Source organism: Phocoena sinus, chromosome 12 (assembly GCF_008692025.1).
Source record: "Phocoena sinus isolate mPhoSin1 chromosome 12, mPhoSin1.pri, whole genome shotgun sequence".
In the NCBI taxonomy this organism is placed as follows: domain Eukaryota; kingdom Metazoa; phylum Chordata; class Mammalia; order Artiodactyla; family Phocoenidae; genus Phocoena; species Phocoena sinus.
In genome coordinates this window covers 30,126,320-30,396,856 of record NC_045774.1, presented here as the reverse complement: position 1 = coordinate 30,396,856, position 270,537 = coordinate 30,126,320, and the positions used below count along the sequence as shown (strand labels likewise).

The 270,537-nt window shown below is 39.4% G+C and overlaps 6 protein-coding genes, 3 non-coding genes and 2 pseudogenes across 14 annotated transcripts; 7 read left to right on the top strand and 4 right to left on the bottom strand.

Moving 5' to 3' along the window:
- Positions 1–25,884: 25,884 nt before the first annotated feature.
- Positions 25,885–43,779, bottom strand: VNN1 (vanin 1). The gene is given in 10 exon segments (XM_032651805.1): positions 25,885–26,632; positions 27,615–27,785; positions 34,083–34,444; positions 34,884–35,175; positions 35,868–35,896; positions 35,899–35,974; positions 35,976–36,049; positions 36,052–36,059; positions 41,686–41,816; positions 43,311–43,779. Coding segments are annotated over 10 exon segments (1,482 nt in total). The 5' UTR covers positions 43,524–43,779; the 3' UTR covers positions 25,885–26,506.
- Positions 43,780–49,052: 5,273 nt separating this feature from the next.
- Positions 49,053–53,362, bottom strand: VNN3 (vanin 3). Its single transcript, XM_032651679.1, is given in 5 exon segments — positions 49,053–49,729; positions 50,412–50,584; positions 51,483–51,495; positions 51,497–51,790; positions 51,792–53,362. Coding segments are annotated over 5 exon segments (681 nt in total). The 5' UTR covers positions 51,863–53,362; the 3' UTR covers positions 49,053–49,599.
- A 13,858-nt stretch (positions 53,363–67,220) lies between these two features.
- On the bottom strand, positions 67,221–85,368 carry VNN2 (vanin 2). Its single transcript, XM_032650821.1, has 8 exons — positions 85,203–85,368; positions 84,275–84,506; positions 84,026–84,156; positions 77,238–77,430; positions 75,003–75,291; positions 73,321–73,691; positions 71,776–71,946; positions 67,221–67,793 (listed from the first exon to the last, which is right to left on the bottom strand). Exons 2-8 carry the CDS (start codon positions 84,485–84,487, stop codon positions 67,602–67,604), a joined length of 1,560 nt encoding a protein of 519 aa, XP_032506712.1. The 5' UTR covers positions 84,488–84,506; positions 85,203–85,368; the 3' UTR covers positions 67,221–67,601.
- Positions 85,369–94,881: 9,513 nt separating this feature from the next.
- On the bottom strand, positions 94,882–122,473 carry SLC18B1 (solute carrier family 18 member B1). 6 transcript variants are annotated; one of them, XM_032651615.1, is made up of 14 exons: positions 122,226–122,470; positions 120,930–121,069; positions 113,623–113,718; positions 113,233–113,306; positions 112,362–112,509; positions 110,289–110,445; positions 106,201–106,337; positions 102,744–102,845; positions 101,341–101,432; positions 98,836–98,931; positions 97,065–97,139; positions 96,295–96,388; positions 96,146–96,198; positions 94,882–95,922 (listed from the first exon to the last, which is right to left on the bottom strand). In XM_032651615.1, exons 1-14 carry the CDS (start codon positions 122,389–122,391, stop codon positions 95,856–95,858), a joined length of 1,497 nt encoding a protein of 498 aa, XP_032507506.1. In that variant the 5' UTR covers positions 122,392–122,470; the 3' UTR covers positions 94,882–95,855. The 6 variants fall into 6 exon arrangements, with proteins under 6 accessions (XP_032507506.1, XP_032507509.1, XP_032507511.1 ...); XM_032651618.1 differs by having other exon boundaries at positions 121,351–122,449; XM_032651620.1 differs by adding an exon at positions 116,817–116,997 and having other exon boundaries at positions 120,930–122,442.
- An 18,068-nt stretch (positions 122,474–140,541) lies between these two features.
- LOC116763370 (40S ribosomal protein S12) lies at positions 140,542–143,209 on the top strand. The gene is made up of 6 exons (XM_032650963.1): positions 140,542–140,632; positions 140,762–140,812; positions 140,995–141,111; positions 142,052–142,154; positions 142,607–142,708; positions 143,116–143,209. Exons 2-6 carry the CDS (start codon positions 140,799–140,801, stop codon positions 143,176–143,178), a joined length of 399 nt encoding a protein of 132 aa, XP_032506854.1. The 5' UTR covers positions 140,542–140,632; positions 140,762–140,798; the 3' UTR covers positions 143,179–143,209.
- LOC116763842 lies at positions 141,336–141,409 on the top strand. Its single transcript, XR_004352654.1, has one exon. It is a non-coding gene; the product is annotated as a small nucleolar RNA SNORD101 (small nucleolar RNA).
- LOC116763851 lies at positions 142,448–142,524 on the top strand. Its single transcript, XR_004352662.1, has one exon. It is a non-coding gene; the product is annotated as a small nucleolar RNA SNORD100 (small nucleolar RNA).
- Positions 142,865–142,994, top strand: LOC116763850. The gene has a single exon (XR_004352661.1). It is a non-coding gene; the product is annotated as a small nucleolar RNA SNORA33 (small nucleolar RNA).
- Positions 143,210–143,314: 105 nt separating the features above from the next.
- Positions 143,315–249,351, top strand: LOC116763368 (annotated as a pseudogene).
- Positions 169,903–172,008, top strand: LOC116763369 (annotated as a pseudogene).
- Positions 180,251–180,675, top strand: LOC116763371 (40S ribosomal protein S12-like). The gene has a single exon (XM_032650964.1). It carries the CDS (start codon positions 180,310–180,312, stop codon positions 180,664–180,666), a length of 357 nt encoding a protein of 118 aa, XP_032506855.1. The 5' UTR covers positions 180,251–180,309; the 3' UTR covers positions 180,667–180,675.
- Positions 249,352–270,537: the final 21,186 nt, after the last annotated feature.

Sequence of the window (270,537 nt, the reverse complement as noted above, 5' to 3'; positions counted from 1 at the left end):
CTGTGGTACCCAGGAAAGGCTTCACATAGAAGCTGAATCTAGAAAGAGGGTCTCAGAAAATTTCTCAAAAAGACTAAATTTAAAATGGCAAATACGCACAAAATCTTTTTATTTAGTCTTAATAAACTAATTTCATAGTGGAAAATTAAAGTCCTTTAATCAGTAAGGATCATGTTTTACATTTTTATTATCTTATTCCAGCATTCTTTTTTTTTTTTTTTTTTTTTTTTTTTAAACATCTTTATTGGGGTATAATTGCTTTACAATGGTGTGTTAGTTTCTGCTTTATAACAAAGTGAATCAGCTATACATATACATATGTTCCCATATGTCTTCCCTCTTGCGTCTCCCTCCCTCCCACTCTCCCCATCCCACCCTTCCAGGCTGTCACAAAGCACCGAGCTAATATCCCTGTGCCTTGCGGCTGCTTCCCCCCCAGCTATCTACCTTACTACGTTTGTTAGTGTGTATATGTCCATGACTCTCTCTCGCCCTATCAAAACTCACCCCTCCCCCTCCCCATACTCTCAAGTCCGTTCTCCAGTAGGTCTGCGTCTTTATTCCTATCTTACCCCTAGGTTCTTCATGACATTTTTTTCCCTTAAATTCCATATATATGTGTTAGCATACGGTATTTGTCTTTTTCTTTCTGACTTACTTCACTCTGTATGACAGACTCTAGGTCTATCCATCTCATTACAAATAGCTCAATTTCATTTCTTTTTAAGGCTGAGTAATATTCCATTGTGTATATGTGCCACATCTTCTTTATCCACTCATCCGATGATGGGCGCTTAGGTTGTTTCCATGTCCTGGCTATTGTAAATAGAGCTGCAATGAACATTTTGGTACATGACTCTTTTTGAATTTTGGTTTTCTCAGGGTATATGCCAAGTAGTGGGATTTCTGGGTCATATGGTAATTCTATCTGTAGTTTTTTAAGGAACCTCCATACTGTTCTCCACAGTGGCTGAACCAATTCACATTCCCACCAGCAGTGCAAGAGTGTCCCCTTTTCTCCACACCCTCTCCAGCATTTATTGTTTCTAGATTTTTTGATGATGGCCATTCTGACTGGTGTGAGATGATATCTCATTGTAGTTTTGATTTGCATTTCTCTAATGATTAATGATGTTGAGCATTCTTTCATGTGTTTGTTGGCATTCTGTATATCTTCTTTGGAGAAATGTCTATTTAGGTCTTCTGCCCATTTTGGATGGGGTTGTTTGTTTTTTTGTTATTGAGCTGCATGAGCTGCTTGTAAATTTTGGAGATTAATCCTTTGTCAGTTGCTTCATTTGCAAATGTTTTCTCCCATTCTGAGGGTTTGTCTTTTGGTCTTGATTATGGTTTCCTTTGCTGTGCAAAAGCTTTGAAGTTTCATTAGGTCCCATTTGTTTATTTTTGTTTTTATTTCCATTACTCTAGGAGGTGGGTCAGAAAGGATCTTGCTGTGATTTATGTCATAGAGTGTTCTTCCTATGTTTTCTTCTAAGAGTTTGATAGTTTCTGGCCTTACATTTAGGTCTTTAATCCATTTTGAGCTTATTTTTGTGTATGGTGTTAGGGAGTGATCTAATCTCATACTTTTACATGTACCTGTCCAGTTTTCCCAGCACCATTTATTGAAGAGGCTGTCCTTTCTCCACTGTACATCCTGCCTCCTTTATCAAAGATAAGGTGTCCATATGTGCGTGGGTTTATCTCTGGGCTTTCTATCCTGTTCCACTGATCTATCTTTCTGTTTTTGTGCCAGTACCATACTGTCTTGATTACTGTTGCTTTGTAATATAGTCTGAAGTCAGGGAGCCTGATTCCTCCAGCTCCTTTTTTCGTTCTCAAGATTGCTTTGGCTATTCGGGGTCTTTTGTGTTTCCATACAAATTGCGAAATTTTTTGTTTCTAGTTCTGTGAAAAATGCCAGTGGTAGTTTGATAGGGATTGCATTGAATCTGTAGATTGCTTTGGGTAGTAGAGTCATTTTCACAATGTTGATTCTTCCCATCCAAGAACATGGTATATCTCTCCATCTATTTGTATCATCTTTAATTTCTTTCATCAGTGTCTTATAATTTTCTGCATACAGGTCTTTCGTATCCTTAGGTAGGTTTATTCCTAGATATTTTATTCTTTTTGTTGCAATGGTAAATGGGAGTGTTTTCTTGATTTCACTTTCAGATTTTTCATCATTAGTATATAGGAATGCCAGAGATTTCTGTGCATTAATTTTGTATCCTGCTACTTTACCAAATTCATTGATTAGCTCTAGTAGTTTTCTGGTAGCATCTTTAGGATTCTCTATGTATAGTATCATGTCATCTGCAAACAGTGACAGCTTTACTTCTTCTTTCCGATTTGGATTCCTTTTATTTCCTTTTCTTCTCTGATTGCTGTGGCTAAAACTTCCAAAACTATGTTGAATAAGAGTGGTGAGAGTGGGCAACCTTGTCTTGTTCCTGATCTTAGTGGAAATGCTTTCAGTTTTTCACCATTGAGGATGATGTTTGCTGTGGGCTTGTCATATATGGCTTTTATTATGTTTAGGAAAGTTCCCTCTATGCCTACTTTCTGGAGCGTTTTTATCATAAATGGGTGTTGAATTTTGTTGAAAGCTTTCTCTGCATCTATTGAGATGATCATATGGTTTTTTCTTCTTCAATTTGTTAATATGGTTTATCACATTGATAGATTTGCGTATATTGAAGAATCCTTGCATTCCTGGAATAAACCCCACTTGATCATGGTGTATGATCCTTTAATGTGCTGTTGGATTCTGTTTGCTAGTATTTTGTTGAGGATTTTTGCATCTATGTTCATCAGTGATATTGGCCTGTAGTTTTCTTTCTTTGTGACATCCTTGTCTGGTTTTGGTATCAAGGTGATGGTGGCTTCGTAGAAGGAATTTGGGAGTGTTCCTCCCTCTGCTATATTTTGGAAGAGTTTGAGAAGGATAGGTGTTAGCTCTTCTCTAAACGTTTGATAGAATTCACCTGTGAAGCCATCTGGTCCTGGGCTTTTGTTTGTTGGAAGGTTTTTAATCACAGTTTCAATTTCAGTGCTTGTGATTGATCTGTTCATATTTTCTATTTCTTCCTGATTCAGTCTTGGCAGGTTGTGCATTTCTAAGAATTTGTCCATTTCTTCCAGATTGTCCATTTTATTGGCATAGAGTTGCTTGTAGTAATCTCTCATGATTTTTTTTATTTCTGCAGTGTCAGTTGTTACTTCTCCTTTTTCATTTCTAATTCTATTGATTTGAGTCTTCTCCCTTTTTTTCTTGATGAGTCTGGCTAGTGGTTTATCTATTTTGTTTATCTTCTCAAAGAACCAGCTTTTAGTTTTATTGATCTTTGCTATTGTTTCCTTCATTTTCTTTTTCATTTATTTCTGATCTGATTTTTATGATTTCTTTCCTTCTGCTAGCTTTGGGGTTTTTTTTGTTCTTCTTTCTCTAATTGCTTGAGGTGCAAGGTTAGGTTGTTTATTCGAGATGTTTCCTGCTTCTTAAGGTGGGTTTGTATTGTTATAAACTTCCCCCTTAGAACTGCTTTTGCTGCATCCCATAGGTTTTGGGTCGTTGTGTCTCCATTGTCATTTGTTTCTAGGTATTTTTTTATTTCCTCTTTGATTTCTTCAGTGATCACTTCATTATTAAGTAGTGTATTGTTTAGCCTCCATGTGTTTGTATTTTTTACAGATCTTTTCCTGTAATTGATATCTAGTCTCATGGCGTTGTGGTCGGAAAAGATACTTGATACAATTTCAGTTTTCTTAAATTTACCAAGGCTTGATTTGTGACCCAAGATATGATCTATCCTGGAGAATGTTCCATGAGCACTTGAGAAAAATGTGTATTCTGTTGTTTTTGGATGGAGTGTCCTATAAATATCAATTAAGTCCATCTTGTTTAATGTATCATTTAAAGCTTGTGTTTCCTTATTTATTTTCATTTTGGATGATCTGTCCATGGGTGAAAGTGGGGTGTTAAAGTCCCCTACTATGAATGTGTTACTGTTGATCTCCCCTTTTATGGTTGTTAGTATTTGCCTTATGTATTGAGGTGCTCCTATGTTGGGTGCATAAATATTTACAATTGTTATATCTTCTTCTTGGATCGATCCCTTGATCATTATGTAGTGTCCTTCTTTGTCCCTTTTAATAGTCCTTATTTTAAAGTCTATTTTGTCTGATATGAGAATTGCTACTCCAGCTTTCTTTTGGTTTCCATTTGCATGGAATATCTTTTTCCATCCCCTTACTTTCAGTCTGTATGTGTCTCTAGTTCTGAAGTGGGTCTCTTGTAGACAGCATATATAAGGGTCTTGTTTTTTGTATCCATTCAGCCAATCTGTGTCTTTTGGTGGGAGCATTTAGTCCATTTACATTTAAGGTAATTATCGATATGTATGTTCCTATTTCCATTTTATATATTGTTTTGGGTTCGCTACTATAGGTCTTTTCCTTCTCTTGTGTTTCGTGTCTAGAGAAGTTCCTTTAGCATTTGTTGTAAAGCTGGTTTGGTGGTGCTGAACTCTCTCAGCTTTTGCTTGTCTGTAAAGGTTTTAATTTCTCCATCAAATGTGAATGAGATCCTTGCTGGGTAGAGTAGTCTTGGTTGCAGGCTATTCTCCTTCAGCACTTTCAGTATGTCCTGCCACTCCCTTCTGGCTTGTAGGGTTTCTGCTGAGAGATCAGCTGTTAACCTTATGGGGATTCCCTTGTGTGTTATTTGTTGTTTTTCCCTTGCTGCTTTTAATATGCTTTCTTTGTATTTAATTTTTGACAGTTTGATTAATATGTGTCTTGGCGTGTTTCTCCTTGTATTTATCCTGTATGGGACCCTCTGTGCTTCCTGGACTTGATTAACTATTTCCTTTCCCATATTAGGGAAGTTTTCAACTATAATCTCTTCAAATATTTTCTCAGTCCCTTTCTTTCTTTCTTCTTCTTCTGGAACCCCTATAATTCGAATGTTGGTGCGTTTCATGTTGTCCCAGAGGTCTCTGAGACTGTCCTCAGTTCTTTTCATTCTTTTTTCTTTATTCTGCTCTGCAGTAGTTATTTCCACTACTTTATCTTCCAGGTCACTTATCCGTTCTTCTGCCTCAGTTATTCTGCTATTGATCCTATCTAGAGTGATTTTAATTTCATTTATTGCATTGTTCATCGTTGCTTGTTTCATCTTTAGTTCTTGTAGGTCCTTGTTAACTGTTTTCTTGCATTTTGTCCATTCTACTTCCAAGATTTCGGATCATCCTTACTATCATTATTCTGAATTCTTTTTCAGGTAGATTGCCTATTTCCTCTTCATTTGTTAGGTCTGGTGGGTTTTTATCTTGCTCCTTCATCTGCTGTGTGTTTTTTCTGTCTTCTCATTTTGCTTATCTTACTGTGTTTGGGGTCTCCTTTTTGCAGGCTGCACTTTCGTAGTTTCCCGTTGTTTTGATGTCTGTCTCCAGTGGCTAAGGTTGTTTCAGTGGGTTGTGTAGGCTTCCTGGTGGAGGGGACTAGTGCCTGTGTTGTGCTGGATGAGGCTGGATCTTGTCTCTCTAGTGGGCAGGTTCACGTCTGGTGGTGTGTTTTGGGGTGTCTGTGGCCTTATTATGATTTTAGGCAGCCTCTCTGCTAATGGGTGGGGTTGTGTTCCTGTTTTGCTAGTTGTTTGGCATAGGTTGTCCAGCACTGTGGCTTGCTGGTCGTTGAGTGAAGCTGGGTGCTGGTGTTAAGATGGAGGTCTCTGGGAGATTTCCACCGTTTAATATTATGTGGAGCTGGGAGGTCTCTTGTTGACCAGTGCCCTGAAGTTGGCTCTCCTACCTCAGAGGCAGAGGCCTGACTCCTGGCTGGAGCACCAAGAGCCTTTCATCCACACAGCTCAGAATAAAAGGGAGAAAAAGTAGGGAGAATTAGTAGAAGTATGAGTAAAGAAAGAAGGAAAGGAGGAAAGGAAGGAAGGAAGAAAGAAGCAAAGAAGGAAAGAAAGGAGGGAGGGAGGGAGGGAGGGAGGAAGGAAGGAAGGAGGGAAAGAAGGAAAAAGACAGAAAGAAAGATGATACAGTAAAAATAAAATAAAGTATAATATAGTTATTGAATTAAAAAATATTTAGAAAAAAAAAAAGGGACGGATAGAACCTTAGGACAAATGTTGGAAGCAAAGCTATACAGAGAAAATCTACACAGAAGCATACACATACACCTTCACAAAAAGAGGTAAAGGGGGATAAATCATAAATCCTGCTCCTTGAGACCACCTCCTCAATTTGGGTGATTCGTTGTCTAAAGGAGGGAAGGAAGGAAGGAAAGAAAGAAAGAACGAAGGTAAAGTATAATAAAGTTATTACAATTAACTTAATTATTAAGAAAAAAGAATTTTTAAAAAAAAGTCATGACGGATAGAGCCCTAGGACAAATGGTGGAAGCAAGAGTATACAGACAGGATCTCACACAGAAGCATACACGTACACATTCACAAAAGAGGAAAAGGAAAAAAATCATAGATCTCGCTCCTAAATTCCACCTCTTCAATTTGGGATCATTCCTTGTCTATTCAGGTATTCCACAGATGCAGGGTATATCAAGTTGATTGTGGAGCTTTACTCCGCTGCTTCTGTGGCTGCTGGGAGAGATTTCCCTTTCTCTTCTTTGTTCTCACAGCTCACAGGAGCTCAGCTTTGGATTTGGCCCTGCCATCTGCGTGTAGGTCGCTGGAGGGCGTCTGTTTTTTCGCTCAGACAGGACGGGGTTAAAGGAGCCGCTGATTCGGGGCCTCCGGCTCACTCAGGCCGGGGGTTGGGGGATGGGGGAAGGAGGGGCACTGCGTGCGGGGCGGGCCTGCGGCTGCAGAGGCAGCGTGACGTTGCGGCAGAGGCCGGCGTGATGTTGCACCAGCCTGAGACCCGCCGTGCGTACTCCCGGGGAAGTTGTCCCTGGATCCCGGGAACCTGGCAGTGGCGGGCTGCACAGGCTCCGCGGAAGAGGGGTGTGGAGAGTGACCTGTGCTCGCACACAGGCCCCTTGGTGGCGGCAGCAGCAGCCTTAGCGTCTCCCGCCCGTCTCTGGGGTCCGCGGTTTTAGCCGCGGCTCGCGCCCGTCTCGGGGGCTCGCGCCCTCAGCCGCGGCTCGCGCCCGTCTCTGGGGTTTCGCGCTTTTAGCCGCGGCTCGCGCCCCGTCTCTGGAGTTCCTTTAAGCAGCGCTCTTAAACCCCTCTCCTCGCGCACCAGGAAACAAAGAGGGAAGAAAAAGTCTCTTGCCTCTTCGGCCGGTGCAGGCTTTTCCCGAACTCCCTCCCGGCTAGTCGTGGTGCACTAACCCCTTCAGGCTATGTTCAAGCCGCCAACCCCAGTCCTCTCCCTCAGCTCCGTCCAAAACCAAAACCCGAGCCTCAGCTCGCAGCCCCGCCCGCCCCGGCGGGTGAGCAGACAAGCCACTCGGGCTGGTGAGTGCCGGTCAGCACCGATCGTCTGTGCAGGAATCTCCTCCGCTTTGCCCTCCGCACCCGTCGCTGTGCACTACTCCGCGGTCCCCGAAACTCCCCCCTCTGCCTCCCGCAGTCTCCGCCCGCGGAGGGGCTTCCTAGTGTGTGGAAACTTTTCCTCCTTCACAAGCTCCCTCCCACTGGTGCAGGTGCCGTCCTTATTCTTTTGTCTCTGTTTTTCTTTTGCCCTACCCAGTTACGTGGGGAGTTTCTTGCCTTTTGGGAGGTCTGAGGTCTTCTGCCAGCCTTCAGTAGGAGTTCTGTAGGAGTTGTTCCACGTGTGGATGTATTTCTGGTGTATCCGTGGGGAGGAAGGCGATCTCCGCGTCTTACTCTTCCGCCATCTTCAAGGTCCCCCCCAGCATTCTTTTTATCAACAGAATTGTATTGAGTGTGTACTTCAAGTGTTCAAAGTAAAGTTTCTCCATTTTGTCAAACACACACACACTTAAAAAATATTTAAGCTAGCAAATGACTTTTTTGCCATTCTGTAATGCATTTATTTTGAATTTTTTATTGAAATATATCTGATATATAACATTGTGTAAATTTAAGGTGTAGAACATGTTGATTTGATACTCATATACTGTAATATGATTTCCATTATAGCAATAATTGTCTTAATTCCCACAGTCCAAACAGAAAGCTAATTTTTCCTTTATCCCTTTTGTTGCCTTGGCAAGGAACAAAACTGAGCATCTCAATTTGTATTTTGAATAGCTTAATATCATTTTTATGACTGGCATGTTTCTATGGGTATGTTGAGATTTTCAAAATATGTCTCTAAAATTATTTCTATTATATGTGAATAGTACTACTTGAGCACTTATTATGAATGGAGTTATGCTAAATGCTTAAGTAATATTTTTACTTAATCCTCACAATAACCAAATGAAGTAGGTGTCATTATTCCCACTTTACAGGTTATGATGAATCTGAGAGAGATCCAGTGGCTTTTCCAACATCAATATACCAAGAATGGCAAAACCAGAAATCTAACCAAAGCCATGCTCTTCAAGAGGATTCTACGCTGCCTCCAGAGACAAGCTTTATGATATCAGTAGCAGTTCGTTATTGAAGATATCACAATCTCACATACCACGTAAAGAAGAGAAGAAAAATGTAATGAAACGAACTGAGTAAAGGGAAAAAAAGAGTAAGTAGAGAGAATTATTCTCAGTAACATGACTGCTTTCTCTCTATCCACATATATCTTAGATATGAAAAAAAAGATCTTTAAGAGAGATGCGAGTGTCTCCACTGAGATAGGCTTGAGCAGTGGGTCTTGATGATGGTGGAGGGGAAGATCTGCCCCCAGGGGACATTAGGCAATATCTGGAGACATTATTTATTACAGCTGGGGGAGGGGGGTGGGAAGAGTGCCATGAGCATCTTGTGGGTAGAGGTCAGGGATGCTACTAAACATCCAACTGTGCACACAGGACAGTCCCCACAACAGTTATCTAACAAAAAATGGCAATGGTGCCAAGGTTAAGAAATCCTGGGTTAAAATGATACCCTCAGTTTTTATGAGTTTTAAGACTGTCTTAACTAATATTTGCAGAAAAAATAACTTCAGATTGCCTTCTTCCAGAAAAAGTGATACTTCAAGGAAAAGAGAGACTGCCTGAAATAATGGGCATGGGATAGGACTAGAAATAAAAGATAATAGAAGGCCTGAGATTGGTTCAAGATGTCAGAGTAGGACATGCTCTCACACCCTCTGGTGAGAGTACCGGAATCACAACTAACTGCTGAACAGTCATTGACAGGAAGATACTGGAACTCACCAAAAAAGACACCCCGCATCCAAAGACAAAGGAGAAGCCACAGTGAGATGATAGGAGGGGTGCAATCACAATAAAATCAAATCCCATAACCGCTGGGTGGGTGACTCAAAAACTGAGAACACTTATACCACAGAAGTCCACCCACTGGAGTGAAGGTTCTGAGCCCCACATCAGGCTTCCCAACCTGGGGGTCTGGCAATGGGAGGAGGAATTCCTAGAGAATCAGACTTTGAAGGCTAGCAGGATTTCATTGCGGGACTTCGACAAGACTGGGGGAAACAGAGACTCCACTCTTGGAGGGCACACACAAAGTTGTGTGAACATCGGGACCCAGGGGAACGAGCAGTGACCCCATAGGAGACTGAACCAGAACTACCTGCTAGTGTTGGAGGGACTCCTGCAGAGGTAGGGGGTGGCTGTGTCTCACCGTGAAGACAAGGACACTGGCAGCAGAAATTCTGGGAAGTACTACTTGGCGTGAGACTCCCAGAGTCTGCCACTAGCCCCCAAAAAGAGCCTGGGTAGGCTCCAGTGTTCGGTCGCCTCAGGCACCTCAGACAAACTAACAGGGAGGGAACCCAGCCCCAGCCATCAATAGTCAAGCAGAATAAAGTTTACTGAGCTCTGCCCACCAGAGCAACAGTCAGCTCTACCCACCACCAGTCCCCCCCATCAGGAAACTTGCACGAGCCTCTTAGACAGCCTCATCCACCAGAGGGCAGACAGCAGAAGCAAGAACAACAATCCTGCAGCCTGTGGAACAAAACCCACATACACAGAAAGATAGACAAGATGAAAAGGCAGAGGGCTATGTACCAGATGAAGGAACAAGATAAAACCCCAGAAAAACAACTAAATGAAGTGGAGATAGGCAACCTTCCAGAAAAAGAATTCAGAATAAGGATAGTGAAGATGATCCAGGACCTCGGAAAAAGAATGCAAGTAAAGATCAAGAAGATGCAAGAAATGTTTAACAAAGACCTAGAAGAATTAAAGAACAAACAAAGATGAACAATACAATAACTGAAATGAAAACTACACTAGAAGGAATCAATAGCAGAACAACTGAGGCAGAAGAACGGATAAGTAACCTGGAAGACAGAATGGTGGAATTCACTGCTGTGGAACAGAATAAAGAAAAAAGAATGAAAAGAAATGAAACAGCCTAAGAGACATCTGGGACAACATTAAACGAAACAACATTCGCATTATAGGGGTCCCAGAAGGAGAAGAGAGAGAGAAAGGACCCAATAAAATATTTGAAGAGATTATAGTCGAAAACTTCCCTAACATGGGAAAGGAAATAGCCACCCAAGTCCAGGAAGTGCACAGAGTCCCATACAGGATAAACCCAAGGGGAAACACGCCGAGACACATAGTAATCAAATTGGCAAAAATTAAAGACAAAGAAAAATTATTCAAAGCAGCAAGGGAAAAACGACAAATAACATACAAGGGAACTCCCATAAAGTTAACTGCTGATTTCTCAGCAGAAAATCTACAAGCCAGAAGGAAGCGGCATGATATACTTAAAGTGATGAAAGGGAAGAACCTACAACCAAGATTACTCTACCCAGCAAGGATCTCATTCAGATTCGATGGAGAAATCAAAAGCTTTACAGACAAGCAAAAGCTAAGAGAATTCAGTACCACCAAACCAGCTCTACAATAAATGCTAAAGGAACTTCTCTAAGTGGGGAAACAAGAGCAGAAAAAGACCTACAAAAATGAACCCAAAACAATTAAGAAAATGGTCTTAGGAACATACATATCGTTGATTACCTTAGACGAGAATGGATTAAATGCTCCAACTAAAAGACACAGGCTTGCTGAATGGATACAAAAACAAGACCCATATATATGCTGTCTACAAGAGACCCACTTCAGACCTACAGACACATACAGGCTAAGAGTGAGGGGGTGGAAAGAGATATTCCATGCAAATGGAAATCAAAAGAAAGCTGTAGTAGCAATACTCATATCAGATAAAATAGACTTTAAAATAAAGAATGTTATGAGACAAGGAAGGAAACTACATAATGATCAAGGGATCAATCCAAGAAGAAGTTATAACAAGTATAAATATATATGCAGGGCTTCCCTGGTGGCACAGTGGTTGAGAATCTGCCTGCCAATGCAGGGGACACGGGTTCGAGTCCTAGTCTGGGAAGATCCCACATGCCACGGAGCAAATAGGCCCATGAGCCACAACTACTGAGCCTGTGCATTTGAAGCTTGTGCTCTGCAAAAAGAGAGGCCGCAACAGTGAGAGGTCTGCGCACCACGATGAAGAGTGGCCTCTGCTCGCCGCAATTAAAGAAAGCCCTTGCACAGAAATGAAGACCCAACACAGCCAAATAAATAAAGAAATAAATAGCGTTTCCTTTAAAAATAAATAAAGAAAGAAATATTTGTTGAATTCATGAATTAATCTCTTTTAAAATATATATATATAAACAAAAAACATAGGAGCACCTCAATACATAAGGCAACAGCTAACAGCTAAAAAAGAGGAAATTGACAGTAATACAATAATAGTGGGGACTTTAACACCTCACTCACACCAATGGGCAGATCATCCAAACAGAAAATTAATAAGGAAACATAAGCTTTAAATGACACAATAGACCAGATAGATTTAATTGATATTTATAGGACGTTCCATTCAGAAACAGCAGATTACACTTTCTTCTCAACTGTGCATGGAACGTTCTCCAGGATAGATCACATCTTAGGTCACAAATCAAGCCTCAGTAAATTTAGGAAAACTGAAATCATATCAAGCATCTTTTCTGACCACAACGCTATGAGATTAGAAATCAATTCCAGCGAAAAAAACGTAAAAAACACAAACACATGGAGTCTAAACAATACGTTACTAAATAACCAAGAGATCACTGAAGAAATCAAACAGGGAATCCAAAAATACATTGAGACAAATGACAATGAAAACACGACGATCCAGGGGGCTTCCCTGGTGGCGCAGTGGTTGAGAGTCCGCCTGCCGATGCAGGGGACGCGGGTTCGTGCCCCGGTCTGGGAGGATCCCACGTGCCGCGGAGCGGCTGGGCCCGTGAGCCATGGCCGCTGAGCCTGCGCGTCCGGAGCCTGTCCTCCGCAACGGGAGAGGCCACAACAGTGAGAGGCCCGCGTAACGCATAAAAAAAAAAAAAAAAAACACGACGATCCAAAACCTATGGGATGAAGCAAAAGCAGTTCTAAGAGGGAAGTTTATAGCAATACAATCCTACCTCAAGAAACAACAAACATCTCAAGTAAACAATCTACCCTTACACCTAAAGGAACTAGAGAAACAAGAACAAACAAAACCCAAAGTTAATAGAAGGAAAGAAATCATAAAAATCAGATCAGAAATAAATGAAATAGAAACAAAGAAAACAATAGCAAAGATCAATAAAACTAAAAGCTGGTTCTTTGAGAAGGTAAACAAAATTGATAAACCATTAGCGAGACTCATCAAGAAAAAGAGGGAGTGGACTCAAATCAATAAAATTGGAAATGAAAAAGGAGAAGTTACCACACCACAGAAATACAAAGCATCCTAAGAGATTACTACAAGCAACTCTATGCCAACAAAATGGACAACCTGGAAGAAATGGACAAATTCTTAGAAAGGTATAACCTTCCAAGACTGAACCAGGAAGAAATATAAAATATGAACAGACCAATCACAAGTAATGAAATTGAAACTGGGATTAAAAATCTTACAACAAACAAAAGTCCAGGACCAGATGGCTTCAGAGGTGAATTCTATTAAACATTTAGAGAAGAGCTAACACCCATCCTTCTCAAACTCTTCCAAGAATTGCAGAGCAAGGAACACTCCCAAACTCACTCTGTGAGGCCACCATCACCCTGATACCAAAACCAGACAAAGATACTACAAACAAACAAACAAAAAAATTACAGACCAATATCACTGATGAATATAGATGCAAAAATCCTCAATGAAATACTAGCAAACAGAATCCAACAACACATTAAAAGGATCATACACCATGATCAAGTGGGATTTATCCCAGGGATGCAAGGATTCTTCAATATATGCAAATCAATCAACATGATACACCATATTAACAAATTGAAGAATAAAAACCATATGGTCATCTCAATAGATGCAGAAAAACCTTTTGACAAAATTCAACAACGATTTATGATAAAAACTCTCCAGAAAGTAGGCATAGAGGGAACCTACCTCAACATAATAAAGGCCATATATGACAAACCCACAGCAAACATCATTCTCAATGGTGAAAAATTGAAAGCATTTCCTCTAAGATCAGGAAGAAGACAAAGATGTCCACTCTCACCACTATTATTATTATTTTTTTTTTTTCGGTACGCAGGCCTCTCACTGTTGTGGCCTCTCCTGTTGCGGAGCACAGGCTCCGGATACGCAGGCTCAGCGGCCATGGCTTATGGGGCCAGCTGCTCCACGGTATGTGGGATCTTTCCAGACCGGGGCACGAACCCATGTCCCCTGCATCGGCAGGCGGACTCTCAACCACTGTGCCACCAGGGAAGCCCTCACCACTATTATTCAACATAGTTTTGGAAGTCCTAGCCATGGCACTCAGAGAAGAAAAAGAAATAAAAGGAATCCAAATTCGAAAAGAAGAAGTAAAACTGTCACTGTTTGCAGATGACATGATACTATACATTGAGAATCCTAAAGATGCCGTCAGAAAACTACTAGAGCTAATCAATGAATCTGGTAATGTTGCAGGACACAAAATTAATGCACAGAGATCTCTTGCATTCCTATACACTAATGATGAGAAATTTGAAAGAGAAATTTAGGAAACACTCCCATTTACCACTGCAACAAAAAGAATAAAATACCTAGGAATAAACCTACCTAGGGAGACAAAACACCCATATGCAGAAAACTATAAGACACTGATGAAAGAAATTAAAGATGATACCAACAGATGGAGAGATACACCATGTTCTTGGATTGGAAGAATCAACACTGTGAAAATGACTATACTATGCAAAGCAATCTACAGGTTCAATGCAATCCCTATCAAATTACCAATGGCATTTTTTACAGAACTAGAACAAAAAATCTTAAAATTTGTATGGAGACACAAAAGACCCCAAATAGCCAAAGTGGTCTTGAGGGAAAAAAACGGAGCTGGAGGAATCAGGCTTCTGGACTTCAGACTATACTACAAAGCTACAGTAAGCAAGACAATATGGTACTGGCACAAAAACAGAAATATAGATCAATGGAACAGGATAGAAAGCCCAGAGGTAAACCCATGCACCTATGGTCAACTAATCTGTGACAAAGGAGGCAAGGAGATAGAATGGAGAAAAGACAGTCTCTTCAATAAGTGGTGCTGGGAAAACTGGACAGCTACCTGTAAAAGAATGAAATTAGAACACTCCCTAACACCATACACAAAAATAAACTCAAAATGGATTAGAGACCTAAATGTAAGACTGGACACTGTAAAACTCTTAGAGGAAAACATAGGAAGAACACTCTTTGACATAAATCACAGCAAGATCTTTTTTGATCCACCTCCTAGAGTAATGGAAATAAAAACCAAAATAAACAAAAATGGACCTAATGAAATTTAAAATATTTTGCACAGCAAAGGAAACCATAAACAAGACGAAAGGACAACCCTCAGAATGGGAGACAATATTTGCAAACGAATCAACGGACAAAGGATTAATCTCCAAAATATATAAACAGCTCATGCAGCTCAATATTAAAAAAACAAACAACCCAATCAAAAAATGGGCAGAAGACCTAAACAGACCTTTCTCTAAAGAAGACATACAGATGGCCAAGAGGCACATGAAAAGCTGCTCAACATCACTAATTATTAGAGAAATGCAAATCAAAACTACAATGAGGTATCACCTCACACCAGTTAGAATGGGCATCATCAGAAAATCTACAAACAACAAATGCTGGCGAGGGTGTGGAGAAAAGGGGACCCTCTTGCACTGTTGGTGGGAATGTAAATTGATACAGCCACCCTGAAGAACAGTATGGAGGTTCCTTAAAAAACTAAAAATAGAATTACCATATGATCCAGCAATCCCACTACTGGGTATATACCCTGAGAAAACCATAATTCAAAAAGACACATGCACCCCAATGTTCTTTGCAGCACTATTTACAATAGCCAGGACATGGAAGCAACCTAAATGTCCATCGACAGATGAATGGATATAGAAGATGTGGTACATATCTACAATGGAATATTAGCCATAAAAAGGAATGAAATTTGGTCATTTGTAGAGATGTGGATGGATCCAGAGACTGTCATACAGAGTGAAGTAAGTCAGAAAGAGAAAAACAAATATCTTATATGAATGCATATCTGTGGAACCTAGAAAAATGGTACAGATGAACCAGTTTGCAGGGCAGAAATTGAGACACAGATGCAGAAAACAAACAGATGCAGGAAACAAACCAAGGCGGGACAGTGGCAGGGGGGCGGTGGTGGTGTGATGAACTGGGAAATTGGGATCGACATATATACACTAATATGTATAAAATGGGTAACTAATAAGAACCTACTGTATAAAAAAATAAATAAAATTAAACTTAAAAAAAGATAATAAAAATAAAAGGATAAATACTCACTTCCCAGTTCTATTGATAACTTTATACATGGGCACATGACCAAACTTCTGTGAACATCAGCTTCCTAATTATAAAATGAAAGATTGATTATTTTCAGTTCCACCATCCAATGGCTGTTAGTGAAGACACGATCCACGTCTCTGGATGTGCAGGCTCTCTGCTGATCTCTTTGGTTGGGGCACTTCTGTAGAATTCGTGAGCTCCTGGAAGACAGGGAGCTCTATTCACTGCTATATCCTTAGGACCTCGAACATAGTAGGTGCTCAAAAACTACCGATCAGTTGACTGTCTGAGATTTCTAGCAGATTAGATGAATATTCACTCCTATAGCACAAGAGCAGTCGGAGCTTGTGGTATAGATTCGGAAGGCATCAACTTGGTGGTAATAGTTGAAGCTGTCTGTGGTGGAGGATAAAAAGAGAGAGAGAGAGAAGGAAAGAGTGAGGAAATGGACTGAAAATAAGGTCATAAGTTAAAGAAGCCATCATTAGTGATTTTGAAGCAATGTCAATGGATTATTGTAGACTAGGGGGAGGAGGTCAGAGGAAAGCTAGATTCACGACACTAGAAAGATAGTGCATAGTGAAAAAATAGAAGTATCTGCGTTCAATCAATTTTTTGAGACATGTGACAGTGAAAGGAAGCTGAAAATGGAATATTAGTGAAGAGATGAAAAGTTCAGGGAATTATAAGGGCAAATACAAATTCAAAATAAAAGGCTTAATTCTCCTTTTTGAAAATAAGGGAAGAGACTCCTTCTCTCCCTTAGAGCATTTATTTAAAAGAAAAAAAGTGTAAGTTCTTTCTCTGTCTCTTTGAAATATAGGTAAATCTTTTGTAAAAGCTCAGTAAGCTGGCTCTTGCTAGCTTTACGACCCAGGAGGGCCTTGCTCAAGGACCTGGGAACTATCTCTGAAATATAATTATTAAGGAAGATGATGCCCCTAGCTCCCAGTTTCTGTGGGTTGGTAGGAGCTTAAGCTCAGCAGACACTTCACTCCTAGGATGCAAAACTATCTTTTGTCATAAAGAGGAGTTTATATTTCCTTTGGATAAAGCCAATTAGCACAGATGGTCAGCCCAACTACCAAGTGAATTTAGGATAAACTACGTGTGACAAATGGTGTGCTGTCGGTCCTTTTTCTTGAGGACTAGTTATTGTTTACCTTGAGAACATGTATGTATTAGTCAGGGTTCTCCAGAAAAACAGAGCCTAGTTGTATATGTATATATGGAGATTATTATGGAATTGGCTTGCGTGATTATGGGCACCGACAAGTCTCAGGATCTGCAGGTGAGATGGCAATTTGGAGATGGAGGAGAACCAATGGTGTAGTTTCAGTCCAAAGGCCGACCGGCTCGGGACCTAAGAGTCGTCAATGCTGCAGTTTGAATCCAAAGGCAGAAAAAAGCCAATGTCCTCGTTCAAAAACAATCAGGCAGAAGGAATTCTCTTTTACTTGGCAAAGGTCAGCTTTTTGGTTCTGTTCAGTCCCTCGACAGATTTGTGTTTACCAGAGTGGGGCGAGGGGGAATTGGATGAAGGTAGTCAAAAGGTATAAACTTACAGTTATAAGATAAATAAGTACTTGGGATATAATGTACAACAGGATAAATATAATTAACATTGCTGTATGTTATATATGAAAATTAAGAGAGAAAATCCTGAGTTCTTATCACAAGAAAAAATTTTTCTGTTTCTTTAATTTTGTATCTATATGAGGTGATGGATGTTCACTAAACTTGTGAAAATCACTTCATAATGTATGTAAGTCAAATCATTATGTTGTACACCTTAAATTTATACAGTGCTGTATGTCAATTATATCTCAATAAAACTGGAGTTAAAAAATAAAGTCAGTTCATCACACACACACCACACACACACACACACACACACAAATAGTGTGGAGGCTGAAAAGCAAAGTGGTACTTCAAAAATTGTAATCAGTTCAGAGCCCTGAGGATAGACCAAATGTTAGCAGGTCTCATAAATCTCTTAAAACTCCATTCAGACAATAGACTGGCTCATAAATAAAATCATCCTGATGCCACTAACTCTAAATATTTTCATGAACGTTATAGGGAGGATCTTTGGAGGATTGTTTGTATATCTATTCTTTGGCTACGACAAATAGAAGAATGGAAATGTAATGAGGCATTCGGCTTACACACTTTAGGAAGGATATTTTCTCTTTCTTAACTGACCGTAAGACACTACAACTTGAGTCTTAATTTCTTATTGAACTTGAATCTCTGACCCAGATATTATATTCATATGGACCTATAGAGGACAGCCTTCTGCAAACTTTTGTAGGATGTAGGTTTTTTTTTTTTTTTTTTTACGCGGGCCTCTCACTGTTGTGGCCTCTCCCGTTGTGGAGCACAGGCTCCGGACGCGCAGGCTCAGCGGCCATGGCTCACGGGCCCAGCCGCTCCGCGGCATGGGGGATCTTCCCGGACCGGGGCACGAACCCGTGTCCCCTGCATCGGCAGGCGGACTCTCAACCATTGCGCCACCAGGGAAGCCCAGGATGTAGGTTTTTATACTGGATCCTTCCTCCTATCTCCTAAGGACCCTAGAATGGAGTGACCCAGTATGAAGTAAATCCATCCTTCTCACTTTCCCCCCAACCCAGGGGAGAGGGGAGGAGGAATAAACTAGGACAATGATTTATGATAGTGAATTTCCCACCGTGTCCAGCTCTGGATCTTCCCTTGCATCTTAGGAATTCTTGAAGACAAGCCCGAAACATAATGCTCATGTGGACACAGCCTAAGCTTGGTTACTCTCAATAATAATTTTTAAAAAAGGGAAATAAGAAGGAAGAAGAGGAGGGGCAAGAGGAGAGGTGAAGAAGAAAGAGGAGGAAGAGGAGGAAACCTGGGAGGAAGCGGGGGGAAAAGGAGGAGTAAGAGGGAGAGAAGGAAGAAAAGGGACGAGAAACAACCTTTACTGAACCTGTATCAGTCACTGGACTAAGGGCATTATGTGAAATCTCTAGTTTATTTCCATAACAACTCTAAAGTAATAGATACTATCATTATCATTGTTTTACAAAGGAAGGGACTGAGAATTAGATATTTTAAGTTAAGTTAATACTGAGGGGCAGCAGTGAAGTTTGATTCCAGATTTGTCTGACTCCGGAGTTCCAACTACTAACCACTACCAAAAATTTGAAAGAAAAAAAGTTTGAGTGAAGGGTTTTCTTCTCTAGAGGTGATTTTTCCCGCAGACCCTCCAAACAGCTAGAGAGCGAAAACTGAGATAACTACACTGTTGTGAACTTTGCTTAACATCCATGGATGGATAGGTGGGCAGGGGAATCTTATTAATTACAAGCTAGGCAAGTGAGATAATAACATACTAACAGTAATTTCAAAACATTTTCAAAATAGTATTTGTTTTTGTCTCTAAAATTATTACAGTATATTTTTATCAGCAGTCTCTAAAAATAACTTTCACATATTTATTTCAGTTAAAATTGAATTATAAATATTTTCAGGCTAACAGATTTTATTTTCTTGCTATAATGTTTTTATAATCAATCTTTACAACAACTAGTTTTTTTGTACTAAGTACACACAATGTCAATTAATTTTCACTCATATTGCTATAGCAAGTAAACCCTCAGTTAGTTGTCTTTGATAAAGCAAGATGAAATTTTACCATAGACAGGAAGAAATCAGCAAGTTCACAATTTCAGTTAAGTCAACATCATAATCTGTTAAAACAGTATTTTGTGATACTAATATTTTCATAACTCAATTCAAAATTTATCCATTCATCCTGTCTACAAAGCATATTGCCCAAATATTAACTATTTATCAGATAATCTACTACTGTGCTGACAGGTGGCCTTTACTTCCTTTGGCAGCAGTTCAAAGTTTCTAGAATGTATTGATGGCTAAATAGCTATTAACACTGATAAGAGCTCTTGCTGTGTTTCTGTGACTGGACCACCATATGGAGCCGATTTCAAAACAGAAAGATTAAAAGAGCTCACTCTTAACACATGTAAGGGAACACGAAGAGCACATTGTCATTGATCCTTCTAAACTTACCTCCCAAGTCTGAAAACTTTCTACTCTTTCTGTTGACAGTCTTCTCTCAGTGTCTAAGGAAAATTTATATTCTCCATGCCACGTATACAGATATGATTAATTAAGTTCAATCTTTTTTCAGGGTGTATATATATATTTAATATTAATTTTGTTCTCTCACCTAAGCCTTCACCCTGCATTCTATCAAAGTCTGTGACTATTAAAGCTACAAGATTGACTATGAGGAATGTGGTGTATTTAAGGTAAGGATGCAATTAAAACATAACTTTAATAATCACTAAGCAAAATTTCAGTGTCCAGCCCTTCAATCAAACAGGATTAACACTGAGTCCCTCAGGAAGCCACAGTCTAGCATGGCCATGTAAGAAAACACGAGTAACCTAGACTGCTAAAGAACACATTGGACACGAAGTTCAAAGATTCTGGTTTGAGGATCTGATACACCTAAATTAAGAGAGATGAGCACAACACTTTGCTCTCTAAGATAAAATAGAGAAAAATATACCTACTTTGTGAAATAAAAGAAAATACATGTTAAAATATTTTGTAAATTATAAAATGCTATATATAAAACATCAGTGATACCTTTACATACTCCTGGCAAGAAGATACAGATAAAATTGCCCTCAGATCAATGAAAAGGGCAGGGAAAGTTTGAGCAAATGTTGGTATTGGCTTGCAATTAGCAGGTACATGGTACTGACAACAAAGTAATGGGGCAAAAGGCAAAGAGTATAACATAACTATTGGTTTAGAATAAAAGAAGGATAAGTGGCAACCTTGGTGACTCATGGCAGACATTAATCATTTATTGAGTGATTTCTATATGCTAAAGTTAAAGAAGAATGTAGGACCTCAAAGCTTTTGAGGACCTTACATTCAGTGATAGACATTACTGTGTTAGCCAATATTTGTGAATTGTTTCCCTTTCCTGGACATGCAGAATTACACTTCCTACTTATTTAAATTTGGCATGGCCATGTGACTTTCTTTGGCCAATAGAATGAGTGGAAATGGCAGGTATCACTCTGGGTGAAAGCATTTAAAAGGCAGTGTGCAATTTCTCCATATTCTTTTCTCATGCTCTAGAAATTATGGGAGCAGTGTTGATAAGGAGATGACACAAGATGAAAAAGCCTGGAGTCTGAGCCTTGACATATAGGCTAGCTGCCCTAGAATAGATTCTGAATGAATAAGAAATAAACTTTTATTTTAATAAACCATGATATTTTTTATATCATTTATTACTGCACCGTTACCTAGCCTATCCTGACTAAAACACATTCTACAGAGAAAGTATAGCATGGTGAAAGAGTGCATTCATCCTTCAGTAGCCAAAGGGGATTGATTTTAGGACCTCCTGTGGATATCAAAATTCTCGGATATTCAAGTCCCTTATACAAAATGGTATAGTATTTGTATATAACCTATGTACATCCTCCGGTACACTTTAAACTATCTCTAGATTACTTATAATACCTAATAAAATGTAAATGCTATGTAAATAGTTGCCAACACACAGAAAATTCAAATTTTGCTTTTTGGAACTTTCTGGAATTTTTTTTCAAATACTTTCAATCTACAGTTGGTTGAATCTGTGGACGCACTAACCACAGATATGGAGGCCCGATCGTACATACATCTGAGGCAAAAGGAGCTGAGTGTTTTACCTCATCCTAACTATTTATTATTGGTTGACTTTGAATATATTACTTAGTCCCTCCGAGCCTCAATGTTATCCTTGTAAAATAACAATGCTTGCTTAAAGAATTGTTTCATGTGAGAAAGTGTCTATTTTTAGTAGTAAATTAGTTAAACAAGGAAGCCATTAGACTAGGAGGTTCTAATAGCTTAGCAACCTATGTAAGCAAACCAAAACCTAAGCCTGTAAATGCCTGGAAGTTAAGAAACCAAAACCTAAGGACAACTAATCACAAACAGCCAACTAGGCTTTCCCAAATAGTTCAATAATTTTATTGAACTATCGCCAATAAAATTATTTCTTGCTTTGCTTTTTCATCTTCTCTATAAAAGCCTTGCCCCTAACTCTTGTCAGTGGAGCTCTCCTAACCACTTCTGGTTTGGTGCTGCCCCATTCAAATTGATTTTTGCTCCAATAAACTCTTAGAACATTTAATATGCCTCATTTTATCTTTTAATAGTTAATCCTTGAAATGCTCATTATTATTATACCTCAGCAATAATGAAATACAGTTGAAATATCTTAAAAATAAACACAACTCTTGTTGGTGCCACTACACATGGATGTCCCAATGCAATGGGTGCTAAAGAGCTATCAAGGGCTGGAAAATAGGAACCGTCCTTTGAGGGTGTGAGGGGTGGGATATTCCCTTGTTCCAGGAAATAAGGGTGAGGGGGCCATGCGTTCCTGCTGGGACATTTTTTGCATTTTGCAGTTGTTTAATTTTTTCTTTCTTTTTTGTAATTTTGAATTTTTTGTGAGACCCGGGTCTCAAGACAAGTGGAAACATCCTTACCACAGTGAGCAGACCACAGGTACTTTGAAACCTTTCCAAGGATTGACGATTCTTGGAATCTGGAAGTTCTGTTTTGTTTATGTTTTTATTTCTTTTAATTTTTATACAGATATATTCAGAGATCTAAGCAACTTTTTCCATTCCCTGTCTCCTCCACCAGCTTGAAAGTGAATACTTTTAGCAAAGGAAGGAGGAAAATATTACAGCAACATTTTGAGAGGTTTGGGATTTTTTATGAAAAAAAAAAAGTAATGAACTGAGATGGAGAAAGTGTTCCCATCTTAAGCCCACATGAATCCCTCTCTCCCACCTCTACTGTCTTCCTAAGTTTCTATTAAAGAAGCCATTGAAGCAGCTCTACTATCATCACAAAGATGCATTGAGTGAGGAAAAAAGAAAAAGACAGAGCTGGATAAAGAGTCACAGTCCATCGGTTCCCCAGTCGGTGTTCTACAGTACTCAGAATGTGAGAACTTGCATCATGCCCATAACCTCCACATTCTGGAGTTGTGGCCGGCTGCTCAGTTGGCCCTTCTATCCTGGTCCTGGCATCTGGGCTCTCTTCACCCATCATCCTGCCTCAAAAGTGCATGAAGAACCCCATCAGTCCAGGTCAGCTGTTGTCAAAAAACCACCAGACGTGGAGTCCCCTTGATCCTGACACAAATCATGTCCCTGTGGGGTATGAACAAGATCGTTGAGATCTTGGCTTCTCCAGCATCCATACCCGGGAAGTGTTTGACTGTAGGAAACCCAGGTTCTCTAAGGTTGTACTGAAACCACAGTCCATGACTAGGGAAGCTCACAAAGTCTTTATCCTTGGCCGTTGAAATTTACCAAGTCCTGAGCTATGAGTAGAAAGAACAGCACGGCAGCCAAGTGCTCCTGCCATGCCTGTAGGCTGAAAGAAAATGAGATTGTGGCACAGGAGACCTCAGCCCTCCGAGTGCAAGCCAAGCACATTTCCCTGTAGGGTGCATTTTTGATTGTTCTCTTTTGAAGAGACTCGTTTGTCTCCTGTCTGAGAGCACCATACCTGAACAAACCTTTCTGTCATAAACACTTTTCTAGTAGTACAAACACACTGACTCACATTTTAATCTACACCTGTGTCCAGCTATGTGCTCCCACACATGCTATGGCCTGTGTGTGTGGTCACCAAGGTGTGTCTGTGTGTGTGTGTGCACGCCCACATATGTATGAGTGAACATGCGTTCTTTTGCATTACTCTCCATTTTAAAAACCTTCATCTTTAGTTCAAAAAAAAAGTACCATATTTTTATTAGATTATGGAGAACTCGGACGGTTTTCCTCCCCTGCTATTCTCTTTCCTCCCTCCCATTCAGTGTTGTTTCACGTTAGACCTTATTTACTTTTCCATGCTGCTGTCTTTGGAGTCACTAAGAACAACTTTGGTGAAATAGCAGATCTCAGTTTTCAAAAGTACAAGCTCTTATTTGTTTAATCTTTAAATTACCATGATAAAATGCTATACAAAATAATAGCACGACACTGCAGCACTGTTAACATATAGGTTGCTTTCCTCACATTTTAAGTTTTGGTGATAATTGTCTTCATATTTAAAGTGCTATTTAGATTTATGAAGTCCCATATTTACTTATTATTTTATCTACTACGTTTCACTTTAATAATGCCAACCACGACCAGGTAAGAATAGAATTATTAGAACACAGATTTGGTTTTGCACCATCTGTACCTAAATCACTAATCCCATTGTACACAAAAGCATGTTGTCTAAGTATTACTAGTGGATGTGAGGTATTTTCCCCATTTAAAAATTTTATGTTCTTCTCAGAAACAAAAATTAAACTGATGCATTTGGAACATGCCTAGAACATCCACAAGACAGAGGATCAAAGGAAATGTGAGGAATGAACAGTTATTTTCCGTGTAGGAGTTAAATGCTGTATTTCAGAACAGCATTTTTTTTTTTCTGCTGTACGTGGGCCTTTCACTGTTGTGGCCTCTCCTGTTGCGGAGCACAGGCTCCGGACGCACAGGCTCAGAGGCCATGGCTCACGGGCCCAGCCGCTCTGCGGCATGTGGGATCTTCCCGGACCGGGGCACGAACCCGTGTGCCCTGCATCGGCAGGTGGACTCTCAACCACTGGGCCACCAGGGAAGCCCCAGAACAGCTTTTGATATTGATATGATTTCCTATTTGACCTTTTCTATGTTCCTCTTGATATCCAAAACACTTCAACTATTTAAGTGGATTTTTCCATTTTTAATACATAGTTTTATAAATTATTAGGAGAAAAAGACCTTGATGATTAAAAAAACATTGGCTCATTAAGTAAACAGGTAGCTTTTTAAAGACCCTTTTCCCTAGTAGTGTCAAGTCCTGAAGTAATCCTCACTCTAAGAAATTGTATAAGATAGTGTTTATTGTTTTAAGGTGTTAGGTTTGGTGTAACTTGTTATGTCACAATGGATAACATGTCACAATGGATAACAAATACATTTGTTAAGATTGAAGAGAAAAAGAAACATTTAGGGTTTTTTGAAGGCTTCAGTATTTTAAACCTATTACTGATATGCATCAGCATGTTTTCTGTTTTAAACTAAAATTGTAGGACGGTATTGAGGCTTATCACGCTGATTCCTATTCCTAAATACATAAGGATCTTCCTTATTTTCAAATAGGTTTCTTTTTTTTAACTCAGTTAATGTTGTCCAAAAGCACAAGATGAATTTTACTTATATATTTATTGGATTATATAGTATTTTTTAGGAAAAGCATCTGCCACAAGAATGTCTATTTCAAAAGGGTGCACTGCTGGCATGGATCACTGCTGCCAGTGTCCTGCTTTCCCTTGTAGAAGGTCATGTTTTGTACATTGTGAGGTTTGTATCTGGGCTATGTGGATATTCTATCAGGTGAGAGATGATTTGACTTCAAAGATGTTCTTTGTTTCACTAAGTTGTATAATGTCAAGAGATTCTGCTGTTACTAAAAGAGAACGTGTTTGATGCCAGATTGACTGCATAATTTCATCAGTATGACTTTCTGGTTTCCTAACTCCAGAAGATCTCCAATAAGATGGTGACTTCACTATCATTTCATCAGCAATGCTTCTCTAAGAATATCTAGTGGAGTCTTGGGGAGCCAGGCTAGCTGGATATTCTTACTAGGTAAACATTTTGTTCAAGGTTCAATTAATGGTGAAAAATCAAGGTGGAGGGAGGGTGTTGGAATATGTATAAGTTTGCTAGGGCTGCCATAATAAAGTACCACAGACAGGCTTAAACAACAGAAATTTATTTTCTCATTCTGGAGGCTAGACGTGTCAGCATGATTGATTTCTTCTGAGGGCCTCTCTCCTTGGCTTGTAGATAGCCATCTTCCTCTGTGTCTTCACATGGTCTCCCCCCTGTACATGTCTGTGTCCTAATCTGCTTTTCTTATAAGAACACCAGTCACATTGGATTAGGGCCCACCCTAATGGCCTCATTTTACTTCTTTAAAACCCTATCTCCAAATACAGTCACATTCTCAGGTATGGAGTTAGGACTTCAATGTATGAATTTCAGGGACACATAATTCAGCTCATAAGAGAACTGAAATGTATTGTTTAGGAAAATGACTAACATATTACATAAATAAAATTGTTGGGAGTCTTAAGCAGAACAGAGTAAAAGATACGTGTTATAATAAAAGTGGTAATGAGTTCAGACTTATTGTAGGTGATAAGGCTCAGAAACTGTATAAGAAATAAGAGCAGAAGAGTTAATCATGGAGAATCTCTCCATGGAGACTGGAGGTGAGGACCATTGGGGGCATCTTGGAATGGGCTGCCACAGTGAGAGAGAGAGTGTGTGTGTGTGTGTGTGTGTATTTGTCTAAACAAAAGAAAAAGTGTATTAGTAATTCACTGATATGATAGACCATGACCACTATTATCAAAATCCCAGACCCATTCTTCTTCTCACATCCACTTAATGATCTGAAGTAAAAGAGAGAAAATGTAAATATTCTACCAACCTAATGAGTACACAAGAGGTATGACAACTATGAGCATTACTCTCAGTGCCTGAGGTCTGAGAAAGCATTTGGTGCACTATCCTTCTCATATAACCTTCCAAACAGAGTTACTGTCAAGATAGGTCCAGATAGTGGCTTCTGGCTGCACAAGCGTCCGTCACTTGACACCTATTCAAAACACAGGGAAGTTGACTGAGAGTAACTTTCAGTTACACAACCTCACAACATACTCTTAAAATTCAGTACAACTGGATGAAGAAACAGTAAAAATAATGGCCAGATTCTATTCCATCTGAAATATGTGAAATTGTACAGAGTACAAGAAAAATTGGAGCTATGGAATTGGCACTGATCCATTTATTATTGAAATGCCCATAATATATATCTTATAATTTACTCTGAGAGAGCATCTGATGAGTTAATAAACATAAAACAATGGATCTGAGAATAAATAAGAGAGAAATCTTGTTCTCTCCTACAAGAAAAAGACTCCTCCGAAGGGTCAGGCGGGCTTGACTAAGGGGGTTATCCTCTATCATCCCTGACACTCACTCACCACAGCCTCCCTACCTGCCTATTGTCCCCAACTCCCCACAGCAACTGTTTGGAAGAGGAGAGGGGAGTGAGAGCAGGACCTGCAGGAAAAGTCAGTAGGGGAATGTGGCTGGACAGAGCAGTAATAAATTATTTCTTGCATATTAACAGAAAAAAAAGCTTTTGCTTTCTTGCCAATTCAGCGACTGTCCAATTCTCTCTAAGCTTTTCCTTCTTTCCTTTTCTCTGATGGTCACACGGTGCCTTAGGCCATCCCTCCCCAGTGACACAAAGAGGGTTCCTCTGGTGGGACTGGTCCTGAAACTCTTCTTGAGTCTTCTTTCTATTTGACCGACCTCAAACACCCCAGCCCACTCCCTGAAGTCCCCACAATAAGATATATTTCTTCATTCTCAAGGACATGCTCATTTTTCTCTAAGGGAATTTTAGACAAGAGATCCCATGTCCTCAGTGTCCTTGGTGAGACCTAAGGACAATTTTATCCTTTCCAAATGAAGGTTTTCATGATATCTGTAAGCACTTGGGCAGGTTTTCTACTCAAAAGATGCTTCCTCTTACATAAAATGAGTTGGCAATATTAAGCAAAAAATCGTACCTGAAATTCTCCAGGTGCAAGCTGAATTCCACTCAGCAACACCTCGGGGAAGACATACTGGGTTTCAAAAGTGCCACTGAGGGAGAACATTTCAAACCTGGTGGAAGCAGTTTCAACTGAATCACCACAAGTGTGTAAGTCCATTGTTTTACACTTCAACAGAGTACAAATCTAGGAACGTAAAAACAAAACAATAAGTCTTAGGAAAGCCAGTTGAAACATTCTCTTGACATAGAAAAAAGTGCCTACGCCCCTTTGTTTATAATGTTTGTTATAGTATTACTTCCTCATTAGATTAATCTGGTTCGTTGCTGAATGCTATTGCAACTAGTAATAAAAATAAAGGACTTCAGACCCTAGTGCTTTCTGTAGTTCACTGTAAACAGATTAAACCACATAAAGAAATAATCAGATCCTTGGTCTACAGTCATGAACAATTATACCCTAATTGTTTTCAAGTTAGCCATGTTTTTAATAATCAAAAGTGTTTGATTATTTTTAAAAAGTTTAGACACTAGTTTAATTTCTACCTTAGTGCCTATTTCTAACAATGAAGGAACTTTAAATCTGTACTGAGTCCTAGAGTTGATCTAGAGACAACTCTTGTGATCTGGAAAAGTCACATAACTTATACCTGAGCAGGATAATGATAACAGCTCTTGTTATCCTACATAGTTATACTATACTACACTACAATACATAGCTATTTGCATGTAAATTTAAGTGTATGAATCACCTCACCATGCAGATGCAAAGTCCCCAAAAGGAAGATCCATCTTCATTTAGCTCCATCTGTACTGCATCTTCAAAGCTTTACTCCAAGCCACCTTTATTTCTTGCGTGACTAAAGCAATAGCCCTTAACTGGTCTCCCTGCATCCACTTTTGAAGTTGGAGAGCAAACGTTTTAGGGCAAGTGTGTCAAGATGGGATACAAATAACTTTCAGATAAAGGTAGAATGAACACATGCTTCAATTTTGTTCCCTTGCAATCCTACTAAAACCAACTTTATTATTATTATTATTTTTGGAAGATCTAAACCCACAAGGTTAGGAGAACAGGAGGATAGATTATGGCACAAGTTTAGAAGTTGGGGTGTTGATGCAAAAATGGTAACTGAGGAAGCAGCCCAAGTGCCCATCAACAGAGTATTGGATTAAGAAGATGAGGTACAGGGCTTCCCTGGTGGTGCAGTGGTTGAGAATCTGCCTGCCAATGCAGAGGACATGGGTTCGAGCCCTAGTCTGGGAAGATCCCACATGCTGCGGAGCAACTAGGCCCATGAGCCACAATTACTGAGCCTGCGCGTCTGGAGCCTGTGCTCCACAAAAGGAGAGGCCATGATAGTGAGAGTCCTGCGTACCACGATGAAGAGTGGCCCCCGCTTGCCGCAACTAGAGAAAGCCCTCGCACAGAAATGAAGACCCAACACAGCCAAAAATAAATAAATAAATAAATTTAAAAAGAAAAAAAAAAGATGAGGTACATATATACAAAGGAATATTACTAAGCCATAAAAAAGAATGAAATATTACCATTTGCAGCAACATGGATGGACCTAGAGAATATTATACTTAGTGAAATAAGTCAGACAGAGAATGTGGAATCTAAAAAATGATACAGGGCTTCCCTGGTGGCACAGTGGTTGAGAGTCCGCCTGCCAATGCAGGGGACACGGGAGGATCCCACATGCCGCAGCGTGGCTAGGCCCGTGAGCCATGGCCACTGAGCCTGCACGTCTGGAACCTATGCTCTGTAATGGGAGAGGCCACAACAGTGAGAGGCCCGCGTACCGCAAAAAAAAAAAAAAAAAAAAAGGATACAAATGAATGTGTAAAAAAAAAAACTGAAACAGACTCATAGATACAGAAAACAAACTTGTGGTTACCAAAGGGAAGAAGGAAGGTGTGAGGGACAAATTAGGTTATGGGATTAACAGATACACGTTACTATACATAAAATAGATAAGCAACAAAGGTATACTGTATAGCACAGGGAATTACACCTATTATCTTTAACAACCTATAATGGAATTTAATCTGCAAAAATACTGAATCACTACGTCGTACACCTGAAACTAACACTATATTATAAATCAACTAAAGTTCAATTTAAAAAATGGTAACTGATTTAACAGACCTAAGAAAGCCAAGTTCTGAACTAGCTGTGGGGAAAGCTAAGAATCAACCAATCTAAACTTTTGAGAATACTCAAAAGTTTCCATCTCTGGAAGCACTAGGTACCTCAGGAGCTGGGAGTAAATTGGGGTGCTTGAAGAAAGGAAAATTTGTGGGAAGTTGTTAAGAATGTCTCAGTACTGAGTCCCCACCAATGGATGGGCAGCTACCCTCTCCCTGTTCCAGTAAAAGATGGAATACTTATTTCCAGAGAGGGTAAAGCAGACGATGTTTAGATGGAGGTTTTGAAAGACATGTTTGAAGGGGATTCCTTGAATGAATCAAACTGAATGGTAAAACCATCTCCCTCCACCCTGCAAGGTCATTTCCCTCACTTGACTCTCTAAATGCTGTCAAAAAAGGCATTTATCCTTCAGGAATAGGGTTGCCAGATAAATTACAGGACAGGAGTCCCAGTTAAATCTGAAGTTCAGATAAACTAAAAAAATTAAACCCAGTTTTTAGTATAAATATGTCCCAACTATTGCATGGACATACTTATTTTTTTTTAAGTTGCTGTTTATCTGAACTCTGAATTTACCTGGGCATCCTGTGTTTTTATTTGTTAAATTATTCAGGAAGGGAAATAGAAGATTTTTTTTTTTTTTTTTTGCGGTACGCGGGCCTCTCACTGCTGTGGCCCTTCCCACCGCGGAGCACAGGCTCTGGACGCGTAGGCCCAGCAGCCATGGCTCACGGGCCCAGCCGCTCCACGGTACGTGGGATCCTACTGGTCCGGGACACGAACCCGTGTTCCCTGTATCGGCAGGTGTACTCTCAACCACTGCGCCACCAGGGAAGCCGGGAAATAGAAGAATTTTGAAACCTGGAAAACGTAATCATCCCAAAGGGAAGTCTTTAAAGGCACTTACCTCAGGGATTCCCCTAATCAAAAGCCCAGCTAGACCGTCCCTCTGTGAAGCTTAAAATTGGCAAGTGTCACCCACAGGCTCAGAGCTTTTAGTCAGTTCTGGTAACCCTAAAAAGTCACCATATCCATGAAGAAAGCTTCTAAATTTAGAATTTTAAATTCGAAAACCTGTCTGGTACCAGTGGCTTAGCTAGGGGATCACTGTCCAGCAATAATAACAGAGGACTTCGTTTCATTTGACAGCACTAACCAACCTCCCAACACCAAGAAGAGACCTACCACCAATCCCCTCAAGTGGAACCAAGACTCTGGGGCAGGCAGAGAAGCAGACAAGACTGAGAGAGAAGGATGGAAAAGAGGGAGGAAGAGCTGAGAGACTGCTGTCTTGTGTTTTAACCAGCTTTTGAAACCTAAAACTAAATCACAAAATAATAATAAAAAAAAATAAGCACAATTTTTTAATTTTAAAAATATGGCAGTATAATACTATATATACCACTATATAATGCAATATATGTCAATATGCTGAATAATATATGATAATATTTATATGGCAATAAATATTCTTCTACAACATAATTTTTTAAACTAATTTCCAATCATTGGACATTTTCTACCTGTGTTTTTTATACCATTTTTTCCCCCTTTCTTCTAGCACCTCAGAGCACTGATAAGAAATATTGATTCCGCCGATATTTTCATCCTTTCCTTTCTTGTTGCTCTTTCCCTTAGGCCTATAAAGATAATCGTGTTTCTCTCATCTGTTGGGAGAACACAAAACAAAAAAAGCATGGGCCTCTCTGTCTAGCTTCTACCTTGTTTCCTTTCTTCCTGTATCAGACAAGATTTTTGCAGAATAAATATTGACTCGCTCTTTTCAATATGTCACTCCCTTTGACTTTTCAACCCACTGTAATCTGTCTTTCACTCTATCATTATGAGCCCAGGAGATTCCACCAAAATTATACTCATTCATTCAATAATGGTAAACATATTGCACAAATACACTTCACAATTTCCTCCCTCTGAGAGTCTCTGTTTCCTTTCCTTCCATGAGAGTACTCTCTAAGTTCTCCTTTATTTCTCAAACATATTTGCATGTTCCTATTCTTCTGTTTATTTCCTGCCCAAACACAAGAGTTTCAAAAGCTTCCACCTTTAGCTCACTGTTCACTGTTTTAGTCAGCTTTTGCAATTCACTCTTGTGGGTTTACCACCACCTTTTTCCTGCTGGTTTTCAAAACAATATTTCTAAATCTCGTATCTTCCTAGAGTATCAGACCCATATATTCAACAGCCTATTGGATGGCTCCAACTGAATGTCCCCAGAGTAATTAAAAACCAGCACATCCAAAGCTGGATTGAACATCTTCCCCACTCCCATCCAATTTGCTCCTCCTCTTGAATCCTGATCTGTCAAAGCATCACATTTCATCCAGCCACTCTTGCCAGAAACCTGGTACATTCTAGATCCTTCTTTCTGCTTTCCTGTTCCATGTCAAATTAGTTACTAAGTTTAGTTTTCTAAATATTTCTTGACTCCATACCCTGCTTTTATTCCTATAAACATAATCTTGGTTCAGGTCCTAATAGGACTATTTTCATAATCTAACTAGTCATTTTGTCCTATGTTCCATGATCCGTAGGGCAACCAGAACAATCTACTCAAAAACAGATGTGATCACATCATTCCCCTGCTGAACACCTTCCAGCAGAAACCCATCACTGATGGAATGAAGTCCACATCTTAGAAATGAGAGGTAAGATCCTGCAGGATGTGATCCTGCCTCTATGCTCATCTTCCACCCATCCTTGCTTCTTATGCTACATTTCAGTGACAGTCAGCTGCTTGCTTGTCCCAGCATACCCTGCTTTTTGACATATCCACCCCCTTGCTCAGGCTCTTAACCCCACCTAGAATTCCCTCCCACTTTTTTTCACCTGGATAAAATAGCATAAGTTCAAGCAGCATGCCTTCAGAAACTTCCCTGGATCCCCAAATTAGGCTAAGTGAAGTTCCTTAGTATTTCTATAGCAAAATATGCCTTTGTTCTATCACATGCCAACCTGTACTGAAATTATGTTCATCTGTCTTTTTCCCCTACTAAATTCCTCAAGAGAAGGGTCCATACTTATTCATCTTCATCACATTAGCACCAAATATACACCTGATGTGTATTTGGCACTCGATAAATGTTTGCCAAAATGAACAAGCTTTGGTAGAGGTGCTTATCATACAGCAAACAAAACGCTACACAGTGTGCATGGTTCCAGCACTCAAAAGGCTTTCAGTCTCAAACAAGTATGTACATAATTTGACATGATATGTCTTTGAAAAAGTTAACCATAGGATATTTGGGAGTATATAAAGGAGTTACCTAACCCAGCTTGGGGAGTGGGAGTGTCAGAGAAGCCACCTTGGTGAAGATAACACCTGTAAAGCACTATGAGTGCTGAGTAGCTGGGGGCCATCAAAACAACAACAACAAAAAAAACTGTTCAAACATCCGGAGGTTCTACAGATGCTGACACACTGTAGATGGGAAATGTCTCAATATGATAGAAGCCCAGGGTACATAGGGGAAGAAGTGACAGATGAGGACAGAGAGTAGGAAAAAGCACGTTAAGACTTCCTGAGTCTTTTATGTTAAGGAATTTGATTTGCCAATTAGAAAACAGTGAGGAATTTTAAGCAAGTGAGGGAAATAATCAGAAATGGTGTTCCATGATTTTTGTAATTATAGTGTAAAGAATGAACTGGATGGAACTGAAACTATCAATGGGAAGCCCTCTTAGGAGGACACTGCAATAATCTGGGTGAGACAGGATGGGGGCCAGATCAAGGAAAAGAAGAGCAGAATGAGAGAAACATGGAAGCAGCTTGTTCTTAAGGGTTCCACCTCAACTGGCTATAATAGCTCCCCCTTTATGCTGAGGGCTGTGAGATGTCTGAATCTTTGCAGCTATTCTACTGCACATCACAGAGGTCAGCTCTATATGTCTCCGGGACATACTCAGCCTGAAGCTTCTTATAAAACAAGATAGGCATTAGTGACCGTAAATGGGAAATGCCTTGATAAGTTCAGGCAGGAAATATTAGACGTTAAATATTCATTAAAATTATCTGTAATTTGATTAATAGATCATTTTAAACACTGGGACTGTAAGTGAATGTTCTGCCTTTTCCCAACCAGTTTAAAATTGGACTGACATCTAAGATTGCAAGTTTTAGCAAGTAAAAATTCAGGATACCCAATAAATTGGAATTTCAAATAAACAACCAATTTTCGGTATACACATGTCCCCCAAAGTGGGACATACTTATAATAATAAAAGTAATTCATTGTTTATCTGAAATTCAAATTTAACTGAGTGTCCTGTTTTATCCAGTAATTCCCCTGCCACCAAAAGAATCATTACCTGTAAGTAATAGCTCCCTTCCACAGTATGTAGTCCATCAAATGCCCCTAGTACATAAACTTCATCTGACCTCTTCTCAGACATCTTGTAACTTAGATGACAGCAGAGATCTTTCTGACAAACTGTGTAATTTCCTGTGACTCCTTTGAGCTCCAAGAAGGTGAACTCGTCAAAAAAGATGATGCCCTTAAATTCCTGGTTTCCCATTGAGGGGGCTTCTATACCACTCGCATAAGAAGTCCAATTCACTACTGCTGTGGGGTGTGGGTGGGAGGCCAGTTGTGAGAGAAGGAGTTTTCCCTTCTCTGTCTTCATATCATAATGAAATGCTCTTGGAGAATCAGGTGCGTAGATGCCACTTCCTGGAAATTGGAAATGACATTTAAAACAGTAAAGCAAAAAGGGGTTGCATAGTTGTTATTGTTATTCTAAACTCACGTTAACATTTTACTTTCTCTAAGCTATATATTTCATTAATTTCATTAAAATATGTTGATAAGGACAGATAGGTGAGATGAAATCCAATAGAGTATGTCACCAAGAAGCCAAGAAGAGAGAGTTTCATGCAAGAAGTCGTAAATTTTGAAAAAAAACAAAAAGAGAGTACATTCAAGTTGAATAAAACTAAATCAATTTATGAAACAATTTAGGTTGAGATTGATCCTACAGCGTGTCACCAGCTAGATGTGCAACCATTAAGGGTTGGAAAACATTGTATTGAGGAGTACATGTTAGCTAGAAAGAACATGATTTGTTTTTTCCTTTTTTGATTATATCAAAATCTTAAAGATGACACGTTACCTGTCATTTTCTTTGAGGGGTAATGTAAATTGGATGCAAGGAAGTTGACTCCCATGCCCATAGCCCAAGCTGAGTGGAATTCAATAGCTGACAAATGTGGCAAAACATTCATCCAAGCTGTCGGGAAGAGTATGGTGTCCACGTGGAAATCTTTCACCAGGGTCACAGCAGGATCATGGAAGAGAATATCAAAGCACGTGAAAATGCCAAACTTTCCAAACGTGGTGTTGAAAGTCACGACCTCAGCTTCCTTGGGTGCATTGAACTGATCTTCACCCAAGAAAAGATTTTGCTGCAATAAACAGAAGATGATGGGAGGGGGAATCTCTTTTAAGAAGTTGGCCTGAATATCACTGCATCTAAAAGAGTGCAAGCTCGCATCTACTAAACAGTGCCAATCTCATCTATCACCACTGTCTCTGCAGGGAAAGAGCGTTAGAAAATCAAAGATCGCTATGCTGATAGGATTACTATGGCCTTTGGTTTAATTTCCACATTTGATAGATCTGTAGAAGAGAATCCTTATCTATTAAGACCTTCTCGAATATTAGAGACATAGGAGTGAAACAGATAACTTCTATTTGCCAAGAACACATAACAATTTTCTGCAGACAAAGAACTTTCTTTCCTCTTTTCTCCTTAAAACCAAGTCTATCTGGTAAGGGGTTTTTCATTTTAGCCTTGACCCTTTGCCAGGGCATGCATTAAAAGGGACAAAGTCCAAAAGGCAACATTTATTTCAAAACAGGGAGCTTGCTACTGATTATCACATACTCGTAATGACACTTTCCTGTGTTCTTAAATGTACAGGACACCTCCCTTTTCTAGAACCTTATCACAAATAATCATTACTTTCTGTGCTTTGTCTCTCCTCTGCTTTTAAAATAAGCTTGTTATTATCAACAATGGTGATTTTTTCCCTTCTTGTCCACTTTATTTTGGTAAAGCAATTCAGCAGTTGAATTATCTGCAAATGAATTCTACCTTATGGTAGCGGGCCACCAATTTCCCTTAGAGTCAAACACCACATCAGTGTTGTATTGGTAACGACCATCAGGGGGACAGTGAGGGTCACTGGCATTGCATGGCTTCCTTGTCTCCAATGTTTGCCACGACGTAGCTGGAGTTTTCCTTGGCCAGACAGCTGAGCCTGTCTTGCACTGGGTGCGGCCAAATCTGATATGTGTTCATTGGAAGAGGAAAAAAAAATCAAACTTAGCGTTTAAGTAAATTCAGAATGATAGTTGCCTGACTTATGTGATATACGACAGAAATAACTTCTAAAAACAGCATAGATAGAAGGGAAGGATTAAACAAGAAGAGACTTCAGAGAAGTCCATGCTTGTGGGAATTTGGTTCTAGGAATTATTCTAGGGTAAGACTCCAGGCCTTATATTCTATGACATTTATCATCATCTATAATCCTATATTCCATTTATGTGGCTCATCTTGTATGTCACATCTTATAGATCTTTGGAGGCAAAGACACACATCTCCTGTTCACGGCGAACCCATGTTCTGAAAGAAAAAGAGGTATTAAAAAATATTTTGAATGAAAGAACACATTTTGGAAGTAGGATGATTGCGGAAAGATGGCAGAGTAGGAAGCGCCAGGATCCATCTCTCTACCTAGATAAACTTGCCCTACAGGAATCTAGCTGACATAAATTATTTTGGAAATCTGGAGTCTATTAAAAGACATGAAAACTTCCAGGGAAACGCTTGGAAGATAAATTGCAGTCAGGTTGAGTCAATTTAAGCTCTTAGCTCAGCAGGGGCTATCCATAGCCCCAGCCCCCTGCAACCCACCCCATTGCAGGCAGCCATGCAGGTGTTCTTGGAGCAACTGCCGGCAGTTTGTAGGAGCAAGGGTGGGCCATAAGGACCACTGTCTTCCAGATATCAAGGGTCTGGTTCTGATCACTGCTAACTGCTCTGTTCATGGAGGTACACACACACAGAGACAGGCCATTATTACATATACTGTTGCAAGCACTTCCCCCACTGGCTGAAACGACTTCTAGGGGATTTAAAGCACCAGTACCTTCTTTTTACCCCTTTTGGAGCAGACATTAAAGGGACTAGGACATGGAAAAGCAACAACTATACAGAATTCAGAAAATCACTGCATATGCCCAGGGAAAGTCATAGACTAAGAAAAGACCTGAGAAGACTTTAAGCTTACTCCCAGCACGGAGACAGCCTACAACAATCAAAACAAACAAACAAAAGACATAAAACCCTGAAAAAGGCGGAGAATTTGATTTCCAGAGTTATCACATTATAAGATTCAGATGCCCACTTATCAAGAAAAAATCGTAAGGCATGCAAACAGGAAAATATGACCCATTCAAAGGGAAAAATAAACCAATAAAAACTATCCTGGAGAAAGACCATATGGCATACCTGCTGGACAAGACTTTTAAGACAACTGTCTTAACGATGTTCAAAGAACTAAAGAAAGACATGAAGAAAGTCAAGATAATGATGTATGAACAAAATGGAAATATCAATAAAGAGATAGAAACCCCGCCCCCTCCCCAAATTCTGGGGCTGAAAATGACAGTAACTGAAACAGAAAATTTACGAAAGAGATTCAAAGACAGACTCAAACAGGCAATGATCTCTAAAAAGGATGAACTCAAAGAGACCCATATTAAGACACATTATAATCAAACTTTCAAAAGACAAAGACAAAATCATAATTTTGAAAGCAGCAAGAGAGAAGTGATTTATAATGTACAATTTATAATGTACAATGTATAATGTATACATTGTACATTATATAATGTATAATGTACAATGTATAATGTACTAAGATTATCAGCAGTTTTGAATCAGACAATTTGGAGGCCAGGAAACAATGGGCTGATATATTTAAAGTGTTGAAAGAATAATACAGTTACTAAAAACCCTGTCTCTGGCAAAACCATCCTTCAAAAGTGAGGGAGAAATTAAGATATTCTATGTTAATATGAAACCAGATAGACTTTAAATCAAAAAAGGTTATGAGAAACAAAGGACATTATATATTAATATCCAGAGTACAAAGGGAACTCTTAAAAATCAGCAACACAAACCTGATTCAAAAATAGGCAAAAAACACAAAATAAAATTAATTAATTAATTAATTAATTTTTTAAAAAAAAGGGACTTCTCTGGTAGTCCAGTGGTAAAGAATCTGCCTTTCAATGCAGGGAATACAGGATCGATCCCTGGTTACCGCAACTGGGACCCAACGCAGCCAAAAAGATTAAATAAATAGGCAAAAGATTTGAACAAAATTTTCTCCAAAGATACACAAATGGCCAATAAGCACATGAAAATATGCTCAACTTCATTAATTATAGGGAAATGCTAATCAAAATCATGACAAGATACCTCAAACCCATTAAGATAGCAACTATTAAAAAAAAATAGAAGAACAGCTGCTGGTGAGGATTTGAAGAAACTGGAACACTTGAGCACTGTTGATGAGAATGTAAATGGTGCAGCCACTGTGGAAACCAGTCTAGCAGTTCCTCAAAAAATTAAAAATAGAACTACCATATGATCCAGCATGTTTGTGTATATATCCAAAAAGTTGAAAGCAGGGTCTCAAAGACATGTTTGTACACTCATGTTTATAGCAGCATTATTCACAATAGTTAAAAGGTAGAAGAAACCCAAATATCCATCGATGGATAAATGGACAAGCAAAATGTTGTACTATATACATAAAATAGAGTATTATTCATACACATATTCATACTTTCCTTAAAAGGAAAGGAAGTTCTGAACATGCTACATTGTAGATGAACCTTAAGAGCATTATGCTAAGTGAAACAAGCCAATCACAAAAAGATAAATAAGGTACAATTCCACTTATATGAAGTAGCTAGAGTGGTTAATTATAGAGAAAGAAAGTTGAATGATGGCTGCCAAGGGCTGAAGGGAGGGGGAAGTCAGGAGTTATTGTGTTTTTTCCCCAGTTGCATTGAGATAGAAGTGGTATATAACACTGTATAAGGTTAAGATGGAAAATGTGATGATTTGATACATGTATATATTGATAAGTGCTTACCACAATGTGATTATCCTTCACCTCACAGAATTACAATTTTATTGTTGTTATGGTAAGAACATTTAAAATCTACTCCCAAAGCAACTTTCAAATATACAATACAGTATTGTTAACTATAGTCACCATGCTGTACATTAGATCTGAGAACTTACTATAAGAAAATTTGGTGTCATCTGCTGGCAATATAAGAAAAACCACAGCAATCATACACAAAACATATCACTGAAAAAGACCAACAAGGATAGGAAACTGCATCTTAAAAAATTATTATCTCAGTGCATTTATATAAAAAATAACCATTTGATAGTTTTCCCCCCTTGTGTGCTTCAAGTCATATCTGAAATGCAGATATAAATACAATACGTTGGACCACTTGAAGTATATTTATCCCATGTCTTTTCAAATCACCTGAAGTGGTAGAATAGATACATGAAATAGAAGCTTACTGTTCTGAATTTCTAAAACAGTCCCGATTACATATTTTCCTCCTGTCTATATTAATCTTGAAAGTGCACCATGTATTTTAATACATTTCGATTTAAACTACATTTTTCTGACTGTTTGCTATACCCAGAAAAGCTCCAAAATTCTTTGTTAGATTTGGAGTTTAAAAAATGCATTTTGCTTATGTGAGCCTGAAATCTGCTTCTCACTTAATCCTTAATATCTGCTGAGCCCTTAAGGTATGCAGAGCTCTGTCCTAGGGCTACTGGGAACAGAAAAAGGAGGTGAAACAGAAGAATTAAAATATATTTGCTAAGACTGCTTTCAAAGTGTTCAATCTCAAAATATAATACAAGTCATCAATTATTGAAGAAGACATTTATTAACCTTAAAAATGTTATGAAATATTCAAAAAAATTTGTTGGGTCCTAGCACTACACAGAGCACCATGTTAGATATGTAGGCATCTGGGGAAAGGACATTCTGGGCAGAGCTGTCCAAGTGCACAGTGTGGGAGATACAGTGTAAAATAAGGCTGGTGCACTTCAAAATCCTCTAATCTTACTGGAGAAAATGTGTATGCACACAAAACCCTGAAACAACAGTACAAAATAATATGCAATCAAGTATCAAAATGCTTTTTCATTCAAGCTAGCTAATTAGGCAAGTTTTTTTTTTAACTTATTGAACTAATGACTGACTCTTTAATCTGTAGGCCACATCACCTTTATCAGAGGTGCAGACATTCGCTGTATTAAAGGATGTCCCTTGTTCAAGAATTCCTACTCATTCCCACAGTGGAGTACCCAGTACATAGGAAATAGTCAAGGAAAAAAAAGCTGAATAAGTAAATTCATCTTTGAGTTAGGCTCCTAGACACAGTTTGTCTCTCAAGAAATCTACAAGGTTTCTTCTGTGAGGCAATGAAAGCTTGTAAGTCATATTCTTCCTCTCAGCCTCCCAGAACTGTATTGTATGTTCATTTGTAATTGTCAGCCCACTACCATGCTGCCTTGTAACAACTACTTCCTCTACTTTATTCAGGTAGCTTCTCCTTTGTTTTTACATGTAAACTGTTGTGTTTTTTAATTATATAAGATTCTGTAAGAAGCCTCAGATCTTTCTGGAAGCATGTGAAGTATAAATGCTAAATAAATAAATAAAATTAAAAAGAGAAATAACGAGGGTCTGTTCCCATAACACCCAGGCTAAGTGGTGATGCAGACCGCCCCCCTCCAAAAGGTTGGTGACTTTGAGAAAAGAAAGTAATCAACTCTGGATATGTCAAACATACTCAACAAGGCATGATATCTGGTTGTATGCGAGGGGTAAAGGAGCTGGACTCCTCTCTTCCTTTCTCATCTTACATTCAATCTTTGAGCAAAACCTGTCAGAGCTACCTTCAGACTTTATTCGGAATCTGGTCATTTCTTAATATCCAAACTTCTACCATCTTCATCCAAACACCATAATCCCTCTGCCTAGATTATCGCCATAGCTTTTTTTTTTTTTTTGCGGTACGTGGGCCTCTCACTGTCATGGCCTCTCCCGTTGTGGTACACAGCCTCCGGACGCGCAGTCTCAGCGGCCATGGCTCACGGACCCAACCGCTCCGCGGCACGTGGGATCTTCCCGGACCGGGGCACGAACCCGCGTCCCCTGCATCGACAGGCGGACTCTCAACCACTGTGCCACCAGGGAAGCCCCAATAGTGCTACTTTTATCAGACTTCATATTTCTTATTCTAGACTTGATGTAAAACACTTACACAGTTCTGCTATATCACCTCCTAGGTTATCACATTAAGCTTTAAGAATTTCATATATATTAAACTCATCCAGCTATCTTATTAATGTGAAAGGAAAAATTTTAATCTTAAACTGACATGTGACTCTGTTTCACTATTTTCTCACTTAGTTTTAAAAGTACAGACCTACATAGGGAAACAATTTTCTGTTCACTGGCAAGGAGTCAGAAGAGGTGAGTTTGGATATGGTTCTTCCTCTAGCCAACCACCCTGTGGCCCTAAGTTATGCTATCATCTCCAGATCATTCCCCCAGTGGAAATTCACATTGAATTTGATCATTTCTATGTTATGTTACAGCACTGACTTTTGTGATATCATAATGCATATTCATTTTCCTAATACACATGTCTGTAGGAGATGAAAAATTATAAAACTATCTTGAAACTTAGAGTCAATAGTAAATCTTATACAGTGATCTTCTACAAAGTTTTCCCAGGTAAAGTAATTTCATGTTCATGATTAAATTTTCCACAATATGTTTCTTTACCTGTCGGGATTATTACAAGGGATCCAGTTCACTTGAGGGTCTGGGATATCCTCCAAGTATGGGTAGATAGATTCCCTGTTGAAGTTAAAGCCGTAAATACCATCTTCTGGAGTCACAATAATATGTGCACCCTGTTAAAAACGGAGCTGAATCAAAATATTTCTCAAATAAGCAAACAGTCAAAAATGGGGCCTGCAAGAGGACCTGAGTGGCTGAAGAACAAACATTCAGGGTTTTTTTTTACCACCTTATTCTTTTGCTTTCTACATTTTTATAATTTATTTTCTTTGTCCAACCAATTTCATTTTCTAATCCCACAGTAATCATTTCTATGTAACTTTTTCATCCTTTCATGGCTGTTAATATTTTTCCAGGCTATTCTCAGGCTCTACCATTCACTGTGGTTGTTAACTATAAACCTAACTCTTCCCTGGATAAACCCTCTCCCTGACCTTTGGCCAATTATTTTGCCTGAGTGTGTCAGGATTGATTTATCACTCTCTCCTCCACCCAGCCTTTCCTGCCTCATACCCTGCAAATGTGATTCCTGCTTCTCAGAAGGGAGCTCTGACACAGTTACCTGAAGGGTGCCAGGCCTAGAGGTACAACGTGAGCTCACCTGGGCGCCTTCAGTAGGAGGGCCATCCTGGAAGCTGCTGTGTGGCCTTTAAGGAAATAGTTGGACTAAGGTGAAAAAGAACCTCAGAATTCTTAATAACTTTCTAATTAATTAATTTATTTGTTTGGTTGCACTGGGTCTTAGTTGCGGCATGCAGGCTCCTTAGTTGTAGCTCACCGGCTCCTTAGTTGTGGCATTCGAGCTCTTAGTTGCAGCATGCATGTGGGATCTAGTTCCCTGACCAGGGATCGAACCCAGGCCCCCTGCATTGGGAGCTCGGAGTCTTAACCACTGCACTACCAGGGAAGTCCCCTTAATAACCTTTTTAAATCTTTGCATGTAGAAGAATGTATGTTGATAGATATATGTCACACGTATATATCCATGATTTTCGTCAGACTTTATATATCCCTTGTTTACCTGATCTACAAATAGCTTATTTCAACTATATTCGTCCAAACCATACACTTAAACTTAACCCTTCATTGAACTCAAGGACTTACTATACATTAAAATATGTACTTTTGTCTTGTAATTAGTATGAAGTATATAATACACACTGTATATAATAAACAATGCAATTTACGTTTAATTGTCTTGGTATTATGAACTAACCTAAAAACCTACAAACTCTTAAGAGCACAAAAGTACACCAAGGCCACAAACACTCTAAGAATAGCAACTGATCCCTCACCCATCTGTCCTTCACCCTCCATCTGTAGCAGAAAAGAGCAACAAAATTGTTGAATTTACAGCAAGTTCCTCAAAAGTTTGTTGCCACTTAATAACCAGCCGTTCTTTTCAAAATGTTGCTCTCACTACAAGGGAAGCATGTAATAGTGTCTTTGCTCTAATAACTAGGAGCAGGGAGGACTCTGTAAAAGAAGGACTTGGCTACCCTGACACATATGTCATTCAAAAGTGTAATTGACCCTGACAGTGATTCCGTCTCCTAAGACCCCACCCTTTTCTCTACGTAGAAGCCAGCACACTTGAGAAATGGTACCTGCTTTGATGCTGATGCGATTGCTTTCTCCAAAAGATCCAGATTTTGGTTCATTAATAGCAAGGCCTCTTCATGGGACACCGGTATCAGGGTGGCATTAGGCAATATCACTGCATGCTCATATACAGCTGCAGTAAACGTATCCAGAGAGCTGGCTGTTAAGACACAGAGAAAGAAAATTGCCGCATAATCCAGCAACTGAGACATAGTCATGCCGAAGTCCAACGATTGCTGAAAAGCAGAGCAAGCCCTGATATTTACAGGGAGAAATCACGTGGTTCCCAGAACTTAGTACTTTAAAAATAAATTACAAAAGCTAAGTTTAAGAAAGCCTTCTGGTTTTACAGCATAGATGTAGATGTAATCAGATTTTATGTAACAAATGACCTACTTTTTGCAAGAGATTTTGAGGATCAAATAAGAAAATGCATATGTGTTTTCCTTCGCTAGGGTTGTCATAACAAAGTACCACACACTGGGTGGCTTAAACAACAGAAATGTATTCTCTGTCATTTCTGGAGGCTAGAAGTTTCAGAGGAAGTGGGTCAGCAGAATTGGTTCCTCCTGAGGGCTGTGAGGGAAAGATCTGTTCACGCCTCTTTCCCGGTGTTTTGCTGTCTTCTCCCTGTGTGTCTTCACCCGGTATTCTCCCTGTGTGCATACCTGAGTCCCAATTTTCTCTCTTTACAAGGACACGTGTTAATGGATTTAGTGCCCACCCTACTCCAGTAAGACGTCATCTTAACGAATTACATCTGATATGATATTATTTCCAAATAAGGTCACTTTCTGGGGTACAGGGTGTTAAGACTTAAACACATGGATTTTTGGAATTCATACACTGAGAACTTCAGCACCTAGTAGTCTATGTAAATAATTTGAAAAATAACTTTTCAATTTTGAAATTGTTATTAATATCATCACGTGAATATTTGAGCTTCATACTTTGTTCACTTTAGTTTGCACAAAATGGCAAAGAGTCAGAACAAAGGGGAATATAAAAGGGCTATTCATTGTCTGTGGAGAGCCACCTGAAAAGTGCTGCTGTGCCTCAGCAAGGCTGAGACCCTGAAAAGTGCTGCTGTGCCTCAGCAAGGCTGAGAACAATAGTGCTTGCATGGCAGGCACGGGTATGTACGTCATGGGAAAGCAAAGCTTCCCACAGCGTGGATTCTCTCAATTTCCCATGTATATAATAAAAGCTCTGAGTATTTGCTTGTATTAGTACTAATATTCCCATTACTCATGGGGGATTTTAAGAAAGGCTTCAATATAAAGTGGGAAAAACCTAAAAATCCCCCTCCAACTACACCAGCTGTTCCTACTTATTGACCTGCATATTGGATTAAAAGTAATGCTATAGGAATGTTTATATTGCAACAGCCTACGTTAATGGAAAAGTTAGATGATATATGACCAAAATGGGGAGTGCAAGATATATTTGGAGTACATTGGTATTGGCACGAGGGAAGTTTAATAAGAAATAAAGTTATGATGAAACACTTTTTAATGGAACATACAGCTGCAACGTTAAAGTTAAATTGTAAACCTGGGTTTTATATTAATAAGTATAAGGGACAATAGATCTATTGTAAATATTTTTAGGAAGATCTAAAGTCTAGATTAAAGATTCAATGTTTACCACCATGGCCCCCAAACCCACCGCTTTGGCTTCCCCGTACGTGTAGTGAGTGGCCACATAAATTGTGTCCACCTGTTAGTATATATTTTCGTGTTTTATGAAAATGTATATAAATAAAATTAAGAAGTTTTAAGAATGCTTTGATGAAATGCTTTTGATTTAATGATGATTAAACATTAAAAAGCTTTAAGAGTCTTTAGGTTAAGCCAAGAGTGAGACGTGACAAGGCTTCTTACCTGCACCACTGAGGCGAAACGTACAAAGAAAAGGGCGCTGACGCAGAGTATGTGGGAGTAAAGCACTGAAGCAAAGCGAACCAAGGAAAAGGACATGACGACTTTTGAGAATTTTGAGGAAACCACAAAGGACGTTTTTTAGCCACAAGGGACAATTGCTTTCAATCACAAGGGACAATTATAGACATAATAAGAAAATTACGTAAACTGCGTGTGTGAAATGCTTATGTAAAAGGTTCTTTTTGGTTTGAGAAAATGATGGTGATGATTGATAAAGTAATAAACTAAAATCAGTTTATTGTTTTGAAAGTATAAAAAAGTATAGTGTGTGCAATAAAGTTTGTCAGAATTCCTGCATCCTAAGAGGTGTTGTGTCTTCTGTCCTCGCCGACTCCGTCTCCCCTCAGGCAATCCTGTTCTGCTGAGGCTGGACCTCGGTAATTGTCCACTCCTATGTAACAGATCACCCTCCAAAAGTAGTGGCTTCTAACAGCAAGCATGTATGATCTCACATTTTCGGTGGGTCAGGAATCCTGGGGCAGCTTGGCTGGGTTCCTCAGGCCCAGGGTCTCTTTCACAAGTCTGCAAAGACTGCAGTTACCTCAAAACATGACTGGGGAAAGATTCACTTCTCAGCTCCAGGCTCACACAGCTGATGGCAGCTCTTGGGTCCTCACTGGTTATGGCCCAATAAGTTCTTGGCCACAAAGGCCTCAGGCCACACTAAAAGAACACTCACATTATGGCATGTAGGTTCCTTCAAAACCAGAGAGCAAGAGAGCCCACCACCCAAGACAGAAGTCACAGTCTTTAGTATTGTCATCTGGGAAGTGACAGCCCATCATTTTTGTTGTATTGTATTCATTAAAAGCAAGTCAGTACACTTGTTGGGAGGGGACTACACAAGGGCATGAATGAGGCAGGGATCATTGGGGACCATCTTAGAGGCTGCATACCATACGAGTCATAGAGAGGGGAGTATAAAGAATGAGAGGGGGGGCTTCCCTGGTGGCGCAGTGGTTGAGAGTCCGCCTGCCGATGCAGGGGACGCGGGTTCGTGCCCCGGTCCGGGAGGATCCCACATGCCGCGGAGCGGCTGGGCCCGTGAGCCATGGCCGCTGGGCCTGCGCGTCCGGAGCCTGTGCTCCGCGGCGGGAGAGGCCACAGCACTGAGAGGCCCGCGTAACGCAAAAAAAAAAAAAAAAAAAAAGAATGAGAGGGATAATAAGAGGGAGATAGAGGGAGAGAGAAGAGAGGAAAATAATAGAAAATAGAAAAAGAGCTTATAGATTTTGGTATGGAAAAAGTAGGCAAATTTTTTTTTTTTTTTTTTTTTTTTTTGCAATCTACGCGGGCCTCTCACTGTTGTGGCCTCTCCCGTTGCGGAGCACAGCTCCGGACGCACAGTCTAGCGGCCATGGCTCACGGGCCCAGCCGCTCCGCGGCATGTGGGATCTTCCCTGGACCGGGGCACGAACCCGTGTCCCTGCATTGGCAGGCAGACTCTCAACCACTGCGCCACCAGGGAAGCCCGCAAATTTTATTTGACTTGTGAATTAAGTATAACATATTTTATATTTACAGAATTAGTGTTTGTTTGTTTTGTTTTTAGATTTCACTTTGGATGGTGTTTTTATAGTTCAATTTGCAGATGGGTATGTATGATTTTTTTTTTTTTTTTTTACTTCAGTACTACAGTAAATTTATTCTTTGACTGCCAAAGTAGCCAGGAGGCTGTTTGCCCAGTCTTCCTAAGTCTATAGCAAATACCAGCTCCCTCTGCTTGCTGACCTCCTTTGGGCTTTCCCTTCCCAGGTGGGGGGGATACACATACTTCACAAGGGTGTTGACCCAAAACAAACTACCATATATTTCTCCAGCAAAGATGGCTTTATCCGGGATCTGCAGAGAACTACAACTCAGGATCTGCCACCATGGTGAGCCCCCGCACGGCAAGGGAAGGAGAATGCTTACCCAGAGCGAAAAAGGAAGTTGAGAGGGCTAGAATAATCAAAAAGGCCATGGCTTTTCCTTGGCTGAGTCCCTGCCAGGAAGAAGAGAAGTGGTCTTCTTCCTGTTTGGCTCTGCTATTGTCACAGGGCACAAGAACTCCCCCTCTGGTCTTCCAGCTCTACTTAATTGAGGTTTCTGTTTATTAATTTTTTACAAGGAGATGCAGTCATTCCATAAGAATTTATAAAGGAAGCTCTGAAATAAAAGTTAAAACTGGAATGAGTCACCAAGAGATTAAAAAAATTACTTCTTTGATCTTATTAGAATAAAAATAAGAAGCTCCCGTTGTGTTTCTAGTCTGATATAGAAAGAGCTTGCAAGTCATCTCTACCATTTTCTCAATAAGAAAAAAGCTGAACAACTGAAAAGCAGCAACTTTTTTAGGTACATCAGAGAACTGGACTCATAGGACAAATCACTGCCCCCAGAGTTAGAGAGACAGGCTTGCCCGTAGCAGAAGTCCACTGCTGGAGCCAGTCCTGGTGTTGTCACTCCAGCTGTCTTTGACGCATGGCCAGAGGTTCAGCATGGACAGGCTCGAGAGATACAAATGGGGGGCTGAAGGTGGAGGAGGTTTCATTGTTGGGGGGCCCTCACGCTTTTGTGACTTTCACTCCAGAAGCCCAACCAGGTTCTCTGGGCAAATAAAGAGGAAATAAAACACATTGTGCTTCTTCTAGGAGGAGGAAAAATACACCTACTTTGAAGTAAGTCCGGAGCGTTCTGTTCTCTTAACCAAAGCCTGCCTTCCATGGAAACAATTTACTAGAGCCTAACCTCCCTGGGGGACAGGGAAACCCCATCTCTAAACCCCTTCTAGCTTGCCTGTCCCAACTAAGGGGAAAGGAAACAGCTAAGAAACACTTGTGAAGGTCACAGCCCAGGAACACAAGCCCACTACAAGAGAGAGATTTAATCACTAGGCTATAGAACCCTTCCCCTCCCCCGACATTTACTACCACATCAAGCTGGCATTTCTGGCCTACCCTGGCACATACCAACTGGGAGAAGCCTTTAGGTGGACAATTGTGGTTCTTGCAGTAGAATGCCATCCATCAGCTTAAATTAGAACCGGTGGGACACCAAATAGCCTCCACTATGATGGCTGAGCAGAATCTCCTGACCCCTAATGTTACCCCCACACTGGGTTTGCCTCTTGCTGGGTGTTGAGACAAAAGATGCAATCAAGCCAAAGAGCAGAAGGAAGGATCTTTTTACTTCCAACAAGTAAGAAGAACACCGGGGGTATTTCCCAATGCAGTGTCTCCCGAACAGCAAAACTGGGGAAGTTTTAAGCTGAGGGTACATTCATATTCATGAAGGGAAAGAAGGTCACATCCTTCACAAGCGGAGGAGTCTAGGGCATAGGTAGCATCCTATCATCGAGTGTTATAGCCCCTGGAGAGAGATTCCAGGTAAAATGGAAACAGAGAGACAAAGGGCATTTTCTGCTGCCCAGAATGTCTCTAGCTTCCTGGAACTGGATCGATTTAAACCGAGTAGAAATGAACATCTGAGAAAAGATTAGGAAAGCAGTTGTCATATCTTTTAAGGGAAGGGAAAGGTGTCCCTAAACTCAGAGTCATCCTCAACCTCTCCCACACATCCTAGAGAGCACTGCTATTCTCGTGTGTGTCTCTTCCCAGAGTTAATAAGTGACAAACCAGGGAAAGGACTCAGGGTGCCAGGGTCAAGGGAACAAAGGTAACTGGGAGAAAGCTAACAGGGTAGCCTTTTCTGAGGAAGTTCCTGTCTGGCACAGGCTGCAACAAATCCATGAGTATGAGGGGCTCTAACCAGGATTGGGTAAATTTTAGGAAAGAATAATTTCAGAAGGAAACAGCGTGTGGTCTGAAGGAGATCATTTATTCATTTATCTCTTTCTAAATTTCCCTTCACAAGTATCTAATTTCCATACAAATATTCCATAAAGGTAGAATAAAGAGATAATGGAACAATTTTAATTTGTTATAAAAGTCACTCATAATTACTTTAAAAGATACCCTTGTTTTTTAACTTCCTGTATCCTAAAGACTAGCACCAAATACCCTCTGCGTTTTCAACGCTTACCCTGTGCATTTACAAATGAGAGACACAATATTTGCATACGTTAGAGAAGTTACCACAAAAGGACTCTTCTAGGCTCCCCTCCCATAAATACATGTTGCACTATACATGGACATACTGACACATACTTAAGTGCACCCACACAGAAGATGCATGCAGCTCCCAGAAATGAATATGTAAAAATGTGCACACAGGTCCAATTGCTTTTTAAGTCTTCTTAAGTTTGTTGTTTCAGCAAAGTGATGACATCTCTTCTAAACAGACACTAAAGACTCTCTCTTTTCCCTCTCTCTTTGCCAGGCTAATCCTGAAAGGATGGCGGTGAAGGAGATCATGGCAGTTGCCCAGTTCCCTGCCCTAAGTGCGGAGGGTCCCTCTCAAACACTCTTCCATACAGGGTCAGAACCAAGAAAGGCAAAGGGGCTCCGCCTCAGCTCTGCAGACGTCCATCTCCTGAAACCCAATCAAAGAAAGCAAAGGATTAACTTCAGTGCAGAGTTGGTTCCAGCCCAGAAGCCTTCTCTGACAACATCACTCTAAAAGCAACATGAAATAGTCAAAAGCACACAAAATTTGGAGTCAGAAGACCCCTGTTTCAGCTCTACATATCTAATAGTATCAGAGGGACTTTGGATGAACATGTAGCAAATAAATCTATTGCCCTGAGGATTAAGTAAGATAATGTATAAAAACGAGGATTTTTTTTAATTCATGAAACTATACAAAGTATCAATTATTACTATCATTATTATAACTATGCAGAATAATGACCCCATGAAATAAGTTATAGATGCATTATTTAATGTATTCAACTTGAACCTTCTCCACTATGCAAAAAAGGAAAACATTAGTTGCCGGCTTTCATTGGCAATCAATATTTTTATTTTAATTCTTCCATAATCTCCTTGTTCCCTTGGATCTCAAAATCACATTTATGTAGAAAAATAAACCCCAAATTCTCCACCACAGCCTAAGGACAGTCTAGAACCACAACTTGTCTTCCATATCATAGCTTCTTTGTATAAGTTGCTTGAATAAGGTGAACGACAATGTTGCCATGTTGTCTCATTATTTCAACGGGTTTCATTATGCCAGTCTACTGCATCTGTTCAAAGGCATTTATCCTCCTCAAAATCTCCTACCTCATAATGTCTTTCAGGGGCAAGCTGACTCTCACTAAGAATGATCTGTGGGAAAACATAACTCATTCCAAATGTGCCACTGAGGGAGAATTCTTCAAACTTGGTAAAAGCTGACCCCGCAGGCTCTCCACAAGTTCTCAGGTCAGTGGTTTGACACTTCAGTAATGTGCATACCTGTGTAGGAAAAGAAAAGTGGTTGGAAATCTTGGAAATATTTTCTCAGCTAAAAATCCAATTTCAAAGAATAGAAGAATATTTGTTAAGTTGCCTCTTAAGTAGTTTTTTTTTCAATTGCAGCTCATAATCTATTAGTAAATCCTAAAATTAATTTAGTGAGTCAAGATTAGCCCTTTTTTCAATGAAGCAAAATGGAGTAGACTAGAATTTTCAAAATTAGAGTATGTTGGTTATAATTTCTAATTCTGATTTGAATTATTATTATTATTTTTTTTTTTTCGGGTCACAGGCCTCTCACTGTTGTGGCCTCTCCCGTTGCGGAGCACAGGCTCCAGACGTGCAGGCCCAGCGGCCATGGCTCACGGGCCCAGCCACTCTGTGGCATGTGGGATCTTCCCTGACCGGGGCACGAACCCGTGTCCCCTGCATCGGCAGCAGAATCTCAACCACTGCGCCACCAGGGAAGCCCCGATTTGAATTATTTTATAAAATGTTTGTTTCAATTAAATATCTCTTTTAACTCAGTCATACATCTTGACTGTGCTTGTTTATGATGTGAAATGGACTTCTTGCTCTGGACTCTAGATGAAGACAGTTTGCAAAACACAGCTCTAAAGTAACCTGACAGAAAAAGAGAGTATATGGGGGTTGTAGCTTTTTAAACTTGAACCCAGTCTGCTGAGAACTAATCAATCTGCTTCATGTTTTTACCTTGCAGCTCTAATTCTGTTCTCACTAAGACTGAACAAATAATGTGTTCTAGGGAGAAAAGTTCAGTGACAAATGTAACACCATTCCAATTAACTGAATCCAGCACAATTCTTCAAGAAATGCAATGATGACCTAGAAGACAAATCAGTAGAAGAGCCATTCTAACATATTTGAGTGTTTCTACCTGTAAGTAATACTTCTACCATGCGCAGTCTGTCAAAGGCACCTAGTGCATACACCTCATTGGTTCGTTTCTCAGACATCTTGTAAGTTAAGTGACAACACAGGTCTTTCTGACAAACTGTGTAATTTCCTGTGTCTCTCTTAAGCTTAGTGAAGGTGAACGCATCAAAATAAATCATCCCTGGAAAATTCAACCGTTCACATAAGAATGGCTTGACACCTCTGGCATAAGCACTCCAGTGAACAGCTGCAGAGTAACTGGGTTCTCTTCGAGGCCAGGACTTCAATTCTGAGAGCATCCGCTGGCCACTCTGTTTCCACGTCATAGTAATACACTTTGACAGCCTCTGGGGAGCAGATTCTACTTTCTACGGGTGACATAAAGAAACACAAATATTGGTTTCAAATTTTGCATGGTGACAAACTAATAGAATGACTTCCATAAGAACTGAAATATAAAGTTATGAAAGCATAAGCATTTTCAAGATAAGGAGGGAGAGAGCTTTACATTGACCTAAATTCCAATTTGACTCTGAGTCCTCCGTATGGGACAGCTTACACTGAAACTATATGACTTAGATAGCTTTTTTTTTTTTTTTAACTTAAACTCCCCTTTCTTTAGCCAATTTAACAGTAAACCAGAAAATCTCTCAAACATGAAGAACAATTTTAGCTCTCCACTAACCTATCTAATTTATGTGTTTGAGATTCTTCACCTGGGTCAATGAAGAACAAAGCTGCTTTACCTTGAAAGTGGAGGGGAGGCTGCTTTACCTTGAAAGTGGATACTCTAAAGGATAAACTCTAAAAACCTGATTAAGTCTAAACTGATTTTATCACCTCAACAGCAAGATTTATTTCAATATTACTCGTGGATGTTAGCTGCAGCGTTCTTTAGCTCTGGCTTTGCTTTTTTTATGTAACTTGAGTTCTCTCTAACTCCAATTTCCCCTCGCGTGAAACTGAGAATATAATGTTTGCCTCCTTCTTTACTCCCAGGAATAATGTTCCTTAAATAATGTTGGTATAGAAGCCCATGCTCTTATTAATTTTGTGACGTTGGAGTTAATAGAAGAATCTTTAAAGAAAAGCGTGGCTTGAAAATGAATGAAGGCTTCCCAAGACTGTGGCTGCCTGTTGGGGCAGAACCAGGGTGAGGTACGTGTCATGTGTGTGCTCGTGTTGTGGGTATTGGTAGCAAGCAGGTTGACTCCCAGGGCTCGGGCTCATGCCGGGTGGAAGGGGACCGCCGAGAGGAGGGGCAGCGTGTTGTACCAGGCCGTGGGGTAGAGAATGCTGTCGACCTGAAACTCTTCCACCACCATCACAGCTGGGTCATGAGAAAAAATGTCAAAACAAGTGAAAATGCCAAACTTCCCAAAGGGAGCGTCAAAAGTCACAAGTTCTGAGTCCTTGGGGAAATCAAATTGAATTTCAGGTGCAAAAAGATTGTACTGTTAAGCGAAATGCACAGAAGGGGAAGATTAGTAAGAAAACTCTCAAATAGAAGTGATCAGTATCTTCAAAATCTTTTCTTGCACGCATGTTGGTGTGCATACTTAAAACTGTTACACATAAATTAGTGTAAATTATACCCAGTATACCACTGTGAGTTTTCTCACTGTGACATTCATCAGAACACTTGATTTTCCCACAGCCTATGAATCAACCAATGAGTTCATAGCTACAAATGATATTTTATTTATAATTAATTAATTAATTTATGGCTTCGTTGGGTCTTTGTTGCTGTGCATGGGCTTTCTCTAGTTGTGGCGAGCTGGGGCTACTCTCCGTTGCTGTGCATTGGCTTCTCATCGAGGTGGCTTCTCTTGGTGCGGAGCACGGGCTCTAGGCGTGCGGGCTTCAGTAGTTGTGGCACGTGGGCTCAGTAGTTGTGGCTTGCGGGCTCAGTAGTTGTGGCTCGCGAGCTCTAGAGCGTAGGCTCAGTAGTTGTGGTGCATGGGCTTAGCTGCTCCGCGGCATGTGGGATCTTCCCGGACCAGGGAACACGTGTCCCCTACATTGGCAGGTGGATGCTTAACCACTGTGGCACCAGGGAAGCCCCTACAAGTGACATTTAAAAGGTGAATATTTGTCTTAAAATCACTTGAAATTTTGAACCTCACAAATTTCTGATGGTTTTCCACTCTATTCTTTAAATACCAACAGCACTGTCCATGTGAAGTCTAACATGGTAATAAAATAAACTTTGTCATGTCTCCCCACGGTACTGCTAGGTCTATGTAAGTGAGGTGACGTAGACTGGAACTTAATTTAGACAATGTAATAGCTAAACCTTGTTAATTAGTAAACCATTAGAATTTTTTTTCCAGCTTGATTATTGCTCCCAAACTCCAACTACCTTGGGCTCAGAACAGCCTTATGTTCTGCTCACGTTTCTATTTGGCCTGATGTGTGCATATGTGCTCAGGCAACACCCCACCCCCACCCGACCAGTGAGCATCCCAAGCTCCTCGGCCCTCGGCTCAGAGGGTAGCCCATCCTTCATCCCCAGGTGATCGACTTGAAGGCGGCATGTGGCTGATTTGGAGTCAAGGAAGGCTAAGGTTTTTGCAGGGTTTCTAGGAAAGAGAAATGCAGTCTTCCTCTGGATTTTGTTGCTATTAGGATATGTGCTTTGTGATGAGCAGCCATGTGGCTTCTGAAAGGACAGTCTTCCTGGGAAAAAGTTGTAACAAAGGAATAAGAGAGCTAGAGGGATGGATGACATCTTCTGGGCCTCTGAGGGACAGACTACATTGGAAACTAGACCTACCCTTTCTATGATTTATATTTTCTCAGGTACCTAAGCAAGGAAATTCTGTGCTGTTGTTTTTTTAAGCCAATTTCAGTTGGGGGGTGGTTTTCTATCATTGCAATCAAAAAAGTCCTAATGAAATGAATGACTACAGCTTAATACCAAATGTTACAAAATTGGGTCAAAAAACTAACTCTAGTACTAAATCTTGTGATGAAACTGAGCATTTCTCCTTTCTCAGTGAATATTAAAATCCTTGTGCAGCTATTAGCACATCTGCTTTAATAGTCTGATAGATTTGGGCTTCCCTGGTGGCGCAGTGGGTGAGAATCTGCCTGCTAATGCAGGGGACACGGGTTCGAGCCCTGGTCTGGGAAGATCCCACATGCCGCGGAGCTACTAGGCCCGTGCACCACAGCTACTGAGCCTGCGCGTCTGGAGCCCGTGCTCCGCAACAAGAGAGGCCGCGATAGTGAAGAGGCACGCGCACTGCGATGAAGAATGACCCCGCTCTCCACAACTAGAGAAAGCCCTCGCACAGAAACGAAGACCCAACACAGCCAAAAATAAAATATATAAAAATAAATAAATAAATAGTCTGGTAGATTCTATTTTATGACTAATTCAAATTCAGAACGCTTATATGAAATCAAAGTAAGTTAAATCCCTTTTTCAACTAAAGGTAATAATTCAGAAACGCATTCACAACAGTTCCCTCACCAGCATTCACAGACAAATATACCTAGATATCACAAACAATAGAAGTAAATCGAGGGGTTTCTCTGGTGGCGCAGTGGTTGAGTCCTCCTGCCGATGCAGGGGACACGGGTTCGTGTCCCGGTCCAGGAAAATCCCACGTGCCGCGGAGCGGCTGGGCCCGTGAGCCATGGCCACTGAGCCTGCACATCCGGAACCTGTGCTCCACAACGGGAGAGGCCACAACAGTGAGAGGCCCGCGTACCGCAAAAAAAAAAAAAAAAAAAAGAGAGAGAGAGAGAGAAGTAAATCAAGCTTAGCTAAGGCACAAGTAATTCTCACTTTGTGGAAGGGTCCACCAGCCTACCCTCAGAATCAAACACCACATCAGTGTTGTATTGGTAACGACCATCAGGGGGACACTGAGGGTCACTGGCATTGCATGGCTTCTCATTCCAAATATTTGCCACAATGTAGATAGAGTTGTCCTTGGCCAGACAGCTGAGCCTTTCTTGCACTGGGCTGCGGCCAAACCTAATTCAATAGATACTGCCTTAAACTCACTGTGTGTTAGTGATTTTGGAACTTCCAAAGTGATACTTCATTTGCCCGTTACCTGTAACACACAACAGCTCTAGGTTAAGAATCAACCATAAAGATTTAAAAACTCACATGTAATACAATCTTCTTCTTTATGAAAACTAACGTATTTTTTAACTGACAGATTCAGGATGGCAGGGCAAGACTGAAGCACAGAGAAAACTGAGGGGGAAGACGAGAAAGAAGAGAAGCAACACATTTTCTTATGATGTTCTCCTAGGAGCACAAATGAAGGGCTTGAAATTTAACACTTTTCTAATGGGGAGGACCTTTTCCATAATCCAAGCCACAGTCCTACCAGGAGGCAGTATAGAGTTGGGCCCAGGCAGATCATCTTCTACAGAGAACAAATGCAGCATTAGGTACTAGAAATATTTTTAAAAAGGAAAGAAAAGAAAAGGAAAAAAGAATTTCACTATGCAGTCTCAGTGTCCCCATTTGTCAATGCAACATAATAGCTTCCCTTCTATCTTAGAGGGCCCTTGAGTGAAACCCTGGGATAAATACAGACTATGAAATTGCTTTTCGGAGTAATGCCCAAACCACCCACCTTGGGGATGTTTACCCTAGAAATAAGAAGGGAGTGAGGTGAGGAAATAGCTGGGATTAGAGCTGGCTTCAAATAATTGAAAGATTCTAATTTGAAGAAGATGAGTCACGTATCTTAATATATGATAGGCGCAGTATGAACACCAAAGGAAGTTATAGATAGATGATTTCCGTGGAAAATAAGATTAAAATTTCTAGCAACCAGAACACGCTAGAAGTAGATTCACTAGTCACTGGAAATTTCAAGTATAAGATGGTGCTTCCAGGCACTCAGAAGCCCATTCTGTTAGTGTGGCTCAGTGGAAATGGCTGTGTTTGAATTCCAGCCAGGCTAATTACCAATTGTGAAACCTTAAGCTCCCTTCTATTCTTTTTTTTTTTTTTTGCGGTACGCGGGCCTCTCACTGTAGTGGCCTCTCCCGTTGCAGAGCACAGGCTCCAGATGTGCAGGCTCAGTGGCCATGACTCAGGGGCCCAGCCGCTCCGCAGCATGTAGGATCTTCCCGGACCAGGGCACGAACCCGTGTCCGCTGCATCGGCAGACGGACTCTCAACCACTGCGCCACCAGGGAAGCCCTCCCTTCTTTTCTTCATATTTAAAATGGGAATAGGGACTTCCCTGGTGGCGCAATGGTTAAGAATCCACCTACCAATCCAGGGTACACGGGTTCGAGTCCTGGTCCGGGAACATCCCACATGCTGCAGAACAACTAAGCCCGTGTGCCACAACTACTGAGCCAGCACCGGAGTGCTGGCTCAGGAGTTTCTGTTCTGTTTGGTAACATAACAGCATGCTCATACACTGCAGTGATAAAAGTGTCCTGTGCCAACACTCAGGACAAAGATGGCTAAAATGGCACCACATTTTGGAAAATATGATATAATCATAGCTAAAACTTAATGCGCTTTGATAAACTCAGATTCTTGTACTTTGTATCACTGGAAAAACTTTTATGTTAAAGACCTTCCTGTCTGCTACCACCTATCTGTACTTCCTCATATCTGTACTTCCTCATGAATAGATTACACAGCACGGGGTTGAGAAAGAATATTGTGAAAGAAGTACATCATCAGATGGACTCAAGTGTGCGATGTTGTTTTTGGCATCGTTCAGAGGTCAACCCAACTCTAAAAGTGAAGTTAATGAGCCAGACAGATTAGTCCACCCCATTCCAAAACACACTGGCTGTTAAACTCTTTTCTTTTAATAAAATATATTTTCCTAGTAGTTCAATGCTTCCATTAATAGGGCCAATATGGGATCACTGTAGTAAGAGCTATCGTAGCAACAATTTGTGAAAATTTACATATTTAGCTGTAAGAGACAGAACAGAGTGTTAGGCAAGCCCTGGTTTTAACAGAGCTCACAAAATGGCTCACAAAATATACATGCAAGTGACTGAACGCAATGTTCATGACCAGTGACCATAAATGCTTGCGTTTATAAGAAGCTATCAGCAGAAAACACAGGCAGGACTGCCTAATAATCTGAGATATTAGAACTTTACCTGAACACTGTGCAAAGCATAGATAGATGATAATGTGGTCAATGATGGCAAGTGCCCAACAGGTTAAAACTCCGGACCTCTTGGGAACCCAGCTAATGCTGTGGAGTTCATGTGCAGAAAACATAAACTCCAGGGAGCTAGGCTCTGGGATCATACAATTTCTTCATCTTTATAGAATATGCTCATTTTCCAAGTGAACCCCTTTTCCGTAAATACTTATACTAGCACATCGCTCAAAATCTAATTTTCAAGAGGTTGTTTCCTTATGCCTCATCTGATGTAGGGAAACTGGTAGGTTTGGGATATTTGTGCCTTTTGTTTCTTTGGTTGCTTCGGGCCTCTCTCACTGTTGTGGCCTCTCCCGTTGCAGAGCACAGGCTCCGGACCCGCAGGCTCAGCGACCTCGGCTCACGGGCCCAGCCGCTCCGCGGCACGTGGGATCCTCCCGGACCGGGGCACAAACCCGCGTCCCCTGCCTCGGCAGGCGGACCCTCAACCACTGCGCCACCAGGGAAGCCCTTAAGCCCTTTAATTCTAATAACTTTTTTCATTATCTGAATATGCCTTTATTCTCCCAGACCGCCTGGTGAGTTTCCATGTGTCCTTATGAAATAATATCCATCAGACACAAATTCATTTCAGAAAAAATTATTCGAGGGCAAGATGAGACCTGTGTAAGACAGATAAATTGCTTTAGAATGAGAAGGAACTTATTTTCATATGTCAAGTTGAAATTCTATCTGTTGCTTCAGTTGACCTGACTTTCTGAATAGAAGCAAAAAGAAACAAAGGAATTTCCCTTCACTCTCCCTAATATCAGGAAGTATACCAACTTTTTATTATGTTGAAATCAATAGAAACTTGCATTAAATATTTCGATAGCAAGTGTCGTTAGTAATGCCTTTGCCTCATTTGTACATAAGGAGTAGGGATTGTGGATGCAAATTATTTAAACGAGGTTTGAACATAAACATTCAAGTACATAATTTGAATGACAATTCAAAATTATTGTGGGATTAGGAAGTTTAGAGTCTAAAGTTTTGTATTAAAATAAATATAATTCTGCCTTTTAATATGTAAGGTACAAATTTTAAATGAGAGAAGGGCCCGTAGAATAAAATCTCTAAGTTTGTTGGCTCTCCCCAGGTCCTTAGTTCCAATATCCATTATAAAACCTGCTTTCTATTTTTATCATCAGAGCCCTGACTCTGTGGCCAAGAGTTACTCTTACAAGGCCCTCCATCAGCCCTTGTGATCTCACTTCTCCCAACCGAATCTTCAATCAATACTGTAAACTATTGAGTTCCCTTAACCCTTGCTCTCATTAAGTGAAATGCTTCCCATGTGTATATCAAATTAAGGCAGATAATCAGAGCCTTCTCCCACTCAGTCCCATTTTATCTTTCCTGTTCTTAGCTAAGACCACCCTTCTTATTATATTTTAATACGCTTACTACCGCTCTGATCCTGGGTTGATTCCTCGCTAAATCCTGACCTTCCAACTCAAGTTTCTCACCTCTCACCTCTGTTGCTGTTCGCTTCTCTGAACTCTGAATGCACTTATGGTCAGTAGCCACGTTATTCATTACTTTTCGTTCTGTATTCTACCGTCTTGCCCCCATAGCAGATCCTTTTCTATCTCATACCCTTAACTACCCTCTATGAACTGAAAACTACTGTCTCTATCTTTAGCTCAAACTTCTCTCCTGAACTCCAGGATTGTTTATCCAACTAAATAGACTTCCACAAGCTCCTACAAAGCATCAGTCCACTTGGCAGCATCCATGCCTATGAAGTCCACCTCCCCTCCTCTCACTGTCAATGACTACTCATGCCTCTCTATATGTCCTTTCCCTATCCTTGTCCACCAGATCCCAAAGACATTTGCTTCAGAAATTCTCTCTCTTCCTCCTTATCATCAATTTTTCTTTCTCTATTGGGTTAATTCCATCAGCATACAAATATCCTGTTGTATTTCTTACCTTAAATAAAAACAAAACAAAACCCTCTCTTGATCTGACAACCCCTTCCAGTTCCTGTCTCATTTCTCTGTTCTGTTGTACGACAGAGCTCTTCTACATGGTTGTATATACTCTCTGTCTTAATTCCTTCCTTCCCATCAGGACTTTGTCCCCATGACTTCACCGCCTTGTCAAGGTCACCACTGATCTCTGCGTTACTGAGTTAGTTGACATGCTGGCAGCATTTGACACAGCTGTGTCATTTTTGAGATACTTTCTTCGTCCACAGTTTCCTGGTTTTCCTCATTCTTTCTTATTGGTTTTTGTACTTACTTACTTCAGAGTCTTTTGTGGGCTTTTTTCTTCCTGCTTCCTTCTCATCATCCCTAACCTCTCAACGATGTTTGCCTTGGAGTCCAATTCTTAGAAGTCTTCTGTTCCTATCTACACTCATCCATTTTGTGGCTCTAAATACCATTTATATTGTTAGTGATTCAAAGATCTCTATCTCTATTTCAGACCTCTCCTTGAACTCCAGACTTCTGTGTCCTAAAAATTTTGTCTGCCCAGAATCTCCAGTTGGATATATAAAGGCGTGTCAAATCAACATAAACAAAGCTGAGCTTTTGACCTTCCATTTCCGACATTCCTGAAGTTAGTCTTTCAGATCTCAGTTAACGGCTTCTTTAAACTACCAGTTGTTGAGGCCAAAGCCCTTGGAGTTATCCTTCCTTCTATCTTTGTCTCTCAGTCTACACATGTTCAATCAGGAGGTTCTTTCACTACTGCAGCTCTGGTCCAAGCCCATCATCATCTCCGTCCTGGATTATTCCAATACCCTGCTACCTGTCTGTGACGCCACTTCTTATATTTTGCACAACAGCAGTTAGAGTGATCCTATTAAAATGTAAAACTAATTGTGTCCATCTGCTCAAAAACTTCCAAAGGCCTCCTACCTCACTTTTCAGAGTAAAAAGCCAAGTTCTTGCAATGGCTGCAAGATCCAGCCTTCTCTTACTTCTAGCATCAATTCCTAGTGATTTCCTCCATGTTCATTTGGCTCCAGTTGTATTGGCCTTGGCCTCCTTGATGTTCCTCAATGTGTTATTCTGCCACCACTACCCGGAAGGAACTATTAGAATCGTCTCCTATATGGCTACCCTACATTTAGAATTTTCCCTTCTTATCTATCCTCCAACCTACTAGCCAAGTAATTTTTTCTGGAAATTTAGTTGATTTACAAAGTTGTGTTAATTTCTGCTGTACAGCAAAGTGATTCAGTTATACACATATATACATTCTTTTTTTGTATTCTATTCCACTATGGTTTATCATAGGATATTGAACATAGTTCTCTGTGCTATACAGTAGGACCTTGTTGTTTATCCATTCTGTATATAAAAGTGCAAAGTAATTTTTAAAACTATTTAGTTCATCATGATACTTGACTCTAAAATCCCTCAATGAGTCTTTTAGCTTCAGGATAAAGTCCAGACTTCATTTGTGCTTCAACGATCTGGCCCCCGCCTATCTTTCTGGCCTCATATTCTTCCATTGTCTCTCCTTACCCTTCCTCCTTTTACCCTCCCCCAGCCTCAATATATTGGTCTCTACTTGCAGCATGCCATTCTTCCATGTCTTTGTATGCATGACTCTCTCTACCTAGGATGTTCTGATTGACTTACCCAACTGGTCTCTGACAACTCTCTTGTCTTCCAAGGCAAAATTGACCCATTATAATATTCTGTGATGTTCATTACATGTATTAAATGAGATAGTTGAAAATGCATAAGACAGTGTAAGGCATATTCTACTTGCTCAATTTTTTTTTTTTGCGGTACGCGGGCCTCTCACTGCTGTGGCCTCTCCCGTTGTGGAGCACAGGCTCCGGACGCGCTGGCTCAGCGGCCATGGCTCACGGGCCCATCCGCTCCGCGGGCATGTGGGATCCTCCCGGACCGCGGCACGAACCCGTGTCACCTGCATCGGCAGGTGGACTCTCAACCACTGCGCCACCAGGGAAGCCCTCAATATTTGATTATTATGATAAAGAGTGACAATAATGATGGTGGTGTTCTGTCTCCTAGACTGAGATTCTTAGAAAAGAAACTTTTGTTTTATTCATCATCACCATCCAGCACAAGACCTTCCTGGCCAGTTGTAGGAATCAAAAATAAGTTGTTGGACTTCTTAAGATGCACAGGGAGATATGTACAAGAATGCTCAGAGAAGCTTTTTTTATAATAGGAAATAATATTAATAATAAGCATAATAGGTAAAAATCCCAAAAGTAAAAGACCTAAGCATCCATTGAGCTGGACTAAACCACAGAAACAAATACAGGGACAAAGACTGTTGAAACGGGTGATTCAGAGTCAGCTGATGTTACCTTTTGATTCAGTTTGTCACTGAGAATTCACATAAGTTCCACAAAGTATATATTTGAGATCAACAATATACGTGTCCACAAAGCCTCTTCTCCCAGAGGTGCACCCAAAGTTTATGGTTTCAGCAGCCCTCCTGTACTGAAGAGCATAGCAGCTCAGAGGAAGCCAGAGAATGGGCCTGCTGCTTTTTCACTGATGTCTGTGTGAGAGGCCATGACAACATGCCTGGGACCACCACTGTATCACAGTTGATTGCTTCCACTTTTTGTCCTTTACTATATTATCAAGCTTACCCAAGATTTCAGTGCAGTGGGTTTGGCCGTGCCCACCATATTCATCAGTAGGAGAGAAGACAAATGAATACTGTCTTATCCATTGTATCAGACGATATGCAACCAGGAAAACAGAATCCACACCAGTTATTTTAAGAGAATTTAACATAGGGATTTGGTTAAACAGGTATTTGATGAATGAAGGACAAAAAAGGAACACTGAGGTAACACAGACAGGATGACTGAGGAAAGCAGCTACCACTCCTGATATACGTGAACAAAGGGAAGAGGACGGTGCAGGAGCTAGAAGCTTTCCAGGGGGCCCTGTGGAGCTGTCAGAGCCCTAGGGAGAGGGTGCTCTTCAGCTGCTGCTGATAAGCCAGCACCTCAGAGGAGGGCCTCCACAGAGCTGGGACTCATCCCTTAAGGAGACACTGGTTGGTGCTGGTATTTTTTTTTTTTTTTTTGCCGTACGCGTGCCTCTCACTGTTGTGGCCTCTCCAGTTGCGGAGCACAGGCTCCAGACGCGCAGGCTCAGCTGCCATGGCTCAGGCACCCAGCCGCTCCGCAGCAAGTGGGATCTTCCTGGACCGGGGCACGAACCCGTGTCCCCTGCATCGGCAGGTGGACTCTCAACCACTGCACCACCAGGGAAGCCCCGGTGCCGGTATTTTTGAGGGAGGGTAATGACGCTGGTTCTGAAAGTATGGAAAAAACTGAAAACTAGAACCAAGTGCTACTGGAACAAACTACTGCTGTCAGGTACAGTACTGATGATGGGACGACACTGATAGGTGAGCAAACAGAAGTCTCTCCACTCCTCGTCCAATCTTCTGTTTCCCTCTAGCGTCCTCTATTGGCAGAACCTAACAGGGAGCCAGGTGACAAAGAAGAAATATGTTTGCCTAGTCCCAGCCTCATCATCACAAAGAAGAATACAGAAAGGTGGTTTAGAGCTGAGAGACAATAGCTGAATAACGGGCACACTAAGGCAACTGTACAACGTACACTGTGAAAATGCACGAGGTAGGTTGATGCTTGTTTGCATAGATAAAGCTCAAAGTTTCTCTTGTAAAAATAAGAAATATGTAGAATGATATGTATAATTTGATGCCACGTATACAAAATCTTAAAAAATGCAAAATAGTACTAAGGTATTTATGTACATATGTAATAAACTACCGAGAAGTCATGGGAATGATCTAAAATAACCTTAGGATAATGACTTCCTCTAATAAAAGCAAACAGGAAAAGGAGAAGAATGCAATTGGAAGGAAATACAAAAGGAGCCCATTCTGTTCATAACACCTTATTCCATAAACGGAGCAGAGGGTACATATTCTTTCACTTAATTTCTTGTACTATCACTTTATCATCTTTTCTAGTATATTTGGATCCCTTTCAAATTAGTTAGATGTTTAATTGATGAATAGGTTCCTAGCCACGAGGCATGAGTTAGGACTTAATAGTAAGGCACATATCTGCCCTCCAACTACACACTTCCTACTTCTATTTTCATGTAGTCAAGAGCATATTTATATTAGATGTCTCCCAGGAGGAATAAATTATAAGCAATTGCTTTTCCATCATGTCCAAATGACAATGCTGTCACAATTCACTGATATGTTCTATGAATTGCTAAGACACTTAAATCGAAATTCATATATGGTCATATCGGAAGCGTGATCTGGTCAGTGAAAGATTTATATCTTGTACAGTAGGATCTACAGAACTATCATGTCCTAAATACAAACAGACACCCATTCTGGGCACCTGTTCTCTCTGTTCTTAGTAATTTTTTTTAGTTCATTCAGCAGCTTTGTTTCAGGCACTGTGCCATACATTAGAAATACATCATGGTGAGTAAGCATGGTTTCTGTCCCTGAGAAGTTCATTTCAGTGGTAAATATATCAAATGTGATGCTTTTTATAACATGAAGTGTTACTAGTACTTACCAGTGCCATGAGGGTTGTAAGAATTTAAAATGGACGTAAAGTCTTGTAGGAATAATTTATTTTAGGCCTCACATTCTTTGCTTTAAAATCTACCATTTCTTATATTTTTAATTAAGTCTTAGATTTCTCTTGCTCTGGCTTTTCAATTCTAGCACATGGAACCTTACCTGTAATCTTGAAGTTGCTATGGTGGACCTCCTAATTACAGATAAGAGAAGGGTAGGCTAAATGCAGGTGGGTGGGGAATGAAAGTCAAACAAAAAAGCCACCTGAAGTGTATTCTATGTAAGGTCTGATGCCCAAAACATTAAATTCCTGTCCTATCACTGGTAACCACGTGAGTGTCCTTGTAAAGTTGTCTATGAAAACCCCCATTTTAGCCTTCTGGAATTCAAATATTTTATATGTCTGCTATACCCACTCTTCATTTATAAAGCCCTTCTGGCTCTTTAGTCATCCTGGGTAACTGCATTTAAGTTTGCACTTCTGATTCTAGAAGATATATAAACGGCCATTTTTCTTTATCATAAAAAATGAGTATTGGCCTTTTTTGCCTCTTTTCTCTTTGTTCATAAAAATCAGACTCTCTTAGGAAACTCATCTTCAAACAGTATAATGAAAAACTCAGTATTAGCAATCTCCTAAAACATTTTCATTCTTTATTATTTATTTTATTAAAAAGATTGAATTTATAGTGTAAAATGACCTTAGCATAAGAATTCCTGAGTCTCCAGCTAATGGACTGAATTTCGAGAGTTCAACAGGAATAAGTGAAGGGTAGCGTATCTTTCTAAAAATTAACATCTGGGATAAGAAGAAAAATGAAAAGTACATAAGAGGAGCAGGGAAACAAGGGCTCACAACTCTTATAACTGATCAAAGCTATCATCAGGGTTGTTCGATCCATATTTATATGAGGTGTCACAAGATATTTGAGGACAGGTAAATTAATATCATGCAGTTCATCCGTATTATTTTTCTCCTTTGACTTATCATCAAGTGACCTGGAAATTCTCTAGGAGATTGTTAAAATATCTTCTTTCCTCCTCCAAGTACTACTTCATGTCTCCAGGTCCAGTAACTCAAGAAATCCTCTTCCCAGTTGTTACTGTTTTTATTCAATACATCCAAATATCTTTTCAAGAATGCCTTTGTTAGAGGTATCTGTGTGTGGTTAAGTGCTTGAGTGTGTGTGTGTGTGTGTGTGTGTGTGTGTTATGACCATATTTACTTAAGCAGGCATCAACCCTAAGATATTTTTAGAACATTATCATCTATGAGATACCTAAGAGAGATGGTCAGAATGGAGTTAAAGAATGTGAATGGAATTTAAGAGAGGTCAAAACTGAGAAAAAAATGCCACTGGAAATCATTTATGTAGATGAATATGCTAACACCATGAGGATGGGTCAAAATGCAAAGAAGGAATAAAAAAGTAGAAAGTAGAGGTAGTGATCCTTGCAGAGTAGGCTGCGAATATATCACAGAAATTACTGGACTAGATATGACAGGTGCAGTGTCACAGAATGAATGGTAAAAAGATCAAAGAGAATGCATAGACCATGTCCCAGTACCTAGTGCCTGGAACATAGTATGAAATCAACAAATGCTATGTGAATGAAAGAACAAAAGACAGAGAGTGAGCCCTGAGGGAAGGAAGCTGAAGGAACAGCTTTGCAGTACAGGTGCCCGCAACTGGGAAGCTGTGACAGCGCATTTTAGGAAGAATCCTGGTGAAATTCAGGATAGGTGGAAACTAGCACCTTGTTTATTCCCTCCAGAACCACAGGAGACTCGAGAACTAACATGAAATTTTAAGGTGAGACAGAAAGACGCTTATCACAGAAACTGGACTCTAACATCAGATTCGTTAGAAACTAAAGAGCTACTCCCTCAGGTGTATTTCCCTAAATCAATGCCAAATGAAACTACTTGAGTTGTTTGATAAAACACAGTGGGTGTGTGAAAACCACTGATGAGATATGGGTTAAAACATTGTGATACAATTTTGCAATTAAGTACTCTTTATTTTCCTTGGGACTTGTGCTATTTGTTTTTTATTTTTGTTTTTATTTTTAATGAGTTGAAATACAGCTGACAACTCTAAGTGTGAATGAAGGGAAGAACTGTCCCTTAGAATCTGTGAGGATATCCTTGCCTGTATCTTTCTCAAACCTGTGGGTTTAGTTTCAGCAGTCGACTGGAAGTGAAGTATCGTTGCCCAAGAGTCGCAGGACACATTGCAAAACCAGTGCATAACGTCTAACTTCCTCAAGCGAAACCTGGCAAATCTGAAATGTTCTATATTTTATGAAGAGATAAAAGAACACACACTTTTGATGATTATGTGATTTTGGGCTACTTACATACATATACGTTCACCACCACTAAAAAAGCAGAGACTCAATGTTGAAAATAGTGTTACCATTAACAGTCATGGTGGGGCTTCCCTGGTGGCACAGTGGTTAAGAATCCACCTGCCAATGCAGGGGACATGGGTTCGAGCCCATATCCATGAAGATCCCACATGCTGCGGAGCAACTAAACCCGTATGCCACAACTACTGAGCCTGTGCTCTAGAGCCCGCGAACCACAACTACTGACCCTGCAAGCCACAACTACTGAAGTCCACGTGCCTAGAGACCGTGCTCCGCAACAAGAGAAGCCACTGCAATGAGGAGCCCACGCACCACAGCAAAGAGTAACCGTCACTCACCACAGCTAGAGAAAGGCCGTGCGCAGCAACAAAGACTCAACACAGCCAAAAATAAATAAATAAATTAAATTAAAAACAAAAAACAGTCATGGTCTTTGTGTTATGGGATTTGTACCTGTTAGATTACACCACAGCCTTTAGGCAGGACTGTTTGGAGCTATGAATACCCATTAACCTGGACTAGCTATTATTTCTTCTAGAACACCTCAAAACAACTTTCATTGTTAAGATAAACGTCAATGTTGGAGTTTATGTTTCCAGTGAAACGCCAATGAGTTTATGTTTCCATCTGATTAGAAAGCAAATCCTCCCCAATCATTAGCAAAGAAAACTAGATGAGTTCAAACTGTCTTTAATGTCAAATGGAATTCAGTCATAAACGTCTCAATTCCCATCATTACTGTTCTCTCCCAAGGCTACCACTATATTTACAATGTCCCTGAAGCTCTTCACTCTGCTATGCTCACACACACAGCTAATAAGGCTGGAGCCAGGATTAATCCTCATTTACATGACCCAAACCTCGATTATACCATTATACTATACTGTATTATTTCAGCATAGCCAAAAAAGAGGCAAAATTATCATAACACTTAAATATAATCCTTGATGAGAAAAAATATATATTTGGAAATCATTGGTCTATACTGGGGAGCGAGCCATTCGAAGTTTCTTAGTAAACTTGGGATGCAACAATGAATATGATAAAGCGATGTCCTACACCATCACAATATTTTGCAAAGCTATGATCATTAATAATGTGGATATTATCAGGTAAGTTGTTGCTGAGTTGCTGGTCCCGCCTGAGATGGAACGTACGTCTTTAGTGTACCATCTGCCAAACAGTGACACTGTTAGGATAGGCTCAGATGATCCATTCTTGTTTACCAAACGCCCATCTTTTAGTACCTAAAGAAAAAGTGGGAAAAGTATAGTCAACTTGATTAGAATATACATTACAAGCAGACTCATGATTTTGAAACCATCCTAGATATCATGGTAGGTAAGGGGGCTAGGGCTGGGGTTGGGGGTTGGGGAACAGATGGGAAAGATAGGAAACAGCTATTTTATATGTAAGGAAGACTAGAGCCATTCTAGAGGGTTCAATAATTGAGTTTAAACAATCAGATGTAACCCTTAATGAAAAGTCAGAAATCATCAGTAGCAAAAATTTATTGAGTCTAATTATAGGCAAGATAACCGGGAACCAGAGGAACACAAATAACACCCTTCCCTCAAGAAGCTTAAAAGTTAATGGTGAAACTGAGAAGATCCCACATATAAAGAGAGAAATCAGTATATTAGTATATTGCAGAGAGAAACAGGTATGTGCTTAGGAGGTCTGAGAAGGAATAGCTGAACTGCTCTGCTTCCCAAGGTGGGATACAGTCTGCTACAAGGAGCAGTTAGGAATTTCTCCCTGGGGCTGTATGATGGAAGACTTTGTGCCAAGTGGAAATCAAGCAGCAAAGGCTCATTCTGAGACAGGAATGTATGTGACAGATCTAGGCAATGTGCTTTCTCACTCCAATTTGGTTAGAACAAGTTGTGTGCTGGAGCCAGTTGTGTGTAAGCTTACAACAACAGACTTAAATCTCCAGGAACTTTGACAGCTGGTTGTTAAACGTGGCTGTTCTTGAAACTGATGGTGGTGAGAATATTTACATCATGATAACTGGCAAATGCCACAAATCTGAACTTTTCTTTTTCTTCCTCAGAGAGTGGCTTGTTACAATTTACAGCACATCACTAGCTGGAGTTGAAGATTATTGAAGAGGAGACTAAGCCATATGGTCAAAGAGAACTGTAGGGATAGGATTTGTGAAAGCCATGAATGATCAGATCTATATCCTGAAGGCAAGAGGCTTCTCTGTAAGGGAGTAATGTATGCAAAGTAATGGAACAAGAATAGAAGAAAACACAAATAGACAACAGATAGAACAAGAATTAAAGAAAATGAGTTCATCATCAGTTGTGAGAAGGACAGTTTGGATGGGGAAGAGCTTAGAAGGTGAGAAATTAGATACTTTATAACTAGAAGTAGAAAATAACTAAATATCCTCAAAGTTGATTATTGTGGTGACACATACACACAAATACATAGCTCACTGACAAGTCGTGAAACACACAACCTGTTGGTAATTAAATGAACAAATATAAAATGTTCATTGTTTTCATTGTTTCTAAATAGTCCCTTGTTTATTAAATTGTTCCTTAAAGAACAAAAATGAAATAACAGAGGTATATTTCAAATTACATTTGGGTGAAAGTTTGAAACAAGTTAAACACAAATATTTAGTTTTCTTGTGACTTTTCATCAATATAGTAAAATTGTGTCTATTTTGACCTTCTTGGAATTAAATGTTCCACATCGGTGATTGTCCCTTGGGTTCTAGTTAGAACTTAGCTTTTTACTGTTTTCTTGTTACAAATTTTCCTAAAATATACTATATAATAGTATACTATATAACTGGCCTTCTAAGATAATTTGACCTTTTTGACTATTCCCTTAAACTGGTAGTTTTTACCCACCAAAATCACCTGTAGGGCTATGAAAAATATAGGTCTCATCCTCAGAGATTCTGATTTACTGTATCTACAGTGGAACCTGGCCTCCTACTCCCCCACTCTGTCTGCACATTGATGTATACTTACATGATGTTCAGTACATGTGGCCTAATTCTGGCAAGCTTTTCCTCCAGTTGTTGATGAACTTGGTTAACTAGGTAAACCTTTTGAGGTAAGTACATAAAAATACATCCTGATGCTTGTATAATGCTTCACTGTTCACAAAGTGCTTTCACATGCATTACCAAATCAGTGAGGAAGATATTCTCCCCATTTTACAGGCAGGAAATTCAGAGGTTAACTGACTTGCACAAACTTACATAACTAGTTAGCTGCAGAGGCCATACTTCTGATAATATGCCAGAGTTAAACTACAATGTTAAAGCAAGATGTTTCCCACAGTTGTGGTGATGGTCAGTAACACTTCACGCTCTTAGCGTAGAACTAAGGATGGGGAAAAGATAGGCAATGAATATGTTGGAATCTCTGCAGAAGTGATCCTCAAAGATAATGTGTAAATATGTGTTGATGGAGAGTCCATTAGTCAAGGAAACTGGGGAAATACTCAGGAAGACATGCAGTGTGACTCATGTAAAAATCTTGTCATCTATGGCAGGGGTCCCCAACCCCCGGGCCACGGACTGGTACCGGTACCAGTCCGTGGCCTGTTAGGAACCAGGCGACATAGCAGGAGGTGAGTGGAGGGCAAGTGATCGAAGCTTCATCTGTATTTACAGCCGCTCCCCATCACTCGTGTTACCGTCTGAGCTCCGCCTCCTCTGAGGATCTAATGTCGCCGCTAATCTATTTTTTAAAATCATACTCAGAAAATTAGATTGTGTGCTAAATTTAAATGGCAGGGCTTACAAGATATAGTGCACCCATACCTAAGCTTACCTGGGTGAACCGTACTTTCCCATCTCTGACTTCCTTGAATTGGCCCCTGAAACTTTCAGTTCATTTACACATATTTGTGCCACTCTAGCCAACTTTCAACTACTGGCTTTGAGTTCCAGACCCCTTACTTCAGATCTGATCAAGATTTTCTGTAGTTGGCCTTTAAGCTTTTATTCCAGCCTCAATTTGCTCATGAGATTCTGCCCAACTGGGTTCTACGGCAGCAAAGGACTCCCATTCTCTGGGTTTCCCAGCCTTAAGGCTGCACTGTATGTTGAACTGTTGGTATCACAGAATTAAATATTTTTATAATATGACCAATTCCAATCTGATAAAACAGGCAGACACAGATATATGACCATAAGCAATCTGCAATTTTAAAGATTTCCTTGCTTGATGTTTTGGATTAATTAACTTACATCCTATTTTTTCTTTTATAAAAAAAAAATGCAGTGATTTCACTTTAGGTTCTGAAACTCTGCCACTGTTTCTCACAGTTCAGTGAAGACATTAAGGGCCAAACTTGTAGAGTATGTATATGTACATGTGTATATGTGCCATGTACTGACTAGAAGATACAAACCTACAGAATCTTAATTTTAATTTGAGACTAGCTTAATTTGTGGATTAATTGGCTATGGTCACTATGGTTTATGAAATAAATATTTGATTTTCTGTTTGTCTCCACATGTGACAAAAAGAAACTAAAAATCTGTAAGTAAATATTCTGCAATGAATGTTGCCTCAGGCTCATAGGGTCTAGGTATCTTATGGTGTTATTCCGACAAAGTGTCATCACTTTAGAATTAGTTGCTGTATGTTGCAAAAATGGTCACAAAAATTTCCCCTCCTTTATCCATACCCTTTGCAGTATGATTTTACAGCTCTTCCCATTGAGAGTTCTGCAGCATTTATTTCTCCACCCTTTGAATCTACCTTGGTCATGTGACTTGCTTTGGTAGATGAGATATTTGCAAACATGTTGCAAGTAGAGACTTGAAAAGAACTGGTCTATTGTGTCTTTCCCTATTTATGCTCTCGGACTCCTTAATCTAACATGTGAACAAGACAAGGCTTTCTGGAAGATGAGGGACCACAGAGGGAGAGTGGCCCCAATCATCCCACCTCTCCAAGACTATGCCATCACAAACCAGCCAGCCCCAAATAACCCTCCTGCTAGCAGCAGATGCATGAATGAGCCCAACCAAGATCAACCGAGCCTCTTCTAGTCCAGAAGAACAGCCTAGCTACACCCAGTTCACATCACCAACCACAAAATCAGGGCTAAAGAAATAGTTATTGTGTAAAGCCATGAAATTTTGAGGAGTCTCTTACACAGCAAAAGTTAACAGATACAGTTGTCATAGACTGTTTTATTTGACTTCAGAAAACAGATAAAATAAAGACACTCTTGAAGTTATCCTACCTCAAATTTTCCAGGTGCCAGATTGATTTTAGTAAGTAGCACTTCAGGGAAAACATACTCCGTTCTAAATGTGCCACTTAGGGAGAACATTTCAAATCTTGTCAGAGCAGTGTCTACTGGCTGTCCACAAGTTGCCAGATTAGTAGATTTACATTTCACCATTGTGCATACCTGTGTAGAAAAGACGCAAATAAAATGCAATGTCTTGCATCTAAGTTACTTGTACTAGAACTGTTGACTCAGTTTATAAATGTAGCAAAGTAAATATTTTCACCATTTGATAAAGGGATTTGGATCATATAATTACCTGCTTTATTGAAAATGGCAAAAGGTTAAGAACCAACCCCCACTTCCTGGGTAACTAGCGGGATTGAAAGAAAGAAGCCAGTTTAAAACTAGATTTGTAATAGGAAAGAACAAATCCACTCCATATTGGATCTGTTTCTTTTTATTTAAACCTTTGTAGTCTACTGCTTTTGCTACAAGTTAATCACTAAAGGCATGCTGCCTATAAGCTTTAAATTGTACATAATGAACCATCTCTGAGAATCCTGCCTTTCATGTAATGAGCTAAAATACCTTTGTTTACCTCACAGGAAACTTCCAGACCAGGCATACCTATGAATGGCTACAGGAAGGAAAAAATAAACACATCCCCTCCAGAGTCTGAATGGAACTAAGATTTTACCCCCTCCCCATTTAGTGTAAAAGAAGCCTGAATTCTACCTCAGGGAAGATGGTTCTTTGGGACACTAGTCCACCATGTTCTCAGTCTGCTGGCTGTCCAAATAAAGTCACTATTCCTTGTCCCAACAACTCATCTTTCAATGTATTGGTCTGTCATACAGCAAGCAGTACAAGCTTGGACTTGGTAACAGATATAAGCCATTAGTCTGGCATGTCAGATGATGGCATTTGGCCCAAGAAAGTAGAGGTATTTGGGAAACAGGAGTACAAAAGCCAAAAGGATGATTAAAATTTTGACCATCTCTCTTTTTTTTCATATCTTTTTCCTTAGGAGAAGGCAGTGAGGCACAGAGTAAAATAAGAAAAAACAAATGCATAGCCAACATTATACAAAAAGTTTAAAAAATTTGTCACTGGAAGGGCATTAAATGATCAGGACATTTGGTTACAAGAGAAGTTAAAATAAAAGTGATATCCCTACTTATTGTTGGTTTTAAAAGTTAAAACAAGACTTTATATTCAGATGTGTCAGCAAAGCTACTTAAAGAAGCCTTCTTGAAGTTCATTTCTATATGTAAACTGGTTTCATTAGTCAAATAGAAAATCAGCATTGTCAGGCTAATGTATTCTTTTAATGTGCTCAAAGCAAACAATCAATGATACTTAGCCCCCCTGCAAATATCACATGATTAATCCCAAAGTGTGTGTGTGTGTGTGTGTGTGTGTGTATGTGTGTGACACTGGCAATGCATGCAGTCATGCCAAGGAAAAGCATTTGGTTCCCTGGGACAAATATGAAAACTTAACCCTGGAATTTACTGACATCCAAACATTCCCTTTCTCTCGAGCTGAGATTACCTGCCAATACTCTCTTCTCCTTCTGCCGTGAAGTCCAGCAAAAGCTCCTAGAACATACACTTCATTCTCTTTTCCTAACATTCTGTAGCTTAAATGACAGCACAGCTCTTTTTGACAGACTGTAAGGTTTCCTGCATTTTCAAAGAGTTCTGTGAAGTTGAACTCATCCCGGGAAATAAAGCCCCTAAAGGAACTTTTCTGTCCTGGGAATGATTTGATGGTGGTGGCGTAGGCACTCCAATTCACAGCTGGTGGGTAGGTTGGAGAGTTTCGGGGATACGAATCCACCTCTGCAAAGAGGATCTTTCCCAGCTCTGTTTCCATATCATAATGGTATGCTTTGGGAGAGTGTGGTGCATAGATACCACTGCCTGTGAATGGAAGACAAGTCTTTTAAAAACAAAAAGCAAACCCAACACCACCGGTTTCCCCATCAGAATTGAGTACGTGGTCATGTCACAAGATCAGTCACAATGAGAAAGCACAAGGCACTGAACACCTAAGTATAATACTTCTCCTATTCTCTACTGGAGGAGATTAAACTACATGATCCGTGGTCTCATTTCAAATAAACTTTGAATATAATTTACTAGCATTATAGAAAATTAAGCCAAATATTAAAATCGTTGTACTCAGGCGTTCCTGAGAGGTAGGGAAGTTAATACAAAATTCCCTCCTGTTCTCCATTGTGGTGGTTTTCAAATATGTTCCAAAATTCTTCAACACTCCTTTCTCCAATGGGTGGGTCTAATTCCCTTCACTTTGAGTGTGGGCTTGACTTAGTGACATACTCCTAGTCAATAGAACATGGTAGAAATAATGGTTTGTGACTAGTCATTAATGGCAATGCAGCTTTCCTCTTTCTCTCTCTCTCTCTCTCTCTCTTTATCTCCCTCTCTCTCTCCCTCTTTCTCCCATTACTTGTTCTGGAGGAAGCCAGCTGCTATGTCATAAGGATACATCACACAGCCCTATGGAGAGGCCCATGTGCAAGAAGTGAAGGTCTCCTCTCAACACCCACTGAGAAAGAGAGGAACCCTACCAACAGCCATATGAGTGAGCCATCCTGGAAGCAGACCTGCCAGCCCCAATCAAGCCTTCAGATGACTTTTAGCCCAGCCAACAGTTTAATGTAACCTGAAGAGATGGCCTGAGCCAGGACCACCCAGTTAAGCTACTCCCAAATTCCCGACCAACACAAATTGTAAGATAATAAATGTTTATTGTTTTTAAGCCACTTTCACTTTTTACTTTTAAAGCAACTTGTTATACAGCAACATGTCAATAATACACTACTCTACCTTGCCAGTTATAGAGCATATCTTGTTTAGTTCCCTGCTTTGCTCCCTACTATCTCGTGGCCTTTGGTAAGTTACTTGCATTTTTGTGTGTCTCAGTTTTCTAATCTGCAAAATTGGAATGCTAGTACTCAATGCATACATAGGGCTGTTGTGAGGATAGATGAAATAATACATATAAAAGTCTTAACACAGCCATAGCTGTTATAATCAAGCAGTAGCTTTTCTTTTCTTCTTCCTTTTTTTTTTTTTTTTAATAAAAGGATACAAACATAGTGAAAAGTCTCAACGAAGAACCAAAAAATTACAACAGGTCATATCTGAGGCACAAATTTCTCTGCATTTAGAAATATAATCAGCAAACCACATCTGGTCATGAATTACCTGTCATTTTTAGGCTGACATTGTGTGTGTTGGCCACAAGAAGATTAACTCCCATTCCCATTGCCCAAGCTGAATGAAATTCAATAGCTGTCAAAAAGGGCAAAACATTCATCCAAGCTGTGGGAAACAATATAGTGTCCACGTGGAAATCTTTCACCAGGGTCACAGCAGGATCATGGAAGAGAATATCAAAGCATGTGAAAATGCCAAACTTTCCAAAGGAGGTGTCGAAAGTCACCAGCTCCGGCTTTTCGGGGACATCAAACTGAGGCTCAAAGTAGAGGTTGTACTATAACAAACACACAGGATGAAACCAGGAAAGGCTCTTCTATTGAAAAGGTGACACATGAAAACTCTCCAAGTTAGTAATTTTGAGATTTGGCAATGCTCAATAGCAGGAAATCTATAGCAGGTGAATGACTCTGGTGAGTGGAAGTTAATTTCCAAAGAAAAATACCAAGAAATATAGTCTCTCTCACTCCCTCTCTCCCTCTCTCTCTCTATCTTTTCCTCTCTTTCTCTCTCTCTCCCTCCCTCTCTCTCCTTATCTTCCTCCCTCTCTCAATGAGGAGCCAAATACCTCCCCATAAATCCTAAACACTATGTGCTTCTTGAAAGCTGAAGACATAGTTCATTTTTCTTTGAGTCCCTGATACCTAGAAACATAATAGATGCACAATAAATATCTATTAATCAGATGAGGGAGGCCCTCTCCCTCTTTACAGTGTCCCATCCAAAGTAATTTCAGGGACTTTTACCCAGCTTTCAAAATTGTTGTTAAAAATAAATATTTTATTTCATTCTCTCTGATTCCTTCCAAGTAAACTTGAGAAATGAACCTAGTCTAACTTAATAATCAGGGTCAACAGCTTAATAAAATGATTTGCAAAGTAGAAAAGACTGAGGGTTGGGAGCCAGACTATTAAAACTTCTCTCTAAATTTATTTTCTACCCAAAAAATATTTTTAATTGACATTTACTAGCATTTTAAGAATTGATTGACAAAAGTACTCTTATCAGATCCATATGTCAGAGAGCATGGGTCACGAACTGTTCCAAGGTACCCTGATGGAAGAGTGACAGCTTCTCACTTGAGGATGACCCAGGTCCTCATTAGCTGTCCACATCCAGTGCACCGTGCCATCCTGCCGTTTACTGGGCCTGGATAAACGGATTGACCAACTATGCTACCAGTCTAACTAGGTCAACACTTACAGAATGGAAGAGTAGCTGCAAAGAAAGAGCCTTTAAAAATGATACTCACAATGCAAACACAGTCTCTGAAACAAGGAAAATGGAAGTACTGACATTTCTATTTCCAGTCTGAGACACATTTTTGAGAACACAGAAGTTTAATTACATATAAAAACAAGTTGTGAAACCCACAAGTTTATGAAGAAAACTTTTTGAAAGTTTTGGGTTTTATTTATAAATACACAAATAAACACACAAGTAAATATAAATATATTTTATTTTGAGGACTCACGTTAAAATTTCTTTCCATATAGAGGTATATGATCAAAAACATTTGAAAGTCATTGGCTCAATATCACTCCTCTTGAGTAATTTTTATTTTTCACTAGGAGTTCCAGGAGATAATTTCTCCAGTCAGAAGATTTTGAAGCCACAATTAAGATGCTTAGAAAACATATGGGAGAGGAAAAGGGACATTCACACTGACCTGCACATCCCATAACCATTTAAAAGGTCAGCCTCTCTCCCAGTCCAATTTAGTACAAAATTATGACTTCAGGTTATTTTACTCTTTCAATTCAGATTTTAAAGTAAAAATCTTATGATTTGACCTTAAATCAACAAGAGGATAATTAAATTAACTGGTATAGAAACTAAAAGAGAAAGATCATTTTTGTGACTTGATAGAAAGCAGGGAAATTAACTTCCATGTAACTGATTCATACAATGTGAAAACATCTTTTATCATTTCAAAATTAAGTGGTATCCAGACTACAGTCATCTCAGTATCTTTTATATCAATATTAAAATTACTTGTTTTATATATGCAAAAACTTTATCTCAATCCTGGACTATTACCAAACCTTTCTTAGAGGTCTCTGCCTACAGTTTTTTCCACGTTTCTAAAGTGTCATTTTCTTTATTGCTCGCTTTAAAAAAATCTCGGTAACATTGTGTTATAAGAGGATGAAGCTCTAACTCTTAAACACAGCATCCACCCCCTCATAGCAGGCTCCATATTACACACCGACCCCCTCTTACCTTATGGTAACGTGCCACCAGCTTTCCATTTGCATCATATACCACGTTGGTGTTGTATTGATAATGGCCATTAGGAGGACACGCGGAGTCACGGGAATTACATGGCTTTTTGTCCCCAATATTTGCCAAGACATAGATAGAGTTGTTCTTGGCCAGGCAGCTGAGTCTTGCTTGTACTGGTGTGTGACCAAATCTAAATCCAGTTTTAATTAAGACATTTCAGTAAGTCAGACAGAGAAAGACAAATACTGTATGATATAACTTGTATGTGGAATTTTTAAAAGTCAAACTTGTAGAAACAGAAGATAGAATGGTGGTTACTAGGGGCTGGATTGTGGGGAACTGGGGAGATGAAGTTTAAGGGTACAAACTTGCAACTAATAGATAAATAAGTCCTGGAGACTGAATGCAAAACATAGCGCTTATAGTCAACAATCCTGCATGATAAGCTTCAAAGTTGCTGTGAAACTGGATCTTAATTGTTCTCATACAAAAATGAAATGATAATTACGTGATATGATAGAGATTATATGTAGAAGTCACACATTGTGCCTAACCTTGATGAATCTTTTTCCACATTGTATCTATTGCTCCAGCAATTTATTATTCACTCTCCTGCACCAACAGTTGTCATCTCTCTACTAGATCATTCCATCAGCATGCAAATATGCTCTAGTACCTCTCATCTTTAATCAAAATAAAATAAAAACCTCTCTTGACCCCCATGCCCCTCTACTTTATGCTCCATACCTTAGGTCCATCTTACAACAAAACTCCCTGGAAGAGCTGGACATTTTGCAATCCTCAGCCCATCTTCTCCCGTTCTCTTTAGAAGCGCTCAGATCAGCTTTCATCGCTATCATCCCACCCGACAACTCTCACTAATACTGATGATGACATCCACGTGATGTCATCTTCATGTGACATCTTGTGATCTTGTGCTACTTACCTGCAGCAGTTGACACAGTTACTTACACCTTCCTCCCGGAAACACTTCACCTTGCTTATTGGACCCCACGCTCTCATTCTCCTACTCACTGGGTGCTTTTCTCCATCTCCTTTTCTGGTTCCTCCTTGCCTGCACTGAGTCTAAACACTGTAGTTTCTTATAGCTCAGGCATTAGATCTCTTCTCTAACTCACTCCACAGGTGAACTCATCACGGTGTTAAAAATTGTTTTCTCCCTCTTAGCGGTAAGTTTCTTTTCTTTTTATAAAGGAAGTTGATTCTTTTATTATTTCCAAAAATAATCCAGCTCCTAAAGTCTTGAAGTTTAAGATGCATTTGGGAATTTGTTTCTTGGTAGTTAGGGAATAGCCAAATGAGATTTCCTTCTGGTGTGAGGGCAGAGGTAGTGGCCTCAGCGTGTTAGTTGTGGTAATCCGAAATGCAGACGTATTACCTGGGTAGTGCAGGAATAGAACACCACTGGAACTCCCCTAGAAGTGGTAGTGCTGTGAGCCATTAGACCAAGGCCAGCTCTGAGTGCCCTGAACTTTGGAAGCCCATACTCTGAAGATACCAAGATAACTGACAAATAAATAGCAGACTACAACAGAAGGGACATCTTACCTTTGTGACTTTCTTTTTAGCTGTAACTCTGTGGCCTTATGTTATGCAAAGCGGTCTATAATTCTTATCTTTGGAGATGAAAGGAGTATGAACAGAAATGTTTGCAGGTCTTATAGAAAATTTGACTACTGTGTCTTTACAATGAATTGAATAACTTTATATGATGAAACTAACTTTCCTACTATAGAAATACTTTTAAAAAGTTTATGTTTAAGGACATAAAAATGTGCTTGACAGTGAGTGCCTAGAACTGTGACACTAAAAAAGGGAAATCCTATCTAAGAAGGTACATTTCTGTACCAGAGCTGTGTCGTAACCATCCTTTGGGCCCTCTGCTGGAAAAGTAGAATCAAGTCTCAAATAATGTCTTTTTAATTATATCCTATAGTATTACAGATGTAGGACAGTACTGTATCATACCTCTGTGAATGTAAACTATCTTGTACCTGCTTTACGATACATAGTAGTGACCATGCTTTATCAGATCTATTTATAATGATGTTATTCTAGAATGTCTTCTTTCCAGATGATGATTGAGAAGCTAATAAAGAAAATGGTGCCAGGTACCACAACAGTAACAGAACTTTGCTGTTTTCTGAGGTTTTGTTTTTCACCTTTTTTTCTTTAATGGAGTGCGCTGGATGTCTCTATAATTTTGTTCAGATGACTTCAGAATCTGGAAAAGCTGTTGCTGGTATTGACGTATAAAATACTGCTCTTGGTCTTTGTATATAAATAAATAAATAAATAAATATATATATATATATATATACACATATATATGTATATACATAAAATTGGAATTTTTGGAAACTTTAGCTGTGCTGTCAACTTTGGAAAAAGTATCCCAGTTGTACCGAGTTGGGTTGGCACTGTACAGAAATTAACAGCTATATTGGTCTAGAAACGTTAACACATAATTTTTTCCATTTGTACAGGGGTAACACACTGTATTAAATATGTAAGGTCTTATCTACATGGGTTTGATTACAAAAACTAACAAAGTAATCTCTAAATAAAAATTAAAATGTGCTTGAAAGGTCTCTATTTTTACCCTGAATAAAGAATATGTAGAGTGTTTTTTTATTTTTGTGGTTTCATCTGTGAATAGGTAACTCTTTGAGACATTTCTGCTTCCACTGAGGACCAAGATTCTTTGCTCTTTGACATTACTGACCAATATGGAGGTGGCAATATACTTATTGATAAGTTATTAACCTTACTTGAGAATAGTCACACTAAATGTGAAAGGAACAGAGTGAGAGCCATGTTAAGGTATCTTTTTAAAACTAAATATGATTATCAATATTTAAAAATGCAGCTTTACTATTCTTGCATAGATGATAGATACTGTGTTTTATTTCCTAAAGCTTAATAGGTTTGAACATGGAGTTTATTTATAGAAGGCAAATAAGAGGAAATTTATAAACGTGAGTATCTGAATAGAATGATGATAAACTTATCCATCCTATAAACTACATTATTACATTAGTTTCATTAAGAGCAATGGGATTTGAAAAAAAGGCCTGTATTGGGCTTCCCTGGTGGCACAGTGGTTAAGAATCCGCCTGCCAATGTAAGGGCATGGGTTCGAGCCCTGGTCCGGGAAGGTCTCACATGCTGCTGAGCAACTAAGCCCGTGTGCCACAACTACTGAGCCCGGGTGCCACAACTACTGAAGCCTGTGCACCTAGAGCCCGTGCTCCGCAGCAAGAGAAGCCACCGCAGTGAGAAGCCCGCGCACCGCAACGAAGAATAGCCCCCACTCGCCGCAACCAGAGAAAGCCCACGTGCAGCAACAAAGACCCAACACAGCCAAAAATAAATAAATTTAAATAGATAAATTTATATTTAAAAAAAAGACCTGTATGTGAGAAGATTACTGTGGACCTAGATTTACTTAGGAGATATTTATAGATGGTTCCTCATTTGAGCTGCCACTGCTAAAGCACATCCCCGACCTCACCAATGAGAATCTAGTATGATTCACCTTTGATTTTTACAGCACAATTATGTGTTTTGGAGCTTGCATTTAACAGGCAATCTGAATTCAAACCTCAGACGCTTCTTTATCATGACTGCACCTCCTGCTTCCTTACTGCAGCTCTTTATACATTTGCTGGTTACATGGGTTAATGAGTGAATGAATGCATGAAAAGGGATGGATTGATAGTTACTCTTATCCAGGTTAGTAAATCTGATTTAAAATTTTTTTCTCCCTGACTTTCTCCCTCCAACACTGACCTTGCCAGACTCTTTCATGCCAGACTCGAATATGCAACTGCCAGGGTTACATCTCCAGTTGGATATCTATTAAATCACAGATCAAACTTCAGATGCACAAAACTGATTTCCTGAGTTCCATCCCAGACTTTCTATTCCTTCAGTGCTCCTGTAACCGAGAGGACCCTATGGGACCTTCCCAGGACAGACTGCCCCCAACCTCCATGCCCTCTACCTGCCTCTTTTTTTGTGGAAAAGCTTTAGTCTCCCAGGCCTCCCCTGAGTCACAAAAAACTGGCTCAAGAATTAATGATTGGAAGGATGTAAACACATAGTAACAAAAAAATAGCAGTTGGGCGGGGAGAACTGGTAACAATTTAAATAATAGATTAGCTATACAGCAGAGTCACAGAATCTTTAGTTCCTCCCCAAAGAACATAAACAACAGAGTCTGACACACATTTCTCAATTGTTTTGCAGATACTAAAATCCCCACCAGATGGAAGAAGCTAATTGCATGATGACCATGAGCACATAACCCCCAGACTGGCTGGAGCCTGAGGATAGATGATGTTAACCCCTGTGACATCACCCTGTTACCTCACCATCGACCAATCAGAGAACTGTGCTGATCACACACCCTGCCACTCTCTCCCTCACCTTGCCTTTAAAAACCCTTCCCTAAAATCCATCGGGCAGTTTCGGTCTTTTGAGCATGAGCCGCCTGTAGGCCTTGCTTGGCCCTACACTTTCCTTCACCACAGCCTGGTGTCAGTAGATAGGCTTTGCTGTGCCTGGGCAAGTGGACCCAAGTTTGGTTCAGTAACACTCCCTATGTCTGTAAATGGCAATTCCACGCCTCCAACTGCTCAGGCCAAACACTTGGGAGTCCCTCTTTGTTTGTTTGTTTGTTTTCTTTTGTTTTCTGGTCGTGCCTAGTGGCCTATGGGATCTTGGTTCCCCGGCCAGGGATTGAACCTGCCGCCCCTTCAGTGGAAGCACGGAGTCCTAACCACTGGACCGCCAGGGACGTCTCATTAGCAGTAATCTTTTGATGTTGGGCTACCTTGTTTGTTTTTTCCTTTGGGAGGGCTGCAAAAACTCCTATATATCTTGGCTCCTACCTTACCTCTTTGGAACTGTCCGAAGAGGTATCTGAGGGGCTGTATCCCAGGCTAAAGTCCTTGGTAAAGCCCCAAAGAAAACATAATTGTCAACTATTAGGTTGTGCTTTTTTTTTTCAGTCAGCATCCCTATTCTTATCTCCAAATGACATTCTATATAATAAATGTGTTTGTTTACATCTATCTTCTCCTACTAGAATATTCATAAGCCACAGGGAGGGCAAAGACTTTGTTTTAATAAGTGCTATATCTCCTATTCTTAAAATAGTATCTGGCACACAGTAGATGCTCAATAAGTAATAGTTAAATGAATTAAATGTGACTGTACTGGGTGACAACGCAAGCCCATTTTCTGACAAAATTTCTTTTTTCTAGTGTAGTGCTATGAAAGAGGTATTTACTAACCATATGGAATAGACCTCTCCCCCAACCTTCACCAGTTTCCATAGCTACTGTGATATTTGACTAGTCCATAAATTTGCAACATATGTTGTTTTTAACAGGAAGTCCATCTTACAATCCTACTGTGAGATGAAAACAAATGGGTTGTCCCTCTTCTCAAAACTTCTAGGCAGAAAGATTGTCCAGGGCTTCCCTGGTGGCACAGTGGTTGAGAATCTGCCTGCCAGTGCAGGGGACACGGGTTCGAGCCCTGGTCTGGGAAGATCCCACCTGCTGAGGAGCAACTAGGCCTCTGAGCCACAACTACTGAGCCTGCGCATCTGGAGCCCGTGCTCCACAACAAGAGAGGCCGAGACAGTGAGAGGCCCGCACACTGTGATGAAGAGTGGTCCCTGCTCACCACAACTAGAGAAAGCCCTCGCACAGAAATGAAGACCCAACACACCCAAAAATAAATAAATAAATTTATTTAAAAAAAAAAGAAAGACTGTCCAGCTATTGCTCCTCTTCTTCCACAAAAGTGTTTCTTACAAACATCATAGGAAGCATCAGCTCAGAACAGGAATGATTGGCAAGTGGAGCGGTTGACTGTCATGTAACCCGATATTCTCCTCGTTGCACGGTTAGTCTCTTTAGAGCTGAGAAAAGCTGTTTTCTGATAACCCTTATATAAAATTTACACTAAACACGAGTGCCTCAAAAAGCATGGTATCCATAATCCTCCAGCAAGAACATGGCAAAGGGATGTTTAACAAACTTAATTTGAGGTACAAGAGTGAGAGAAAGTGCAAGAGGGTGAAAGAAAGTGTAAGAACAAGTGTGAAAGAGTGAGGGACTTTTTACTGCCAGTATGGAATTGTGCAATCCATGCCTCAATAATTTAAGCCTTAGTAGATAGTAGGAGTTATATATTAAATATACACACATATATTAAATATTTTACACTAGAAAGTTTCTAGGTTACTTTTTCCCAGGAAAGTTAGCTTTATGAGCCTAGGAAAATGCAAAGTTTCAAAACATAAAGTCTCATTAGAAAGTAGATAGTGAGGTCTTTCTGCCTGGGAAACAGATTCTAGAGCAGAGAGACTATGAATTGAAATATAGTACCTTCAATAGAGACCTTGGAATATTTTCCAAACACAACCCCGTGTGTCCACTTCAGAAATTAATTTTCATGAGAAATTAATATTCATGAGATCGTGTTCCCCTTAGTTTCTAATCCCAGTAATAAATATTTTTATATTTCTCCAAATTTAATAAAGATACTAGATTATAAATAATTGTTAAATGGCACCTAGGTACAATTTTTAAAAATCTAATGAATGCCAAGATATATATATATAAATATAAAACAATAACATACACCACATACATGATCATTCAGAATTTATCATTTTGCTGAAGTGAACGTGTACATTTTAGAGAACCACAGCACTTTTGTACAAACAACTAGGATAACTCAAATACCTGTGTGGGTCTTGACATGGAATCCAATTCACCAGAGGATCTGGAATATCCTCCAGATAAGGGAAAATGGCTTCCCTGGTAAATTTCCATCCATAAATTGCGTCTTCTGGAGTCACAATGATCTGAGCACCCTGTTCAAAACAAGTTAAATCAAAATTATTTCTCTATGTATGTAGACAATTCAACACTCCAGTCTTCACCAGCTCTCATGCCCCTCGTAAATTATGATTAGCAGAAATAAAAGAATACCTGTTCAGCAGCCTGCTTAATTGCTCTCTCCAGAATATCTATATTCCTGTTCATGAGGAGCAAGGCATAATCCTGAGAAACGGGTGTTTCTGTGTCATTTGGCAATATGACAGCATGTTCATATACTGCAGCTTTGAAAGTATCCAAAACACGGACATGCAGAATAATTAGAGCAAAAACTGCCACGGAGGTTTGAAAAGAGGAAATGATCATGGTCAAGGTCTAGTGAGTTCTGCAAGTGAAAGTAACATTCATGTAGTATTTATAAAGGAAGGAACATTTAGGTAACATGACTGCCAGCTCTTATTTTACAATCTCATGAATATTATGCCTGATCATTTTGGAGGAAAAAAATTTCAGTTCCCTGAATACAATCAAAAAGTATTACAAGGGGCTTCCCTGGTGGCGCAGTGGTTGAGAATCCGCCTGCTGATGCAGGGGACACGGGTTCGTGCCCCGGTCTGGGAAGATCCCACATGCCGCGGAGTGGCTGGGCCCGTGAGCCATGGCCGCTGAGCCTGCGCGTCTGGAGCCTGGGCTCCACAACGGGAGAGGCCACAGCAGTGAGTGGCCTGCGTACCGCAAAAAAAAAAAAAAAAAAAAAAGTATTACAAGGACTGTACATGTACTATTGATAAGATTTAATGTCAAATTTCAAAAAGACAAAATTCAAATATAGTACAATTGTACCCTTTTATTAATAGAAAATAGTAACTAAATTAACTCTCATGTGAAAAACCATAATACAACAAATCTCATTTATTAAATTACAAAAACTAGATAATAATTTTTTTCTGTTCTGTTGACAGATCTACATCATGTTTATTTTTAGAAGAGAAGAAAAAATTTTAAAATATTTGCTACTAGGAAAATGCAATACAGGGCAATATTGGGAACAAAATTCACCCAAGTCAACACTCTGACTTACCTGGTAAAGACTCTGAACTTGCACTCCATTAAAACAAGATTTTGTGTCCGGTTTGCTCACTGCTGCATCCTTAGTACCCAAAGAACTGATCCTCCGGGTGCTGGTCCCTGGTGTTTGGCCAGAGGAGAAATCAAGTACTTCTGCTAAGGGGGCCCTAGCCCTCCGGGGACTAAGCCTCCTTCCTCCCCCACTCCTTTCCACCCCATCCCTCTCTCCTTCCTTCCTTCTTTCCTTTCTTCCCTCCTTCCCCCCTTCCTTCCTTTCTTTGGAGATAGATGGAAGGGAAGGGAAGCATCTCACTCCGGCTGGTGATTATAAAGATCATCTCTATTATAACCCAGATAAAATGTAATTTTCATTTTTGTTAGAGGCAAATAACCACATAAATGAACTTTAAAAAAAACCGCATATGTTATGTGACCTCTGATAACCTCCTAGCACATCCATATTCTCCCTTCCCCAGTCCCAATCCTATCACACAAGAGTTTAGTGGGGTTTTTCGGTTTTTGATTTTGTTTTTTAATCTGAGTCTCTTCATTCAAATACTTTTAGATGGCATAGAAGAGTAGAAAGAAATGAATAAAATTCTTTTATGTTTTCTCTCATACTGAGATAAAAGTCTTGATATAGGTGAGATCTAAGGGCTATAAACGAGGTCTGCTCAAAATTTCTGCTTTGAATAGAAATTTTTAGTAAAGAAATAACTTCTTACCTCTATAGAATAGAAAACTGAAAATAATTTTTAGAAAAATGGCCAAGGCTTTTAGTGGATAGTGTGAAGGGAAAAAGATTTTTATAATCTAGCTTTATATAGTAGATTATGAGTGCCTTTAGAGTCTACAGAGCATGTAACGCAAACGCCCACACTTTACAGGATAGGAACCTGAGGCATAGAGAGGCAGAGTGACTTAGAGCGGGGCATAGGACTTTTCACTCCTGATTCCAGAATCTTCCCCGATACCCAAGACATCATGCGCGAGTCTGTATTCTGCTTTAATGTCTGCATTCTGCTTTAATGTCTGCATCCAAGTGTCTGGACACTCACTTTCATCTTTTTCTTTTTTAATTTATTTTTTGCTGCATTGGGTCTTCGTTGCTGCACACTGGCTTTCTCTAGTTGTGGAGAAGGGGCGCTACTCTTCGTTGCGGTGTGCGGGCTTCTCATTGCGGTGACTTCTCTTGTTGTGGCTCGCGGGCTCTCGGGCGCAGGCTCAGTAGTTGTGGTGCACGGGCTTAGTTGCTCCGCGGCATGTGGGATCTTCCCGGACCAGGGCTCGAACCTGCGTTTCCTGCACTGGCAGGAGGATTCTTAACCACTGCGCCACCAAGGAAGTCCCTCACTTGTATCTTTTAAGGAACCCCATTCAAAATGACCACCTTAGGAAGACCACAGATAAATCTAAATACTGAGTGAGTACTTGATGCAACTGAGAACTGTAAGCTCTTTCATTTCTACAAGTATCAATGTAATCTGGATCATGATCTACTTCTTTGTGATTTAATCTCACCAGTTAGTAATACTTCATTATCTCTTTTGCTCGTAAGTAGTTAGGTAAGCTGGTGAAGATAAGCTAACATCTTTACTTTTGCAGGGTAAGAACAGAAACAATCATCTCTCGCATCTCAGTGTCCCCACATTTCCTGGACATTTTTCTCTCTTTGTGGCTATAAACAAGAGAAATAGTGTCATGTTTATTCAGGTTTTTTGGCTGGAGGGCGAAAGGGGAAATGGTTTCTGATGCAAAGGCAAGGTGATTAAGCTCCTTTTTTTCTCTGCAGCGTTTCGAAATTGTCTCATAAAAACTGAGAATCTGAGTAACAAAGACAATGGCATGGAAGAGTCAGAAGCTAGTAAATGAAACAATAATTTAAATATGGAATAAGACATAAGGAAAAAACTGAATATTTTTTACATACATTTGTCATAGAAGCAGTTGATATTGTTTTAAATCTTCAGAGGTAAAAGACTAAATTCAGGACATAGAACTTTAAAAGTTTACATTTCTATGCTCATAAAGGTGGTTGATTAAGTAAGGCTTAATTAACTTCTTTAACTCTGTTATAAAATAATGTTACCTGGCCACAGGGTACATTGATTAAGTATTAGTCACTGCTAATAAGACCTATTTACTAATTCACCAATTTGTGATTAATGGACTTGATTACAAGGGTGAAAATTCCAATCAATTCAAAATTATATGGTCAAAGGGTCACTATAAAAAAAGTAGACATAGTTCAAATATTTGTTTCTAACTGGGAATCTGATCATCTCTTAAAATAGTATTCAACTGGACCTGGTTTTCTGGCTGTAATAAGTAAGAAGAGTAGAAGTATAGTTTCTGCTTTGCACTCCACTTCTCTGAAACTCTATTTCTCACCTAAAAGTTCAGGTAATCATACCTGCTCCATCACCTTCACAAAGTTATTCTGAGAGTCAAAGACATATGAAAGTCCTCTGCAAGATTATGATGGGATGACAATAATTAACAAAAAGGGGAGACAATTTAGTAATGTAATGATCCTGACTCCATAATTCATCGTTAGGTCCACAGAGCTACTATTGTTCGGCTGGACAAATCTGGTCTATCTGCGGCACTGTGCTGAGGATGGGATGGGGAACACAGCCCCTGGGCACTTACTCCTGGACCATGCCCAGCTGGGCCTGGCAGATGTACATCCTCAGCATGGCGAAGGCATCGTAAGAGCACCAAGGCCCCAGAAAGGCAAGGGGTGGCTCCCGGCTCTGATTCAGGCCTCAGGACTTCCTGGTTTGGCCCCTCTCCCAGGTGTGAAATGACATTAACAAAGAGTTGGAAATAGCATGTACAGTCACTGATGGCGTTTCCTCATAAGCAGCAAAGATGACATCAAAAAATAAGTAAGCAAAAGAGAAAAACCAGGCCCTACTTTTTTTTTTTTTTTTTGCGGTACGCGGGCCTCTCACTGTTGTGGCCTCTCCCGTTGCGGAGCACAGGCTCCGGATGCGCAGGCTCAGTGGCCATGGCTCACGCGCCCAGCCGCTCCATGGCATGTGGGATCTTCCAGGACCGGGGCACGAACCCGTGTCCCCCGCATTGGCAGGTGGACTCTCAACCACTGCGCCACCAGGGAAGCCCCAGGTGCTACTTTTAAAACTATTTTCTCTTAATACTGTATACAAACTATAGGATGATACTGTACCCCTCCCCCACCCCCAAAAGTACTTGGTGGTAAAGAACAATATTTCTGTCCCTGTCCGCATCGGAGACTTGCATTGGTCTTTAGCAAGCCTGTCTGAGTCAGCGTTTGAGAAAGGAAATGGCTGCTTGAGCAGAACCAGCCTGAGCTTTAACCATCTTTTGGGGCCACATCCCAGCCCAGGTGAGGTGCTCCTCCAGCTCTGGACTTGGATTGGTGTTCAGCTCTTCAGACAGTTAGTGCAACTCAAACCAAGAGAGAATCTGAGAGAGTAATGGTTCATCACAGCCTGCTGCTCCCAAAATGGATGGAAAGGGTTGTGCCATAGGAAGTTTCTAATCGCCACCTGATTTGGACCTGTGGCAACAGTGATTTCATGTGGTTCAAACTACCCTTCTACTTTCTGCTGTTAGAAGTTTAGGATCGTGGTTTGCCGGACTGCAGAAGCCCCTTTGAACTGGCAGTATGCTCCCACATTGTCTGAAGGTCCCCACTTTCTCAAAAGAAAAATAGGAACAAGCTCTCTTCCTGATGATTTCACTTGCAAATCCTTTATTTTGTTCTGATCCAACTCTGCCAAAGTTCATTGACTTCACCAACAGGAGCTTCTGAAATGTCTGTTAGTTGGTGTCATAAACTGACCGTTTGCATCCACCCCCCCCCCAACAAATTCATATAATGAAATCACATCCCCCGTGTGATGGCATTAGCAGGTGAAGTCCTTGAGAGGTGATTAGATCCTCAGGGTGAAGCCCTCCTGAATGCGATTTCTGCCTGTATACAGAAGATCCCAGAGAGCCACCTGCCCCTTCCACCATGTGAGGACACAGGACCACCATCTATGAACCAGGAACTGGGTCCTACCAGATCTGAATCTGCCAACACCTTGTTCTTGGACTTCTCAACCTCCAGAACTGTGAGAAAGAAATTTCTGTGGTTTTTAAGCCACCCAGTTGATGGTATTCGGTTGTAGCGACCTGAACTAAGATGATATTGGGTGATGGTTAGGGGTATGAACCCTGTAGCCAGAATGCCTGGGTTTGAAACACTTCCTATCTGCGTGGCCATGAGCAAGTTATATGTCCTCTCAGGGCTGCAGTTTCCCTCACCTGCAAAATGGTGATAAAATGTGCTGAAGGGGCTTCCCTGGTGGTGCAGTGGTTGAGAGTCTGCCTGCCGATGCAGGGGACACGGGTTCATGCCCCACTCTGGGAGGATCCCACGAGCCGCAGAACGGCTGGGCCCGTGAGCCATGGCCGCTGAGCCTGCGCGTCCAGAGCCTGTGCTCCGCAACGGGAGAGGCCACAACAGTGAGAGGTCCGCGTACCAAAAAAAAAAAAAATGTGCTGAATTGTTTTCGCTGTTATTATTATCTCATGCCCACAAGATGGAGGCCCTATTGTGAGGGCAATGCCCAGTGCAGTGTTGACCCACGTCTTTAAATCTCTCTGGTCAGATGCTCACCTGTTCTTGGCCACTAACTCACTAAAAGAATGTCAATTAGTTCACATTCTCTATTTTCTCATTGTTCTGTTGCTTTCCGCAAAGTCTTTCATGTTTCCTGTCTTCTATGTCAATCTGACCTGAACGGCTTCTCCAGGGATTATTAACTTAAAGTCCATTTCTACGAGCTCATCTGGATGGCTTTTCCTCCAGCAGTCCCACAGGTTCGCCCTCTGATCAACAGCTCTCCCTATTTCACACATCATTCTATTTTTTTAAACCTCACACACACACATACCACACACACACACACACACACACACACACACAATTTACCAAGAAACTGGGTTACTTCTGCGTTGCTGTTGGGAAGATTGTGAAATGATACAGCCACTCTGGAAACCAGCTTGGGAATTTCTATATGAGCTGCTTCTTCAGGTTCTTATAAGCTGGGCCATTAACCAAAGTGACTATATTCAAAGAGAAGAAAAGCCAAAGTCTGCGTTTGTCTGCTTTGACCACCCAGAATCCAAACCTTATGCTTTGCTAAATGGAATTTGTTCATATGGAAGATCAATTCATGTGCAGCATCTGTTTGGGACTTTTTTTTTTTTTTTTTTTGCGGTACGCGGGCCTCTCACTGCTGTGGCCTCTCCCGTTGTGGAGCACAGGCTCCGGACGCGCAGGCTCAGCGGCCATGGCTCATGGGCCCAGCTGCTCCGTGGCATGTGGGATCTTCGTGGACCGGGGCACGAACCCGTGTCCCCTGCATCGGCAGGCGGACTCTCAACCACTGTGCCACCAGGGAAGCCCTGTTTGGGACTTCTTGCTCTTCTGAATCAACTAACCAAAGTCCTGAGAGCTGCATTAAGACACATTCACCAGGTACAGGAATGGAAAAGTGTGGGCAGATCTTCCTTTCTTATGCAGTTTTTTTTTCCAATTAATAATGCTGTTTCACCTCAAGAATATTTGCTCTTTCAGAGTTTTCAGTGACACGCATTAAATTAAATCCTGCAGCTTCCTTACTACCAGATGGCAGTGCCACTTAATGCACATCCCTCTCCTCACACTATTTGTGTTCCAGATCTAGAGGTTGGACCCAGCTCTTAGGAATGGACACATCGACAACCAGGTAACTCTGATCTTTATCAGATAAGTAAATAAAAGAGGCAAAAGCAAACCAGTAACAGCAAGAGAAAACAACAGAGGAGATGAATATAGCCATTCATTTCACTTAAGTTCTGGAAGTGAAAAGTATTAGTGTGATGTTTGCAAAAAATTAATAAACAGAAATCTCAATAAAGTTGGGAGACCAGAGAGGAAGCTCTCACACCCTGCGAGGATAGCAGAGCCCAACAGGGAAAAGAAAAATTCATCTTCTTTCCTGGCAAGAACTCAACCAACGAAACACCATGGGCTGTTTGTTTACCAGAGCCCTCAACTTCCAACTTCCTTTTTCCATCTATAAAAGTGTTCTCCTTCCCTTGCTGTGTGGGCAACTTCCTTTTTCCATCTATAAAAGTGTTCTCCTTCCCTTGCTGTGTGGGCACTTGTACAAACCCTGAATTGCAATTCTCTGTTGATTCTAAATAAACCCATATTTGTTGAGGAAATATCTGGCTGTCTATTTGTTTCAGGTCAATATGTTCAAATGAAATAAATACCTACACTGGTGTTAATTCTCAAAAGAAAAAAACCCTATTCATATTCATCCAACAACTGATTTCATGGCTGTCATTTTTTTTTTTTTTTTTTAGCCTCAATGGGCAGCATGTGGGATCTTAGTTCCCTGACCAGGGATCGAACTGGTGCCCCTGCAGTGGAAGCGCAGAGTCTTAACCCCTAGACAGCCAGGAAAGTCCCTCACGGCTGTCATTTCTGAAACATATAATAACGTGACTTAACTGATATGGTATTCAAATTTATCTTAAATGACAAAAACTTAAAAAATGATAATAATATACTGCTTTTTGTACTTGTGCTACCATTGACCATGATCAACCAGAAATGCATTTGGCTTATTTTAGTACTGTTGTTGCAATTGCACTAAACTATAAACCAGAAGTTATTAGTGAACATCCTGCTTTCTCAGATTGTCACCTATAAATAAACTGGGATTCGAAGTGGAGCTGCGGATTTTCTGAAAGAAACTAGTGCAAATATTTTAAGAGTTGCAAGTTGTTCCTAATGAAAAACTGAATAAGTAGGCTTTTATTTCATTTGTTAGTACTTTGGATAACATTTTATTGTTTCTGTCTTAAGTATGTTGTTTCTTACTCTCCTGCGTGTTTATTTCACAAGTTGAGGACGTATGACAGTGAGACCAAAGGAAAGCTAACTATCATAGTCTTTGGATCATTCCCTTTTGCTATGATCATATATAAATAAAAGATACAGGTTTTACTTCTCACTTATTAATTGTACTTAATGAAAATTAGTTGGCTATGTCAGTATTTATTACCCACCTCTTTTGCCAGCTAGATATGAGAAGGTATGTTTAACATATTTAAATCTTGATAACTTAATAAACAATAGAATATTGCATTGATGGATGATATTTAATATTTATTGTCCAAATCAAATTTCTCTTGTAAAATATATGGGTTATTTGGGGAAAAAAACTAATCATGCAATTACCACACAACTCAGCAGTTGTATTCCTGGGCATTTATCCCAGAGAAATGAAGACATCTTCACACAAAAACCTGTACATGAATGTTCATAGCATCTTAGTTTGTTTTATCCACAAACTGAAAACAATCCAGATGCACTTCAATGGATGAATAACCAAGCCGTGGAATACTACTCAGTAAGAAATGAACTATGCAACAATGTGGATGGATTTCAAGAGTATTCTGCTGAATGAAAAAGGCAATCCCCGAAAATAACATACAATAGATTCCATTCATGCAGGATTCTTGAAATGACAAAATTACAGAAATGGAGAACAGATTAGTGATGGCCAGAGAGTAAGGAGGGAGTGAGGGTGAGAGAAAAGTATGGGCATGGGCAACTGAAGACTGGGAATCTTTCTTTATCTCGACTCTACCAATATATCCTAGTTATAATATTGTACTGTTAAGTGTTGCAAGATGTTACCATTGGGGGAACCTGGGTAAAGAGGACAGATGATCTCTGGGTATTATTTCTTACAACTGCATGTGAATCAACAATTACCTCAAACATTTTTAAAAAGTTTTAATTGAAAAAACGATTTGTGATTTTAAAAAGTTTGTCCTTTTTATTTTTCCTTGGGATTAGTCTGTATGTCATATATGTATAGGTTGCAACGTGACCTTAACATAAAAGATACTTTTTAATTTATTGTATTCTATATTCAGTCTCATTTTTTAAAAAGTGCTTTTAAATTGGGCACTTTGTTACATTTAGATGAATATAAATATATATAAATATAAACACATACACAGGTTTCCTTTGATAATTTTGACCTACCTTTTGGTTTCAAAAGGTTCAAAGTTCTGCTATTGTTTCTCATATTTTTAACTTTTTTTGTCATTTATCTTAATACTTCAAAATCATAAAATGAGGAAGGGGCAAAGTTGTTTTTGTACAAAGCGGCTTTAAATACACTGGTATCCACAGTAGGTACTGACAGCGGCGTGTTCGGAGGGGGAACAAAAAGTTCTCTAGCCAGTAAGCCTGGAATCTTTGCGTTGACCTTGAACTAGTCTCAACAGTCAACAGCGCTGGTAACGGTAATAGGCTGACAGCCCTGAGTGACGCCGGGACGCCGGGTGGGAACGGTGCGAGCTCGGGCGCCGCGGCTCGGCTTTGAGCGGCTGGATCCCCGCGGTGCTTTAATAGCGGCCCCACGTGGTACAAATGGGAACTACAGGCATTCGGCGGCATCCTCGGCCACTGGGCGGACGAGGGGCGGCCCCGCATTAGCCTGCATCCTGCGCCCAAGGAATTAAAGCCCTGGAGAGGGGCCAGGACGATTTAACCCGGGAGATCGAGGCCTGGCCCTTCCCGCAGTGCACACGAGTGCAGGGGGCTGGGGTCACACTCGTCCTGGTGCCGCTCCGGTAAGCAGGTGACAGGCCACTTGTGCTTGGCAGGCAAGGGACCAGCCTCTGGAGTTCTCAGGGCGAAGGGACTTGGGGGGAGGAGGAGAGTGAAGAGTTCATGGGAACTGTGAATATTCAGTTTGGGGAATTAATGCCAAACAGTCTTCCGAAACAGTCCGTGGTCCAGTTGCTGTTCATCTTCTCCAACCTGAGTATTGTGATCCTTTAAATTTTATTTATTTTTTCCTTATGGTGGCGTGAAAGGGCATGGTTTAATGTGCCTCTTCCAGATCTGTTTCTCTCCCATTCTTCCCCGTTTCACTAAGAGGCACCAGTTGACCACCCATGCCCTCGAGCCAAATCTTAGGAGTCTTCCTGAATTTCTCTCCCCTTCTCTGTCCATTATCAGCAAACCCTGTTGGTTCTACTTCCAAACACATCCTTTTCTCTACTTCAGCACCACCTTCCTGATCCAAACCATTAATGTCTCTCTCAAAGCTTCCAAAGATTTCCCTCCACCCCTGGTAATCCGCATCCCCACTCACCTTGGCCATGCAAACACTATGACCTTCCTGAAATATGAATCAAATTCTAGAATCCTCCATTCAAAAGCCAGCTCCTCTCCCCCACCCAAATCCCTCAGTTTACTAGACTCCAGCCATGTGGGCCACGGCCTTCTCTTTGACCACGTCAAGCCGTTTTGCACGTGCTAGGGAGGGCTCTCCCCTCAGAACGGCTGCCTCATTCTCATCCTTCAGAGCTCAGTTCAAGGCCTTATCTAAATGAGGATCCTCACATCTGATCAGCTCCAGCCAATTACTCTTTCATATCACCAGGTTTTTGTTTTTGTTTTCCATCATAGCATCTCCGCAAGATAACTAGAGATTCTGGTATTTATTTCTTGCTTGTCCCTTCCACTGGAATATTAGTTCCATAAAGACTAGACTCTGTTTATCTTGATCACAGCTAAATCTGTAAGATCAAGTGTAATGTCAATTCAGAGAAGGCATTCAATAAATATTTTTGAATTAATAAACAGATAAAAAACATTTATTCTACTAAAAAGGGGTGGGTGGGTAAATGGGGCTACTACAGCATGAAAATGGATCAGGAGGTATGAGAGTTGCACAGCAGAGATTCACTCACTTCAAACGACAGCATGGATTTTACCTGAAGTCAGAGGAACCCCTTCCCTAACATAGAACAAGCATTCCTGGGGGCTCACTTGCTCTGGGAATGGGATACATCTATTGGGAGTATGTTTTTTTTTTTTTTAAATGATAGAACTAAAACAGAGACATTAAGGGAAATGAATAATATTATACCAAGCATTATTTATAAATCCAGATCCTAATTCACAGCATGTTACAAAATTGGAAGTGTTAAGTAATATTATTCTTGTATCTTTCACACAAACAGAAGTTTTAGAAGAACTGATGGCCAGGGTATGCAATAGAGTTTTTCCATGGTAGGCTGGAATTTTGCCTTTTGAACAAAAACAAAAAAATCTTAGGACACAGAGAAAGCAAATATTTTAAAAACTGATTTCACAGTAATTATTCTGTATATTTTGAGTTATCTTTATATTATTTTTAAGCATCTCAAATCAATTCATTTCTTTCCCTGTTAATAAAAAGGGTACAGTCACAGAATCAGTGCCCTCAGAATAAGAAGTAAACAGAGGAAACAGGACACCTAGAGTCAGTAACATCCTCAGGGCCAAATCTGGTCACTCAAAACCAAAAACTTTTGTTGATTTTCAACAACTCTTTGCATACTTAAGGTTTCAAATACGGCTGGTTCAGCAGGCCAGCTCTTCAGGACAACAGTATGTGCAGCCCAACACAGGATCATCCAAAACTATGTTAACAATTTCAGGATGCTGGTGTGGAGTCCATGGAGTTTTGTGTGTAAAAATTAGGAAACTCCTTCCAGCGATGAAGTTCAAGGCCAGGAGCATCCATCTCCCAGCCCCGTATCAGTAGGCATCCCTAAGGTAAGGCTACGTTTCATCAGGCAAGAGAGCAGTCCGTTCCTCCTCTGTGCCGAGGCTATTTTGAAGTTTAGATCTACGTTGAAGGAAAGAAGAGGCCAACCTCAGTATTTCTCACCTTAAAAAACTCAGTACCTACATCTCTATCCAACTATTTCCGTAAATGTGTCTATCAAGTGATGAGGCTCAGAGTGCCCAGAAATCTCCAGAGTGGAAGAATGGATGTAAAATGGTGTCTTTTTTCCACTCCCACAAGCCAACTTTTAAAGGGAGAAAAAAACCTCAAGAGTTGACCATACCTCCTTCTTCTCCTTGAATGCTCCAGTAGATAAAACAAGCCCATCACTAGTCCCTTTAACACAATGAAAGGTACTGGTTAATGTCAATTATCCAAGTCACATTTCTCCATAAACATAAGGAAAATGAAAGTAAAAGACTAATTACTCACACTTGTCAGAGCCCAGAGACCCTGCAGAGCAGCTGCCCATTCAAAACCAATTTTCTCATACAGAAATCCTCCCAGCGTTGGTCCTACAAAAGCACTAACGATGAAAGGAAGAAAGAGGATTATAGTGCAAAAAAAAAAGTTACTCCTTATAGGCTGCATGACTGCTTCAATTCATTATACTGAAACTATAAACACTAACGAAAAAAGCCAATTCCTGGACAGAGCATTAGGTGTAAGAAAATAATTCTACCTGATAGTGATGATGTTTAAAAATTTTAAACAATCCTAAAATTATAACTCCTTCTGAAAATTTTTAAAAGATGACATACATTCAAAAGAACCTTTATATTATTCTCTATACTCTTCTAGATATTTGTATTTAAAACAACTCAGTACACACTTACTGATGATAGCTACATGGCCAGCATACAGTTATCCCTCTGGTATAGTAGAGAGTTAAAAATAAATACACAAATGAATGAATAAATGAATACATTTCAAAACTGAGACAGGCTCCTGTTAAAGGAACTTTAAAATATCACTTAAATAAGACAAAGTATATGAGACCATTTTGATTATGTATTAAAACTGCTGGTATAACCATTGATCTTGAAGTCAGACAGCTGGATTAGAACTGTAGCTCTGCCCTAAGTGAATTATGTGCCTTCTGGCAACTCATCTGACCTCTCAGTGTCTCAATTTCTTCATCTGTAAAATGGGGATAGCATTTTCCAACTTGCAGGTGTGAACGAAATTCAATAGCTACTCACCCAACTGACCACATTGCACCAAAGAGACCTGACACAAGTCCCACGGTACTTAATCCTTCTTCAAATCCATTTTCACTGCAAAGAGAAATGAGTGTGTCTGTGGTTAAAAGGGAAACCTGTGTGAAACAAAAGAATAGTGTATGGTATAAAAATAAACCAGGGATAATCTGGATAAACCCAACAGCAAGAACACTCCATTTCTAAAATAAAAAGCTAATCTCATTTGAAGATATTACTCTAGTAATATTTCCTCCAGGGTTTTCTAAAAATACTTCTACTGCATATATAGGATACAATATTAAGAATTGCGACCCACTTGCATTAAATGTTTATTAAAGTATATAATTAACTAAGAAATTCTTCAAATGAGATGAACAGGTAGAGAGAACGATGGGCAACCTTTAGAAAATACAGAGGCAGCTCCTCATTGCTTTGAGGCTTGTTGAACTGACAACAGCAGAGCCATCAGTGTTCTCCCTGCTCAAGTTCACTTTGTGTTCTTCATCTTTATGCTTATTAAACAAAAGACTGATGGCCAAGTGACAAAGATACATTTGGTCTTCTTCCCCATTTCTGGCACACACCTCCTAAAACCCGTGGAATTTCTTAAGTGATGAAAGCCATAAAAAAAAAGTCTTTTGTTATGTTAACGAGATGACTTTGGGACTAGTACCCACGTTGCCTGGAGAACCAACATATGATTAGAGGGCTGGAACTTCAAGCCCCACACATCCCTCTCCCATAGAGAGAGGGGGTGGAGGTTGAATCAACCACCAATGGCCAATGATTTAATCAGCCATGCATATGCAGTGATGCTTCCATAAAATCCCAGAAGGACTGAGTTCAGAAAGCTTCCAGCTTGGGAAGCCAGAATGCTTCCATGTGCCATTGTGCTGGGCCACAAACTCCACAAGCACAGAGGCTCTGCTGCTTGGGACCTTATCGCCCTACATATCTTGTCATCTGGCTGCTGATCTGTATCCTGTAATATCCTTTGCAGTAAGCCAGTAGCTAGTGAGTGAACTGGTTTCCTGAGATCCATGAGCTGCTCTAGCAAATGAAGAGAACCCACGGAGGGGGTCGTTGGAACCTCCGGTTTACAGCCAGTCGGTCAGAAACATAGGTAACAACCTGCATTTGAAACTGGCATCTGAAGCAGAGGCCACTCTTGTGGGACTGCGCCCTTAACCTGTGGGATCTGGTGTTATCTCCCGGTAAATAGTGTCAGAATTAGTTGAATTGCAGGACACCCAGCTTGGTGGTGTGAGGGAGGAAAAACCCACACATTGGAATTGCTACTAGAATCCATTTACCTGGTCACTCTGTGCCCTTGTGTGGACCTCCTCTATGAGAGGGAAATGATGCTGAGGGCTTCCCACTGCGCTTTGGCTTTTTTTTTTTTTTTTTAATTTATTGAAGTATAGTTGATTTACAATACTGTGCTAATTTCTACTGTATGGCAAAGTGCTTCAGTTATACATATATATGCTTTGGCTTTTTAGAAGTATACCTATACCGAGGTGTAAACTAAGCCAAGCCTCTATCCACAACCCATTTTACCTATCATTGTATTAATATTACTATATATTATCATTTATATCATTGTAGTTTTGCTTATACTATTTATATCACAATATTGCATGACATGAAATCATGAAGATTTAGTATTGTAAAAAAATATCCAACATCCTACAAAATGAGAAATTCAAGGAAGCTTGTGATGTTTATTGCTAATCACGATACAGTTCTTCAAGCCATGGAAGTAACTTACTGTGCGCAGCTGAGAATCTCTGGGAAAGTTGAAATTAAACTCATTGCAGCAGAGATCCCATTTATGACTAGTATCAGCACCAACAACCAGAGCTGACTGCAAGAGAGTTTGGGAGAAAAATTAACATTTAAAGAGACAGCAAAGCTTCACGCCAAGGAGGGCGGGCAGGATCTGAGACAAGTTCGTTTCACGGATGACATGACTAGTCTGGTCCTTACCCCCTTCTGATCCCATTTTGTTCAGTGAAAGCACCTTTTAACTCCTTACGTTTTTGAGGGGGGCCAACGATCAATTTCTCCTGCTATCCCAATATCTTTGGTCACACGTGTCACATGCCCAGAGTCGACCTGCCTTCTTATCACCATGTAAAAGCCTTTCAAAGTTGGTTAAAATGTCAACGTTAATGTTGCTCCTTCAAGCACTTGGCTTTGAAATTCCACTGACTGAAAAATGGCACAGAAGAAAAATGGTAAAGGAACTGACAGGAACCTGCTACGTGTTCCATGTCGGGCCCTACGTCAGTTACTTCATATCCATTCTACTGAATGCTTGCAGCAACCCTGCCATGTACATCTGTTAAAAATGATTAAGGAAGACAATCTAGGTGATACAAACAAACTTTATTTAACACTTCATGAAGTGGATGGTCTCATTTTGGAGAACTGAAAAATGGGATAGAAGGCAGGAAGCTTTTACAGGATAAGGAAAAAAATACAAGGAAGAGGGGCTTCCCTGGTGGCGTAGTGGTTGAGAGTCCGCCTGCCGATGCAGGGGACACGGGTTCGTGTCCCGGTCCGGGAAGATCCCGCATGCCGCGGAGCGGCTGGGCCCGTGAGCCATGGCCGCTGAGCCTGCGCGTCCGGAGCCTGTGCTCCACAACGGGAGAGGCCACAGCAGTGAGAGGCCCGCGTACCACACACACACAAAAAAAACAAGGAAGAGAACAACAGGTAATATCTGATTGTCTGGGGCCACGCAGTCCATCTTGTTTGGGGTGAGCGGCCCACAGTCGGTGGCTTGGCGTTTGGGGGTGACTGGGTGACAGGATAGACTGCTTTTCTGGTCAAGAGGAACATTTACAGGGACATGAACGTTTTCTAAGTTTTGCTTTGCTGACATGGAACCCTGGGCTGGAGTCACTCTATCTTGAGCATAGAAAATTATTTCAGCAGTACTATTATTGCTTTTTTGGTGGATAAGAAAACTGAGGCTCTTGGAAGTTAAATTATTTGCTCAAGTTCACATACCAAGGAAGGGGCAAAGCCCAAATACAAACCCAAATCTGAAAGACTCTGAAATCATTCCTTTATCCATATCATGTTCTGTCCCAGACGTACCTAAAAAGGTCTAAGTAGCTCATTTTATTTTAGAAAATAAATGATAATAAACAAGCTTGGGCTTCCCTGGTGGCGCAGTGGTTGAGAATCTGCCTGCTAATGCAGGGCACACGGGTTCGAGCCCCGGTCTGGGAGGATCCCACATGCCGTGGAACAGTTAGGCCCGTGTGCCACAACTACTGAGCCTGTGCGTCTGGAGCCTGTGCTCCGCAACAAGAGAGGCCGCGATAGTGAGAGGCCTGCGAACCGCGATGAAGAGTGGCCCCCGCTTGCCACAACTAGAGGAAGCCCTCGCACAGAAACGAAGACCCAACATAGCAAAAATTAATTAATTAATTAATAAACTCCTACCCCCACCATCTCCTTAAAAAAAATAAAAAATAAACAAGCTTTATTAAGTAGCTACCATATGCTAAGGATGATACAGAAACTAAAATGATTTAGTTCCCTCCTCAAGGGGCAAGAAGGAATAGAGAAAACAAAAGTATATTCTAAGAACTATCAGCTAAAGGTAGATAACAAATGCTACTTTTAAAATAAAGTACAGGACTTCCCTGGTGGAGCAGTGGGTAAGAATCCACCTGCCAATGCAGGGGACACGGATTCGAGCCCTGGTCCAGGAAGATCCCACATGACGTGGAGAAACTAAGCCCGTGCGCCACAACTACTGAGCCTGAGCTCTAGAGCCCACGAGCCACAACTACTGAGCCCGTGTGCCACAACTACTGAAGCCCGCGCGTCTAGAGCCTGTGCTCCGCAACAAGAGAAGCCACCACGAGGAGAAGCCCACACACCACAACAGAGAGTAGCCCATGCTCGCCACAACTAGAGAAAGCCCGCGTGCAGCAACAAAGACCCAACGCAGCCAAAAATAAATAATAAATTTTTAAAAAATTAACTAAAATAAGGTACAAATGTGCAATTGAAATACAAAGGGAGAATAAGCATTTTTATCATTTGATTCAGATTTTACGCATTCCTGTTTGCCTAGACCACTGCTAGCATCCAGTAATACTGTCAGTAAAACAAACAATTCAATATAGTCCTAAATCTGGTAATTATTTAAATAAGATTCAAAGATACTAAGCATATCAGTGTTACACCAAAAATTTAAAAAATAATTCCTAATGTTATTTTGCCACAAATTCAAAAGAAGAAAAAAAATTACCTCTTAATGTGCAAGAATGGGGCAGGTCCTAAGAGCATGTAGCACCCTGCGGTGATTAAGTTTCCAAAAACGAGAAGCCATTTCCTTAGATGCTGATAAAGAAAGACCACAGAAACTCTTAGAGGTAAAGATCTTCCATAGTTCAGGAAAATAAAGAAATCATTGAAGAACACAAGTCATGATATTAAAAAATCCAAATACATTGGAGAAAACAAAATTTTACATGTAAGAGAAAACAGGTAGGTGGTAAACACAAAAGCAAGTGCAATATACCCCAAGACGGGGGTTGAGCAAAGGACAAGTATTCCTTGGAAAGGGATTGTATTGTAGATTTTGCACATGATAAACTGTTCCAAATATAACAATTTAAAAAGCAGTCACCACAAGGAATGACCAAGTAGATGCACTATCTAGAAAATTCACATTATTAAAAAGTACCAAATAAAATGTTTCCTTATAAACTACTCAAACACAGGCTAAAAGTTATAGGGGTACGGTATCTGTTCAGTTATATAAGGTTATGCCTTAAAACTAAGTTACAAACGCTGTTTAAGACACTTGCTTTTTTCCACCTGGATTACCAAGTAATCTCCATGTAATAAGTCTTCATAAATATATACCCATAGCTAATTAAGAGGGGAAACACAAAAATAAGCACTAAAGTCATAGAAGCTTGAGACCTGGCTAACAGTACTAGCTCTGTATACTAGTCATCTGGACTGAATGGTTTAGACCTAGTTAAAGGAGACTAGAAAGGATTTTCTGTCAGGATGGCTATGGGATAACTGAGGCATATTTACACGACCAATCCTTTCACTCCCACAGAAAAACTAAATTCTATCCTCTCAACTTGGTCAAGTCCTAATTACTTTTGGGGCTCTGCCCTACTTATTAAGGTCAAACCACTTTTTTGCATCAAGGGAACTTTTTCCTTTAGAAAGTCTAATCCAAGAGTTTTTCAACAGTTTTAGCATAAGACTCCTCCTCTTTTCCCAGATGAAGCAATTAAAAAGTGAACCTGTTCAGGGTGATGGCAGGTTGGCACATACTGAGACCTCACACTGGAACCTCTCCATCAGCTTAAAAAATTGAATATATTAAAATTTAAATGTTCTCACTGCTCTCCACCCCCCCAAAAAAAGGTAACTGTGGTGATGGATATGTTAATTCACGAGGTGGAGGGAATCCTTTCTCAGGGTGTATGTATACCAAATCACCATGATGTATACTTTAAATATCTTACAATTTTATTTGTCAACTATACCTCAATAAAGATAAAAATTTTTAAAAACTGAATATTTTAATTCTAATCAGTGGACCTCTAGAGTTCAGGAAGTACAGCTGGACAATCACCAGTCTAGACATACAGAAGTAACTCTTAAATATCGATAAAGCATACATACTGGCATTTCATCACTGAGTAGGCCCACCAGTGGTGAAGAAATGGTGTAGGATAGTGCCAAACCCAGGAATACCAGTCCCACATATCCAGCTGGTAAATTAAACTGTAAAAGAAATCCTGTGTTAAAGTTACATGGTTAAGTCATTTTTTCAATAAAAATCTATCTTTTCCTTCTACCATTTCTTCAGCTCTTACTCTCTGCCATGAGGCTACTACTAACAGTCAGCAACCTTCCTAATTTTTGTCTTACTTTTTTTTTTTTTTGCGGTACGCGGGCCTCTCACTGTTGTGGCCTCTCCTGTTGCGGAGCACAGGCCCCGGACGCGCTGGCTCAGCAGCCATGGCTCAAGGGCCCAGCCGCTCCGCGGCAAGTGGGATCCTCCCGGACCGGGGCATGAACCCGCGTCCCCTGCATCGGCAGGTGGACTCCCAACCACTGCGCCACCAGGGAAGCCCTGTCTTACTCTTATAAACGGATTACATTTTCTCTATAGGGGAAAAAAACCTAACCACAGGTCAGAAGTCCTGGATGTTTTTGATTTGTAGCATTTGACATTAAATATAGTATAATTATCCTTCTATGAATCATAGCATTTTTACATGTCAATCAGTGCTTTGCAAACATTAGTATGCACAAAAAATTACCTAGAGAACTTGTGGGTTTTTTAAAAAATAAATTTATTTATATTTGGCTGCATCGGGTCTTCATTGCTGTGCACGAGCTTTCTCTAGTTGCGGCGAGCGGGGGCTACTCTTCCTTGAGGTGCGTGGGCTTCTCATTGTGGTGGCTTCTCTTGTTGTGGAGCACAGGCTCTACGTGTGTGGGCTTCAGTAGTTGTGGCACACGGTCTCAGTAGTTGTGGCTTGTAGGCTCTAGAGCACAGGCTCAGTAGTTGTGCTGTACGGGCTTAGTTGCTCCGAGGCATGTGGGATCTTCCCGGACCAGGGCTCAAACCCGTGTCCCCTGCATTGGCAGGCGGATTCTTTTTTTTTTTTTTTTTTTTTTTTTTTTTTGTGGTACGCGGGCCTCTCACTGCTGTGGTCTCTCCCGCCGCGGAGCACAGGCTCCGGACGCGCAGGCTCAGCGGCCATGGCTCACGGGCCCAGCCGCTCCGCGGCATGTGGGATCTTCCCAGACCGGGGCACGAACCCGCGTCCCCTGCATCGGCAGGCGGACTCTCAACCACTGCGCCACCAGGGAAGCCCATGGCAGGCGGATTCTTAACCACTGAGCCACCAGAGAAGTCTGGAGAACTTCTTATAAGAGGTTCTTGGACGCCAGCCCTTGAATTTCTGATTCAAAAAGTCTGGGATGCGGCCTGAGAATGTGCATTTCTAACAAAAATCCCAGGTATGCTCACTGCTCGCAGACTGAAGTGCACTGGTGTAAAAAACCCTGACAATAATATCTATTCTATCCATCTCAAAGAGATATAAATTTCTAATTAAAGAATTAGATGGTATGACACATTTTAAAAGGCTTCTAAAGTAGTAAGCTACCTCATAACTCTGCTACTGTTACTGTTACCAACATGATATAAATGCCTTTCTTGATTATCTGAGTTGCTCTCATTTTCCTTAATTTCCTTAACTAATCCTTAATTAAGCCTATGAGATCTACTTATACATCAGTATATGTTTGAATAATTTTAATGACATAACTCAAGCTAAAAATCAGCCGTTTAAAGACAGTTGCAAGATACAAAAGTCAGAAATGTCCTCTTCTGATTTTACAACGGGGGAGACAGGATGGAACCCTCCTTCCCTAAAAGGCTGAGCAACTGGACAGCAAACAGCCAATACAAAAAAACTGTTAAGAAGGCAGAAGAAGGGCAACAGGAACAAAAATGGGATAGAAAAACCAGAAAGTACCTTTCTAAGGATTTTTTTATAAGTTAGACATGAGCAACTTGGGTTTATGAGAGATTGGTTACAAATTTTTTTTCATTGTTTGGACACACTTCTTAAAAGAACAGAAAAATGACTTAAAGAAACACGTTGTTGGCTTCCCTGGTTGTTCAGTGCCTGCCAGTGCAGGGGACACAGGTTCAAGCCTTGGTCCAGGAAGATCCCACATATTGCAGAGCAAGTAAGCCTGTGTGTCACAACTACTGAGCCTGTGCTCTAGAGCCCACGAGCCACAACTACTGAGCCCATGTGCCACAACTACTGAAGCCCACACAGCTAGAGCCTGAGCTCCACAACAAGAGAAGCCACCGCAATGAGAAGCCTGCGCACCGCAATGAAGAGTAGCCTCCACTCTCTGCAACTAGAGAAAGCCGCGTGCAGCAATGAACCCAATGCAGCCAAAAATAAATAAATAAATAAATTTATATTTTAAAAAAAGAGACACGTTGTTGATAATGTGAATGGGATGTGTCACCATAAATACAAAGTATTTTTCTTATGCATTACCTCATAGATGCTCACTTCTTAAGTGTGATATTATATTATTTTCCAAAACTTGGGTCCAGCACTAAATTAACAGTCCCCAAGTTTACCTGTGAAATACCCAAAACTGTCTTTACTGACTTGAAGGGGTTGTGTTTCTGGTAACAGTGCTTTTTTCATTCTAAGGCCTCAAATAAAGTGAGTATGGACTGCAGCTAGTAGATTTCTGTCTTTATAAACACAGATTAATTCTCCAGGATAATTAACTATCAGACTTAGTAATTTATTGCATTATTTATTAATAATCTTTTTTCAAAAATATCTAAGAACAAATTGCTATAACATCAAACTTTAAAATTCAGTATATAATTTTCAGCATTAAAAAGATGGAGGGCTTCCCTGGTGGCGCAGTGGTTGAGAGTTCACCTGCCGATGCAGGGGACGCGGGTTCGTGGCCCGGGTCCAGGGAGGACCCCACATGCCGCGGAGCAGCTGAGCCCGTGAGCCATGGCCGCTGAGCCTGCGTGGCCGGAGCCTGTGCTCCGCAGTGGAGAGGCCACAACGGTGAGAGGCCCGCATACCGAAAAAAAAAAAGATGGAGAGAGATTCTTGGTTCCTTTCCTCTCATCTCAGATTAATATAGCCCACAGTCTTTTGAATATGTATGCAATAGACAAAAAGTAAATGGACCCCAGAGGGGATCTGTTAGAAAAGAAGGGAACCTCACATTAATGAGCCACTAAGTATCCCAAATGCCTCACTGGAATCAAAACAGAGAAAGTATCCCTTATTAAGCAGCCAGGATGTTGCCCAAGCCAGACCTATGATGACTCGAGCAAGGCCCTTTGAAAAGGAGACAGATGAAAGGTTTCTTTCATTTACACCAAATCAGACCCCCTAGTTATAGGGAAATCACAGAGGGAAGGTACATGCTTGTCTTGGTGAGTAGCTCTCATTCTGCCTCCTTCGTGAAGCCACTCTTAGGATTTTCCATCAAGCAGGGCCCAAGAGCAAGCAATTATGTCCACCCGCTACAATGTGGAGGTCTGCATCACCAGGCTACTCACCTTCTCCAAAACAAAGAGGGACAGTGTAGGATCAAGGAAGCCAAAACCTGAGCTGAGTGAGGTAATGACGAAGGATATAAAGGCAACCTTGGGTAAAATGATGAGTTTCCAGAATGAGTGTTTCCCTGGATCAGACTCTGTGGGGTAAAAATAAAAAAAGAAATTAGAGTAATGAAAATTGCTTAACTTTATCTTTCAATCTATTTTGAACAGTAAAATTGGTAAGGTCACCTTTATCCAGTAATCAAAATAAACACACTTTTGAGTTTGCCTAAAATTTGCATATAAGTTATTCAAACCTAGAGGCCATTTCAGTGTTCTTAAAAATAATTTCTCTAGTTCAAAAAGAATCAACTGGAATCAGAGTGTGAGGAGAAGAAGCAGTCTTGGTTACGGGTCATAACCTAGAAGTCAGTGAGACCTTCCCAGATGGGGTAGAGAATATGTAAAGTTTGATTTGGTGCATAGGAAAAGCCAGATGCTTTATCGGGGAAAAATGTGTGTGTGCTGAGGAGGAATCTGAGTTAATCAAAGAATACAAAACAACTTTTTTCTGCTCGTGAAAAAAAACACTGGATTGAAAGGGATGCTCGGGACTTCCCTGGCAGTCCAGTGGTTAGGATTCCCTGCTTCCACTGCAGGGAGCAAGGGTTCGATCCCTGGTCAGGGAACTAAGATCCTGCATGCCGTGTGGTACGGCCAAAAAAAAAAAAAAAAAAAAGAATGAGATGCTACTGAATCATGTGTACATTCCATTTGGCAGTAAAGGTCAGTTGAACAGCAACCTCATGTCCTGCCATTCCAACAGCAACACAACTTCTGCACCATCCCAAGCACCAGGCATGGTTGTTTCCAAGCCGCCAATCATATCCTACAACTCCCTTCTTTTTCCCCTGCTAATTTTTCAAGTTCTATTCACTCTGTAAAGTCTGGCTGTGACTCTAATTAAGCCACAAGTTTTACCTCTGTTTCCTACTGCACTTCTAATCTATACCATGTAATTTATCACTTAAACTGTATTTCATTTTACATGGTTTACTACTGTTTGATGACCTTCCTGTCTTCCAACTAATTTACTGAACAAAATCTATGCTGAGTCAGATACCATGCAAAATGCTGGGCAGACAAAGGCAAAGGAGACAAACCCAGACCCTGACCTCACAGAGAAGATACAGTAAGGCGTGGAGAGAGCTAGGATGGAGCTAGGAGGGTATGGATTGGAGCATATGAGAGGGTTGCCTTAAAAAAACAGGGAAAGCTGTTTAGGAAAGAATTTCCAAAAGTAGTAATATCTAAGTTGCTGCCTAAAAGATGAGCTTGAGATGAACAAGCAAAGAAGGAGGAAAGAATAATCCAGGCATATTATCCAGGAATGGCTCATTCCAAGACTCAGAAGTGAGGGAAAACTATTCTGTTTGAGGAAATGAAAGAGCAGAAGCAAAGGTGGAGGACGGAAATTGGAGGGTAGGGAAGAGAGATCACATTGGAGAAGGATGTAGTGATAAGATTATGCAGCACTTGTAAAATAGGCTAAGAAGCCCGGGAAATCACTAGACACTGCAAACAAAGACTGAGAATCAGATTTGTGGTTTAAAGAGACCCCTCTGTGGTCTCCTGGGAAATGCAGACAGGGGGACAAGTTAGGAGACTGTGCACTGAGCCAGGCCAGGAAGCTCTCTGAGGGCCAAATCAGCACTGACATATCCTCATTTCTCCAAAAGCACCCACCACAGTTCATTACTCAATAAATTCTTGGTGAATAATGATCCAGTAGGGAGCAAAGTACCAAAAAAGCATAAAGTGTGGTTCAACTATTTTAAGTACTACACTTGGACTTTGTCAGGATATGAGGGATAAAGTTAAACTGTGGTGTTAGTTTCTTAACTATTAGCCAAATATTCAATGATGAACCAATTGTGAGCCCAGCCTAGGATGTTTAACTACAGATCTGACTTAGAACGGGGCTAGGCACCACCATGTGGCTCAGTGTGGCAGTGCCAGCAGGGAGACTTCACTGGGTGTGGATTTTGGACTGTATATTACAGATGTTTATTAGTCACCTTTAAAATATAAATGATAAAAGATCAACTGTAATCAATTACGTTTATTATGCATATAGAAGGTATTATGGATGTATGGTATAAGACAAATTATTATGGCATAAATGGTCCCTTTCTCTAAATCCAAAGTGGGAAAGGGGATTATCGCAATAAGAACATACAGGAACGTACATGAAAATGAACACATAATGAGTTTAACTAAGCTGTTGATGAAGCCCAAGTAGGTGATACCTACTTCCAGAGGCAAGTGACAAAATCACCTGGGAAGCTTTTCCAAGCTACTCAGGTATTCTCTCTGCTTCCTCCAATTCTGATACATTCTTCTTGGAGGGACAGGACTCCATGGTTGACAATGCCTGCCACAGGAAACTGCTCTTAGAGATGAGGAAGTGGTGTGGCCCTCAGGTGTGAAGGGGCAGGAAAAATGCAGAGCAATGTGGCACTAGTGACTTAGCATTTAGATCATTGATTGAGAAGGTTCAGAAAAACCTCCCAGAAGAGGTCATACAAATTAAGTTTTGAAGGATGAGTAGGAGTTAGGTAGAGTAGAAGTGGGAGATAGTCCAGCTCATGTGACTCCCCTGCTGACACCTAACAACAGCTCCTAGCGGCTTTCAGGATAAAGCTCTCATTTCATGGATTTAGGGATTTTTATTAAGAGGATTGTCATGTACTTGACTGTGTTTTAAAAATATTTCTTTAGTGCAGTATGGAAGAGGTGACTTGGTGAGCAGATATAAAGGATGAGAGAGAGGGAGGGACCGAAGTTGACTCTTAGACACCCAAACCTAAAGCTACATTGTTCATGGGTCTAGAAGCAGTTAAATGAGTGAGGTGGAACTTATAGAACAAAATTCCATCAATATCATCAAAATAAAAGAAAATTTAATTTTCTAGCTTCTATCTATAAGCTTTCCTAAAACATTAATATTTAAAGGGACTCAATGGGAACCCCTAAATCAATATTTATACCCTTAACATTATCAATTTTTGAGATTTAAAAAAAATACCAGATTTTTCCATTCAATCTAAAGAGAAGATCCTTCTTTAGATAAACAGAAAGTTTGCCAAACCATTTTAAATGCGCAAAAGATCTAAATAGACATTTCTCCAAAGAAGATATACAGATTGCCAACAAACACATGAAAGAATGCTCAACATCACTAATCATTAGAGAAATGCAAATCAAAACCACAATGAGGAATTACCTCACACCGGTCAGAATAGGCATCATCAGAAAATCTACAAACAACAAATGCTGGAGAGGGTGTGGAGAAAAGGGAATCCTCTTGCACTACTTATGGGAATGTAAATTGATACAGCCACTATGGAGAACAGTATGGAGGTTCCTTAAAAAACTAAAAACAGAATTACCATATGACCCAGCAATCCCATTCCTGGGCATATACCCTGAGAAAACCATAATTCAAAATGAGTCATGTACCGCAATGTTCATGGCAGCACTATTTACAATATCCAGGTCATGGAAGCAACCTAAGTGTCCATAGACAGATGAATGGATAAAGAAGATGTGGTACATATATACAATGGAATATTACTCGGCCATAAAAAGGAACGAAATTGGGTCATTTGTAGTGAGGTGGATGAACCTAGAGTCTGTCATACAGAGTGAAGTGAGTCAGAAAGAGAAAAACAAATACTGTATGCTAACACATATATATGGAATCTAAAAAAAAAAAAATGGTTCTGATGAACATAGGAGCAAGACAAGAATAAAGATGCAGACGTAGAGAATGGACTTGAGGACACAGGGCGTGGGGAAGGGGAAGCTGGGACAAAGTGAGAGAGTGGCACTGACATATATACACTACCAAACGTAAAATAGATAGCTAGTGGGAAGCAGCCACATAGCACAGGGAGATCAGCTCGGTGCTTTGTGACCACATGGAGGGGTGGGATAGGGAGGGTGGGAGGGAAAGGCAAGAGGGAGGAGATATTGGTTTCCTACAAAAGCATAAAAATACTTAAATTTAAGGTTCTTAAAGTGAGTAAGATATAAGGCCTTACCATAATTAGGTAAAATACACATGTTGAGGGGAACCATCAGCAGAACTATGCATCCCAGAAGAATGAAAGGCACCTCATAGCCAAAGGATTGATACAAGAAGCCACCCAAAGGAGGCCCTAGTACTAGACCCAGTCCAGAAAAAGTCTCAAGACTTCCCTACAAATGGGAAAACAAAAGAAAATTGAGTTAATATATTTTGTTTGAAAAATGAACAAAGATTTAATGGGCAGGATCTGAAAAAAATTCTATCCACTTTACAATTTATACACATACCACACACACACCCAAGATGGACCAAAAATTTAAACATACATATTAAAATCATATAAGTACTAGAAAAATTTAAAATGAGAGTTTTTTGTTTTCTAATCCTTATGGTGAGGTAAATTTTCTAATTATGACATAAAAACTTAGAAGACACAAAAGAAAAGACTGATAAATCTGATTACATGAAAATATGAAAAACTATGAATGGCAAAAAAAAAATCAAAAGACAAATGAAGAATGGGGAAAAAATATTGACAAAGGACTAATTTCCTAAATGCATCATAAGAGCAACTACTAATCAATGAGAAAAATCAACAATCCTATGGGAGGAACTTCCCTGGTGGTGCAGTGGTTAAGCATCTGCCTGCCAATGCTGGGAACACGGATTGGATCCCTGGTCCGGGAAGATCCCACATGCCGTGGAGCAAGTAAGCCCATACGCCACAACTACTGAGCCCACGAGCCACAACTACTGAGCCCGCATGCCACAACTACTGAAGCCCACGCACCTAGAGCCCATGCTCCACAACAAGAGAAGCCACTGCAATGAGAAGCCCGTGTACCACAACAAGCAGTAGCTATTGCTTGCCGCAACTAGAGAAAGCCTGCGTGCAGCAACGAAGACCCAATGCAGCCAAATAAATAAATAAACATATTAAAAAAAAATTTAGAAAAAAGAAAAAACACAATCCTATGGGAAAATGTTGTAAATAGACTGTTGACACATAAAATGAAATACAACTAGCTCTAATGTGAACTGGCCATCTCTAAGTTGCAGGACAGCAAAGGCACACTCCAAACATGTTTTGCCACAAAACCTTGTCTTACAGAGCATGTCAATGGATTAGCATCCTTCTGAACCCTTCTTGAGAAATGTAAACAGTACACCTGTTACAGTGGCCACCATTGCATGGCAAATGACTACAGAACCTAAAGTGAATCTATACAGATATATATACATACATATATATATATACTTACATGGGTGTATAAATATATGTGTACATATATTTAATAAAAGTGTGAAGATTTATATTTATACAGCAAACAGTTTACCTGAGTATCAAAACTTTCAGACTGTAGTATTAATATGGGTAAATGGGAGAATCCTTGGTACTGAGCTGATTAGACCCTGAGGTCTCTGAGGGTGGTGCCTGCTCTGCGATGCAAACCAGGAGTCCTTCGGGGATGTCTGGGTCCAGAGGAGTGAGCTATGGGAAAGGCTAGTTGGGATCAGGGAGACAGCAGCCAAGAGCTAGGACAGGAACCTGGTATGTCACTAATACCTGGTGTCGAGGCGCGGAAGCAATATATGAGAATGTACGCCAATACGATGCTACCAGGCTCTGGATTTTTTTGGTAAAATGAGAGGGTGCTCCTCAGACTGACTGCACAGAAGCATTTATGGACTTCAGAATGATCTCTAAGGTCCTTTCCGTGAAACTGGGAAAAGTGGAGGAAGGACTCTAGTATAAATCTGCTTCAGGCGGCCTAGCTACAATCTAGGCTATAGAGAGACAACAAAATACTATTAGAGAGGGTTTTTTATTTTTTAAGGGGTAAAAAGAACATTTGGTTTTGCCCATTCAGGGGCTTCTAAGCCCAGGAAGAGCACCTAAGTAGACTAAGGGTATATTTATTGACAGCCTGCTGCTACAGGCAGAAATTGGGGTAAAAGGTAACAAAAACAGAAAGTAGAAAAAAGGCAGGTCTAGAAGAATGCGCCCCAGGTTTAACTTGAAAGGCCAAATAAATATTTTAGCCTACACTAAAAGGAAAATAGGAAAAGTGTATAAAATACCTACCATTACTGTGGCCACGTTATTTGGAAAAGCCTTTGCAAGGATAGAAGAAGACGCGGTTATTGCTGCAGCAAAACTGATTGCGTCGATTATTCTCACTAGAAAACACATAGCAATAAACACGGGTCCTTCTGGAACTTGGTCCAATACACTAAAAAAAGAATAAGATGACTCTCAAGTGCCAAATTGATTTTGATTCTTTTTAACTGTACTCACTGAAAACAATAGTACCTCAACCACAGTTATAAAAATAAATCTCTTTAGAATACAAATTTTTTAAGAGTTTCTTTGTTATATTTTTAGTAGGAGGAATCTGAGTCATAATGACAGCCTCATTGCGCTTTTTTACTGATATATTTGATGCCCTAAATAATAATACTAAATAGGCCTTTTGAAAAATGTAGAGTCACTCTGATAAGAACATATGTAGAAAGCCTTCTTAGTTTTAGGTCTCCCCCCAAACATAAAAAAAAAACACAGGAAGAGGAAAGCATAAACCAGGAACCTGAGAAAGATTTCTGATGACATTATCTTAACATTTGTATCCTTATGTTCTTCAGCTGATTCTTTAGGTAAGAAATTCACCTTTCTGCTTAAGCCAAAAAGTTTTTGTGACTCAGAAAAGGGAGTTAAGTTTCTGTCTCTCACGATCACAGGAGTCCTAAAGAACAGATTCAGCAGCCGGCTTAATGGTGATCCCCTAGAGGACTCTTTTCTTAAGATCAATGTCATTCATTCCATTCACTGTATCATTCAACTCCCTTCAACATTAGTCACATGGTATTGACTGATTTACATAAACCATTAACATTTTAAACTGAAGATAAATTATGAAATCTGTTCAAGCTCCCAAATATATCAGAACATGACTTACCCAAAGAGAACTGTAACTCCTCCTGAGACAAACATTCCTGCTACAAACATAAATTTTGCTCCAATATGTACAAGCTATAATAAATGTCAAAGAAAAGTGTAAATTGATGACTGCTACAAGTCTATAGTGACATAAACAAATCCACTGTATCAGGAAACAAAAGATTTGGGGAAGATATGTACAGTTAACAAAACATTATAAGTCTTTAATGGAATGACAACATGCGTTGCTTACAAACATGGAAGAAGTTAAAAATCAATCAACTTAAAGAATGGGACTGTCAACTGAAGCACGATTCATAAAATATAATGGTGGTTATTTCTGTATCAGTGGAAGTTCTAGACCAGTAAATTAGAATAACTCATTACACAATTTTAAAAAATTACTTACATATTTTCCAAATACCAAAGATGCCAGCAAGTTAAACAAAGCATAACATCCAAAGATCATACCAATAACTGTATTGCTGGCTCCTTTCTTTTCAGCCTTTAAAGAAACAGAAAAGAAAACAAAGTTTGAAAGGCAAATTAGCACCAATATAGAAAAATGGAGCTATTAGATCAGAGCATCATCTTCTTGTAACCTTTATCTGTAGAGTAATTTCAAAGATTATTATTTTAAAATAAACAGGGTGAGGAAGGAAAGGAAACTATTAAACCTAGTCTCTGACATGAAAGTAATTCACTCACCAAGCCTATAAAAAATTGTTAGCTTTACGATCTTGAGAGAAAAAAGAACAAAGCTGGAGGAATCACACTTTTTGATTTCAAAAATAAGTTACAAAGGTACAGTAATTAAAACAGTATGTTACTGGCATAAAGACAGACATATAGAACAATGGAACAAAATAGAAAGCTCAGAAATAAACCCACATAAATATGGTCAATTGATCTTCCACAAGTGTGCCAAGGACACACGATGGGGAAGAGATATTCTCTTCGACAAATGGTGTTGGGAAAACTGGATACCCACATGCAAAAGAATGAAATTGGACCCCTATCCTACACCACTCACAAAATAATCTCAAAGCAAATTAGACTTAAACATATAATCTGAAACTGTTACACTTCTGGAAGAAAACAGGGGGTGAGGGCTTCTTGGCATTGATCTTGGCAATGATTTCTTGGATTTGACACCAAAATCTTAGGCAACAAAACAAATCAGACAAATGGAACTACATCAAACTAAAAATCTTCACAGCAAAGGAAACAATCAACAGACTGAAAAGGCAACCTACAGAATGGAAGAAAGTATTTGTAAACCACCTCTATATAAGGGGTTAATATCCAAAATATGTAAGAATCTCCTACAACTCAATAGTCCAAAAAACCACCACAAAGAACCTGATTTAAAAATGAGCAAAGAACATGAACAGACATTTCTATAAGAGATACAAATGGCCACCAGATATATGAAAAGCTGCTCAAAATCGCTAAGTGTCAGGGAAATGCAGATTAAAATCATAATGAGATATCATCTCGCACCAGTTAGGTGGCAAAAAGACAAAAGATAACAAGTGTTGATGAAGATGTGGAGAAATTGGAACCTTATACACTGTTGGTGGGAATGCAGAATAGTGCAGCCACTATGGAAAACAATATGGAGGATCCTGAAAACATTAAAAATAGAACTACCATATAATTCAGCAATCCCTCTTCTGAGTATATATCCAGAAGAATTGAAAGCAGGGTCTCAGATATATTTGCACGCCCCATGTTCACTGCAGTATTATTTGAAATAACCAAGATGATATAGAAACAACACAAATGTCCATTGATTGATGAATGGATAAAGAAAATGTGGTATACACATAAAATGGAATATTATTCAGCCTCAAAAAGAAGGAAATTTTGGCATTTGCAACAACATGGATGAACCTTGAGGAAATTATGCTAAACGGAGTAAGCCAGTCATAGAAGAACAAATGCTACATGATTCCATTTATATGAAGTACCTTGGGGCTTCCCTGGTGGCGCAGTGGTTGAGAATCTGCCTGCTAATGCAGGGGACACGGGTTCGAGCCCTGGTCTGGGAGGATCCCACATGCCATGGAGCAATTGGGCCCGTAAGCCACAACTACTGAGCCCGCGCGTCTGGAGCCTGTGCTCCGCAACAAGAGAGGCCGCGATAGTGAGAGGCCCGCGCACCGCGATGAAGAGTGGCCCCCGCTTGCCACAACTAGAGAAAGCCCTCACATAGAAACGAAGACCCAACACAGCCAAAATAAATAAATTAATAAACTCCTACCCCCAACATCTTCTAAAAAAAAAAAAATGGGCAGAAGACCTAAATAGACATTTCTCCAAAGAAGACATACAGATGGCCAAGAGGCACATGAAAAGCTGCTCAACATCACTAATTATTAGAGAAATGCAAATCAAAACTACAATGAGGTATCACCTCACACCAGTTAGAATGGGCATCATCAGAAAATCTACAAACAAATCCTGGAGAGGGTGTGGAGAAAAGGGAACCCTCTTGCACTGTTGGTGGAAATGTAAATTGATTCAGCCACTATGGAGAACAGTATGGAGGTTCCTTAACTAAAAACAGAATTACCATATGATCCAGCAATCCCACTACTGGGCATATACCCAGAAAAAACAATAGTTCAAAAACACACATGCACCCCAATGTTCATTGCAGCAGTATTTACAATAGCCAGGTCATGAAAGCAACCTAAATGCCCACTGACAGATGAATATATAAAGCCATAAAATGGGATGAAATCAGCTCATTTGTAGAGATGTGGATGGACCTAGAGACTGTCATACAGAGAGAAGTAAGCCAGAAAGAGAAAAACAAATATCGTATATTAATGCATGTATGTGGAATCTAGAAAAATGGTACAGATGAACCAGTTTCCAAGGCAGAAATAGAGACACAGATGTAGAGAACAAACGTATGGACACCAAGGGGGGAAAGTGGATGGGGGCATGAACTGTGAGATTGGGATTGACATATATACACTAATATGTATAAAATAGATAACTAATAAGAACCTGCTTATAATAAATAAAATTAAATTTTAAAAAAGGAGAAACACACAGGAGGAAGGTTTGAATGCAAATCAATTAAAAAATCACTTTGCTGGTCAAAAAACTCAAGAACAGGAAGCTCCTTAAGCTGGCACATGAGTCATCCCAAGGACTGGTCAGTGTGGTTCTCTGTTTCTGACACCCACTCTCAGCTACCCGACAGTTCAGAGAAGATGAAGTTTCCTTTCCTGACATCAATAACACAGATGAAAGAAGCTCCCCCAGCTCCCGACACTCTCTCTGTTCTCCTGAAACATTTGGAGTAGTTTATTGCCCATCAATGACCCCTATTAATATTTGTAGCCTATTCTATCAGTGAGCTCCTAAATTTGCTACAAATGATATAGCATTTATTCTAAATCTACTTCTTTTGAACTTCAAATGCTACTATTAGTGTGATGTACAAATGAATAGACAAAAGGTTTGAAAACCTTTTTAAAACCCTGGAACTATGGTAGATCCTTAGATCAGGTTCTAGCTATAACCATGTAAGGGGTTAAAATATGAGTTTAATTTCTTAAAGATAAGATTGGCAACTTGGCATACCATGAAGCACTAAGCCTGAAACACACATCTGTCCTCTCAGGCAGTCAGGAATCATTTACCGAGCACCTTCTATGCATCACGCGTGGTACCCAGGAGCCAGCAGTGAATAGCTATGGTCAGAAGATCCGACTTAGATTCATCCTTCTGCCAGAGCTTCAGCTCTTCCACAAATCACTTTACTCTGAGTACAGAAATGCATACACACACTCCCTTTAAAATCCGTCCTCGACAACAGCCATAATTCTATTTCTTTACCTTTTCTCCCTAACTACAATTTTAAGATAAAAATTTACTTTATTGCTTCCCATACGAAGTTATGATCATCATTCAAACCTTGTCTTTTAAAGAAAATGTTCTTCTTATGTTATTATGTCTCGAAATAAACCCTACAGTTCTCAAAGCAGCATACCAGAGGAAATCAGATAGGTGAACTCTACTTTTCATGGCTAAACTATAGGCAGGAAAGGTCCCCTCACTCTAGGAAGCACCCCCTACCTCTGAAGTGTGGTCCCTAAGTGCCTGGTGGTGGGAGACAGTGGAGAAGTTGAACCCAGAGCATTGTAGAAACTGCTTGGGCAGGATTTCAGCCCATAATTCTATGAGACTCAGGATTAGCCATTCCCCTTCCATTACTAATCATCACATGAGATAATGGTGTGGAGAAAAGAGAGATCTCACTATGAACGATGCCTTCATTGGTATCCTAGCAAAAGGTTACACTGTGTGTAGACAGGAACACAGAGTCCACATTTCTACTACACAAAGGTCAGGTGGTGTTACGGGGTTCATTGTGTCTCTCAAACTTCTTATGTTGATGTCCTAACTCTCAGTACCTCAGAACGTAACTTTATTTGGAGATATAGTTTTTGCAGGGGTAATCAGTTGAAATGAGGTCGTTAAGGGTGGAGTCTAATCCGATATTACTCGTATCTCTGTAAGAAGGGGAAATTTCTTCACAGAGACACGCGTAGAGGGAAGATGGTATGAAAGGACACACGGAGAAGTTGGCCATCTACAAGCCAGAGAGAAAGGTCTGGGACAGATCTTCCCCTCACGGCCCTCAGAAGGAACCAGCCTTGCCAATGACACCTTGATTTTGGACTTCTAGCCACCAGAGCTGTGAGACCATAAATTTCTGTTGTCCCCAGTCTGTGGTACTTTGTTACAGCAGCCCTAGTAACATAAAACAGGTACCTTGAAGGGAAGGTATCAACAAAGGGGTGAATTAAGATGTAGAAAGAACATTCATTGGTCAAGTCACATCCATGTTCTTTGCTTAATAGCTCTGAAAGGTATTTAATTCTAGAGTCTGGCAGAAAATATATAATAGTCACAGCAACTAACATTTATTGAACCCTCACTATGAGCCATGCTGTTCTATATGGTTTCTAAACAATTAAATAAGGGATGTATTTTTAGCTGGCCCCATTTTACAGATGAGAACACAGACTTGCAAAAGTTACTTGTGTCATGGTCCCAGCAGTCATGTCAGCTTCCATCTTGCACGAGTTCCCACATTCTCTGTGGAAGCAGGATGGTGACTTAGGATGTCCTAGAATCACATACCACAGCAGTAACTGAATACCACTTTTGGCATGCGGATCCTGCTTCACATTAGGACAGCAAGAACAGCTATTAAAAGCAATTTCTAGTTCACTTCTAATCCTCTGCCAAAGAAGGAGGGGGCCAGAAAAAGGCTGAGTAGAAATAAGAATCCTGTGTCAGAAGTTAAGAAGGGCCTTGGGCTTCCCTGGTGGCGCAGTGGTTGAGAGTCCACCTGCAGATGCAGGGGACGCGGGTTCGTGCCCTGGTCCGGGAAGATCCCACATGCCGCAAAGCGGCTGGGCCCATGAGCCATGGCCGCTGAGCCTGCGCGTCCGGAGCCTGTGCTCCGCAACGGGAGAGGCCGCAACAGTGAGAGGCCCGCGTACCACAAAAAAAAAGAAAAAAAAAAAAAAAGAAGAAGGGCCTTGCTCTCCCTTGACCTAGTTAGCTCTAGCTAATAGGAAGGTTAACAGAATACGAAGGAGAAAGAGCAAGTTTTGACAGTGTGTTTGTCAACCCTAAGGCTGTTATTAAAAATGAAAAAGAAGAGCCCACTCTTCAAATCTACACCTATTAAAGTTAGAACGCTCTCTCCCCTGCCTCTTGGACGCCAAAAACTAAATCAAAAACTTCAAGAGAAAGAAAAAACAAAAAAGGCACACAGTAACAGCTTCCTTTTCCTTTGTCTGTACTCCACTAGGAGGAATCTAACACTAGGTGCCCTTGCTGAGTTCCAGCTGAACCGGGATACCCTTCTAACTTGATGGCCCACTTACTCCCGTTCTTCTCCACCGTAATTCTACAGGCTCCATCCATCACTATTTTTTCCAAAACCGATATCTACTCAGTCTACTTACTCTGTCTTGCCCAAGCACCTCTGATGACTTCTTACTGACTACATCTTTGCCCTGCGTGGAAGGACTCTTGCATTCGAGCACCAACCTGCCTTCTCAGATCCTCTGCTCCCATTGGACCTCACTGAACCCCAGGCCCAAGCCCCACCTTCGTCTGTGCTTCCCTAAGAACACGCTATTTACTTTGCTAATCTCGTGACTATCCCCTGCGTGTTTCTAACCTAGAACACCTCTTTGACTCACCTTAGGGTTATTCGGCCAAGCCCCTTTCAGTATTACTCCTTCTCTCCTTCCCTTCCACACCAGCCAGCCTCTCCCGTGGCAAAATTAACCATTCCCTTCCCTAGAGTCTCCTAACATTTTGGACATCCTCTTCAAGGAGATCCAAATACTCTGCAACTTTTTTTTTTTTTTTGCAGTACGCGGGCCTCTCACTGTTGTGGCCTCTCCCATTGCGGAGCACAGGCTCCGGACGCGCAGGCTCAGTGGTCATGGCTCACCGGCCCAGCCGCTCCGCGGCATGTGGGATCTTCCCGGACCGGGGCAAGAACCCGTGTTCCCTGCATCGGCAGGGGGACTCTCAACCACTCTGCCACCAGGGAAGCCCCTCTGCAACTTTTTGTTGTCATACTTTTTCACTCTCAATGGACAGATGAGAGAGGGACATTTTCCTCATCTTTTTTCCAGCCCTAACACAACCAACGCCTAGCACACTCTAGGGTGGGAAGTCGTTAAACCTCCCATTCCCGTTCAGTAAACGGAATTGAACTGGGCCAGTCACTTAACTTCGGAATCTGTTTCTTCATTTGCAACATTATGAGATTCTGGCCATTCTGCCTATCTTATGGAGTTGCTATGGAAACCAAATGGGATAATGTGTGGGAAAGTACACTGAAAACTAAAAAGCACTTATGGCTACAGAGCTGTACTGCTTCTTTAGCAGAGAAGCCATGTTTCTCGTCTTTTGTAGCACACAGAAGGAAGGACCACATGTTATCAAAGAAGTCAGAGGACTGGGAGGGGCCCGTGCATCTTGAGGCTTTGGCAAAGAGCATGAAGCAAAACACATGGGCAGGTTATCTCCACTCAGCCAAGTCAGTATCATTCCTTCCATACTATACCTCACCAACCTCCAGATTCCAGGTGGATTCTCTAGGGGTTATTCCTTCGAGTCTGTGCCATTACCCATAGACTCTAACACCACATAAAACACTATAATTAGAAGGACCTAATCAATACTAATCAGAATTCCTCCTTGGCACAAACACTGCCACTAGATTCCATGTGAAATTCAAGTCAGAAAAGGGCATTTAGTGGACCATGCCTTTCTAATTCCAAAATATTAATAAACCCAAACTCCAGGAAACACTGTCTTCACGTAGATCTTTTGCAATAACGTTAAAATCTCAGTTATTCAGTGCACTTCCTTTTTTTTTTTTTTTTCAGTTGCAGAAACCAAACAGATGAATCAAACTACATGGTAAGCAAAGTAATCCTCAGAAGGTCAATTATACTTAGGTGAATTACTTCCCAAGATGATGTTACTTTTACTGAATTTTTTTTTCTGGTATCATATATTCTCTAAGAAGTCTTCTGTTGGCTGAAGTTCTATACATCATCTTTGCCATATGCAGATTTTTACATCCCCCAAATGAAATATTTCAAAGGCTTTTTAAAAACACTAATAGTTCATAAGGATATAAAAATGTCTTACCTCCTTGGGGAAGAAAGGTCCAAGGATAGAATAGCACATCATGGAACCTAAGTTAATGGAAGCTGCTGATATCAGTACAAAAATCTGTTCTCTTGAAAGCTGCCTGGATGTCTCCCTTGCACCTCCTGGAGGGCCATCACCTTGAAGGCAAACATGCTGCAATTACAGACATGTAATTGGGGCTACTGATCAAAGTACAGAAACGTCACTTCTGTGCACAGAAGTGCACTCAGGATAACATTTGGTGAGCTAAGGGCTATTTTGAATACAGCACATTTGATCAAATGTAACACAATCCCTGTATATCACTGCAATTTTCAAAATATATCATTTACATACTAATCCCTATTAGGATTTCAGCGCACAATTTATCAAACCATCTGCTTTGTTTTGCGTTCACCATAAGGTCTATTTCTTTCACCTTTAATAGATTCCTTCAAGAAGAATGAGGCCACAGGGTGCTCTCCAGAGTACTGTTCTCTGAAGTATAGTGTGCTTTCTCAGGTTACTAGCTTCATATGCTACATGGACTCAATCACATTTTAAGCATGTCATGTTAGCGGTTTATTAAGAGGGTACTGTTGAAGTCAAGTGAAGTTTAAGTAGGAGAAAATAAGCTAAATCATTCAACTGGAGAATTAATACTTACAATGGCAGCTCCTGGAAAGACAAGTGCCATAAATCTGTAAATCAGTGTTTTACAATAATTACAGGTCTTCTGCATCAATTAATTTAATACTTATTCCCAGGGCTAAATTTCCATTTAATTTAAAGACACGAGGTCATTTACTCAGTTCCAAACATCCAGTAAATCTATTTGCTATTTTTAAATTAAATGGTTTTGAGATAAAAGAAATTTAAGTAAGAAAAGTATATTTGAATTGCTCTATTTTTTCAGAGGTTGCTATTGCTGTCTAGAAAAAGAAATCTGTGCAACAGGAGAAAGTCTTAAGAATCTGTGTAAAAATTTTGGTAGTGGATGAGGAAGGGAACTGAGAGAAAGTTAAAGGGGCGAGAGGGACAACAGTGGGGCTCGTTTTCGTTTGTCTAACAGGCACACTTATTTGAATGCATTCTTAAACACATAGTACTTAAAAGTAGAGCTACAGAGAGAAAGTCATTAGAGGCCACATCCGCGCCACCCCAGGGCGCAAATTTTAACCCTTTCCAGAGAGAAAAAACACGCTGACCCGAGCCCCACTGCCAGGCCCCTCCTTTTCGAATCTCTCGCAAACAAACCACGCTAAAGCTAATTCAATTGCTGTTAAAGAGACACGACCCAAGCCACAGAGGTACATCCGTTCTCGCTGCTCTCTGTAACCTCCTGGGGGGCGTGGGCCTTCGCGGTCCCCCGCCGAGTCCATGGGCAGTGCGCGGACTCCTGCGCCGCAGCTCCCGGGTCCAAGCCCGCACCCTCGGACTCGACCTTGAACGAGCTGAAAGGCGGGCGGCGATTGCTCATCCGGGTCCAGGGATCCCGGATTCCCTACGGGTAGCGCCCCCGGGAGTTCCACGCGGCCCTAGAGGATAGGGAGGAGCTCCGGGAGGCGGGGCGAGGGCGGGGCGGGGGCGGGCGGAGGGCGGAGCAAGGACTTTTTTTTTTAAGGCGTAGGCTGTTTACGTCCACCACTTAGGATGTGCTGTACTTTTTCTCTCTGTATGAGAGGAAAAAAAAAAAAAAAAAAAAGGATGAGTCTATATTTCATATAGTTGAACCCCCTACTTTAAAATGAGTAAAATTTAGGAATACTAAGAGTAAGAAAGGAAGCTAGGTAGACACAGAAAAGATAGGGAACACCTAAACTTAAAAACACAAATGTGAATTAGAAAATTAGGTTCATAACGACCCCCTTTTTTTTTTTTTTTTTTTTTTTTGCGTTACGCGGGCCTCTCACTGTTGTGGCCTCTCCCGTTGCGGAGCACAGGCTCCGGACGCGCAGGCTCAGCGGCCATGGCTCACGGGCCCAGCCTCTCCGCGGCATGTGGGATCTTCCCGGACCGGGGCACGAACCCGTGTCCCCTGCATCGGCAGGCGGACTCTCAACCACTGCGCCACCAGGGAAGCCCCCCCCGCTTTTTTTTTTTTAAGTGAAAGCAAGTTTATTTAGAGAGATACACATTCCATAGGCAGAATGCAGTCCGTCTCAGAAGGCAAGAGCAGCCCAGATTTTTAATTTAAAGTGTGTTATTCTTCGTAGTGGGTAAACGATGTGGTGTTTGTAATCACTGAAGCCAGACATTAGTAACCTGGCAATGAATTAACTGATGTGAAGTACCCGGATTAGAAAAATATTTGCGGGAATTATAGTGAATGCTGAAGACGCATGGCGGAGTGGCTGGGAGTATCCCCCTGGAGGCAGAGGCTTGAGGTTCAATTCAAGGCACTAGTCGGCCCTCTGTATCCTGCTTCTGCATTTCTCGAATTCAACCAAAGAGGGAGGGGACTGAAAATATATTTTTTAACTTTTTTGGAAATTTCCAAAAAACAAAACTTGAATTTGCCAAGCAGTAGCAACGATTTACACATCATTTAAATTCTGTTTACAACTATTTATACATCGTTTACACTGTATTGGGTATTATAAGTAATCTAGAAATGATTTAAAGCAAATGGAAGGGTGTGCTGTAAGATATATGCAAATTCTATGCCATTTTGTATAAGGGACTTGAGAATATGCACTGGGGAACCGATACCCTCTGATACCAAGGGATGACTGTACTAGCTGTATGTGACTTTGGACCACAGGTCAGTTTCTCCATCTGTGTGACTGGGATTATAATGCCTATCTTGTAAGATGGCTGTGAGCACTGGTGATAAACTATGTGAAGGGCCTGGCACTCGAACATGACGGCTGTTCTGTTACTCTCACCCTCACAATTTTCTGGCACAAAAAAATAAGAGGCTTCACTTATCTTCAACTTATTTACTATTTGGGAAGGGTTAATGTTTGAAGACTGGGAAATTCTTAATTTGGGGCCAAGGTAAAATAAAGTAACTCAAGACCATTGAGTTACTACCTAGTGCCAAGCATTGCAAGTTCAAAGATAAGTGAGCCCCATCCAGCCTCTGCCCTTAAGTAGCATACATACCTCCTTCTAGCAGATAAAACAGACACTGATTAACAATTTATTATAATGCAATGAGTTCTAAAAGAGAAACATATTGGAAGAACTGTTTACTTTGGCTAAATGAGTCCAGGCTGGCTTCCTGAGGAAGTGATGTTACAGTGGGTCTTGAAGATTATGTAAAAATTCCTGGGTGAGCAGGCAGGTTAGAAGAGCTTTTAGAGCCATTCTAAACAAGATTAGCTCTAGCAAAGGTTCCTTGAAGCGGCCTCCAGAATCTTTATGATCTAATCCCTTCCTGTTTCCCCAATCTTATTTTATTCTGCATTCTCGCTCCAGTCTAACATCAAGTCATAGAGGAGAATTTTTTTGAATTACTTCTTTGATGACTACACCCCCTTTTTTTTTCTCTCTTTCTGGATTGCTCTTTATGTAGCTATTGGGTCGCTAGACTATTGGGTCCTCTTACTTATTACTCTTTTTCTCTTCTACTTTTCATCTCTTTCTCTCTTTGCTTCATCTTATTGGAAGTTTCCTTAACTTTATGTTCCAATCCTTCAACTGAATTTTTCATTTCTGTTGTCATGTATTTCCCTCTATCCCCATTCCCATTCTCTCCCCATCAGCAATCCTTCTTGCATGTTTAATACAAATTTTTTGTTTTTATGTATTTTAATAAGATGCATGTTCTTGTTTTGCAGCCATCCACTTTTTTTTTTTTTTTTTTGCGGTATGCGGGCCTCTCACTGTTGTGGCCTATCCCGTTACGGAGCACAGGCTCCGGACGCGCATGCTCAGCGGCCGTGGCTCACGGGCCCAGCCGCTCCGCGGCATGTGGGATCCTCCTGGACCGGGGCACGAACCCGCGTCCCCTGTATCGGCAGACGGACTCTCAACCACTGCGCCACCAGGAAAGCCCACATCCATCTACTTTTAATTTACAATAAGATTTTGTGGTATACATATTCATACTCCTATCTTCCTCTCACATCTAACCTCTCTTTCCCATCCTCCTTCCAGATCCTTAGTGTTATGGTCGAAAATATTATCTCATTCATCTTCTGTGGCTGCTATAACAAATAACCACAAATTTGGAGCTTAAAATAAGCTGCAGTTCTGCAGGCCAGCAGTTCAACATCAATTTCACTGAGCGAAAATCCAAAATGATCTCTTCATCTCAAGATATTTAACTTAATCACCCTTTATTTCAAATAAGGTAACATTTATAACTTGCAGGGATTAGGATGTGGACATATCTTTGGGATCAATTATCAGCCTACCACAATCATCTATTCATATTTTTATATGTTCATGTAGACATATATACACATGTGAAACATTTTTTCTTTACAAACTAAAATGGAATAATATCGTCTCTGTTTTTTTTTTTTTTTTTTTTTTTTTTTTTTTTGCAGTATGTGGACCTCTCACTGCTGTGGCCTCTCCCGTTGCGGAGCACAGGCTCCGGACATGCAGCCTCAGCAGTCATGGCTCACGGGCCCAGCCGCTCCGCAGCATGTGGGATCTTCCCGGACCAGGGCATGAACCCGCGTCCCCTGCATCAGCAGGCGGACCCTCAACCACTGCGCCACCAGGGAAGCCCTCGTCTCTGTTTAAATGTCACTTCTTCAGAGTTCATTCTTACCCCATATCAAAACACAGACCCATAACCCTTTTTTTTAACATCTTTATTATAGTATAATTGCTTTACAATGTGTGTTAGTTTCTGCTGTATAACAAAGTGAATCAGCTATTCATATACATACACATATCCCCATATCCCCTCCCCCTTGTGTCTCCCTCCCACCCTCCCTATCCCACCCTTCATTTTCTGCTTAAATGAGCAAAATTTGTTTCTTTTAATAGCAACAGGGAACCCTGATTGCTACAAACGCTAGGAAGAAAAATAAAGAAGGATGAAGGGACAAAGGGTTACGGAAAACAACTTTTGCTCATTTAAGCAGACACTGAATGTATCACAGGTTTTTAGGTAAGGTACAGGGTTATCAGGAGGATTATGCACACCACTTAGAGGCTACGTGCCTAAAATCATAGCACAGGAGCGGCCCAGTACCCAGACTGCGTCAGCACTGCTGGAGGTAGGCACCAGACACTACAGTCAGAATCTCATCCCTACTCCCCTGGAATGCTGCCCTCCCTGCACTGCGGGGATTTCAGGTGAGGCCATCTACTTCCACTTACTTGCTTCCATCACTTGTCAAAATCTGGTATGTTTGAAGTCAGAGAGTGAAAATTCTCCAACTTTGCTCTTTTTCAAGAGCAGTCTAAATATTCTGGGTCCTTTGAATTTCAATAGAAATGTTAGAATCAGCTCTCAATTTCTCCAAAAAAAACCTGGGGGGGATTCTTATTGGGATTTTGTTGACTCTATAGATCAATTTAGAGAGAACTGACATCCAATTAATATTGTCTTTTTATTCACGAACGTGATATATCTCTCCACTGACATCAATCTTCTTTAATTTCTTTCAGAAATGTTTTGCAGTTGTCATTGTAGAGGTATCCATGACATGCCTCACGTCAAGTTATTCCTAAATATTTTGGTTTTAGAAGTTATTAAAATGGATTTTTTTACACTAACTCTTCCAATCACTTGATGATATATAAAGTAAATTAATTTTATATTAATTTTGTATCCTGCAATCTTGCTAAATTTCCTCATTAGTTCAAACAGTTTTTTATAGATTCTTTTAGATTTTCTGCATAATCATGTCATATATGAATGAGTTTTACTTCTTCCTTTCTGAAGTGTATGCTTTCATTTTTCACTTACTTTATTGCACTGACTAGGATTACCAGGAAAATGTTGAATAGAAGGGTTGAGAATGGAGATACTCACTTTGTTCCCAATCTTAGGAAGAAAACACTAGGTTTTCTACCATTAAGTATGAGGTTAGCTGTCGATTTTTCATATGTATATTTTATCAGATTGAGGAAGTTCTCATATTTCTAATGTATTGAGGGACATTAACATGAATTGGTGTTGGATTTTTATCAGAAGTGTCTTTTGAATTTATTGTAAATAATTTTTCTTATTTATTGTTTTGATATGATAAACTGATCAATTTTCTACTGTTAATCCAACCTTGCATTCTTGGGATAAACCCAATTTAGGACATACAGTATTATCTTTTTTATATAAGGTGGGTTCAATTTGCTAAATTGGATAAGGATTTTTCTACCTATGCTTATGAGTAATGTTGTCCTGTAATTTCCTTTTCTTTTGTCAGGTTTTGGTATCATGGTAATCCTGGACTTGTAAAACAAGATGGAAGTTTTGCCTACTGCCAATATTTTCTGGATGAGTTTGTATGAGATTAGTGTTATTTTTTCCTTAAATGTCTGATAGAATTCACCAGTGAAACCACTTCTTTCACTTTCTTTTGACTTATTTTGCCCTTATTTTTTATACTTTAGAAACATATCATTGATGTTAGCCCTTTCTTCTTTTCTAATATTAGCACAAAAGGTTTTAAATTTCTCTCCATGCACTGCTTTAACTACATCCTGCAAATTATCATATAATTTGAAATATTTTCTAATTTTCCTTATTTATTTATTTATCCCATGGATTAATAAGAAGTATGTTTCTAATTTTCAATTATTGGGGGATTTTCCAGATATCTTTATATTACTGATTTCTGATTTAATTTTATTGTGGAATATTTCTATCTTGGAAATTTCAATCTCTTAAAATTTATTGAAAGTTGTCTTATAGCATGGCATGCATTCCATCTTTGTAAACAGTATCATGTGCACCTGAAAATAATAATATTCTACTGTTGTTGGATGTAGTATTTTACAAAAGTTATTAGGTCAGAGTGATAGATTTTTTCATACCTTCTATGATCTTACTTATTTTGTCTAATTTTTCTGTCAGTTGCTAAGAGGGGGATGTTCAAATCTCCAACCATAATTTTGAGTTTGTTTCTCATACCGTTTAATTTCTGCATATATATATATATATATATATATATATATATTAATTTGTTATGTCTCCCCAATGAACTTGCTCATTTGTCATTTATGATTGTGAAATACCTCTATCATTAGTAATAGTTTGGAAGTATATTTTATCTGATATTAACATAGTCACTAGAGCCTTTTTGATTATTGGTTGCATGGTATATCTTTTCTCATCCTTTTACTCTTAAACTATTTAAAAATGCATCTCTTCCAGTTTCAAGATTGGTTCAAGATGGCAGATTAGAAGGACATGTGCTCACTCTGTCTTGTGAGAGCACCGGAACCACAACTAACTGCTGAACAATCAACAACAGGAAGACACTGGAACTCACCAAAAAAGATACCCCACATCCAAAGACAAAGGAGAAGCCACAGTGAGACGGTAGGAGGGGCGCAATCACAGTAAAATCAAATCCCGTAACTGCTGGGTGGATGACTCACAGACTGGAGAACACTTATACCACAGAAGTCTACCCACTGCAGTGAAGGTTCGGAGCCCCACGTCTGGTTTCCCAACCTGGGGGTCCGGCAACGGGAGGAGGAATTCCTAGAGAATCAGATTTTAAAGTCTAGCGGGATTTCATTGCAGGACTTTGACAGGACTGGGGGAAACAGAGACTCCACTCTTGGAGGGCACACACAAAGTAGTGTGTGCATCGGGACCCAGGGGAAGGAGTAGTTACCCCGGGGAGACTGAACCAGACCTACCTGCTAGTGTTGGAGGGTCTCCTGCAGAGGCGGGGGGTGGCTGTGGCTCACTGTGAGGACAAGGACATTGACAGCAGAAGCTTTGGGAAGTACACCTTGGCGTGAGCCCTCTCAGAGCCCACCATTAGCCCCACCAAAGAGCTGGGTAGGCTCCAGTGCTGGGTCACCTCAGGCCAAACAACCAAAAGGGAGGGAACCCAGCCCCACCCATCAGCTGACAAGTGGATTAAAGTTTTACTGAGCTCTGCCCACCAGATCAACACACAGCTCTACCCACCACCAGTCCTTCCCATCAGGAAGCTTGTACAAGCCTCTGAGATAGCCTCATCCATCAGAGGGCAGAAAGCAAAAGCAAGAAGAACTATAATTCTGCAGCCTGTGGATCAAAAACCACATTCACAGGAAGACAGACAAGATGAAAAGGCAGAGGACTTTGTATCAGATGAAGGAACAATATAAAAACCCAGAAAAACAACTAAATGAAGTGGAGATATGCAATCTTCCAGAAAAAGAATTCAGAATAATGATAGTGAAGATGATCCAGGACCTCAGAAAAAGAATGGAGGCAAAGATCGAGAAGATGCAAAAAATGTTTAACAAAGACCTAGAAGAATTAAAGAACAAACAAACAGAGATGAACAATACAATAACTGAAATGAAAAATACACTAGAAAGAATCAATAGCAGAATAACTGAGGCAGAAGAATGGATAAGTGATCTGGAAGACAGAACGGTGGAATTCACTGCTGCAGAACAGAATAAAGAAAAAAGAATGAAAAGAAATGAAGACAGCCTAAGAGACCTCTGGGACAACATTAAATGCAACAAGATTTGCATTAGAGGGGTCCCAGAAGGAGAAGAGAGAGAAAAAGGACCACAGAAAATATTTGAAGAGATTATAGTCAAAAACTTCCCTAACATGGGAAAGGAAATAGCCACCTAAGTCCAGGAAGTGCAGAGAGTCCCAGGCAGGATAAACCCAAGGATAAACATGGCCAGACACATAGTAATCAAATTGACAAAAACTAAAGACAAAGAAAAAGTATTAAAAGCAACAAGGGACAAATGACAAATAACATACAAGGGAACTCCCATAGGGTTAACAGCTGATTTCTCAGCAGAAACTCTACAAGCCAGAAGGGAGTGGCACAATATACTTAAGGTGATGAAAGGGAAGAACCTACAACCAAGATTACTCTACTCGGCAAGGATCTCATTCTGATTCGATGGAGAAATCAAAAGCTTTACACAGAAGCAAAAGCTAAGAGAATTCTGCACCACCAAACCACCTCTACAACAAATGCTAAAGGAACTTCTCTAAGTGAGAAACACAAGAGAAGAAAAGGACCTACAAAACAAACCTATAATTATTAAGAAAATGGTTATAGGAACATACATATTGATAATTACCTTATATGTGAATGGATTAAATGCTGCAACCGAAAGACAGGCTCACTGAAAGGATACAAAAACAAGACCCATATATATGCTGTCTACAAGAGACCCACTTCAGACCTAGGGACACATACAGACTGAAAGTGAGAGGATGGAAAAAGATATTCCATGCAAATGGAAATCAAAAGAAAGCTGGAGTAGCAATACTCATATCAGATAAAATAGACTTTAAAATAAAAAAGGTTACAATTATAAATATATATGCACCCAACATAGGAGCACCTCAATACACAAGGCAAATGCTAACAGCTATAAAAGAGGAAATTGACAGTAACACAATAATAGTGGGGGACTTTAACACCTCACTTACACCAATGGACAGATCATCCAGACAGAAAATTAATAAGGAAACACAAGCTTTAAATGACACAATAGACCAGATAGATTTAATTGATATTTATAAGACATTCCATCCAAAACCAGCACATTACACTTTCTTTTCAAGTGCACATGGAACATTCTCCAGGAAAGAACACATCTTGGGTCACAAACAAAGCCTCAGTAAATTTAGGAAAACTGAAATCATATCAAACATCTGTTCTGATCACAACGCTATGAGATTAGAAATCAATTTCAGGGAAAAAAGTGTAAAAAACACAAACATATGGAGGCTAAACAATATGTTACTAAATAACCAAGAGATCACTGAAGAAATCAAAAAGTAAATTAAAAAAGTACCTAGAGACAAATGACAAAGAAAACATGACAATCCAAACCTATGGGATGGAGCAAAAGCAGTTCTAAGAGGGAAGTTTATAGCAATACAAGCCTACCTCAAGAAACAAGAAAAATCTCAAATAAACAATCTAACCTTACACCTAAAGGAACTAGAGAAAGAAGAACAAACAAAACCCAAAGTTAGCAGAAGGAAAGAAATCATAAAGATCAGAGCAGACATAAATGAAATAGAAACAAAGAAAACAATAGCAAAGATCAATAAAACTAAAAGCTGGTTCTTTGAGAAGACAAACAAAATTGATAAACCTTTAGCCAGACTCATCAAGAAAAAGAGGGAAAGGACTCAAATCAATAAAATTAGAAGTGAAAAAGGAGAAGTTACAACGGACACCACAGAAATACAAAGCATCCAAAGAGACTACTACAAGCAATTCTGTGCCAATAAAATGGACAACCTGGAAGAAATGGACAAATTCTTAGAAAGATATAACCTTCCAAGACTGAACAAGGAAGAAATAGGGAATATGAACAGACCAATCACAAGTAATGAAATTGAAACTGTGATTAAAAATCTTCCAACAAACAAACACCCAGGACCAGATGGCTTCATAGGCGAATTCTATCAAACATTTAGAGAAGAGCTAACACCTATCCTTCTCAAACTCTTCCAAAAAATTGCAGAGGAAGGAACACTCCCAAACTCATTCTATGAGGTCACCATCACCCTGATACCAAAACATGAAAAGGATACTACAAAAAAAAGAAAATTACAAATGAATATCACTGAGGAATATAGATGTAAAAATCCTCAACAAAATACTAGCAGACAGAATCCAACAACACATTAAAAGGATCATACACCATGATCAAGTAGGATTTATCCCAGGGATGCAAGGATTCTTCAATATACGCAAATCAATCAATGTGATACACCATATTAACAAATTGAAGGATAAAAACTATTTGATAATCTCAATAGACGCAGAAAAGCTTTTGAAAAAAATTCCACACCCATTTATGATAAAAGCTCTCCAGAAAGTAGGCATAGAGGGGACCTACCTCAATATAATAAAGGCCATATATGACAAACCCACAGCCAACATCATTCTCAATGGAGAAAACCTGAAACCATTTCCACTAAGATCAGGAACAAGATAAGGTTGCCCACTCTCACCACTATTATTCAACATGGTTTTGGAAGGTTTAGACACAGCAATCAGAGAAGAAAAAGAAATAAAAGGAATCCAAATCAGAAAAGAAGAAGTACAGCTCTCACTGTTTGCAGATAACATGATACTACACACTACTCCTAAAGAAGCCAGAAAACTACCAGAGCTAATCAATGAATTTGGTAAAGTTGCAGGATACAAAATTAATGCACAGATATCTCTTGCATTCCTATACACTAATAATAAAAAATCTGAAAGAGAAATTAAGGAAACACTCCCATTTACCATTGCAACAAAAAGAATAAAATACCTAGGAATAAACCTACCTAGGGAGACAAAAGACCTGTATGCAGAAAACTATAAGACACTGATGAAAGAAATTAAAGATGATACCAGCAGATGGAGAGATATATCATGTTCTTGGATTGGAAGAATCAATATTGTGAAAATGACTATACTACCCAAAGCAATCTACAGATTCAATGCAGCCCCTATCAAATTACCAATGACATTTTTTACAGAACTAGAACAAAATATCTTAAAATTTGTATAGAGGCACAAAAGACCCCGAACAGCCAAAGCAGTCTTGAGGGAAAAAAACGGAGCTGGAGGAATCAGACTCCCTGACTTCAGACTATACTACAAAGCTACAGTAATCATGACAATATGGTACTGGCACAACACCAGAAATATAGATCAATGGAACAGGATAGAAAGCCCAGAGATAAACCCACGCACCTATGGTCAAGTAATCTATGACAAAAGAGGCAAGGATATACAATGGAGAAAAGACAGTCTCTTCAATAAGTGGTGCTGGGAAAACTGGACAGCTACATGTAAAAGAATGAAATTAGAACATTCCCTAACACCATACACAAAAATAAACTCAAAGTGGATTAGAGACCTAAATGTAAGACCGGACACTATGAAACTCTTAGAGGAAAACATAGGAAGAACACTCTTTGACATAAATCACAGCAAGATCTTTTTTGATCTACCTCCTAGAGTAATGGAAATAAAAACAAAAATAAACAAGTGGGACCTAACGAAACTTAAAAGCTTTTGCAAAGCAAAGGAAATTACAAACAAGGTGAAAAGAGAACCCTCAGAATGGGATAAAATATTTGCAAACAAATCGACGGACAAAGGATTAATCTCCAAAATATATAAACAGTTCATGCAGCTCAATATTAAAAAAAAAAACAAACCAATCCAAAAATGGGCAGAAGACCTAAATAGACATTTCTCCAAAGAAGACATACAGATGGCCAAGAAGCACATGAAAAGCTGCTCAACATCACTAATTATTAGTGTGTATTTTCCTTAGCTTTAATTGTGCTGCTTTGAGTTTACCCCATGCATGTGTAGCTTGGGGCCAGTCAAGAGATTTAGCTGGGTCTATACACAGAATATCGGTCTGCTTCTCTCTGGCTCTCTCCTTTCTGGGATTTCCCCCCTGCCCTCCATTTTCAGCAGCTGCGATTGCTCTAAACTCTGTCCTCTGGTTTTCAGGGCAGTAAAACTGAGGACCTCTGACTATTAGTTGTTCCATGTGGCACTGGGGGCTCCCCTCATACTAAAAGCCATAAAAATGGGAATTCAGCCAGTGCCATTCCTTTTCCCCACCCTCCAGTTCTGTCTGCTTTTGGTCAATCTCCAGTATCTTCAGGTAGTTGTTTCTAAAATGTTTAGGCTTACATTTATTATCTGCAAGAGGGTTAGTCTTGCAGAACCACTAGTAATTAATATTTATTGTATTTTATTAAATTAGCTGTGACGGACTGGGTGAAAAATCTTCATTTAGTCAAACAGTTAGTCAGATAGTTTGAGAAGCACTAACTTAAGAGACTTTGTAAAAGTTCCTATAACCAAGATCCCTGGAACTATCCTGTTTCTACCATTCCCTGAACCTGATTGCTCAGTAAACCCTTTTATTTCCTGAGCCACTTTTTTTTGTTGTTGTTTAATGTTGACCATAGGTTATTCTGTTCCATACATAAGGACTATAATTGATACAATATTATCCAAGTTTTCTATAATGAACATGCTTACTTGTCCTAATATTAAAAAGCAACAGCTGGGACTTCCCTGGTGTCCAGTGGTTAAGACTCTGCCCTTCCACTGCAGGCGGTGCAGGTTCAGTTCCTGGTCAGGGAACTAAGATCCCCATGATGCGCTCACGGCCAAAAAAAAGGTACAGCTGTACTTACAAATAAAGAAATCACCTATAACCTGGAGACACAGGAGGGAAGCTGGCATCAGCTACAGCTCAGTGTCTTGTGGCTGAAGTCATATGATATCAGAAAATGACTATGGCAGACCACACAGATGTTCAACATTTACTAAGAGTTAAAATTATTGTTTCAGGGCTTCCCTGGTGGCGCAGTAGTCGACAATATGCCGCCAATGCAGGGGACACGGGTTCGGGCCCTGGTCCGGGAAGATCCCACATGCCACGTAGCAACTAGGCCCGTGAGCCACAACTGCTGAGCCTGTGCGTCTGGAGCCCGTGCTCCGCAACAAGAGAGACTGCGACAGTGAGAGGCCTGCGCACCGCGATGAAAAGTGGCCCCCGCTCGCCGCAACTAGAGAAAGCCCACGCACGGAAACGAAGACCCAACACAACCAAAAATAAATACATAAATTAATTTTAAAAAATATTGTTTCAAAGTGATGACACAGAATATCCAAACCAAAAGAGTGTTTAAAAGCATCTCATTCAATTCTCTACTTCATTTTACAGATGAAGCACTTGAGAGGCAGAGACTAGAAGTGTTTTGACTAGAACTACAGAGTCAGAAAACGGTAGAGAAGTGATTATGGAACTAGGACTTTTTTTTTTCTTTAATATAGCTCTAGTTTTAAGCACAGCAGTGGTCCTGGCTTCATTTCAATGATTCTGCAATAAGAACTTCGATTGTCAAACACATGTTAGATCATAAGGACCCATTTTTCAAAAAAAAGTTACACAGATAACAGCAGAGCTGGTCTATAGGAAGTAGCATTGGGATCCGGAATCCTGCACACCCAGGTCCTCCTTGTACCCCAAGTGAATAAATTTAATGTTAATTTAGGGTTTTCTCTATTAGCCACTATTTACTTCATTTATAAATTGCCTGTGTTGTTGGTTTATAATTAGTTTATTCATAAACTTTAAGTATTGCCTCTAATTATCTTCCTCGGTACGTTTTGTTCCTACACGTCCCGAATCAGCCCTGTAGTGAGCAGCCATGGTGCCCAGAGAGCTCTGCGTAGCATCTGGTAGCAGGAAAAACAAGGGCTGAGGAAACAATGTTAGTAACACTTAAGAACACTTAGGTGAGAATTACACAAAAACCTCAAAATGTATAGGCTTCATACTTGGCAATACAATAAATTAGCCCCATTGTCCCACACAGCCTTTTTTTTTTTCCTTTAATAAACTGGGTTTTCAATGGAAGGCTTTAAATAGTAATTTTCCAAACTACTACTTACAGCCTTTATTAATCTATTCCACTCTTATTCGTCTACTTTATTTTTTATTCTCTTCCCTCTCACCAACTTTCTCCTTTTCCTTTGATTCATCCCTAGATATAATAGGATTCTTTTTTCTTTGGCCCAAACCTTTTTTCAGCTACAACTATTTTTCTTCACTATGTTTAAAACCATATGCTACATAAGCCAAGGCTAGACCTATATGTTCTGGAGCTGCAGCAGGATAATATTTTTGAGTTTTCTCATGTTTCTTAACTTCCATTTCCATCCATTATATTTATTTCTACCCCCAAAGGTAGGAACATTTTAAAAGTTTTCAAATTAAAAGTGGTTTCCTGGGATGCCCAAAGCCTCCAGCTAACTCACGACAGGCACTCATTTATGACAATAGTTGCCAACATGGTTTTATTGTTGGTGTGCCGACTACACAGATGCTTAATCTTATTTCATTCCATGAATTCATTCAGTAATGTTGGTTTAATGACTCCAAAATGTCAGTCACTGTACTAAATGCTAGATGCTTTAGGACAGGAGGAAGGTAATATTAAGAACCTTTCCATATATTCTCATGTGAAGTTCTTTATAAGGTAAGTAACTACTTAACAGGCACAGTGGCAAACACTTTCAACAACTATCTCTTTTTACTCCTCACGATATTCTAGTATTATCACCACTTTACTGATTCGGAAAAATAAGTCATTTACCAAAGGCCACAGAGAGGGCTGGAATTGGAACTCAGCTCAACTGGACCCCACCACCCCATGATATAAAATCTTTCGTGTGTACTGGTTTAGCTTCTGTTACCAGTGCTGGTCTTTCTTTCTTTCTTTTTTTAAGTTGGTTTTTATAGGAGTATAGTTGCTTTACAATGTTGTGTTAGTTTCAACTGTACAGCAAAATGAATCAGCTGTACATATACATCTATCCCCTCTTTTTTGGATTTCCTCCCCATCTAGGTCACCACAGTGCATTAAGTAGAGTTCCCTGTGTTATACAGTATGTTCTCATTAGTTATCTATTTTAGACATAGTATCAATAGTGTATATATGTCAATCCCAATCTCCCAATTCCTCCCACCCTCCTCTTCCCCCTTAGTATCCATACATTTGTCCTCTACGTCTATGTCTCTATTTCTGCTTTACAAATAAGTTCATCTATAACATTTTTCTAGATTCCACATATATGCATTAATATGCAGTATTTGTTTTTCTCTTTCTGACTTACTTCACTTTGTTTGACACTAAGTCCATCCACATCTCTAAAAATGACCCAATCTCATTCCTTTTTATGGCTGAGTAATATTCCATTGTATATACGTACCACATCTTTATCCATTCCTCTGTTGATGGACATTTAGGTTGCTTCCATGACCTGGCTATTGCAAAGAGTGCTGCAGTGAACATTGGGGTGCATGTGTCTTTTTGAATTATGGTTTTCTCAGGGTATATGCCCAATAGTGGGATTGCTGGGTCATATGGTAGTTCTATTTTTAGTTTTTTAAGGAACCTCCATACTGTTTTCCATAGTGCCAGCTCTAGTCTTTCAAGAAAACTTTTTGCAGTTCAACTCAAAGATCTTTCCTATCATTTAATCTGTTCTACATCCCCTTCTTCTTTCACATCTGTCGTGGGTTGAATTGTGTCCCCCCAAAATACAAAGCTTAAAGTCCCAACCTCAGCACCCCATATCAAGACCTTATTTGGAAATAGAATTGTTCTAGATGTAATTAATTAAGATGAGGTCATACTGGCATAGGGTGAGCCCCTAATCTAGTATAATGGTATCCTTATAAAAAGGAAAAAATTTGGACACAGAGACAGATATGTACACAGGGAGAACATCATGTGAAGATTGGAGTTACACTGCTACAAGCCAAGGAACACCAAGTTTGCTGGCAAACCTCAGAAAATAAAGAGGAATGCATGGAACAGATTCCCCCTCATGGCCTTATAAGTAACCAATGCTGCAGATACCTTAATTTCAAACTTCCTGCCTTCAAAACCGTGAGAGGATAACTTTGTTGTTTACGCTACCAGTTTGTGATACTTTGTTCCGGCAGCCCTAGCTAACTTATACATCTACGCTTGGATGATTCAGAAACCCAAATTTCTACTGCTCTCTCTTTTTCTAACACTCCAATATTCCCTTTCTCCAATTGCGTGACTTTTTAGCACAATAAGGTAGAACCAGTCATACCGTTGCCAAATGTAAGGTGCAAAGAGTTATCTTTGAAATCTATGATCTCCCTCCCACAGTTGGGCAATCATCCAAATGGCTGAAGGGTTAGAAGCATGATCTTTGAAGTCAATTGGGCTCAAATATCAGTTTCCACATTTACTGGCTGTATGATCTTGGGCAACTCTCTGAGTTTCTTTCCCTGTTAAAGGGGGCTAACACCACACTACCACATGGAATTTCAGTGATTAAGGGAGAAAATATATGATAATAATTTAGCACATAAACTGGCATGTAGAAAGTACTAAACAAAATTACTTATTATCATTATTGTTTCTAAAATAAACTTTAGAATTTATTTTTCATGTGTATTTCAGATACACATTTGTGTACATTATGTAAGTTTTTTTTGATTATGTATGTAATCATTACGTAAGTAATATTATGATCTGCTGGTATGAGAGCGACTCTACCTATTATGTTCTATTTGGTTTGCCTTTCACCTTTGGCAATATCTAAAATGGAGAGGGTGTGACCTTAAAATAGTGAAGTAGGAGAATCTATATTAGAGAATCCTTGAATCATTAGTGTGCCCTTTAACTTTATCCCTGAGATTAGAACCAGTTATATGACTAGGACATCAAAACAAAAATGCAGCTCCAGTTCTAAGAAGGGAAGTTTCAAACTGATAGAAAAAGCATTTATTAAGGTGAAATATTAAGGCCCATGATACCTGAGTCTAAAAGGTATTTAATCATTTTTCCCCTATATAAATACGTTATTTGGCAATGATTATTTTCCCATGTCTTTACCAAATTCTGTGCCCCCTCCTTAAGATTTTTTTGGGGGTGGGTGGGTTAGAAATCTACTTATATGCTTAGCATATTAACTTTTATTAACTTTAGATGAAAAATTTGCTGAAACACTATCACATTTCCTTTCAAAGATACATGTTAAGGTAAAAAAGACAAGGGGGTATCCATGCCTTTGGCCTTACTCTTTTCTTCACTTAGAATAATTTCTTTCCTTCTACCCTTCCTGTTTGAAATCCTTTCTCTTTTTTCTGTTTCTTTTTTTTTTAGACAGTTTCTAACGCTGCCACAGTCTAAAGGCCTTCTCTTACCTTCCCACTTTGTACATCCCCTGAGGCCTTTAGGTATCCTCATCTTTGGCTCAAATCTTAATCCCACCACAAACATGAGAGCAGCAGAAATAAACATTCTCATCTTCATAAACTCTGCAGTATTTTTTAAAATTAATTTATTTATTATCTTCGGCTGCGTTGGGTCTTTGTTGCTGCGCATGGGCTTTCTCTAGTTGCGGCAAGTGGGGACTACTCTTCGTTGTTGCGGTGTGCGGGCTTCTCATTGTGGTGGCTTCTCTTGTTGTGGAGCACGGGCTCTAGGTGCCTGGGCTTCATTAGTTGTGGCACGCAGGCTCAGTAGTTGTGGCTCATGGGCTGTAGAGCACAGGCTCAGTAGTTGTGGCGCACGGGCTTAGTTGCTCCGCGGCATGTGGGATCTTCCCGGACCAGGGCTCGAACCCGTGTCCCCTGCATTGGCAGGGGGATTCTTAACCACTGTGCCACCAGGGAAGCCCCTGCAGTATTTTTTTTTTTTTAAAGCAAAAGTTCAATAGTTAAATGAATAAGTAAAGTGAACAACTTTTTAGGATGAGTCATGGATGGAAAGAAGCAGTTTCAACACTTTTAAAATGAAAACTTAATAGTTAAAAATGAAAGATATTAATTTATTAAAATTCCAGTATATCACTATTCTGGCTAACTCTACCTCACACTCTTACCACGTTACACATTTTTGCCTTCTTCACAGCACTCAAGAATCTAACGTTATCTGTTTGCTCTTGGCTGCTCACTGTATGCACAGTGCTGGCACCTATGAACTGCTTAATTGCTGTCTTGGCGACTTGTCAGAAGAGGAAGACAAAACACTAGAAAAAGGACGGTACTGATTACATTTGGCTGTATTTCATGTATTTGCGTTGCAAGTGCTGGTAGGGGAATGGCCAATGAATGCAAAATTCAGAATGCTGCTTCCCGGGAAAATCAGAGTTAAAACTGACTTCTCAGATTGCACTAACTCCGTCAGTCCTGGAAGGCGAAATTAACGCCGGATTTCTCAAAGACTACGTTTTCATCTCTGTATTTCCAGACCCTGTCCCTACGTATGGTACATTGCAGGTGTTTCAATGCACCTGTTAAATCCCGATTTGGACGGGGTTACGAATCCAGGGGACAACTTAGTGTTAAAAAGAAAAAGAAAACAAACAAACAAACCTTCTTTTAGAACGAACTATATTAGGAAACCGTAACCAACCACCGGGCTGGCCAGAGGTTCCACTTAACTAACAGTCGCCGGGAAAGTGGAATTTGCAATGCGCTCAGAAGTAGCGAGCTTTCGTTTCATGAAAACAGACAGACGCGCGCGCGGGCTAAGACCACCCACAGAATGAAAAATTCATGAACATTCAGAATGACTTAAAATTGAAGGGAGAGAGTGTGCAGCTCAGGGAGGCCCAGTTGGTGGGGTCGATAGGAAATTACAATTATAGTGTCAGAAGGGGTTAAAACTGGTGTTCCGACAGAGCCTGGGCTCCGCGGGACTTACAAGATCGCGCAGACAGGAGAGCTTGGCCCTTCTCGCGCTCCGTAGGACGAGTTCTCTGGGCCTCCGCGGGCCCCGGCTGGGAATGACGTTGGGAGGCTGCCCGCGTTAGTGCCTGTTGTGCGGTCCAATGACTGCCGAACAGAGTCGTGACCGGTCCTGCTAGAAGGCTAGCAGGACCCCTGTCTCAGAGCCACCTCAATCCGGAAACAGAAATTCTCGAGACCGGCACTGCCAGAGCCAGCTCTTGCACGGAAGGGAGTGCACATGCGCCTAGGGGTCCTGGGAAACCCTTAAATACCGTCTTGAGGTTACGTTCGTTCTCTTTCCCTGCCGCCGCGGAACCGCGCGGAGGCCGAGGCGCGGGGTGAGTGGAGGGAATCGAGGGTGGTGTTTACGAAGCGTGGCTCGCTGTTTTTTGTCTGGAATTGACGATGAATAGTTACACTTAAATTGAATCTATTTATCAACCGCTTTTTTGCTTTTTGTGTTGTAGTGCATTCAAGATTCGGCTCCACCCGTAACCCACCGCCATGGCCGAGGAAGGGTGAGCCCAGGGCCCGGGGTGGTGGTGCGGCCCAGGCATGGGCTTCGAGCCGGTAGTGCGGGGCTCTGGGTCGGCCGTGGCGCCTTAAAGCGCGTCTGACCTACCTCGCTGATGACTGCTAAGTGCAAGGCGTTAGATGGTGTGCGGGAACTTATTAATAGCTTAATTTGTTTATTTTTCAGCATTGCTGCTGGAGGTGTAATGGACGTTAATACTGCTCTGCAAGAGGTGCTGAAGACCGCCCTCATCCACGATGGCCTAGCACGTGGAATTCGCGAAGCTGCCAAAGCCTTAGACAAGTACGTGTATCAGTCTCAATACGGTGGGGTGTTGGAACCGGAACAAAACTGCAGCCGAGGGAAGAAAGCGTGAAGTTCATGGTGTTAGCACAGAGGTTCTGAATGGCATCCGTTCTACAGGAAACCTAGGAAAAGGTATCAGAACTCAGGTCTCTAATGACCCACCTAAGGCGTGTGGGTTTGGAATGGGGATGAGCACTTGATTCCTAAAGTGAAACTACAGTGTTTGAATGATGACTTAAAATTGTCGGATACCCCTTCACTCCTTTTATGAGTGAAAACTAATAGTCTGACAAACCTGTAGCTTTTGGGGCTAATTTCACTGTTATTTAGGGGATAGGTGGGAACTTTTATTTAGTACTTCTGCAAATTAAAACCATTATAATCAAGTGGCAGAAACATCTGGTTTTGGTATGAACTTTGTATAGTAGCTGTGGAGACCAATGTGGGTGTGGGATAACTAAATTTACTCAGTGAGGTCTCTGGGTGGGTAACATTGGTAAAACAGCTGTTAACTATTAGAGCTGAACTTAAATGTCGTGAAAGGGTTATTAGGTAAATTTAAGTCTATTCAATTTGGTGTAGGTTGGCCAGTTGAATCCAGTGAAGACAGCACTTGTTGGAAAGTTCCTGATACGAGTCTACTATTTGTACCTTGAAAACACTGCAATATTAAGGGTCTGGGCTAGTAACAGGTAACAACTTAGTAAACTAGTTCCTATATATAACATTTGAAGTTTTAAGAGTTACTGAAGACAGGGTGATTCTGTAGATGAAGTTAAGGAACATATGCCTGGTGGTAGCTACGTCAAACTAAAGTTGTATTCTTCAGTGGCTGCTTATGTTTTGCCAGTGTAGCCAGTGCAAAGATAACTCTTCTAAAGCACAGTAGTGGATTTAGATCTGAATTTTAACATCTACTGTTGGATTTGCATTTCAGGCGCCAAGCCCATCTCTGTGTGCTTGCATCCAACTGTGATGAGCCTATGTATGTCAAGCTGGTGGAGGCCCTTTGTGCTGAGCACCAAATCAACCTGATTAAGGTAAGTTTCTCATTGAATTTGGTTTTTCTGAAAGCGAAAGTAGCTTAATGGAAATTGGGCCAGTTAGGGACATGTGTCCACATAAATGCTATCCATAGTGATTTTTGTCATACCAGAGCAAATTTTGTAACGAGCTCTTTGTTTTCTGCAGCTGTGAAAAGCGTCACAAATTTGGCATTGTTGGATACGATAAAACTAGTTCTAGAGACATTTTTATTCCTGCAGAATTAAATGCTAATTTTATGTTGGTACAGAACAAAAGACAGGTAGGGTGTTGATAGGGGGGTCTTGGTGCTGTGCATGATGACAACTGGCTCCCTCTACTGAACTGATATGAGGAAACTGCCATGTCACCCTCTCTGACTACAGCTACCTTCATATAACGTACTGTGTTACCAATAGCATTAAAGTCTTGGAGTGTGGTGATCTTTGTTTTTATTCCCCCCTGATAGGTTGATGACAACAAGAAACTAGGGGAATGGGTAGGCCTCTGTAAAATTGACAGAGAGGGGAAACCCCGTAAAGTGGTTGGCTGCAGCTGTGTGGTGGTTAAGGTAAGTCGGTACCGGTGTGCGGGGTGAAGGCTGCGCTGGGTAGACGCGCTTCACTGTGAGTTAAGTCAAGAATCTCTTCGAAGCAAAAAATGCGTAATCCTCAGCAAACTTAGAAAAAGCTTTCTGCCTTGCAGAAAAGGGAAATAAGACATAGTTAAGCCAGCCAATGAATCTGCTTACCTGAATGTGTTTCTGCAGAAATTTAGAAAATGCTGGCAATAGGAAAGCCATGTTACGAGCCTTAAAGACATTGAAGTCTTTAAGGTCCCTGAAAATGGCTACAAGACATTTTAATGGTGGGAAGCATTTTCACGAGGCGTGCTGATTTTTTTAAAAGCTTCATTATAACTAGTGCTAACAATTTAGTTGAGTTTCTAAATTAGTAAAATCACATATGTTTTTTTTAGGACTATGGCAAAGAGTCTCAGGCCAAGGATGTCATCGAGGAGTACTTCAAATGCAAGAAATGATCAAATAAAAAAACTAGGCTCTTGTTCCTTATCTCTGGTTTTTTATTTGGGGCAGTAAAGTAAGGTCCCTGTTAATGAAGAACAAAAGATATTCATTGCAAAATAACTGGAAGCATGCTCTGTCGCCTGGTTCTAACTGAAAGCCTTTTCTCCCAACCAGTAAGTAACTTCAGTGTTGGCAAGTAGAAGAGCCCAAGTGAAGATAGGCTTACAGTGAGGTATTGGTGACAGGGTTTCTTGGGTGTGGACATTTATCACGACTATGACCATCCTAGGACCAAGAGAAATGGGTTGAGGCTAGTCAAGTGTGGGTGTCAATAACTTAAAATCCTAAAGCTGGATTGGATTTAGGCTGTGGGACACTAGAAGGTACATGAAGTCCAGGTGCGCTTAATGCACATGCCCGTTAGGGAAGGTCAAGAGTGTCTTATTTACCTAAATATTAGCCACAGAAACAAGATGTGTTTCTATGTATTTCTAGTCCCTCTAAAAATAGTAGGGAGAAGTAATGGTGACCCATGTACTTCAAGCCTGGATCAAGTTGGGTTTGTTTGTGTGAGTACGAAATGTTGAACCAGGTAGGACTAATGGAAGTCTTAAAATTGGAATCCCTCGTAAATTGCCAACTGGGGGTACTTTTGAGTTTCTCTCCCCTGGTTTGCTTGTCCTACTATACAGTTATAGGGCACATGTGAAGGGAAAATGAATTTAGTTTGCTTTTAATTGTGATTTCTTTATATCACTGTCTGCTTAACATTTTGAGTCCCTATGCTGTATTTGGTGCTCTTTGAGTCTGTTGATGCAGTGGAAAAACCATAGTTTTGTTTGATCCTTTATGGGAAATTGTGTAATTCAGGCTAGGGAAAACTGTTGGATTACAGCAAAGTGCATTTTCATATTCACCCCTTTTTGAAATTAGTGCTGGGAAGACTTTTTGAAGCTAATCTGTTTGCTGAATGTTAACTCTGATTTGGGATTACATCAGCATTGGTTTTTCGATATTTCCATATCTGCTGTCAGCTGAGCTACAAAACACACTTAAAGAAATATTCTACCCTTGACCTTATCTTACTGTAGATACTACCTGGCTAAGTCCATTGTTGAAAATTAACTTTCAGTGTGTTTTCTGGCTTCTGTCTGCTAGAATGTTACGGTCACCAAGACACTTACGGTCAAACTAGCTTCTTGATGACCTTTTTCTTTTGCCCTCTTCCTGACTTCTTAGAAAATTTTATTTGTGGTCTACTTTGGCCTTTGCCATGCTGTACCTCAGTCCCTTGTTTATCCCTCTGCCCACCCCTTCTATTGTAATAGTTCCAGAGGTCAGGCTGGTCCTGTTCACTTCTCTAAGGCCAGCCTGGGACGGTTTGCACTTCGTTTGTCTTTTATCAGCACTACACTAATGGTGCACACTAGACAGCACCCTGTGAAAACCTTCAAGTTTGGTGTGCCTCAGTGATTTTATCGTCCCCTTAAGGTCGGTGCTTTTTGTGAGAGGAAGGGGAAGAGCTGTTGACCTGCTAATGTATGCCAAGCTCTGCACCAAGTTTTAACATTTTTTTGTGTTACTTCCTGTCGATTTCCCAAGCCAGAGCCCTCGGATGTCCTCTGCCCCACCTCTGCCTTTTATAGCCTGTAGACTCCAGGTGGCAATGGCCCCAGTTTTTCATCCGCACTGCTCAGTTGCCGTGAAGTGATAATCCTTTTTCTCATGACTAAATCTGTTAGGTCTTTCTGCCTTTGCCTGAAGTACCTTTCTTTTTTGTCTCCCTGGCAGTCTTCAAAACCCAGCTCAAAGGAACATAGCTTTAGCCTTGAAATTGTGACTTGTCTATAGCTTCTATGGGATTCATGAGGGAGGCCATCCATGCAAAGGTGCCAGGGCAGAAGCAGATGTCTTCATTCTCTTACTGGGGAAAATAATAGTTTGAGGGCATCGCTCGTGAGACTCCCCTTTCACTGGGTTGCAAGGAAACCTCCAAGCCAAATCCATTTTCTTTGTTCTTAACTCTTATACTTAAAAAATTTTTGCCTGGTCCTGATTTTATTAAAATTTCTATTACGTGTATTTTTGGTAAACCACTTTAAATTCTTTTAAAAATAATCAGGACATCCATAGAAAAATTGTAAAAAGGCTGTATTAGGTAGGTGTCCATTAAAAACAAGAATTTGTCTATCTTAAACTGGGTTGTTGAGGCAATGAAAACATAGGCAGAGGTGTTATGAACCCTAGAAATGGGGAAACATCTGTCTTACTGAAGACTAGCCCTTGAAATGGAGCTTGAATTTCTTTTTTCTTTATGGATGAGAGTGCAAAAAGTTGGGCTCAAGGAATATGTTAAGCACAGGCAAGCTTTGTGTCTTCCTGCCCTCTTCATAGAGGAGGAAGGAGAGGATATTTAACCAAGGAGGGGAAGTAAGATCACAGTCTTCATTCCAGGCTGAGGGTGGGGCAGGGTGATGGCTCAGTGGGGTAGGGCATTGTCTTCCCAGCTGGGGTCCTCATAAAGCCCAGTCCACAAGGCAATATGGCATTTGCAGGAGTAATTTCTAGCAAGAGCAATGGAGGCATCATGGCTGGGCTATGCAGGTACCCAAGAGATGCCACCAGGCTTCCCCAGCCTCCTAGAGAGAAACTTGGATGAAGTCTGACTCGTTGCCGGTGGCCAGGTGCTGGGGGCAGAGGGGGATGGTCACAGTCAAAATTGAAGAATAATTGTACAGAGGGTGATCAGGTATTTAGGGCTTGGACTACATAAATATTAACACATCAGTGTTCAGAAGGATTGGTGGTACTGGTGCTCCCCAGGCAGAAATCAGTCCTTTTTAAACAACAGTGGCTTACACTTCAAATGGCATAAGCACACCTAAATTAAAACTTTATCATACCACAAGTGAGATGTCTCAGCCAGTTTTTTTACCCAAAACATAACAGGGCCGAGTCTGCTGGTTAAAGTTGCATTACAACCTGGCTTTTGCTTGAAAAGGTTAGAAATGAGGGAGGTGGGTGACCCTAGGAATTATTAAGACCTGCACTAAAGGGGCAATCTTTTAAGCTCTCTTAGTTCGTATGAAACATGCCTTAAGAGTGTTGTTTCTTGACATTTCTTTTGCCCCTTGTTCACTGGCCACTTTCATCACCGCATTCCTAATTTGTTTTCAGTGGCAAATTGGCTTTGGGAACGGGATAAACAAGAGTAGGGAAGTGCTTTTATAGGTAGAAGCTGAGTCTCGGGTTTCCTCTTTGGGAACTAAACTCAGTTATGAAACGTGAAGGTGGAGACTGGTGGTTATTTTGTGGCCCTACCAACCCGGGAGGTTCTGTTAACCTTTCATTTTCTGATAAAGGGTGAGAAAAATTATAAAGCATCAATTTAGTTAACCCATTCATTGACCAATTACAAGTGAAAGAATGGTTATAGCTATAAGTATGCTTACTACAGAACTCGGTAGGACTTGGTTGAAGGAGGGGAACAATTACGTAAAATGTGATACATCTACATAATGGAGTATTATGGTGCCGTAAAAATGGACAGAATGGAAGGTTATTTGTCAGTGTATTAAAGCAATAGTTAAAACATACAGTAAGACCACATTTTGTTAAAAAAAAAAGCACATGCTTTCAGAGAAAAGAGGTTGGAAGGGTATACATTCAGGTTTTTTAATGGTTACTTCTGGAAAGGTGGGTATTTTGGTTTTCCTTTTTTTTTTTCTTTAATATGTATTGCTTTTGTAGTAAGAAAACATTCTTAATTAAAGAAATGAAAGAATCGAACAAGATAGTCTTAGGATTAATTTTAAGTAGCATTAATATAAAACTAAAAATTTTTGTATGTTTTGTGAACATGTGAATTTACTTGTCTAGTAAAATAGCACTTGGATACGACAGGGCAGCTTTAAGAGAGAGTTCAGACCTACCCAGCAGAGGGCAGTAAGAAGCTAGTGTCAGAGGGACCCATCAGTAAAAGAAGTGGAGATAAGCACAGACTATACAGCAGGCTCCCCTTAGGAAAAGATTCTCCTCCCACTCCTTGAAAATTGTTGGGCTTTAGTTTACTATTTCTCGTTGCTCTTGCTCTTTGTCTTGATATTGTAGAATCCACACTCCCCAGCTGGTGAGGTCAATTCAACTTGTGCTTTGGGAGGTTGTCAGTAGAGGTGACTAGTTATTTTATATACAGTTAAGAAATAGAGACTACATATTCCTAGAGGAAAAGGTTTTGCTCTGTGATAGTGGACTGTATGTTCTTGTTAGGCCCCTTTCTCTTCCACTAAATGAGAATTTGTCTGAAGCTACCTGAAGACTAAAAGGTTTCAGAGCAAGCCTGTTCTGGAAAAATGGGCATAATTTGGAGAGCATCAAGGCAACAGCCATACTCTGGAGATTATAATCCACAGTATAACTCCATGGAAGCACTGACTTTGTCCTGTGCTGTAATCTCTGGTGCCTAGAGTAGTGCTTGGTGTAATAGGTACTCTTATTATCTGTTGGATGAATAGATTTGACCTGCCTATTTGTTTAGTCATTTAATTTGTGGGTTTCCTTCTCGGGCTTAAACTCCCCCGCCTCTTTTGACACTTTAATTTCTCATGTTCCTTTTTTTCTGGCAACAAAAGTGAATCTCAAGCTGGGCCTCTTCTAAACTAGAATGGTGCCAAGTTGTCTCAACTTCCCATCCCTCCAGCTCTACTCTAGGGAGCAGGGTAGAGAAACGTATCCTATCACAATATGGGGTACACAGCTCTAAGAGTCTGAAAATTTAAAAGCCAGTATGAGGCTTGGGAACAGTAAAAAGCATGTGAATTCAGGGAAACTTTTTACACTGCAGTAAATTTCTTTCTGAAGCTTGTTTATTGAGACATGCCAACAGCACAGTATTGTATGAGTGATAGGAACTAAACCTTACACAAATGTAGTATTTGGCTTTTTATTTTTCCTTCTTTCAACTCAACTGCTCCCAACTAAAATTTACAAACAGATAAAAAATCCTGTTTGTACCTGGTTGGCTTGTTAGAGAAATATGGGGTAAAAGACCTGTGATATTTCACAGTGCTGCCACCAGGTTAAAAGGAGCAAAATGCACATAAATACGAGAACCGTAAGGGGAAAATCGAGTATTGACATACAGAATGCTGCAAATTAAACATTCTGTCTTTTCTTAGATTTGATGCTTGCATATACTTGGTGAGTTCTGGGGTTCAGCAGATGTTTTGCTAAATAGGTGCATGTTGTGTCTTGCTGGGAGGTATTTACCCACACATACGTCATAAAGTGTTGCAGTTACACCAATTTCAGGAGGGAGTACATGTATAATTTTTAAGCAGAAATAAAACCTTTTCTATCCCCACCCACAAGCTAGGGTTTTGAAATTAAATTATCCAATTCAAAATTTTATATTCCAATTTTCTGTCATGTAAAGAGAAATTTAATTTTCAAGTAAACATGAGAATGGTAATGTGGATGATATTAACATGCATAAGCAAAGTTCAGAGCCCTACGTGGAGAGGAAACAGTTTATGTGAAATGTTTTACATTTTAAAGTAACTTACCAAGGCATAAATATACTTATTACCTTTATTGTTGCCTAGTGTCCTGTGAAGTGAGGCTCATTCGAAGTGTCACAGGTTGCGTTGCTGCCATGTGGAGTCTTGGGTAATAGACTGCAGGGCAGATGGAGGTTTAGCTAACATTCAGTTCCTTTTGGGTGGTAGTAAAAATAAAGCAGGTAAGAAATGAGCTGCTCTTCAAAGAAACTTCTGTGTTTTGGTAAAACTGCTGAGGGTGTTTCTCCCGTCAGAGCCGTATAACAGAGCGCAGCAGATTCTTCAATGAAGCAGAAACCTGCCTGCCTGATAAATCCCAGGACCGTCCAGGGCATAATGACCATTTGCAAGTAAGAGTACAGATTATTTGTGGGAAGTGAAGGCAACATTTTAAAAGCAAGCTGTATTTCTGAGGGGTGGGGGAGAGGAGTGGGGAGGAGGAGAGGGAGACAGGGAGAGAGAAGGAAGGAGGGAGATGGGAGGGGAGGGGAGGGAGGGAGAGAAGACGTGTTCAGTTGCCTATAAACTAGTACAAAGGATTGATTTATTCTACACATTATTTTCTTCAGTTAAAAAAGAAAATGTGAACATTCACCTTTGATTTTGGAAGGTGAGCATTCACTTAACATTATAAATCAGTCGAAAATAAGTATAATTGAGTTGAGTATTAGCTGACCAGTTATCTTTTATTGCATTGGGTAGAACCCCAGTAGTTATTTTCTTTGGTGTCTCAACTGAAATGTTACATTAATCAAGTGAAAGTGCTCGTAATCATTGCCAGTCCCCAGATTTGTACTTGTGTGTTGAAATTTTTTCTCAGCAGCAAAGTAAAATATTTTACCCTACCTATACAGTTTAACTCTTGTCTTCCTAGTAAGGCATTCACATTTAGAAAAATTAACAGCCAGTTTGGATAAGAGATGCAAACTCTTATTTAAGGGAGAATATATATTTAATAAGATTTATATTGCTTTATGTAGAGTAGAAAATAACCAAAGCAAAATCTCCCCAACATATAAACAATATGTAACAAACAAAACCCCTATGTAGCGTTGAGTGGAAGAGCATGTAAACTGTTCCTTTAACCCTATAATTCTGATTTCTTGATTTCTGCTTTGATACTTTGATAATGAAAGGTAAACCGTTGTGCAAAGAAATACAGCTATTTCTTTTAACATTTTGCTCTCCTATGCGATTCCCAAACTGCTTCATGTTTTTGGTTTTGTTTTTGCCCGCACCACGGGGCATGGAGAGCTTCCCTGACCAGGGGTCGAACCCACGCCCCTGTCCTTCAACGTGCTTCATGTTTTTTGTTTTCTGTTTTTTTTTCTTAAATTAATTTTTGGCTGCGTTGGGTCTTTATTGCTGTACACGGGCTTTCTCGTTGCAGTGAGTGTGGGCTTCTCATTGTGGTGGCTTCTGTTGCAGAGCGCGGGCTCTAGGAGCGTGGGCTTCAGTAATTGTGGCTTGCAGGCTCTAGAGTACAAGTTCAGTAGTTGTGGCGCACGGGCTTAGTTGCTCCATGGCATGTGGGATCTTCCCGGACCAGGGCTCGAACCTGTGTCCCCTGCATTGGCAGGTGTATTCTTAATCACTGTGCTGCCAGGGAAGCCCAACCTGCTTCATGTTTGATTTTAGTCCTTGGAAGAGGCCCTACCAGGAAGGGGCTCTTAATGTAATTCTGGGCTCTGTGTAAAAAAAAAAGTATATTTCTATAATATCTACATGATTACTTCTCAAACTTAGTTTATTGCTAAATGATACAAAATTTAGGGAATTAAAACGATTACAGTCTTCTACTTAATAACACAAGTGATATTCTTTAATACTGTCATCTAAAGTAATCATTAATCATGATTGTGGTAAATTACTTTCTAGAGTTAGTAGTATCATTACTAGTTGTGTTATTTTCTAGAAGTAACTGTGGCCTGACCAAAATGTGGCCTTGCTACTTTCTTGCTGTGTTTCTGGAGATGCTCTCTCTTACTCAGACAGAATTGGGCTGGGAGTTTAGGCCTGAAGTGATGAGTCTCCCATTGCAGACTCTGCTTGCAGTTACAATCTGAACTTTTCAGTTGGAAGGACCTGAAAAATGATCTCATTTGGTTCCCTCATTTTCCCGCTGAGAAGACAGAGCCTCTACACCCCAGGATATGCTCCAAGCAGACTTGGACATGTGGGTAAACTGATTATAGGATTTGTCATTTTGTTGAAGATTAAAATATTCTATATTTAATATATGTGGAAGGAATATACTTTGTAAATTGATATGGGTGTATTGGTGAAGAATATCAGGGATGAGAACTTAAACGTACTATGAGTCCAGAAACACTTTTTTTTTTTTTTTTTTTTTTGTTACGCGGGCCTCTCACAGCCGCGGCCCCTCCCGCTGCGGAGCACAGGCTCCGGACGCGCAGGCCCAGCGGCCATGGCTCATGGGCCCAGCCGCTCCGCGGTACGTGGGATCCTCCCGGACCGGACTGGGGCACGAACTCACACCCCCTGTATCGGCAGGCGGACCCCCAACCACTGCGCCACCAGGGAAGCCCCAGAAACACTTTTTAGTGCATGAAAAATAAGCTAACAAGGGCAATTTATTGGCTTCTACAAGAGGTGTGTACAGATGTGGAAGAATGTTTATACAAAGCCAAAATAGACAAGCATCATCTCCCACAGGTCATTTGCACTGTGCACTTTGAGTTTGTGCAGTGTTTTCCTGATCTGTACTTGTCCCATTAATTTAGGCCACCAACAGTGATGTAGAGCGATGAAGTTTCCAGAACTAGGGATCTACCACGGAACCCTTGTTGGGCCCCTAATACACAGGTGAACTAGCAGATCCGAGGATGTGTCTTTAAAGAGAAGGGAAGACAAGGGGAGGCATTTGTCCATAAGAGCGTGATTTGAAGAAAACCTGTCTCAAAGTGAATAATGAGTGTATTTTACAAAAGATTGCAGCTAGTTCTTTGCCTTGCCATTAAAGTTAATAAATTAATGTTAATTTTCAGAAGCAGTTATAAATAACTTTAAAAAGGAGTATCATTATCTATAGTTGGTTGGTAGGGGAATTGGCCTTAAAAATAATCCTGGATTAGGTGTCCATTCTATAGTGTTGGCAGAGAAGAACCTGCTTCTTAAAGGTCTCTTTAAGATGAATGAGCATAAGATGCAGATTCTCTTCCTAGACTACAGTGCAGTTCCTGTCCCCAAAAATCTGGGGAGACAATTGCATTAACACGCCAGTGTTGCTGATTTATACTTGATTCCGAGAGCAGAAGAAAAACTACTTTTTGGAGATACGGAATTCTGGTGGATATGTTTTCAGATTCTGAAATTTAGAGATGAAAAGAACCTTTTGAAAACTTCCTTTATTTTCTTGTATGTGTGCTTCGGTAAAATTCCAAAGGAAGACTAATTTCTGTTGTTAGCTTTTGTCTTCCACTTACTTTTAAAAAAAAAAAATTAACCAAATTTATTTTTGGCTGTGTTGGGTCTTCGTTGGTGTGTGCGGGCTTTCTCTAGTTGCGGTGAGCGGAGGCTACTCTTAATTGTTGTGCCCAGGCTTCTCATTGTGGTGGCTTCTCATTGCAGAGCACGGGCTCTAGGGCTTGCGGGCTTCAGTAGTTCTGACTCGCGGGCTCTAGAGCGTGGGCTCAGTAGTTGTGCACGGGCTTAGTTGCTCTGCGGCATGTGGGATCTTCCCGGACCAGGGCTCGAATCCACGTCCCCTGCATTGGCAGGCGGATTCTTAACCACTGCGCCAACAGGGAAGCCCTTACTTGTTTCTTTTTGAGTGTTTCTAAATTTGGACTCATTGGAGAGAAATCAATTTCCTGAGAATTCTTTAGCTAATATTAAAATTTAACATATATGATTGTTATTTTTAATGTTTTAAAATGTTTTAAAATATTTTATTGTACAAAATAGATCATTACAATTTAGGTAATATGAAAACAATATTCAGAAAAGTCAACTACCAGTTTAATGTTTAAATAAAGACTTCAGAACTTCTGGAATAGCTTCTATCTAAAACAAACCAAATTTAAAATTACTATGGCATTGCCATCTTGATTAAAATTGGTTTTAATTTACTGGCTTAAAAAACCTTTATAATAAAGAGTGAACAATCTCTAGTTAGTTTTATCCAACACCACTTTGCGTTCCTTTTGAGCGTCATTTCAGTACATTCTGTGCAGTGAACAGGAGAGGGCAGCATAACCTCAGCTGTTGGAAAAGCAGTGCAAACCAGTCTTTCTGAACAGAGAAGGCTGTGGGAGCTGATGAAGAGCAGAGTTATAGCAGCAGGTGCTGCAGTGTGTCTATCAAGCAGGATACACAGGAAACAAATGTGAAGTAAAACTGTTTAATGCCTCTGAATGCTGCGGAGTTTTACGCGTATTTTCCAGAGTAATAGCCCCTTCCCTTGTAAAAATGAAATGGGTCAGATGTTGAGATTTTTATGGGCTTTAGAAAGCTGTACATGCCTAACAAAGAAGTTGGCTCTACAGCTGTGGGTTTTCTGATCTTTATTTTTTTTTTATGGAGTAGTAATTTTCTAATAATACTAGACACACATCTTCCTTATTTCTTCTCAAATTTCTGAACGAATTTTAATAATAATAAGTAACTCAGGTCAGTAAAAGTACATATATGCACCTGAACTGCTCCTGTCTGTTTTGTTGTAGTATTAGTGCAGGAGAGAAAAGGTTAGATTGGTAAATCCATAGATCTCAAGGTCTTAAGACCTCAGCTTCTGTTTAACATCCAGTTTGGTACCTCTCCTTGAGGAGGCAGCTTCCAGGGAATACAAACCTGCAGTGTGCAACCTGGATATATTTTGCTGGAATATGTGTATGTGTGTGTGTGTGTGTGTGTGTGTGTGTGTGTAAATAAATTTTCATATGTGTATAAAGAACTTGTATTCTTTCTTAGCTTCCTTCAGGAAATTTAACCAGCTATTGGAAAAGTTCCTGGAGAATCAACATGTATTGGCTTTAAGAAAAAAGAGGAGAAAATGAAGGCCTAAATATGAAAGTTTTCTTGCTGCTTATGTTAGGTCTTTACCCTGGTTAGGAAAGAAAAGATTCAAAGGATTATTTTAAATTGACGAGTTGCATTCCAGCCTCAACTTTCACTTAAAAATTCTATATTCTTAGAAATCTCATTTAGGAGATAATTTCCAAAAATCTGACCTCTAAAATATGGATCTCTGTTGCTCATTTTCATTAACTTTTGAGCTTTAATTTCCTCATGTCTGCATATAATCTGCTTTGGGCAATGCTTGCTGTTTCTTCCCACACCCCACCAATTTGAGAAAGCAACCCTTTTGTAATGGCATAAATTTGACTTTTGTGCACTGATCAGAACATTTTTAATATGCTCACTTTCCATTAAAATCTTTGGTTAACAAATGCATAATACAGCACTTATGGATTCAGCAGAGATCCAAAGGTGAACCTGAAATTTCATCTACCGCTTGGTGGCTTATATCCCTGGCAGGGTTACTACATCAGAAATAATGACTTGAGTGTGAATTTGAATGAATGAAAACCATAGATGTTGAATCACAATGCAGTCAGAGGTTTATCCTGGCCTCCATACATAGTAGGGAGGGAATATCTAATTTTAAAACCCATTTCACCTTTTTTCAGTATGCTAGGTCTCATTAAATAATTGTGAACAAAGACACTGGTACTAATTTTCATCCCTTTTGACATACTAAGGACTTCAAAATGGGATTTGACAGGTTTTTGGTGTGTCTGTAGGGCCAACAGCTGGGCATCAGATTGGTTACTATAGGTTGTTATAGTGTCTATACCAATCCCCTTGAAAAGAGGATGGCAGTGGTGCACACATGCGTGTGTACACACACACACACACACAGACACACACATGTAGTGGTTGTTCAGCCCACACTGGCTTTATAGTCGGGTAAGTGGGTGGGATCCTTGGGTGTGAATCCTGGCTTTGCCAGTTAGTGATTATGAGACCCTAGAAAAGTCATTTAGCTTATTTATTTATTTTTGAACTTATTTATTTATTTTTGGCTGTGTTGGGTCTTCGTTGCTGTGTGCGGGCTTTCTCTAGTTGCAGTGAGTGAGGGCTACCCTTTGTTGAGGTGCACAGGCTTCTCATTGCGTTTGGCTTGTTGCGGAGCACAGGCTCTAGGCACACAGGCTTCAGTAGCTGTGGCACGTGGGTTCAGTAGTTGTGGCTTGTGGGCTCTAGAGCACAGGCTCAGTAGTTGTGGTGCACGGGCTTAGTTGCTCTGTGGCATATGGGCTCTTCATGGACCAGGGCTTGAACCCGTGTCCCCTGCATTGGAAGGCGGATTCTTAACCACTGCGCCACCAGGGAAGCCCTATTTAGCTTATTTAAATCCCAATTCTTTTTCTCTAAAATAGGAATACTAATACTGTCTTAGAGTTTTCTTGTTTTTGTGAAGATTAACTGAGATAATGTGTAAAGTGCTTAGTCCACTGTCCAGAACATAAATGATGGTGGTTATTATGGTGATAATAGAATTAGCACAGCAGATTTAAATACATAAAGCAAGTATAATCAGACTACTTTTTCCTTCCAAATCCCTAACCTACATAAAGATAGTTTAAGATCTGTTAAAAACTCAGGTATCCCCTAAGGAATAGGTTATAACTTTTTGTTACACAGTGCTTGAGACAATATATTTGTGTAACGTCAGAAAAGTTTTATAAGTAGCTTTTATAGGCCATGGACTTTATTAGGGTCCCAATCCTACGGGATTCGTCGAAGCTGGTCTAAAGATTATTTAGAAAGATTATAGAAAACTGTTCTGCCCAGTGGGAGTTTATGTCTGTTCAGACTCCTGTTCTTGGCTTCAGCTCTCAACTGTGGCTTTGTGCCTCCATAGATAGCATGTTCATTTAAGAGCATTGGTTGTGGCCATTTGGAGCTTTTATCCTGAACAATATTTCCCAAACAGGAAACTTTTGCACTATGCTAACATACTCTATGTTTAACACAATGTGTTCATTTTAATTCAAAGAAGAATCTCTTTGTTGTCGTATTTACCTAAGAAACAAAATGAGTTTAAGTATTTTGAAAATCCAGGTCTTTTTACTTGAAAGCTCTTTGATTTTGGGTCCTTTGTGCTTTCTCTCAATTACAATTTAGGTCTTTGAGCAATGAGGTCAGATAATCATTCTTTCCCTGCTCTTCATTCTGGTTGCCCATTTGCACTGCCCATGTTAGCTTATAGATTGCATACTTGAGTTTCTTGAAGGTAGGAAACACTCTTCTTATGTGCTTTCCCTAATGCCTAATAAGATGTTTTGTTCAAATGGTGCTTAAAAAATGAGGATGTGAATATGAACTGTATATTTTGTGTATTAGGAATGTGAGCACCGCCAAGGATCCTGGAAGGATGACAACTGAATGCTATGATAGGGAATATGTATGGTACAGATTAACAAACGCAGTCTTTACTTTCAGCTAATTTAGAAAAGAAATTAAACAGCTACTTTACATATTGAGTAGATAACATGTTACTCCAAGAGGTGATATGGGCTGAAAAGAGTAAGTTTAGTTAAGTGTAGAGGCAAGATGTAGAAGGAATAGTTGAGGGAAGCTGTGGGTTTTAAGAAATCTGAACTTTAAAGCTAATGTGAGCTGCTGCCATCTTATGGCATTTCTGCCAAGATTGAGTCATTCTATTAAACTGGCAGGACCCTGGCTTTGACAGTAGGACAGTTCTTATATTTTTAGGAATCAAAAAGAAGGTACGTTATAATTGTTTTGTTCTTGTCCCCAGCACCCTTCATTCTCACCTAGCAAAACCCCAACCCTGGATAATACAGTACTTCTCCTGGTCCATCCCTGCACCCACATAGCTAAACACCATCACAGAACAGCACACAACCAAACCAACTAGTTTCATGTTGAATATGGATGCAGGTAGGAGGTTAGAAATTGTGGTGGCAACTTGGTGTAATTCTTCCTGATTGTTTGTTTCTCATTGAAATAAGAAAGCAAAGTTACCAGCTAGAATCAGCATGAGGGGAGGCGGTGATGAAGATTTGAGGTGAGAGGAGAGTGACAGAGTGAATGGGCAAAGCATGTGATCCCACATCCCCTTCAGATACTGTCCCCATTTCTCAATTCCCATTTACGGCAAAACTACCCACAAGAGTTGTCTATGCTCTCCGTCTTCAGTACTGCTTCCACAGTTCATCTTAAAACCACTCTAATCCGGTAGTCACTCAAAATTCCCCTGAAACGTCTCTTGTCAAGGTCACTGGTGAATTACATGCTGTTAATTGTCAATTCTCAGTCCTTAACTTTTTTTCAGTAACATTTGACAGTTGACCACTCCCTCCTCTGAAGTACTTTCTGGTCTTCTGTTTTTTGCTACTTCATTGGCTCTTCCTTCTTGGTCTGCATTACTAATTCTTCATCGTGTCTCTGACCCAGTCTTGGAGAACTCAGCTTTCATTCCCTGGACCTCTTCTTATCCACCCACTCTCTTGGTGGTCTCATCCATACAGATGTGGAGGGCTTCCAATTTATGTCTCGGTCACAGACCTTTGCCTTGAACTCCAAAAGCATTTACCCAACTGCTCACTTGACATCTCTACTTGGATATGTAACAGGCTTCTTTAACCAAACTTCTGATATTTCCTCAAAAAACTTACTCTGCTCCTGATTCCTCCCCATTGCAGGAAATCACAACTTTATCCTCTTAATTGCTCAGCATAAAAACTTGGGAGTCAAGCTTGCCTCCTCTCTCTCCTGTATATTCCACACTGAGTTCTGTCAGAATATCCTGTTGTTTTTACCTTCAAGATACAGTCAGCATGTGGTCATCCCTTACCCCTTCACATAGAAAATAGAGCAGCCAGATGTCACATGGTCCAAATCCATGCTGATCATCACAAAGGTAGGAACATGAATTAGGATACATTTTGGAGAAGTTGATAGACCGATGTTGCCTTTTTCTCAATATCAAGCTCCAGCCAGTCAAATATTCACAGAAAGGTGATGATAATAACTCACTTTTTCTATTTCTTGGGCATCTACACTCTCCAACCTTAATATCTCCTTCATTGTTACATTTATTTAGCATGTCCTATGATTGCATGATATTGATTTGTAAATAGGATTAACAAACAGGCCACCACCAGTTCACCTGTGTCAAAATAGCTCTAAAGGAGAAGCCATCTGTGGAGGATAAATGAGAGGCACTTACATGGCCAGAGGAACCTAAAATAAACAGAAGGAAAAAAAAAAAAACGTGAGATGCTGCAGAACTTGGGAAGCAATTTTATATCAGTTCTACAAAGTTAGAGGGAAATTCAGGAGAAAATCTCATATTCACCTGTGATGGGGACAGCAGCAGGCTGGGCGCTTAGGGGATCAGTAGGTATAGTTTTTCAAGTATGTGTGTATTGGTCTTGTGTTTGTATTTGCGAGTATGCACAGTGCTCATAGACTGGCCATAAAGAACAAATGGTTTTTTATTATGGGACTTTCCTGGTGGTCCAGTGATTTAAGACTCTTGGCTTCCACTGCAGGGGGCATGGGTTCAATCCCTGGTTGGGGAACTGAGATCTCGTATGCCATAAATAAGTACAAAAATATTTTAAAAACTAAAAATAACAAATTGTTCTGTATTATAATTTTAACTTAGTACAGCACCTAAAAAGGGGTTTGCATATTAAAAATGCAAGCACTAGTTGAATGAATAAAAATCTACTGAAAAATGAGCATAAACTACAGCATATTAATAAATTAACACTTGTTCTCAGTGTAATGTTTTGCTTATTTAACTGATTGCTGTCTTGATTGAATCTGTTAATTGAAAATAGTCAATTAATAGTCAATAATTTGACCTATCCAAGAGATACATTGAGATACATATCTGTTTTCTTAGCTAAAAGTTAATTGCTGTGATTTCAAACACCTTTTGGATCTATCCCTAAAGGAGTTACAGAAAAATCTATTCATTTGTTAATCATTAATAATACAGCCATTGTGACTTAGGTGTATAAATATACAAACTAGATGCTCATGTTGTCAAGTTACTGCTTATTTATAATTTGGATCCTGAGTTTCCTTGGCCACTTCTAACCTGAGCAAAAGTATAGATGACAGAGCAGTGAAAATCCAATGCCTCTATTGGATGAACGAGTAAAAGATGTGTCTCCAAATGGGAGGATCAATAACATCATTTTATGTATTTTTGAATTGGCACGTTAAAGAATTGTTTTAAACTGAATTGTTAGAACTTTATCATTGCCTCTGTGGTTGCTCCAGAAGTTGATTTTGTGCCATCTGAAGTCACTAGGTAAGAGGAAAATGAAAAAATGTATTTCATATGTTAGATTCATATGTAAATTGAGTGCAGTTGTAGGCTTCAGAAGAAACACTTGGCTCCTATAGAGTTTTTTACATAGCGTATAATAAAAGTCTGCAATATGATACCTCACACATCCCCATTAACCTCTGACACGGAATTTGTTCTATTCTGATTGTTTTTTCATTGATACAAGTGTTTGGTGAGGAATTAAGGAGCTTTCCTTCACAAATGTTTTGTTTGATTTATAGCATTTTTGGCTGTGATAGTCCTGGTTAGAATACTTTACTGTTGAAATCTTAAAAAAAAAAAAAAAAAAAAATTAAATTCCCAAAGGATAATGTACATCAGTTCTATGTTAAGCTCTTTGTTCAGATTTATGATTTCAGCCTCCAAAATGTGTTTTCACTAACATTATAGCGTGATAGATGAAAAAGTGTGTGCACAGCTTAAAACATTTGGAAATGCTTCTATAAGTTACTTTTATGCTGGGCAGTTTACTTTTTCCATAAAGGTATTTATTCCATACTCTACTGTCGCACAGGTTTCTGAAAGGTGAACGTGAATTCCGTAGGAATTCTATTTTTGGACTTAGAAACTGGAGTTGTGTGGTAGACAGTTTTTACTCTTGTCTAATTGAATTGTCCAGCTTTTCCCCTTCTTGCTTACACAGGCATCAGTTTTATTTGTTTTTCCTTGAATATTTATGTGTGCTTCCTTCACTTACAGTACAAAAACCTCCCAGTTAAAGAGTTAAGTGTCATATTCATCCTTCATTTTTCATGCTGTTTCATTCTCCTTTTTGACTTTTCTAATCACCTTCTTTCCTCCATCACTTAGTAGTTGTGAACTATCAAAGTATAGTACCATCACCAAGACAGCGTACATCGCTAAGATGAATACCGCTTTACACCCCAGATCTGTTCTTCCCAGTGTGGCTGCCGGTAGCCCTAGGTGGCTGTTGAGCACTTGCAGTAGGGCTGGTCCAAACTGAGATGTGCTGAGTGTAAAACACACACTGGATTTCAAAGACTTAGTACAAATAAAAAGGACGTAAAATATCTGATTAATAATTTTTATGTTGATTACATGTTGAAATATTTTGAGCTTATTGATTTAAATAAAATGTCTTAAGAAGTTTTCTTTTTTAAATGAAGCTACTAGAAAATCCTTTGGAAAATGTAGCTACCAGAAAATGTGGCTTGCATTATATTTAGGTTAGACAGTACTGCTCAACATCAATTTTTCTCAAACCTGGTTACCCATCAGAAGCATCTAGGAAACTTAAAAAAGCCCCACAGTTTCCTGGGTCCTACCCCAGACCTACGATTTCCAAATACTGGACATGGGTCTTAGGAATCTGTACTTTTAGAAAGCTCTCCTGACAGTTTTGAGGATGCCAGTTAGTAGAGCAGCGCTTGTAAACTTCTATTCCAAATGCCCCTCTTTTGCTACCTCAGGGCAACACTTCTTGGCCTGGATCTCATGTATTACAGGAAATCCTATTTTATGTGACTGAATATGGTGTGGGTAAATCACAAAAACAAGTCCCTACCTACTTGCTGAAGTAGTTCCCTTTCCCTAATGTATTTAAATTTAGAACTCTGAAAAGCGGCTTAGTGAGTAAGGGTACTTGAATAATGCTATATCTAAGTCAGTTGGGACCAGCAATGGTCATTTACTTTTTGTTTTTCTTTTTTTTGTTTTTAAGACTTTTATTTTTTTAAGAGTGGTTTTAGGTACACAGCAAAACGGAGAGGAAGGGACATAAATATCCCATATACTCCCTGCCCGCACACATGCATCGCGTCCCCCGCTTTCAGCATCCCTCACCAGAGTGATGCATTTGTTACAATTAATTGATGAACCTATAGTGACACATCATCATCACTCAAAGTCCATAGTTTACCTTAGAGTTCACTCTTGGTGTTGTATTGTTTGCTTTCAAAAATAGCAACTGGGTAGGGGGGGAATGATATATTCATACACCAAACATTTTAACTTAAAAAATATGTACAGACATTCCATTGTCATCTTTTGATGTAGGGCCAGAGTGTTTTCTTATCATACTGCTCTGCTGATTAGAGCTCTCCAGTATCTTTCATAAGCAACATCCAAAATGCCTTCTTTACAATTTCCACTTGTATTTCTTTAAAATGTAGAATGATCTTAAATATACATATGAGGCAATCTACGTGCAGTACTTTCTAGATTATTGTGATCTTTTCCCCTAACCTTCTGTAGTTTTGTCACTTAATTTGGCAGAAATTTTTTTTCTACTTATCTTTCCAAAGCATTTCACTTAGCTTCCACAGAGATAACAACTCTTTGTTTTTGCTCTTAGGCTTTATAAGTTTACATAATATTTATTAAATTACAAAATTCCAATAACTTACAATGGTCACAATCAAGTTTGGCAATAAGTTTATGTGGCTTTTGTTAAGCATAAAACTCAGTGTACAGGTTTCCGAGATGTAGGTTGCTGTTGAGAGCATTCAGAGTGCTGTGGGCATCAGTCTGTATGCTTAACAGAAGGAATGGATAGTATGGTGAATTAATCTGGCAAATCAGTTAATGGAAGGTCATTGAGAGAAGTTCTATTATAAAAACAGTGGTATTAATAATAGTAATAGTAACTGATATTTATTGAACATTTACTATGTGCCAGACATAAACATATATATATTATCATACCTCACTTTAACTCACAAACATCCTTTGAGGCATGATTTATAATTAGCCTCCTTTTGCGCTGGAGGGAATTGAGACTTGCAGAGGTTAAGTCACTTAAGGTCATACAACTTTCAGTTTGGAGATAAAATTCAAACCCAAGTCAGCCTGATCCCAGAGTCAGGGACCAACTTTTAGCTTCAAAAGCCTAACCTTGGCGAGAGGGTTCATGCTGTCCCTTTCTGGAGATCTCACTTGGCCTGACATTGATCTATAGGACTGGATCAAGGGCAGAGACTCTGCAAAGCAAGCAGTCACCATAACAAATAACTTGCATGTGTGTCTTAGATCAGAGGACAACTCTATAAACCTTTTTTAGAATATGATGAAGCATCATGTAATTAATATATCTAATGTCTTAAACCAATGAGTAGATTTGGGTATTTTGAAGCAAATTTTGCTGAGAATATTATTTGAGCTAGAGCCCAGGCTTCAAGGAGATAAATTCTTATCCTCATTTCTGGACACTCTATCCTGGGATCCCAAAACCAGGTATTTATCATGCTGTCTCCTTAGTGGTGCTTTTCTTTGGTGTGATAAATGTGGCTTCCTGGAAAGGCTGCTTTATGCCAGCCTTGAGGCAGAACACTTTTAGCTCAAAGAAAAATAAACTGGCTTCAGAAAAAAAAAAAATCATTGTCAACCTTTTAATCCTTCCTTTTCCATCTTCTTTTTCCTGACTATGGTACCATGCATAGTTCAGTCTTCAGGGATCCATTGTTCATTTCTGGAAGAGCGTCAGGTGACCCACACGTGCACTTTGAGTGCCTTTTACATGCTTTGTCACACCCATATTTGTACATGATAATTAATCATGCATGGATCAGTCAGCTACAACACTGCCCCAGGTTATCTCTGCCCCCACCACCATTTTCCTCCCCCAGGACAGCAGGGTGGATAGCTTTGCCAAGGTGTCATTTGGTAATAAAAGATTTTTCCAAGATGTTTTCTAGTGAGCTGTGGAGCACTTACAGTGGTCTGCACCTATTTTCTTGTCTTTGCAAGCGAGTAATAGCATTTACTTTCTTTGAAGTATAATTATGCCTGAAGAAGTCACTCTATTAATTTGGTGGCTCTAGATTTTCTGAGACTTTACTTTTGAACCTGCCCCACTGGAAATCTGTTTTTCTAATGATAATTTTGATCTGACCAAAAAAAAAAAAAAAACCAAGCTGTGTAGCTTCTTTTTTGCACTGGTAAGAGTAATCAGAATTATTCTGTAAAGTTTTCAGTTCATAAAAACTTGCTAGGGAAGTGAGCAACTTTGTTTGTGCCTTAAACTCGGTTGGACATAGATTGGCCGTGCCGTCTCATTTGAAGTTAAAAATTTCTGAATGCCAGAAAATAAGCAGCTGCCACAAGTAGGTCCAAAGGGAATAAAAATACTGAAATTTCTCTTCTTTCAAGCCTGTCTCTGGGTGTCTGTGAGACAGTATTAAACATCAGTTTCATTTAATTTCAAAAACGTTAACTTTATGGTTAAATAGCCGTCATGATGAAAAGAAATTCTGTCATTGTTTCTCGCATTTCAGGGCTGCAAATCAAACTGAATATCAAGAGTGGATGGGAAGCTTGCACATAGCTTTGTAGATGGACAAACTCAAACAATTTGCAGAGGGCACCAGAATTTGGATAATGGCTCACGTGCGTTTTGTAAAATAAATGCTGCTTGTGTAGTAGACCAGCAGCCCTCAAAACTGTGGTCCCTGAACCAGCGTATTAGCATCACCTTCATCTGAGGAAGGCAAATTCTCAAGCACCACCCAAATCTTCTTATAGCAAAAACCCTGGGGAATTCCCTGGCAGTCCAGTGGTTAGGACTCGGGTGCTTTTGCTGCCGGGGCCTGGTTCGATCCCCGGTGGGGGAACTAAGATCCCACAAGCTGTGCAGCGCAGACAAAGGAAAAAAAAAACCAAAAAACCTCTGGGGGTGGAGTCTAGTGATCTGAGTTTAAACAATCCCTCCAAGTGATTCTGTATACTAATGATTGAGAACCACCGCTGTACACAATTATTTTGTTAGGAAGGAAATTTTGGCATCCTCTCTCCAAACTCGTCATTTAATAGGTAAAGATTTAGGCTCAGAGAAGTTACATAGTTCATCTAAGGTGGTGTTTCAAGTTGCAAGAAACAAAGTCAAACAGCGATTTAGTTAATGGACATTTTGTGTGGTGTCACTGATACCAAGTCTTAGAATCTATTGTGTGGACTCTGGCATCTTTTCCACTGTCTCTGTTATTTCTAATACTTCTGACTAAAGAAGGACCTTCTCTCTTTCTACCTCATGGCTTCTGCTTACATCTTTTCTTGCCTAACTGCTTTTGCTTAATGCCTTTCCTTTCCATTGGTAGTTTTGTTTTGTCTTGTTTCTCAGGTTCTGCATAGTTCACGGCCTGTATCCCACTCTGTGTATTACTATTTAAAGTCCCTAAGAGAGATGATCTGGTAGACATTATAGAGTTCTTCCATTAGGCAGAGCTCTAGTGCCAGACCATCTCATTCATTCATTCATTCATTCATTCAACAACTGTTTACTGAGATTTTGTGTCTGTCATTATTCTGGACTTTGGAGACACAACAAAGAAGATAAACAAAATATTCAGGTCTCCACAGCTCTTAAATCTTAGTTGGGAGGCTGGACAGAAAATAGACAAAGGATAAATATTTACAAGTCCACAATCTTTTATCTGCAATTCTGAAATTCAAAAAGCTCTTCAAACTGAAAGGTATTTCCTAACTCGGTTGGCAGCAAAACCTGACCTGACTTGAACTCCTCTGGCAGCAGAACGTGACCTGGGGAAAGATGAAGCTATTTGTAGTCTTTGTTTATCCCTCTTGGTATGAATTCCCGTGAACCGCATTGAAGAAATGTTAATGTTTGCTTATGAGGAGCTGTCATGAAACTTGATGGGAGTATGCCATAAAGCCTTCCTAAAAATTCTAAAACAATTAAATTTGGAAGCATAGATGGTCCCAAAGATTTTGGGTAAGGAATACAGATCTGTGGTCAGGGTTGCTAAGCCCTATGAAGAAAAATTACAAGGGAAAAGGATGAGAGACAAACACGGAATGCTATGTAGATCATAAACATTAATGATCGCTGTTGTCCTCAGCATGCATCCAGCTCTGGGAGTGCTCACTAACGTGCAGGGAATGTAATCACCAGTACAAGACAGAGGGGCTTTTGCAAATAAGTTATGCAAAAAGAACATGCTAATTTTGAAACTTCTAATCCATTCCCACCAAGTAATTCCTTAAATACAGTGGAAAATATTATTAAAATTATGGCCTGATGTAGTAGGACATTAATGCTTTTAAAGCATGTAGAGTCCAAGGAGATGGATTTAAATGATGCCCTTCGATAGTGAGGGCATACATATGTTTAGATAAATGATGACTAAGTGGATTAATTAGTGACATGGAGAAGAGATTATAAAGAGCAAGGGAATTTGAATTATCCCTCTGTGTGTGTGGTCCAATCTAAGCAAATTTGTGACCCTTTTTTATATGCAGAAATAGCATATGGAAATCTCCTATGCAATGTTAGCGATAGCATCAGTCTTGCCAACTTCAAATTCTGTGCCACTGTTTAAAATTTTTTCTCATCTTACACTGCATGCAATACAGTCTCCACCTGCTAGGGAGTATTGTTACTAAGCTGTTATCAACATGTTTCAAAATATAAGTGCTGTTGACTCTGTTGCCTTTCCTTATTATTTTATCTTAAGTGTATAAGTTGTGACAGTATCTAATGTGCACTGAACTGTATCATAAGCCCAGAATAAACTTAATGAATCTTAAAGGATGGATATGCATCTTGTCATAGGCTGGATTTAAACTTTTAAGTGATTTCTGGCTTTTTAATCTCTACACATTTTAAATAAAAAGTTATGTTTGGCAAAGGATCATGCATTGAGATCTACAAAATCACAGTGCTGGGTGAAAAGTTAAGAATTCCTTCATCATCCCCCTTGGCACATGATCACACGGTCTCTGCTTGGACGCTCGAAGTACTAATACTCAGCCACCTCTATTTATTTTTTACCGCTTCGTTTTTGCTCTATGTGGAGTAAAATATATTAACAAAACTGCTCGGTTGTGTTTTCTGAAGTTACAGAGACTGGTCTACTCGTCCAATTTTTGATAGATATCACCATAGTCTATCATCATTTTTCTTTGCCAAGTTGTCAGGAAAATTAGTTCGTGTAACATTTCTTCATAGCTCATGGTTTCTAAACCGATTGGTCTCCAGTAGACACTTATTTTGTATTGTCTATTTAAAGATGTAACACCCAGATCCAGGCATTTAGTGTTGTTCTGATCCACATAGAATAGAATGACACTAAAAGTTTCCTACCTCTGGAACCATACCGTTACTTCACAGTCCTGTTATATATTTTCTTATTTATGTTCTTACTCGGAGCTGTTGTCTTTGGCACTTGCCTGGCACCTTGCTTGGGCTGCTCTGTATCTTAGAGTTTTTTACATCCTATCCTACAGATTCATGCTTGTTGGTATAAGTGGTAGGCAGAAATCAGCCAATTTACTAGTACGTTGGTAGGTTGATGTGATGCTACACCCAGGAATAGTTCCAGATTAACTGGAAAAACTCTGATTACATTAATTGGAATTGTAAAAGCAGGATTTTCATTCTGTTTTAGATTTTGAGGGGTAGCCCAATAGTTAACCGTGCTGTTCACAGTATTCCCATTACTGTGTACCCTACATTTATTGATTTCAGAAAGTGTTGGTGGGGATCCATGTTCAATATATTAAGCCCTGAACTAACAAGTAATACCTTCAAGTAGTGTTGATGCATAAAAAGTTTTCCGAGAAAAAAAAAAAAAAAAACACCTACCTTATCTTTGTATTTGTTTTCTAGAATTGACCATAAGGATGTTAGAGGGTCTTTTTTTTTTTTTAACTTATGTGGTTAGAAGAATGAGTTACAGTGTTGATTACAGATCTTCATTGCAGACCCTCAGTTTATGAGGTTAGAGAGTGATTTATAATGTTGACTATAGGTCAGATTGTCTTTGAGAAAGCTGTGCTTTCAACACCACAGGATTAAAAGGAAGAACCGAAAGGAAAAACAGTATATTAAAAACGACTCTCCTCCCAGCTCCTGTTCTCAAACCCCACTCTCCCCAATATCCTGGTTTATAAACCAGTGGAAAATTGATGCTGGTGACTGATGGTCTTTGCCTCCATGTGCTGACTGCCTTCCCTACCGTTTTACTTTTCCCAAGCTTCTCCGTCTGTGCTTATAACTTTCACTCACGCTGGTTCTATCAGGATTATTAAACTGGCTGGGTCCTGCTTTGTGGTCTCTTCGAAAGGAAACTCATAGCTACAGCCAAAGACAATGGAGGAAATGTCACTTTCCTGGTTTTAGCACCACATTGCTAAGGGAGTTACACTGTGTCATGAAAAATGGGCTGGTTACCCGATTTCCAAGACCTCACTCATGGATGTAGCCCTCAGGAAATATCAATAAAGGCAAGAATCCAAGAAAGCCATATTCAACTCCCCGAAGGGAGTTATATTTTTAAGATAGTAAACTTTGAAATGTATTATCCTTTTAAACATTATAACTGATTTCCTGATTATAGAGAGTGAAGTGGCCAAAAACACAAATAAAAATACAGAAGATAATAGTTTGGAAAAACTGCCATTTAAGTATTCATACTGACTGGGTGTGGCAATAATGTGTACTGCATACTTTTTCATAAATTAATTAGACATTTATTTTAGGTTTTAAATGGTCTTACTTTTATTGCAACCTCTTCCCTCATCCCAGAGTTTTCAAATTGACAAAAACTTTCTTAATTGTATCTCTCCCTAACATGGATAATTTAGAAATTAGAAATTCTAATTCATCTGGTATAGAGCCAAGTTACCAACATAAATGTGTGATATTATTTTTCAGAAAAATTATTCTCCTGGGAAAAACCTATTGACAATAATAAACTGCCCAGATTTTATTCTTATAGTAGGTAATATAATCAGAAGATTTGGGGGAGTCAAGTCCTTAAGAAATGTAAAATATTTCTTTGGAGGAGTCTAATTATTGGCAAATTATAAGGATCTTCAAATGTGCCCCACTGTACAAATAGGCTGTATTTCCACTGAACTTGATAATGACCTTGTAAACTAAGAAATCCCCAGTCGAGTGGTTTTTCAGTGTCAGCAACACTAAGTAGATAAAACTTGAGTCACATAAGAACTCCTTAAGTGTGTGTATGTTTTTCATTATAATAATTTGCTTTTTAAAAGGCATATCTGTATTAAATGTATATGTGAAACAGAATTGCCTTCTGGAAAGGGCTAACCAAATACTGAAGTGTAGGCCAGAGATGATCTTGAGGTGTGAACTCTGGGTGGTAGAGGACATTGCAGGAAAGGCCAATCACCAGAGGGCTAGAGTGACGTTTGGAATTATTGTTGATTGTCCCTCCTACCAGTTTTTAGTTTCTCTGATTCATTAGGTAACAGAGTGAAACTTTTTATTTAGATCAGGGGATAAAAGATCTGTGGCAACTCAAACATGGGCTAGATGTCAGTTCATCTTTGCTCTATGAACAAGTAGCTCATTAAAAGCAGTGAACAGGATTATAATAGAAATGTGTGCTTTAGCATCAGACTAAAAATCTTGCAGCTATCGAAATGAATCATTCCAGGTAGTCACCGTGTTACTTACAAGTCTTCCCTAGTCTTTTCATCCAACTGGAATTTTCCACTTAGAACTCAACACTTTCTTTCTTCCTACTTCTGAAAGCAATGCAACCCATTCTTAAAACCAAAACCAAAACCAAAAATACAAACAAACGTCTATAGTTTTGATACTTGCTTATGCCAGTGTAATGTACGAATTTTGTTTATTCCTAACATTCAAGTTCTCTATTTAGATCAGCTTTGCTCCTTTCCATCATTGCCTTAGATCCCAGTTCTGGGTGGCACAGGCACCAAAGCTTGGTGCAAGCAACAGTGAGGATTAGGGGTGGGCAGCGGTAGTGGGTAAGGGAGGCTCAGAAATGGGCCATTAGCCGGGAGCTAATAGACTCTCAGGTCAAAGTGACATTAAGGAAGTGAATCTTTTAACTCTTATGTCCCCAAATCTCCTCTCTTCCTAGTTGTTTCCCCACCCTGGGAGAGGGCCAGTTATGAGACCAAATCCAAACAGGGACAAGATAATATAGTAGTCCAGGTCCCCTCCAGCCATGGAAAACAATGGAAACTCAGAGGACTAAGATGGGAGCTGTCCAGGATTAAGGTGAGGGGTACTCAGTGTTAGAGGCAGAGCTGGATCCTTCAAGCATTTCTTTTGGAAACTGAGCTTGGAAAAAAAAAAAGAGAACAGGACCTAATCCCAAAGTTTTGTGACTTGGATAACAATGTGGGAACCATGAGGTATTTGGATGGGTAGGAAGGAATGTGGCTTCCCTGGGTAGCTGGAAGAACATACAATAACTTCTGAACATTGTCAAAACTCCTCACTCTGGTCCATGGTTAGTTCCTCTCCTTCCATGTCTCACTGCAACCCCAGAAGTCTACTAGATAATTCTTCTGTACACTGATTTCTGGATTTCTCCCTTGACATGGATGCCAAGATGCTGATTTTTATTAAAAGAATTACAGTCAAGAAATACTGCCGTATTTTCCTCAAATACCTGAATAATTTTAAGGTAGCAAGAGGCCACTAAGAGAACGGTTTTAGTCTCATTACACGTTGAATTAGGGAAGGTAAGAAGGGTATGTATGCCCCCTCCCCAATTATTCGTAACTGAGGTCCTGTGTTGAACCTTTCTTTCAAAACTGCTGCAACACAAAAAAAGTGCTACCTCGCTTCATCCTCTTACCCATCTTACCTTCCCTAGGCCTTTGTCACCCTACCTGGATTTCTCCTCAATGGCTTCCCTGACTCCAGTTTTGCTACTCTCCAAGCCAAACTGCATTTCTGCTAGACAGGTAAATTTCCTAAACCTCTGTGATGACCTATATGGGAAAAGAATCTAAAAAAGAGTGGTTATACGTATATGTATAACTGATTCACTTTTCTCTACAGCAGAAACTAACATGACATTGTAAATTAGCTATACTCCAATAAAAATTAAAAGAAAATAATCTGGGTTTTGGGGAGTGACCATCATAGTGCTGCACCCTGGGAGAAGAAACCGACTTTATACATTTGGAGAAAGCAACTCAGTGTCTTGGTTTTGTGTGATGAATCTGCGTGACACAGCTAGTTTCATTACTGAGGCTTTGGGCTCCAGCTGGCTCTACTAACAGGCATTCTGAAAAGGTTTTTCTAAGAAATTAACTCCATGGAATATTGAGGCCTGTCACCTCTCTGTTGGTTCTAATCTTTCTGACATGATTTTACTTGCCAAGAGTATGCATGTCAGTTTTATATTCATCACTTTGGTTGAAAATGTTTGGAGCAGGAAAACCAATTCTATGGCTGGGGCTTTCTAGGTGCATGGATTTCAGTGGCCTCAGATGGTTGCCACACCATAATTCCTGTAAGGTCCCAAACTTCTTGTCCTTGAAGTTCTTTAAAAGCAAGCCTCAAAACCCTAGGAGATAATGTAAGCAATTGGTCAGGCTTCTACTGTCCCCTCTTCTTGATCCTAAACTAAATTAGCGTGATCTCATTTATTCTCCAACTTTTTATTGACAGCCTATTATGTATCAGGTTTACCCCCATGGAGAACACAGGGTAGTGAGAAAGTCAAATAACCAGACTGACAATAAAATAAAGCCTCATACATACCAATGACAGGTGCAGTGTAGGTTAGGGCTCTGGAGCCAGACTGCATTTGAACTCTAGCTCTGCCACTTACTGGCTGTGTAATGTTGGCCAGGTAACTTAACATCTCTGTGTCTCAGTTTTGCTATCTGTAAATGAAAATAATAATAGCACCGCCTTTCCACACTACCCAGACAGGGGTCCACATGGCTTGTTCTGCATTCTCATTGTAACTTAAAGGGAAGCTCTCACAATGTCCAGAGCGCTTGATGTCCTGAAAATGAAGCAGCAGGATGTCCTCATTCCTTGCAGCAGGAACCTACTTAGGTGGCACCAACCTTGACTCCCAAATGGAACAGTACATCTACAAAAGGAAAAGTGACGGCATCTACATCATAAATCTGAAGAGGACCTGGTAGAAGCTCCTGTTGGCAGCTCGTGCCACTGTTGCCATTGAAAACCCAGCTGATGTCAGTGTCGTATCCTCCAGGGATACTGGCCAGCGAGCTGGGCTGAAGTTTGCTGCTGTCACTGGAGCCACTCCTATTGCTGGCTGCTTCACTCCTGGAACCTTCACTAACCAGATCCAGGCAGCCTTCCGGGAGCCAAGACTTCTGGTGGTTACTGATCCCAGGGCTGCCCACTAGCCTCTCACAGAGGCCTCTTACGTTAACCTGCCTACCATTGCTCTGTGTAACAGAGACTCTCCTCTGTGTTATGTGGACATTGCCATCCTGTGCAACAACAAGGGAACTCACTCATTAGGTCTGATGTGGTGGATGCTTGCCCGGGAAGTTCTGCACGTGAGTGGCACCATCTCCCGTGAACACCCATGGGAGGTCATGCCTGATGTCTACTTCTACAGAGATCCTGAAGAGATTGAAAAGGAAGAGCAGGCGGCAGCTGAGAAGGCTGTGACCAAGGAGGAATTTCAGGGTGAATGGGCTGCTCCAGCTCCTGAGTTCACTGCTACTCAGCCTGAGGCGGCCGACGGGTCCGAAGGTGTGCAGGTGCCCTCTGGGCCTATTCTGGAGTTCCTCACTGGAGACTGGAGTGCTCAGCCCACCACTGGTCAGGCCACTGAATGGGTAGGAAGGACCACTGAGTGGTCTTAAGCTGCTCTTCCACAAACTCAAAATGGAAACAGGTTGATGGAAAATAAACAGTTTCTAAAGAAAGAAAATAATAATAGCACCTGATTTATAGGATTATCTTGAAAGTTAATTGAAATGATGTAAGAAAAGTGCTAGAACAATACCTGGCACAAAGGAATTACTCAGTAAATATCAGCTAATATATTCCAGCCCAGAGGAAAGGTGGGGTGCAATGAAACAGAGCATGGGCCAGCCGATTATTGTTGCTACAGACTAGTACATATGAGAGTCTGATAGCCAGAGTCCACTTTGACTGGTCATGGCATCTGTCCTAATTGGTCAGTACATCCATTTTTTTTTTCTTGCGGTACGCCAGCCTCTCACTGTTGTGGCCTTTCCCGTTGCAGAGCACAGGCTCCGGACGCGCAGGCCCAGCGGCCATGGCTCATGGGCCCAGCCGCTCTGCGGCATGTGGGATCTTCCCGGACCGGGGCACGAACCCGTGTCCCCTGCATCGGCAGGTGGACTCTCAACCACTGCGCCACCAGGGAAGCCCAGTATGTCCATTTTGATTGGTGGGGAATTAATTGTGCTGTATGGGTTGTTTATTATTATTTATATCATCCCAGAGTCTAAATCATTGGTCCTGAAACATTAATACACACCAGAATAAGTGGAATGCTTGCTAAAAATGTGGTTTCTTGGACCCCAGCCCAGAGAGTTTGATTCAGTTAACATGGAGTGGACCCAGAAATATTTTATACAAGCACTGCAGGTCTGCTGTCTGAGAAACTCTGATTTGGAGGGTCAGGGAAGGTCATCTAGAAGAAGTAACATTTAAACCAAGATGTGAAATTCTAGTTCCTGTAGGCAAGGAGATGGAGAGAGCAGAATGGAGTAGGAGGTTATTCTTCTCAGAGGGAACATTGTGGGCAAAGGCACAGAAGTTAAGGGAGAGAGGTTCAGAATGGCTGCAGTATTGAGTACAAGGGTGGAAGCAATAGGAAAGGCTCTGGTCATAAAGGCGTTGTAAGCTATGGATTTTTATTTTATCTTTGGGACAACGAATAGGAAATCACATATTTTAAGGAAGGGTGACAGGATTGTATTCACACACTGGAAGAGCTCTGGTTTTGTGCAAAGGGGAGAAGTCCAGCAAGTCAGAGGCAGGAGGCCAGCCAGTGGGTTCGCTAGTGAAGACTGTTACCTTGACAGGTGGCCTGTCTTCTGTCCTCACTCTTGCACTTGGCACTCTCCCTGACTCCTTCCTCTCTCGACCCCCTGGACCTCTCTTGACCCCCTGGACCTCTCTTGACTCGCTTAGCCACTCAGGTCTTATTGGCTTTCTTCATATCAGGTGTGGCCTCCCTGCTCCTGTCTCTGGCAAGAAAGATGCACTGGTCTCAGTGCCTGGTCACATGGGTGCCTGAGGAAGAAGAGAAAGAGGAGGGAGAGGGTGGAGGTGACTCTAATGTAAGATGTGAGAGGGCAGGTCATGTCCATCTCTTTGTGGCTACAGAAGTGGCAATGTGTAGCAATAGCATCTAGGGGAGTAGTATATAGTAGGTGCTCAGCAAATACTTGCTGAAAGAAGGAGAGCTCTGCCTGCAACAGTGGACCCATCCGTAAATACCCGAGGGTAATTCTAACTGCTACAACCTTGTCATTGTCAATTAGGAGTCATTTTAATTCATCCGTTTGATCATACTTTCTTCTCTTTTTTTCTCCTTATTCTTTGCATATTTCCTAACAGGGAAAGGCGGTTGGACATCATTTTTTCATTAGTTAGTCAACCTCAAAATATTGTTATTTTAGCGATGCATGTTATCCTGCTGTTGTATCTTTGGCTTTTTGGAATTACTTTGCCAAAGCAGAGAAAGTACAAATCCTAGAAACCTGTTACTCTCTAAACTCACTTCATAAACCAATCCACATTGCAGCTCTATTTACAATAGCCAGGACATGGAAACAACCTAAGCGCCCATCATCGGATGAATGGATAAAGAAGATGTGGCACATATACACAATGGAATATTACTCAGCCTTAAAAAGAAATGAAATTGAGCTATTTGTAATGAGATGGATAGACCTAGAGTCTGTCATACAGAGTGAAGTAAGTCAGAAAGAAAAAGACAAATACCGTATGCTAACACATATATATGGAATTTAAGGGAAAAAAATGTCATGAAGAACCTAGGGGTAAGATAGGAATAAAGACGCAGACCTACTGGAGAACGGACTTGAGGATATGGGGAGGGGGAGGGGTGAGTTTTGACAGGGCAAGAGAGAGTCATGGACATATACACACTAACAAACGTAGTAAGGTAGATAGCTGGGGGGAAGCAGCCGCAAGGCACAGGGATATTAGCTCGGTGCTTTGTGACAGCCTGGAAGGGTGGGATGGGGAGAGTGGGAGGGAGGGAGACGCAAGAGGGAAGACATATGGGAACATATGTATATGTATAGCTGATTCACTTTGTTATAAAGCAGAAACTAACACACCATTGTAAAGCAATTATACCCCAATAAAGATGTTAAAAAAAAAAAAAGATATATCTCTTTTAAGCATAAAAAAAATAAAATAAAATAAAATAAAATAAACCAATCCAGAGTCATTTTCCACAATGGGATTGAGAAAGAAAGAACAGTCAGTAAAGAAGCGTAGCACTTACTAGCCTACCCTTCAGATCTCATCCTTCAGCTAGCACTTTGGTGCAGGATCCCAGGAGGGCAAGAAGTAGAGAATGGGTGTTAAATAAACTTCAAAACTGCTATAATTTTCCAAGGACCATGCTTTGAAACCCTGGGATTAGTCCCTGGAAAATCATTTATTCACTTATTAAGACAAAGTTATGGATAATGCTTTTTCCTCCACCTGACTGGATATTTGCTAAAGCTGAGTTGTACCCATTGACAATAGGGATTAGGAGGCTTTCGCTATTAAGTGCCAACTGTGTGTTTAATTGTTACTGCAAGAAAAATAGAATTTACTGGTAAACTGTGCAGAATTTGAAACAAAGTACCCTTTTTACTTTTGTAGGAATGTGGATGCTAACCAAATGTGTCCGCATGGTTTCAATTAAGTGGAGGAATGTTAAATGTAAAGCTAAATTGATGAAAATAACCAAACTTTCTGACAAACCTATAAATTGGAGTCTAGAACTCATTGCCCATACTGTATGGCAGCCAGAGAAACATTGCTAGATCATCAATTTTTACTTAATTTTTTGAGTTAGTTTATACTTGAAAAGAAAAAAGGAGTGCTAGGCAAGTAATTTAAATTCTTCCCAGCTATAAACAGAATATGCACATTGGATGTGGACTTTATTCTTCACTGTATGCCATTGAACTGATTGTTTATTCTTTTAGCAATTTCCTCAGAGAAATTTTCGGAAACCTAAGACAAAGTTTTCAGGGAACTTTCATGTCAACATTTTGGCAAATGATCTGGCAAAATGCTAGTCACTGGACTATTTTTCTAAACTCCTCCGACTGCTCCATAGCAATCCTTAGTCTTTTAAAATAATGTTTTAATTTTCCTTCCCTCAAATTTTTTTACTCCTTCAAGTTGCTGTCATGGTGAGATGACACTGTTCTCAAAAAATTATGAGTTTGGAGAAAATTCTAAATTTCTTGCTGAAGACAGGATAAAATTACACAGTCGGAATCTAACTCTGTGCACGTTTCTGCATATGTCAGAAATTTCTACTATAGAAAGTTACCTCTGAATACGTCTTTTTATTTTGTGGGAAATGGCAGGAAAGAAACTGTTTAAACAAAAAAAAAATGTGGAGGCTAGGGCCATCATCTTTACTGTTGTGATCTTCGTGTGATGTGAAATGGGCTCTCCTCGCTGAATCATGGCCCGGGAACACTGTCCCCACATCTTGATCCCCATTACCCTACAGATTCAGAGGCCTCCCGAGATCCTCTTGCTTAGAAAGTAGAACTGCCGCCAAATGTCGGGCGGAGTCTCTTGGTTTTCATGGCCCTGGCTCAGGTTCAGAGATTGCCAGATGGACCCTGTGTTCTAATTTGGTGCATTCCCAGCCAAGGGCCTATTCGCAACCTATTTTATACTGTAATTTTAACAATTTTTGTTTTTAATTAGATGATCATTCAGCACATGTTTTTTGTGACCACTCAATAAGTGTTATTTTTGCCAAATTACTTTTTGGGCACTGTCATGAAATGGCTCCTTTAAATGCTTTCAGATCAAGTTTTCAAATCTTTTTTTCAAACTCACCCAAAATTTTAAATCAGACATAATTAAATATATTACGTATTTATATTAGACTCTATTTCAAATTTTCACTACCTATTTAAATGACCTCCTGAGGGGGAAAATAAAGTAATCTTGTTTGAGAGTAGGTAACACACTTTTCCCTAAATTTACCTTTGGATCTAGTTGTTTCTAACGGTTCTGACTTTACTCAATTAATATTGCTGCTGCCACCCCATTAACTGTTATATTTAATATGTATTAAGATGCTCTATTGATAATAAAGTATTTGAGCATTTTATGTAATGATAACCGTCCAAAAGTTGTATCATCTGCACATTTGACTAGCTTAAACCTCTAAGGTATTCATTCACATCACAGATAAAAATGTTGAGCATTTGAGTTCTGTGATGAGCCACTGAGCATCTCCCTCCAAGTTCAGCTGATCTGAAAATACTTATCGTGCATTCTCTGCTCAGCCTTGGGATGCAAAGATAAAGAATATTACATGGTCTCTGCCCTATTTAGAGTTCAATAGGGATGATAGTAATGCACTGATTGATATATATATTCCAGCCAGCTATGAATCCATTTAATGTTGTATTCCTTAGGTCACATTCCTGATTCTTTCAATTTATTAAGTGCCTTCTATATATCAGGCAATGTGATAGGTCTTGGGAAAAAATAAAACCTGGTCTGTGATCATTATTTCATCTATAAATGTATCCTGAAAGACTGTATCAAGGGTTTTGCTATAATCAATATCCACTATGCCAGTTGATTTAGGATAGTTTCCACCATGTGGCTTTACTAAATTCAGATAGCCATAGCTTGTAGAGAGCAAGCCTAACTCTCAAGTTTAGGATGGTACCTGAAGCTTTCTGATACTCTGTCTCCTTAGACATCCCTTTGACTTTATCAAGCTCTTTTGTAGGTTTTATATTTTTCTTAATACTTTATTTTTAGAAAACTCCATTGTATATTTGTATTTCTTTTTTTAATATATACATTTATTTATTTATTTAGTTTTGGCTGTGTTGGGTTCGTTGCTGTGCACGGGCTTTCTCTAGTTGCGGCGAGTGGGTCTACTCTTCGTTGTGGTGCGTGGGCTTCTTATTGTGGTGGCTTCTTGTTGTGGAGCACGGGCTCTAGTTACGCTGGCTTCAGTAGTCGTGGCACGCAGGCTCAGCAGTTGTGGCTTGAGGGCTCTAGAGCACAAGCTCAGCAGTTGTGGCACATGGGCTTATTTGCTCTGCGGCACGTGGGTTCTTCCCGGACCAGGGCTCGAACCCGTGTCCCCTGCATTAGCAGGCGTATTCTTAACGACTGTGCCACCAGGGAAGTCCTGTATATTTGTATTTCTCATTCATCCTTTCTTCTCTAGTCTTTCAAAGCTCCCTGCTCTCCAGTTCTATCCAGGACTTCTCAATTTTCACACTAGTGTTCAACCTTAAGTCAATTTATCACCCATTCCAACATTAGTACTTTCAAGAGATACGTAAGGACATCTAGTAAATGTGTTGGGCATGATATTTATCAATTGTTGTACATTATCACTCTCATTATACATTTGCTTTAAATATACCTGAGATCACTTTTGTCTCTAGACAAAAGAAGTTGTCATGTGTAATATGGGGTAAGAAACGTAACTCTTTACACCACAGAATCAAGGCCTGATAAATGCAAGATTATTATGAGGATGGTGGGGCAGTGTATTTCAAAGAGGGGTTTTCAGGAAGGTCTTAATGTAACATTCTGCACTAAAGAAATAACCATTAAGCCCACTTCATCCAATTTGCCCTTCAAGGCCCATTTAGAGTACTTATGAACCTTCCTATCACAGCATAAAATTTAATACAGTTTAGAAGGTTTTCCACTTGAGGGATGGTCAACCTTTTTATAATCCTTTAATTACAATTCTGTGCTGTCATTTTGGTGCAGAAGTGATAATATTCAGATCCAACAATCATTTATTATTGAGGGCCTATTGAGTATAGGCTCTCTGATAGGCACTTTCATAATAAATTGTTATTCTCTATTTCAACAAGTATATTATCTTGAGAACTTATTATGTGTCAAGTTTGTGTACTATCTGGGAGATTAGATATTTTGTCTAAAATCTTGGGAGAATCCTGTTGAATGTAAAATATGAAGTTAAAGCCTCTAAGAAAGTTCTTTGTGTTTATTTTACCAAAATAATTGTGTGAAAGTTTCTCATATTCCAGAATCTTAGATACAGAACAACAACAAAACAAAATGAGAAACTTTTATTATAGGAATATTGTTAATATTTTTATTTGATTTTCGCAACAGAATACAGAATAAAGCAAAGATCATGTATGAGAGGAAATATATACATTTTTCCTTTTTACATTTTTTCTTTTATTTTTGTCTTTTTTATGCTTGAAAGTCACAATAATGTACAATGAATATAAACATACAACATATTTAATAATTTTGTATTTTATATGAATTTTAATGTCAATATTCAAATTCAAACAATGGTTTGGATGAATCTAATATATATATATATGAATGACTCAATTTTGATCACCAGGAAACTTGTGTAACTCACTTTTTGGTGGATTCCCTTATATTCGCCTTTCAAAAGTGCTGACTTGTCAGTGTTGGTTAAATTCTAAAAAGAGATCAGCATGGAACTCAGAATAGGCTCAGAACTCAGATAAAAAACCTTGTTCCTAGTTCTAATTTAGGCTGTAACATTAGCCGTATTCTTTTGCTTCTCCATATTTAGCATTGGTAAATTTCTATTGAATAACAATCTATAGGGATTCACTAAAAATAATTTTAATTTTAAGAAGTTTAAAATAATAATGATAATAAAAAACAGCAACATCAGTAATATTAGCTAATATTTATAAGGCTAATTGTTTTAAATATACCCTCTCTTTATCCTTAAAGCACTTTATGATTGTAGGTTATCAATATTATCTCCATTTTACAGCTGAAGAAACTGAGGTTTCAGGAGGTTAAATATCTGCCATGTTCTTAATGCATATTTTATTGAGCCTCCTTTGGATTTTTTCTCTCCATTTTATTTGTCTTGTATGAATATTACAGTGATAATAGGTATACCTAAAAATCTAAAACCAGTTCTCAACACCATTGTTTGAAAGGTTTTGTGTAAATATATGTGTGTGTGTGTGTATTCATACAAATGCTTACCTAAATAGTGTATAAAATCTGATGTAACATATAAAAATACTAAAGAAATGCTAGACTTGAAATTTGAGACTAAAAATAATATTGTTCAATTGTTAGTAGCATCAAAGAAACATTTGAAAATAATATTATAGAAGGTTAAACAAATGGGAGAGGGGTTATAATCTCAGGCAGTTTTTGAGATTTAGTGAGAAACCAATAGGGTCCTTGGGACAACCTTTAGAAAATGCTTTTGCACAGGATGACCTCTTTTTTTTCCTTCAAGCTGTAACAAAGGGCATTTTTTTAATAGAGCAATTTATGTCAAATCCTTTTTTGAGCTCAGGAAGACCAGATTTTTGCTCCCAGGTTGTATTTCTCTCATCCTTCTAAGGCCAAGGTTTGAAAAAAATCTCTAAAAGCAAGATTCAATAAATACACGGGCTTGCTAGAAATATTTAGTCACTTGGTCTTGTGATTGCAGCAAATCATTCACTTGAGCAGAACCCAAAGGGCTTGTATTTCCCATTATGGGAAATACAATCTGGGTAAGATGGAGAAGGTTCTTTAAGGGGAGAGGTTTGTGGGTCACTTCAAAGTTACGCATGCTTACCTAGGGTTCTCTCCTTGAGGAAACTCTGTTAGCATCAGCATCCATATTTCTGTTTTTAGTTTAGAATGCTCATTTCTCCTCCCCACTCAGCCCTCCCTTCCTATTTTGTTGTTGTTGTTGTTGTTTGTTTGTTTGTTTGTTTTTTCTGATAGTTTTGCAGACTCAAAATGCCTCTCTCGGGACACAGTGCAGAGGTCTAGGATGTGATGCTGAACCACCAGCGGTGATTTAGAACAATCAAGACCCCCTGGATGTATTTTTATACTTTACCAGCAGTTTGATAACTAAGGACTATAAACTTTGAACGGTGATTCCAAGTCCCCGTAGACTGTCAGGCTTATAAGTCACCTTCCACACTATTTTATAGAGAATGACACTAGCTCCTGCCTTTTTTAAAAAAGTAACTTCTGGTTCATTAGAAATATTGAAACATGATATGTTATAAATGTTGAAAAACTATGATGGTTGACAGTATTTTTATGTATAAATTCCTTTTTAGGATGGCCTTTCCTTATTTGTTACTTACAGTAGCAAATAATCAGCCCAAATAAGTTATTTGAATGTACATATCCATCACATAAAACCCATTAAAAAACTCATCATAGCTCTTTCCCTGCCGCCGCGGAGTCGCGCGGAGGCAGAGGCGTGGGTGCACTCAAGATTCAGCTCCATCTGTAACCCACCTCCATGGCCGAGGAAGGCATTGCTGCTGGGGGTGTAATGGACGTTAATACTGCTCTGGAAGAGGTGCTGAGGCCCGCTTTCATCCGCGATGGCCTAGCACATGCCCATCTCTGTGCGCTTGCGTCCAACTGTGATGAGCCTATGTATGTCGAGTTGGTGGAGGCCCTTTGTGCTGAGCACCAAATCAACCTGATTAAGGTTGATGACAAGAAACTAGGGGAATGGGTAGGCCTCTGTAAAACTGACAGAGAGGGAAAACCCCATAAAGTGGTTGGTTGCAGTTGTGTGGTGGTTAAGGACTATGGCAAAGAGGCTCAGGCCAAGGATGTCACCGAGGAGTATGTCAAATGCAAGAAATGATCAAATAAACAAACTGGGCTCTTGTTCCTCAACAAACAAACACACATAAAAACTCGTCATATCCTTTTGGTATAGAGTGAGAATAGCTTTTCTCATGCAAAAAAAAAAATGGATTCTATTTTGATTTTAAAAATTTAACAAACATTCACTGAGAATTGGCTAAATGCCTTGTACTCTGCTAAGTGCTGGAGAGTAAAAAACCACAGCTCCTGTAGTCAAGAAGTTTCCAGGCTAGAATATTTCATTTCCACAAAAGTAGTGCTATGCGATTAAGATTACATTAAATATTATAATCAAAAAAAGACAGTGATTTTCAAGATACGTTCTTAGTGGAACTACTGTTTAAACTGCAGTGTATTAATAGGCAATACTGCAAGGAAGTGTTCTGCAGTCAAGTAAGTTTGGAAAATGCTGATTAGGCAAATTTAAATCGGATTCTTTTTGTGCCCCTCCTCCAGGAGGCGGGGTGGTGATCAGCCTCCCCAATTTACCTGAGCTCAGAATTATTAAACACCTCCAGGAGCAGGGTCTTGTGGAAAACAATTTTTAACAATGAAATATTCATTTTTAATAACTTTAAAACTTTTGTTAAAGGACACTTGCTGAACTAGAAAGTTCCAAGTGACAGTTCTCAGGGGACTGAAAGATCTGCTGTGTGACAGTTTGCTTTCATAGGTGGAGAGCCCCCTGAGCTTGTCAACTTTTTACCTGACATGCTACTCCTCAGAAAATCCCAGCTCCTGCTTTGCCTTGTTTCCTTAGCCATCCCATAGTCCTCCGATGATAAGAGATGGGAAAAATAGAAAGGGAGTAACCAGGAACGTCACAGAGCAGTGGCAGGTGCACTGACACGAGGGCAAATTCCTTGGCTTGATTTGGAGAGCAGCTGGGTCAGGCATCACCCTATGAATCTCCTGGGGTAACTCAGCTCCATGACACTTTCATAAACCTGAGTATTTATTTTACCAAGTGAGATGTTTCTCTGAGGCTTTGTTTATATACAGGGATAGTGGAGGCAGCTGTGAGGGACGTGGCCAAGACATTCCAGGCACCAGCCCTGGCCCCTTGGATTTTCCTTGAACACAGACGCCTGTTTTAGGGGAGATTTCTAGTGGTGCTTTATAGCTTTCAAAGTGCTTTTACATAGTTCATTGCATTTGATCCTTTTATCAACCCCCTGAATTAGTGTGGCAGGAATCCTTTCCACTTTAGAGATGAGCAATTTAGGTCTAGAGATGAAAGCACTTGCCTAGAGTTACATGCTAAGGAAATAACCAAATCAGCATTAGGACACAGGTGCACTGCTTCCCAAGAATCACCTTGAGATTTAGTAGGTCGATGATGTGGCCAGAGGTTCTGCCTTCCTAATAGTCTCCTAGGTGATTCTGATATGGCTGGTTCCTGCTAGACCATACTTTGAATAGCAAGGTTCTAACCTAATTGCCTTACATAAATAAAAATTAATTGAAAATGTATGGACAATTTATTTCCAAAAAGCCATCTTACCAAGATGTCACTTGAGTAACTGACTCATGATGGCACTAGATGTGTCTCTGTGGTCACTTAGCTATGCTGCTCATCCTTTCAGCCATATCTGTCATTTCTTTGGCCAGGGATGCTCCTGCCCTATGCTTTGCATTGAACACTCTCTTTTCTATTTCATATTCTTTATTCACATCTGTCCATCTATCTCCCAAGTTTAAATAGTTCATCTCATCTTTCTACTAATTAGGATCCATCTAATTCATCAAAATTCAAAATATATCTTTACCAAGAATTTCCCCCAATTGAATTAAACCATCCAATCCATATCTCAGGGACTCAATTAATAAATCTCTACAAATATGATAGGTATTAAATTTTTTTGGTAGCCTATAATATATTCTATGTAATACACACATTTGTATAGAGTAATATTTACTATAAGGAAAGAATAGATTTTTAAAAATATATTTATTGGAGTATAATTGCTTTACAATGTTGTGTTAGTTTCTGCTGTATAACAAAGTGAATCCGCTGTATGTATACATATATCCCCATATCCCCTCCCTCTTGCGTCTCCCTCCTACCCTCCCTATCCCACCCCTCTAGAGGGGTCACAAAGCACCGAGCTGATCTCCCTGTGCTATGCGGCTGCTTCCCACTAGCTATCTCTTTTACATTTGGTAGTGTATATATGTCAATGCTACTCTCTCACTGCGTCCCAGCTTACAATTCCCCCTCCTTGTGTCCTCAAGTCCATTCTCTACATCTGCTTCTTTATTCCTGTCCTACCCCTAGGTTCATCAGAACCATTTTTCTTTAGATTCCATATATATGTGTTAGCATACAGTATTTGTTTTTCTCTTTCTGACTTACTTCACTCTGTATGACAGACTCTATGTCCATCCACCTCACTACAAATAACTCAATTTCGTTTCTTTTTATGGCTAAGTAATTTTCCATTGTATATATGTGCCACATCTTCTTTATCCATTCATCTGTTGATGGACACTTAGGTTGATTCCATGTTCTGGCTGTTGTAAATAGTGCTGCAATGAGTATTGGGGTACATGTGTCTTTTTGAATTATGGTTTTCTCAGGGTACATGCCCAGTGCTGGGATTGCTGGGTCATATGATTGTTCTACTTTTAGTTTCTTAAGGAACTTCCATACTGTTCTCCATAGTGGCTGTATCAATTTACATTCCCATCAATAGTGCAAGAGGGTTCCCTTTTCTCCACACCCTCTCCAGCATTTATTGTTGGTAGATTTTTGGATGATGGCCATTCTGACCAGTGTGAGGTGACACTTCATTGTGGTTTTGATTTGCATTTCTCTAATGATTAGTGATGTTGAGCATCCTTTCATCTGTTTTTTGGCAATCTGCATGTCTTTGGAGAAATGTCTGCTTAGGTCTTACGCCCATTTTTGGATTAGGTTGTTTGTTTGTTTTGAGTTTTGTTTAGTTTTTTTTTTTCAGGAGGATAATGTAGTAATATATTTCATAAGGCAGAAAAAAACACATTCCTTGACCCAAAAATTCCATTATTTTTAAGGAAGTAATCAGACAGTTATACAAATGACTTTGTTTTCACACACACACACTGTATTTTATTTTTACAAGAGATAAATAGACTGACACCAAGCATTGTAAATGGATGACCACAACAAAAGCAACAATGATTGCAATTACCAAACATGAAACACACTCATACTATGTCATAATATTGACATTCAGTCCAGTAATCCTCCACATTACCAGCTCCTTTACTTTGCAGTGAAAATTGATTTGTATATTTTTTGCCTCTGAGTCCTTGTGGGAATTTTTTTTTATTCAAACAGAAAGTCACAAAAATTATAATCATCCTCATCAGTTCACTCAGTCCCATGTAATTAATTTTTTTTATCTTGATCTTTTGTTAGCACTTGTATTAATTCACCAGTTTTCCATTAGAGTTCTGAAAATGCTTATTCATTCAGTTCAGCAGTATAGTCAGTTACCAGAAACTTGTACTTGTCAGAGTCTTTTCCATGAATTCCTTGAAGATGAAACCCTTTTATGAACATTTTTTCAAAAGCATCAGAGTACACCCAGAACTGTCTGTAAATGACAAAAGACTTAAAAATGACCATGGTTAATGATTTGATGACAGTTCGTAATAATGCAATTGACAAGGAAATTTAGTTATTTCTGAGATACACATTTTAGAGTAATAACTAGAATTATGACTTATAACATTATACCAAAACATATAAGATTTTTAGAAATTTCATATAATGTCTGAAACGTTTATATTAACATATTTCCATACAAATAACCCAAAGAAAGTTTGCTATTAGTTGTTTTCTTGTTGTTGTTTGCTTGTTTATACTGCAGGTTCTTATTAGTCATCAATGTTATACACATCAGTGTATACATGTCAATCCCAATCGCCCAATTAAGCACACCACCATCCCCACCCCACTGCGGTTTTACCCCATTGGTGACCATATGCTTGTTCTCTACATCTGTGTCTCAACTTCTGCCCTGCAAACCGGTTCATCTGTACCATTTTTCTAGGTTCCACATACATGCATTAATATACGATATTTGTTTTTCTCTTTCTGACTTATTTCACTCTGTATAACAGTCTCTAGGTCCATCCACGTCTCAACAAATGACTCAATTTCGTTTCTTTTTATGGCTGAGCAATATTCCATTGTATATATGTACCACAACTTCTTTATCCATTCGTCTGTCGATGGGCATTTAGGTTGCTTCCATGACCTGGCTATTGTAAATAGTGCTGCAATGAACATTGGGGTGCATGTGTCTTTTTGAATTATGGTTTTCTCTGGGTATATGCCCAGTAGTGGGATTGCTGGATCATATGGTAATTCTATATTTAGTTTTTTAAGGAACCTCCATACTGTTCTCCATAGTGACTGTATCAGTTTACATTCCCACCAACAGTGCAAGAGGGTTCCCTTTTCTCCACACCCTCTCCAGCATTTGTTGTTTGTAGATTTTCTGATGATGCCCATTCTAACAGGTGTGAGGTGATACCTCATTGTAGTTTTGATTTGCATTTCTCTAATAATTAGTGATGTTGAGTAGCTTTTCATGTGCTTCTTGGCCATCTGTATGTCTTCTTTGGAGAAATGTCTATTTAGGTCTTCTGCCCGTTTTTGGATTGGGTTGTTTGTTTCTTTAATATTGAGCTGCATGAGCTGTTTATATATTTTAGAGATTAATCCTTTGTCCATTGATTCATTTGCAAATATTTTCTCCCATTGTGAAGGTTGTCTTCTCGTCTTTTTTATGGTTTCCTTTGCTGTGCAAAAGCTTTTAAGTTGCATTAGGTCCCATTTGTTTATTTTTGTTTTAATTTGTATTTCTCTAGGAGGTGCTTCAAAAAGGATCTTGCTGTGACTTATGTCATAGTGTTCTTCCTATGTTTTCCTCTAAGAGCTTTATAATGTCTGGCTTTATATTTAGGTCTTTAATCCACTTTGAGTTTATTATTGTGTATGGTGTTAGTAAGTGTTCTAATTTCATTCTTTTAATGTAGCTGTCCAGCTTTCCCAGCCTCACCTCTTGAAGAGGCTGTCTTTTCTCCATTGTATATTCTTGCCTCCTTTATCAAAGATAAGGTGACCATATGTACATGGGTTTATCTCTGGGCTTTCTATCCTGTTCCATTGATCTATATTTCTGTTTTTGTGCCAGTACCATACTGTCTTGATTACTGTAGTTTTGTAGTATAGTCTGAAGTCCGGGAGCCTGATTCCTCCAGCTCCGTTTTTCTTTCTCAAGATTGTGCTGGCTATTTGGGGTCTTTGGTGTTTCCATACAAACTAAAATTTTTTGTTCTAGTTCTGTGAAAAATGTCATTGGTGGTTTGATAGGGATTAAATTGAATCTGTAGATTTCTTTGGGTAGTATAGTCATTTTCACAGTATTGATTCTTCCAATCCAAAAACATGGTATATCTCTCCATCTGTATCATCTTTAATTTCTTTCATCACTGTCTTATACTTTTCTGCGTACAGGTCTTTTGTCTCCTTAGGTAGGTTTATTCCTAGGTATTTTATTGTTTTTGTTTCAGTGGTAAATGGGAGTGTTTCCTTAATTTCTCTTTCATATTTTTCATCGTTAGTGTATAGGAATGCAAGAGATTTCTGTGCATTAATTTTGTATCCTGCTACTTTACCAAATTCATTTATTAGCTCTAGTAGTTTTCTGGTAGCATGTTTAGGATTCTCTATGTATACTATCATGTCATCTGCCAACAGTGACAGTTTTACTTCTTTTCCCATTTGGATTCCTTTTATTTTTTTCTTCTCTGATTGCTGTGGCTAAAACTTCCAAAACTATGTTGAATAATAGTGGTGAGAGTGAGCAACCTTGTCTTGTTCGTGATGTTAGAGAAAACGGTTTCAGTTTTTCACCATTGAAAACAATGTTGGCTCTGGGTTTGTCATATTTGGCCTTTATTATGTTAAGGTAGGTTCCCTCTATGCCTACTTTCTGCAGGGTTTTTATCATAAATAGTGTTGAATTTTGTCAAAAGCTTTTTTTGCATCGATTGAGATTATCATATGGTTTTTATCCTTAAATTTGTTAATATGGTGTGTCACATTGATTGATTTTCGTATATTGAAGAATCCTTGCATTCCTGGAATAAACCCCACTTGATCATGGTGTATGATCCTTTTAATATGCTGTTGGATTCTGTTTTCTAGTATTTTGTTGAGGATTTTTGCATCTACGTTCATCAGTGATATTGGCCTATAGTTTCTTTTATTTGTGACATCTTTGTCTGGTTTTGGTATCAGGGTGATGGTGGCTTCATAGATTGAGTTTGGGAGTGTTCCTCCCTCTGTAATATTTTGAAGAGTTTGCGAAGGATAGGTGTTAGCTCTTTTCTAAATGTTTGATAGAATTCACATGTTAAGCCATCTGGTCCTGGACTTTTGTTTGTCTGAATATATATATATATATATATATATATATATATATATATATTTGTCGGAATATTTTTAATCACAGTTTCAGGTTCAGTGCTTGTGACTGGTCTGTTCATATTTTCTATTTCTTCCTGGTTCAGTCTTGGAAGGTTGTACCTTTCTCAGAATTTGTCCATTTCTTCTAGGTTGTCCATTTTATTGGCATATAGTTGCTTGTAGTAATCTCTCATGATCCTTTGTATTTCTGCAGTGTCAGTTGTTACTTCTCCTATTTCATTTCTAATTCTGTGGATTTGAATCTTCTCCCTTTTTTTCTTGATGAATCTGGCTAGTGGTTTATCAATTTTGTTAGTCTTGTCAAAGAACCAGATTTAGTTTTATTGATCTTTGCAGTTGTTTCCTTCATTTCTTTTTCATTTATTTCTGATCTGATCTTTATGATTTCTTTCCTTCTGCTAAATTTATTTCGTTGTTCTTCTTCTTCTTTCTCTAATTGCTTGAGGTGTAAGGTTAGGTTGTTTATTTGATATTTTTATTGTTCCTTGACGTAGGATTGTATTGCTATAAACTTCCCTCCTAGAGCTGCTTTTGCTGCATCCCATATGTTTTGGGTTGTCATGTTTTCGTTGTCATTTGTTTCTAGGTATTTTTTGATTTCCTCTTTGAATTTTTCAGTGATCTCTTGGTTATTTAGTAGCCTCCATATGTTTCTATTTTTTACAGTTTTTTTCCCTGTAATTGATATCTAGTCTCATAGCATTGTGGTCAGAAAAGATGCTTGATATGATTTCAGTTTTCTTAAACTTACTGAGGCTTGTTTTGTGTCCCAAGATATGATTTATCTGGAGAAAGTTCCATGAGCACTTGAGAAGAAAGTGTATTCTATTGTTTTTGGATGGAATGTCCTATAAATATTAACTAAGTCCATCTTGTTTAATGTGTCATTTAAAGCTTGTGTTCCCTTACTTATTTTCATTTTGGATGATCTGTCCATTGGTGAAAGTGGGGTGTTAAAGTCCCCTACTATTATTGTGTTACTGTCGATTTCCCCTTTTGTGGCTGTTAACATTTGCCTTATGTTTTGAGGTGTTCCTATGTTGGGTGCATAAATATTTACAATTGTTATATCCTCTGCTTGGATTGATCCCTTGATCACTATTTCTTTGTCTCTTTAATAGTCTTTATTTTAAAGTCTATTTTGTCTGATATGAGAATTGCTACTCTAGCTTTCTTTTGATTTCCATTTGCATGGAATATCTTTTTCCATCCCCTCACTTCCAATCTATATGTGTCCCTAGGTCTGAAGTGGGTCTCCTGTAGACGGCATATATATGGGTCTTGTTTTTGTATTTATTCAGCCAGTCTGTGTCTTTTGGTTGGAGCATTTAATCCATTCACATTTAAGGTAATTATCGATATGTATGTTCCTATTACAATTTTCTTAATTATTTTGGGTTTGATTTTGTAGGTCCTTTTCATCTCTTGTGTTTCCCACTTAAAGAAGGTCCTTTAGCGTTTGTTGTAAAGCTGGTCTGGTGGTGCTGAATTCTCTTAGCTTTTGCTTGTCTGTAAAGCTTTTGATTTCTCTGTCAAATCTGAATGAGATCCTTGCTGGGTAGAGTAATCTTGGTTGTAGGATTTTCCCTTTCATCACATTAAATATGTCCTGCCACTCCCTTCTGGCTTGCAGAGTTTCTGCTGAAAGATCAGCTGTTAACCTTATGGGGATTCCTTTGTATGTTATTTGCTGCTTTTCCCTTGCTGCTTTTAATAATTTTTCTTTGATTTGAATTTTTGATACTTTGATTAATATGTGTCTTGGCATGTCTCTCCTTGGTTTTATCCTGTATGGGACCCTCTGTGCTTCCTGTATTTGACAGACTCTTTCCTTTCCCATATTAGGGAAGTTTTCAACTATAATCTCTTCAAATATATTCTCAGACACTTCCTTTTTCTCTTCTTCTTCTGTGATCCCCATTATTCAAATGTTGGTGCATTTAGTGTTGTCCCAGAGGTCTCTGAGACTGTCCTCAATTATTTTCATTCTTTTTTCTTTATTGTGCTCTGTGTCAGTTGTTTCCACTATTTTATCTTCCAGGTCACTTATCCTTTCTTCTGCCTCATCTATCCTTTATTCTGCTATTGCTTCCTTCTAGAGAATTTTTAATTTCATTTTTGTGTTGTTCATCATTGTTAGTTTGCTGTTTAGTTCCTCTAGGTCCTTGTTAAACATTTCTTGTATTTTCTGCATTGTATTTCCAGGATTTTGGATCATCTTTATTCTGAATTATTTTTCAGGTAGACTGCCTATTTCCTCTTCATTTGTTTGTTCTGGTGGGTTTTTACCTTCCTCCTTCATCTGCATATTTCTCTGTCTTCTCATTTTGTTTAACTTACTGTGTTTGGGGTCTCCTTTTTGCAGGCTTCAAGTTCGTAGTTCCTGCTGTTTTTGGTGTCTGCTCTCAGTGGGTGAGGTTGGTTCAGTGGCTTGTGTAAGCTTCCTGTTGGAAGGGACTGGTGCCTGTGTTCTGTTGGGTGGGGCTGGATCTTGTCTTTCTGGTGGGCAGGGCTGCATCCTGTGGTGTGTTTTTGGGTGTCTGTGAACTTAGTATGACTTTAGGCAGCCTTTCTGCTAATGGGTGTGGTTGTGCTTCTGTCTTGCAAGTTGTTTGGCATGGGGCATCCAGTAGTGGAGCTTGCTGGCCATTGGGTGGAGCTGGATCTTAGATTTGAGACTGAGATCTCTGGTAGAGCTCTTGCCGATTGATATTATGTGGGGCTGGGAGGTCTCTGGTGGTCCAATGTACTGAACTTGGCTCTCCCTCCTCAGAGGCTCAGGCCTGACACCTGGCCAGAGCACCAAGACCCTGCCAGCAACACAGCTTGGAAGAAAAGGAAGAAAAAAAAACTGAAACACATAGAACCTGAAACCAAATGGTAAAAGCATAACTAAACAGACAAAACCACACAAAGAAACATATGCACACACACTCATAAAAAGAAGACAAACAAACAAACAGCAACAACAAAAAACGAACCATCAGAACCCTAGAAAAAATGGTAAAAGTAAACCTAAACAGACGAAATTACACAAAGAAACACATATACACACTCAGAAAAAAAGAAAAAAGAAAAAGAAAGAAAGAAGAGAGCAACGAAACCAATAAACAAAGCCACCAATGATAACAAACACTAAAAACTAAACTAAGATAAACATAAAAACCAGAAACAAATCAGACACAGAAAGCAAATCCCAAGTCTCCAGTTGCTCCCAAAGTCCATTTCCTCAATTTTGGGAACATTTATTGTCTATTCAGGTATTCCACAGATGCGGGGTTCATCAAGTTGACTGTGTGGATTTAATCCGCTCCTCCTAAGGCTGCATGGAGAAGTTTATCTTTCTCTTCTTTATTCACACAGATCCTGGAGTTCATCTTTGATTTTGGTCCCACCTCTGCTTGTAGGCCGCCCTCAGGTGTCTGTTCCCTGCCCAGACAGGAGGGGGTTAAAGCAGCTGCTGATTAGGTTTCTCTTGCTCACTCAGGACTGGGAGAGGGAGGGGTACGGTAGTCATAATTGGAGTGTGGGCCAAGCTTTTGGCAGCTGAGGCTGGCGTGACACTGCAACAGCCTGAGGTGCTCCATGTGTTCTCCTGGGGAAGTTATCCCTGGATCACAGGACCCTGGCAGTGGTGGGCTGCACTGGCTCCCAGGGGGGTGTGGATAGTGACCTGTGCTTGCACACAGGATTCTTAGTGGCAGCGGCGGCAGTATTAGCGTTTCACGCCTGTCTCTGGGGTCCGAGCTGATAGCCGTGGCTCGCGCCTCTCTCTGGAGCTCGCTTACGCAGTGCTCTGCCTTCTGTGGGCGCACAGAGCAGGAATCCCCTCTCCTCGGGCACCCAGAATCAATGGTCTCTTCCCTCTTCAGCAGGTCTAGACTTTTTCCCGGACTCCCTCCCAGCTAGCTGTGGCACACTAACCCCCTTTAGGCTGTGTTCACACAGCCAACCCCAGTCCTCTCCCTGGGATCTGACCTCCAAAGCCCGAGCCTCAGCTCCCAGCCCCGCCTGCCCCGGCGGGTGAGCAGACAAGTCTCTCGGGCTGGTGAGCGCTGGTCGGCACCAATTCTCTGTGCGGGAATCTCTCTGCTTTGCCCTCCGCACCCCCGTTGCTGTGCTCTCCTCCATGACTCTGAGGCTTCCCCCCGTCCCACTGCCCACCCCCCGTCTCCACCACTGAAGGGCCTTCCTAGTGTGTGGAAACTTTTCCTCCTTCACAGCTCCCTCCCAGAGGTGCAGGTCCTGTCCCTATTCTTTTGCCTTTGTTTTTTCTTTTTTCTTTTGCCCTACCCAGGTGCATGGGGATTTTCTTGCCTTTTGGGAAGTCTGAGGTCTTCTGCCAGCGTTCAGTAGGTGTTCTGTAGGAGTTGTTCCACATGTAGATGTATTTTTGATGTATTTGTGGGGAGGAAGGTGATCTCCACGTCTTACTCCTCTGCCATCTTGAAGGTCTCTTGGAAAGAATAGATTTTTAACTGTAGTTCTCTTGTGGATACATTTTTTTTCTAGGTAGGTGAAGTGTCTCGGAATTGTATCTTGATTTAGTAGATGTGTAAGGGGTACCATGGTACAGATAACAGTGTGAGGTAATGGTTTCTATCTGGCTTCTGGAATCACACAGGCTTGATTTGAATCCCAGAACTTCTATCTATGTGATCTGGGAAGTTTATCTAACTTCTTCTATACAACGAGAGTAAATGATAGTACTTATCTCTTAACATTAGATGTTTAATAAATGTTAGAACAACATTTTCTGTTTTACAGAGAATAATTGATGTATGCATGTTATTGTCAAAATATAATATGTTGAATTTCACTTTAATATCAATTCACTTTAATATCAATTTCATAAAATTGTACGTAATGTGCTGAGTGAATAGATAAATGATTAATTGACAATTATGTACCTTTGAGAGCTACAGTGTATGATCCTGGAGTCTTTGCTTTCTAAAGCTGTAAGATTTATTTTCTAATTTAAATAATTTAAGATTATTAAGTATATTTAAAAATCCCCAAATAGAATTCTTGAGTTTTCAAAATAAATGTTTATTATTTTTTTAAATTTGGAAGGTTCTTGTTAAAAAATTCAAAACAAAAATAATCTGTGACCTTTGTAATTATCAAGTTTGTTTTCAGTAAGGTACGAAATATCAAAAGAGGTAACTCATTGTCATAGTAAATTATATAAAGCCTTTCAAAATAGTTCCGAAACTTTTTTAGGGGTCAGAAATCTAGAGAGAGTTTGAATGTACACCATATAGTAGAGAAGGGGGGATAGGTTCTAGGGGGAAACCATGTCCTTTTTAACCAACAACATGTCTCTTAACATTCATGCATACATTACTACTTCATGCAACCATAGTGTAAACATGACAGTATTTATTATTGAATACGTTTCAAAAAATAGTGATGAAAAGTTGAGCAAGATTACTTATTCTTGATAAATTAAATTTATATTGTGTGAGAAAATTGGCAGTCTTCTTAACAAATAAACTTCTAAATTTCAGTAAGAGCAGTGTAGGAATAATTATAAAAATCATGTAATATATTGAGAGATTATAATCATAAAAGCATGTATATGGATGTGGATGAACTTTCCACTCTTCTAAGACCACCTTCTTCACTATATTGCCCTCTTTTTGTTGCAAGAACAAACTTCATCAATTCTTTGCTTTCTAATGAGTCATTCCTATCAACAGACAAACATGTTATTTCTTCAGTCTTAACCTGTTATGAAGAAAATCTTCCTCAGCCTCACTTTCTCTTTCAGGTTTTGCCCATTTTCTCTGCTTATAGAATAATTTCTCAAGAGTTGACTTGTTGCCTTTGATTCCTCTTTCCCCATGCCTCTTGAATCCACACTAATCAGCCTTTCACTCTTATCCTTTTACTCCACCAAAACAGCTCTGTTAAGGTCCCCAATGACCTCTACATTGTTGAATCCAATAGTAAATTCTCAGTCTTTATGTCATTCAGCCTCTCAGTAACATTTGATGCACATGATCACTCCTGTGAAAAATGCTTTCTCCATGCCCCACACTGAACTCTTGATCTTTAAAACATGCTCCTCCCATAGTAAATGGCAACTCCATCTTTCCCATTACTTGGACCAAAATTCTTGGTGTCATCCTTGACTTCTTTCTTTCTCTTAAACCCCAAATCTGATCTGTTGTCCAATCCTATTGGCTCTATGATCAAAGTATATCCAGAAATCTGGGCACTTCTACTCTTGATGGAAGATACCATCATCTCCCACCTGGATTATTACAAATCTCCCAAATTGTCTCCCTCTTTCCACCCTGTCCTGTCCTATGGTCCATTCTCCATACAACAGCCAGGAATGCTTTCAAGAAGTTAAGACATATAATATCATTTCTTTATTTAAAATTCCCCAATGACTTACCACATCATTCAGAGTAAAAGCTGATCTCCTCATGATGCCTCTGAGTCCTGTATCATCTGGTGCCTGCTACTTCTGTAATCCTGACACCCCAATAGCTTTGATACACACGTGTCAGGGATATTGAACTTGTTGTGTCCTTTGCTTGGATCTCCTTGTGGCTCACCCTCTCAATTTCTTTAAGAGTTTGTTCAAATTTCACCTTTTCAATGAAGCTTTTCTTGACCTGCTTATTTAAAATTGTAAGTCCTAGCCCTTTATACTCCCAGCCCTCTTCCATGCTTTATTTTTCTTTACTGTACTTGCTACCAAATAACGAAATATATATTTTATGTAAATGCCATCAGAGTAGGGATTTTTTTCCATTGCTGTATCCCAGCACGTAGAACTTGTTCTGGCACATTATATGTATAATTTGATCCATTCATATATCTGAATGGATCAAATTAAAAATAAATTCAGCCTAATTTGGTTTAATAAAATTACTTGCATTCACCTTATGTTGAACATCTGGAATTTTGTTCATATTGACTGTAGAGTATTTTAGATTCCAATCCAGTGATAATCCAATGATAAATTTCAAAGGTTGTTTAAGGGGCTTCCCTGGTGGTGCAGTGGTTGAGAGTCCGCCTGCCGATGCAGGGGGCGTGGGTTCGTGCCCCGGTCCGGGAGGATACCACGTGCCGCAGAGCAGCTGGACCCGTGAGCCATGGCCGCTGGGCCTGCACGTCCAGAGCCTGTGCTCCACAACGGGAGAGGCCACGACAGTGAGAGGCCCGCGTATCGCTAAAAATAATAATAAATAAATAAATAAATAAAATATACTTGGGAGGTATGGTTGGTAACTTTAAAAAAAAAAAACGTTGTTTAAGTATTTTAAGAAATATTGGTTTCAATGAGAACATTACTTTATGGGAAGTATTCTACATTTGTAGTAAATGCATCAAGGAACTAGTGTATGTGAGAAGGCCCTGGCATGGATTATCAGTGATTATCAGCTTCTCAACAGTGTTCGCCTGGCTGTAAATATGGTTCTTTCCATAGTCAATGATTTAATGAGAACACTGTAGTCAAATGGAAAGAGCCTGAGATTTTAAGAAGCCTAAGCTACCCCTCATCTGTTGTGTGACCCTGGGTGAATTATTTAACCTCATTGGGTCTAAAAAAATGGTAACAACAGCAGGTTAATTGTGATGATTAAATGAAGTCTAAAAAATTCTTTGAGAGCAGGGACTTTGTTTTGTTCACTGTTATATTCTCAGTAAGTATGACGTGTGAACAGTGTGTATCCAGTATTTATTCAATAAAATAAATACTTGTTGAATGAATGAATAATGTGTGTAAAATACATAGACCAGTCCATGGCACAGTGTAGGCACTCAATAAATGGTATCTATATGATAGTTATTAGCAAATTAACTACACATCTTTAATTACACAGAACACTTGGAGATTTAAGGGCATGTAGTAGATTCTAGCTGACTTTAATTGTTGTTTTTTATTGGATAGAATTGAAGATGTTTGATTGAGTTTATAAATCAGAATTTTAAATGTAGAGTTAGAAAGTATTTTTATTTGCTTTTCCCTTGATGACAAGAACCATTCAACACTGAAACTATAGCTGTGGTTAAAATAGAAGCTGCAATACATTTTTGTTAACAGTAATGTCAAAATACAATTTCCTTTGGTTTTTCTATGAATTTGATGGTAGAACTACAAGTTAATGGTCCTGATGCTTTTAACTGAGTTGATAACCCACGGTCTCCTCACATAGTGCTACCACAGCAGAATCCAGATGTAGCAGTTATCCAGTTACACCACCTTGTAGACAGATCTTTGCTCATGTGTTCAATGGTTACCAGCACAGTGTTGGCCATATATACCTCTAGACACAGAAGAGTTAACAGCAGAGGAATTGGAATTGAAATATCTAAATTCTAGTCACAGGGCTACAGTAAGTAAACATATGATGTTAAATTATTTGACTCAGTTCCTGATCTATTAAAGGTGGATAAAAAGTACATGCTTTATCCATATTTTAATGTAATTTAGAAAGGACAAGTACTTATTTACCCAGGGATGCTTTGGTTTCAAGCAACAAAATAACATCTAAAGTTTGTTTAAATAAAGGGAGAGTTTTAATAAGATAACAGGCATATCTCATGAAACCAAAGATGAGATGTGTCACTAAGGTGTGAATGAGGTTTTGGAACAGAGAACTAGAAAGCCCTCAGAAACCATAGCTCCTTAATCAACTGCCTCTTCTCTGCACCACTTGTGTTCTTTATGTTGCTTTGTGTTTCTAATTCATTTTCTTGGTTTTCCCTATAGATTGGCTCTATTGTTTGGCTCTTTATCACACCAAGTCTTCAGTTGGTAGTCTTAGCCACTAATCTAGCAACTTGACAAGTAGAGTGCCCTCAGAAAATCAATTCAGTCTCTCTGTGTTTTACAGCAAATTCCCAGAAAAGAGAATCTCAGAGACCTTGCTTGGATTAGGTGTCCTCTCTGGTCCAATCAGCCATGGCTCAGGTTTGGGTTACATTTCTTGCTGCTCATTCAGTGGGTTCTGAGGGAACTATGGGTAGACTGTTTAAAAGAGTGTCAGTAAGCAAACAAAATGATTAGCTTTTCCAGTTCATGTCTAAACTTAATTGGAGATTAAAATTAAATATATGAAAAATTTAAATTGATCATCTGTGTGTTTTTCCCAGTATACTGACACTTGATGTAAAACATTTCTATTGTCAAGAAAATTGACTTGATTATCTATGACCTGAAAAGGTTAATTTACTCAGAGAAGTGTCTAATTTACAAGTATGGAGTGATAAAGTGGGGGGGGGGGCAGTGTTCAGAGTGCTTCATTTGAGGTTTTAACACCACAACTTCCTTCTCCCAACACCTCAGTGACACCCACTCACTTAACTTTCAACTCCTTTTTTCTGTTATTAAAGAGAATATGAAACAGAGCAAACTAGCAAACAAAAAACTCTGGGAAATATTTAGATCCTTATAAAAACACAGGAAGAAAGAGCTTGCTGGAAATGTTTTCAAAAAGTTATATCTCTGGGGTATATGATCTATCTCAAATAATTTGTTTTTATTTCATTTTATGTAAACATATATATATACACTCACACTACCAAATTAATATTGACTGGAATCCAGTGTGTTTTTGGTTACCTGAGTACTCTGGAAAGTCTCTTTTCAAAGATTTCTAAATGAACTTTACTCATATCTCACTGCATATGTGGCTATAGAGAAAAGTTTGGGTCATATGGAATAGTATAAAAAATAGAAAAAAGCCAGAGATAATCACACTACTTATAGGCACCAATTGTTCATATTTTATCATACTTCAGTATTTTTTTCAATATTTTTTATGAATTTTTTTCAGACTGCTTATATGCCTTGGTACCCTGTTTTTTCCACTTACTATTTTATTATGTGATGCTTCTGTGTCATTAAATCCTTCATAAACATCTTTAATAGTGTCATAATGTTCTGCCAAATGGATGTGCCCTGTAGTAAAAAGTTTTGTTTACCTTTACCCTAACAGTGGACATTCAGGTTGTTTTCTATTTTACTTTATTAGAACTGCCATATGTGACAATTTTTTAGCATACAGTTTCCCAATTTTTGTTATTACTATAAGGAAAATTGCCAGAAAAGAATTGATTGATCAAAGTTTATACACTTTTTTCATGCTTCTGAAACCATTTCCGAATTTCTTTCCAGACTCTCTGTACTGTTTTACAAATTCATCAACAATGAAAAGATGTCTTTCCTTGTACCCTTGTAGTATAAAGTATAATCATTAGAAACAAAACAAATAAAAAAACAAAACAACCCTCTGCTACTTTTATAGGGAAAAATAGTATTCTGTTTTCTTTGACAACTAGCAAGGTTAACTTTTTTTTTTTTCACATTTAGTTACTTGGATTTCTTCTGAGGAGCATCTGTTTGTATCTTTTGCTCATTTTTTATTTTGAGGTCCTAATGTTTTCCTTAACAACTTTTATGAACCTTCTATTTATTAAGTGTATAACCATTTGTCATATAATTTAGAAGTATCATGTTGTTTTACATACAGATGATTTACATTTTTAGTTCATTAAATCTATTATTCTTACTAGAAAATTTTCCTTCTGACTTTTTATTTTTAAAAATTCAAACTTACAGAAAAAAAACAAAAGAATAATCCACTGAGCCCTGTATACTCTTCAGTTAGATTCACTAGCTGACAATGTTTTGTCAATTTTTCTCCCCCACTCTTTCTCTCTCATATATATGACACATACATGTATATGTATGTGTGTGAATATATATTTGTGTGTGTGTGTATACACACACAATGAAAGATATTTATTTATTATTGTTGAACTATTTGAAAATAAGCTTCAGACACTTGGCTGCTAAGTTCTTCATTGTATCTCTCTTAAGAATAAGGATGGGCTTCCCTGGTGGTGCAGTGGTTGAGAGTCCGCCTGCCGATTCAGGGGACACGGGTTCGTGCCCCGGTCCGGGAAGATCCCACATGCCGTGGAGCGGCTGCGCCTGTGAGCCATGGCCGCTGAGCCTGCCCATCCGGAGCCTGGGCTCCGCAACGGGAGAGGCCACAATAGTGAGAGGCCCGTGTACCACAAAAAACAAACAAAAAAAACCAACCAAACAAACAAAAAAACCCAAACAAACAAACACAAAGAATAAGGATATTTTTCAGCATAACTAGCTACCAACTACTACTAACATACTACTAATAATACAATTAAGACAATTAGCAATTCTGTAATATCTAATGTCCATTTCATATTTGAATTTTCCCTCTTATCTCACCAATAAACCTTTTATATTCTTTTATTTTTTATCCAAAATCCAATCAAATTTCATATATTGTTTCTATCATATGTCTCTTTAGTTTATTAAATACTTTTAAAAAATTTAAGAAAGTCTTTTCCTAAAAAGAGATTAAACAGGTTTCACCTATATATTCTACTAGTTTTTAAATTCTTTCTTTTTAACAACAAATTTTCATATCCGATTGGAATTTATTTGGGTTACAGTGACTGCTGAATATCTCAGATTATTTTTTCTTTCTAAATAGCTTATTTTCTCCTAGCAAAATTTATAAATATTTCTTGAACTTCTCACTTATTTCTAAGATCTTAGCATTTATTAAGTTCATATACATATTAACTAGAATCTGTTTCAGATAATTTCTCTGCTCCGTTGATCTTGTACCAGATCCATATGAATTTAACAACTGTAGATTTGTAACGGATTTTAATATATGATGACTCTAATCATCAGTGTTCTCATTTTCCACTGGCTTTAAAAAGTTATTACATAAGTTTTGTTTCTTAAATAAGTGTTAGGATCTTTTTTCATTTCTTCCTCCATTGTATAAAGAATACCACATTGATATTTTCATTGAGATTCTAGTAATCCTTTAGAATTATCTTTTATTATTATTATTTTTTTACTTATTTATTTTTTTGCGGTATGTGGGCCTCTCACTGCTGCGGCCTCTCCCGTTGCGGAGCACAGGCTCCGGACGCGCAGGCTCAGCGGCCATGGCTCACGGGCCCAGCCGCTCCGCGGCATGTGGGATCCTCCCGGACTGGGGCACGAACCTGTGTCCCCTGCATCAGCAGGCGGACTCTCAACCACTGCGCCACCAGGGAAGCCCTAGAATTATCTTTTATTAAAGTTATATATTTCTCTTACTTGATAACTCTTGGTACTTATAGGAATGTTCACCTCTAGATTAACACCACTCAATGGCCCCAAAAGCTTAGGTGAATATGTATGGAATATTGCTTGAAATACATGTTGTTTACCCAGTCATAGATGTTCTAAATTCTAAGCCAAGATTAAGTCACAGAGGGCCACAGTTCTGTACAATATTTATTATTACCTCTCTCTTCTGCACAAATCAGCCTCACTGTGCTTATGAAATTGTACTTTAGATGAGGCCATTAGCTTTGATTATTAAAAAGATGCCTCTATTAAATTTGTTGCTGTTTCAACATTAAGGATGCTGTTTGTGACATTATGTAGGGTTTTACTTGTGAGAATCTGTGGGAAACTTTTTTCTCTAGCCTCACTATAAGGAATGCTTTTCCCAAAAAATGCTGTGTTTTAATCTTATGGATACTGAGTCTTATAGTTTACTATATTTGAATTTGTACTTTTGTTGTTTGAAATCATAGAGCCAAATTTGTGAACCCCATTCCTTCATTTATTCCTTCAGGTCCCCAATCATTAATGAATGATTTTTAAAAATTCCTAATTTCTTTACTTTTCTTCTATGAGTACATACTTGGATCCAAAGGGAGTTTCTGATACCTGTTTAAATTGCTGCTTTAATTGGTTTATTTGTGATTTTTTGTCTTTCATTTTAACATATTGCACACTTACCTATAAACTGAAGGAATGGTTTCAGGGAGCAGTAAAAGAATGGAGAGAATACCCACTATGGTAATAATGAGCTTGAGTCTCATGTTTTAAAGAGACTGTAAGTTTCAGCTTTGCTCTGCCACTGGAGCAGGAGTGTTGTAAACACTTGAAAACGACTACATCCAGGCCTAAGCTGCCTTTGCTCCATTCATTCTATAAACCTTCACTCACACCCTTCAAAATATGAGAGAATTGACCTCATTACTATTGATAGAGATTTTACTTCCACAAAAGCTCAAGGCTCTTCGGGAGCTCTTAGTATTACAGCACAGATTGCAAAGATTTAAATTAGTGCATTATTATATATTACAAAATGTTCTTTTAAAGAATGAGTGTACCACAGTCCCTCTTCCCCAATTCAAGGAGGAGAAAGAGCTCTGATCCCATATTTAAACAGCTGCCTGAAAGGAAAAGATATTCTAGTCACACTGGGCAAAGTCTCCTGACATGTCACAGGCCATTCTGCCTTCAGACAGAATAAGGTGATGACAAACTACACACATGTATCAGGAGAAAGGGCTGTATGCTCCTTTCCCCTTCCTGCAACTTTCTCTTTTGATGAATGGCTTTCTTTAAAAGCTAATATCCTCATTGTAATATAAGGTGCTATAAATATATGTATGTGAACATATGTACGTGTACCTCTTTTTCTCTTGGTATTTTGTAATAAGTCAAAAGTCATATTTATCGTGACATCCCTTCATGTAGAACAAAGAACCTAGAAATTTTTTTTTAAACCATTGACTTGTGTGCTTTATTTATTTATTGGCCATGTGGCTTGTGGGACTTTAGAGATTGAACCTGGGTCCTCAGCAGTGAGAGTGTGGAGTCCTGACCACTGGACTGCCAGGGAATTCCCTAGGAAAAAAACATTTTATTTTGTTAATAAGTAGTATTGCTAGAGGAAATAAGATTACCTTTTCACAAGCTGAAGTAATAGGCTGATAAATTCAGGATCAGAGGTCGTGGAGACAAATGTTTGGTTTTATTCCTAAAAGGGCAGAATAGGGTTATCAAACCTCACACCATTGAGTAAGAGGTTAAGCCTCTGAAGAGCTGGCAGACATTTTTCTTTTACACCTGGGGGTTAGGCCTCCATTTGGATTTTTTGTTCCTTGTGTGCTTTTTAGATTTTGTGTGTATGTAGCTAAGCTTTGAAGAAGTTCACTCAAAGTAATTATATCTCTGAAATTGTAGAGTGTTTTGGATTAAAGTCATAATTATTCAGTTGCCTAGTTTTTCTTCCAATAAAAATGGTAACCATCAAACTGATAAGACTCAAGAATTTCCAAAAAGCACTTGGCTGAACTATGTACTATTTGCAACTTTTAAATAAGGAAACCATTCATAGAAACATAAGAAGAAAGGTCTTTTTAGCAGACAAACTTTAGATATAGATGTTATTTTACTGTTTTGCTGTCAGTTTTGGGTTCCATAGCTAGGTCCTTGCTTTATTCTGAATAGGAATCGATATTTATTGGTTTAAGGTGATACTGTGTAGAAATTATGGATTCATTTCCTTGAAGAAACACCAAATATGAAGGGGTCAGGGTAGAATTTTCATTATACTTTATTATCAAAGAACTGTATTTTATACTATTCAATAAAATTAAACTTTAACTTCATTATAGATTTTTTACACTAACAGCCAAGTGTTGTTGCCTTTGGTGATCTCTGTAATGCCTGTTTCTGCCTTGTGATTGTTACCACTGTTAGTGGGAATTCTCCTTTAGCCACATAGGGTACCTTATTGGATGACAACGCCAAATCTGGAAGTGCCTTCTATCCTTCAAAAAAAATGTGATGTGCATTTTGTACTTATTGAATGTTCTTGTAGCCCATATTTTTGAAAATGGGTAATATAAAAATAGTATATGAATCACTGATAGCTTTCTTTTCATTTTGATTATCATATGTACATTTTTTATTTGTTTATCATATGTACATTTGATTATCATATGTACATTTCCCCAAATCTTCTGGGTAGGCATTTGCTGTAATTTTCTGTGAGTCATTTCCACATATGTGTCCATCCTTGACAAAGCAAAAGAAAGAACAGTGGCCAGATTTTTCTGAGCCAGTATCTGACCTGATTTCTTTCTCCCAAGGAATTATCTATCAATCAGGCTTGATTTGTAAGACATGCTTTGTTGTTTGAAGCATAACTATTCACTACTTTTAATAGAAAAATACAGGAGCTGAAAAATGTTTTTTTAAATAGAGCCAGACCATGTAACTTATGAACACAATCTTTTTATAAAATATTACAAAAATCCTTCCTTCCAACTTTCACATTCCAATTGAGCCTAATCACTTTGCAGGTTTTGATGATCCAGCAGGTATGAAGCACTATACATTAAATGCAGTGTTGACAAAGGAAATTCACTAGCAAGGGTTTCATTAACTGGGGATTAAGCTAAAACCCTTTCCCAGAATTGCCAATAAATGAGACTCTAATCTAAAATTTCACATTAAGTTTAGTACAACTAAAATGTGTGTGTGCACATATGTGTGTGTGCTTGCTGAATGAGTGTGTATATGAGTAAGGGCAAATCCTAAAATGAGTTTTTTCTTTAAATTTTTTAGTTGGCTGGAAGAGTACAAATTTTTCTGGTTATTTTGTAAGTATAAGGTACTAAGCGAGAAAAAGTTTTACAACTTAAAGCATACTCTGTAAATCTGTCCAGGCAGATGCAGAAATACATAATTGAGAGATTTGAAAGATGAGCTCTTTACTATGTTATATGGATGGATTAGGTCTGATTTGAAAAAATAGTTTTAATATTAATTTTATAGAATTCACTTTTTAAGAAGGATGTTTGTAAAGTTGATCCTGAAAATGCCATTCTGAAAGAATACTTTGCAATTTTTCTTGCATTTTCTATTATATTTGACTTGGTTGTAATTATTAAACTACCCTAAAGTTAGAATGAAGATGTCTCAGATCTTATTGATTTTTTTCAATACTGATTTAAGTAAAGATTTTTGAGACAAAATTGGTTGTAATTGCACATATGAATGGAAACCTAATTTTATGATTAAATTACAATAGTTGGCTATTTATTAACTGTATTTTTTAGTTAAGGGTATGAGCTTTACCAATTGTGGGTCTGAATAATATGAGCTAATACTGAATCCAATGGATAATGGCTTATTAAATTCCAGTTTGTGCTGTTGTGATCTAATTTCAATCATGAAGGCTGTGATAAGTTTGGAGATGTTTATCAATAATCGTCCTGAGAGCTTCAAATCAACTCCATGGACAATTTGGTTTAGTTTCCCTACTTTGAGGCTGGTACCTTTTATCCCATCTCTGCAAATGAGTCAAAAAAAACTTTGAGAAGTTAAGTGACTTGCTTTTGGCCTTGCATCTTGTTTATATATTGTAAATGGGGGACTAGAATGCAGGTAGGTTTCCCATCATCCTGTTTAGAGTTTCCCTCATCACATCACACTGCATTTTAATTAATTTATTAATTTTCACTTAAAAAGGTGAACTAATTCCAAATATATCCAAAATTACAGAATAGTATAGAAACCTTCATATACTCAACATCCAGATTAAATATTTATCAACTCATAACCAGTCTTTTTTCCATCTACACCCCAATTTACTTTCCTTCTCCCATATTATTTTGAAGTAAACCCCAGATATTACATACAACACACACATGCACACATATACAAAAGATGAAATTTAAGTTTATACTGATGTTTCCACAGGACTACAGGATTTTATTCTCTCTGGTAAATGTGTATCTCTTTTCTCTCAGGCTGAAATTCCTGGTTCTCAAGAGTTTGTTAGAAGTAGAATATGATCTAATTTGCTAATGACTAATTTGCTTTTACATATTACCCACATAACAGCCTCAGAATAGCAATACCAACAATATCACTGACAATATTATTGCTGAGAATTGTTTAATTTATTGTGTGTTTTTGTGTGTATGGGTCAGTGTGTGATTCTTTTTATCCTTGGGGTATAAATTATTTAATTTAATTCTTCTTCAGTTACTTGGAGATGGCAATAAACCACTACAAGAATAAAATTAGGGCATGTTCGAGCATAGGAGAAAATTCTCTAGAGAGCCTCAGAAGTTTATATGGTTACAAAATTAAGCACAATGTGAGGAACTGTGTAGGTAATGAAAAGCAATTCCTTTATATTTTGCATTGGTCCGTTGTGGTGAAATCATAACCAGAACACCATGCATACTCCCTAGTTCTTTTCTTTTTTTTAATGTAAATTCATTACTATTATTTTTAATTAATGAATTGATGAATTAATTAATTTTTGGCTGCATTGGGTCTTCGTTGCTGTGCGTGGGCTTTCTCTAGTTGTGGCAAGCGGGGGCTACTCTTTGTTGCGGTGCATGGGCTTCTCATTGCAGTGGCTTCTCTTGTTGTGGAGCACGGACTCTTGGCGCGTGGGCTTTGGTAGCTGTGGAACATGGGCTCAGTAGTTATGGCTCGTGGGCTCTAGAGCGCAGGCTCAGTAGTGTGGCACATGGGCTTAGGTGCTCTGCGGCATGTGGGATCTTCCTGGACCAGGGATCAAACCCATGTCTCCTGCATTGGCAGGCGGATTCTTAACCACTGCGCCACCAGGGAAGTCCCCTTAGTTCTTTTCTGGTGAGACAAATGAAACCATTACCAAAAATTTTAAAAGTATTCTTAGAGACTAGGAAAATACAAGTAGGAAGGACACTGGGGGCAAAAAAAACACTGGAATTACTCAAAATGGAGAAGTGAATCTTAGGGGAATAATTGTGTCACAATCCTCAAGTATGAAATATTTCCTTCTCCACTAAGAATAGAAAGCTGATGAAAATTAAAATCAACCAACATTTTTGAGTATTTTTATAAACCCCAAACAAGGGTTTCTCTTCTAAGGGAGGCAAGAATATATGAAACCTAGTTTCTGGCTTTAGAGTTAATGCTATAATAGACATTCTTGGGTTATCTTCCCAGTTCCTATTCTCTGGCACATGGTCTCAAAGCAGGTGTCCCTGGACATAGCTCATTTGTTCAGAGGTGGATATATGGACCTAAGCTGGGGTAGTCATATTGTCTCTTTCAGGAAATATCAACTGAGACTAAAAGAGTTAGGTCTCCATCTGAATAAGTCTCTCAAACACAGGAGGTGTATAAGTCTGGTATGTATGGTGTGGTCATTTTTTGTTAGGTGGATAGAATTGCAACCAAAAGAAAAGAAGAATATAGAAGAAAGTAGGTGTACTGAGAGAAACAGTGAGAAGAGGTGGAAAGAGCAGTCCTCTGACTCCCAAGAGCCTCCCAGTTTCTACTTTGATTCCTTCTGGAGGCTTAGCTATATTTCTGCTATTGGATTCTGTGAGACACTCCTGCACACTCTATTTGTGGTTATCTGTTTATTTTATCCTTTCTTTACTCACAACAATATGTGAAGAACATGTTACAGCTAATATTCTAGGATTCACATGGAATTATGACCAAACTGATTATACTTTGTAATTGTACAGTAACTTGGTAGGACTTCTTGAATTCCCTGTGTTGGTGTTTCACACTTTTCACCCAACAAAGGATAAGAATGGATGCTAAGAAGCAAAAGGCATGTATCGTGCTGGGTATCTTCTGTTTGCTCCTCCAAATCTATTCCCTACCCTTCCTTCTCTCCCATAGTGCTGACCTGTATGGATTCTAAATAGATATCAATGTTCTTAACATTGTACAGTTTTTTTCCTTTCAGATTTCATTATTTTGTAAACTTTTCCTTCCCTCATTCCTTTGGCCCAGGATGGTAAGCTCTGTTTTACTGGACTGTCTTTGTTGGTTCCCCTGTAGCGACACACTTGTAAACAGTATCAACTCTCCTTAAATTATCCTATGTCAAGTGTATCAGCAATTTCCTTGGGGACCCTAGCTAATGAAGATGGTGAGTAGTTTGGGATGTGTTGAATTGAGCTCTTGGAGATTTACATCGAGGGAAGTTCCAAAGAGAAGAGATGGGGAAAGGTCTGAACTGGTGACATGCTTTTGGAAATCAGTAGCAGATAAGTAGAAGATGAGATCACCCATGTGGAGCACCAGGTGGAAGATAGAATACTGGGAACACAGACATTGATGGGGCAGGCGTAGAATGGGGATCTCACAACGGAGGGGGAAGATCCACAGGTATCACATTATTGAGAGAACCAGGAATGTGCAGCATAAGGATAATAAATGGGGTGGAGGGTTTTAAAAAGGGCTGTCATTATCAGCATCTATATGTGGCAAACAGAGCTAGTAAGATGATAGTTTAAAAAAGAAAACTCTATTTTATGTGGCAATTGCAAAGTGAAGATTGTGGAAGAAATTGAAAAGTCAGTGTAGACCCAGTAAAGTTGTGGAGACAGAAGCTAGATTGAAGATGGTTGAGGAAGGGGTGGGAACTACCGCTTCCTCAAAAATAATACGGGCTAAATATAAATACCGAGTATAGAATAGGCTAATTTGAAAACCCAAATCAGACATTTAAACAATGACCTGTAGGTGGGGGAAGATACAGTCAAACTTGAACCATTTTACCTAGTTACTAAATTGTTAATATGGAATAACTTGGGCTATACCAGATTAAATATATGAGAGTCATTATTGATCAGATGAAAGAAGGTGAAAATGCATTTGAAGAACATATTACATGGTGACACTTACATACTACTCTTGTACAAAACTTTTGGAAATAAAATGACATTTAAATAAAGAGGAGGGAAATTTCCAAAATGTTTGAGTAGCAGATCCAGTCTGCTGCTGTATATAATTTGAAAAATCACACACTTTACTTGTTTATTGTATCTTCCTAGTTCTCAGTACAAGTTTCTCTTTTTAATGTTTGGTGGGAAAACAGAAGTATCTGAGTTTTTACTTTGACCTTTTTTCGATATAATCAGTGGAATCAAAACTCCTTGGGACCAAAAATACATAAAACAAGTGTACATGAACAGTACTTTAAAATGAACCCACGTTCATTAGAGTCATATCCACCACTCTTATTTGTGTCAGATAGAAAGGTGAGATGGCTTAAAAAATAATAAACATTTTTTATCTCAACAAAAACTCCATTTTCTACCTCAGATAAGGGTGGCCTCAAGTCATCAACAGCTGATCTGACAGAGTAAATCTCAAATTGCTGTCACGATAATCCTTCTTTGGTATGACAGGCTGATCAGGAAAGAAATCACAAGCGTCTCAGAAATGAGCTTAGTTGGCGAACAATACTTTCATTATCATCTAATGAGGTGAATATAATCTCTTTTTTCTTTATACATTAAAATAAAGTATTTTTTAAGGAACAAGTATGTTTATCTGGATAAAATAAATGATCACCTAATTATCTTTAAAAATTTTGAACCCGATAGGAATAATTTAAAATGAATACATTTTGTTTGTTCTTTCATTTATTTAAATTGCTTATGATCTCTGTATGAAATGTCATTAAATAAAATAATAGTCACGTGAAAGTCCAATAAGGCTTAATGTATAAGTCTACCAAACAAAGAAGTGTCATTGTTCAAATGTCTCTTGGGGTGAAAATGGAAAACAATTAAGTTTTAATGCCCAAGTTTGGTTCTCGTCCCTGATTTTGTACCTAATGATCATCCTACCTGCCCTCTAGAACCATGTTTTATATGACATTTCAGGGCTCCCATAATAATACCATGATTATTGACTAAATCACAGGTCTAGTTGTTGAGATACGTCAAAAGGCTTGATCTGGAGACTAGAAATAAAAGGCTTTTTTTTTTTCAATTACAAAAAGTCTTTATTTTAGTTGCTTATATTTGGACTTAATACTTTATTTAGTACATTTCATTTTGGTTGTCTCAACTCCAGACCTTTGACTAGCTCAAGAAATTATTCCAACTAGAGTTACAGAGGGACTGTTTCAGGTGGATTAAAATATGATACTTGTAATATATGTTACATAGCTTATGAGACAACAGTATTTGATGCAATAAACAATTTTTAAAAAATATATGAGAAATTATTTAAATATGGATCAGATTTGAAAAGTACTATGTTAAAGCCTCAGAAACAAGTTTTTTTTTTTAATTCTAGGATTTTAGAAAACTCTTCAATAGCAAGCAATTACAGAATATCAATTTTTCTGAGCAATTGATACAGGTAAAAATCCAAACGTACCAAAAAATGGTACCTAGATTTCCTTGCAGACCAATTCATGTTAAGTTTCAAATCTAGCAAGGAAGACCCAAGTGTGTTTTTTATTAAAGCTTAAACAACCAGCTAGTGTAATGTTCCTGAAGTTTCATCCATCATGCTACCAATTTCTTCATCCTAGAGAAACATTATATTCTCTTGTTATGTCTCAAAGACAAGAAATACATTCAAGAAGTTTTGCAAGTGATGAATAATTGAGAGAACAAAAGTCATAGGCAGCATTGTGCTTGTTAGAAGGTGTTCAGAAGGCAGGGCAGAGATTTCCAAAACATTTTACTGTAGTATGAACCATGTCCAGTTGCTTTTAAGTGGTGAAATCTATGGACTTGCTTTTGCATTTCTCCTGGTCCTGCAGAATTCAGAGCTCATTTGACAGTTAGCAGTGGAAATAGCCCCAGAAATCACCATGTTTTAGGTAAGGAAAACATGTCATTATGGAGAAGGTGTAACACAATCGTAGACAATTAAGACAAAGTTTCTGTGAGAAATGATAGCATCATGTGAGTTTTGTAAGAGAGCTCATTGCTCTCATATTGTTGGCAGATTAAGAGTATTTGGATGTTCCTTAAAAATGAGGAAATATTTGAAAATTAAAAATCAGAGAAATGTGGTGACTTTTGCTACTGAAGAAATTACTCATTCTTAGTTCAGTGGAAGCAGGCTGCTATTCCAGACACGTTCAAGAAAATTCACGTTTCCCACTGTTGCTGGCCCTGCTCTGGGTGTCTCATTATGTGAAGTAGAAAGTTTTGATCTCAATATTTTAAGACTGTACTACTCTGCCATTTTAACTCAGAAAAATAGCCTCGATAAGTAATTAATAAAAAATAAAATGAAGATCAAATCTGCACACAATTCTTTTCCTAACCCAAATTTAGATGTACAAAATGGGATCAAAGGACATTTTTCTTAGAGAAATAACAGTTACAACATAATTTTAAAAAACCAAATACCCACAATGACTTAGGTAAAAATTGATATGGATAAAAATACCATAAATTAGCTAAATCTTCATTTATAATTTATATTGTAAAATTATTTTGAAAATAAGTTCAGTAAACAAAAAAATAACAAAAAATGGAATGGTTAACTGTGCCACTTTGAAAATTATCAGGGGATTAAACAGACAATAAATTTTGTAAAAAAAATCAGTGTATATAAATATTGATCACTAAAGGTAAAATCCTAATTAGAACGCTTATTTTCAGAAACGTGGATTTAGATAACACTCAGATACAATATGGTAGATCCAAATGACCATAAATTGTAATATTCTATATTTAATTTTATGAATTATTATTCACTTACTGATACAATTTAATGCTAGTTTAACAATTACTTGTGAGGATAAGACCAACCAGTTATTTCTGTGTTTCACCCAAAAAAGTTACATTCTGTAAGTCACTCTCATCCAGTTTTGATTTGGTGAAGCATCATGATCGTTTTTCATAATCATGGCATTCTGCCACTGTTTATTTTTAAAGACAAGAATAATTTATGCCTAATCAATAGTCTATTTTGCTAGAGCTCATAATAAATCCAAAGAGAATTTCTGCATTTATTTGAGTGTTTAATTCAGAAAAAAAATGGAACTGTAAAATTTAATTCCAGCAGTCCAGGACAAGTCCCATGTTTAATAACTAAATTCTTACTAATAAGTCAGCTCAGTGTATAATATTTTTAGAATATTTAGGACTAGGATTTATTTCAGTTGGCTTTTCACCATTTTCATGGTTACTCAGGCTTGAAAATTTAGTCATCTTTATTTTCTCTCCCTTATTTTTAATATCCTCTATGTCATCAATCTCTTTATGTATGATTAATATCTATTTTCCTCCCTTTTCTCACAGCCACAGTCAGTCTGGGTTACTGATTGAAGAACACTTCATGCCTGGATTACTCTGATTTGCCTGCATTTAGCCTTTTCTCACTGCTCACTATCCTTTATATTGATTCCTTTCAGCCTGGATTTCCTTTAAGTAACTAAAAATGACTCCTTTTATATCAGACTCAAACTTCTGGTTCTAGTATACAAAATGTCCAACATCTGGCTCATTTTGCCATCCGATATTCTCTTCTCCACTTAAGCAATCTTCTTTAATCAGATCACTGCTCTCAGAATTCCCATGCAGGTGTCACATCCTCATTTTGTTCACACACTGTCTACCTCTCTCCAACTAGAATTCCTCAATCTTTTAAAATTAATCAATTAAGTTATTTATTTTGGTTGCATTGGGTCTTCGTTGCTGCACGCAGGCTTTCTCTAGTTGCGGTGAGCGGGGGTTACTCTTCGTTGTGGTGCTTGGGCTTCTCATTGCGGTGGCTTCTCTTGTTGTGGAGCACAGGCTGTAGGCAAGCAGGCTTCAGTAGTTGTGATGCATGGGCTTAGTTGCTCCACAGCAAGTGGGATCTTCCCGGACCAGGGTTCGAACCCGTGTCCCCTGCATTGGCAGGCAGATTCTTAACCACTCTGCCACCAGGGAAGTCCTAGAATTCCACATTTCTTGTTATTACCACTCTATTATTTCACATCAACCCAGCTTTGAATACATATTTCAATTTCTACCTCCCCCTTAGAGTATTTTGTGGACAACCCCAACTTATGCTGAAACTCTACATTCAATTGTCCCTCTACTACAGGATTAACCATGGAATTTTCTTGAATTGCTATTTTAAAATGAAATCTTTCTCCCCAGATTTTAAATTCCAAAAGGAAAGTTAACAATGCATCAGCCTATGCTGAGCAATGGAAATCATTAAGTCAGTGAGTAATAGATGGATTTGAAATGAAGTAGTGAGACCTAAAGAATCAAAATGGCTTAAAGCATACTCTATCAGTAATACCAAATGTATGCTATGGTCAGGTTTTACAGACCTTAAATTAATAAACAAAAGAAAGGACTTAAAATGGAAACTTAAAGTTCAGAGATTCACATTTTCCTTTGTAATTACATAATATATAACACAAATAATTTAAATTAAGACGGAAAAGTGTTATTCAATAAATATGGCTTTTTCTACAAAGAAATTTATTTTATAAGAAAGTAATTAGAATTTAGATCAAAAAAGGACTCCATAGATTCCATATATATGTGTTAGCATACAGTATTTGTTTTTGTCTTTCTGACTTACTTTACTCTGTATGACAGGCTCTAGGTCCATTCACCTCACTACAAATAACTCAATTTCGTTTCTTTTTATGGCTGAGTAATATTTCATTGTATATATATGTGCCACATCTTCTTTATCCATTCATCTGTTGATGGACACTGAGGTTGCTTCCATGTCCTGGCTATTGTAAATAGAGCTGCAATGAACATTTTGGTACATGGCTCTTTTTGAATTAGTGGGATAGGGAGGGTGGGAGGGAGGGAGGGAGATGCAAGAGGGAAGAGATATGGGGAACATATGTATATGTATAACTGATTCACTTTGTTATAAAGTAGAAACTAACACAACCATTGTAAAGCAATTATACTCCATAAAGATGTAAAAAAAAAAAGGACTTCAACACTGAGTTTAGGAACCCTATACTTGATGTAAGTAAGGTTTTTACAAAACAACTTTTACAAAATTGTGTCAGTAATAAACGATCTGACAGTACTGTAGCTATTATTGCTTGAGAAGGTGAAAGTCATAAATTAGACTTAAAAGTGTTTCAGTTTCTTCATCAATTCTTGAGAGACTGGGAAGAACAGATAAACTGAACAAGATTTTCTCTTAATTCTTATCTCCAATTGGATTTATTAAGATCAACCACTTAATTTCAGTGTTTCCTACAAAAAAATTTTCATCTCATATGGCAATTAAAGATACATTATTGACAAGCATGAAGAACTACAAATCCTGCAGCCTGTGGCATGAAAACCATATTCACAGAAAGATAGACAAATGAAAAGGGAGAGGACTATGTACCAGATGAAGGAACAAGATAAAACCCCAGAAAAACAACTAAATGAGGTGGAGATACACAACCTTCCAGAAAAAGAATTCAGAATAATGATAGTGAAGATGATCCAGGACCTCGGAAAAAGAATGCAAGTAAAGATCAAGAAGATGCAAGAAATGTTTTAACAAAGACCTAGAAAAATTAAAGAACAAAAAAACAGAGATGAACAATACAATAACTGAAATGAAAAATACACTAGAAGGAATCAATAGCAGAATAACTGAGGCAGAACAGATAAGTGACCTAGAAGACAGAATGATGGAAATCACTGCCATGGAACAGAATAAAGAAAAAAGAATACAAAGAAACGAAGACAGCTTAAGAGACCTCTGAGAAAACAATAAACACACCAACATTCACATTATAGGGGTCCCAGAAGGAGAAGAGAGAGAGAAAAGGACCCAAGAAAATACTTGAAGAGATTATAGTCAAAACTTCCCTAACATGGGAAAGGAGATAGCCCACCTAAGTCCAGGAAGCACAGAGAGTCCCATACAGGATTAAAACGAAGGAGAAACATGCCGAGAACACATAAGTAAACAAATTGACAAAAATTAAAGACAAATAAAAATTATTAAAAGCAACATGGGAAAAATGACAAATAACATACAAGGGAAACTCCCATAAGGTTAACAGCTGCTCTCTCAGCAGAAACTCTACAAGCCAGAAGGGAATGGCACGATATATTTAAGGGGATGAAAGGGAAGAACCTACAAGCCAAGATTACTCCACGCGGCAAGGATCACTTTCAGATTTGACAGAGAAATCAAAAGCTTCACAGACAAGCAAAAGCTAAGAGAATTTCAGCACCACAAAACCAAGAACAAAGAAAACCCAAAGTTAGTAGAAGGAAAGAAATCGTAAGGATCAGAAGCACATATAAATGAAATAGAAACAAAGATCAATAAAACTAAAAGCTGGTTCTTTGAGAAGATAAACAAAACTGATAAACCTTTAGCCAGATTCATCAAGAAAAAGAAGGAGAGGACTCAAATCAATAAAATTAGAAATGAAAAAGGAGAAGTTACAACAGACACCGCAGAAATAAAAAGCATCATAAGAGACTACTACAAGCAACTCTATGCCAATAAAATGGACAACCTGGAAGAAATGCACAAATTCTTAGAAAGCTATAACATTCCAAGACTGAACCAGGAAGAAATAGAAAATATGAACAGGACCAATCTCAAGTAATGAAATAGATGTATTTTTGATGTATTTGTGGGGAGGAAGGTTGATCTCCCCATCTTACTCCTCTGCCATCTTGTAGGTTCCTGCCACTACATACTTTTTTTGATCTGACCTTCTGCATGTGATGCAGAATGAAGAAAGGTTCATCTGTGTTCACTAGAGAAAAGAAAAAATCAAGAGACAGGAAGTTTGGATGAGTTTACAAACATTAGCCTGCACGAGATGTCCTTTATCTATCTTTTCCAACTTTTTCCAATCACTGTTGGCAGCAGTATGTTTGCACAATTCGTTATTCAACAGTGTTTATTGGGTGCTTACTATTTGTTAACCCTCCATACACCATTAAGGACACTTTCTAATGGTCATGTGATAATATTCAATTATTTCTAAGAAGTGTCAAAATTTTGACCTGTTACTCTCTGATTTAGCACTAATCTATTACTGTTAAGTCCACTGAGCACAAATATGAAAAAACATTAGAAACAATAGTAGTATTATTGAACACTTGATAGTTTTAAACAAATATTATCATTATTCTCTTATATAGCAATCGTAAGAACAAAATGCAGATTAATCTCTATTTATTATTCTTTCCTCAGTGGCGTATCAAAACCAGGGTGGTGGGTACAGTCTGCTTTGAGGGAAGGCAGACAGGGCTGTGCTGCCCTTAGAAAATTTTAAAATAATAATACAACCAACTTTTAGTCAATCTGGTTTTTATTGTCACCACTTGCTAGCAATCCTAAATAAAGTTAGCTATAAAGTACTCCTCAAAAAAAATCTTTTGTCTAAATAAACAATTGATACGGTTACTGTTCAGTTGTAATTACATACATGTGTGAGCTTCAAATTAGCACATTTTAATTGCTTATTCTTTGGTAAACATAATTTTCTACGTAAAAGTTCATTTGGAAAACTTCCAGTTTTATAGTCCAGTCCCAAGACACAGAGACTCAGCGCTTTGTGACCGCCTGGAGGGGTGGGATAGGGAGGGTGGGAGGGAGGGAGACGCAAGAGGGAAGAGATATAGAAACATATGTATATGTATAACTGATTCACTTTGTTATAAAGCAGGAACCAGCACACCATTGTAAAGCAATTATACCCCAATAAAGATGTAAAAAAAAAAAAAAAAACACATTCATTTTTAGAGCAATTTCTTAAGGGTTCCAAATCCTTCTAGCTCAGTTTGGGCACAGTTTGTGTTCACAATTCCTGTGATACTATGTACTCTTGTTTTTAAAGCACTGGATTAGAAATAAATGATGAGAGGATGGTGATGGCTAAGAGGAAGAAATAGAACTTGAATTACTTTAATTCTGTCATTCTGTGTATTCACTTAGAGTTTTTATTTATATTTAAAAATTTCAACCTGTGGAAACATATGAAAGCCTCTAAACCTGATTCCAAAGAAACAAAAGCAGAACTGCAGTTTCTGGAATTTATTGTGAATTGGGATTTTTATGATTCTTTGTCACACTTACCCTTATGGTTAAGAATTTTCCCATTTGTATATTTGTTTCTTTATGTGAAAGACACTTTCCAAAGATAAAATTAATAAAATTGTTCTTTAATCAACTCCAAGCAAAGATAGATTTAAAAATCTAACTATGTTCCTTATGATTACTCAAAGGTCAATTCTGATACAATTATTTAGAAGTTTACAGAAGTTAAGCTTTCAAAACAGAAAATGTGCTGTTTATTATTCACTATTGTAATTGACTAATATGCACTATTGTAATTGACTAATTGACTAATATTTTTCTTTTTCAAAAAAAATACATTAGTTTATAAATATACAGTTAATGTATAAAAATTTTAATTCATTACATTTTCCCATATTTTGAAATTTAATATTTATTTTATTTTTAATTTTTTAAAATAGCATGAATACATATACAAATTTCAATAACAGAAAATTTCACTACTTACATTTTTTCTCTGACCATACTTTTGTTTCATTACATGATTACAACTGGGGATAATTTTGTTGATGGGGGAGGTGTTAAAAATGATTTGCTCCAAGCATGTCACTGTCTCTTCATTAGTAGTTTAGATACCTAAAAGCAAATGAGAAAAATAAACGGTATATTTCAACATCACTCCAAAGGATGCCAGGGAACTGAGGAAGAAGCCCTACTCTTTTTTAAAAAGAGTTTAAACAAAATACATAGACAATCAAAAGTAGACATTTTTATTTTAAAAATTATTTTCTTGTTGACAGACAAGAAAGAATTAAGCAAAGAGTTCCATGTAGAGATAGCTACCAACATTTGAATGGCTAATTATCATTAAAATAATTCCAGGAATTGTTAGGTATTATAATTGGTGCCACAAAAAATTTTCCCCGTCTTTAGGAGATGCGAGTAAAATGATTGGCTATGGAAATTTTTAAAGAATATTTCAAAATTGTGTTTAAAAATTTGTTTAACCCAGTTTAAAAAATCCAAAGCAGACACTAATAACATCTATTTTTCTTTAGTAGATTTTATGATCTAAAAAACAAAACAATCAGAAAACATTTTTTATTGAAGTATAGTTGATTTACAAAGTTGTGTTAATTTCTGCTATACAGCAAAGTGATTCAGTTATACATATATATATTTTTTTGTTTATATATGAAAACTTTTTTTGTCCAAACATGGTTTAGTTCCTTATTTTCGATTCCCCATTCCCTAACCACCTCCCCCAATCAGGGAACAAGACTAAACTAGATTAAATCTTTTTTTGGGGGGTGGGGTTCTCTCTAAACCAGATTTTCTCTTTTACTCTGGTGAAGCTATTTGATATATGAGGAACCCAAAGCAACAGAGAAAACTGAGAGCTAATTGCAAGCGTTTGTACTGCAGGTGAGAGCCCAAGGCCAAGGCCTACAGCTTCCAAAGGCAGAGAGACCTGTCTTCAGGTTGATCATATTGTTGTTTCTATTTTTTAAGCCTGGACATCTTTCTTAAGTGATTAAATACCCATGTAACATATCCTGTCTCATCAGGACACACAGATTTTTTTTTTTTTAAGTTTGAATATCCCAGATAACACAGCCCATGCCACCAAGGTCATGAGGAAGACTTCAAGGTAAGAACAAGCCTAACTCCTTCCAAAATGCTTGGAACTTCTTTAATGAGAAGTAAAAACTTTCACTCTAGAATTAAAAGAAGGCTTAAAAATCAAGGGATAAGTAGTTTGCATCTACTTTCAGATGCTTTTTCTGAGTATAGTTTTTGCTAAGGAAAAAGTTACTAGCTGTACAAAGGGACATTAGATACATGATGGGACACATATGAAGGGGATGGCATGAAGGGAAGCAAATTTTATTTTTAAATAAATTAATTTTATTTATTTATTATTTTTGGGGGGGCTGCGTTGGGTCTTCATTGCTGCATGTGGGCTTTCTCTAGTTGCAGCGAGTGGGGGCTACACTTCGTTGCGGTGTGTGGGCTTCTCATTGCAGTGTCTTCTCTTGTGGAGCACAGGCTCTAGGCACACGGGCTTCAGTAGTTGTGGCACATGGGCGCAGTAGTTGTGGCTTGTGAGCTCTAGAGCACAGGCTCAGTAGTTGTGGTGCATGGGCTTAGTTGCTCCGCAGCATGTGAGACCTTCCTGGACCAGGGCTCAAACCCGTGTCCCCTGCATTGGCAGGTGGATTCTTAACCACTAGGCCACGAGGGAAGTCTCTGGATCTGTTTTTCTGGCTCATTTCAAGCCCTAGAACACTCAGGTCCTCCTAAAATCAAATTGACTTCTGCATCTGATTACTCAAAGAAGGTCTTGAGGAATAAGAAATGACTAATCTGAGCAATGAAATCTCTGCCACAGTGATGATTTCGGGGTATTACCCCATCCCAGCCATATGAGTCTGTGTATCCCGAAATTCTTAATACAGAGCCATTCCAGTGGCAAGTAGGAAGAGAGTTTGTTTGGAGTAGGGGCAAATTCCTTAAACAATTCTGAATCAGCAACTTCTTACTCTGCCTATGGATGGGGCTGGCCCTGTGTCTAGATATTCTATAATAGTATGGAGAAATCTACACCAGACTCATGCCTTTTGCGGCCAAGATGAAGACTTTCCCAATAAACAGGAGTCTTTGGTATGGATCTAGTGGTCTAGCATCTCAACAGAGACTTAGAACATTTTATTAGATCCACATGCTTTCATGGTAACTTAAATAAAAATAAATATCTAGGGTATCATAGGCATTGATTTAAGTGTTTTACATGCATTAATTTTGCTAATCCTTACAATAATCTATTGTTATTATTCTATTATCCCTATTTCATAGATAAAGAAGCCATGGCAAGCAGAGGTTTGATGACTTGAACTGGAGTTGCTGGAATTTGAAGCCAGAGAGTAGCTTGTACCAAAATCCATGGTGTCAGCCACCACTCTAAACATCCCTCTGCCCATGACCTAGGGAATGCTTCATTCACTGTTAAAGGAGATGAAACCTCAGGCAGGTATCCCCACAACACTGTTTATCTCTGTTATTACAGTTGCCACAACATTCTGTAAATTTAATATTTCTATCCCAATGGTGTAGGATCTTCTTGAAGACAGCTATTTTACTGTATTTATCCTTGTTTACTGTTCACATCATTTGTTTTGTGGCAGCCAGCCAGCGGGACAGGTCAGAGTTACCTAAAAGATCTGACCTGTGTCTGAGGAGCCTATATATTGCTGTCACAGGACCCCTGGAGCTGTTTTGTAACTGGTTTCATAACCAAGTCTGAGCTGGGCTTTGCTCTCACAGTAATAAGACAAACATATAATGTACCTTTCAAGACCCAAGCATTTGATGTCTTGAAAAAACCTTCAAAGCACCAATCTTTAGCAAAATGAAGAAAACTAACCAGAGTATACCAAGTTCCTGAGTACAACCACCCAAACACAGGAGACAGAGGAACTTAAACCACCATAGAGATACAGTCAGCAATATCCAGCATATGAGACACTGGGCAGGACAAGTGACTAGGGCTCTCCAATAAATAAAATAAAGGGAAAAATAAGCTAGAAGGAGAACGTATAGATTTATATTTTATTTATTTTTTTTTTACTTTTATTTTTTAAATTTTATTTATTTATTTTTTTATACAGCAGGTACTTATTAGTTATATATTTTATACATATTAGTGTATATATGTCAATCCCATTCTCCCAATTCATCCACCCACCTCCCCCCACCCCCCCTGCCGCACTTTCCCCCTTGGTGTCCATATGCTTGTTCTCTACATCTGTGTCTCAATTTCTGCCTTGCAAACCGGTTCATCTGTACCATTTTTCTAGATTCCACATATATGCGTTAATATACGGTATTTGTTTTTCTCTTTCTGACTACTTCACTCTGTATGATAGTCTCTAGGTCCTTCCACGTCTCTATAATAATGGCCCAGTTTTTTTCCTTTTTATGACTGATTAATATTCCATTGTATATACATGTACCACATCTTCTTTACCCATTCATCTGTCAGTGGGCATTTCGGTTGCTTCCATGACCTGGCTATTGTAAATAGTGCTGCAATGAATATTGGGGTGCATGTGTCTTTTAGAATTATGGTTTTCTCTGGGTATATGCCCAGTAGTGGGATTGCTGGATCATATGGTAGTTCTATTTTTAGTTAGTTTTTTTTTTTTTTTTTTTTTGCGGTACGCGGACCTCTCACTGCTGTGGCCTCTCCCGCTGTGGAGCACAGGCTCCGGACGCGCAGGCTCAGCGGCCATGGCTCACGGGCCCAGTCGCTCCGCGGCATGTGGGATCCTCCCGGACCAGGGCACGAACCCGTGTCCCCTGCATCGGCAGGTGGACTCTCAACCATTGCGCCACCAGAGAAGCCCTATTTTTAGTTTTTTAAGGAACCTCCCTACTGTTCTCCATAGTGACTGTATCAATTTACATTCCCACCAACAGTGCAAGAGGGTTTCCTTTTCTCCACACCCACTCCAGCATTTATCTGTAGATTTTCTGATGATGCCCATTCTGACCCATGTGAGGTGAAACCTCATTGTAGTTTTGGTTTGCATTTCTCTAACAATTAGTGATGTTGAGCAGCTTTTCATGTGCCTCTTGGCCACCTGTATGTCTTCTTTGGAGAAATGTCTATTTAGGTCTTCTGCCCATTTTTGGGTTGGGTTGTTTGTGTTTTAATATTGAGCTGCATGAGCTGTTTATATATTCTGGAGGTTAATCCTTTGTCTGTTGATTCATTTGCAAATATTTTCTGCCATTCTGAGAGTTGTCTTCTCATCTTGTGTATAGTTTCCTTTGCTGTACAAAAGCTTTTAAGTTGCATTAGGTCCCATTTGTTTATTTTTGTTTTTATTTCCATTACTTTAGGAGGTGGGTCAAAAGGATCTTGCTGTGATTTATGTCAAAGAGTGTTCTTCCTATGTTTTCCTCTAAGAGTTTTCTAGTGTCTGGTCTTACATTTAGGTCTTTAATCCATTTTGAGGTTATTATTTGTGTATGGTGTAAGGGAGTGTTCTAATTTCATTCTTTTACATGTAGCTGTCTAGTTTTCCCCACACCACTTATTGAAGAGACTATCTTTTCTCCATTGTATATCCTTGCCTCCTTTCTCATAGATTAGTTGACCATAGGTGCACGGGTTTATCTCTGGGCTTTCTATCCTGTTCCATTGATCTATATGTCTGTTTTTGTGCCAGTACAATATTTTCTTGATTACTGTAGCTTTGTAGTATAATCTGAAGTCAGGGAGTCTGATTCCTCCAGCTTTGTTTTTTTCCCTTCAAGATTGCTTTGGCTGTTCGGGGTCATTTGTGTCTCCAAACAAATTTTAAGATTTTTTGTTCTAGTTTTGTAAAAAAAAATGCCATTGGTGACTTCATAAGGATTACATTGAATCTGTAGATTGCTTTGAGTAGAATAGTCATTTTCACAATATTGATTTTTCCAATGCAAGAATATGGTATATTTCTCCACCTGTTTGTGTCATCTTTGATTTCTTCCATCAGTATCTTATAGTTTTCTGAGTAGAGGTCTTTTACCTCCTGAGGTAGGTTTATTCCTAGGTATGTTATTCTTTTTGTTGCAGTGGTGAAGGGGATTGCTTCCTTAATTTCTCTTTCTGATCTTTTGTTGTTAGTGTATAGGAATGCAAGAGATTTCTGTGCATTAATTTTGTATCCTGGAAATTTACCAAAATCATGGATTAGCTCTAGTAGTTTTCTGGTGGCATCTTTAGGATTATCTATGTATAGTGTCATGGCATCTGCAAACAGTGGCAGTTTTACTTCTTCTTTTCCAATTTGTATTCCTTTTATTTCTTTTTCTTCTCTGATTGTCGTGACTAGGACTTCCAAAACTGTTGAATAATAGTGGTGAGAGTGCACATCCTTGTCTTGATTCTGATCTTAGAGGGAATGCTTTCAGTTTTTCACCATTGAGAATGATGTTTCCTGTGGATATGTCATATATGGTCTTTATTATGCTGAGGTAGGTACCCTCTATGCCCATTCTCTGGAAAGTTTTTATCATAAATCATTGTTGAATTTTGTCAAAAGCTTTTTCTGCATCTATTGAGTTGATCATATGTTTTTTATCCTTCAATTTGTTAATATGGTTTATCACACTGATTGATTTGCATACATGATTTGCATCCTTGGGATAAATCCCACTTGATCATGGTGTATGATCTTTTTTTTTTTTTTGCCGTACGCAGGCCTCTCACTGCTGTGACCTCTCCCGCCGCGGAGCACAGGCTCTGGACGCGCAGGCCCAGCGGCCATGGCTCACGGGCCCAGCCGCTCTGTGGCATGTGGGATCCTCCCGGACCGGGGCACGAACCCGTGTCCCTTGCATCGGCAGGTGGACTCTCAACCACTGCGCCACCAGGGAAGCCCATATGACCTTTTTAATGTGTTGTTGGATTCTGTTTGCTAGTATTTTGCTGTGGATTTTTGCATCTATATTCATCAGTGATATATGTCTGTAATTTTCTTTTTTTGTAGTGTCTTTGTCCGGTTTTGGTATCAGGGTGATGGTAGCCTTGTAGAATGAGTTTGAGAGTGTTCCTTCCTCTGCAACTTTTTGGAAGATTTTGAGAAGGATGAGTGTTAGCTCTTCTCTAAATGTTTGATAGAATTCACCTGTGAAGCCATCTGGTCCTGGACCTTTGTTTGTTGAAGATTTTTATCACAGTTCCAATTTCGTTACTTGTGATTGGTCTGTTGGTACTTTCTTTTTGCTCCTGGTTCTGTCTTGAAAGGTTAAAGCTTTCTAAGAAATTGTCCATTTCTTCCAGGTTGTCCATTTTATTGGCATAGAGTTGCTTGTAGTAGTCTCTTATGATGCTTTGTATTTATGTGGTATCCGTTGTAACTACTCCTTTTTCATTTCTAATTTTATTGATTTGAGTCCTCTCCTTTTTCTTGATGAGTCTGCCTAAAAGTTTATCAATTTTATTTATCTTCTCAAAGAACCAGCTTTAGTTTTTTTGATCTTTGCTATTGTTTTCTTTGTTTCTATTTCATTTATTTCTGCTCTGATCTTTATGATTTCTTTCCTTCTACTAACTTTGGGTTTTGTTTGTTCTTTTTTCTCTAGTTCCTTTAGGTGTAAGGTTAGACTGTTTATTTTAGATTTTTCTTGTTTCTTGAGGTAGGCTTGTATTGCTATAAACTTCCCTCTTAGAACTGCTTTTGCTGCATCCCTTAGGTTTTGGATCATCATGTTTTTGTTGTTATTTGTCTATAGGTATTTTTTGATTTCCTTTTTGATTTCTTCAGTGATCTCTTGGTTATCTAGTAGTGTATTGTTTGTGTTTTTAACGTTTTTTTCCCTCTAATTGATTTCTAATCTTCGTGCTGTGGTCGGAAAATATGCTTGATATGATTTCAGTTTTCTTAAATTTACTGAGGTTTGATTTGTGACCCAAGATGTGATCTATCCTGGAGAATGTTTTGTGTACACTTGAGAAGAAAGTGTATCTGCTGTTTTCGGATGGAATGTCCTATAAATATCAATTAAATCTGTCTGGTCTATTGTGTCATTTAAAGCTTGTGTTTCCTTATGAAATTTCTGTCTGGATGATCTGTCCATTGGTGTAAGTGAGGTGTTAAGGTCCCCCACTATTATTGTGTTACTGCCAATTTCCACTTTTATAGCTGTTAACATTTGCCTTATGTATTGAGGTGCTCCTATGATGGGTGCATATCTATTTATAATTGTTATATCTTCTTCTTGTATTGATCCCTTGATCATTATGTAGTGTCCTTCCTTGTCTCTTGTAGAATTCTTTATTTTAAAGTCTATTTTATCTGATATTAGTATTGCTACTCCAGCTTTCTTTTGACTTCCATTTGCATGAATATTTTTTTCCATCCCCTCACTTTCAATCTGTATGTGTCCCTAGGTCTGAAGTGGATCCCTTGTAGACAACATATATCTGGGTCTTGTTTTTGTATCCACTCAGCAAGTCTGTGTCTTTTAGTTGGAACATTTAATGCATTCACATTTAAGGTAATTATCAATATGTATGTTCCTATTACCATTTTCTTAAGTGTTTTGGGTTTGTTTTTGTAGGTCATTTTCATCTCTTGTATTTTCCACTTTAAAAAGGTCTTTTAGCATTTGTTGTAGAGCTGGTTTGGTGGTGCTGAATTCTCTTAGCTTTTGCTTGTCTGTAAAGCTTTTGATTTCTCTGTCACATCTGAAAGAGGTCCTTGCTGGGTAGAGTAATCTTGGTTGTAGGTTCTTCCCTTTCATCACCTTAAATATATTGTGCCACTCCCTTCTGGCTTGTGGAGTTTCTGCTGAGAGAGCAGCTGTTAACCTTATGGGAGTTCCCTTGTATGTTATTTGTCATTTTTCCCATGTTGCTTTTAATAATTTTTATTTGTCTTTAATTTTTGTCAGTTTGTTTACTATGTGTCTCGGCATGTTTCTCCTTGGTTTTATCCTGTATGGGATTCTCTGTGCTTCCTGGACTTAAGTGGCTATCTCCTTTCCCATGTTAGGGAAGTTTTTGACTATAATCTCTTCAAATATTTTCTCAGGTCCTTTCTCTCTCTCTTCTCCCTCTGGGACCCCTATAATGTGAATGTTGGTGTGTTTATTGTTGTCCCAGAGGTCTCTTAAGCTGTCTTCATTTCTTTACATTCTTTTTTCTTTATTCCGTTCCATGGCAATGATTTCCACCATTCTGTCTTTTAGGTCACTTATCTGTTCTGCCTCAGTTATTCTGCTATTGATTCCTTCTAGTGTATTTTCCATTTCAGTTATTGTATTGTTCATCTCTGTTTGTTTGTTCTTTAATTTTTCTAGGTCTTTGTTAAACATTTCTTGCATCTTCTTGTTCTTTACTTCCATTCTTTTTCTGAGGTCCTGGATCATCTTCACTATATTAATTATTTTGAATTCTTTTTCTGGAAGGTTGTGTATCTCTACTTCATTTAGTTGATTTTCTGGGGTATCTTGTTCCTTCATCTGGTACATAGTCCTCTGCCTTTTCATTTTGTCTATCTTTCTGTGAATGTGATTTTCGTTCCACAGGCTTGTTCTTCTTGCTTCTGCTGTCTGCCCTCTGGTGGATGAGGCTATCTAAGAGGTGTGTGCAAACTTCCTGATAGGAGGGACTGGTGGTGTGTAGATCGAGGTGCTGTTCTGGTGGGCAAAACTTAGTAAAACTTTAATCCACTTGTCTGCTGATGAGTGGGGCTGAGTTCGCTCCCTGTTGGTTGTTTGGCCTGTGGTGACCCAGCACTGAAGCCTACAGGCTCTTTGGTCAGGCTACTGGTGGACTCAGGGAGGGCTTACATCAAGGAGTACTTCCCAGAACTTCTGCTGTCAGTGCCCTTGTCCCCACGGTGAGCAACAGCCACCCCCCGCCTCTGCAGGAGACCTGCCAACACTAGCAGGGAGGTCTGGCTCAGTCTCATATGGGATCACTGCTCCTCCCCACTGGGTCCTATGTGCACAGTATTTTATGTGTGCCTTCTAAAAGTGGAGTCTCTGTTTCCCCCAGTCCTGTCAAAGTCCTGCAATCAGTTTGATTCTCTGGGAATTCCTCCTCCTGTTGCCAGACTTCCAGGTTGGGAAGCCTTATGTGGGGCTCAGAACCTTCACTCCAGTGGGTGGACTTCTGTGCTATATTTGTTCTCCAGTATGTGAGTCACCCACCCAGTGGCTATGTCTTTTGACTTTATCATGATTGTGCCCCTCTACCGTCTGATTGTGGCTTCTCCTTTGTCTTTGGATGTGGGGTATCTTTTTTGGTGAGTTCCAGTGTCTTCCTGTTGATGATAGTTCAGCAGTTAGTTGTGATTCTGGTGCTCTCGCAAGAGGAAGTGAGCGCATGTCCTTCCACTCCACCATCTTGAACCAATCTCCAGAACCTATAGATTTTTAAATGACACAAGTGATGAATCGAACTAAATCCTCTGTGTAGATCCTAAGAAACAAACTGAAACAAAAGAAAACACTTAAGTGTTTGAATAGTGATAGTGATAGTGAGGTTTGAATAGTGATAGGATATTTGGTAATATTAAGGAAATGTTAAAGATTATTGTGAATTTTTCTTTTAGATGTGAAAATGTATTGTCATGATTTAAAAAGGACTGCTGTCTTTTAGAGACACACTCTGAAGTATTTAAAAATGAAATATGTCTTGGATTTGCTTTAAAATTCATGGTGGATTTGCCATGAGTTGATAATTATTTAAGCTGGGTCTTGGGTACATGCATGATAGATAGACTCATTTCTCTATTTTTGTATGATTTAGACTTTTCCATAATAAAAAGTAAAAAAATAACTGTTTTTTGTTTTGTTTTGTTTTTTAGCAAAATACCTAAATAGTCCAGTATGGTTTTCTTATATGAAAGCTTGGTCTGGAATTGAGCACTTGTCATTCATTAGTCAATTATTTGCTCTATCAGTTACATATGCTCTTTCCCAAACCACTCTAAAACTTAGAGGCTTAAAATAACAACAGTCATTTATTTTGGTCCCCAATCTGCAATGTGGGCAAGGCTGGCAGGGACAGCTCTTCTTTGTTCCATGCAACATGGAATAAAGGAAGTTAGTTGGGGTCTGAAGGATTTACTTTCAGGATGACTCGTTCATATTGGCTGTGTTAAAGAAAAAACTATTCAGTGACATTTGTTAATGTTGGTAAGGCATAGTTTATTCAGGACTATCACCATAAGGATGGGAACTATTGCAGTGGGCTTTAACACTGGGGGAGAAAGTTTGGGCTCAACTCTGAATACAGCACATGCAAGTGGAAATTTGTAGCCAAGGAAAAGGGTTGAGGGCAGTGGATGGAAATTTACTAAGAGGAAACATCAGTGGTAAGGGGGATACTGGCTAAACTAACCTAACAGGATTCCCACTGAAGACAGGCCAGGGTGATCAGACATCACCTGGGTAATGATGGCAGATGAGAAACCTGATCAGATATCAAGGGTGATCAGATATCAGGGGTAGAGGAGGTTCTGGTTAAACTGACTTAGGAGGGTCCTTCCTAAAACTAGATTTTACAAGGAAGTGCACAGACAGGCCCAGGAAAAAGTTCAGGAGCCTGACTAAAGTTTGTTCAAGCAAAGAATCTTTGTCAGCTGGCAAGATGGTGCTGGCTGTCAGTTTAGGAGTTCAGCCAGGGCTGTGAGCTGGGGCCTTTAGTTCCTTTCTATATGAGCTACTTGAGCTTCCGAGGGGTATGGTGGCTATGTTCCAAGAGCAAGAGTCCCAAGAGACAGGAAGTAGAAATTGCCAGTTTCTTAAGGTCTGAGCACAAAAGCACAGCAGCATTTCCTCTGGCTGTGGGTCAGGCAATCACATAGACTAGATTCAAGAGAGAGGAACATAGACCCACCTCTCAACAGGAGAATGTCAAGAATTTTGAGGCCATGTTTTAAAATTGACCTACCAGCCTTCTTTACAGTCCATCACAGAACCTCAGGACAGGTGTCAAACTATGGAACTGTCTTATGGAAATGACTAGAATGAATGTTACTGATGTTTGGGGCTGGAAATATAAGTGGCTCTCCTGATGGTAGGCCCGGCCTATGTGTACAGATGAGTGTAGTCTTCACATAGATAGCATTCAGGTTAAGGTAAGAAAGGGTGAAACGAATCACTGGAATTGTTTGGCATGGCTGGAAGTTAAATATGGAGGCAAGGAAGGTAATCTATTGCTGAAGCCCTGAAAGTAACTGCCCTCCCAATATCCCAGCTGATTCATAGAAATGTCCTCAACTGGCTGGGCCATCAGGAACTGGCCTCTCATTCCTTTTTTCTACTCTAGTTTTGTGATAGTGCCAAGTAGTCACTGCCACCCACTTTTGCCCATGAATGTGTATAGAAACGAGATTTGGAAGTAGGGTGACAGGTTGACAACAGACACATTTTTGGACCAGATCAAAGACTAAAAAAGTGACTGGGGCAAGTGTGGGTAAAAGGTAAGGGGTAGTTGGTGTACTCCTTGGTTTATACCAGACAAGGAAAAACTTATATTTTCCACCACAAGTCTGAATACATTCATCCACCTAAAGTGTTCTCAAGGTTAGAACCACAAGTAAATAATGATTTGAAATATAAATTTTTCGTCTGAGACTTTTTTTAGGCTAATTTTTAACTATGTTTTGTGCCAACCATATTTTCTGGGAATCTTTTTCCGTTTAACTGATTTCCATCCACCATTAAGGAATTATTTTAATTGATACATTTGCTTTGTTACCTGCTTCTGATGGAACTGTCATTTTAGGCACCTCTAGATTCAGTTGTCCGTTAGACGTACATTAAGTATATCCCATGAATTGTACTTGGCCTTAGAGATCCTGGCTATTGAGATTTTAAATGAAAAATATATTTCATGAGAGAGGTCCAACAATGCTGTGGGAACACAGTGAAGAGGAATAAGCTTTGCCTTGGGAAGTTGAGGAAAGCTGCATAGAGCAGGTGACATTTGAGCTGAATCCTGATGGATGGTTAGGGGCCCGCTAGTTGGAGAGAGAAGAAATAACATGTTCAAATGTCCAGAGTTGTGAAAAATTCATGGTATGTTGTGTGATAGAGAGAAGTTTGATGAACTGACTCAATGGGGAGCAATGTGATTGGTGAGGTGCTCTTTCTCTTGTCATTTTTTTTTCTGATCTAGACTGAGAAGAAAAAATTCCAGAGAAGTAAAGCACTCTTCATCACAGACGAAAATCAGCCCCAGTAAGAATCCCCCATGCCTGTCTTGGGTACTGTAAAGAACCACATATGCTGTACCAAGGAGTTTGAACTTCCACTTACAGGCAAAGGAGTGGGTGACTTTAAGCAGGTGGATGAAATGATCGTATATCTTGGACAAGGCAGTGGCTAGGAGGGGATGGGCTATATAGATGTGACAGAAATGGAGGAGGCAGAGTCAACATAATTTACTGTTTTATTGTTTAAGGAGGAGACTGAAAGAGAGAAAGGGAGGCATTGAATTTGGACACTTGGTACTATGATGATGTCATTTGCGGACAAACAAGGAGGAGATTTTTGGAGGAGTGGGCAATGAAAGAGACGATGGGCTAGTGATACCTGAGGAGTCTGAAGTATGTCCAGGTATTGTTATGGGTCAGATGCCCAGGAGAGGTCACGTTGAAGTTTGTGTGCATGTAAGGCAGTAACTGTTGAAGTCGTGGAAACAGATATCTTTTAACATTCTTTTCTTTCCAAAATATTTTGAACTTAACTCCTTCATTCTATTTAAGATAATGCTTGTGTACTTTACGTATCTTTCTGGACTTTAAATTGAGTTTTAAATAGATTCTGTACAATTTGGTTGATTTGACAATATATCAGTACTTCTCAGAACGTTGCTTCCCGATAACTCTTTTGAAGATGGTTTGGGGAAGTCACGTCCTTTTAATGGTTATATACTCTCCTTTTAATCTCCGGGTTCAATGGTGCTTCACCCGTTCTTACCTCATTCCCTTGACAAACATTTTTTTTTCTTTCAATTTTCTCTTTCTTTTCATTCTCTTGACTCTTACGAATGATTATCTTTAGTCTAAGCCTTTTCTCACTCTGTTGTATGTCCCAGAAACCAGTCATTCTTAGTCATCTTAAGATTTCTCTTTAAGAAATGCTTCTTTCCTTTTTCCATATTGGTGACCACAGGCCTCTGGTTACTATTACTTGTTTTGGAATTAAATGAGTTTACATTGTTGAAGAATTCTCTGCAACCTATCGCCATTATTCATCTCCTTATAGAAATGCCAGTAGAAGTTATAGGAAAGTTGTAGCTATTATATCCTGTGCTCCACTGGGCATGTTGGTTTCAGTAGCAATAGCAGCAGTAAACAAAGACCTGTATATGTTCCAAGTACAACTTTAAGGGTGATATATATATAAAGTCACTTGATACTTACTGCAGTACCATCAGGTAGGTATTATTATTATTCCCACTTTACAGCTGAGGAAAGTAAGACACATCGAATATGATGTCCAAGGTATCCAAACTAGTGAACCGTCAACAACCAGATTCCTCTCTGTACACCAAACCTGCCTTTTGCTTCATCACCTTGGTACCCATAGGTTGTTCTTGTTCAATCATAATGTCTTGCAAACATGCAGCACTGTTTTTTAAGTACTGTGGGTGCTTGGCACCTTTTCTAAAATCTAGATAATGTCACAATCACATAAATGCAGTAGGTAGTCTCATTTACCTAGGTCAAACTCACAAATACTATGGATGACTTGTCATAGGAAACAAGTCCTTGAATTTGACCTCTGTGAGCTCCATGTATGCTCATCACCTGTGGCTTTTTCTCCTAAAATCCCATGTGGCTGAGGAACTTTTATTGAAACCTCATTCAATGATTTAGAGGAAGTCAGTGAACACTTCCTGTTAACTCTGCCTTCCCAGTGTCAAAAATATGCAAAAGCATAGATGAACACTGTGATGTTTGTTGTCTAAGACACTTTTCTGAAAGTATCTATAGAAACTACCCTTCTGAATTATCCTGGGGATTTAATTGGATGGGTAGTCTATTATTGGTCATTCTGATTACAGCATAAATTACTATGACCACTAAGCCCTGATCAGTATTATGAAGCTTATACTTCTTTTTGTTAGGTGGCCAAGGGTGATCTGTTTAAAATATATTCCCTGATGAATATTTCATATTCTATCACCGTGCAGCCAAATGACACTTCTGTGTGAAAATTTGGAAATAGCAAATTTACTATTTTTTGGAGAGTCATGGTAATTAATAAACATGACTTTTTTTTTTGCAATGTGTCTATTATGCTTAACTATTTAAGAAAAATCTTTGCTTTTTAATGTCTTTTTTTAAAAAACATCTACATACAAAAATAAACTTACTGTGCCAATATATTGCACTTGACCAATTTCAGTTACTGGTTATGAGAGAAACCATTTCAAGAGCAGTATCAAAATTCTATACATTCTATGAATTGTATTTCTGATGGTGGGAGTTGAAATGTGAATGGTCAGTAAAGATTTCTTCTATTTTCTGATTCTATCAGCTGCGTTAAAGGCAAAAATCATGTGGTCCACTTTCTTATTATTATCGGAAACAAGATCATCTAGAATATTTTTCTCTCTCTTTTTTAAATCTTATGATTCTCCAAAGTATATCAATCACTGCATTACATCTTATTTTTCATTAAAAAAAAATTGCCAGGGGTTCTCTTTCAATTTTGGTCAAACAACTCTGTACTTGATTGCTTTAGGTCAAATCCACATAGAGTTTCTGAAGTGGGCTCCACGCTGTCTCCGTACCTGAGAGAATACTAGATTTCCTGCTTCCTCATTTACATGAGTTCTCAAAGTCAGCATTTTGCTAATGACTTATAATGAAAACGATCCTTTTAAAAGGAATGTCTTGCTATTGCTATGGGCAGGAGGCATTTTGGGTGACTGAACAGTTTAAGCCATCTTTCTATTTGAGAATAAATGATGAACGGGAATTTGAATGGGTTACCAAGTTATAAATTAATCTTGAGGTACTCAACTGATTGTAAACCACCTGAGCTTTCCTCTCAGCTTTTAAATCATATGATATCAATCTTTGCTCATTTTCCTCTGGGTAATTTGTTATTATGCTTATGGTAACCAACTCCACGAGACATTAACCGGCAATCCACATTACCAGTGGGTATACATTACAGTGCTAAAATAAAAATAAACTCATTGAAGAAATAGCTGGAGACCTCAACCATGCTTTTCCGTCTGCAAAATGGCATGACAGTTCGGGGATTTGTAACTGAAAATAAATGTAATTATGTCACTACCTTGCTGCTGCTAATTAGTGCCTGAGATGTGTATCAAGAGGGCAGCAGAGACCCGAGGTGGAAAAGAGGGCTCATTACAAAGCAGGATGAAGAAGTGGGCTGCCTCTCTCCCTCTTACTATCTGAAGGAACATTTAAATTAGATCCTGGAAATTCCCCTTTCTGTTTATATTAGCGAGATATTTTTGTCTTGTCTTTAGTGGAATAGGGAAACAGCTATATAACATTTTGCATCGCCTGCATGAAATGTTTTGCATACCTGTAACCTTTCAATTAATGTTATTTATGTTTCAATAAACCGCCATGCTACTTTTCCAGATGTTCTAATCCTTCATGTAAATGAATTTATTAGATCCAGCCACCAGACTCAATGAAATCTGCCAAATTCACTGTCTGGGCCACATACCATGGCGTTTAAGCTATATTTGCATAAGCTTGTTCTGTAAGTGTAATCTTATGTATCATCTGCAGAGTTAAAGTTTCACTAATGTAAATCCCTGACAAATCAAATACAGATGTAGCTTTTTGCCCTCAGGGTTGAGCCTGTCAATTCTCTGCTCTCACATCGACCTCCTCCTCTTGGCTTGGGCACCCCATCCTCAACGTTTGTTTTTTTTTTCAAGAAGACTAATCTTTTAAAATTGTTTATGTAAATACATTGCAGGTACTAAACATGGTAGTGAACAATGGTTGCCCTGATCTTGTTTTCGTCATTCTGCAGACTGAAATAAGTTTGGCAAGTCATTTGAGGGGAGGTGGCTGTACCACCTGGAAAAATTTGCCCTGCCAATCAGTGGATGGCAGACAGATTGTTTCAGTTTGCCTAGAGATGTTTTAGATAAGGAGGAGTCAAGCTCAATAAATGGATTAATGTCAGCCGGCAAATTCCATAACGTGGCCAAGGTAAATTCAATAATGGGCCAATAGGGAAGCGGAGGGGTTGGCTTGAAGAGGCTGGAGTGGGGTTGGGGGAAGGGTCCATCTATTCGTGCCCAGTCTTTTTGGTTATTGTCACAACCTCAGTGAAATGCAGGCTTCTACTTTAGTTTCAGTGATTAGCTTCACAAACTCTTGACAGGTTTAAGCCCTGTATAAAAAGAGGGAAAATATGACTGCTGAATGTGGAAGGTGTTAGTGTTCTTTGGGTTTGTTTTTGATTATTTTAAAGTCTAAATATGTTTCCTCTGCTGGTGCCCAGTTGCTATTTATTTGGCTTTAGCCTTTGATCCCCCTTATGCTGGCACATCATAAAAAACATATTCCTGCTCAAGTCTTATATTATGTAGTTTGTTTCTGCTCAGGGTGTTCACCAGGCAGGGCTGTACCCACTGAATAAACCTCTCTTTGTTTTTGATAGATAGACTCCAGGTGTTTATCGCTATAAGTTAGTAATGGAGTGAACCGCAAGAAGCTAACTGGAAAAAGAAGGAATTGAGGAAAATTCTGAGTTTGATAATTTAGGAGTCTGCCTTCTGGCAAAACGCTCAAGGGAATAAATAGTCTAAGAAAAGGGGGCCTTGCTTCTGCTTCCTAATCTAGTTGGATGAAATTGGGGTTTTAGTAGGCATAGATGTTCATTCATTTTATTTCTTCTGTGAGTTTCTCTGAAAGTGGCCCACAAGCCTTTTTTCCCCCGTGCATTTTCATCATGGTACTGAAATGAATAATGATGGTGATTCCAGAAGAGATTACTGATATGTATTCTTGATCTCAGCTAGAGGGATTAATGCCAGAAGCAATTTTCTACCTGTGGTAACTTTTTCTTTCCTCTTTTGAGGTGGGAGGACAGGGGACAGCAATAATATTGGCATGAATGTCTAATAACTAGTGAAAGTAATCAGAACAGTTCCCCTCTTTTCCTTTTCAATTGGAATTCTTATTTTTGCATTTCTTTTCTGTTCAAACAGGCATGCTTTTAGGGGGTTAGAGGGCAATTTAAGGACATTTTGTGACTGTGAACAAGATTATTGAAAAGTTTGCCCATTTGGAAATGTCTATTTTCCTTTCTCTGTTTATACAAACATATATGGTTCCTTCTGTGTTAAGGATCAAAGCTATATTTTGGACACCTTCAGGACCCAAGAACTAAGGTCAAGTCCTCTGGGAAATGCAAATTTGCTATCAGTAAACTCAGACTCCTGATTTTTCATAAATTATTTTTTCATCTGGTCTAAGTATTACAGTCTTAGGCATAATAAAAATTTGTGGGCAAATAAGAAGATTTTGGGGTTAAAAAAGCATTCAGACAAAGTGTATTAAAAAAAGATACAGAGTCTAAGGAATATACATTCCATAAAGTACTACTATGATGAAATAAGAAAGTAGTACTTTAAGAAAATTTTGAGCATGTGCTAGACATTGTTCTAATATCTTTCCATGAGTTAAGACATTTAATTCTCCCACTGACTGATCTATGAGGTAGTCACTAATATTATCTTTATCTATTGAGGAGGAAACTGAGGCATAAAGTACTCAGCTTGTTTGCTCCAACAACAAGAGAATGGCATAGACAGGAATAAATTATAGGCAGTTTGGCTCTAAAGTTTGGGTTTTGTGCCAGGTTTGTGTAAGATGCAAATAAGAATGGGTTAAATTTCCTAACTTCCAGAAATGTATGCTGCTTAAACAGAATTTCTAGTTAACAATATTTTATTTGAAGTGTTTAAGAGAAATAAGCTTCATAAAATGGATAATTGAATGCTAAATGTTCTATTATCTTGCTTGATGTTTTTACCACACAATGTATAGTGGGACTGACATGATACGTCAACTCAAAAGTTAACATGTTTGACTTTCTCTGCACAGAGTTTTATAATATCATTTAAAAATTCAATTTGTTGTCTACTTTCCATGTCTAAATAGTGTGAACAATAAATGTCTATATTTCATCTCAACCAAAAATAGTACTCATAGAAACACAATTTAAAGACACAAAAATCTATTCTTACTTTGATCTTTCCAGAGCAATAAGTTGTTTGCCCTTTCTTTCTTTCTTTCTTTTTCTTTCTCTCTCTCTCTCTCTTTCTTTTTCTGGACTACAGTGTTAATCCGATTGAAAGTCGTCAACCTCAAATTAGATTTTTTAATTCCCCAGATAAAAAATTAAGAAATTCCTATTTCTTTATTATCTTAGAAAGAAAGGGTAGCTATTAAGTAGAAATTGGAAAGAAAATCAGACCCTAAAGAAACTCTTCAGTTAGCTGTCCCAAAGGAAAAGGAATATTTAAGACACCAGCAATCAGGTTGGGCATTTGAGTCCTCTGTTTATGTGCCAATAAAAGGACTAGGTTGGCATTCTTTTAAATGAAGTTTTATTTTATTATTATTATTTTTCTGGCTGCACCACATGGCATCTTAGTTCCTGGACAAAGGATCGAACCCGTGGCCCCTGCAGTGGAAGCGTGGAGTCCTAACCACTGGACCACCAGGGAATTCCCTTGGTTGGCATTCTTAATAACCACACACCCCTACTTATTGAAAATACATTTTCCTGTTTGGAGCCATGTGGTTGAGAGGGAAGGATTGAGAAGGTAGCAAAAATTTTGTTTTTAGGATGCACTATTTGGAAGTACTGTGTTCTTGGGCCCTCTTCACAGACATTTCTGGATCCATTTATATTCTATTTACAAAGACACATAGTCCTTTTCGGACATGCTCCCACCTCTCTACTCCACAACACACAAATTGTTTAAGAGTGTACGTGAACAATGGCAGAATATGGCATTTCTTTCTTTCTTCTTTATGTTTCTCAGAATATATATGGTGGTATTTACATGTGTGTGGAGCAGGTCTTCAGGCATCTCTGTAAAGGTCAATACAAAGGGGTTGAAATTGCCCCTGGACAGTCCATGCAAGATGCCCTTTTAGGTACCTTGCCGTTCATGAGTTTTACCTGGCTAAAGCTTTTCCCAGGAGTGGACCTGGGCTTAGCATGTAGGTCAACAGAAAATCCGCCATTTAATCAGCTGGAGCCCTATCCAGCAGGCTTTGAACTTAACAATTCTCCCATGGAGCGTACACACAGCTGGTGCCAAAAGACCAAGGGTGGCTCCGAACAAGGCTAGGGTTGCCTGCTTATTTGCACCGTGATGAAGAGTCGAGGAATAAATCACTTCTTCTCTCACTCCAAGCTGCCGCCTACTGCAATGCCTCCCACAACAGTGATAACAACACCCACCACCAGGGCAGCAACACCAGCAGAAAGGTGCACACCCCTAGTCTCTCCTTGCGTTTATCGCTGCCTCCCCTTTTCCTCTCTAGCTGCCCAATTCTTATCATAGATTTTTGTCTCAAGAAACAATATTTGGAGAATAACACCCAAAGGATATGCATTTTATCCATGTCTTCAATTTTTCTAACATTTGCCAGTCTACCAGACAGTTGTATACTTTACCAAACTATTTTGTCATCTAGTGGAATTTACTGAACTGTATTTGGCATCATGCCCTCAGTAAGCACTGAGGCAGGTGAGGAGAAGCATTCATAAGAAATGATTGTAGTCTTTTTTTCTTTTAATTAAAATTATTTTATTTTATCTTTGGCTGCATTGAGTCTTTGTTGCTCTGCGTGGGCTTTCTCTGGTTGTGGTGAGTGGGGGCTACTCTTTGTTGCGGTACACAGGCTTCTCATTGCAGTGGCTTCTCTTGTCATGGAACACGGGCTCTAGGCATGAGGGCTTCAGTAGTTGTGGCACACAGGGTTAGTTGCTCCAAGGCATGTGGGATCTTCTCAGACCAGGGCTCGAACCTGTGTCCCCTGCATTGGCAGACGGATTCTTATCCATTGTGCCACCAGGGAAGTCCCTGTAGTCTTTATTGAATCAATGTTCTTAAGTGTGTTGTTTGTCAGTGTCTTCTTTGTGAGTCCCCAAAGAGATATTTCTGTTAAGCCTAGGCCAGGGAAGGCTGTCCTCCTGAACAACTCGTATATTTCTATCTTACAGACAGGAGGCATCTTATGACTGCTAACTCAACAAATATTCAAGTAAACAAAATCTTCTTAAGATCGTAGCAAGAATATGCAACTTTCATGTTGCTGCCAATTATTTCGTCAAACAAATGAGCTCCAATTCATTTGAAACAAAGCTGTTCTATCACTGATCATGAAACATGCCAAAGTCTTTAAATGCTGTGGGGAAAATTGTCTGGGTTTTGGCATTTCCATTCATGAGAGATATCTATGCTTCCAGGTAGATGAGAATGGTGATGATGATGATTTTTTTTTTTTAGGAGATTTTGTTTTTTTGTTTTTTCCTTTTTTAATCTACTCATATGATTTCAAGGATTTTTGCTTTTGGTTAATTAGTAAGAAATTGGAGGTACTGAGGAGGTAAATGGTAATTTAGAAATTCTGTTTTGCTAAGGCAGAGAAATTTATCAAAGTAAAGAAAGAAAATAAATCCCAGGGACTACCAGGCTCCAGAGATTCTACTGTAGTATTGAAATTTTAATTGGCTGATTTACTTTATATCAATTTCATTTGAATCAAAAAGGCATAGGCTTTAAATTGGGAAAGACTGGACTTTGAAAAATAAAGAACAAAAGACTTGAAAAATTAGGGACAAAAATTAACCTCAGTACCCATGGAATAGTGGTTCTGGATCAGCAGCCTCAGCATCACCATCACCTATGGACTTGTAAGAAATGCAGATTCATCTAAGACAATACAAACTCTGGGGGAGGGGCCAATAATCTTTTTAGTAAGGCCTGCCGGTGATTCTGATGCTCGATATAAAAGTTGGAGAACCGCTGCCCTAGAACAAATCTAAACTTACCCTATGATGATGGTACTGAGTCAAACATTCTCTCACCCAGAATGATTATTCATAGGCCTGATCTCTCAGAAGGAATTATCCCAGGCTATGGTATAAAAAAATACCACTTAAGGAAGTTTATAGCAATACAATCCTACCTCAAGAAACAAGAAAAATATCAAATAAACAACCTAAACTTACATCTAAGCAATTAGGGAAAGAAGAACAAAAAACCCCCAAAGTTAGCAGAAGGAAAGAAATCATAAAGATCAGATCAGAAACAAATGAAAAAGAAATGAAGGAAACAATAGCAAAGATCAATAAAACTAAAAGCTAGTTCTTTGAGAAGGTAAACAAAATTGATAAACCGCTAGCCAGACTCATCAAGAAAAAAAAGGGAGAAGACTCAAATCAACAGAATTAGAAATGAAAAAGGAGAAGTAACAACTGACCCTGCAGAAATACAAAGAATCATGAGGGATTACTACAAGCAACTATATGCCAATAAAATGGACAACCTGCAAGAAATGGACAAATTCTTAGAAAAGCACAACCTTCCGAGACTGAACCAGGAGGAAATAGAAAATATGAACAGGCCAATCACAAGTAATGAAATTGAAACTGTGATTAAAAAATATTCCAACAAACAAACACCCAGGACCAGATGGCTTCACAGGCGAATTCTATCAAACATTTAGAGGAGAGCTAACACCCATCCTCCTCACACTCTTCCAAAATATAGCAGAGGGAGGAACACTCCCAAACTCATTCTACGAGGTCACCATCACTCTGATACCAAAACCAAAGATGTCACAAGAAAAGAGAATGACAGGCTAATATCACCATTGAACATAGATGCAAAAATCCTCAAAAAATATGAGCAAACAGAATCCTACAGCATATTAAAAGGATCATACACCATGATCAAGTGGGGTTTATCCCAGGAATGCAAGGCTTCTTCAGTATACACAAATCAATCAATGTGATACCCCATATTAACAAACTGAAGGATAATAACCATGGGATAATCTCAATAGATGCAGAAAAAGCTTTCAACAAAATTCAACACCCATTTATGATAAAAGCTCTCCAGAAAGTAGACATAGAGGGAACTTACCTCAACATAATGAAGGCCATATATGATAAGCCCACAGCCAACATCATTCTCAATGGTGAAAAACTGAAACCATTTCCTCTAAAATCAGGAACAAGACATGGATGCCCACTCTCACCACCATTATTCAACATAGATTTGGAAGTTTTAGCCACAGCAATCAGAGAAGAAAAAGAAATAAAAGGAATCCAAATCAGAAAAGAAGTAAAACTGTCACTGTTTGCAGATGACATGATACTATACATAGAGAATCCTAAAGATGCTACCAGAAAACTGCTAGAGTTAATAAACGAATTTGGTAAAGTAGCAGGATACAAAATTAATGCACAGAAATCTCTTGCATTCCTATACACTAATGATGAAAATTCTGAAAGAGAAATTAAGGAAACATTCCCATTTACCACTGCAACAAAAAGAATAAAATACTTAGGAGTAAACCTACCTAAGGAGACAAAAGACCTGTATGCAGAAAACTATAAGACACCAATTAAAGAAATTAAAGATGGTACAAACAGATGGAGAGATATACCATGTTCTTGGATTGAAAGAATTAACATTGTGAAAATGACTATACTACACAAAGCAATCTACAGATTCAATGCAATCCCTATCAAACTACCAATGGCATTTTTCACAGAACTAGAACAAAAAATTTCACAATTTGTATGGAAGCATAAAAGACCTTGAATAGCCAAAGCAATCTTGAGAAAGAAAAACGGAGCTGGAGGAATCAGGCTCCCTGGCTTCAGACTATACTACAAAACTACAGTAATCAAGACAGTATTATACTGGCACAAAACCAGAAATATAGATCAATGGAACAGGATAGAAAGCCCAGAGATAAACCCACACACATATGGTCACCTTATCTTTGATAAAGGAGGCAAAAATATACATTGGAGAAAAGACATCCTCTTCAATAGGTGGTGCTGGGAAAACTGGACAGCTACATGTAAAAGAATGAAATTAGAACACTTCCTAACACCATACACAAAAATAAACTCAAAATTGATTAAAGACCTAAATGTAAGGCCAGACAGTATAAAACTCTTAGAGGAAAACATAGGCAGAATGCTCTATGACATAAATCACAGCAAGATCCTTTTTGACCCATCTTCTAGAGGAATGGAAATAAAAACAAAAATAAACAAACGGGACCTAATGAAACTTAAAAGCTTTTGCACAACAAAGGAAACCATAAACAAGACAAAAAGACAGCCTTCAGAATGGGAAAAAATATTTGCCAACGAAGCAACTGACAAAGGATTAATCTCCAAAATACACAAGGAGCTCATGCAGCTCAATATCAAAAAAACAAACGACCCAATCCAAAAATGGCAAAAGACCTACACAGACATTCCTCCAAAGAAGATATACAGGTTGCCAACAAACACATGAAAGAATGCTCAACATCACTAATCATTAGAGAAATGCAAATCAAAACTACAATGAGGTATCACCTCACACCGGTCAGAATGGCCATCATCAAAAAATCTACAAACAATAAATGCTGCAGAGGGTGTGGAGAAAAGGGAACTGTCTTGCACTCTTGGTGAGAATGTAAACTGATACAGTCACTATGGAGAACAGTATGGAGGTTCCTTAAAAAACTAAAAATAGAACTACCATATGACACAGCAATCCCACTATTGGGCATATATCCTGAGAAAACCATAATTCAAAAAGACACATGTACCACAATGTTCATTGCAGCACTCTTTACAATAGCCAGGACACAGAAGCAACCTAAGTGTCCATCAACAGATGAATGGATAAAGAAGATGTGGCACATATATACAATGGAATATTATTCAGCCAAAAAAGGAAATGAAATTGAGTTATTTGTAGTGAGGTGGATGGACCTAGAGTCTGTCATACAGAATGAAGTAAGGCAGAAAGAGAAAAACAAATACCGTATGCTAACACATATATATGGAATCTATAAAAAAAGGGTTCTGATGAACCTAGCGGCAGGACAGGGATAAAGATGCAGATGTAGAGAATGGACTTGAGGATATGGGGAGGAGGAAGTGTAAGCTGGGATGAAGTGAGAGAGTGGCATGGACATATATACACTACCAAATGTAAAATAGATAGCTAGTGGGAAGTAGCTGCATAGCACAGGGAGATCAGCTTGGTGCTTTGTGACCCTCTAGAAGGGTGGAATAGGGAGGGAGGGGGTATTGGGATATACGTATACATAGAGCTGATTCACTATGTTATACAGCAGAAACTAACACAACATAGTAAAGCAATTATACTCCAATCAGGATGTTAAAAAAAAAATTACCACAGACTTCCCTGGCGGTCCAGTGGTTAAGACTTTGCTTTCCAATGCAGGGGGTGAGGCTCTATCCTTGGTCGGGGAGCTAAGATCCCACATGCCTTATGGCCAAAAAACCAGAACATAAAACAGGAGCTGAATTGTAACAAATTTAATAAAGACTTTAAAAAATGGTCCATATCAAAAAAAAAAATCTAAAATAATAAAAATAAACAAAAAAAGCATGAAATCATTGTACAAATCTTCCAGCCTCCCCAGCCCCAGGGAAAATATTTCTCAGAGCATCTTCAGGGCAACTGAGCCCCAGTTTTCTACTGGGGTTATTTGACTATTTGCAAACTTCACTGACTTTTCTCTCATCTCACGTCTCTGATTTTCTCATGTAAGTTTCCTGGCCTCACTTTCCCAAATAAACCAGCTGTACCCAAATCTGAGTCACAAGGTCTGCTTTTCAGGAAGTAAGCTGGAAATCAAAAAGACAATGCTGGGCTTCCCTGGTGGCGCAGTGGTTGAGAGTCCACCTGCCGATGCAGGGGACACGGGTTCATGCCCCGGTCCGGGAGGATCCCACGTGCCACGGAGCGGCTGGGCCCGTGAGTCATGGCTGCTGAGCCTGCGCGTCCGGAGGCTGGGCTCTGCAATGGGAGAGGCCACAACAGTGAGGGGCCCACGTACTGAAAAAAAAAAAAAGAATGCTGTAAACAACAAACACATTTAATGAGACGTAAATTAAAAAGAAATGTAAAAAAATAAAAAAGAAATTACCAGATGAAGGAAGTATCACTGATCAATTTATATATTCCCCTGCATCACAAGGTATTGATTCAAACAAACAGAGAAGTTATACAAATTTTATGAATCATCAATACATTTATCTCCATATGGTACTTTTTCTTCAAAGAGGGAACAGTTTGCTATGAACTGGTGAGCTTTTCGGTGTGTATGTATTAGCTGTGGCTGAACTGGCTGAACTGTCACGCCCAGAGGTCTCCTGGGGGAAAGGTCAGACCTTGTGATTTAGAATTGCTGAGCAGCACCTCTAGAAACATGGAGTATTCATAAAAATGGAAGTTAACCATACAATACCTATTAATTCTGTCTTTTGCTAGTTTTGAAATTATGAAAATAATAATGTTCATTCTATAAAATAAAAACAAACATTATAATATTTTTTCAAAGGAATATTAAAGTCTCTTATAGTTCCCATCACTTCTCGCCATCTTACCAAAGTCCTGCTTACTTATTTATTCTTCAGAGGTAGTTACTGTGAAGTTTGGGAGTCTAGTATCTTTCTAGAATTTTTCCAGCCTATGGAAATGTAAAAATATAACATTTTTTAACACGAATTAAAATATATATCCTATTTTGCTACTTGTTTTTTTTCCATTAAAGTATATTGTGGGACAAGTTTCTGTAGCTAGAATTTTCAGAAAATATAATTATGAAGAATCAATCAATGTACAAGGTACAGTAGCTCAAGTTGCTATGTTACGAGAGGATCAAATTATTTGCTCTCTGTAGGTCTATAGTGTGGTTAGGAAAAAAGCACAATGTTAGCGAATCAGAACAATTAAGAGCTGAATTGCCAGCTATGACTTTATGTGTGGTTTGGTAATGAAGACATGTGAGATATATCAGTTAGGCTTGATTGCCAAAAAGTTGTTTATATAAGAAGAGGCAGTTAAAATGCAAAGAATCAGGACAAGTAAAACAGAAGTGGTGGTGGGATGGTCCTAAATGTTGCAGCTTTTCACAAGCAGGAGCAAAGTCATAATAATAAGAATGGCAGAACTGAGCGAGGCATCTGGAAGGATAAATTAAGAAGACCGGTCTGGAGCTTCGCTGGTGGCGCAGTGGTTGAGAGTCCGCCTGCCGACGCAGGGCACACGGGTTCGTGCCCCGGTCCGGGAAGATCCCACATGCCGCGGTAGCGGCTGGGCCCGTGAGCCATGGCCGCTGAGGCTCTGCGCGTCCGGAGCCCGTGCTCTGCAACGGGAGAGGCCACAGCAGTGAGAGGCCCGCGTACCGCAAAAAGACTGGTCTGGAGGGAAGGCGATTGTTTGGGATTAGTGGGAAACCCATTGGATTAGTGGGAGAGTGGTAGTACATTTGACATGAAGGCAGATGAATTTAGAATTGAATTTAAATGTTTAAATAAAATACTTAAATAAAAAGAAAAATGAAGATATTATGTAATATGGCCAAGAAAGAATATCTTTCCTTTTCACACTTATCTAATAGATACCTCAGCTTTTTGAAATGCAAACACACATACACACACAGAGCCCTTCCTTTTCAAGCAGTTTCATAAGAAGAGTAATTTTTAACAGTATCTAATTTTGTAAGATGCATATTTCGGTAATTAATATTTAAATTTGAACTAGCATGATTTTATTATGTGATAATCGAGAAACTCAGCTATTGATTTGCATAAGAGTTAAACCCAGGGGACTAGATGTATGGATTTAGAAACTATTTCGGGTATGTGTTGAAGTATAATTTGTATCTATATTTTTTCTAATAAGATGGTTCATTCTGAACCACAATCAACTCACCACTTGTCACTCATTAACTACCGTTCATGGTAGTAGTTTTATTTTAAAAATATACAAATGGAATAAGGCATATGTTTGGTAATTTTCCAACATGAAACTTTTTCTGGCAAAATTATATATGTATATATATTTTTCCTTTGGCCCACAGGATTCCTGAACATTATGGCATCAAAGTATAATCATCGTTGTCTAAGATTCCAGCACTGCATAAGCAGTGTTAGCTGGTTTTGAAACTGACCGAACAGTTAGCAAGATTTGTTTACTTCTGCTTCTCAGATGAAGATCAAATGAACAAATTCCAAGTAAATGGTATAATAGAAGGAGACAAGAGAAAATGAGTAACAATATTCTGCTGCTGACCTTTCCTCCTGTATTAAGATGTGATGTTCAAGGATAAATATGATTTTCCCAAGGAAAGCAGCAGAATGTTACGGTGTTACAAATGTGTATTTTTATGCCCTTAAGCCTTGTATAATGTGGTTGATTATCTTCATAAGAGAAGACAGCACCACACTCTTCATAGGAGAAGACAGAACCTCTCCAGTCTTTATATAATAATAAAAGATGTTGGGTGTGTTTTGTTTATTCCCTTTCTAAGTACTATACAAATTTAAATACATGATTTGTTTAAAAAAATTCTGAAAGGATGAATTAAATCATTTTCAATAGGATGGAAACATCTTAAAGGCAGAAATTTGGAAAAAGCCAAAGATAGCCTCAATCTACACGTACTGCCCAATCTACCTCAGCCTTGTTTTTCAAAATCCAGCTTGTATTTTAGGATTTAAAAGTATTATACCTAAAACTTTCCTCTCTCCCTCTTTCCCATGTTTCTTCCTTTTTTTTTTTTTTTTTCAAGCTTTAAGCTGTTGAGAATTTGGTCTACAAATCTGGGGCAGTTTATGGGCACCATTTGTTTTGGTCTACTAATCTTTCCCAGGCTCTCCCTATTTTTAAGATACATTCTAATTTGGAGTCACATGGATCATTTATAAGGAAATGCCTTTTTGTAATCCACTTGCCCCTACATATATTTTTATTCGTAATATTTACACAGCTAATTTGACCAGAGGAGAAACTGCTCTTGGAACATGAGTGATTTCTGCACAGAGAACAAATTTAGTTCCAATCAAGATCTCCGTGATTAGGAACGGGTGTGCAGGGTAATTTGGAATTCAGGGCGGCTACCAATGCAGCAGACACATAGATTTTTAGAGGTGGTGGTGAACTGTTGAAAAGAAACTGGCTAAGATTTGAGCATCATTTGAAGTGGAAAAAGACAAATAGCTTGTTTTGGGGCTTCCTGCCATTTTCTTCCTTTGGTAACTGAAGATTTTTTTTTTTTTTCCTGTTTTGGGAAAAAGTGAGGCACTGAGGACTCTAATCATAAAAAAAAATTGTTCCTCTATAAGCAAGGGATATCTGTCCAGTACACCTCAGAAAAATCAGATATAGGAAATTATAGATGGACTCATTGCTAGGATTAGAGTAAGAGGAATAGAAGATTACAGTGTTCTCTAATCCAAAATGTTTGATACTGGGTTGTTTAGAATTGTTTTGGCTGCAAGTAATACAAACCTGACATAAACTGGTTTCAGATAAAAGAAAATGATACTATTCCATCCCAGAAATCCCAGAAGTAAGTGAGACTTCAGGTCTGGCTAGTTTAGTAACTTGGAGACGGCATTGGGACCAGAGTTCTTTGCACTGTCACACTCTGCCTGGGACCATCCAGGCTGTTTCCTCTCCTGGGTGTGAGAGAACAGCCAGGGGTAGTCAGAACTATCCCTTCCTGGGTCACTTCCAGTGGCAGAGAGACAAAAATAATCCTCTCTTTCAAACAGGGTAAGGATCTTTCCCTTCAGTCTGGCTACACTTTTGACTCCATAGGAACAGTCAGGAGAAAGTCACGTGCTCAGAGACTCAGAGTAGTTGAGATCTACCCTAGGAGCTGGGCTGAGTCTCAGCTCCTGTTTTGTTCATTGCAGTATTGAAATACTATCTGTTTGCTGCCATTTGTGGAAAATATTTTTGTGTGCCACAACTTAAATTTTATTCTTATTGGAGAGAATGAAGTTAGTACTGGGAAGTTAGTACTTTTACAGTATAGGATTGGGAACGGGGAACAAAAAATAAAAGTAATAGAACTATATGATATATAAATTGATTTGTGGGGTTCATCTGGGAAGCTAACCTCCTTTAAAAGTACCGCTCCTGTGGAATAATGCATTCTAAATTTAAAAAAAAATCAACTTCCAACTGAGTAGGCTGTGTTTATTCCCTATATTTAACACAGAGTCTGGCATGGGAATAGGTGATCAATAAATATATGTTGAAAACAAGTATGACTTTGGGAATACAACCCATTTTTAAATTAAGAATGGCTGTCTGTCTGGGGGGTTTCCCTGGTGGTGCAGTGGTTGAGAGTCCGCCTGCCGATGCAGGGGACACGGGTTTGTGCCCCGGTCCGGGAAGATCCCACATGCCGCGGAGCGGCTGGTCCCGTGAGCCATGGCCGCTGAGCCTGCGCGTCCGGAGCCTGGGCTCCGCAACGGGAGAGGGCCGCGTACCGCAAAAAAAAAAAAAAAAAAAAAAAGAATGGCTGTCTGCAACTCAACCCCTCTTTCAAGGAACTTTCATTGGGAGGTACGGCATATATAAGAAAGTATTAGTGATCAATAGAAGGAAGAGTATAATTAAACACTAAATCGAATACTACCAAGAACTCCAATTATACAGTGTAGCCATTAAGATCTAAGAGCAACAAGGGACAAAGATAGAAATTATTGGCAGAATATGTAGTTTTTGGAAGTTAAAGGAATGTTGGACCTGAAAAAAAATAAAAGGGACAATCAATATTTTATAGTATTTTAAAAACTATAACTTAATAAACTGAAATTTAGAAGAATTCTCACCCTATGTTTGGTAGTTAGGTTCTATAGCTACAGGTGTATGCTAAAAGTATCAATAATAATTTCTTAAATCAAACTGGTATTGTTAACATGTGGTCAAATATTTTTTCAGCCATGTGATTGCAATATGTGTTAGAATTTCATCAGCAATAATTTTAAGAAAAGTATTTTTCAGTTTGAAGAACTCACATCGTCAAGGACAATGTCCTAGATGTACTTTCTTTCTTTCTTTAGAGCATAGCAGGACCTCGTCATGTTGGAGTAGGTCATTGCCGTTGAGTAATGAATTGAGGAACCTAGGAAGCCTCTCTTGCCTCAAAATATCTCTTCTATTCTACTGTCTCCCTAGCACAATGTCACCACCAAATAGTCATTCCTTTGAGTCAGCCTATGTGCTCTTTGAAAAGCTAGTCATTCATCCCTTAATATAAAAATAGCCCTAATATATTCTTCCCTCTCTATAATTAAACCTGGTCACTGGGGGGATTCATTAACACATTACAGTTGATTGACACCTGCCATGAACTAGACATTATGTAAATCTCTTGGTTACAAAGATAGATGTAAGCAGTCTCTCTTTGCTTTTTTTTTAGAAGCCCATCATTTAGTTAAAAGGCAAGCTTCAACACTGTGATGTGATGGGAGGTGTTGCAGGGACAGCAGTGCTGATACACATACTAGGGAGGAAGCAGTGACTGTTTTGTGAGGATTTGGAAGTGTAGCATAAGGCAGATGGCGAAAAGAAGGCTCTGAGTTTTGGTGGGATGAAATTTCTAGGATAAGGAATAGGGACAGATGTGGCAAGATGAAGTAAAGATAGCACAGGTCGTATCTTAATTATTTAAAAATAATTTTATACGTGAAACCTTTTATTAAAATCATCTCTTAAATTGAGACATTCGTGTAACATTTGTTTTAAATTTAGAATCAAGATTGTAGTCAAACGGGGGCCGGTCCTCGCGGATGGCGGCGGCGGCGGTGATGACGGCGGCGGCCCGCTCCCTCTGCCGCTTCCGAGGCTGCCTGGCGGGCGCGCTGCTTGGGGACTGCGTGGGCGTGGGCGCCGTCGACGAGGCGCGCGACACCGCCGACCTGACTTCAGTCCCGCGTCAGGTCCAGGACCTGGAGCCGGACCCCGGCTCGTCGGGGAGCGCGCGGCCAGAAGCACTCTGCTACGCCGACGACACGGCCGGCCGTGGCCGGGGCGCTGGTGCAGTCTCTGCTGGCCAAGGGGACCTTCGACGAGGTGGACACGGCTCACAGGTTTGCTCAGGAGTACGAGAAAGACCCTGACGGGGTTATGGTGCTGGAGTGATCACCGTCTTCAGGAAGCTCCTGAGCCCCAAGTGCCGTGATGGCTTTGAGCCGTCCCGGCCCAGTTTAATGGCAAAGGCTCCAACTGCAACGGGGGCGCCATGCGGGGGGCCGGCATCTCCCCGGCCTATAACAGCGTCCAGGATGTGCAGAAGTCTGCCCGGCTCTCGGCCCAGCTGACACACGCCTCCTCCCTGGGTTACAAGGGTGCCATCCTGCAGGCCCTGGCTGTGCACCTGGCTTTGCAGGGTGAGTCGTCCAGTGAGCACTTCCTTGAACAACTCCTGGCCCGTATGGAGGAGCTGGACAGTGACACCCAAGAAGTGTCAGGTGCCAGGGAGTTGGGCATGGAGGAGCGTCGTACTCCAGCCGACTGAAGAAGATTGGGGAGCTTCTAGAGCAGAACGCAGTGACCAGAGAGGAGGTGGTGTCCAAGCTAGGGAATGGCATTGCTGCTTTTGAATCTGTGCCCACCACCATCTGTTGCTTCCTGTGCTGCATGGAGCCTGAGATGACCCCTGCATGACCCCGAGATCCCCTCTGCCTCCAAAGGACTCTCATCTATTCCATCTCACTTGGTGGGGACACAGACACCATTGCCACCATGGCTGGGGCCATTGCTGGCGCCTACTATGGCATGGAAGAGGTGCCAGAGAGCTGGCAGCAAAGCTGTGAGGGCTATGAGGAGACTGACGTCCTGGCCCAGAGCCTGCACCAGGTCTTCCAGAAGAGTCTGTGAGGGCCACAGTTGCTGGGGCTCCGCCATACCCAGCAGGACTAACTACAGCTCCGATTGGAAACCCTGGGCTCCCTGCCTTTGTCTTCCTGCAGTGTGGCCGGAGTGCACCCTTGGGGCTGGGGACTCCTTTGGGGAGGTCACTGAACAGTGAGGGAGGGACGGGTGCCTTCTGGTGCTGGGTTCCTGGCTTCTGCAGAGCCTCGGTGCTCCTGGCTCCTCTGTCAGACATAAGGGACCAGGGCCGGTTTTATTTTGGAGCAGTACTTGTGGCGTTTTCCTTTATTATCTAGGACATGGGATTTGGGGAGGTGGAAATGATCTGCAGCATCATTTCTCCTTGTTGGGATTTAACCAATTTGCCAGGAAGCCTGCCTTTGACTGCACAGGGCCCCTGAGTGCCAGGTTTATATGGATCAGGAGGTGGACACGTGAATCTAGCTGATCTAGATGCACACCTGGCCCTTGGCTGTCATGGGTCTTGTTAACAGCTTCCAGACGAAGTCACAGCGCAATAAACAGTTTTTTAAATCCCACCCCCCCAAAAAAAAGATTGTAGTCAATTAATAACCCTTGACAACAGAATGTGTTAAGAAAAATATTACAAGATATGTCTGAATATTGTGGTGATGTCACTCTTGTTCTCCTTCATCTCCCAAATACATAACAGATGAAGGTAAAGTGACGGACATGTACACAAATGATGGTAATAACTGTAGGAGTTGAAGTTACTCATGACTGACAAACCGTCAGAACATTCCTTGCTTTTTTTCCAAATAGTCCTCCTCAAGTCAGCAACAATTTCCTGTGCAAAATACCAGAACAATTTCTCCCAAGACTCAGGCTCACAGTCATCACCCAGACATTACTTCTAAATTATTGTAAATATTAATTTAGACCATAAGTTCTGATGGTAAGATACATGAATGTGTATGTTGATTGGTCAATAAACCTGATTCACAGCACTATCATCAATCATAGATTACATTTATGTGATTGTCAACCCATAAGAAACCACCATCCATGTCTGAAGGCTGAGCTGTAAGACTTACATCTCAAAGCACTTGCAGGGTTCCCAGTCCTCCCTTTAAGTATGAATCATGGGATCACAAGGTTTCTCAATCTTGGTACTTATTAACATTTTGAGCCAGATAATTTTTTAGGGGGGTGAAGGGGACTTCCCTCAGCAACTTCCCTCACCGCTACCCACTAGATGCCAGAAGACCACCCTCCCCCTGACCCCACCAAGTTGTGGCAACCAAAAATGTCTTCTGACATTGCCAAATATCGTCTGGGGGGCAGAATTGTTTCTGGCTGAGAACCACTGGGTTACATACCATACCAGTAGTCACTCTTCAGTAATGTAATTGATATTGTTTATAGATATATTTTATAGGGCCATAATGTGTTGAAAGGAAGTCTACATATGACTCATTGAGAAAGAATGGCAGACCAATCAGATCAACACCCATAGCCAATAATACATCAGAACTCACTTGACCACAGATGACGGTATATAACTCAATCAGGAGGCAGTGACGTGGGAGGTGAACCACGTGGTGTGATACAACAGATCTCTTTCTGTGTGTGACTTATTTTCTGCTTTTAAAAGTAACACGAGTCCATTTTTGAAAAAAAAATAACATATATAGGAGTATGGAGAAGAAAACAAAAATTAGCCCTATCATCGCCACCAGGAGACAACGGTTATTGTGGTAAATTATATATTTTTTCTAACGTTCACTGCTTTCCCATGTGATGTGCAGGGTCTTCTCTGAGAGAGATTATTCCTCTGGCCTCAGTGAAGCCAGTCTTGTCCCTAGGGCTTGCTTTGGCCGATGAAATATGAGCTACTTCTAGGTACAATCTTTAAAATCATCACATGGTTTCTCCTTGGCCCTTTTCTCTCTGCCACGAGAAAAACAAAGTACTAAAGAAGGGATGTTCTTTAAGAATAAATAGTAGGACAAAGAAGACACATGAAGGAGAGCTATACTGACTCTCTTTTGGCATGAAATTTAACCTTTGCTGTTTTAAAAAAAAATTTTTTTTTTAATGTGGACCTTTCTTTTAGTCTTTATTGAATTTGTTACAATATTGTTTCTGTTTTATGTTTTGGTTTTTTGGCTGTGAGGCATGTGGGATATTAGCTCCCTGACCAGTCATCGAACCTGCACCCCCTGCATTGGAAGGCTAAGTCTTAACCACTGGACCACCAGGGAAGTCCCACCTTTATTGTTACACCACTAAATTTTAGGATTATTTGTTACTGCAGCGTAACCTCATAAAATCTAACATGGTATATTTTATTCTAGTCTTCTTATATACATATGTGTGAATAATGAATAAAATATAAATATATTATTTAAAATATGTACATTTCTATACAAATATATATTTATAATTGGGGTAATTTTCACTTTACATGTTTCTTTGTGATTTTTTTTTCTTTTTGATAATTTTCAGGTATAATTATCCCTCTGTAACATGAATTTTGATAAATGCCTGGCATTCCATTGTACTAAGTCAACCCCCCCTACGTTATTATACTTTTACTTTATTTTCAATTAACACTCTTACATATAACATCCCCACACAGAAGTTTTTGGTGTAGCTCTGATTATTTTCTTAGGATAAGTCAAGGAAGTGACATTGCTGGGTAAAGAGGGTGAACATTGGGAAGGCTTTTAGTAGAGATCAGAGTTCCTTACCATGATTATCACACTCATGGACTCCATCCAGGGTGGATCAAGGTTATTTCTTCATGTCCTCAGCAACACTGAAGATTGACATAAAATTCAAGAAGAAGAACTTTGAAAATGTCCGGGAGTAAAATACTATCTTTGTTTCAGTTTCTTTTCCTGACTTGCTAGTGAAATGGTTTTTTTTTTTTTTTTTTTTGCATGTCATTTTAAATGCTCTGCCCCTTATTTTCAAGGTCAATAGGAAATAAGTTTATAAAACATGATTTTCCTACTCAAGTAGGATGACTAACATGGATAGGACCAAGGGTCAAAATCAATAATCCAATAACGAGCTCCAAGTAATTTGGAAAAATAAAATACAGTGGAAATGTCAGTATAGAAAAAAATTCATGTAAAGATGAATTTAAGTGAGCTTGAAAGGAATGAAAAGGCTGAGAAGCAATGCTATATGTCACTCATTCGTCCATTAATTCATTCAACAAGTAAGTGGCTAGAAAGAGCCAGGGATTATACAGATGTTGAGGACATGGTGTTGTGCAAGATAGACAGGCTTCCTGCCCTTACACAGCTTGCAGCCTAACGGCCAAAGACAAACAATGATACCACCAACAGCCATTCAACTTGATAGCACCCTGATAGGATAAAGTCAGAACCAAGAGATTGGGTGGCAGGAGTTCCAAGAATGCCAGACGCCATCTTCAAAACGTTCCTGCGAGAGAACATGCCTTTTAGCAAATGGCAGATTTAAGATTCGAATCCAAGTCTCCTTGATGCTCCAAGTCTGTACTCAGCCAAAGATTTGTACAGTATAAATTAGGAGGGCAGTATATAAGATATGTAGAAAGAGCAAATATGTTGACAAAACAATATCACCTTATATTTCAGGTCCATATATGTGTATCTCTAGTCTAGAAAGTAGCATGTGTCTTAGTTCGTTACTGATACTGCTTTGTTAACATTTCTCTCTGATGGTTCTCTGTCATGATCATCACTTCCTCAATGATTTCCCATATGGGACATTGGAAAGTTGAGTTCTTTGACAAAAATTATAATTACCATATGTTTACATGCACAAATATATTTATTTCGTCTTTATGATTAAATGTTAGTTACCAAATCAGAAATGGATTTTTATAACAGGGATGGCTGTTCAGGTTTGTAAAGCAAGTTAAACCTGACAGTAAGGCATGTGCTTTAAATTTCCTTGGTTTGAGGCACTGTTTACTCTGGTGGCAGCGCTGTACGTAAGTCAAGCTTTCTTGCTTTCCCCCATAAACTGTTACATGGTAGAATGATTTCGACCAACCCTGAAGGAAATATCTGAAAACAGCACATTTATTTTTGATTTAATACTGATGAATCATGCCTCAAAGTTCCTCATTAGACTGTGTGGAAAAGCTTTCAAAATCTGGGAGAACATCATAACCTGGGTCGCCAAAATTTAAACATTTTCTAGAGAGGAGACCATCATAATTTAAGTGTTACTTTGCAAAGTTGGCTCTTGTTTACCTAGCTCAGGGTCTCAATGTCTTCATTAGCTTATTTTAACTCTATCCTAAAGCAATGGTTCTCCAGATAATAAAAAATATATCTTTTTATCATTTGTCACATTTTACATTTTAATTGATGGTGTTGATTAGTCTCGATGTTTGAGTCTTGGCTAAGCAGAAAAGGCATGTTTTATATGTATATATTTGCTTTCTTTATTTGTGTGTGGCTGTATGAGATAGCTCCTCAGTTAAACACAAACTTAGACAAGAAGGATCCTTTGAAAGGTCAGATAACTTCTTGAACAAAATGAAGCCTTAATAGTTTTTCAAGCTCTTAGATAATTTTGGTGGGAGATGGGATTCTGCATGTCATTGTGGAAGGAATGATTTTCTTTTTATTGAAGTATACTTGATTTATAATGTTGTGTTCGTTTCTGGTATACAGTAAAGTGATCCATATATATATATATATATATGAACATATATATATTTTTTTCCAGGAATGACTTTTCTGCTTATATTTTCTAGACCCTGTTCTGTCCTTTAGTACCACTCTAGCTGGGTGCTTCCACTCATTTCCAGCCAGTGTCTCCACCAAACCAAGCATTTTCAGTTATTCATTTGTTCATGCATTTATTTGTTCAACAAATGACTGTGGCAGATCTACTATATTCTACTATATTCTAGTTCTTTGAGTTTCACTAAGGCTAGATAAAAACTACCAAAAACCACGCCTTTGATTCATAGCCTAGAAAATCATACTTACGTGTGTGATGCATTGTGGCTTACAGAAATATTCACTTGCGTTATGTCATTTGATTCACAACAACCCTGTGAGGTAGGGAAGACAGATATTATTTGCATTTCACAAATTAGGTAGCTGATTGTTGTGTTTTTAAGTAGAATTTTATCTACTTAATATTAATCTAGCATCATGAATTGAAATTGTATCTATATGGTACCTACAAATGTTGACCTGGACAATAGCTGTCTCAGTGGAGTGGTGGGGAGGAAAGGATGATTGGCTGAGGAGACAGGAAAGTGAGTAAGTGGAGACAAAGACTACTTAGAGACCTCTTTTGAGGACGTGGGGGAATAGGGGGACAACTGAAGGAGGACATGAAGTCCAGGGAGGTTTTTCTTAAGGGTTTTTGAAGAATGTTTCACATGCTGATAAGAGTAAGCCAATAACAGTAAGTGTATTCATGGTATAGGATAGAGAAAGGGGAAAATGGCAAGAAAAAAAATCTCTGAAGAAGCTGGAAGAGGAAAAATCCGGGGTGAAAAATAGTCTTAGAAGAAAAAAAGGGGGAGTTAATTCAGTTTAACAGGAGGGAAGACAAAGAGGACGGGCATGGGTAAGTAGGTTGGTAAATTTGGTGGCTGTAAATGAGATAATTTTCTTGTCATTGGTTCTACTTTCTCTGTAAAATAAGAGAATAGTTAGCTAAGAGTGAGGAGCAAGCAAATGGTATTTGAATTATACGGAAAAAGGAAAGGTATAAGACAGTCATTACATATTCTGTTTTACTTTTTTTTTTTTTTTTTTTTTGCGGTACGCGGGCCTCTCACTGTTGTGGCCTCTCCCGTTGCGGAGCACAGGCTCCGGACGCGCAGGCTCAGCGGCCATGGCTCACGGGCCCAGCTGCTCCGCGGCACGTGGGATCTTCCCGGACCGGGACACGAACCCGTGTCCCCTGCATCGGCAGGCGGACTCTCAACCACTGCGCCACCAGGGAAGCCCTGTTTTACATTTTTAATGTAATAGTTTTTCCCTTCAATTTCCTGTATAAAGATAAAAAAAACACTGACTCCTAGAAATTTATATAATTGTAAAATCTTCACTATTGTCATTATTATTTATTTACTTTATATCCATCCACAGGAATGCTTTACCTTGATGTAGGATCATATAAACTACTTGAACATCTTGCCTCTGGAACAAATTTACATCGCGGCACATGCAAAACAGTGCTTAACATGTCAAATATTTTATTGCTGATAATGACTACTTGCTGGTTTTGAGGTCAAAATATTTGTTGAATTAATAGTCGTTGTGTTTGTTGCTGAACTCTGCAATATGTTTTATAGAGTTGAGTGATAGTCCTTAAATACGTTTGTATTTTTAAAGACTACATCAAGGGATGGATATTGTTCAGGTCAACTCTCCATGGCATTTCTACAAGTCTTGTGACAGCTTTTGTTCTGTACTATCTTTTCAAGGCAATTTGCCATGAACAAAGAGAGATCCTTTTGGAATAGAGGGCAGATTTGTTTTCTAACTAGGATAATAAAGATAAGAGTCCCCTCTAGAAAAGGTTGGGTAGATTTTTTAGCAACTCCTTATAAGACTGGGGTTTTCCTAAGCTTAGAATTCCTCAGTTGTGATACACGCTCACTCTGCATGCAGCACCCACCTAGACCCACCTACATCACTCCCATGGGACTTAGGGCAAAAGGTGAACTCACATGAACATGAGATTCATGCTACCTGCTGTGCTCTGAGTAATGAAGTCTTTTGTCTTTGACCCAGGAGTCTCATGTCTTCTGACAGCATATATGAAATTGTGACCCGCTAACCCGTTAACTTACAAGTAAACGTCTCAGACTTTTCACAATTCCTGACATTTCAAAAGGTGACATCAGCACAGCCATTTAATATCGTTTAAGATACAAAGCACTCTTCATTTATTTTTTGGAATTCCACTTTTAACCCTAATCTTTTCCTTTTCCTATTTTCTCTTCTTTTTCTTTTTATTTCTTTCATCATTTTTAGTTTGCAGGATGGAATTTAAGCACTTAATTATCTCATTCAACATTTAAGACATATAATATGTTTTAAAGTCCTTCAGTAATAATGTTTAAATGTTTTGCTTTTAAAAATAACAACTTTTCCTAAATTTATTTTGTTTTTTTTAAAGGATAGTTATTTCAGAAGAGTTTTCTTTTGGGTGGGAATAGAAATTGCTTCTGAGTCACAGTAAACAATGGATTGAATTTTAAACTCTGAAGATCACATTCCAGCCAAGATATTTCCCAAGGAATAGAAGCCCATGTACCTCCCTAAATATTAAGCCAATGACAGCAATAGCTAATAGGGGATTGCTTTGAACCGATGAGGGAGAGCAGCTCACTGTGGTTTACCAAATTTCGACTTGGGAAAATGAAACCTAGTAGGTACAGGTCCAATGGACACCAGGATCAGTCAATGTGGCTGGTCAGGGAGGGCCCAGATGTATTCTTTCAAAGGACACAACCAAAGAGAGGGTCTTGGAAGCCATCAAAGAGTGAGAGACATGAGCAGAATAAAATGCTCTGAGACGGCAAGAGAAAACTACATCCTGTGTTTTTAGACAGCAGGATGTGGGTTGACAGAGTCAAGCATGGAACTTTCCAACTCAAAAGGAGGCAGGAGATAAGAGTGGTGATCAAAGGCAGGAAGTAAATAAAGGTCCCAATGCAGCTCGGACCCATGATGCACAGTGAAACCCAACTAATTGTTTCCCAACTGGTAAGAAAACGTTGATGAAACAAGTGGGAGTGTGCTTAATTCTGGAACACTTGGTGGGTCTTGGTTGGGCCCCTGAATTGCCCAGGTTAACACTTTACTAAGTATAATTAACTAATTATCTGAATAGGAAAATATTCATCTGTTTTAAAGAGTTTAATGTAAATTTGAGGAATTAAAGTTATAGACCATTAAAACACTCTTATTGTAAGATGTACTAATTTAGTATTCATTGTGTTACATTTCTTCCTGAACTCATTAAAGTAAAAAAATATTCATAGAAAAGATAAGCTTTCATAAGTATTATTTTTGGGTGGTAAATAAAATGTCAAATAAAGCTATTTTATTGTGCTATTTCTACCTGTTTATAAAAGCACTTGGACTTGGACATCTATTTTGCGTAATTCTAGATGCTAAGCCTCTTTAATTGAAAAAAAAGTCAGAATGGGGGGGACCTTGAAGATGGCGGAAGAGTAAGACGCGGAGATCGCCTTCCTCCCCACGGATACACCAGAAATACATCCACACGTGGAACAACTCCTACAGAACTCCTACTGAAGGCTGGCAGAAGACCTCAGACCTCCCAAAAGGCAAGAAACTCCCCACGTAACTGGGTAGGGCAAAAGAAAAAACAGAGACAAAAGAATAAGGACGGCACCTGCACCAGTGGGAGAGAGCTGTGAAGGAGGAAAAGTTTCCACACACTAGGAAGCCCCTCCGCGGGCGGAGACTGCGGGAGGCAGAGGGGGGAGTTTCGGGACCGCGGAGTAGTGCACAGCGACGGGTGCGGAGGGCAAAGCGGGGAGATTCCTGCACAGACGATCGGTGCTGACCGGCACTCACCAGCCCGAGTGGCTTGTCTGCTCACCCGCCGGGGCGGGCGGGGCTGCGAGCTGAGGCTCGGGTTTTGGTTTTGGACGGAGCTCAGGGAGAGGACTGGGGTTGGCGGCTTGAACATAGCCTGAAGGGGTTAGTGCACCACGACTAGCCGGGAGGGAGTTCTGGGAAAAGCCTGCACCCGCCGAAGAGGCAAGAGACTTTTTCTTCCCTCTTTGTTTCCTGGTGCGCGAGGAGAGGGGTTTAAGAGCGCTGCTTAAAGGAACTCCAGAGACGGGCGCGAGCCGCGGCTAAAAGCGCGAACCCCAGAGACGGGCGCGAGCCGCGGCTGAGGGCGCGAGCCCCGGAGACGGGCGTGAGCCGCGGCTGAAAGCGCAAACCCCAGAGACGGGCGCGAGCCGCGGCTAAAACCGCGGACCCCAGAGACGGGCGGGAGACGCTAAGGCTGCTGCTGCCGCCACCAAGGGGCCTGTGTGCGAGCACAGGTCACTCTCCACACCCCTCTTCCGCGGAGCCTGTGCAGCCCGCCACTGCCAGGTTCCTGGGATCCAGGGACAACTTCCCCGGAAGTACGCACGGCGGGTCTCAGGCTGGTGCAACATCACGCCGGCCTCTGCCGCAACGTCACGCTGCCTCTGCAGCCGCAGGCCCGCCCCGCACGTAGTGCCCCTCCTACCCCCATCCCCCAACCCCCGGCCTGAGTGAGCCGGAGGCCCCGAATCAGCGGCTCCTTTAACCCCGTCCTGTCTGAGCGAAAAAACAGACGCCCTCCAGCGACCTACACGCAGAGGCAGGGCCAAATCCAAAGCTGAGCTCCTGTGAGCTGTGAGAACAAAGAAGAGAAAGGGAAATCTCTCCCAGCAGCCACAGAAGCAGCGGATTAAAGCTCCACAATCAACTTGATATACCCTGCATCTGTGGAATACCTGAATAGACAAGGAATGATCCCAAATTGAAGAGGTGGAATTTAGGAGCGAGATCTATGATTTTTTTCCCTTTTCCTCTTTTTGTGAATGTGTACGTGTATGCTTCTGTGTGAGATCCTGTCTGTATACTCTTGCTTCCACCATTTGTCCTAGGGCTCTATCCGTCCATGACTTTTTTTAAAAAATTCTTTTTCTTAATAATTAAGTTTAATTGTGATAACTTTATTATACTTTACCTTCGTTCTTTCTTTCTTTCCTTCCTTCCTTCCCTCCTTTAGACAACGAATCACCCCAAATTGAGGAGGTGGTCTCAGGGAGCAGGATTTATGATTTTTCCTCCTTTACCTCTTTTTGTGAATGTGTATGTGTATGCTTCTGTGTAAGATTTTCTCTGTATAGCTTTGCTTCCAACATTTGTCCTAAGGTTCTATCCGTCCCTTTTTTTTTTTTTTTCTAAATATTTTTTAATTCAATAACTATATTATACTTTATTTTATTTTTACTGTATCATCTTTCTTTCTGTCTTTTTTCCTTCTTTCCCTCCTTCCTTCCTTCCTCCCTCCCTCCCGCCCTCCCTCCTTTCTTTCCTTCTTTGCTTCTTTCTTCCTTCCTTCCTTTCCTCCTTTCCTTCTTTCTTTACTCATACTTCTACTAATTCTCCCTACTTTTTCTCCCTTTTATTCTGAGCTGTGTGGATGAAAGGCTCTTGGTGCTCCAGCCAGGAGTCAGGGCTCTGCCTCTGAGGTAGGAGAGCCAACTTCAGGACACTGGTCAACAAGAGACCTCCCAGCTCCACATAATATTAAACGGTGGAAATCTCCCAGAGACCTCCATCTTAACACCAGCACCCAGCTTCACTCAACGACCAGCAAGCCACAGTGCTGGACACCCTATGCCAAACAACTAGCAAAACAGGAACACAACCCCACCCATTAGCAGAGAGGCTGCCTAAAATCATAATAAGGCCACAGACACCCCAAAACACACCACCAGACGTGAACCTGCCCACTAGAGAGACAAGATCCAGCCTCATCCAGCACAACACAGGCACTAGTCCCCTCCACCAGGAAGCCTACACAACCCACTGAAACAACCTTAGCCACTGGAGACAGACATCAAAAACAACGGGAACTACGAAAGTGCAGCCTGCAAAAAGGAGACCCCAAACACAGTAAGATAAGCAAAATGAGAAGACAGAAAAACACACAGCAGATGAAGGAGCAAGATAAAAACCCACCAGACCTAACAAATGAAGAGGAAATAGGCAATCTACCTGAAAAAGAATTCAGAATAATGATAGTAAGGATGATCCGAAATCTTGGAAGTAGAATGGACAAAATGCAAGAAACAGTTAACAAGGACCTACAAGAACTAAAGATGAAACAAGCAACGATGAACAATGCAATAAATGAAATTAAAATCACTCTAGATAGGATCAATAGCAGAATAACTGAGGCAGAAGAACGGATAAGTGACCTGGAAGATAAAGTAGTGGAAATAACTACTGCAGAGCAGAATAAAGAAAAAAGAATGAAAAGAACTGAGGACAGTCTCAGAGACCTCTGGGACAACATGAAACGCACCAACATTCGAATTATAGGGGTTCCAGAAGAAGAAGAAAGAAAGAAAGGGACTGAGAAAATATTTGAAGAGATTATAGTTGAAAACTTCCCTAATATGGGAAAGGAAATAGTTAATCAAGTCCAGGAAGCACAGAGGGTCCCATACAGGATAAATACAAGGAGAAACACGCCAAGACACATATTAATCAAACTGTCAAAAATTAAATACAAAGAAAGCATATTAAAAGCAGCAAGGGAAAAACAACAAATAACACACAAGGGAATCCCCATAAGGTTAACAGCTGATCTCTCAGCAGAAACCCTACAAGCCAGAAGGGAGTGGCAGGACATACTGAAAGTGATGAAGGAGAATAGCCTGCAACCAAGACTACTCTACCCAGCAAGGATCTCATTCACATTTGATGGAGAAATTAAAAGCTTTACAGACAAGCAAAAGCTGAGAGAGTTCAGCACCACCAAACCAGCTTTACAACAAATGCTAAAGGAACTTCTCTAGACACGAAACACAAGAGAAGGAAATGACCTATAGTAGCGAACCCAAAACAATATATAAAATGGAAATAGGAACATACATATCGATAATTACCTTAAATGTAAATGGACTAAATGCTCCCACCAAAAGACACAGATTGGCTGAATGGATACAAAAACAAGACCCTTATATATGCTGTCTACAAGAGACCCACTTCAGAACTAGAGACACATACAGACTGAAAGTAAGGGGATGGAAAAAGATATTCCATGCAAATGGAAACCAAAAGAAAGCTGGAGTAGCAATTCTCATATCAGACAAAATAGACTTTAAAATAAGGACTATTAAAAGGGACAAAGAAGGACACTACATAATGATCAAGGGATCGATCCAAGAAGAAGATATAACAATTGTAAATATTTATGCACCCAACATAGGAGCACCTCAATACATAAGGCAAATACTAACAACCATAAAAGGGGAGATCAACAGTAACACATTCATAGTAGGGGACTTTAACACCCCACTTTCACCCATGGACAGATCATCCAAAATGAAAATAAATAAGGAAACACAAGCTTTAAATGATACATTAAACAAGATGGACTTAATTGATATTTATAGGACACTCCATCCAAAAACAACAGAATACACATTTTTCTCAAGTGCTCATGGAACATTCTCCAGGATAGATCATATCTTGGGTCACAAATCAAGCCTTGGTAAATTTAAGAAAACTGAAATTGTATCAAGTATCTTTTCCGACCACAACGCCATGAGACTAGATATTAATTACAGGAAAAGATCTTTAAAAAATACAAACACATGGAGGCTAAACAATACACTACTTAATAATGAAGTGATCACTGAAGAAATCAAAGAGGAAATAAAAAAATACCTAGAAACAAATGACAATGGAGACACAACGACCCAAAACCTATGGGATGCAGCAAAAGCAGTTCTAAGGGGGAAGTTTATAGCAATACAAGCCCACCTTAAGAAGCAGGAAACATCTCGAATAAACAACCTAACCTTGCACCTCAAGCAATTAGAGAAAGAAGAACAAAAAAACCCCAAAGCTAGCAGAAGGAAAGAAATCATAAAAATCAGATCAGAAATAAATGAAAAAGAAATGCAGGAAACAATAGCAAAGATCAATAAAACTAAAAGCTGGTTCTTTGAGAAGATAAACAAAATAGATAAACCACTAGCCAGACTCATCAAGAAAAAAAGGGAGAAGACTCAAATCAATAGAATTAGAAATGAAAGAGGAGAAGTAACAACTGACACTGCAGAAATAAAAAAAATCATGAGAGATTACTACAAGCAACTCTATGCCAATAAAATGGACAATCTGGAAGAAATGGACAAATTCTTAGAAATGCACAAACTGCCAAGACTGAATCAGGAAGAAATAGAAAATATGAACAGACCAATCACAAGCACTGAAATTGAAACTGTGATTAAAAACCTTCCAACAAACAAAAGCCCAGGACCAGATGGCTTCACAGGTGAATTCTATCAAACGTTTAGAGAAGAGCTAACACCTATCCTTCTCAAACTCTTCCAAAATATAGCAGAGGGAGGAACACTCCCAAATTCCTTCTACGAAGCCACCATCACCTTGATACCAAAACCAGACAAGGATGTCACAAAGAAAGAAAACTACAGGCCAATATCACTGATGAACATAGATGCAAAAATCCTCAACAAAATACTAGCAAACAGAATCCAACAGCACATTAAAAGGATCATACACCATGATCAAGTGGGGTTTATTCCAGGAATGCAAGGATTCTTCAATATACGCAAATCTATCAATGTGATAAACCATATTAACAACTTGAAGGAGAAAAACCATATGATCATCTCAATAGATGCAGAGAAAGCTTTCGACAAAATTCAACACCCATTTATGATAAAAACCCTCCAGAAAGTAGGCATAGAGGGAACTTTCCTAAACATAATAAAAGCCATATATGACAAGCCCACAGCAAACATCATCCTCAATGGTGAAAAACTGAAAGCATTTCCACTAAGATCAGGAACAAGACAAGGTTGCCCACTCTCACCTCTCTTATTCAACATAGTTTTGGAAGTTTTAGCCACAGCAATCAGAGAAGAAAAGGAAATAAAAGGAATCCAAATCGGAAAAGAAGAAGTAAAGCTGTCACTGTTTGCAGATGACATGATACTATACATAGAGAATCCTAAAGATGCTACCAGAAAACTACTAGAGCTAATCAATGAATTTGGTAAAGTAGCAGGATACAAAATTAATGCACAGAAATCTCTGGCATTCCTATATACTAATGATGAAAAATCTGAAAGTGAAATCAAGAAAACACTCCCATTTACCATTGCAACAAAAAGAATAAAATATCTAGGAATAAACCTACCTAAGGATACGAAAGACCTGTATGCAGAAAATTATAAGACACTGATGAAAGAAATTAAAGATGATACAAATAGATGGAGAGATATACCATGTTCTTGGATGGGAAGAATCAACATTGTGAAAATGACTCTACTACCCAAAGCAATCTACAGATTCAATGCAATCCCTATCAAACTACCACTGGCATTTTTCACAGAACTAGAACAAAAAATTTCGCAATTTGTATGGAAACACAAAAGACCCCGAATAGCCAAAGCAATCTTGAGAACGAAAAAAGGAGCTGGAGGAATAAGGCTCCCTGACTTCAGACTATATTACAAAGCAACAGTAATCAAGACAGTATGGTACTGGCACAAAAACAGAAAGATAGATCAGTGGAACAGGATAGAAAGCCCAGAGATAAACCCACGCACATATGGACACCTTATCTTTGATAAAGGAGGCAGGAATGTACAGTGGAGAAAGGACAGCCTCTTCAATAAATGGTACTGGGAAAACTGGACAGGTACATGTAAAAGTATGAGATTAGATCACTCCCTAACACCATACACAAAAATAAGCTCAAAATGCATTAAAGACCTAAATGTAAGGCCAGAAACTATCAAACTCTTAGAAGAAAACATAGGAAGAACACTCTATGACATAAATCACAGCAAGATCCTTTCTGACCCACCTCCTAGAGTAATGGAAATAAAAACAAAAATAAACAAATGGGACCTAATGAAACTTCAAAGCTTTTGCACAGCAAAGGAAACCATAACCAAGACCAAAAGACAACCCTCAGAATGGGAGAAAACATTTGCAAATGAAGCAACTGACAAAGGATTAATCTCCAAAATTTACAAGCAGCTCATGCAGCTCAATAACAAAAAAACAAACAACCCCATCCAAAAATGGGCAGAAGACCTAAATAGACATTTCTCCAAAGAAGATATACAGAATGCCAACAAACACATGAAAGAATGCTCAACATCATTAATCATTAGAGAAATGCAAATCAAAACTACAATGAGATATCATCTCACACCAGTCAGAATGGCCATCATCAAAAAATCAAGAAACAATAAATGCTGGAGAGGGTGTGGAGAAAAGGGGACACTCTTGCACTGCTGGTGGGAATGTGAATTGGTTCAGCCACTGTGGAGAACAGTATGGAGGTTCCTTAAAAAACTACAAATAGAATTACCATATGACCCAGCAATCCCACTACTTGGCATATACCCTGAGAAAACCAAAATTCAAAGAGAGTCATGTACCAAAATGTTCATTGCAGCTCTATTTACAATAGCCAGGACATGGAAACAACCTAAGCGCCCATCATCGGATGAATGGATAAAGAAGATGTGGCACATATACACAATGGAATATTACTCAGCCTTAAAAAGAAATGAAATTGAGCTATTTGTAATGAGATGGATAGACCTAGAATCTGTCATACAGAGTGAAGTAAGTCAGAAAGAAAAAGACAAATACCGTATGCTAACACATATATATGGAATTTAAGGGAAAAAAATGTCATGAAGAACCTAGGGGTAAGATAGGAATAAAGACGCAGACCTACTGGAGAACGGACTTAAGGATATGGGGAGGGGGAAGGGTGAGTTTTGACAGGGCGAGAGAGAGTCATGGACATATACACACTAACAAACGTAGTAAGATAGATAGCTGGGGGGAAGCAGCCGCAAGGCACAGGGATATTAGCTCGGTGCTTTGTGACAGCCTGGAAGGGTGGGATGGGGAGAGTGGGAGGGAGGGAGACGCAAGAGGGAAGACATATGGGAACATATGTATATGTATAGCTGATTCACTTTGTTGTAAAGCAGAAACTAACACACCATTGTAAAGCAATTATACCCCAATAAAGATGTTTAAAAAAAAAACCAAAAAAAAAACAAAAAAAAAGAAATGAAATTGAGCTATTTGTAATGAGATGGATAGACCTAGAGTCTGTCATACAGAGTGAAGTAAGTCAGAAAGAAAAAGACAAATACCGTATGCTAACACATATATATGGAATTTAAGGGAAAAAAATGTCATGAAGAACCTAGGGGTAAGATAGGAATAAAGACGCAGACCTACTGGAGAACGGACTTGAGGGTATGGGGAGGGGGAGGGGTGAGTTTTGACAGGGCGAGAGAGAGTCATGGACATATACACACTAACAAACGTAGTAAGGTAGATAGCTGGGGGGAAGCAGCTGCAAGGCACAGGGATATTAGCTCGGTGCTTTGTGACAGCCTGGAAGGGTGGGATGGGGAGAGTGGGAGGGAGGGAGACGCAAGAGGGAAGACATATGGGAACATATGTATATGTATAGCTGATTCACTTTGTTATAAAGCAGAAACTAGCACACCATTGTAAAGCAATTATACCCCAATAAAGATGTTAAAAAAAAAAAAAAAAAAAAAGTCAGAATGGATCACTAGTGTTTAAGTGGCTTTCCTTCATGCCAAATGAAAGGAAGCACAAGGAGAATCTTTATTAAATTTTTTAATACTCATTTTTATAGGATGTTGGCTACTCCACCAAAAGAGGTTCTTGAAGAAAAGGCAACCAAATAAATGCATGAGTCTGAAAGTGAGAAGTTGTATGAAGTTTGCTCCATCTGCTATTTATTTAATGAGTGCTTAAGGCAAGACAGGAACCTATCTGTCTGTCCTTATGGAACTTACATTATGGCAGGGGGAGACTGACAACCCACAAATCAAATAATATGTCAGGCGGTGATAAGCGCCATGGAGGACAAAGGAATAGGAATGCTGGGAGTGAGATGGGGATGTTTTCAGTCAGTCAGATATTTCGAAAACACATCTGATTTTTTTTTAAATTTATTTTTGCCTGCGTTGGGTCTTGGTTGCTGCACGCGGGCTTTCTCTAGTTGCAGCGAGCGGGGGCTTCTCCTCATTGCGGTGCGCGGGCTTCTCACTGCAGTGGCTTCTCTTGTTGCGGAGCATGAGCTCTAGGCGCGCAGGCTTTAGTAGTTGTGGCTCACGGGCTCTAGAGCACAGGCTCAGTAGTTGTGGCGCACGGGCTTAGTTGCTCCATGGCACGTGGGATCTTCCCAGACCAGGGCTCGAACCCGTGTCCCCTGCATTGGCAGGTGGATTCTTAACCACTGCGCCACGAGGGAAGCCCCAACACATCTGATTTTGATGTTGCTTTGTTCAAACCCTTCAAAGCCACGCCATTACCTTCAGCACCAAGATCGCACTTCCAAGCCTCACATACCACACCCTGTAAGGTTTGACCCTTGACAAACTCTCCATTCTCAACTCCTTCAATGCCACCAGAAACACTCTTCATTTTGGCCATATTTAATTACAGAAATTCCCAGATTAGGTCGTGCTATCTCATGCTTCCATGTATCTCCTTTATGCGCCTGAATATACCTATCCCTTCCTCCCCAATTCTGTCTACCTAGTTAACTGCTTCTTATCCTTTGACTCAGATCTAGCATCATATCTTCTTAGAAGTGCTTTCTGATCCATTTTGTCTGCTATCACAAGTCAGTTTCAAGCCCCTCCTTTTTTCAGGGCCCTGTATAAAGACTCCCCCCAGCTATACAACCTGCTCACAATTCCACAACAGTATACTCTGTGCTTCTCTCCGTTCTAGCACCTTTCACATTGTGTTGTTATATACAGAAGTTTGGAACTAGGGAACTAGGTGGGCATCAACAAATGATGTCCTCACTCACTTTTTTTTTTTTTTTTTTTTTTTTGCGGTACGTGGGCCTCTCACTACCGCGGCCTCTCCCGCTGCGGAGCAGAGGCTCCGGACGCGCAGGCCCAGCCGCCATGGCTCACGGGCCCAGCCGCTCCGCGGCACGCGGGATCCTCCCGGACCAGGGCACGAACCCACGTCCCCTGCATCAGCAGGCGGACTCCCAACCACTGCGCCACCAGGGAAGCCCTCCTCACTCACTTTTAATCGGATCTTCTCACCACAGTGTGAATTACTTGAGGAAGGGTGTGCATATATTTGCATTTATACTCCCTGCGTGATCACAGTCCCAGGTACACAGTGTACATCTCACAATGTTTGTTTCATCAATGAGTTTTATACATCAGCTTTCTAATCAAGCTCTAGGTCTTGATTGATTTAGTGACAAAGATCCTTTATAGTATTTTTCTACACACTAGTATTAAGATATGGTTACATGGATATTTCTATCCCAATTTCTTTTTTTTTTTCCTCTTTTGCTATTGTAGATGCCATGTCATATTCTGAGGACATAATAATATCTAACATTCATTGAATTCATACTATGGCCAAACACTGTTCTAAGAAGTTTACATCTAACAACTTATTTATTCCTCGTGACAACCCTAGAGATGGGTATTATCAATTTTCCCATCTTGCATGGGCACAAAAATGCTTAAATAATTTGTCCAAAGTCAGTCACATAACTAGGTTTCCAACCCCCAGTAGCCTGACTCTAATTTTTGTGTTTTTAAGCACTACGATACCATATTATCTAATTTTTATTAAGCTTCAGAAAGTTATGTTATTCATTTCCTAAGAGAGGGAAAAAGAAGCAGCTGAGAAATACTGGCAGAGAATTTGAACTACTGAAATTTTTAAGGGTTGTTGGGTTTGGTGTGGAGGGTGCAGAGTACCTTAGGAATTGTGCCAATGCTTTGAACTTAAACCTCTAGGTACAGTAAATTAGACACATGGTATTCTTGTCATCTGCTGTCTTCAATAATAATTCACTTAATCCAGTGAAGGATAGTAAATGCTTTGGAATAAATACAAGATGCTGTGGTTTCCATGGGTTGAGGTAAGAAGATATAAAACAAATACCCAACTCTTTGTGGCCTGCAAGTAGTTTTTCCACTATATACTATATGTCCTGTTGGTCTAGTAACAACAAACATTTGAAAAGCATACTCACATGCACTATTTCATTTGATTCCTTCCACAACTCTGGAAGGTAAGTAGCGCATAGATGATCCATGTCTTACAGATGCAGATTTAAAATGTACAAAGCATGAGAGAAGCATGTGAATTACATTACTTCTTTTTTTCCTCATCTTGATTTTTATAACTACATCAGATAAGAGTGTTTAATTGCAATGACTGCTATTTATCCAATATAAAATGAGATCAAAATTGGTAGAGTTTTTCATCATGATAAGAAAATGATTCATTGAGAAACCACTCCTGAAGTGGTAAAAATTAATATACAGCCCATCTCTTAACTTTTAGGAGCTTTTAATTGCTGGTCTTACCTACCAGCGTTCCAGCTCTTCTATGCCCGTCCTTGGAGTCTCCTGTCTCCTACATTCCTATCTGGGGAGAGAATGGAAAAACCAAGAATGGTGATTCTTAGAAATCTGTGTGAAGTTCTTAATGATGTTTTAGTGATAGTGATCCAGAGTTTTCTGGAGAAAATAAAAACCTTCATATCTTTTAACACGATGGATCATTACCACAACCCTCTGAAGTATGTATGTGTGGTAGATGTTAGCGTTCCAGGTTTACAGATGAAGAATTGGAACGTAGCTGGGTAAGTGATTCCGTGTTCTTTTCAAAGATTTCCCATTGGCCTCTCCGTGTATGCTCTGTGAATTTAGGTCGGCTCTGAAGCGTGAGAAAAGGTTTTTCTTCATAAACCTGCTCCTTCTCACTTTCCCCATCTAAATAAACAGCACCATCATCTACCAGTTGCTTGAGGAGCCAACCTGGAAGGATTTCTCTCCTTTTCTTTTCCCCACATCAAATTCATTGGCAAGTCCTGATGACTTTATTTCTAAAACAACCGGAACCTGTCAACTTCTTTACAGTGTAAACGTTTTGGTGATTTCATTTAGGGCTACATTCCTAGGGCCTAGGAGATTATATGTTACTTCATAGGTGCTCAACAAATACTTGTAGAATGAGTGTTTCCATTCCTACACAAGCAGTTATATTCAAAATATTTAACAATATATATGGCAGGAGTTTGGACCGTTAGCAGGAATACTGAAGTCTGTAAGTTCTCTGCTATGCCAGATCTTCATTCTTCCATTACTCCAGCATGAGGCAATTTGGAGGTCCTGAGAGAGAGGATAGAAAGTCTGCGACAGGAAGGCGGCAGCATTCAGGGGACACAGGACAAAGGCTACTTATCAGCCCGTAGGGAAATATTCCATATCTTAACAACCGCACATTGTATCATGACTTTATCTGTGTGTGACGGCCAAATACCAGCTGTCACTTAGTCTAAGCTACCATCATTGCTCCCAGGGCCTCTTAGTTTCCACTGTCTGCCTAATTTCTAGAGTGATGATTTAAATACAATAATCAGATCATGTTATTCCGTTATTTGGAATGCCCCAAAGGATTTCCCATTACCCTTATAATAAACCCCAAAACTTTTCAGCCTTCCAGATCTTTTTGGATTCCTCGACTCGAAGTCTTTGAACTAGCTATTTCTTCTCGAATCCTTATGTGGCTGCTTTATCCTTATCTTGGGGAAGAACTGAGCTGTGATCGCACTCCGTTGTAGAGGGCAACTCTTTTGACCGCTCAGCATTAAGGAGTTTTGCCAGCCATTCTCTCTCTCACCTCCCTGTTTTAATTCTCTGCCTGGGACTCCTTGCTACAAATTGTGTTTGTATTTTTAGCTTCTGTCTCACTCTTCTCACTTAAATTAAGAAGAACACTGGAGATTTATCTCCCTTATTCATGACAGTATTCCCAGGACCCTCTAGAACAGTGCCCAGCACACAGTAGGCTTTTAACAAATATTTATCTTTTGATTGAATGAATAAACCAGATAAGCGTCGTAAGTCAGAGTGTTATGATTCTTCACTTTGGTATCACCATTTCTCAAGTGTTAGGAGATATTTCATTTCTCTCACTATTATTTTTTTTTTTGGGCGCGCCACATAGCATGTGGGATCTTTGTTCCCTGACCAGGGATTGAACCCACACCTCTTGCATTAGAAGCACAGAGTCTTAACAACTGGACCACCAGGGAAATCTAGGAGGTATTTAATTTCTATCATTGTACTTATGACTATCACAACAGAAGTAGTATATGTACCTAGATTTGGGAGATGATCCCTTCAATAATTCACTAAAATTGAAGTATTTAAAAAACTATAAAGATATTAGAGAAGAACGTAAAATACTTCTCTTATAACAGAAACAATTTTTTACCTGAATTATGCAGTTTGGGAAATGCTGCTGAAAATGTATCCTTTCTCCAAGAAAAGGAACTTGAGTACTTATCTCATTTTATAGAAAACAGTCTAGTAGCCAATATAATCACCTTGCAGCAATAACAAATGTATTTACCTAAATTATTCAATCATTATGAATACTCCCTAGATTACAAAAAGATATTTAGGGACAAAGATTAGGAATATAAAGTACTTTATTAAAATAAAGCAGAAAGAAGAAATATGGTAAACTTTTAATTTTATTTTAATTTTTATTTTGTTTTGTAAATTCTAAGTAGTATCAGACAAGAGTGCATTATTGCTTCATAATCCAGCAGCTCTGTGATTTGTAGACTATTTATTTACTACATCAATAAAAGACTGGACAAGCAAAAAACCCTGTGAATCCTGAATTCATATATGAATGTGAAAATATTATTACTTTGCTAGACTTAACGTGTCCTCAATTCTCGGGAATAATCAGTTTGAGAGGGTCCACGGAGAGCTTTTTCTGTTGCGGACTTTCTTTGTCTGTTTCCGTCAGCTGTATCAGATAAGAGTTAGGTTAGAAGTGAAACATGACATTCTGACAGTGAATCCAGCAGACAGATTCTTGGCTGCATTCTCAGCTACACTTGAACTTCTGCTAAGTATGTGATGAAAGAGTGTTTTCAACTGCACCAGCTGTGGAGAGGTTAGTAAAACAAAAGAGGAGAAACAAAAGTGCTCACAGCAGAAAGCTTCTGGCTTTGCTGATTTTTCTGGTTACAAACAATATGTCAGAGAGCTGTAACTGCTGTATTGTTTTAGCCTTAAAATCGTTTGAAACGAGTTGAGCTTCTGAATTAAAAGTTGCAGAAAAATAAAGAAGTTCTACATCAGATGCCATTTCCGTACTTTGGTCCTAGAAATGGAAAATTCTTACTTTGCTGTAGACAGCTGGAAAGTAGAAAAATTGTATTTATTTTACTAGTAAACTTGAGAGTTCCTCCCATCAATAAGAGACAATGCAGGCTTTCTGATTCTCAAGATATGCGGAAGTCACGATGGTCTTAATGACCTGGAACCAGTGACTTGAGTTTTCTGTCCCTCTCCCTGTGTCCCACTGCTCCAGGACAGGACCATGGATATGGAGCCTTGCCCAGTCTGCGTCTCAGAAGGTGATTTCTCAATCCTGTTTTGTGTAGAGTAGGTCAATTGCTGACCCATGAACAATTGAAACTGGGAAGAGGAATTAAGCAATGCCCTAGGAGACCGACTGCAAAGGCCTTTCCCTAAAAGTTAGAGTGTAGACTGTGGGACAGGAGAGCCATTCACTACTTTTCCTGTCTCCTCTCCCAGCCCTCTACTTCCCCACAGCTAACTTGCAGTGGTCAGTGTGCTGAAGTCAGCTCTGCTATACTTGCATTCCTGGAAGCTGAGGAGGGTGGGATAAGGAGTCTTATCACCTCACACAGGCTTTTGCATCAGGAGCAGAGAAATAAAACCAACCTTTTACTGTCAACTTCACTACTGGCTGTCAAACTGGAGACCTGTTATATATAAATGTTTGGGGGCATCATGAATGTGATTTACAGAAGTCATCTGGGAGACTCGGTGTTTATTGAGTTGAATAGGGGCAGAAAAAAATTATGGATATCTAAAATTTGCAAAAATGGAAAACAACTTTATTATTTATTTATTTAGTTTAACATCTTTATTGGAGTATAATTGCTTTACAATGGTATGTTAGTTTCTGCTTTATAACAAAGTGAATCAGCTATACATATACATATGTTCCCATATCTCCTCCCTCTTGCATCTCCCTCCCACCCTCCCTATCCCACCCCTCTAGGTTGTCACAAAGCACTGAGCTGATCTCCCTGTGCTATGCGGCTGCTTCCCACTAGCTATCTATTTTACATTTGGTAGTGTATATATGGCCGTGCCACTCTCTCACTTCGTCCCAGCTTACCCTTCCCCCTCCCCATGTCCTCAAGTCCATTCTCTACATCTGCATCTTTACTCCTGTCCTGCCCCTAGGTTGAAAGAAACTTTAAAGGTTATTTCTCACCCTCGTTTGTCTACTATCTATCTTCATTTCATCCACCGGTGACTTAGGAAACTCAGAGATTCAGAAATTTCGACTGAGATAAAATGGATGTGTTGGAGACTGTTTCTGAATAGCAGCAGGACTCTATCCAAGTCCTAACCCTGACTCCT

What these genes read in the sequence shown, in the direction of transcription:
- VNN2 (XM_032650821.1), bottom strand. Translation starts at nt 84,487, where the DNA reads ATGATCATTTCCTCTTTTCAAACCTCCGTGGCAGTTTTTGCTCTAATT. An exon ending in TGTCAGCCTAAAAATGACAG is followed by an intron (nt 73,692 to 75,002) that starts GTAATTCATGAC and finishes TTCCATTCACAG; the next exon opens with GCAGTGGTATCTATGCACCA. An exon ending in TGGCACCTGGAAAATTTGAG is followed by an intron (nt 67,794 to 71,775) that starts GTAGGATAACTT and finishes CTTTTTCTTTAG; the next exon opens with GTACTAAAAGATGGGCGTTT.
- SLC18B1 (XM_032651615.1), bottom strand. Translation starts at nt 122,391, where the DNA reads ATGAGCAATCGCCGCCCGCCTTTCAGCTCGTTCAAGGTCGAGTCCGAG. An exon ending in GACCTTTCTTCCCCAAGGAG is followed by an intron (nt 113,719 to 120,929) that starts GTAAGACATTTT and finishes GTTTCTTTAAAG; the next exon opens with GCTGAAAAGAAAGGAGCCAG. An exon ending in CCATTCTTGCACATTAAGAG is followed by an intron (nt 98,932 to 101,340) that starts GTAATTTTTTTT and finishes ACTCTCTTGCAG; the next exon opens with TCAGCTCTGGTTGTTGGTGC.
- LOC116763370 (XM_032650963.1), top strand. An exon ending in GCTGCCAAAGCCTTAGACAA is followed by an intron (nt 141,112 to 142,051) that starts GTACGTGTATCA and finishes TTTGCATTTCAG; the next exon opens with GCGCCAAGCCCATCTCTGTG. An exon ending in ACCAAATCAACCTGATTAAG is followed by an intron (nt 142,155 to 142,606) that starts GTAAGTTTCTCA and finishes CCCCCCTGATAG; the next exon opens with GTTGATGACAACAAGAAACT.
- LOC116763371 (XM_032650964.1), top strand. Translation starts at nt 180,310, where the DNA reads ATGGCCGAGGAAGGCATTGCTGCTGGGGGTGTAATGGACGTTAATACT.